Source organism: Stegodyphus dumicola, chromosome X1 (genome assembly GCF_044657685.1).
Source record: "Stegodyphus dumicola isolate Sdum_Otavi_A_Nest chromosome X1, ASM4465768v1".
In the NCBI taxonomy this organism is placed as follows: Eukaryota; Metazoa; Arthropoda; class Arachnida; order Araneae; family Eresidae; genus Stegodyphus; species Stegodyphus dumicola.
Genome location: NC_140780.1, coordinates 197,673,776 through 197,962,133, shown reverse-complemented (window position 1 = coordinate 197,962,133; position 288,358 = coordinate 197,673,776). Strand labels below are relative to the sequence as shown.

The 288,358-nt window shown below is 31.0% G+C and overlaps 1 protein-coding gene and 1 long non-coding RNA gene across 3 annotated transcripts; one reads left to right on the top strand and one right to left on the bottom strand.

The window, feature by feature from the left end:
* The first annotated feature begins 116,131 nt into the window (after positions 1-116,131).
* LOC118180842 (uncharacterized) lies at positions 116,132-176,098 on the top strand. Of its 2 annotated transcripts, XM_035349895.2 has the most exons (3): positions 116,134-116,809; positions 120,972-121,016; positions 168,027-176,098. In XM_035349895.2, the coding sequence occupies exons 1-3, from the start codon at positions 116,365-116,367 to the stop codon at positions 168,572-168,574; spliced, it is 1,038 nt and encodes a 345-aa protein (XP_035205786.1). In that variant the 5' UTR covers positions 116,134-116,364; the 3' UTR covers positions 168,575-176,098. The 2 variants fall into 2 exon arrangements, with proteins under 2 accessions (XP_035205787.1, XP_035205786.1); XM_035349896.2 differs by lacking the exon at positions 120,972-121,016 and having other exon boundaries at positions 116,132-116,809.
* On the bottom strand, positions 153,057-263,096 carry LOC118180843 (uncharacterized). Its single transcript, XR_004756778.2, has 8 exons — positions 262,898-263,096; positions 248,764-248,859; positions 229,136-229,220; positions 181,736-181,891; positions 181,500-181,606; positions 181,032-181,145; positions 155,832-155,948; positions 153,057-154,011 (listed from the first exon to the last, which is right to left on the bottom strand). It is a non-coding gene; the product is annotated as an uncharacterized LOC118180843 (long non-coding RNA).
* Between the last annotated feature and the right edge of the window lie 25,262 nt (positions 263,097-288,358).

Below are 288,358 nucleotides of genomic sequence, written 5' to 3'. Positions count from 1 at the left end.
TGTGCACGAGATGGTTTGCTTTGCATAATAGTAAAATTAAATTACCGCTTACTTTTCTCGCTGCTGGTATAATATATTAATCAGATTTAAATCATTGTTAAACTTGATTACAATATCACGTATGTCCCACTCAAAATGAATAATGTTTTTTTTTTTTTTTTTTTTCTCCCTATTATGCATTCAAGCTCTCCCATTTGTTTAACGTTACATGAAAAAATTAAAGATTTTATTGGACAAAACAGATAATTGTCTATAGTAATTTCCATAAAATATCTAACTTTAAATCTATTTTAAAATTTAATGTTATCACATTACTTTTTATCCACATATACCACCTGAACTAATCGATAAAACTTATATTATATATACAAATTTTAAAATATAATTAATTAAGTTAAGCTATAATGCAAAATATGAAAGTGTTGTTTACCTAAGGGAAGTAAAACTAGCTCATATTTACTTTAAACATAAGGAACACCGCCAAAACGCACATGCAGTCAGCACCTTCCTCGGATTCGAACCTGGCTTAAGTTATCAGTGATAAATTTTAGTACTATTAGGCGTAAACTTTTAAAAGAAAGGGAACCTGTGTTAGTTCAGTTCGAGAGAAAACAGGCGTTTAAAAACAGAAATAATTTTTAGAACTTTGATTTTTTTATTTTTATGTGGTTATTTAATTTAGAGTGTTTAACAGCAACATTTCCATTTCTGCTCACTCTTAATACATAAGAAGCAAAACTCGCGCTCAGAATTTTAACTGGCTAAAAAATAAGTCATTTTTTGACGCATGCATTATTGATTTGGATGTAAGAACCATTGCTATGCTGCGCAAAAGACAATCAATCGTAAATTATTTTACTATAGTATTTAATCTGGGTAATACTTCCTATTCACGGGATAGCAAAAGAATTTTATTTTTTTACAAAGTAAGAGGGAAAATATCTGTGAAATAAATAAAGAGTTATTCCAAAGACGATTAAAGTTAAATGTAAATTTTGTAACTGCATATCAACTTTCTGCAGAATGTTCCGCATTATAAAAAAGCCACATATGAAAACAGTAACTTAAAATTGTAAAAACTAGTATCTAAACGATGTAGTCGTATTTCAATTATTTTGACATATTATAAACTCTACGCATGAAGTGCCAAACTTGTGTACTACTAATTAGATGTTATATATTAAATATAGTTTCATGGAAGATTGGTATGATATTAGGAGGAATTTGAAAGAATTTGTTGAGGAATATGAAAATTACATTAAACCCCAAAATAAATAGACATTTGCGTTAGTGCTATATTTATAAAAGATTCTTCACCATAACATGGTCGAAAATTTAATAGTTAAGCGTCGCCTACTTTTAAGGACACTCGAAAATTACTAGGCGTTTTACTTTATATCTGTACAAGCTTTTCTAACATGACACTGATTGATAAATACTTATATCTGAAGCCTACATTTAATGATTTACAACAGTTTGAAAATTTTTTCTTGTAGATAAGGATTTTCTAATACATATTTTAAAACAGGCTGTATGATAAACCTCGAGTACAATGCCATATTCAATTAAACAAGCAAACTGGCTATGCATTTTTTAAATGTAGACTGTAAATGTCTAAATATTTTTAGGCTGTGTTATCCTTCCCTTAATAACGATTTTCAGAAAATACAGATTGTTATTTTAGAAACAAATGATATGAACCTCGTAATCAAGAAGTACTAACAGATCTTCAAAAACCTTGGACGTTGATGAATTATGATTTGTAATGCTTTGTAGCTATTTCTGGAGTAATACTGATTGAGCTCTATGGTCAAAGAAATGGAAAAAACAAATTCTCCTGAATATCTGCCCTTAAATTCTTTAAAATAATTTTAAAACGCCAGATCTTTTTTTTATCATTTTAATAAATCATATCATAATAACATTCACAATTCCATTTATCTTTACAATAATTTCGAAATAAATACTACACCTCAAAAATACTTTCGATCACATTAGAATAGGCATTATCATTGAATGCAGACAGCAAAATCAATCGAAAACAGTATATATAAAACGTTTAGTAATATTTAAATTTCATTACCTAACCAATTAATAGCTCCTGATTTCAAGTCATGCAATACTCTTTTTCGATTTAACCTACAACGCTACAACTCTATCTTTGCCTTACGAACACTAAAAGTTTGTAAGAAATTTCACACGTCCATTCCTATTCACCATATCTTAAATCTAAAAAAGAAACATGTCTTCAGAATTTTGTATTTCATTATACTTGACAATAAGCTTGATCTTACTTTACACTAGAACTCAGCAAAATGTCCTTTTGATGTTTTAGTTTATTGAATTTTCATAAATTCGCCACTGACTTTCCATAAAACCGCTACGGAAATTCGTTGTTGCAAACAGTTTTACTTTTCTTCAGTGTCTTTTAGTATATTTATGAGCTTAAATGTGTACAAAATGAAAAATACTTATTTTAAGTGACAGCAGTAATATGCATAAATTTGCCTAAACACAGCCGATAGTGTGAAGTTGCACAGCGCACATCTACTATGACCTACCATTTAAAATAATTATACCCATAATTATATTATTCAGCATTATAACGTTGGACTTTTAATGCATTTATTTGAGAACCGTTTTGCTTTGTGTAATTTTGGAAGTGATTTCCTTAGTTGATATATGCTTCATTTTGTCCCTTAAAAGTGCTAACTCTTAAAGACAGGCTCATTCCAATGAAAGTAGCCTAAGTTTAATGGAAAGTAGCCTAAGTTTAAGACAAATGATCAGTGTAGGCTACGGTTATGAAATCTTAGCTAATCCTATATCAGGTTACTTGAACAATAAATTAACATTGCCCTTGATATTAGAATATTTTCAGCTTGTGGTATTTCGACGGAGGAAAAAGTCAATCGAAAGTATTCTCTATAGGTTTGAATCTAGCACACTGTAACATAAGTAATGACAGGTTTATGAATGTTCGGCTGTTAGAGTGTTTTTCAATAATAAATTATAAAACGCATGAAAATGTATAGAAGCAAGAAAAATCTAACTCTAGAAAAATAGTAAGCGATTTTACTTGAGACTATAACTTTCTTGCAAAATTGTAGACTTTCGCTGTAAATAAAGCCAAAAGCGTTGAATTTCTTTTTGCTATTATAAGTTTCTCTAGGTTGAAATTTTATAATTGAAATTAATACTAATGAGCAAGAGCAAATTTTGCGATTTAGATTGAAATTTTATGACAATACTAATGAGCAAGAGCAAATTTTGCGATTTAGGTTGAAATTTTATGACAATACTAATGAGCAAGAGCAAATTTTGCGATTTTTTTTTTCTCTCATCGAGAAAGAACCCAATGTTTCCGTCAACACTACCTTACAACCGTATCTCTGCATCTTCCCCTGACTTCAGGAAAGATCGATTTGCGTATTTATCAGTTTTTATTATCATATCATTTCCCGCAGATTAAGTTCTGCCTTAATATATTTCCATCGCTTTCACATTACACTGCTAAATTAACATTTAATGGCCATGTGACCTAGAAGTCTACTAATCCTAAAAGCTTTCCTATCTTTTATGTTTTGTTATAAATTTGTTAAAAAATTATTAAAAAAAGTTTTTTTTAAACTTCTAAAATATAAAAACCAAAACCATGTACATCATTCTTAGCTCAGTTGTTAGCGCATTAGCCAAAAGGTCCCGAGCTCGGTACTCACTAATCACCGTTAATTTTTCCAAACATTTAATGTTCTTAACACTTAACGGACGGGTCGAATCTGCTCTGCCCTTTCTCGGTTTCAGGGCACTTTTTATGAGAATTAAATAAACATGAATATATGGTTTTAAAGCGTTGTGGTTTATTAAATCAACACCGTTTCTTATAATATTTTGCAAAGTTATTTACTAATATGTCTAGTATTTCTTAAGAGTGTGATATTTTGTAAAGCATTGACCCTTGTGAAGTGGATCCTGACAGAATTACCAGACCCCTTTGTAAAGTAATACCAAGAAAAAATAACGCAATGTGCATAAAATGAAAAGCTAACTCAGCCTAGTGAAAATTCAAGCAAAAACGTAAATCTGCGTGGCCCGTCCTAGGAAGTCACAGTGAAAAAACGTTAATTTAAGGTGTCCTCGTCCGTTAAATGATAAAGTTTTACTTTTTCTCCTTAAACTTTCTCAGTATTTTTCCCCATTTTCTGCTCCCTGTTTTTTATTTTTTCTGATGTGGAAATGGGGCCCTAAACCCTAGGCACTCCAAAATATTTAATCCTTGGTTTTTTCTATCAATGTGGTTAACCATTTTTTCTCTCTTTTCCCCCCTTCCCCAAAATTACTGGGGAGAGGAGAAAATTTCACCTTTGAAACGATATTCAACAAATCTTACAAATATATACTAATACATAAAATTGTTGAAAATGTTTTCGTTATGATATCAACGAATCGTGATATGATTGCATGATTCTTTTCCTGTATGAACAGCTTTTTTCCCTTAGACTATTTAAGCATTACTGACAGATTCAAAACAAATTAAGGGCTGCAGACTAGCCGCAAAATGTTTCATTAACTGATTATTAACTTAAAGAAGAAAAATTGTGTGCACGGATTATTATGATTATCGAACTCGCGTTAAGTGGGTTTACTTGAACTGTCAAACACGTTCGGGAGAAAAATAAAACACTTTTTCACAGATTTTCTGCCAGCACACAGATTTTCATTTATCTGAAAATTAAAGTATATAATTTTGTAGAGTAATTAGGTGATTTTGAAGCAGGAGATGTGAAAAATGGGCATTGCCCTTGCCGGAACTCGAAACTGGGCCCCTCGAATATGCGCCGAGTGTGCTACCGTTACATCAAGAAGGCATGCTGGAAAAAAGAGAGAAAATAATTGCCCTTCTAAAGGGTGCCTGGGGATTAGGGGACCCAATCGCCAAATAATGGTGGTGACGAATTATCGTCCACCACATTTTTAGTTCGGACGCCACTACTTTTTTTCAGTCATTACTTTTTTTTGGGGGGGAGATGTGCAGTGCTTTCACTGGGGTTCGAACCTGGATCTTTCTACTACGCGCCGAGTGTACTACCGTTACACCACGAAGGTATGCTGGAAGAAGCAGAAAATACCTTGTAAAGTTTTCAAATATGTGTCCATCTAAATGAAAACCTGTTACTTCTTAATTACTAAATGGTTTCATGACAATGGGTCCATACTAAATGCATTGTAATATATTTTTTGACTAAAAGCAATGTCCAGTAGATTCTCTATTAATTGGCCTCTACGGGATCAGACTTTAAACCGAATAAACAAAAGGTTAGTTAATCCGAAAACTCATAGAAAATATCATTTAGAGGTTACATATGTGATTTCAAGAGTGTGTATACTGTGACGTTTAATAACATATTACATTTATCGCATTATTCTTTAGTTTTAAAAAATTAGCAATTTTCCTTTTCTATGCCCCCTCCGCCTAGTCTCATTCTGAAGAAAATTGACAACCATTTCTCGTAAAAATCATATCAAAATCAGGTGAATCGAGTTACAGTTCGATATATAACTTTTTGACAACATATGCATAATTTATCAATGGTAACTTCCTTTTCCATATTCTTTAGAGCGCTTTTTCTACTTTCATTTACAGTGTTTTTGAATGAAATCTTTTCGCCAGTTATTCTTCTAATTTTTTCCGGCATTCGGTTCTACATTATTTAACTCTCAGACTATTCATTAGTAATATTTTCCGACGCTTTTATCTTTATTTCAATAGTTAACATACTCCATTTCCTTCTGATCGTTATTTCAAGCTAGCATAAATGTAAATAAAAGGCGAGGCACGTTCACGAAGCGATATAATCCCAAAGACACAGATATTACAAGCACTGATTCAAGAACAAGCTTGAGAGCTTTTAAAGTTATGATCAGCAGAACTTAACTTTTTAGAAAAAATTATGCTTACTCTCAAAACACTGCATTACAATTTTTCTAGAAATGGTAATGTAAATTTGATTGAATAAGAGCTAGTTTCCTCAAAGTGTTCTCCACGAAGGTATTTCACCTGTTAAGCACATAGCTCTCGCGTGCTTTGTTGTGATCAAGTAAAAAAACCCAAATATGATTCTCAAGAAAAAGTCTTTTCAAAACTCTGGCTGCAAAGCAAAAGCCAGTTACAGTAATTTTAGACTAGAAAATGTCAGTTTTATGATATTTTCATAAAATTAGTATGTTATTATTGAATATTATACAATGCTGATATTGTTTTGATGTATTATATTTATTTAATGTATGTCTGACAAACCCAAAATATAAACGAATTAAGTAAACAAATCTGGAGGACTTTGACCGACTTCTTTTTACTTATTTACTTGTTAGTTTAGTTTGTTTTATTTTATTTTAATGCATGGCGTAAGTGGGGCCAGCTTTGTTAAATTTAACAACGGAAGATGACTTTCGAAAGCCACGAGATTTTAAACGCAATATTCTGCTGTGGGATATCGCCAAAGAAAAGATGTCCTATCTGGAAAAAGTTTAAGAAAAATTATCTGTTGCATAGCTTGCCCATAAAGAAAATTATGAAATTATCTATGTAGTTGTTATATTTACACTGGGTCTATAGTTCTCGTTTACAATCGAAGCAGGGTACATGACTCCCAATGTTTAGCTGCTTTAATATCTCGGAACTCTTGAACAAGGATCTTGTAAGAAATAATAATGTATCTATATTAACTTTCTTTTCTATGTGTTTTTATCATATATAATTTCAGTTACAATACACAGCTTTAAATAAGATTTCTTTGCCGTATATTTTAAAACTTAGAGTTCATAAAGATCTAAAAATAATGCTTAAGTAAATATACTTTCACGCATACTTTCATAAATACATTACGGATAATAACTCTTAGCTATCAGTTAAAAATTATGGTTTCTTTTTTAATTTCCTGAAAGAACAATACATCATACTATGTAAACTTTTTCGATCTATTCTTGTAAATTATAAATGAGTTCATGCTTTTTAACCAATGGCAATATAGTAGACTTATACTATCAGGAATTCTTTCATGCAATATAAATATTGGGCTTTATTTACAGCAAAAACGTATGAGCAAATTATTTTGTTACTAATTACTGCGGAAAAAAGTTGAAAGAACTATGTGACGTTAACATTGTGTAAATTGAAATTATATGCTGAACGGCGAAACTCTTCATTCTACAAAATCGTTTCAGCAATTCGCACTTTGCTTAAAAGAATCTTTATCGTCCTTCATTGTACTGTAATTCTTGGTTATTAGTAAACTTTGTGATGCAAAGTATCCTTTACGCATTCTGAAGTACATACTTATATGATAGTCAATTGAAAATACTAAATTTATTGATCTAACTTGCATTTCTAATTGAATCATTTTACCCAAAGTAATATGTTAAGCAATCAGCGACGTTGTTTAAATTTTAATGAAGGTTTCCGTAACTCTTCCGAGTAAAATAATGTGATCCGATTAGATAAATCACTTGAGATAATTTTCTTTCGTAGTTTTGATTTTAGCACTTTGAAATTCATTTTTGTAGGAAGTTTCATCAGACCTAAAAGCTAATTTTCAGGAGTATCACTGTCATCATAATCATCATTGCGTGCTTTTAAGCTGTCAAAAAAATATCAATCTATCTGATTTGCAACAAATAGTTTTAACTTCTGAACTGTAAATATTATATCGTATTTTAACATCCCTATCAACGTGCATTTCGTCTTGTAAAATAAGTTATGTCCGCGATAAAGTCAAAATCTACCGACCCTATTACCAGTGTCACTTTAACTTGTTGTTATCTAGAGAACAGAAAGCGCTTTTAAACCTCCATAAAATATTTTTATCACCGAACTCTACTTAAAGCTGGTCTTGCCGTGATCAAAATACAAGAACAAATTCTCTCAGTTTGTCTTCGTTGACCAAAGAAACGAGGCAAGTGGAGGATGATTACTTTAACTAAAAATAATTGCACTGAGTGTTGCTTCTGGAACATTGCGATACTTGAAGGAAGCGAGTGCATGGCCCTGTTTGTCTAAAAATATAGCTTAAAGCACTACAAAGAAAAAGTATATTTTGAAAATTGTGTTCCGCATTTACTCAACCAACTGATAAAGCTCTTCAGCGTTTTTAAGACATCTCTGCTCTCATATAATAATAACCGACGCCATCTATTGTCCGGCGACAGAAGCTTTAACTTGAAAATACCTACTTTACGGATTTCATATTTAATTCTGTAGTTTTAAAACTACAGCTAAGCGAAAACGAACGACAGTAAGCATTTAGCCTAGAATGCTCGTAGAATTTGCTACAAATCAGAAACTTCATTAAAATCAAATATTCTTTCCCCTTTTTTAAATATGTGTCTAATAATCTTGTATCATTTTCCTACACCTGAAATGATTATCGTACTTCCATCTGATTTCTAATTTTATCAGTTACAAACTGACAGCCTATTATTTACTCTGTTAACTACTGTGTATGTCAAAATATATGTGTCAAAATAACTATGAATGCAAAATAAACGCATGCATAATGAAATTGTATTTCTGAAAAGCTAATTTACCTAAATTTTAGTTTATGTATTACAGTACTCGATATCTCAGATAACAAGTCTACATGTCTACAAGTCTGCATGCCCGTTATATCAATTCGTTTTTTATTTACCCTATTTTTTTAATTTATTTTACCTAACTAAACTTATATACCTTTTTTTTTTTAATTGATCAGAGTAGATTAAATTCAAAATGAAGTCGTTTCTGAAAAGAACAAACATTTGGTTCGAAAAGAACAAATGTGCAACTTTACATCTGAAAACATATCCATTGGAAAGTCCACAAGCACTAGAGCCACAAAAAAGCATAGAATTCTGAAAGTGGGAATAAAATAAATAAATAAAAGGGAGAGAGAGGAAAAGAGAAGGTTATGATTATATTTCTTATTTTGGGCTGCATCTTTGAGCTTAATAATGAAATAAGCATATATGGTGATATGACCCGAAACCTGACATTTTCATTAATGTAAGCAATATTTAACTTGCATCAATCAGATCACGTTTTCTGCTAGTGATCGTCTCATTACTGAGAACGAAGCACAGATGAATAAAGAATTTTTGCAGAAACAACACGTAAAGAAATTTCAGGAACGTTTGTAGTGAAACTGCCATTTTATTCCTCTCGTTTAACCGAACTGTTACTATAATAAAAAGTAAGTTGATTGTTAATTTCTAAGGTAACATGCAAAATTAAACGCACTTTTTTTAAGCCTTTCATTCTGTATCATATATTACTTTGCAAAAAATAAACTATGCTCTTTAGTAAGTTTTCGGATTCCGAATTAATAACAGTACATTTTAATACTTTTAAACCTTGTCTCAAAACAGTTTCTAAAATCAGTTAATAAAAATATTAAATGAAATTAGAAACAAACACAAATACAAGATTAAAAATCCTATGTGCCTTTCATTGCCTGAAAATAATGCTTCACATCTAAAGAAGAAAAGAAACCTGGCATGGAAGTTATGTTAGGCAAACTCACAGTAGTAAAATTCCATTTCGTTATGTAACTCGCAAAAGGTGTGAAAATAACACTTATGAAGCAAACTTATTGTTACTTTATTCCATCATCACTATACTACACTATTTGTAGTTTTAACAAAGCTTCACTTCTAGAATGCTCGACTGAAGTTGCGGCCAAGCTAATTTATTATTAAGAATTACTAAATAAGTCAATAATATAAAATTGAAATAATAACTTGTAGCAAAATAATTTTGATAATTCGTATGGCCTTTCAAATTATTTGGTCTCTCGTTTTCACTTATTAGCTATATTTGATTATTTTTTATATAATTTTCTAGTTTGTATTGATTTTTTTTTTCCTTGAAACACACGTATGTACATATATATTGCATTTACTTGCATGTTGCTCCCCTTCTCGATTATGTAGCAACATTCAAAATATGGAGAGATAACAATGCACGTTGTGTGAATAAAATGCAATATTATAGAAAATAATAACTGTAACTGATTTCTTTGAAATATAAGATACATTATTACCAGTAAATCTACTTTTAAGTGCATTTTAACCTAGTAAGTTCTTCCTTTAACATCCCTTTCAGAAATGGTATGTACATATTATTACATAACACAATATTGCCCTGAATGTAATGTTATAATAATTCGTAATGGAATTAAAAAATACTATACTTCAATAGTAATAAATTGAGGGAAACATAAGCCTTGCGTAGAATTATTTTCTGCTTCTATTTTATTTTCATATCAAGGCTTTACAGCTAATAAGTGAATTTTCAAGCTGAAACCGCAGTAAAAAATAATGCATGCCTATTTTTTTGCTTTAAAAGTGTACTACAGTATACATCGTAATTAACTAAGCAATTTTTCTAATTTTTAAGCAACTAAACAACATTTTTCTACATTTTTAACATAACAATTAAAAACTAATTAAATTTAATCCCATATTAATATTGTATTGAAATAACTGCGCTTTTTCATGAATTACTGAATAATTAAATTATTCAGACATACAGAATAATTAATGTAAGAAAACAAGTTTTGTAATTTCATCAATATTGTAATAAAAAAATTTAAAGAAAATTCTTAATACATTAACAACAAAGTGTGAAAATTTAAATTATAAAATCAAGGAATTTCATATAATATAGGAATAAATAATAAAGGAATTTCATATAATCACAGCAAAGAAATGAAAGTGCAAAATATTATTTTGGCTTCTTTAGAAAATCTTATACGTTACTTAAGATGATGGTTTAATACAATTCCTTGCATAAAAAGAAAAGAGGCTGCAAATTTCAGTTTTGCTTTAAAGCAAATTTCAGTTTTCAGCATAGTTTCAGCATAGTCAAATTTGCTTTAAAGCAAATTTGAATAGCTACAATAATTTCTAGACAGGTAATGATAGAAAAAATTTAATAAATTTCATTTAAAGCATATAAATTTTCAACACCATCAAAAGTACGCTTAGCTGGAGGGAAGTGCAATATGCGGTTGCTAGGTAATTCACTTTCTGACTTTACGGTTGAAGATTAGTTAGCAAATGCGCTCAACTGACAGTTTCGAGGCTTGGACTGAAACTATGCTTACACTTGAGGAGAAATAAATTAGCGTACAGAAAAAATATACAAAGATTTAATTATTAAATATCCAAATATTAACAATTCTCTACATACCGAGTTTTCTACATTTTACAAACACAGAATTTTTAAACTCGTTTTAGTATTGCTATCGAGATTACTTTCTTACACTTTATTATCAAAACTTAACAAAAAGCTTTAGTCACTTACGTTAAAAATCTACATTTATCAACAAATATACATTTAGTATATCATTATCGAGAATTAGTGTATTTTTACATGTGCAACTTATAGTCTAGATGACGTAGATTCTCGATTTTCGAGGGACATGTTAATTTCGGATATCTGTCATAATTAAGAATGTAATTGCACTTTTTTCGCTATTTGCAAGTCAATATTTTTTTCTGAAAAAAATAGCTCTTTATAAATTAAAGTAAAATTGTATGGCTGAAAATTTATTTCTTCCTCTGTAATCACTGTGATAATTATTAAAACTGAAAGACCCACCTCAGAATATTCCGCTTTGCCACACATCTAAAGGCACGATAATATTATCTCACGATAACAGGAATTCGTAAAACCCTTCCCTAAAGAATTGCTAAATTCCCTTAAATATGAGACATTATGCATTCTTTAGTGATGTAAATCGACTGATACAAGGGGAGAATACGAATGATCAAACGTTACCTGGTTATACCGGTGTAACCACAACACGTCGTTGTTCTCTGCTGTAGAGACTCCACTAGTCTCTTGATTTCACCAAAAGACGTTTGTTAAACGCGGATGTTACGGATTCATGCAGCTATTAAAACGTATGAGATAAAATTAGCGTTCTTGATTTACGATAAAGCGATATATTTTTATGTTTTCCATCTTTTCCGAACAACTACATTTCAAAAAGGAATCGAGATATGAGCGGGGATCTTTGACGAAGGGGATCTCTTGATTTTAATGAACGCTTTGCACCAGTCGTAAAATTCTTCAGTGGATGGTCACGGGGACTATAAATTTTCGGCCTAATCCTTATTCGTGATAATAGATTTGACTTGACTTCCTCTTTCTTTTAAGGTTGGTTATTAGAAGTCCAAAAATTCTTCGATCTTGTACCACAGATTAGCAGGACCTCGGAAAGATAAAAGTAGATTCGAGTTTCGCAATTGTCCTTCAAATTTTGTTCGTGGTCGGCAAAAATATTATTATTTTATAGTTTTCTGTTACAAATGTGACCTCAACTGCTTAATAATCATCCGATATATATCAGATCTGAGACAAATTATCATTACTTATGCAAACAAATTGTAATTACTTATCTATATTTAAAGATATTATTGTTATAATTATTATAAACAAAATTAAATTTAAAATATCCCCTATATACATGAAGACCTCCACCCCAGTAAAATATGATTAGGCTTAACCAACATTCGCAAAATATAAACAATAATGCGCCTGAGAGCCTTTATTGTCAGAAGTCTGGGTTTTCAAATTAGGTATTCTTTTCTATACATTACAAAATTTGAAACTGGAACTTTCCAGGCGATGTTAAGTTCTTCTAACTATATCGAAAGCTCAAAGACTTTCTAAACAAAGTATGGAATTTAAGAGATATATCTTTAGATTTTAATTTAAAAGAGTTGTTAAGATACGATCATTCAAAAAAAGAGATTTTATTATTTTAAAATAAACGAATTATTCTACTGTCTCTTGGCATGTTTCAAGTTTTATGCATTAAAAGTAATAATTATGTTGTGAGTTTTTCTTCTTTTTTATTATATCCTTTACTAGGCCATTGCTGCCATTCGTGCAGCAAAAGGTAAATTTATAATTTTAAGCCGCTTTTTAGCCTTGCTATAAAACGGCTTAAATTAGAGTTGTAAGAAGTAGCATTTCCAATCATTTAATTTAAATTTATTGAAAGATAGTTAAATAGTAAGAAGTATTATTTCCAATCACTGAATTTTAATTTATTGAAAAATAATTAATCAAATTATTGCCTGTATCCATTGATTTTAATTAAAATTAAGCGAATTCAACCTCGATTTCCTAAATTTGTAAGAATCTCATGTGCAGATTCTAAATACACTCATTACGGAAATTCTCTAATCTCTTGCACAAACCAAAATTGGTTTAAACTTCTAAGTTAAACCAATTTTGACTAACCAAAACTAGTTACTTTTCCTAATTATTTCCCTATACATGTTCTCTATTTCTTTAAGAATGTTTTTCAACATTTCAAAACTATTTATTCAAAGCAATAATTCCTATGTAAAACACAATATATTCGGTTGTTCATAAAGGTGTATTATTTCCTTTCAGTAAATTCTCCAACTAAAACTTATGTCATGGTGTTTCTTATTTTTACTAGAGACAAGTAAACTGGTAAACTGCATGTTCTCCATTTTATTCGTCATAAATTAAACGCTGTTAATTATTAATAACGTTAGCAGAAGAAATTGGAATTGTTGCAAAAACGGAATACACATGTATCTTGGATGTCCACTACAGGCCGAACGGTAAAAGCCGCTGAACACTGATAGTTCAGTTCGAGGTTCGAGTCCCGGCGAACGGGTTATCTGCATAAATATTTCAGTGGACATGTGCATGGTGGATACGAGCCCGTTTCCTTAAAAGGTCCTTTAAATGGCATCCCCCTTCCCGTATAGTGCCTAATAGCTAAGCACTTAATAAATACATTATTATTTATATAATAAAAATTTCATGCATCATTATTATACAATTATTTTCACTGCTAGAGTTTACTATTTATCAAGCTAATATAACTTGCAAAATAACGTTTAATACAGGCCCATCGCCTTCCTCATGTACGCAGTTGCAAAATGCCATCTTTATTTATTTAAATTTTACTTCAGTGTTTAAAGATTGCAGTTTCCTTAAACTAATGAAATTTCCTTTGCGTCTCTACTTTTTCGATTTCTTGATGTCTTTATTTTGAATTCCAAATAGTTTTGCATTCTATGAAATTTCTTTTCTCAGAGGCTTCGTCTATTTAAAATACTGGTCATTTACTCACTGAAAGGTTAATTCAAATGGAATTTGCTTCATATTTACATACTATTACATAATTAATCCTAAAAAAGTTAAATTCGGAACATATTATAAGACTCTATAGCTTGATAAAGCTTTTCCCGAATAAGAAATGATTCACTGTAAATTAAAATTTGTTTCGGTAAACCAACGTACCAACCTTAGACTAACAAATTTATAACTGCACGAATGAGATTATATGCCTGTAAAATACTTAAAATTATGGCGGCCTTACTTCCAACCACTTAGGTACCTATAATTTAATTTAGGTAAGTTATAATTTAGCAAATATACTAATATCAAAGATTGTATTGCAAGTGTTCATGAACTTAAGGATTTGAATTTTAGTTTTTTCCTTGTTCTTATCTTTTTCTGGGAAGAGGGTATTGCAAAATATTCCTTTCACTTCCTAGATCAGAATTCGTTTGCACATGCACACTCCTATCTACATATACTGAATAAAAATAAAAGAACAGATAGTAACATTTTACTTTTGAAAATTCTGCAGAGTGTATTTTAAAGATTTTTGGATTTCTTAAAACCTCAGGGTAATGCTCTTATAACTTACTCTAAATAAATTCTGAATAAAAATTAAGAATTATAAAATATACGTAAATTTATGTAACACCTATCTTGAGCATAAAAGTTACGTAATCTTGCCTTCATTAATAACATTGATAAGTAAACATAGTAGTATGCCTGCATCAAGCATTCCGTTTAAATGTAGTATATTATTTTATCATGGAATACCACCTCTGGTTAATATGTCATTACCCCAAGAATTTCTTTGAAGTTATTCATGGATGTAGTATCTACCGAATAATTCAAAGGCAATTTCATATTCCCTCAGATAATCTAAACTTTCATTAAATGAATTCTGGAAAAGCAAGATGAACCATATAAGAACCTCCATATTGTTAGTACAACCCTTTCATTCTGAAGAAAAGCACTAATCCGGTAGCACGTTTATACATTTTCGAAACAATGCCTTGGATGAAAACTTCCTTTTCTACATCGCTAAAGGAAATTAACTTTTAAATAATGAGTAGCCCTAATTAATGCGCATTTTCTGATAATTATAAACTTTCTTGCGTCTCCCAACAAAATTATCATTTGCGGATAGCACATTAGACAAGAACAGACATAAGTAATGCTAATAATTATATATTTGATAAATCAAGGCGTCTTCAGTAAAAAAGAAGCAATTAAAAGACTTAAAACAAAAAAGTACAGAGCTGCTTTCTACTCAGTTATATTTTAATACAAAAATTATTCAGCATTTCGCCGCACACTGACTTTGTTCTCAAGCAATAAAAATTGCCGCTCAGAGGTACAAAGAAATGCAAGAAACTTGGTTTGGATTTCTAGCAACAAAACGGAAGGTACCCTTAATTTTACGACTAGTGGATCACGAATTAGGAAATAACATTTATTAGGCTTAATAAACGTGCTTCTGTTGGAAAGCTGGAGCATTCGGCATTTGCATTAATGAAGGTAAGGTAATCATTTTAATAAAGAATTCCAAAAACAAAAAAATGTCAAATAAAACTTACGGCTGCTTTCTTTCTTGCTAGTTTTTAGATTTAAGTTAGCAGATCTATTGTGCTGCCATAAGCAGTTAGTTGCTGAACCCCCTTCGGTAAGTTGTGGACAGTTTTCTTACTGGAATTTTCCCTTGGTTTAATAACCTATTTACAAAGTCAGTAGCAAAATTTTCAATCTACCATTTTAATGTAAAAAGTGTCATTCTGTATTTAAAATACATATGTGCGTTCATTATTTCAATAACACAGTCAAGAAAATTCCATACAGGAAAAACACACTAAAATTTCAACGTAGTGATTAAACCTTGTATGTATGTGCAGTTGTATGTGCAGTTGGAAAGCAGACACTCCGCTAAGCAAGAAATTGTGAAAATATCATCACGATGAGTTGAATAGTTCATGTTATATCTATTTTTATTTTTTAAGGATACTTATTATATTTTAACACCAGAAATTTTTAGTTGATACCTCCATATTGCTTTATGCATAATGAACCTTTATTTTGGGATGTATGAAATAATAATGAGGCATAAAGTATGAAAGTTATTTTACACATAATGAATTAATAGATAACTTCATACATAATGAATTTCATACTCGCAGAGCTTAATGTCATGATTTATAATGTCCAGACTGAATATATATCTATATAATGCAAAAAATACGCACATTTGTAAAAAATGAAATTCTCTTTCTCTTTAATACCTGAATATGATAATATAATGCAAATAAACTTACCTTACGTATATTAATTTTTAAACCGATTTTTTAAATATACACAACGTAAGAACTTAAGGAAAAAAATTTATATATATAACAGTAAAATTTAGCTACAGTTTCTGTAAAATTTAAAGCTTATATAAATTGAAAATGCGCATTCTTCAAAGAGAAATCCCGTTCGTTGTTTCGTTGTAGCATTCTCGGGGGGGGGGCATCCATGCTTCCCAAACCCACATAAATGTTCATCACTCAAAAAATACTTTTAAAATAAAATGTTAATGTGCGTGTTAAAATTTTGTGATATTTTTTTAAAAATTATTACTACGTATTTTCCATTTGTAAAAATGAGAAATACTGAATTTATTTCAGCTGTATTTTATATTATGTCATCGAAAGTTACACGAAACGTGGACAATGTTGTCTGTGAATTAATGATAGAAACTATTAAGCAAGATTATTTATTTTAGAGCGGCATTACTAATAATGCATTGTTTCCACTTTTTTAATTTTATTTAGTTTTTATTGGTTCATTATTTGAAGGGGGAAAAAGGGGGGAAACCTTTAACTACTTTTTTAAATGTAATTTGTAATTAATACATTTTGTAAAACTGTTTGTAAAAACCGTGTAAGATTTAGAAATTAAATTTATATGTACAAGCTTGTGCTCGCGATAGTGGCTAGGCTTTTGTTTTATTGTCTTTAGTTAGATTTCTCTCCTGTTTTCTAAGCAAAAAATTCCTACATTGCACAAAGAAATAAATGTCATGCTGTGCCCCAGTGATGCTATGCACCCGAAATAAACCTTGAGTTGTATAAAAATTTTGCTGCTTTTTTTCAACAATTATTTTTTTCAACTTAAGAATTTCAATATCATTTCTTACCTTAAAACATAATTTTGATTATTTTAACGTATCATATAAGGTATTATGTTTCACAGAACACAGTAAGAAGTTAAGCCTAGAGTAAATTTCACCAATTCTGAAAATAAAAAAATATAAAAATAAAGATGTGTTCAAATTAGCAATGTTTTCGCAATTGAAATACGTAGAAAAACTTTTGATGAGAAAGAAATCTTATGTCAAAATAAAATTTTGATGCATTTTTCGGGACTTCATATAATGATTTCTTAGAAAAGCTTTCTTAATAAGTTCTTATCAGATAAAATATGTTTTAAATTACATTTTGCACACAAATTAAAACAAATAATTTCTATAATCAATAATTTACTCTTTTCCGTAGCATTCCTTCTTTACACTTACTTTGTTTGAATAATTGGAGGAATTTGTCATTCTCTGGTTATTTAACTGTAGTCTTTTATCACAGCTTGACCCATGATGTTCTTCTCTGTATCTGCCAACGAGAAAAGGTCTTGCACTTTTCCAAAGGTTGCATTTTCCTAACAGAAAACTCATCATTTTCAGATATTTTGATCCATAGAGCAATATCTTAAACATAAAAATAAACTTCAGCTAACTATATTAGAGTTGACAAAAATAGCATAAAACAAATGAGGGTTAAAACAATTATAACATTTAAATTGCAACGGTGTATAGTATCCAACTAAAAATTGAAACAAATGCTGCTAAAAATAATTTGCACTTTAAAGTGTATTTTTTGCAAATCCAAGATAATTTACAAGATCAAACTCCGAACTAAAAACTGGATGTTGTTGAAAATAAGCAGAATCTATTTATTTTTGCATTCTCCTGGGTGAGGAAGAGAAGAGAAGTAAACTCGTTTTAAAATCTCAGCAAAAGAATTCTACAAAAATGAAACTTTTAAGAAAAACCGAAGTCCCAAACTCTCTGCTCCACGTATTTCAGTGTAGGACATCAATTTTTGTCATAATTTTTATAATGTTTTCACAGTAAAATATAAAAAAATGGTTATGTGTACATCTATATAAAGCCGAAAACATTTTTTAAAACTCAACTGTTCACAAATTTTATAATTCTTTAAAACATTAAATATATATCTCAGATATTCTCAAATATAGCTCAAAATTCAGTTCACGTAACTATGAAACAAAAATCTTGATATAATCCAGCCTATAGTAAGAAAACATGGTGATAAATGCCCATCTGGCAAAGGAAACTAAATGAAACTGTATGATTGACAAAGGCAATAAATGTCTGCTTATCTGGGTAGAGATAAGGCTTCAGTTTATATCACTCATTATAACAAACACATAATAAGATAGCAGTTGTATATTCCTGAATTACTTCCTTCTTAATCTTGAATTACATCGCATGCTTCATGGATTCTTTAGATAGCTAATAGCTGATTTAAGCATTCAGTGTTTATTTAACCCGTTCATATTTCAATGAATAATTTAAGCTTGTTCATTATCTGGAAGACTCCGTAGTTTAAACCTTTTATTTAACAACTGAAATAAAATACATATGGCGTATCATGCCAGCTTTTCTTTTATTTTTTCAAGTATTTTTCTTTATAATTTGGCTAAAATATGTACTATCTATAAAAAGCTACAGGCAGATTTTGTTGGAAATATATCAGTTACTCAATCTCTAAACACGATTATTTAAATTTTAATAATAGGAAATATGTATATATGCGTAATTTTATAAATGTGTGCACGACATGGTGTTTACGCAGCTGTGTTTTCCATGTTGGAGTTTCACATAATTTGCATTTATATTTGTCACTTAAAAATACCACTTTATCAGCTGCAGATTTTATGCTTATATTTTCTAATATAGATTGAAAGTAATTTTTATTTGGGGTTTAATTGAATAAAAGTTAATACCAATTTTAGGAAAAGGCAATCAGATTATAACCATATAGTAAGAGTTTATAAAGAGTATAATACTTCTCGATGAAGTCACGGCTCCTTAGAAAGCATCTGGCGATTCAAAAGAGCTAAAAATATTAAAATTAAATGCATTATTTCATTTATCTGAACGATTAAAGCTATAATTAATCACATACACATGAAATACAGAATACCTTTTGGGCAATACATTTCATATTCAGCTTCAATAATATACATGTCCAGTTTTCTATGCTTGATTCTGTGTTAAAAAGAATAAAACAATTAAATAATTTTAGAGACGTATATAGTTCTCTTGTAAAACCCTATTTTCTACAATTTTTTGCAGAAGTCAGATAAAATATATGAGATTATAAAAGTAAAATTTAAGAATAAAAAACGAAACAAGAATTTGGAAAGCTTTACAAGCAACTGGAAAGCTTAGAGCATTCAATACTGCAGTGACCAATAATTTAATTCAAAATTAAATAAACAATTTTGCTTACTCCCGAGTCTCTTAATTCCCAAATTTAACTCCAATTAAAATAAATACAGTTTCCTAACAATCGTCAAATTTTCGGTTTAATATTGAAAAAGATAAAATCTTTTCTTTTGTTTGATTTAACAGGAAAGCTATGAATGTGGGGAAAAGAGTGCTGTGATACCGTTTGTGAATTTTTTAATAAAATTTTCAGTTTTCTGCACTTAGCATTTGTTTCACAACAATAAACTTCTGGACTATTAATATAATAAGAGCTAAAACCGTCACTTGGGAAGAGCTTAAGAAAGTTCAGAACTTTCTTATGCTAACTAACTTTACAGTGTTTTTTTCTAATATACATCCTTTACTGTTTTAAGCAAAAAAAATTTCAGCAAATAAGACTGTCTATCCCACGGAGGATATGTCCGGAAAATCGGTACGCGTATGTATGGAAGAATACACGTTTTCGGAATGTGCATTCATTGAATAAATTTATAATAACGTCCTTGAAATGTAGATTCAATTCCACTAGTTATCTTAATGAAACTTATTTGCATATTTCAACGTTTTTACGCTTTCACTTTAATCTTAAATGATTAGCTATGATTACTGCATATCTTCAAAACTTAGACAGATTCTCGTTTTTGCTTGTTCATGCTCGTTTATTTTACTTATCTGTTACTCATTTTTACTTGTTTCTTACTCGTGTTTACTTGCCTGTTACTTGTTTTTACTTTTTGTAACTCTTTTTTTTTTTTTTTTTTTTTTTTTTTTTTCCGATTTTACTTGCTCTTCAACTCTCTCTCTCTCTCTCTCTGTATCTTCTCATATTCAGTACATAAAATCCGCTAATGTGAATATACGAGAATTTTTTAATTTTTATATAGTCATTTGAGTTTATCTAGAAGCAGTTTAGTATTAAACAAGTACATGTATAAAAGGTAAAGCATTCAGCACTTGCTTACTATTGTAAATAATTTGCTACTGTGCTTGTATATATTCGTCGAAATATAATTTTTTATGCTTTAAACTCGCAAAAGAGTAATAAAAATATTTGCAATATAAAAGTCATTTTTATTAATTTCATTTTTATTAAAGTCGTTTTTAAAATTTAGCTTAAATTTAAAAAGAAATATGAATCCAAGTTCAAAATATTTACAAATTAATCTTTTAATTTCTTCTTATATGTCATGGCTTTATATAGCTGTGCATTCTCAATAATGCATAAAAACTTTTATTTTATTTTTTTTTCTATTATACGGATGCAGCAACATATGTGTGGGTTTAAGTTGCCATTTCAGAATATCGTCATGCATATATAAAACGTTAATAAATCAATAATAAACTTATTCGGGTAACATGATTTTTAATTCGATATAGTAATTCTTTCTGTGATCAGTGGGAAAATTTAACATACGTTTGCGGTATTTCAGATATTATTGTCAAATAAAAACAGTTGAATATTTCAAACGTTTTAAGACCTCGTTTTCGGTTATTCTATACATGTAACACGACAATAGAGGATTAACACTTTTATTAGTTTAAAATAAGCTAAACAAATAGGCACTAATAATTATCAAATAGAAGAGTTACAAATTCCTGAATATGAATTATAAGAGAGAATATTGTGGTTGCTAGTGCACTTTTATGGTTTAATCTGTTTTATGGTTAATATCGCTGTTACCACTACTATCGCTATTACAACTACTATTAGTCCTACTAAAATTGCTACAACAACGATTACTATTACCATTGCTGCTACTAGTCCAACTACTATTGATATTAGTAATGCTAATATTTTATGGTTAATATCGCTGTTACCACTACTATCGCTATTACAACTACTATTAGTCCTACTAATTGCTACAACAACGATTACTATTACTATTGCTACTACTAGTCCAACTACTATTGATATTAGTAATGCTAATATTAATATTGCTACTACTGCTAATGCTAGTAGTTCTACTATAAGATATTTTCTACCTCCTTTCCGCATGAGTTCGTGGTGTAATTGGAAGCATACTCGACGCATATTCGAGAGGTCCGGGGTTCGAATACCAACGAGGGCATTGTACAATTCTCCCGTTTCCAGCATTAAAAAAAATCTAATGACTCTAACTACTACTCCTTATTCTATTAATAATAAAAAAATTCTATTAAATAAGCAAGATTTTTAATGTAACATCGATTTCCTTCCCTTATTCATGAATATAGTAACAAAATTCTAACTGAAATTATATTCCGAGGTCTTGATTTATAGATTAACACAAAACAAGCACTACAAAACAACTGAATCGTTTTGCTTAATTATATTGGTAAAATCGTTTCAATATCCAGTCAGTAAATGTATTTTACTAGTAGTGAATCATAAATTACTTTTTGAACGTGGTAGTATAAGGAAAGAAACGGCTTATTGCAAAACAGATGATAGGATTCTCATGAAGACAAATAAAAACTGTTGCTTTAATTATAAGTGAAAAACACGTAATGATAGAAATTATTCTCGGCTGCTGAACAAATTTTTTAACATTCTTAGCCGTCTTAACCTTAAATAAATACTTCAAAGTTTTTAAGGATGATATTTAACATAGTTTAATACACTGAACTAAAATAGTTAGTTTACTCCTCCAGATTTACTTTATTTGATCTGATGACCTGGCCGCGCTAAAGTAATAAGGTGCTCTAGAACAGGTTTCCAGCTTGACATTAAACGTCATTCCTTCCAACAAGTTTTTAGTGCTAAAATGGATATGAAGAACCATTAATGGTAAGATTATTCAACATGAGCACTTTTCCATATATTTAGTAACACCCATAATATACATATATATTGCCACCATTTAATTTTCAGCCGATTAAATTTCTAAAAAACTTCATTCCAGTTGAGAGGAGGGCAAAGCAAATCTATGAGCACACACAGAAAAACAGTCTTAAAGCTCTTGCATACAGGGATTTTATTTTTTAAAACTACGAATGTTGAACTAGAGAACTCCTCTAATTAAGCATAACAATATAATAGCTAATATAGATTCTATTAAAATATCCTAAAATGTAGTGTTGATTTAAAAAAAATAGAAAATACTGCGTTTAAACTATTTTGAGGTTTTAATGTAAAATTAGATAAAATGAAAATTAACGGGTCAAATTTTCATACACAATTTTCACAAAGCTCACTTAAGGAACTTTAATGAAGGATAGAATTATGGCTTATTATGAACTACAAGAGCTTGCAAGCGTCTAATTCATTAATTCTTTTGCATGATTACAATAAATTTAGACCTAATTTTCTGATTATTTCGCCGTCGTTTGGCACAACATTATCAAAGGATGTTACGCAGGATAGTCCAAAATTCCTTAACCTGTATACAAAATTGGAAAGAAGGCATAGAGAAAAGAAACACAATGTTTACAGATGCTGTTAGGATAATTTTAAAATTCATCGTATGAGCACCAAAATTTGATATTTGAATCTTCTGTTGCTCAAAGCATATCTAAGTAAATTAGTCTAAAAGTATGCTCCAAAACAAACTGCGAAATAGCCTTATTTATCTGAGTTTTTCATGTTTCAAGTTCTGAAATGTTTATGGTCCTTCCAGACATCAATTTTTCCTTCATAAAACTCCACAAGTAATCAAAGAGGGCTAAAACTATTTAAATCCACATTTTTAATGAGAAGGACACATCGAAATTCAGTAAAGATTGAAAAAAAGGAGGTAACTACTCAAATAAGAATTACAAACTTTGTGTATCTATAGCTAATATTTTTTCGCATTTATTTTGTTACATGAGTGATTAGTTATAAGCATGTATACTGTCATCTAAGATACATGAAGTACACTTATATCAAGTTTAAATAAATTACGTGTACTTTGTTGTTGTTGTTGTTGTTTTCTATTATTTATTCATTTTTTCATCATCGCCAACCGAATTCTATCTAAATGTGTCTAATGAAAGTAACATTATGTTTGTCCAAAAAAAAAGTACTTTTTATTTATTTATTTATTTATTTATACTCTATAATTTTTAAGAAGGCTGTTTTGATCTGCTCAACAAGCTTGATTTTTGTAGTTTCGATGAAATTTAAATTGTTTGTCCATATCTTACCAAAACTTGCACTTAATTACTTAAATGCCTTAAATTTAAATTGTTTGTGCATATCTTACCAAAACTTGCACTTAATTTCAGGTACAGATGCTAAAGCAAGTTTTAAGAATCATTTGGGTACAGGAGGAAACTGGCATTTAGCACCTGGAAATAAAATAAATAAAGTATAAATTCATAATATAAGGTACAAATCATAACATTTTAAAAAACATTGTTTTTTAATAAGAAGAGTTATAAAAACATTCATGCACACATTATTTCCTGTCCAATATATTAAAAATCATCAGTCGTATTAAAGAAAAATTATGGGTAACAGATGATCTTTTAAAACTAGTCCCCCTTCGCACACACAGCAGACATACTTTTAGAGTTTTGAAAAAGCGGAAATTTTTTAGCTAAGATTTATCTGAGCCTCTCAAGTGAATTGTTTTCAGAGATATTTTTAAATAAGAAAGAGGCAAAAGTTTAATTAGTTTTCCTTTGAAAAGTTGTTTCATATTTAAATGCTTTAGTAAGTATATGTGTGACCACTATTTCTTTAATTCAATAACTTATCCTTCGCAAAGTAAGCTGTGCTCAGACTTAACGAGAAGCAAACTTTTTCTCAAATTTTACCTCTTTTTTCATTAAATTTTTGGTTTGTTTATGAACTTACTTTCATTACATCACAGAACGTTTTAATTGCAGATATATGTTAGATCTTACTTGATTAATTTATATGTATACCAGCTGTATGATTAAATCTAGTAAGAAAGCTCATAATTTTAAATTTCTCGTTGATATTTTGAGCATTTTAGCAGGCGTTTTTCATTTTGAATTTCCCCAGTTTCTCAATTTCAATTTTTGTTCAACTTGTTGGAGAAATCTGAACACCTAGAAGTTTGAATATCAAATCTATATGTGTCTGAAAAATCTCAACACAGTTTTTGGCAACATTTTTAGAAATAATTGTCTTTGTTTGTTTAGGCAAAAAGTTTTCAACATAATCTTAATAAAGGAACAAAATTAAAACGAAGAAACTTTTTGCAACCTGCAAACGGCTCTAGACTTCCGCAAAGTAATAGGTTATTTCTGAATAGCTCGAGTAAATTTATAATTAATTTAAAATTCATTTTGAATTACAGAAGTTATTGTAACTAAGAATTCATTTTTCTACAAAAATTATACGACAACGAACTCTCCTATGTCGCTTAAAATAGTTATGGGTCTGATTTTATACCACAAGAGCAGCTTCTAATTTTTAATACAATTTGGATCCTCAGTTTCTAATTTCGTAAGAAAATTAAATAAAACAAAGTATATATAATGCAAAATAAATTAAAATAATATGTTTAAAATTCATTCCACATTCAGTTTAGATAAAACTATATGCAAAAACTAGAAACCAGATGCACAGTGGCAAACTGCAAGAAAAAAGGGTGACAAAACATGCCAAAACTATAAATTTTATCATCATCAGGAGCTTGGTGCAACGAAAGAAGTAAATTAACTAACCTGTTTCTGAATCAATAAAGACACAAACTAAAGTCTAAAAATAATCTCAGAAAAACAATCAAAGTAAACTATATCTGATAATGTAATCTGGACTGATAAAAGTCTAAACCCTACAGGCCGAAGCAAGCAGTGTGAAAAAACTGTCGAAATCATAGCATCAAAAACAAACAAATTTTAACCATAAAAATATTATCTTGCACAGTTCCAGTCGAATAAACAAAGCATGTAAATATAAGAAATCCAATATTTGAAAGAATAAAAACATGTAAATTTTGAAACCATGTAGGCCGCGTTATTATTATTATTATTATTATTATTATTATTATTATTATTATTATTATTTTAGTTTATAGCATCAAAATCATAAATAAACAAAGAAGCTTAAAAATTTAAGGTGCTCTTCTGTTATCAGGATCGAGTTAGAAATGCATGTATGTATGCATTTGTTTTATGTATATATATGAGTATGTGTATGTGTATAGACAAACATACATACATGCGTATGACAAAAAATATGTAAAACAGAAGCAGTCAATCACATGAAAAAAACCTCTAAATGAAAATTTGATCTAAAAATATATATAATAAAAATAGAAAGAAGAGCTAGTTTTTAATATCTGTAACATCAGAGCAACAAAGTTTTGATATAAAAAAAAATATATTCAATTCAGTAAAATATTGTTGCTAAGCCTAAAGTGGGATAAGACATGAATTTAAATAAACTAAGAATTTTTAGCTAATTAATATTAGTATATATATATATATATATATGGCATATAAAGGGTACACTTTGTATACACATATATATAAAGGGTAAAAGGTAGTGTGTACTGTAAGGGAATGCATGTTATACAGAATAAATATAAGATTAAAAGATACCATTGAATTAAAAATGCATAATATTTAGGAAGGAAAGTCGGAATTTTTTCAGCAAAACAAAAAGTTCAAAATTCTGAGCAGGAAAAAGGAGGAAGAGAAAAACAGGATCTTGGGGGTCTTTTTATTTTCCAGAAAAAAAATAAAAGTATGCCTTTCATCTATTAGTTCTCGCATCCGGTTTACGAGTTCTATAACTTTCAATTTATTCTCCTTTGGACGTGACGGGTTTATTCGTCGACGGGTATTTTGGTAAGGATTCTGCCGGGAGAGAGCCTCACGAAGACGGCATTAGTGCCGCGCCGATTCTCGTGCTTTTGTGGATCTAGCGCCAAAGAGAAATTTTATTTGTATTTTTCTTCTCTTTCCCTTGACGCGCAGATCTCTTCATATATATTATTTCTCCTTTCTTTCTTCTGCAAAAGAAGGAAAAGGAGAAAGCCTGAATTCGACTGGAGCCTGGTTTTATGCTTAAGCCATAGCAATTATTGATCCGAATTTTTATGCTTGTTTTTCTCAGATTTTTTTTCCCTTTCTGCTTTTGGACGAATTCCTATTTTGAACACGGATCTGTTAAAAGATTTTTTTGTCTCTTTTTACGCTTTCTCTCTTTTCATCTCTCCCTTTTACTCCTTTTTCTCTCCAACGCGTCATTCGTTGAGATTTATTGACGCTGAGTTAATTTCCTTCCACCCCTACCTTTCTACTAACAGAATAGCTTTGCTTTGAAATGAAATAAGTTTCTTCACTTTATGCCAGTAGAAATAAAGTGAATGTATTCCGCTGTCGCTACTTTAAATTTGAAACACGATTTTGCTGTCTGAAATAGAAGTAAATCCTTAAATACGCGCTCAAAATTTTTAAAAGTTAGAATTCGAATAAGTAAAAATAATTTTTTATTTAAATACCGTATTTACTCTAAATTAAAAAATTCTCTAATATTAGGCCATCCTCACATTTTAAGATAAAATTTAAGAAATAAAAATGTAGGTGAATATTTAATAACAGCGTGATTCTGAAAAACAAACTACCTAATTAAATTCAATATTTTATTATGAAACAGAAAGAAGAAAAATTAATGATACATCATTACCTATTTGTTTAATTATTCTGTATAGCATAATAATTAAGCTTCTTTCTTTCATTCTGCAATTTCATTTATTAAAATATCCAGTTATAAGATCCCTCAAAATTTTAGGATAAAATATAGGAAAAAGGGGATCTCATTTTCGAGTAAATACGATAAAATTTCCAATTGAATAATTTCGCACCGAAAAAAATATTTTTCCATTTTGTTTACTATTACATAGCTGGGATTTTTCTGTAAATATGAAGACTATGTTTAACTCCTAAAAAAGTACAGTTAGTACTATTTTTTAATGTAATTACAAATACTAGCAGGTTTTTTTTTTTTTTTTTTTTTTTTTTTTTTCGGAAAAAATAATTTTCAAGACTTAGCAAAACATTTCCAATTGAATAACTGCGCATTGAACAAAGATTATTGCAACCCCTTTATTATTAGGTATCTGGGAGTTTTCTGTATGTATGAACACGTAGTATTAGTGCTTAAATACATTATTACAAGAAATTCAGTCAGTATTAGTTCTTAACGGAGTTACAGATACCAGCAGAGTTTTATTCGGAAAATTATTGCCAGGAATTAGCAAAAAAATCCTTTTGTCCGAAACTATTAAAGGAAATCACTTAATAGAGACTTAAGTTAAATAAATTATGTTAGACTAGCACTTTTAATTTGCAAATCATATCATAGCTTTTAAAACTGAAAGGAGCTGTAAAAAACCGGAACAATGTGTACTAATAAAATTTAGCACTTGAGAGAAAACATTTTGGCATTCTCATGCCTATTTTCAAGCATTTTGATTTATAATTGCAATACATTTTAAGTTTAGTTGGTACAAACTACGTTAAAAAAAGAGAGAGAAATAAGAAAAGAGGAGAACGATAAGGATAAAAACGAAGAAGAAAGTAGCCTAAAAATAAATGACACGAATACGTAAATTCCAGGGTAAATTAAGATTTCTTAACTTTTATAACTCATTAATATTCGTTTATACAAAGATATATGCAAACCCAACTCCTATCTGCTTTATTAACACGAACAAACAGAGGCGGAACGGCTAAATCGCTGAACACTGTCAGTTAGACCCATGTTCAAATCCCGGCGAACGGTCTGGCTTCGTAGAAGTTTTCGTGGCTTTCGCTGTGTTTAACGGGAATGTGAACCCTCGAGTGCTTTGTCTAGTCTGAATAACTCAAATTCAAAATTAGCAATAATGAAAAATGTTTCTCGCTTACATGATTGTTAGATGTGTAAAATGTTACAGCGTTATAAATCAACAATAAAGGAATGTTATTATGCAGTGAGACAGTTACATTTTCTCTCCCCATTGGCAGAGTGAATATAACCACACAACACAAGTAGTTCGACCCGAGTTCAAATATCCACAAGCGCGCTGGCTACAAATAAATAGCTTAAATATAAATTTGAAAGTAGTTAAAATATATTTTAAGTATACATTTGAAAAAAATGAAACCTTTTTTTAGCGCAGTGTTTTTCCCCCCTAAGGGGTGGGGGGAATTATGCTAGAAATTTACCAAATACAGATATTTTTATTAATATCAGATCTTTTATTTATTAGAAGAATATAAATCGTTGCATTAGAATTTTCCAATGCATGTTGCTAAATGGTGCTTTAAGGTATATAGAAGAGACACATGTTTCAAATACAAAGAGGCAAATTTCCAACCTTTGGTTAGTTTTTTAACAACCGAAGATCACCAAAAGTTTAGTTCAGTTCGAGTTAATTACTATTAGAGTTCCATCAAATTTGAAATCGTTTTCTAAAAATAAAGCATTTTTTTAAGAATAAACATATTTACAATAAAAATAGATAAGCACAAGAAAGAGAGGTTTCAGAGAAAGATCTTAATAACGGAAAATAATAAAAAAAGGGTCATGTGTGAACATTTTTATTTTGTATTATGAGTGTTATTACCATCTGGTTTGGTTTGGTTTATGTGATTATGGCAAAGCCTCAAGGACTGTCTGCCTAAGGAGAGGGATGCCTTCGTCGAGGAATTTCTAAGGGAAACTGGCACGTATACATGTAACAAATGAGGAAAACTACGAAAACTATGCAGCCAGCCCGTTCTTGTGTATTACCATCTGGACGAACTACTTTGTGTATTTTGTTTTCCTTCTTTCACAGAGAGAATAATGAAATTTTCCTAAAGGAAAAGTTTCTTTCAAAATATCTTACGATTCATTAGTTCCCGAATGGCCAAAAAAAAAAAGATTTCCACTTGATTCAAAACCAAATAACTGCACGGAATCTCACGTATTTCGTGGGTAAGGAAATTATCTTTTTGCAGTTATAATTTATCTACCTATGTGGCATGCAGCTTAATATGTTTGGCTCAACTAAGTTATCTTTATAGATAAAATATTTTTAACTCTTAGGAGGTATGTATATATGTATATATATAATATATATATGCATACAGTCAGTCTTGAAGAATAATTCTTTGCACTATCTTCAGTATACGAATCAGTGGAATACAGTTATTGGGAAGCGACCCTTTTTGAGACCTAACGGGTAGTCGAAATTTGTAATTTATAGCGTTTTACATTTCCTTTCAATACGCTACGCTGCTTACATACTTTTCCGTCGAACGTGAAACTGTCGCCAAGCAGCGTGATGTAGCGTCAATGATAAATAAGTTGGAAGTGACAACAGACTCAAACATCTGCTCTTTCGTTTAATGGACTGCAATGATTCTCGATGAGCCATTTCTTGCTTTTACGAATTAAGATATAAATTAGCAGTTATTTATGCATTTCTTTCTTGCATTTTGTAAACGTGGTTAAAATTTTGAATGTGCCTTCTATAGAACAGTAAGCAGTGGATTATTTTCAAGGTTATGGCATCCTACTATAAAAAGTGTTCATTAATGGAAATGGTATGGTCAGCGGAGCATGGCAGACAAAACAATTAAGACTGGAACAATTACCTATTGGAAGTCCATACTCACAGCGTTCTAAACATAGCTTTCGGTAAAACCGGAGGGTCTAACAAAATAGTAGAAATCCACTGAAGCCTTCTTTCGAAGTTCAGAAACAAAGCGGGTTGAATACTGATTGTTTATGAAATAAAGATATAGCAATTCCTTCAGAATTCCACAGGAACGATTGGCGCAATTTCGGCGGGATATGCGCCAAAGTTTGATGGTTAATTATTAGCTAACATTCATCGTCGATGCGATAATACGTAAGTACCCACTCTACATACGATTTCTAGCTAAAACTTCTGATTTCTGACATTTTTAATTGCTAAATGTCAAGAATAATGACTAAAACAAAATAAATATCCCTTTAAATATGCGTTCATTCTTTAAATATCTCATTCTGATAAAAGAATTCTTTAGAGGGTTAGCACACATAAATATTTGCGCCTCACTGTACAGCTATTTTAATTCAATGCTTCGCAATTAAACTTTAAAATTCTTTACTCTGCAATTTTTTGAAGCTTAACAGAAAGATAAACGGCCGTAGATATAATGGTTTGAATGAATGTCGTCACTACTGTATGTAAACGAATTTCGGTCATTAAACTGAAATTAAACAGAATTGGAGCTTAATATTTCGCTTGAGAATTGGTAGGATAATACGAAATAACTATAATTGAAATTTTACTTTAAATGCCCTTTTTGTATTTACAGTAAGTTCATTAACTATGTTTATCGCAAAATTAAGCTTCCTAATTAATTACATTTTCCTCTAATTAAAAAGTATTTGCAACAGTGCTATTTGTTTAACTGCAAAATACGGTATATGTTTTAAGTACTGAAACATTCAGAATTTTATTTCAATTTTTTTTTTAAATTTTTCAATTTACTTCATGTATTTTTTAATCCTTTTATGTTTTGTGAAGTATTGTTTTATTTTGCGCATTTTTAAACTTCCCTTTTTTGTCTTTATGGGGATTAATTGTAATTAATTAAATGTGTAATGAATTCATTATTAATGAGATCAGGAATTCAAATGCTTAATGAAAATTCAAAATAATTGAAATTACCGTGAAATAGCAACTGCAGAACTTTTATAAAGGAAACTATAGAAAAATCAAAACATAGTCCCTGAAACAGCTGTGCTGAATTTATATTACTGAGTTCCGTGCCTGGTTTCGGAGTAAAATAAAAGCGGAATATAAGCTCAATAACTTTGTTTTCAACTCCTTAACGTTACGATGAAACTTAGTTATTCGTTTTCGGCAAAATCTATTTAAAGTAAGTTATCTAATTTTCGAGGATTTAGACAAAATACATGGCACTAAATATATGGGTTACTAAATAGATCAAGATGCTTAAAAATGTCAGATCACGCAGAATGTCAAAATCATGCAGAATTAATAAAAATGTCAAAATCACGCAGAATAAAAACTGTCACGTTTAAAGCATGAGATTTTGTACATCTAAGAAAGTTTTATTCAAAAATATAAATTTATGTATTTGCATCCTAGAAAATGGCACTTTTCTAAAGAACATAACCCCTTATAACAGATAGAAAGATATGATATATTGTAAATTATGTTCTAATATACATAGAAAATAGACTAAAACAATAAAGTGTGCTATATTTTTTAGTGAAGTATAGAAATGCATACTCACATATTTATATAGGACCTCTCTTATCGTCTTTAAGTTCCTAATGTAAATCTCATCCTTTAGGAGCAATTTTTTTTCTTTTCGAAACAAAACTTTACTGGATTTACTTTTCGACAAAAAGGTAGTTGTACAGCTGCTATCTAAAAATGCAGAACATAAAATTATCATTTAATTCAAAACTTGATTTTAATGATAAGGGTTAGGTTAATACAGTATTTTGAGAATATAAGTATATTTTCATTTCAATGATATAATTTAAAAAATTAAGTAAACAACAAATGAGCTTAGCATACAAAAACATGCTTTTAAACAACACATTAGAACCGTTAGAAAAATTTTCAGAGTGATTGTTTAACTATAATATAAGATTTATGATAATCGATATATATATATATAAAAGTAGTATGAACGTAAGCAGTTTTAGAATGAAAATATACATGAAATTCGTATAAAAATTGTATTTGATATATATACAATTTTTATACAATTTTTATACTTTCTTAAAGAGTTGCAATATATATATAAGGATGCTAAACAGAAATAACTTGAATAGGCTGCTTTATCGTGAGTTTCATCTATTACACAAGGCAACACATTATATTTAGAGTTCTTACTTATATTCAGATGTTATATATATATAACGTACATAATGCATACATAAAATACAAAAGATGATATCGCACAAAAAGCGCAGGTAAAAAATTAAGAATTCTCGCACCAAGAATTCCTTCATCTTCCTATATGAAGATTTTCTGATTTAGTACTGATAATTTTATGGGAAATTGTAAGAAAATTCTTTCAATGACACCATATTTAAATTTCAAATCAATTGGCGAATTAGAAGTAGAAACGTTAATAAAAAAAACCGAGAAATTATTGTCAGATGCATATTAATACTTAAACAAGCGTTAATTAGTATCTACCAAACGGGAAACAATGCGGAAAAGATAAGTTGGCTTAATATCTGGGAAAATTTAGAAAACAAGGTATACTCATATGACATCGGAGAAAAAATTCGTAACAGAATTTTTTGAATCAACCGTGAAAGATATTTCTTTTCCTTCTGTTAAAGCAATCTCTCCATACTAGAAGTTTTGTCAAATTTACAGTACTTTAATCTATTTTGCATTAGAATATTAATAATTTTTTTCACTGAAATGAATTTCTCGAAATTTGTATTTCTAATGACCTTAAAAGAGTCTTTCTTTTACTTACTTTAGCACAAGAAACTCCTCATGAAACTCTTTCTCCATCTAAGGAATTTAATATTGTTAGAATTGTTTAGCATCCTTATATATATTCCTGAATGGTATACATAGTCTTGGTGTACATACATTACTGAATAATATTGATTAGGGCCCAAAATTACAGGCAGAAATTAAATCAAAATCCTTAGCGTCAAATTAAAACAAAATCACACGTTTCCGTGCAAAATAAGCCTCAATTCTTGATTACAACCTATCAAATTTCACTTTGTGTCCTCTGTAAATATTTTTCATATTACTGTGTAATGTACATGAAATTCACATCTCTAAGACTAAGTATCAGGGTAAAATGGCTGAATATATTATTTCTTGGGTTCACTTCCACACCAAGTATATTGCAGTGTTCACAAAGTATTCTATTACTCCTTCGGTAAAAAGTTTGGAGCATAAGATACTGATATACATCACATCTGTTACTTAATTGCGTAACGCTGTTCAATGAAAAATTGACATCTTTAGTAAATTTAGTGCTAAATGAAATAACTGAAGATCTTTGCCACATTCGATTCTCTGAGAAACAAAGATAGCATATCAAATTAAATTGTTCACTGTTTTCGGTGTGTATTTCTCATGATGGGAGACTCAAAAAATATTTTTCTTTAAGAATAGGAGTTCAGATGCTACTTTTAAACTTAAATCGCTATAAATGGGTCAGAAATACATAATTATAAAGGATGGTTATAAAACTAACGCAAACCAAGATTATTTCTTTTTTCCAGGCAATGAATTCATTAAAGTTTGAGAACGCAATATCTATACTGAATTTAGTGAAAATAAGAAAGATAAAGATTTGTACACAAAACACACAGATAGGTAATTAATTTTGAACACAATTACTCGGATTCACTCAAAATTTCAGCAGCTTAAAAAGCCACTATTGTATATGATTATTTTCTCATGGAGTCTCTTTAAATGGCTGCCAGGCAAAATTCTGTTGACAAATAAGTTAAGGTTCTCCTTCTTTTTCTACTTCTTGAAGCTTGGCTTCCCTTTGGTGACTTACGCTCCGACTCAAATACGATATTATTTACGTATTAAACCGCGAGGACGCATTCCCTTCGTTTAAGGGGAGGAATGTCAGTCCAAAATTTTCCTACAGTAATAAAACTTATGAATCCTTTAGAATGTATTTAACGACAAAGTTGCCCAGAAAATTGTATCTACAGGGTTTTCCATTACAGTGGTTCAAAAGGATTAGCTAAGAGATCAATATTGCCAAGTTTCATCTTCTTGAGCATAATGTTTCTAGCGCTATCATACGTTCTGCAGTCACTAATTGCCTGCTCTGCACTGTCTATTACATAACATAAATCTACAATACCTATTGTTAAGGTTTCTGAACGAAAGTGTCGGCATCGGAAAAAAAAAAAAAAAAAAGATTCCAAAATTACTTGCAATAATAGTGCCAATATATCGGGTATATTTTTGTTGCGAGCCTGCCGTATCTTTCTACCTTGGCTATAAATAATGAAAAATAATAACTTTAACACAAACTGACGTTTTATGTGGATTTACGCAAAAAATCTTTCACGTTTTGTGCTAAGTGAAGAATTAAAAAGCATAAATAATTTCAATCTTAGTATTAAGTATGTCATTGAAAGAATGACAGAAAAATAAATACAGTGTAAGCAACACTGTGATGCGGATCAGTGCCCGACTTGTTTTCAGTTACAAATAGGATTCAAGAGTAATAAATTGCAGTTATGTACGGTTGCGCGATGCGTTTCGCATGTTAAATGCTTACGAGCTGACATATCTGCGAACTTGTTTTCGAATCTTAACGTTAAATGTATATTGTTTATTATGGCTACCAAGTGAAATTTACCACAGTTTTAATGCTCGAACTGTTTTGCTTTCTTTGGAGCTTGTCACTTAGGATTTATTTTAGAGGAATGGTTCTAGTATACTTCTTTAATAATATAGGCCCTGCAAGGATGTAGTTAAGAATGCATGTATAAAGTCATTATAATGCATGAAAATGGAATAGCAATAAAATATGTAACATTCCTAGCTCGGCTAAAATTAAAGAGAGAAATATTCAGAAATGTAAATGCCTAAAACGTGAGTATAGATAAAGCAGGCAACTTAGTTTATGATTATTTTATAATAAATATTCTTAAAGCATTACTATACTGAATATCCTTAAACATGGCTATGAAAGTATTTTAGAATGGTTAAAGATATTTTAAGAAAGTTTCTTTCTTTTCTTTTTTTTTTTTAATGCTAGTCTCTGTACGAAAATTATAAAGGTAGGAAATACGCTAAATTTCACAGCGACAGAAGTTTTATGCTGTTTCAATCTATACGCCTCACCATATCCGTCAGTGATCTTAATTACCTATTAATTTATATATTCGATAAGCATTAATTTAATTTAGCTTCTTTAACTCATTTATTATGTAAGCGTCATCCTTAAATGATACTTCATCATAAATAATAAATAGTTTTCTTAAGAATCGGGAGTTCAGGTGCTACTTTTTAGCTTAAATTGCTATAAATGCGCCAAACATATATAATTATAAAGGATGGTTATAAAACTAACCCCGCATAAGCAATTAATGATACTAAATCACCATAAATATTTTGTATTTTTTAACTTTAGTAAGTAATTTACGAAAATGTTGAAATATATTAAACTTATTGCATTACTAAAGTTATTCAATCTATGGCTATGTAAATAATTACAATGCACATTTAGAGATTAATCAAAAGTCATTTCTCAGAAAATATGTTTTGAAAACCTTGCTTTCTATAAAAATATCTCCCTGTGTGAAAGACACCGCTACGTGAATGATGCTAAATAATTTATGTATGTTTTTTAATTTGATTTAACAAATGTTATAATTATTCATTTTGATTTTTATCTTCATTTGATATTTTGATTTTTAAATTTTTTTTAAATACAATTCAAAATTCAATTTTTTTTAACATGCAATTCAAAATTTTTAATGATAATGATATTCGTTAAAATACATCGAAGTGAATACATACGTATTCCCATTTCTCTGTAATTCATATTTAATAGGGCTTTATGTAAGATTTACCTGAGTTACATTCTGCAAAAGCAGCAATTTTTTATAATTAATGTAGTTAGTTATTCGATTAAAATTTATCTACAGATTACATTTGAGCTTAACATTTCCATGTACTATAGTCACTATTTTAATAGCCTTATGTGTTATTATAAAGATTATTTTCATATTGCTCTTCAAAAAGAAAATTCTATTTGTTCATCTTATAATGCATACTCGAAGCTGTCATATACATAAATGTTTAAAATATGCATTTTAAGATATAAATATGTACCTTAAAATAAAAATTATGAACATATAGGAAACAACTGTAACATTACAGAAAACCATATAAAAGAAATTGGCTTGGTTTATTTTGTGTATGGCAAAGCACTCGAAGGCTATCTGCCTAAGGGAATGGATGCCTTCGTGGAAGACTTTCTAAGGAGATCTGTTTCGTATACGCGTTACACATGAGGGAGGAAAACCCTGAAAACACTCATGTACCCAGCCCGTTCCCCTGGCGTCGAACCTAGGTCGAACTACCAATGGTTTAGTTTATTTTATTATGGCAAAGCACTAGCGGGCTGTTTGCTTAAGAGCAGTAATGACTTCATGGAGGACTTTCTCTAGGGTAACCTAGCTCGTATATATGTTACACATGTGTAAAACAACGAAAACGTCCATGCAGCCAGGACGTTTGCTGGGATTCGGACGCTGAAGAGAACTACCAGTGTTCAGCTACATTACCGCTCAGCGGCTGGTGGAGTTAAAAAAAAATCTGAGAATTATTGCTGAATCATTGTGGATGATGTGATAAAGGACAATAATTGTGATTAAACATCACATTCATTTGATGCCGTTGGTATTTGCCAGCCATTTAAACTCGATTTTCCTACAAAGATCGATGCAGAATTTATATTACATCTTCAGATCAAAGCTTTATGACTTTCAGTACAGTTAATGACGCAAAACACTTTAGCTAGTTACAACATGTATCGATTATTAGGAATCTGTGTCTAGCTAATCAAATACTCACACACACACACATTTATATATATATATATATATACTTACAGTTATTTTCGCCTCTAAATTCCCGATCTGTAATTAAGAGTTTTGAATAAGAAATATATAATTTTCGAAAACAAATCTATTACATTAACAGAAATACGAGCATAATAAGAAAACCCTTATAACGTCATTTAATCAGTCTCTTATTTTCCCAACACGCCAAGTTAAGGTTACTTTTTTTTAAACATGGAAGCATAATTGTATGTTTTGACATGGTATTATAATATTGTTCCAAAAGTTAATAAAAAAAATTAATGATCTCAGTCAAACTTTCAATCACTCTCTGTCAAATTAAAGTACTGTACGGACTAACCAAACATTGTTCTTGTTTAGTTTTACTTTCAGAAGGAATTTGTTTTGTTATCATAAAAATATCCCTTCTTAATAAAATGCGTTATTATACCAAGCCAAGTAAATTGGGGAAAAAAAAAAATGCGCTATTAAAATTTTTAGTAATTGTTCCTGTAGTTGTGTTACGTCATTCATTCATATTAATTACAAAATATTTTAAAGTATTTACTATCATTGATCCATTAAATTGTAACGAAATCTTCTAAAGGGATTCCATTTCGAATAATAAGCAAATCTTTAAACAGATACAAAAACACGCAAATTTGCTTTTCGAAACAGAAGACTTTCAAATAGCGAATTATTAAATTTACAATTTATATAAGATCTGAAACTGATCGGTTTTGTTTTTAAAAATAATTAGTAACCTTATTACAGAATGACCTAGATTTATTTTTAATGTAAGCTTGATAAAAAAGAAACAATTTCGAATTTCCCTAATTGTTCAGAATGCTAAAAAGACGCAGCGGAGTAATAAAGTTCGTTTATAATTGCTCACTAGAGGGCAGTATCATACTGCAGTTAAGACTCATAGACAGCATGACGTCAATAATTAGATCCTCTTAAATCGCTTCCTACTCATCACGTGAGACACTGGAGGCTGACTTTAAAACAAAATTATAATTTTTAGCGTATACTTGCATAATAAGGAGACTTTGGCAATACAAAACTGACTCCGCCTTTTATATTCTGATGTAAAATACAGTTGTCAATCAACAGGCATATCTTAATATTTGGCCAATAAGATGAGGGTTTTAAAATATATGCTGGGAGGGGCGTGGCAACGCTGTGCGTTAGAGGGCGCCACAATGCAGAGGTCTTTTTCAGGAAAAGGACCGCGCTCTCTTTGACAGAGCTGCGAAGCTCATTTATTTCAGAGACAGTACACTGTTTTTGCTTCCCTCAAACTAGGCAGGATTTGATCAGCTGAGCACATTTTCTGCTTCCTTCTTTTTTTTTAAATATTTTTTTTTTCCCCTCTAGAGAATAACGCATTAGAATTTTTTTCATGATAAACGTGATGTATCGTTTTTGTAGATAAATTTGATTCACTGATAAATTAACTGTACCTACTATAATTATAAGGATTACTTTGTACGATTCTGATTAAAACAAATCAAGAAAGAAAAGATATAAACAATACATAAAATGATTTTAAAAAAATCAAAGATATGCTTCATGAATTCAATTTGCTTCCATATTAACATTTCTGAAGTGCTACTACTGAGTCTCCGTGCCTTTTCTGATTTCTGACATCATTATGCAGGGGGAGGAACACAGTAAAAAATATACAATAAAAAAAGTAATTCCGCAGAAAAAGAAACGCGCTTTTCACAATATGTTACATATGACTATATTGGAAAGATCAATCCAAACATAAACTTTTCACAATATATCACATCACTAATTTAAACTCTGCGTGGGTTTCCTCTTATATTTTATTCATTCCGACAAAAAAAGAAATATTCTGAATGCAACTTTCAGTTGGCTACTCTTAATTTCAATAAAAAAATATTGAATATTTTTACCAACATTGTCATGTACTTTTCAATTTTTGTAGCTAATTCATGTTTTTTCCCCCTTAGAGGAAGAATATTTATTAAACTGAAAGTATGGCCACAGCTTTCAAGTATTTATTATAAGGATTTTTTGTCACAGTTTAGCTAGGCCTTTTTTATACAAAGTAGAAATTTTATCTAGTAAAACAAACACGGGAATTTTTGTTCGCCTAAAATTATTATTTTTCAAGTGTTACTTAATTATAGCATAATGTGCCTCTCATGTGAACTTATTTTGGTTCCAATGTTCTTCTGTCGTCCATAAATTTGGGAGATTTCGGAGAAGGGGTGGATCCGTTTTTTTGCCCCTGTTTTACAAAGAAACTTGGACATTCTGGTTATAATATCAGTTTTTCGTATGTCTTATTCAATAGAAGATTAATGCATTAAGTAGGCTAACTTCATCATGGTGCAATATTTAAGTTAAACGCTTGATTTAAAGTATATAGCCTTTATGTGCTTTCCCAACATGAATCATCAGTTTATCTTCCAGCATACACACAAAGCTTTAAAGAGAAAAAAATGGCCATACACTAAATTTTGAAAGGACTTCTTGAATATTTTGACAGAGTAAAATCTTTTCATTTCTTATTTCTAGATTGTGGAGGGGACAAAAAATAAATGAAAATAAAAATTTAAATTGAAAAAAAAAATTATAAATGAAGGAAGAAGTAATTTAATACAAAGTAATAAATAATTCAACATGTATACCTTGGATAGAAAAATATCTTGCATTAAATATCAGAGACACGTACCTAAATTAACGTTGAACATTTGTTTCACAATAGCTAATTACAAATAAGGTTAATCATAAGGCTTGTGAAAATTAAACTTTATAATTAGTTTAAATTTGACAATATAATTTTTTCATGTATAATATGTATCATTGTGGTAAATTTCATGTATCTAGATTATGAGATTGCAGATTGCATATGTAGAAGATAAAGTTTTTATTACACAGTTGCTACAAATCTGCCCTTAATCCTGGTGCGTTGTTTAAAAAATTGGAATGTTTTATTATTTTAGCTTAATTTTCCCCTTTACTTACTACCAAACTATAATATTTCTTTGTCGTTATCTTAGAGAAAATTTGCAAAGTATAAACAGTAAATTACTGAATAGACATTTTTAACAAAACTGTACCTGAATTCAGCAAAAAGCAATGGAGAAACACAACCCTTGTGCATACTCATTAATGTCTTAATTTAGTCTGGCAACGACATTCAAGAGGGAATAAATTACTTTTATTTTCTAAGTAAAACAGTAGGGCTCTAAATCTTTTCCGTTAATTAGCCGAAGGTTTATGAGCTTATTGCTAAATATGTTAACAAGAAAACTTAACTCCATTGGTAATTATTTACTTGTGGCTGGGAAACCATAATTTTTAAACTTTACACGCCTTTAGAGAATAAAAGGGCGAACAGAATGGAACTTAAATTACTGGCAAGATCATTAGAAACATTTCTACGCAGTTGCTTAGGAATTTTATGACTATTTTTAAATGTAATTCAGCTTCGTAAATTCTCCCAAATTAGAAAAAAAAAAAAAAAAAAAAAAAAAAAGGTCTACATGAATTTATTTATTTAAAATTTTTATTTATTTATTTTGGCAATATTTATTTTTGCTCGTTTATTTATAAGGAGGATATTTTTCAAGGTTTCCCCTACAGATTCTAATTTTAAGATGTAATACTTTTGTCAAATTTTGACATATAATAATTGCTCTTTAATTCCATGAATGTATAAATCTGCTAATACAATCTGAAAATTGTGCTCTGGCTCATGCAGATAATGAACCTCGTTTTTAAGTGATTGAGGAAAGGCCGGATAAATTTTGTGCAATGCAACAAACATGCATTTCTTATGCATATTTAGAGTATCTAAGTATACTGTCATACCTAGAGCGCACAACAGAGCTACAATACTATGGGTATGCATAACTTCAGCAGTGTATTAACTTAAGCAGTTTTGGGTGTCTTTATGTATACGTAATGAATGTAACGATATATTTTACAATTGTTTTATATAAAAGAAAAGTAATAGATTTTATAATACAAAATCCTGTTTATTTTTCTTGCTTTACGAAATGAAATGTATACAGAGCCTGAGTTATTTTAATGTTATTTTGAAATCTGTCTATATTAAGCAAAAATGAATGATTTAATCCAGCATGGAGATATAAAGCACATTTTAAATAATTTGGAAGGAAAACTTCCTTTACTTTCATTAACAGAAGAAATATATAAAGATATTCCCCAGATTTGTGCGACGGGTAAATGTGACGATTAAGAATGGGAAAAAATACAGAATATTTCCTTTCTCACCCCCATCAGAAGCAAATGTGCATTTTCTGCCTAAAAATGTGTTTATTGAAGCAATTAATGATTTAGTGGAATAACATTATGTAAGAATTATTGTCCTATTATCATAATAAATAATTTGTATTTAATGCCTAATCATTTGGAGAAAAGTATTAATTGGAAGAATGTTTCGTAGCAAGTAAAGTATAAAAATTAAAAAGTTGTAGGATTGTAGAGATAACGTTTCGTCATCAGCAAATTTTATGAATAACTAATCTCCTCACAAGACTGTAGATGTGTTATTTTACAATATTTCAACAGCTTGCGAATAGATTTTTTTTTGGTATTTATTATTTTGTATTAATTTCATTAATATTTTCAAAAAATTTTGCATTTGTAGCTTATTTTCATTTCAATCAGTGAAAGCTTTTTCCTTTCTAACATCGAAAGAAGAGCAAATAATCCCCCCTTTTTTCCCCCAGGGGGATTTGTCACGTAGATCTGCAAAGAAGAGGTTACAGAAGGTAAAGTTTTTCCAAATGAAGCGTCAGATAAGAGTAAAAATGGGCAAATAACTTTTCTGTTGCACTCAGTATATTTACGCTTTACGGATAAAACCTCTTTCTTATCTTTTGGCTGGTATTAGCTCTTGCATCTAAATTTCTCTGAGAATGGTATTGCTGTCGCCATCTATCGGTAAAAGTTTGCACCATACTGAGAAAGTGCAGCGATAAGTGAAAGATTGATATCTGTTATCCTAGAATGACGCTCATTAATAAATTCATTACACTGAATTTTTAATCTTAATTTACGTGCCAAAAATTACTCAACGATGTACAATTTCTGCACTTAGATATTTTGAGAACTGAGTAAAATATATGATAAATTCTACACTTTTTAAGGCTTGAATTTTAATTCCACTTATACGTGTATTGCTTCAGTGAATACATAGCTTTTGATTTTGCCGTTTGCAAAACCACCCTTATGTGAACAAGTATCTAGAACAAGTACTCACAAGTCATTTTTTATTTAAAACTAGGCCAAAAAAAAAAAAAAAAAAAAAAGCAACCTAAGTTTGCGCCGGAGATTTTTTATTTATTTATTTATTTATTTATTTATTTATTTATTTTTTATATAAAATTTTAAGGATTTCAAGGCACTGATCTCCTTTCTTCAAACATCAAAATTTTTTGCTTCCGAAGAACAGCTGTCAATATCTGACTGCCTTCGAAAACAGCGGAGTTTAATTCAAAGCTTCTTCAAAATAAGATTACACTCTTGGTCAATTTTAAATTCTGCGCTGGAGTATTTCTTTTCAAATTCGATCATATTTACTTTTTTATGATTGTTCAAACTGGAGGGTTTAAATTCGAGAATATATTGATAAGTAACATTATATTACAGAATCATTATCAGAAGAACTACAATATCAAGATGGAAGACAAAAAAAAAAAAAGTGTCAAATGTGTTACCACAATCCATCCCACTGATTAACTGCGAAACCTCAAAAGGCAAAATGCAAAGTCTCTTAAATATTACTGCATGTTAAAACTTATATTTTTCTTAGCTGCAGAACCTTTGAAATATATCCTTATTGTGTAATTCAATAATATCTCTCTTTTTAAAATCCAAGTATGCTTAAGATAATTTCCATCAGTATCCCTAGATAATTTGAAAGCATTTAACTACCAGTTAATTGAATAAGCTTTCGTGTCTTTAAAAATATATATGTAATTAATGTGTATATATATACATATATGATATCATAATTATAATCTCCTGTTTCTAAAGGAAATATATGGTAAAAATATTTTGTAGTGTTTATTTCTATTATTGAAACAGCTCACTTTTGTTTAAATATTATTTAAATAAAGCTACTAAGTTTTAACTTTTTTAAAGGATTAAGGATTCTTTCTCTTAGATTTTACCACTTAGTCAATTTGTTTTATTACGTCATATTATTTTGAAACATGACTGTAAAAGAAAGTAGCAATTTTTAGGTGTGATGGAGAAAATTAAGTTGCCAAACTAAATTTTAAAAGTTAAAAGAAGATGTAGAATAATGGAATAATTCCTTATTTCTAATTATACTAATTCCATTGACAGTACATTTATGTGTCACGTTTCGTTATACATCCTGAAAATCACTAATTTTTGGTTAGGTGCTCACTGCATGAGTCAGCTCAAAAGTAAATGAAGCTTATTGAATATTTACGACAAATAGTCAAAATCATAAATAACAAATGAAAATTTTGTTTATAACTGGTGTAACTGTTACACAAACTAAAAACTCCACAATATGCAGACGGAGTGTCAGGTATGCAAATATTTATCATGACGCACAGATTACACTTATTTATTAATTTATATAAATTGCTTCAAAAAGAAAGAATAGTAAAAAAAAAAGTGACTTATATAATCTAATAGGGAAAAGCTGAAATTTTCCTTTAACATATTCTTTGCACTTGCTACAGATTATTAAGATACAGCAGAGGTAAAACTGGAAGAGAAACACACAAATGTAAAATTTTAAATTACGCTAAAATGGTACGTAAGGTTGTTGTAAATGTTGATTCTAAGATTGCTTTTTAACTTAATTTTTAAATGCATCAAAGAGTTAATCAGTTTCATGCCTCGCGTAAGAAACATTACGAAATGAACTGATACAACGGTTCCCTGCTGAAAGTTCTGATAATATGGTAGATAAGGGAGATCTAGACTGTATGTAGCTCTGAGAATCTCCAAGATAAATGCTAAAAATGGCCAGCTCAGAAACCAAGAATCTAGGTCTCCAGACACCCATCTCGTTTTCTGCAATACAGCGCTGAAAAACATTTACGATCAAATAACGCTTTAAACTCATAACCAAACATAGGAACGTAATCTTTTCTCCCTCCCCTCCCCATAACAAATGATGAATGATATATTTTTCTATTGCAGAAAATGACAGTTCTGCAAGCAAGTAACGTCTGTTGCTACTTTTTGAAACACGTTAAATTTGTTATAAATTTATGTTACATAACGCTGAAAAATTAGCTACTGTATTTGAAAAGTATAGCTGTAACACAGATTAGTAAACTCTAATATAGATTTAATAAAAACTGTAATCGTTATTAGTAAACTGTAACACATATTAATAGTAAACTATAACATAGATTTAAAATTTCAATTAATAGAAGAAATGCTTCTGCTAATTCATAAAAAAATCATTTGGGCAACTGCGTGTATGTTTCCAATTTTGGGGCTAAAGAAATGGTACCTGTATATCGCTTGAAGATAAGCAAAGATTCGAATAATCACTTGTAAAGAAAGATAGTAGAATTAGCTCAATTCAGGAAGGATAAATGTTCATGTTACAAGGAGATAAGTTTTCTTTTAACAAAATAAAAGTAACTTAATCGTTCACAAAATCTTTGGATTATACCCTTTAGTACTATAGATTACATATTCTTAAACCTCAGCTATTCTACTTTTGCTTTAAATACAAATATTTAATCTCTCTCACTGCACAAAATCGACTATAATAAGCGGGACTAATGGAATTTGGGAGAAAGGTTTCTTAAAATTTATGCAGCTTAAACTATGCCCTGTCCAATTCTTGATCTGAAACTATTAATAAGTATAATTTTACCATGAACTTAGTTGCCCATGACTTTTTCAAATACAGTAAAATGCACGGAAGATATTTATTAAAAAATATTAAATGCTTTTCCTCTAAATAAGTAAATAAATAGGAACGGGGAGAGAGATGAAAATGTTTAAATCATTGCAAGGAGATACAAATTTGAAATTAAAGACTATAAGAAACATGTTCTTTATAACTAACTGGCAGGCATTTTTTTGAAAAAACAACATTTTTCAACTCGAGAAAAATTTCTCATCATTTAGAGCAGAAATTTTGAATTGACTGAAAATGACTGTTCCATCTATAACTAACTGAGAAAGAGAATTTTAAGGTGAAAAACTTCAAGTTTCAAGTATCGAATAACGACTAATATCTGGTGCTATCATTTGCATAAGAGCGCTCTAAATCGCTCGTATAAAAATTAGTGCCGACGCAGGCACTGCCGAAGATACCGCCAGCTACTGATTTCTCCGCTGTGCCATAAAATTTAACGCTCGCTCATACATTCCATAATAATAAAAAGATCCCCATTTCGTGGAATGCAATTTCGAATTCACTCCGTAGCGATACGATATCGAAGGGTTGTTTTATTTCATGATCTAAGAAATGGTGCTTTCTGGAATAAAAGAATGCAGACATGCGATACATGTTCGATGAATTATTATGTATGTTTATATGTGTATTATTAATATATACATGCTTATCAATATTTTTGGTTAAGCTAGAGGTAGCTGCTTTAATTTAAAGTATTCGAAAATTCTCTTTATGAATCATATCTGTGATTATGTCATTCGTGGAAAACAATGTAAATTTCCCTAATTTTGTTTATCGAATTACATTGAAATTCCAAACTTCTCTTGAGTCTGATTAGTATCACATGAGATGAATTATTCAGGAAGCTTTAAAAATATGCATGTAAAAATATGTACTATTCTATCTAAAGATTATAGAGGCTTTTGGAAGCGTTCTTTAGAACTCCTACTTAAACCTTAGCAAAAAGTTTCAAAATATGTTCAAATATATTAACCAACGTACTTTAATTTTGTTAACTAGTTCCTATTATGCCTTTCGTATCCAAATACTATTACCATTTAAGTTCATCTTTATAAATACGAAGGGTTAAACGTAATTATTTAATATGAATTCTGGGCCTTTAAATACGCTAAGACAAAAAATAAATATTTTGTTTCAGTGCTTTTGCAATGTCATAAATTTTTCAAACAAATGTCACAAATTTTTAAAACTTATGGAGAAAGTTCCTCCTTTAGTGAAAATGATTGCTCCAACCATTATGCCATTACCTCAAACTTCGTATTTTCTTTTAATATTAACATCCTGCATGATGCTGTCGGCCAATAAAATGGAGCTAGGCAGAGATAATCCTTGTGTAGTTGGCCTCTGATAAATAATTTAGTCTCTAATATTGAAAGATCAGGTCATGGATACCAGGTCCTCTCCAGAAGAACAGCCTCGAGAATTAAAAGAGGTATTCTTCTGGTCCTGCTGCTGTTAATAAAGTTATTCTAGATAGTCTTATTAAGCTGTTGATACAGACTCTCTTTCCCATACCCTATGCACTGGGAACGCATACGTACTATCTAACCAAGGTTACTCTAAGGTTTGCTTTTGAATGACGTCACTGATTCCTAATCTGTTCAAAAGCTACTTCTTCCCACTTTGCATCTTTGTTTCTCCCACTTCTGTAAATAAGTGACGTCAGCTTTAGGAAGAGCCTAACCTTTCTTGTCTACTAAACCCTGCTAACTTCTATAAGCCATCTTTTTCTCCTGCATAAACTAACAGATACATAAAGCAGAACCATGAAAAGCCTATCCGATTTTTCCACAGTCGTTTGTGGCTATATCTTGCATTATTGAAGCTACCTAAAAAAATTTAAGAGTTCCATGCAAGGAATATTAATCTTATTTTTGAAATGTTTACTCATATTGTTTACTGTGTTGTTAACATAAGAGAAAAAGGTATGTGTTTCACACAGCTTCATATACACAAAAAACATAGTTGAGTAGCTTAAGCACGAATTTCGTTGGCGTATTGGTTTGTTATTCAATGATTTATAGATTTTCATCTGATCTATTACGTATATAAACATATATACTATTTTTGTATCTTTCGTCTATATTTCTTCATTAATTTTCAATCGAGACATTAGTGTTACTTCAGAAGTGTATTTTAAACAGCTAGTGTTTACACTTTTATCGATGCAACCCTTATTAAACTTTTTTAGTAGTGTATAACATATTGTCATTTTATAATAAATAAAAGCATTTGTGATCAACCTGAAATAGTTCTGCCGAATAAAAATATAAAATTCGCACTTTTTAAATAATAGGGGTTGTCATTTACGGAATTTAATCTCCTCCTTCGATGTGACTCTTTTCCTAATTTACTGGCATGTTGCCCTTTTTCCGCTAGTATGAAAACAATAAATAATATGTAAAGGAAGATAACTAACATTGCAAATAAAATTACTTCCTCGAGTCTAGTATTTATAGCACATTCTGCATACAAGCCTATAGACTTTGATACTTTATTAAAAGTGAAAGCTCTTCGTTGAGGCAACACTCGAAGACCCGCTGCCCAATAAAAGCAGCTACGTATACTTACCAACAATTTACCGGTCGATTTGGCGTCACATTTTTTACTTCCTGGCGACATGGTATTGACGTTAGTGGTGTATTGATTTATGACCTTTTTGAAATCGATTGCGTGCATGACCGGAATGTGATTGTGGTAGCTATAATAAATGAGTTAGGACTCGTTTAATCCTTTGCCCTTTGTGCAAGTATTTAGCTGTTATCTTATCTTTTCTAGCACTAAAGACTTGCAGTAAATCACTCTCTCTGATTTTGGAATGGTGATAGTGCTATTTTATTGTTTTAACATGAAATTATGTCAAGGTAATAAATTGTGCTGCCGAATTTGACGTTGTATTACGTTTTGTTAAGCTTCGAGAAAAGGTTTGGAGAAGTTATAATTCCATCGCTAAATGTACAGAAATTCTCAACAGACGAATGAAAAAATAAACAAACTTTCTCCCAGGAATACTATGATTATACAGCCAAAAGTCACTAAATCGTAAGCCTGGAAAATTTCTGACGTGTTAGAACACAGACAGTGTTAAAGTTTGTATCGATATGTGTAGAAAAATAAAGAGATCTTAATTTTTGCTTTTTTCATCAGATTTATTACAGTCATAATTATTTGCAGTTCTTTTAGCTAGTACACTAATACTTTAATACATTATTGCTTTAAAAATTAAGCGAGAAACATATTAATGTGAATAAAACAGTAAATGTTACTTGCATTTGAATGACATATACTGAATAGGTATGGATGAATAAACTATGCTAAACAACAACAACAAAAACAAACCAAAAAAAAAAAAAAAAAAAAAGGTAACAAGTATAAGAAAAAATTTTTGCTTTATGGCTTTTAAACTTATATAGACCAAAAATTGTACTGAAATATTTTGTAGTAACATTAGTCTGACAGTATGTGTAGTAAAGCAGGAAATTAAAATGCAGTCTGCGCAACAACGGCCCATATTTACAAGGTAGTGATGAAGCAATTGCTTCTAGCCTTTAAAAGAACATCGTGAAAGTTAGTGAAATTTGATTACGTCTTTTTAACATGTTCCACACATCAGAGCCAGGACAAAGGTGACGTAAGTGAGGCACATGTCCTCAGTGAATAACTAGAAGGAGCGCCAATTAGCTACGAAAATTTAGGGATTCATTTTAAAGAAAGAAATGCCGATCATTAATTTCTAACTATGGGAACGCACTAAGAAGTATCAAAAGAATTTTTGTAGTAAACTATCCGACTGAATTAAGAGAAGAACTGAAAACACTAATTTATTCTAAAAAATACTGAGGATTCGTGACGCTATTTATTGAAACAGAACTATTTGGCTTCAATCGAACTATTTTATCGAACGCCATCTAGTGGCGGCGAAAACAACTTACAGGCAGTCGACCTCCAGCTGCGATGAGGATAAATTCTCCATTATTAATGTCTCCGTAATTCTAACGTTAATTTTAAATGTCATTCCTAAACTTTAGGTGTTCGACTTTAGTGTATGTTCTTATATTTTCTTTGTAACTGTCCCTGTGCTCTGTTAATAAATGCTTTTAGAGATAGCCAGCGTTTGTGTTTATAGAAGAACGGTTATAATACACTATTTTCTAACGTTAAAATTTATTGTTGGAAATATTGTATTAAAGCTAATTTACGGTTCTTTACAATCGCGTACTAATTTCCACTAATGTTTACTTATCACATAAAAGCTCGTTAGAATAGCTCTGGGAGACTAAATAAGGATGTTTAAAAACTAAATACATCCATATTATCAGCATTTTACTTCATTTGGGGAAAATTCATGAATATCGTTTGGATATTACTGGTGATTAAAAACGTAGGTTTTTTTTTTTTAATTTTAATATAACAATAAATTTTAAAAAACAGCCATCTATTTTAAATTGTTGTTGTTGTGATTGATCCCGCATCAACTCAGGTCTCTGAAATCACAGCAAGCCCACGAAATTCACCGTGGAAAGGGGTCAAAATTGCGCATGCCGTTAGCAAGCGCCCTGGGCATTACACAGGTGATAGTAGGATTTTGCCTAGTTCCGCCCCAAATTTTGATAGAGAGCACCCCGGGGGAACTGGACCGTGGGTCTCCCGACCCTCTTCCCCTACCTCTAGAGAGTACTTTCAGCCCGTCGCATATTTAGAGTGCCTACAACACTAGAGACACTATAAATTTACAAACATAACCTTCTCGAGGATTCGAACCCGGGCCCTTCGTTACGGCAGTCAGCGTCCCTAACCACTATTGGGCGGCTCTATTTCATATAAAAAGTTATTTCAAAGAAATTGCTAGTTTTTTAGTTAAAGACGATGATGGCGATGCTCTTAAATTAAGGGAGTTATAAATTGACTAATACCGTAGTCCTCCGAAGTCCTGACTGACAGTCCTTCGAAATCACGATGGTGAATGGTTTGAATGAAAGTAAGTACCTAATATATGTCTTTTGGTCATTCTTATAATAGGTTTCCACAAGCTGTTAGGTAAATAATGGTCCTTCTTTTGGGTTAGCTATTCATCTGCCACCTATACTCGCTTCTACTCAGTTTCCTTTAACTTTTTTTTAAAGATTTATTCCCATTTTGCTAATGAGGCTTTAGAAATTGCAGCCTTTGCAAAGACCTGTTGAGTCTGACTAGCTTCTAACTTTCAGACAGTTACAGAATTGGGTTTCTGAGACATAACAGAACATTCTTCAAAGTAAAAGTTTCACCGTAGTGCAATATTGATAACCACTTTTGTTATAAATTCGAAAGCAACATATTATTCCACGTACTATAATTGCTCGTGTAAAAGGTGTGATAAGCGCGAATTTACAATCACAAAGACTTTTTACATTGGGGGGGGAGAATTCACTTGTTACTATTACGATTACGCCCCAAGTTACAGGCATAAGCGTAACTTGCGTAATAACATAAGCGTAATTACAATTTTTTTACTTAAGGTACGTGATTTCCTAATTTGATTTTAGCAGGTTACTGGTAATTTTGACTTTACAAACACTAATTTTAAAAAGATTTTAGTAGTAATCAAACAAAAGGTTAAATTTTGTAATCAAGCCACAAGGCTGAATTTCATGTGGGTTTTATGAATGATACCGATGAATGGATAAGACGGAAATTCAGCTTTCCTAATGTTAATACAAACAGTGCAATGGCCAAATAAAATACAAATTAATTAATTTTTAAATTAATTAGAAAAATGTTAATATTCCAGTGCATTTAACCAGCCTTCAGTTTTAAAATAAGTTGCAAAAACTATCGATTCTTGCATTCATTATATATCATCTAAGTTCCCCTAGCAGTCAGTGGTATGCAATGTTAAAAAAACTGGAATAAGAATCTCCAGTTTATCTATACCTTTAAGTAAAATTGCATTTTATATGACAGCATTTTCGAGAGTTCATTCTGCGAGTAACAGGCTTCAGGAGCTGAAGAAATCAAAAGCAGTTTGATAACCGTGATACTTTTAGCAACTTTTGAATAACTTTCTTGCAGATATATGCATTTCTTTCACTTTTAAACCCTTAAACATTGAGACACAGCCCAAGGTGTAATTTACTTAATTATGGATCTGCAATCTTCAAATTCTTTAGCTCTTATTACAGTGATACTTTCAGAATCCGAGTTAGTTATTAAGCTGTAATAGAGTGCCTTCGTGAAACTGCACCTTTATTCAAATTTAGTTATCATAAACGGTATTTGAGTCTATTAAAATAATAATTAGAAATATCTGTTAAGGGTATTCTAAGTCCAAAAGTTTGTAAGCACTTCTTTCTTTTGAAAATAAATGGTCCCAGTCTGCACGCATAAGTTAATATCTACATTCTGTTATTTTAAAATTGACACTTCAAGGTTTTTTCATCCTCCCTCATTTTCGATCTCAACGCCTGTCGTCATGATCACACAACACTTACTTTATCCACCACATCTGATATTATAGAGTAAGACAGAATTTGGTTATGTCTCGTGCGCTTTTGTACACTAAACTGAAATGAAGCTGAAAAAACAAATAGGGAACTCGGCCATCTACCTCAGCTGTCTTTACCATGGTTATGAGGCAAGCCGGGAGGACAAAATATCCCTTAAGTGCTTATTTAAAAGTAACAGACTGTAGTAAGACATGCTCAATTCGATAAAATAGATTGTATTGCCATCTAGAGGAAAATTAAAGAGGTTATAAATTGACCAAATCTGCAGCAAGCGAGACAGAAGGAATCTGGCAATTGCGAAATTGTATAACATCATTTATTCGACAAAGTGTGACTAGTAATTACTACGCACTTGCTCATTTCTGGAAGTCCGTTCATAATAATTACAAGATGTTTGCCGAATTTTCTATCTGAATATTTTCTCTTGTCTAGTTCCGACGCAAAGTTATATTCGATTACTTCCGCAATTTTTCGTTAGAGAGTACAGAACAGTTGCTGTTTTTTTGATTGGATTTTACTTTTGATTAGGCTATTTTTTTAGATGTAGACCTAAGATATACAGTCTGAGGTTTTTTCATTGAGAAAAAAAGAATTTTTATTAGCTCTCCTTTTAAATCTGTAGAATTCAAAATTCCTCTGCTATTGAAAAAGGGAAGACATTCTTAAAGAGAGGATATAGCCATCGCCTAGCAGTTGATGGCCAACCAACAAGTTACGTAATTTCTTCTTCACTTATTATTATAGAAGTAAAAGATTACTTTAAATCATTTTGTCCGTCATAATGTTTGCGAAACAGGGTATGTTCTTTAATTCACAAACAGATTTTTTCTGAAATTTTAATATAAAAGTAAGCATAAAGGGGGATCATAAGTTACAGTTTAAAACTTCAATAGGCTTGAAATGAAAAAGATTAACCTATAGTTTATACAGACATAAAAACTCTTTATGAAGGCTCTAAGTTTTCCCATATATTCTGTTTTTTCTGTCTACCTACTTATAGTCTGCAAAGAAAGATCACCTCATCGTCGTCTTTAACTAAAACTTAGCCATTTCTTTGATACACCTTTTAATATAAAATAGATGACTGTCATTTAAAACTTATTGTTACATTAAAATAAAAATCTGACATATTCAATCCCATATAATGATTACGTTTTTAATCATCAGCAATATCAAAACGATATTGATCCCCCCCTCCTCGAGGAAAATGTTTAAAACACATATGTTGTGTCTCCAACAAATATGTTAAAAGAAAGATGGCCTTTGAGTGCTTTGCCATAATCAAATAATCCAATCCAATCCAATCTAAAGGATACTAACTTACATTCAAATTACACATGGGAAAAGTTCGAAAACAGCTATGCAACCACCCCATTCGCCAGTATTCGAGCCCTAATCGAAGCACAGTATTCAGGGGTCTTATCTACTCAGCAACTGATGGTCTCACATGTTATGATATAAAGTTCTGAAATCGATAAGAACATACATTTGTCATCTAATACATTCCAGAAAATTCAGTTTCTTGTGGATATATTAAACAGCGTCTTACTGTATAACATCCCCAACTTTAGGCGGGTATGATTAAAACTTTTCTAGTTGTTTTAAGTCATCTTACTAAACAAAAAATTGATAGCTTCATATGACGAAGCAAGTACGCTACTAGCTATTTTTAAAGTTTATTATCAAAAGATAATTTTACATAAACATTCGAATACTGAAAATAAGTGTGAACGAATTCGTTTTTAATCAAGTAGGACAAATTACCAAATAAGGTTCTGTTTTCTGCTTTAGGTTACAGGTATTAATTGTTAATTTACGAAGTATTTAATATTTTATTTATTAACAAAATAGATAAATAAATATATAAACTATTCGTATATTTTTCATATTTTTTTGGCTTTCTTAATACATTTCCTTTCGTTATATTTTTCTTATTTAGGAAACTCCTTCAATTATTAAAAAAAGCATTTTTTTAAAGGCAACACGTCTTTGACTTTGCTCCGAGCGATCCACGAAGCTCCACATAGTTCAAATTCTAGTAGTTATTTAATGCGTATACCTTTCTTTTATGAGCTACTCAAATGAAAATTGTTCAAAACGTGTCGTATTAAATATGACAGTAATCGAGTTACTTTAATATGGTCTTTAAGAGCTCTATGTCATAGGCAAAGTGTTGAGGCTTTGATTTTTTCAGTCGAACTGTCATTTTCATGAGCCATATCCGCTTCATGTAAGTCCTACCTTCATAATGCAGAAGAAATATTCCATTATAGCTAGCGTGATCAGAAAGATCCATAAAAGTTGTCCAAACACTGCATCTACTGCTCTAACCACATGGCGAATGACGGTAATTTCCACTGCCTAATTTCAGCTTTTGACTGTGGGAAACCTGACACCGTAAATAATAAGAAATAGAGACCAAATATGCATGATTTTAGTAGACAATGAGGCTTACTGTCACGTTATGGCAAACACCACAACGTTTAAGATAATCCCCCCTACACACACAGTTGGAGTTTAGAATATGTTTTGAATAAAGCTAATAAGTCTTTTTTACTTGAAGTGATAAATTTGTGCTATAAAATGCAAACTGGCCAAACGCAGGATTATAAATACATCACGATGTTCAGGAACTGCCACCCACCATCAAAAGAACAAATACATTACAACTGTAACCGTGATATGTTTATTGCCTTTAAAGAATCTCTGCAGTATCATAGCTAAAGTCTATTTGAAGATGTATTTGGAAGGAATTTTCATTCATTTCCATATGAATTCGAATCATAGATGTATTTACAATCCCACATATATATTGCTATGTGAATGACTTTAGGCAATCTATCAAACATAACCAAAAATGCTACTGCCGTGATGATTACAGAATATAATCAACAAATATGCTCCCTGAAATGTATTCAGTTTGACAAAGAATGGCTTAGTAAAATTTCTTCGTTCTTTCATTCATGTATTCAAAATAATTTTATATTGTTAATATACTTTAAGATAATTTAATTAATATGTTAATATAATTATATATATATGTGTGTGTGTGTGTGTGATTTTATTTTTCTCTATTTACCTAGAAAGAGAGTCTCTCGCGCTTAATTTAAAAGTCTGCAAATCTGAATGTGAAGCAAAGAGAAAGTGATGATAATATATTTATTAAAATTATCCTTTTGACCAATCTTTATGAATTCCGCCATTTTCTTTACCTTAAACGAGCAAAGGTTTTGGGGCAAATGTTTAACGCCATATTTGCTACCTGCAATAGGAACAAATGATGTCAGCTATTAGGAATTATTTGAGAAAACAGAAAATAAGAACGAAATGAGTGAGTGTTTTACAGGTACGTGAATCAGTTTTATATGATTAAGGAAATGCAAAGAAAACGTTTTCCTCCTGCTTGGGCTTGAGTTAAATAAGAAAGGGCATTGCAATAATATTAAGAATAATTCTCGATCTATTTATTACAATTCAACTGGATAATTAAAATTTTAAGTTATTTTATTTGTTTCCCTTTGAAAATGGTAATTTTGTTTTAATGTAAACAATATACCTTTTCTAAAACATGCCGCTGAATTTAGGAGCAAATTACTTACATTTTGATCTTACTTGCACATTGCACATTTTAAGTGCTTAGAAAATTCATTTATATTATTTTTTCTTTTACTGCTTAAACAAGCAAATAATTATTGTAATCGTGTTCAGATTTGATTACTTGAATTCTCTCAGATTTGCTAATTTAAAAAATAAAAGTAAAATCTCCAAGGCAAAATTCGATTTTTTTCTCGTTTAAATCTCAATTCTTAATGTTAATAAGAAAGTTCAATTGTTGACTTGTTTCATATTATATAATTTCAAGGTCTATAATTCTATTCATCTCTTCAGGCTTCTTATTTCGAAAAAGATAATATACTAAAGCACGACCTTTTTTTTTAAATTATTAAAACAGTAGGTCTTCACATAGCTGAAGAATTTTTGACAACACGAAATGTTCTAGAAATTAATAATACAAAACTTGCAGCGCCAATTCAAGGAATTTCAGTGATTCCCATAAAGAATTAGTACATCTACTACACGAACAATGATTCACATTAGAATTATTATGCGAGTTATAAGCACACACTTCGCTTTGTGAATGGGAGCAAATTATTCTGAGATGCACATAATACATAGATTTATCAGAAAAGTAAATTCCTCATCCCCTTAAAACTGGGTAAAATTACGTCTTACTGAAATAAATTTTAAAGCAAAGATCAAGGTCGAATGTGTTTACCCCTTCTTTTTTCTTCTTTCAGACCTCCACCGGAGGCACAGTGGTAAAGACCGATGCATACTGGTAATTCGATATGCATTTGATCCCAGACAAGCAGGTTGACATGCGGGGTTGGTTTGGTGTATAACGTGAATATGAACTTGTTCCTCTTAGATAGTCCGCCGCGAAGGCATCCTTTCCCTTACGCTGACAGCCTTCCCCTGTTTTTCTATATTCCAACTAAACTTTTTCTTTCATTATCAGGGGCTAGAAACGTATTATGATTTTTTAATAATTTAATCTGCTTGAAGATTAAGTTGTTCTCTTCTATACGTAAGGTACTTAATATAGGGAAACACGAAAGTTTTCAATCACTTATTTCGGAGTCGCAGAGAATCTTGAAGGAGAATACTGAAAGATAACTACTTCACATCAAGTCCAGAACCAAAACGACTTCCATAATTTCGACCGTTTTGAAGAAACTGTGCTAAAATTTGTTTTGAGAGAGGAGTTAATTTTACTGCAAACTATGAATGAAAGAACAATATTGTTAATAAAAATCAACTATACAAATTTGAGATTGCGAATGACTGACGGATCCATTTAAAGAAGGGTGTTAATCACCCAGAAAATCGTCCTTTCCTTAAGCAGATAGCTCTCATGTGTTTTTCACTAAATTAATTAAGCAGGCATCTAGAGAAGAATGTTAACAAAATCTAAACATTATAGGCCAAGGATTTATTTAAAAAATAGTTGTTTTCTTTTAAAGTTATAAGGTATTTCTCCCGCCTTCTTAGCATGCCTACGTAGTGTGGTGGTCTGCACGCTGGACGCGTATTCCAGAGGTCCGTGGTTCGACACCTGGCGAGGGCGTTGCTCATTTTTCATCTTTCCTGCTTCCAAAAAATACCTAATGTCTCCACAAAGTTTTATGATTCTCCTCTGTCAAGTGCTATAAATGTGGTGGTAACGTGAATGCATTTTATACTACAAAATCATTCTCCAAGCATCTTCATGGAAGAAGTTTAGCATCGAGAAAAAATGGGAACTCTTATATTCTACCTTTTTTTTTCCCAAAAAAAAAATCAAATATTTTTAATTAAAAAACACAAAGTATTTGTCTTAGACCTTTGGTGAGATCATTCTTAATGTATGCATTTCAAATCTGAGAAACAATTGCTTGAAGCCTTGAAATTCCTGAGATTTAATACAATGATTTGTGGGAAATTGCAACTACTAATTTCACTGCTACTTTTGAACAGTCATAATATAGGGATAAAATTTTAGAATGAAGCATAGTTTTATTATCTAAATTTCTGATCAACATTGATATTAATTTCTCGCAGGCAAAAACTGAGGCTTGTTTCGTAACAAGGTTGCCTGTAACATTTGATGAAAATACTAGAATTTCAAGTATCAGCTGAATTTAGGAAGACATGGTCAAAATATTAGAAATTAGACTGTTGAATTATAAATTCGAATTATTATGCTGTTTCAGTTTGGTTGGATTCCAATTATTCGCCCAAGTGAAATTGAAAATTTTAGATTTTTATTATTAGATTATTCTAATTTAAAACACCTTATCTTACCAAAATATTTCACCAGATCCTTGGGAGTTACAGAGCAAAAGAAAAGATAAAAGACTGCTTTGCTCGGAAAGCAGATTTCGTGATGAGTTCATGCACTTTCTTTCCCAACATTGAACAAAAATGAGCAATTAATTTCCTTCTAAGATAGTATGCAAGGATAACTGCTACCCTCAAAGATAAAAAAAAATATGAACCAAGTAGTATGGAGATTATTAATTTTTACTTTAACAAAGACTTTAGAAGAAAAGCTTTATAACTGAAGTAATATGCGTCTGTTGTCACTACTTCTAATCCTTTAAAAGATAATTAATGAGAATTTCAGTTTCATTAAACACAGTGATTATCAATGATATTGTATGAAGAACTAGAAACTTTGTTTCGCCAACAGTGTAGAATACGTGTTTCACCAACAGTGTAGAATACGTGTTTCACCAACAGTGTAAAATACTGAATATAGTATGTGACTAAACTAAAAGAACAAAATCATAATACAGAAGCACATGTTCCTTAGATACCTCAGGGAAGTCTGAAAATTATTAACAAACTTAAAAGATCGTAAAATGACATATTAAACTCAAACTGAATCAGTCCAAATTTATTACCTACAACATGATTGCCTCGCTTCTTTCCGAACTAAATTGCAGTGCAAAATTTACTTACAAAGGCTTCTGTTACTTTAAAACTATTTCGGAGTTCTATTAGAGCTTCCTATGCGGAAGTTACTATATTCCGAATTTTCCCTTTAAATTTGCCAATAATATTTTGATGCATCTTGTAGATCAAATTTGCATTTTGATGCAAAAACAAAATTGTTCGAATATGTTACATAGATGACTACTGTTATATGTTACATAGAATATGACTACATAGATCCATAAACTATACTTTTTAGGCATTCCCAATAAAACGTGGAAAATTAAGTATTTGCAGTAAATTTCCTGAATTAGACATCCGTGTTGAAGAAAAGCATCCTGTTGAAATACAAATATGAAATATTCGGGGAAGGTTTAGAAAAGCATGAGACAACTGAGTAAAATAATCCTGAATTTCCTTTAAATGCATTGTTTAAGATTTCCTTAGTAATTAGGAACATCCATACAATACCAAGGCGATAGAAAATATGTTTAGCAAATGCAAAATTTTTAGATTCAACATGAGGTTAAAACCGTGCTTATTTCAATTGTGTTTATTTTGCTTCCTGAAAATCTAGACAATATGAACGAGGAATAAAGCTTCATCAACAAATCAGAGAGAGAGAAAAGCACTATCAAGGAAAAAAAAAATTAAGTAACCATATTTCGCAATTTGAAGAGGGAATGTTTAACTAAAATTCTAAGCCAATAAGATGTAATCATTTCAATGGTAATACTTAAACAGCTAAATTATAATCATGTGGAATTTAGTGGCTCAGATTTTTTATTTCAGGCAAAAGTATTGCAGCAAAAACGTCGAGAACGAAAACGACACGGAGAAAACAACAAAAAGGGAAAACATGGTTTTAAATACCACATTTTGTGAGAGAGAAGAAACCAAGGAGAAAATAACGCATTTCTAAAATATCTTGGTGCAAAACACCGTAGTAAAAATTTAAAAAGTTACAAAATTTCGTAGTCTTGAAGCATAGTCGTACAAAACGTCGTAGTAACAATAAAGCACCCAAAAATCATCGCACGGTGATAACATACAGACATGTGTTTCCAGACTTAAAAAGTTTGAAATGCTTGTTCACGTGATGATTTGTGAGCTCAAGAACAAATGATAAATATTTTTACCTCTATACATAGTAGTTAATAGAATTTTAAAATTATGTAGATAGTTATTAAAAGTCATTATTTAATCGCTTTTATAGAGATATACTAATGATTATAGAGGTAAAAATATTCCTCAGTTCTTCTTGCGCTTACAAATCATTACGTAAATATGCATTTAAAACATTTAAAGTTTGAAATCATATGTCTGCAATATTATCAGCGTCCGATGATTTGCAGGCACTTTATATTTTGCAGCAATATTTTGTACTACAGTATTTTAAGACTACGAAATTTTTGAATCTCTTTTTATCTCCTGCCAGGTATTTTATAAAACGATGTTTTAGACTTGCGATTTTTTTCTCCTTGCTTTCTTTTCTCCCGCTATGTCTTCACCTTGCTTTGCTTTATAAAATTTTATTGTTTAAATATGATTCATTCATTTACTTCCCTTTTAAACCATAAACGGTATTACTTTCTTACACTATTTTACTTAAAGAAAGAACAGTATGCAAGAAGATATAGAAGATAATGAAGTGATAACATTCATATTTTGTATCGACATTCAGCAGACTTTGAATAGTGTCATGTGGTATTTAGAATTTAAACTTCTGGAACAGATATTACGCCCAAAGGGGCGTTTTTTCAACTTTTTGTGTGCTACCTTTATTTATTAAATATCATGTTCTTCGCACTTAAACCATAAAATTCAATCCAATAGCAATATCACAAAAATATTTAAAAGAGCATATTTTTAGAATTTCTGATACACAGTCCCTCGCGCTGGAAAAATTTTTCCCCCGTACAGTGTTTTTATTGCTGGTTTTGAAATCGTTGAGTTCTTTAATCAAAAACTCATAAATGACTTACAAAATATGAAAAAGATAATAAAACAAATTTCACATTTGGGCTTCCAGATGCCCATATTCGGCTGGAGACGTACGTTGTTAAAAATTTGATGGCTCTAGGTACCGTTGTTTTATCCCAATGCGAGAAACATATATACATTTATAAGCAGATTCTTCATCATTTAATTTCTTTAAATATAGTACAGGGCTCTAATATTTGGTAGCTGCAATTTAAAAGGTGATTCGCCGTTTATAGTGAATCAACGCAAAATGCCGAAACGAAATTAATAACCCTTCTGGGCTAACAAGTTTTCTGTGGTAAGATCAGCAGAGGGAATTTGTAATGTGGTATCCAAATGATTTTTTTAGATTTGAGGCTTTAGACTTATCCATCTGAAAAGAGATTTAGAAATTCAGTGTAACTAAGAGGTGAATTATGTAATGTACTGAAATTTCAAATTTCCCTGTCTAGAACTACGTTGTTACATATAGTAGCTCTTCAATTCCTTGATTTCTTGATCGCATTCAAGGTACTAAGTGGTTCTTTATTATCATTCACCTGCAGGAAATGTAATTAGAAATAATTCTTATATATTCTGTAACCTGAAGGATTATTCTTTCATTTTGTATGTCACTTTTTTTGCAGATTTCAAAACTAATACTTAGTTTCCTTTGGACGTTCTCCACGAAGTCATCCCTTTCCTTCGGCGGATAGCCATCATGTGCTTCACTTTATTTGATTAAATAAACAAGGATAATTAACTTTCAGCATCAATTAATGCTTTAAAATCTTTCTTTTAAAATTTAATTGCAGCTGAAAATCATATATGTTGAATTTGCAATATGGAAAAGAACTTTTGAACTATTATATACGTTCTTCACATTCTAAAATTACTTATTTCGAATGAAATTGTTCTACTCTCATTAAGTCTTCTCCACTAGAAGGAGGAGCTTAAAGCTAAGTTTTGATAAAGTTATTAAGTGTTTAAGCTGCACTTTGCTTTAATGAACATCGAATAATCTTCTGCATAATAGTAAATACTGAAGTCAATATAATTTTTATTATGAGCATACTAATAAATAAAAATATATTTAAATAAAATAACATAATAATGTCTAGGAATTTTAGTCTATGAACATAATATTTATAACAGAAATATTTTACAGTATGTTATACTTTAACTATTATTTTGATGATTTGCGAAAATTAAAATAGGAATATATTTTTAATTAAAAAAGTTAATTTATACTTAATTTATTTAAATCGAAAGAGTACCATATATAGCTTTATATAGATATTTAAACTGCGAAATTTCAAAAATGTCTGCTAAATTATTTCAGGAACTTAACTGTGCAGAATAAACGCATTCAAGCTGGCAGTAGAGTACATATATTGCTGAAAAACTGCATATTTCTGGGCTTTAACAGTTTAAACAGTAAACGAATTGAAACATTCAGTATAGTATTCTTTCTGAAAAACAAGATACTGTATAGGGAAACAAATACCAAAGATTAAAAAATCTTTAAAAACTGTCTTTACGATAAACTATATTTATGTTATTGATGATGTCTTATAATATACTTTTGATCTAGGAATCATTTTTTTTATGTTTCTTCCACCTCTAAGTGCTTGCTTTCTGCATTTATATGAAATATATTCAGTTTTTCCCTAAATTAAAAAAAAATATAAATATCTCGCTAAAAATTGTAGAACTGAAAATAACTTCTGGAAACGTTTCACAGTTTACAACAAGTCCATTGTTTACAATACCGAATGTTTCAGAAGATAGAAACATAGACTGCCGTTTATCAGGCATATTGAATCCCCGAATAAGCAACCAGTTAGAACGATAACGTTTTTACTAACTTGATGTGCGACGACACTGTAGGCGTATCTCTGTTTTTTATTATTGTTATTATTATTATTATTCTGTTGCTGATATTATTCGGAGAATTTTCCTCACGCCCAAGTAAAGGGTCGTAAATTCTTTTATTCTTCTACATCATTTTGATCACATATAGGCATTTTTGTTTCCCCTTTTTTAAGACCTATACATATACAACTTCTCCATTTACTTCTCCCATAAGAAATCAACCGAATTACCGTATTGGATCTTGTCCCAGGAAACTACCATTTCAGATATAAAGACGTTGCTTGTTCGGGCACGTCTCCAGCATTCGACGTGTCTTAGAAAAGGCATCGTTCCCTTGAGATGCGGCAGTTTAGTTCAGAACTCGTAAATTCCGGCACTCTGCGAAGAGAACAATGATCGAACGATGCTCTCAAATTATTTCAACGGTACATACCCAAACAACATTTATTTAATCAGGGGTGCAAATGCTTGAAATTAAAATCAGTTAAAAAAAAGCAGTATTTAATCCGCCAACGTTTCTGCATTTTAAATTTTCATAAGGTCATTATTATTTCATTGATCATTTTATGATGAATTAAAGACATTCCTCTCAGGTGTCCTTGTCGTTTTGAGGTAAATACATCCAACTACCAAACTGTGAGGTCCATAGTTCCATTCGCGGAGACAGCACTCTTGAATTTCATGTTTTCTAAATTTCTGCAATGGCACCAGAACAAAAGTGTGATAGATGATATTTCGTCCCTTTCTTGATTTAAGGTCTGCTGAATCTAGCTTTCTTTCTACCTTAAAGGTCGTTTAATTGGATCGGGGCAAGACAAGGCAAGGCATTAAAGGTGTTCCTTCCTCTATGACCTTCTGGCGTAGTGGCTAACATACCAGCCTTCAAACTGAAAGATGCATACTTCAAGTCCAGGCGATTACGTAGTTCATTTTGCATGTTTTGTGTATGGTCTCTAACTTCTATAATACTTAAAAATGCAAGAAATGCTAAAAAATGATTTTGAATTTTTATGTTTTCCAGGCAAAATGTTTAAATAAAAGGATATACACTGATGGAAACGAACATAAAAATCAATTAGCACAGAAAGATCTATAAGGCACCTACAAATTCAAACTCAAGAAACGTATAAAATAATGAAAATAAAAACCAGTAAAGCTGATTCATGAAATTCGCAATATCTTCTAAATAATCTTATCCCTAAATTGTAAATGAGTACATATATTTGTACATATGTATATGCAGCTTAGCACTAAATCACACTGAAAATAAAAATAAAGACAATAATCTCTAAATGAGTTGCACAGTTTATTACTTAAAATCATTGAGTAAATAAAAGAAAATTGCAAGTACGCAGAAAGATTTTTGAAGTATACGTACAAGAATATTGAAAAAGAGAGTAATATCTCTAAAGGATTTTAAAAAGTGAAGTCAAAAGCAAAAATGTACCCACTATTATGTTATTATCAGGAAGGTGGAGTAACGATAAACCTCTTAAAGTCGAAAAAATGGAATGCATTCTTTTCCGATGTTCGAAATGGTAAGCAAAGTCCCAAAATCAAAGTTTAAGTACTTAAATTAAGTAATAAGGTAATGTTAATAATTTCACTTAATGTCATCATTAATCACTCATCATGGAGGAACCAGTTTAAAATATGCTAAATCTATAAAAATAAAGTAATGAGAGAATTTAAAGTATATTAGAAGTAATAAGAATGCTCTACAGAAGCTTAATGAATAGAAATTAAAATACAAAATAGAGCTCAAAATAAATATAAAATTTTGTTATTTTAAGACACCACAACGCAAAATGAACTGTAAAATGAAATGCAAAATGAAATGTAAGTTGCTTAAAGGGATGGAATTAGCTTTGCTAAAAATGCTAAAATGTTAAAAAAATGGTAGAAATAGCTCTCAAAGTACACATGTTGGGATCCATTCGTAATTTAAGTAACCTTAATTTGTGTTTTTTTTAGTTCTTACACCGAATTTACGTAAAATTTTATCGGTTTTCATAATGCGTACCTGTACGTTGTTTTTCCCACCAGTTTTTGATAAAACCTAACATCATTATCTGAATGAATAACTTTGTTATAAAGAAATATTTACAACCTATTTTCGGAGAAAATTAAAATATAAAAATGATATAAATTTCTAGATTTATGCACAAAGCACTTTTGATCGACATGTTTTATTTTTTAGCCTTGTTCGCTAAAGATCATTACTGTAAATTTATGTATAAAACACTTCTTAAATTTATAAGGTTTTGTTGCGCATTGATGGATTTTTTGCAGATTCACTAGCAGGTTATTTAACTTGGCTAATTTGTATCAATATTTCGGAAACGTTCCGTTTATTTACTATTTTGTAACTTACGGCTTGGGTTCCCCCCCCCCGTTTTAATTGAAGTGAGTTGTCTTGATAGTTGTCTTGCCTGAATAGTAAAATATTTAAAAGGAAATATATGTGAATAAAATACTATCAGAAGTTAACAGAATATTATCAGCATCAGCTACCAGGGAAAAATAGAAGCTAGAAGCATGTGAAGTTATAAATTTGATAATTTGCTGTAGAAGTCAATTTTAATTTCATATAAACCTTAACATTTCCATTTTGTCATTGCGATCCATTTAAGCAGTTTGATTGTTGTGATAGTTCCTGGATGTAACTGAAAATTGCCCAGTAGAATTTTCGGAAGTATTTCTCTGAACTCAGCATAACATCATTTCTTTCATTAGACGTGTAAAATAATTTTAGAATCCTGTTACATTTTGGCTGTTCGAGAAATGATAATTTCCCTCATTCTTAATTTATAAAAATTTAATCAGCAACACTAAAATGTGTGTTATTTGATCTATGAGGTTTAAAATAGATATGAATAATAATAATATTTTGTAACACTTACTTGTAAATTATTGCAATAATTTGACAATGTTTTTCCTGGTTATGCTGCTTTATCTTGGAGAAAGAGACTGAAATTTGAAGGATCAGATAGCGTGTAAAAAATTTTTCTCATTTCCGAATAAGAAGGAATAACAGGAAATTATGGGTTTCTTTAGAAACGAAAATGCAATACATCGTATTTTGCAATGTATCTATACCCTACGAGCTCCAGATGAGTTTGTTAGAATACTGTAGTAATAATGCAAACTTGGAATTTTAAACATGCTTTATATATTTAGTACTTTGCTCCAGAAAGATTATTTTCTAGCAACAAAATTTTATCCTAATTAAACCTGGTAAAAAAGTAAGAATAAAAAGTCATTTATCAGCAAAATTAATCGAAATTAAAATACTGTTTTGGCTAGTAGATATATTGGTAAAGGTTAATCGTGCTCAAAACGACAGGCTGTTACAAAAACGGGCAAATAATGATTAGCAGCAAAGATAGTTTTAAGTTAAAACAATACATAAAAAAGAAGAAAATTTGTGTTCTAGAGATTTCTTTCTTTCTGCATTAAATGGAAAACCGCATGAAATTCTTCTTTAGTCAAGAAAAGTATCAGTACTTTGCCATCCTGTAGACAATAAATATAAAATGCAAACTTAAGAACTGTAAACTATGAAGAATTTGAAATTAAATCAATAAGGGAAAAGATCATTAGGAAACTTCTTCTGGTTTATCATCCAATTAAATTTGAGGAAATATTTCAATACCGCGCTGCTTCTGTAAATAGAAACAACTAAGTATTATAAAAAGATAAAGAGCCGTCTTTAAATTCTTAGTATCTAATGTATAGGTCTTGAACATATAACAAAAGGAGTGACTTCTAATCGAATTCAGATTAATTCATGTTCCCCAACAATATGTTATTGACAATGCAAGTTATCATATCTTACTGACAATCTCCTGGAAAGCTACTGTTAAAGCCCGGAATGTGTTAAAGACCATCTTAATTTAGCTTCCAGATTGTGTAGATAACTGGCAAATATGGCAAAGTTAAAAGCTGTAAACTACAGAATACGCAAAATCAAATTTTGAATGAAGAGGGCAGATATCACAAGAATATTTATTGTTTTATCCAAGCTACTTTTTTCTTCAAACTGGATTTAGATGTGTATATAAGCCAGCTTAAATGAGTGATTTCAGCTATACTAGCAGTTACAAATAACTGTCTATACAACGTGCTAGAAAATTACATTTTTTTTATGACACTTCTTCTTTCTTCTGCTTACTGCAACTCATTTAGGGGTTTCGCAAGTCAAAAGTCAAAATTTGGAAGATGTTTTTAATACCACACAGATCTCAGAAACTAACATCTAAAATAAATAATACTAATTTTTTTGTTGTTATTGCTACTTAAAATAATTTAAAGTAGATTTGTTTTTATGAGTAAAATTATAACGAAATAAGAATTTTCTACGTAGCAGTGATTTATTTTTAATGCTTCATTTATATTTACTTCTCTGAAAATGACAAGTATTAAATATAGTTTTGTAACTTTTTTTAACCAAAAAGTAGAAAGACCACTGCCATAGGTAAAAATAAGATTGTGGTCTTAGTATTACGAATTAAAAAAAAATTAAAGCCTTTTTCTAAACAAGCAGCATCCGCCTTTCTTCCCAAAAAGACCTTCAAATGTATTATGAATAATTATTTTAGCGATATGAATGGATGTTTTTCGTCTTTATAAAACATGTACATCTTTCACTGCATCAAATTTTCGAGAAATACATACGCATTTTCTACAATTAAAAAAAAAGAATTTAAAAGAACAACAACAAAACTTTTCACTTATTTATTTATTTATTTATTAAATATCAGCTTACATCATCGCCGAAGTCAGGTATCAAAAATCCAAAAATAAAATGAAATGATGATGTTAATGTAGGTCTTACAATTAATTTTACGACGCATCGGAGTTTTCCTCCCACTTCCTACTGAAATCATGAGCATATTCTTACTTTGAGAGAACGCATTAAATATTCCTGTTAGCTATAAAATCGGATCGTGACTATAAAAATCTAAGCTGTTAGCTTCAATGAGGTACAAGTCATCACAAAGTGTTGTAACTTCCTCAATAACCTTTTACCTGACCACCATCTTAAGCTGGTAAAACTTGCAAACTGCGCATCATTCTGGAAAAAATTACCTTCCATCATTTATACTATACCATCCAAAAGCATTTACTGTTTTTCATTCTTTCTCCAAACCGGTGATATAAATCAACAAAGTAATAAAAGTAAATCAAAACCCGACCCAAAGTTTGGGCTAAACCCCTACGATCTTAAGTACGTTTTCAAACCTTGCATTTCTGAATGCGAAATTACTTCCCAGATCAATAGGCTATTCGATGTATTAGAAGTATATCTGGAATAATACCATTTGGATACGTTGAACTGTCTCAGTTTTAGACTACTTCAAATTAAAAAAAATTCACCAAGTTTATAGAATTTGTTTCACATAAAACTCAGGCTTCTAATTAGTGAGAACACGAATTAGTGAGAAAGGTTTATGCAAGAACTGTAGTAAAGAACATATTCTTCCTAAAATCAATTAATTCTTTTCTGTCTTTTAGAAGTTGTTTTGTGTTGGATAGATGAGACCAGAAATGAGAAAATATATGTTTTTAACACTTAATTTCTTTGTAGAAAAACACAAGTTGAGTCTGAGAGAGAAATTCAATTTAATATACCAAAAAATGTAGAGTTTCTTATCATATATACAATTCATTAAATTGTGGAAGGTAAGAATGTCTTGCTCCTAATAATATCTTAGTAGAGTTTCTCATCATATATTCCTAATATAATAATCTTGCTCCTAATAGTATTACCCTTTTGTTCGAATTTTTAACAGATAAGTTAACGTACGTTTGATGAAACTCCGAAAGTGCATCAGCGTTTGTTTACAGCCTAGGCTCTTTAAATCCCGACTTACGTCCTCAGGTTATCGTAGCTTCTAAAGTCATCCTGTAATTCTTCATAATGCTGTTTTCCTTCATAAAAACAAGGAAAGTGGACGTCAAGGCCCTCCATAGAAGTTTGCCTTATTTAGGCCTTTAGACTATCTTAATCAAGGTCTGTCAAACTTTACAAATTTCGATAGTAGCATCATTTTTCTTCTAACGCAAACTTTCGCGAACTTCCGTCTGTATATACTCGTATATATATTAGCTCTATCAGTTACTGTATGCAGTATAGGCATTGTCTGGAGCACCTAGATATTTTATCATTATCTGATTAAGCATTGTGCAGAGCGCCTAAGTATTTTGCATAATGCCGACTCTCTTAGTGTGCAGGTAACATATACAACATACCACATTCCTCGTGTGTTCTTCCACCTAGATTTTTTAGAGCTAGTTTCTGAAAATTTATAAAACATTCGCATAATTTTCCCCTTCCTCAGTGCTTTCAGAGAACAAGCTGTCCTAAATCTTATAGTGGATTCGTCTACCTAGTGATTGTTTCCGTCTTACTAACAAAGACTAACCCTCGCAAACTACCTGCGAAAGTCTCGCCGAACCTTTTTTTTTTTTTTTTTTTCTAACTGCTGAATATTATGCTAGTCTGATAAAGGAACCCATCAGTCACAGTGAAGCAAGCACGAACAGTCTGGGATTTCACAGAGTCAGTTGAACATTCCTCTTCTCTAAATATTTATGGATGATTTGAAGCCTAAGGATTAGCAGAAACAACAATAAAAACGGTTCAAGTTACAGGGAAGTAGAAAAGAAGCTATCTTATTAGATGCAAAATATTGATGTAGATGTTGGCAGAAATGTAACTTTAATATTACTATATATTCTTACTGGAATGTAAGTTTCTCTTAAAGAAATATATTGTATTAGTTACCTGTAGCTTATATGTGACTGCTTTCAATTGTTATGTTCTTACTGTAACAGCGTTCTTCCGAAATTAAACTGTTTGAGTAATTTTCACCTTTCGATGGGTCTACGAGGTGAAATTGTTCATTAAATTGAATTGTATGTTGAACTGAATTTTATGGTTTAAGTGCGAAGAACATATTTAATAAATAAAAGTAACACACAAAATGTTAAAAAAAACGCCCCTTTGGGCGTAATATAAAATCTGAAAGCTTTTTTTTTTTTTTTTTTTTTCTTTTACTAGAGAAATACCTCAGGAATTTCTATTTACTTTTCTTCCGATGCTGCTTTAGCTTTTTACCGTAAAAATGCAAATGCTAACTAGGATAACTTCCCTCGAACGATTTAAATCACGAGGCAACTAGAAATTCAAACTACTAACTTAATATTTAAAAATTCCTCTCTTCAAAAGGAAATTTAGAAAATTGTAGCTATTTATGTATGTGATGGGAATCTTTTCAAATACATGAATTATCAGATTCAGAAGAATCTTCTTAATAAACTTGAATGTAATGAAAAATCTCCGAGATACTGCTTCAGTTATAAATAATAGTTATGGAACCCTGAGAATAAATAAAAATAAGTAGAAATTTTACAAGAATATTTTTTATTCATTCTGTTAAATTTGCACTACCTTCTTTTAAGCAAAATCTTAGCGAATGTTTTGTTAAGAAATTTGTAAGCATGCGTGAAATATACATGCAATTACAGTTTATTTAATGTAAATATTAAAATAAAATTGCTGCACTTAATTGCAAGGAAAATTTTAACTCTAACCCTTCAATAAATGAAACATGAAGAATTCATATTTTGAGTTGCGTAAAATTTTTAAATTAGCATTGTCTTCCTGCAAATAGTTACCATCAGTCTGATGTTAAACATTTTTGTCACAAGATGTTGTTAGAGAAAAATCATTTTATAACTTACATAAAATCATCAGGTTACCGCTAATGTGCATCTTTTTGATCTGAAGTATTTGAAATAAATTTTAAATTGTAAAATGTGTATGAATGAGACCACGATTTTAATTTCAAAAGCATCTTAGAATAATGTCTCAAAAAAGTTATTTGTAGTTTTACGAGGGAGAATATATGAAAAATTGAAATTTTTAATTTACATTCTTTTTGCGACTTGAGATGTTAAAACCATGCATTGAGGTCTCCTAAATTATCTTGAAATGCACTCTTAATAACATAATATAAAATGTGTTTAACCATTAAAGTGAATGGGGGGAGTCATGAGAACGTACATACATTCATACATACATTCGTGTTCAGCATGGATTCAGATTAGTTCTTAGAATGATATGCGATAGTATAATTACCATTTGAGAAATCGGTTTAAATCTAAGTTTGACAAAAAAATATAATTTTAAATGTTGTATAATTAAAGGTGCCTGTGGATTATGAATTTAACGGTATAACGCAGTAATACTTCTATATCTACTCTAGTAAAAGAATACAAATAAATTTCGTATAACTAAAGTATACTTTGATTAGTAAAAACTTTTGAAAAAGGCAAATAGGGATCAAAATCTTGTATACAGTAAATTACGTAAGAATCAGGCTAGAGGAATTAAAGATTTTAGCATTTTAATTGCTTCAAAGGAGTGAAATATGAAGACGGTCTCTCAGTATTGCTCATAACAAAGAAATTTTTACAAAAATAATTATTTGCTGAAACTTTTTTGGCAATATATAGTGGCAGTTACTATTCGTTCTACTTCTATACGAAATATCTTAATCCCCTTTAAGATTCTAATCGTACATACACATATTTTGGATAAATGTTTAGATGTTTACCGAGTTTTTCAATAAATGCAGCCCATAATTTCTTTTCATTTAATTTATCTTTTCAAATGCAAATTAAACCAGACATTCTAAAATAATACATTTCGTTTAGGTATCCTCAAATATTTTAAATTAGACATATTTATTGGTGAAATCTATTGATGATTAATATTTTTTGCTGGAGAATATTTGTAACTGAAAGGATATTTTCGAGGTATGCAGTCAGTTACAATACTTTTTTTATCAATGGGATCATTCACTTAGAAGAATAGAATAGAAGAAAAAGCGTATTCGCATTCTGACACTTTTTCTTTCTTCCTCTCCCCCTCCATTAATTTCAATTTTGATGCTTAAGACATTTTAAAGGAAATTGGTTCAAAGATGTCTTTTTATTTCTCTGATGCAATACGGCAAAAGACGAAGTTTTTTGGGGAGGAGAGGGATAAAATGAAAAAAAAATAAAAAAATCGTGACTTTTCATTTTGCAACAGAAAATTTCCCTTCGTTTGAAATGGGTAAAGAGAAAAATAATTTTTTCGGAAGATTTTTTAACCATTAGAAGTATTACATCTTTAGTATTAAACATTGGGAGTACTTTTTAAATTATTGGAAAATTATGTTGTAATCTTAAATATGAGGTATTGATTCCATGCAGTATTTAACCAATTGTATAAGAAAAATAAATTATGTCATATAAAATAAATAATAAAAAAATTGTAAAGCTCTAAAATTCTCTGTTTTTGGATTTAATAACGTACGTTAAGAGCAAGGGAGCAGCCACTTTCAAAGTAATAAGTTAAACATAAGCAGAGACGTTTATGAAACCTCATAATGCTACGCCATACTCAGGTATTACTTAGTAACTTCATTGCACCCGAATAGGTTACTAAGGAGGAAAAAAATAGTGTTCTAATGTGGTAATGCCTCCACAAATCTACAAAAATGCGATAAAATGGTGACAATGGCTTACTTGCAGTTGCCCTACTAAACATAGAAAGGGCGATCTTTATGATAGCTCCTCCTGCTCAACACACCTTTTCTCCTGCCGATGACGCCATTGGTTGGCCGTATCACTCATCAATTGATAATTTAAAACCTCTTAAATCCGAGATATAAGTGCTTGGTCGATAGTGTGTAGTAAGCCTGTGGTTATGTAACTTAATTGCATGTTTATTGCATTATCAGTTTGGTTTATGGTAGGTAAAACGCCGCCGTCGAATGCAATAAAGCAGCGCCGTAGCGGGTATTCATTGTTATTTTTTTTTCTACCCGTACAACGTCGTAAAGAAGTTGAAGTACCAAGATGGCGGGTGAAGCGAAAAGAAACCGCTCCGCACACACGCCAGAAAACGTTGAAAGGTGCGCGAGTTATACTTGAATTCCAAAGCGGGGATAAGGAACTCGAATTCTGAAAGTCAGAAACTCTATTTCACTCGCAGATGGGCTTGCTCTTTTATACTGCTTCGCTGTTGCAGAAGTTCCTGTTATGACAGATTGTTTAAATTTAATATCTATTCCAAACGCAATATCATTTGTCAATCGGTGAAGCATAAAATAGACGGACAGAATGAAGTTATTAATTTTTTGTGTTCGAATAAATAAGTTGTGATAGAGAGATAAGAAGATCGTAAAAATAAGAAAGCAGTATTATGGCGGTAATTAGTTCTGTGAACTGAATAATTTGAATGAAATGTCTTTAATTTATAGGAACTTGCGAGTTTAAAATCATTCATGAAAGTAGTTAAGCAAATTAGAATGAAAACACTTGGGGGAAATAATTGCTTATTTAATGCTCAAATTGAAAAAACTTCTGAAAGAGTATTTTCTCTCCCGCCCCTGAGGAGTTTTTCTTTCTTTAGTATTAACCACTGAAACATTAAAATGACTTTATCCACTTCTTTTGTTTCAGTTGCTTGTAATTTTCTTTAGAAAAAAGCTAAACAACCTACAGTTATAAAACTTTTCAGCAGTTAAACGCACATGCTTATTTCAAAAAAGTATTTTATAGCTTTGAGCTGTTAAGTATGTAAAATGGAAATGCGTTTAACTGTTGAACCCGTGAGTTTTATTTTAACAGCCTTTCAGAAGCTTGGCAATCATAATGAGCCTATATTAAATAAATATTACGGCAAAGAGAATAAATTATCAATTAAAATCTTAAACAGCATTATAGCATTTTATTACTCCAAAAGAAGAATCACGTAGTAATAATAATGATGATAATATAACGATAATTCCTCCTATTTATCATTGTAAACTAGTTACTTTTTTATTTGTATTTATTTTTACTAATAATATGGAATCCGTGCTAGTCTTGGAGTCTCAATTCATAAAATATCTGACTCAATCTTTTTTTAGAATGATGCAATAAAAGTTATTTTTATTGGTCAAAGGGGTAATGTTATTGAAAATAAATAAATTCAATTTTAACAAATTCGTAAACACACAGTTAATAGCTTAAATTAGCATGGAAAAGTTTGCAAATTATGCAAAAGGAAGCTGCATGAACCTTTAAGGAAAAGTATGATTAGAAAAATTTCTCTATTTTAGGTAATTTAGCAATAACTTGCGTGTTGATTAAATAATTTTTCAATAACTTAGATATTTCAATATGTTGTGTATTGACTGAAGCTCAGAGATTTATTACATTGAAAAAAAAATGGAAATGCAAAGTATGATCGTAATGAAACTCAAATCATAAAAGAAATATTCCTTAAAAATCCATAAGGAACTGCCATCTTATAAGAACTTAGTTTCTCATTTGCAATTGAAATTAAATAAAAAGCATGCATATTAATTAATTATTAGGTCAGGACTATTAGGTAATATTAATTAATTATTGGGTTTCAACGTTTGAAATTTAATTTTTATTTACCTGGCTTCTTATGGAAGTATCCAACAGCCTGAGCAAATGAAAAAAAGAAAAAGAAAAATGGCAACATGAAATAGTTGGTCCAGCATGTATCTGATGATTTTTTATACATTTATTTATCAGCAAAGGAAACCTTTATAATATGAAACTGAGATAAATGAACTTTTTCAGCTTTTATATTAGCTGCATTAGCAATTACTTACCATGCAATTTTAGGTGAAACAATGGTTGCCAATTTTAAATAATCAATATATTGAGGTGCCAAAATATGTCTTAATTTTGCATATATTTTGTAGCAATAGTGTACTTTTCACTTCAACATATTAACTACTATTTAACATGTTAAATAGTTTAAAAAAAGAGTGTGTGCAAATGGTTATTCTGTACCAACATGCGTAATAAAAATCCTCTGTCTCCTATTAATTACAATAATGATAGTAAATTATAATACTTCATAAAATTTAGTCATTGAATATGTTAGAAATTATGTCATTTAAACGTATTTTAAATTGGAGTTAAACAGCTATATTATATAAGAGATAAAATAAATCATCGTAACAAGTAGGTAGTATATTTATTTGTTTTAAATTGCCCAGTTTTTAAGCAACTAGTTATAATTTGAAAGGCAAATTCAAAGTCTTACGGAATTGTGAAAGGCAATGCTCTGAGAAACAGACATTTGCCAATCAGTGTGGAATATAAATCGCACTAAATTTCAATCCAATCCAATCCTTAAATCACTTCAAACTTGATCATCTTTTCACTCGAAATGGCAACACCTGCAAGAGCACGTGGACAATGAATGCCCTGGTAATGTAACATAGCCAGCAATTCCCCAGAATTAGACAGCCTCCTCTGCAGACGCCTCTACAAAAACGCGCTTTTCTAATTAACTTTTATAGTAATTAATTGAACAGTTTTGCGAATTAAAAGTGGCTGACAATTATGCTTATAAGCTAAAACAGTCCTTAAAATTAAGAAGGAAATTTAACTATAAAAATGTAATATAAACCCTGCTTTTTGAAAATCGCTTATTGATCTTTAAATTATCATGAAGGAAACAAGTCGTATAAAAATAATAATAAGATATCTTTAATCAATAAACTTTGGCGGTAAAACATATTCGCCGTTAAGAGCATTTTAGAAGTCATTTAAGTATGGTGTTTATAATTTTCTCTGTACCACTTATGCAAGAGCGGAGGCAGCAAAAATGGGAAAGCCTCCGCTTCGCTGAGATATCTGTAATTGGTTGGGATTTCTGTGTTCCAGGTAATGATTCACAGAAGAAAGGCGGAGCTTAAATAATTCCCAACAGAAGTTATACGTTTTATGTTAATAATTACTTACCTCGTAGGAGGGATCTAGCAAATTCTCTTTTTTTTTTTTTTTTTTTTTTTAATCTAACATTAGACTTTAGAATAACAAGCAGCGATTACATTACAAAAGTAAAACCATAAGGAAAAATTCACACCATAATTAATTTCACATGCATATTAATTGCAAAAACTGAATATAGGCAACGTAATTTGTTTCACTATATTTTTTGTGCTCGAATTAAAGGTTCTAAAAACGGGAAGGAAATCATTTCTTATTGGAAAGCAACTGCGTTTATAAAGTTTATTTTTCCATTATGAATGCTTACTTTAAGATAAATTTCGCCCAGCCGGTATAGTGGTTAGTGACCGAAACGCCGTCGCATGAACCTCCGACCTAAGGTCCATGCGAAGGAAAAGAATCTACCATCCACCGCCTGATTGCCGTAGCGATGAGCTCGGGTTCGAATCCCGCAGAAGACACGCATATTTGTAAATGTATAGTGTCTTTGCGGTATGGGGCACTCTAAATATATGGCGAGCCGAAAGTCCTCTCGTGTGGTTTGGTGGAAGGGGAGAGGGGTGGGAGACACCCAGAGCACTCCGCGGGTGCTCTCTCTCAAAACCGGGGTGGAAAATAGAAGTCCAACCTCTCCTTAGTAGTCCACGAGGAATTTCGTGGACTTGGGATGACTATAGGTCAGACAAGTGAGCATTAGTCAACAACTACAAACAATAAAGATTAGTTAAAAGTTTAAAAGTGTTTCAATAAGATTGCTTACTTAAATAATATTTATTAATGGTTCTCGCACTGTATTTGAAATTTGCATAAATTTTAATATTTTAATTTGAAATTTGCATAAATTTCTAATAATTATCTTGAAATGAAGTAAATAATTTTCTATGTAAATGCAATATTTTTTATTCTAGATAAAGCACTGAAGAGTGTAAAATAAAAATTAGTCCTAAATGCATGTTAGTGATTGTACATGCGTATTAGAAAAGTGCAATACATTGGGCGAAACTTCAGAAGTACCAACACAGAGTTTTCCGAATTTTGCATTTTTAAAAATATCATGAACTGCAAATGAAAAATGATGGATATCATTTATCTTGATTAGTAAAGTCAGATGATTGAAATCACAAAGTTTTAATCTTGTTTTTACGAAAGAGTTTCCTATCCTCAATTCATATGTTGCTAATACCATCAATGTTCGTCCTTCATAATAACACTCTTATTGTTTCCTTAGGATGTATGACTTATTATGGATACATTTTGGATTACCATTTCTTTTGGATACAAACATTTGGATAAAGATGTAAGTATTATTTTATTTATTTATTTGATTACTCTGAATTTACCTCTTGCTTTTGAAAGGCTTTGAAATATTAAAATTTATTTCAAAAGGAGTTGTACAGAAAATCCAGAAAATTAATTCCCGAAATCAGTGAAAATTTCTATTTGAAACAATACGTTCTACATTCTTAATGCTTCTGCAAGTAATTATTTGAAGATAATAAGATTCTTCTCTAAACTAGGGCTATCGTTTAGTACCCTGAGCTGATGTCAGTACTATTTACCCTTGTTTGCATCGTGATTTCATGGATCGGTTCATTTTCTGAAATAGTGGTTTTTAATGCTCCTTACATGCAGTTGAAGCTTTTTTTTTTTCTCTTCCCCCCCTCCTCCCAATCAGAAGTTTATTAATTTATGAATTCCCCTCTCCAACGCATTTAAAATATACCCTAAAATGTAAAATTTGCGCAGAAACATAAGCTAGAGGGTGTAAAGTATTTAAAAGTATATTCCTTGTAAACCTTTTTGTTAAATAATTTTACACAGAGCTCAGTACATTAAAAATCTTCAGGCTCAGCATTTTGTTTTTTAAGCTTGGCAGCAGCAACCAATAAATTCAGGCTCAAGTATTGCGGACTAATTAGTAATTGTTTTAAATTTAATTTTCATAGTATATTTATTCAGCTATTAAACTAAACTCAGCGGCGCAACAGCCCTAGTGGGCCACGGCCTGCAGTTTCCTTTTTCTGCTTTCTTTACCTTTGGGCCCCGGAGTGCATCAGCATATGCCTTGGACAAGTGGTCATCTTGTTGCAGGGTCCCCGGTGTTTAGTCCCCGAGAGAACTTGGTAATTTTTTTATCGACACACTTAAGGGATAAAAGGCTGAGTCAACCTTGCCTAGCCCTAGGATCGAACTCCAGACCTGTGGTACAGCTGCGCGACGCGCTAGCCACTTTGCCACCTGGGTCTTGTTAGGTTATTATTTAGGTTTCTATTGAAAAACAAAAGCGTTTTTTTACAAAGAAGAATTTAAAGATGTTTAAATTAAAGGCTAATTCTGTCAGTTTTCCATATAACAGTTATGCAAGCATATTTATACAGGGTGATGAAAAAAAATTAAAAAAAAAAAAAAAAAAAACTACCCCCATATATGAACCTCTGGCTAACTATCCCCTCAATCAATCGAACTAAAATTCCAGATACTGTTATTTGAAAGTATGTGGTCGAGATTGGGAAGATTTAAGGTGTGAAACATTTGCATTGTAAGGGACCAATGAAAAAACAAGGCAGAAGAGGGAAAAAGCTTTTACTGGAATTACAAGTTTTCAGTGTGCTCACCTTCGCAGACGATAACGCATCGCATGCGGGAGATTGAAGACGTAATCTTTATAACCTTCTGTTATATAGATTCTTCTTAGGAGGCTATATAAGAGGAATCTGTATAACTTCATGTTTTATGGCAGCTTTTAGTTCTGAGAAATCTCGAGGATTTTATGAGTATACCCTAGATTTCAAATAATCCCAGAACCAGAAATCCATCGGAGTGAGGTCGGAGAATCGCAGTGGCCATGAAACTGCAAAGTTGCGGGAGATGGCTGTATCTGTAATGTGCTGTTGCAGTACTTACCGAACACATGTGGCCGCCTTCTTGCATCCATCCATCTTGCATCCATACAATGTCTTCCACACCATCTTGCATCCATACAATGTCTTCCACACCATCTTGCATCCATACAATGTCTTCCACACCATCTTGCATCCATACAATGTCATTGACGAAATTTGCTGCTGCAATTCTGAAATGACGTAATTCTGCGATATTGTTGTATATCGAGCACTTGTGAGGGAGCACTTTTTAACAAATTAGAAGTAAAATGCCAAGTAGGTATTATTCAGAAACATCTTCAAAGATAATTTTTGGAATGCTGAACATGTACGCAGTTTTTGAATGAGTTCATTCTTTGAATGGATGACATTTTCTTTGTAAATAAAGTAACTAAACATTTCATTGTTTAACCTGATAAAGAATTCACATATCTTTAATATGGCCTAAAACCACTTTCTTCAATGGTCTAAACAAGAGCTTCTGAAGAATATCAGCGTTGCTCTCAGCCTCCAGTTTTAAGAAATTTTCAAGAAGAATGGACTGCAAATAGCAAATAGAGCAACTCTCTATGTATTAATATTGAAATTTCATTTTAAGTAATCCTTTAGATACAGAGAGGGGTAAGTTTCCCTTAGAAAGTCCTTTTACTAAGGCATCCCACCTTTTAGGACAATAGCTCCTTATGTGCTTTGGCCATATTCAATTAAAGAAATAAAAACGCAAATATGAACAGTGAGACTTATGAAAATTTTATTCTCCCTCAAAAATAAATAAACCAGAACCTTAATAAATTTAGTGTGAGAAGACTAAAATTTTAGTCACTTCTAAAATTCAAACAATTCTTATTGAGTTTCAAATGGTTTTTAGATGGCCTTTAATGCAACAAAAGGTTAAGAAAAATAATAAAACTTCACTTGAAAAAGTGGAAAATGTTACTATAATTCCACTAGAATTATAATGCCGTAATACTGGATATGTCGTCGAAGAACTTTTTGGATATGTTACAGATTTTCTCTCTGTCTGAATATGTGTGTGAAAACGTATATATGTATGTAATGAAAGCTTGATCTCACGCAATTTCTCTCAGGAACTATATTTTAAAAAGTTAAATGGGGAAAACATAATAAGCAGGAAGTGTTTTACTTTGAGATACTCAAATACTTTCTTGAAAAATTAAAATGTAAAGAAAAAAGATAAAAAATAAATTTTACACATCATTTTCTAAAACATCTTATATAGTTTTTAGCTCAAATATTAAACTTTGAAAATTTTCTTAATTTTTTTTTTGGGGGGGGGAGGGATTTAATTTTATATTATTTCTCAGAAGGTTTTTGGAGACTGGATGATGACAATTCAAACCTTTTTTACTAAATCAAGTTAGTTTCTGAAAAGAATTTGGCTACTTTGAGAAATTTTACCTTGACTCCAAATGTTATTATTATTATTATTTCTTTCGCAGTTAACATTTTCTTTTCTTAATAGCAATGCTTGTTTTCGCAACCATTCATCAAAATGAAACTTCAATAAGAATAAATTTGGAAAAACTGGGGCAAGTAATGACATTAATTTTAGACTAAAGGGAATGGAAAAGCTATCAAGTAAGAATTATTTGAGTGCGAATAATGTTTCTTCCCATGTACACAGCGAACTGTTTTCGATTAAAAAACATTAGATAAAAACATAAATTTGGCATTACACACAACTTCGCATCGCCCACATTAAGGATTATATGTACTATGTGATACATCATCATTAGAAGAGCTTTTTTTTTATTATTTATTTATTTTCATGAAGCTTTATGCATCATTATTGTTGCCGCCATGTAGTTAGACTTCACGCCAATGTTTTTGTTTAGCACTAACCGGTGCCCCATGAACAGAAAATTCCCTTGAATGTTTCTTCCCTAATAGTTTTTTCTTTGTCTTTAGTCTAAAATTAGGTTTTCTGGTGTTTGTTTCATTTTTCCGAAATACCTAATATTGAATAATTTTACTTTTGTGATCAATAATCGTAATAAGCATGTTCAGTAAGAAAGGAAATTGATGATTTAATATGAAAAATATCTTTTAAAGACAAGATAAATAATATTAAAGAAATTCAGTCTTTAAAAGGAATCAATCTTGATTTAAAGGGGGAGGGGTGTTGATTGCCATTAATTTGGTCTTAAAATTGTTTTTAAACCTGAAGAACCTCCCCAATGAAATTTGTGAAAGTACATTGCTTAAGCTGAAAAGAGAAAAAAATACTAAGAGAAAATATCTTTTGAAGTCTGAAGATGTTTTAAACAGGAATTCAGAAAATGCAGTTTCCTAATGTCTTATTTTATACTCTCTAAATATCTCTCCTTCCGACATTTATTAGGAATGTTTCTCGCTTAACATTTCAAAATGTAGCTTAGAATAGAATCGGGAAATTAACATTTAAGTATATACGAAATAGTAACAAGCTATTGTTTAATTTTAATAAAATAATTTTCAAGCCGACTGTTTTATTAATTACACGAATAATATTTAACATGAATTTTCAATAGCTCTTAAGCAAAATAAAAAAAATCGTAACAAATAATCAAAATATAATCCCTAAAATATCGAAGATGCCCAATAGTTTTAAAATCAAAATAAAAATTGTAAGAGTTAATAAATAATTAAGGTAGAATGCCCTTTGAATCACTAATTTATTTTTATGAAATTCAAAATTCTTGAAGAGGGTAATCGAAACAACTTTTTTCCCTTGGCTGCTTTTATTCCCTAAATCATTTTCTCTATACTAATATTTTTTAAATCCCCTTTCATTCTTGAAATTGATCACTGAAAAATTAATTATTATATTACTATAAAATTTATTAATAAGTACATGCATAATAAAACAAAAGAAAGAAGTGCAGTGTGATCTGAGATCAAAATGTTTTAATAACTGCTGGCCAGATTAAGAGCAAATTAAGGGAAAATTTTTAACTTTTACTTACTGCTTACTTATTACGTTATACACCTGAAAATTTATTGTTGGCATTCTTTTTTCTTTTCTTTCTTTTTTTTTTTTTTTTTTTTTTTTTTTTTTTTTATTTATCTTTCAAAGTTTATTCTTCTGTACTTTAAAAGGAAAGCTTTCGTGAAAAACATTCTTAGGAAAAACTGCCTCAGATTCACATTGCACCTAAAGTAACACACAAAAACTCATAAAATACATTAAGATCACAAGAATGTAATCTCAGTGAACTATTAATATTTAGTGTTACAAGATGACAACAATGAGATAAGTTATATACGTATAAGTACATACCAATATCCAAATCTCTGAATTATTACATGTACGTTATCAGCGCAATACTAACATATGCTTTAAAATGTATCTCAGTTTTCAGTAGTTTTCAGTAGTCAGTTCTTTTAATTCATAAGGTTTGTTTCTTCTCTTTCTCTCTCTTTTTCTTTCCTTTTTAAAAATCTCTAAATATTTTCCCCTTTAAATAAGCCCAGCTTTAGAATAAAATATTAGTAATAATAATAATAAAGTTGTTCTCCTGTAGCGCAGCATATATCGAAAAGATCAGACATTTATCTCATTACTCAGGAACACCCACACAGATTTCAATCAGTGCTCTCTATGCTGAATAAATAACCATTAACAAAAGAAGCATTTCATCTAACAACTACTACTACTACTACTACTACTACTACTACTTTGTCAAGTTAAAAACTATCTCTAGGGGGAAATTGACTACTGAAATAACGCGTTTTACGCGATAAAGAAATTGAAATGTCTGCAGCAGAAATTTGATATCGGAAGCTTTGAAAATAAGTTTCTGAGTTACAAAAAAAAAATTGTTTTTTTTTTTTTTTGTGTGTGTGTGTGTGTGTGTGTGTTTGTGTGTGTGTGTGTGTGTGTGTGTGTGCGTGACAGACAGAATAAATTATTAAGCATAACAACCTAGCTGTTAGACTACTTGCTTTAACTTTTAATTTTCTTAATTGCTTTTTGTAGTTATTTAATTACGTTAACGAATATTTATGTTAGTTAATTATGCCTTCTGTTATTTTACTTGCTTAAGTTAATACATTTAAAAATGCTGAAATGATTCTTTTACTTTTTCCTGTTTACTTTCGTCTCTCTTACGCTTATGGTTTTACTGTTTAGTTTAGTAAAACTACTATGATTATTCAATTAGGCCGTTTTCGTAATTCCAATGTAGTTGCTATTGTCTAAATTTCAAAATATTAGCCCGGCTGTCATTTGAAATTGCAATAACACTGTATAAGTATCATCATTTTGAGTTTAAGTATTTACAGTGAGACGGAATACCATGAAATCGGTTAAGAGCAAAAACTTACAGCTGTTTTAATATAAATTATATCGCATAATTTCTAATTTAATTCTGTCAGCAATTTATTTCCCAAGCGAACAATAATCATCAAGGTCTAATTCAAAAATTCATTTAGATCTAAGAACTAACAAAGCAAAACTATGACATAAATATCCCAGTAAGTAAACAGAATTAGATCTTGAATTTCATCCCTTATCTTTTCCTGGCTTCTCAGAAGTAATGATTACCTATGTAAGTGTTAATTGACTATCAGATGTGTAGCAAATATGGTGGCTTTTGCAGTGTTATACCTCCTATATCCTTAAAAGGTTTCATACTAAATATTATTTGAAATGCATTAACAGTGGTAAATTTCTAATAAGTCTGAGATTTTCCAGTCATCACAGCCTGAAGACTTTAATAGCCTCGGACAATGTAAACCATTTGCTCATAAAACTATTTGCTTGTCATAAAACTATTTGCTTATTTCTTTATTAATTTGCGATGTCTTTAGAGGACGAAACATCGAGGGAAAAGTATATTTCTTATAAACTATGTAAAGAAAAACTGTTTGAAACCACAGGCATTTAGTTTAGGCTGCTTTGTTATCTGAAAAGATCTGACATAGAAACACTCCTGACAAATAATAGCAAAATCAGTTTTTATTTAGCTTAATACATTGTTACATGACCATGTACCTTGATTACAGTCCCTGATTATATCACGTACTGTGATTCTTAAGGGGCATACTATCAACTTGGGGCCGAGTAATATTCACAGTGATTTTCACCCACTCGTCCATCTATTTGGCGTTTAATTCTGCTAGTGACTGCGGACATTCAACACTCTTCTTGTCAGCAAATTCAAAAGCATTCCAAATTTTCTCATTGACGTTAAGGTCAGGCCAACTGGCTGACTAAATAAGATGAGGGACATCAGTTTCATGCTTTACGAACCAATCCTGAGCACATCTGGCGCTATGCACTTTTCACTTGTCTTGGTAGACAAGTTTAGTGATAAGACCTCTCCATGCAGAATGGCCACACTAGAGAAGACATGGTGTTCTTAGGATGGGGGAAATAAATCTACAGATATCATCCGAATTTTGACTTCTACCAGTGATCCAACGCCAGTCACCGAAATTAACACTAAAATCATCACACGTCTACACTACCTTCAAGCTGCATAATTTTGGACACAGTCCGAATTATACGTCTCTCCGTCCTGTTACAAATGCCCCGCATAAATCAATAAAAACTTTTACGAGGATATGGCCTACTGATATCAGTAGGCCAAATCTCCATAAAAGCCAGTAGACAAAAATCCGCAGAATTGTGCGGGAACCCATAGGCGAAATCCTCGTAAATTCTATAGACAAAAATCCGGAGAACTGTATGAGTACCCAAAGGTCGAATCTCGTAACAACCAGCAGATAAAACCAATAGAACTATAAAAGTGCTGATAGACCAAATCCTCATACAAAATATTAGATAAGAAATCATACAACTGTAGCGTTCTAATAAACTAAATCTCCCTAAAAGCTAACAGAAGTACATAAATGGTCCAGATGAAGTATGCTGAACTGCACTAGAACAAAACAAAAACATGTAGAATAATTTTAATAAGATTCATTTAGAATAAAAATAATAAAATTTTAAATACCCAGAGACTAAAGCCTATTCGATTCTCTGTGTATGTCAGTACAAATGTTTGTAAATATATGTGTAAATGTAAAGAATAAATTCCCCTTATAAAATTCTGAACGCGAAATTAACAGAGAGGTAATAGTCAAAGTCATACTAATTTACATAATGCCATCAAATGCGATGGAATTGACATCTCATTGCATGTATCTATACAACATGCTGTACTTCAGTATTTCCCAAACATTTTAGTACTTCAACCTACCTAGGTTACAACTTATTGTGAGCCATACACTCATCATAGCTCAGTGGAGAAGAAAGGAAACGAAGAAAATCCTAAAAAATAATTTAACAAAAAAATAATGATAAACAAATATTCTGACTATCAGTTCCTAAAACAACCATTTTTGAAAGTGACCAGAATTGTTTAGAATGTAAATTAGCATCTATATAATTACGTAATAAATTTAATAATCATACATTGAATATGTAGAATATTATAACGAAACAAACTTTTAAACATTTACACATGATCCATCACCCACTCTCTCACGACTCCCACTTTGAGATTTACTGATGCATCTCAACATATATATCTGTGTATTCTGATCGTATATCTCATTCTAAAGGTTATATAATCTTAGACAGACTCCGTATAGTGATTTTATATAAACAGAATCTATAATATGCAGGTACTTGTATAAAAAAATTTCTCAATATAAATAAAGCTTAAATTTTTTATTCTGTCAAATCAGTCTTCTAAAAAACTCCCTCTCGATGAATAAGTGCGATTATAGTCATTATTTTGTATAAATAATTATAAATAGCTATTATGTAACAGACCTATTAGGACTAAATTTCTTTGAAAGCACAAAAATATAAAAATTCAAAAAGTACTTAAATTTGCCCAAAAAGTACTTAAATTTAGACCAGCAAATGAAATTTATATAATGCAGTATTTATCTGTATGAATAAATTTTCTGCATAGTCCTATATTCAAAAATCCCTTGCTTCGGAGTAAAATTGAAATTTTCACTCTGAAGACACTGAAAGCAGAATTTTTGAGTTCGAAAAAGGAATTAGAAAAAGTAGTCCCTATCCAAAAGCGAGAAACTGTCAGAAAATAGTTAAATAAGCCACGTTTTTAATCCATCTGTTTTTTTTTCTGCTTTTATGATGCACCTCTCCTGTTGACCACCTCTGAAAATAGCCAGTATTACTGAAAATGTAAATAAACATCAGCCGTGAACATGAACTCCCTAAAATAATGTTTGACCATGAGTGAACAAAATCATCAGGAATCATAGATAATCGTCTAAGAGCATTTGATATACATATAGATCAAAAACCCTCTCGTAGAGATCATATCTCTAAGATAACCTCTTTAAAAGGGGCCAGTATTTCTAAGAACAAAAATAAACATTGGTATTGAATATCACCTCTCTAAGGTGACTATTCGAAAGAGACCAAAAATAACGATTTTGACCTGTGGGGGTGGTCGCGTCAAAGAGATGCTGTTCAATATCGGTAAGCAATAGCTATTGAAATTACCTCTTCCTTGCAATTATATATATACATATATAATGTAAGAAAAATAAATAATATGTAAAAGATTAAATTAGCAAAGTAAATTTCCCTTCTCAGTTCTAAAAAAACTAGCCTCTCTCTGCACTGCGTTTTCTAAATTAATCCATGTCATATGACTCTTACATAATTATGGTGATGTAAATGGAACTAAAACTCAAGCAGCCAATAGTAATTTGACAGCAATATTAACTATCCAATCAAAATGCATTGAGAACCGAAACTAAGTCTGAATTAAGATTTCACCCTGAACATAACGGACTTGCTTTCTATGCTTTGGCCTAGCTGGACTGCAGTCTGTCTGCTCCTTCTATCTTACTGCAAATTTATCTAAAATATAACCTTTTTGGAATAGGCACAACTAACGTGCCAACTTGATTGTGGCCGCAACATGTTTGCTGAAATAAAAAATGAAGATTTAATCTGTCTTCGCCTCCAATTTCCTGTTCATTATGGGTCAACCCTCGTACGCCATCAAAATTTCTGCTACTCATTACTTTTAAGTTTGTTTTTATCAGATACATATATGCATACATTCATATCCATGATAGGATGGATAGGATCCCTAAGCCGACCACCTTTAAAAGTGATCAGTTTTTATCAGGCCATAAGTAAATATTGAACACCAACCCTCTAAAGCGACTACCCACACAGATTATCAGATTCTCCCGGAAGTCTTGCAGGCCGCCTTAGTGGCTTAAAGAGAACGTGTTTGATGTTGATATCTACTTATATTCTCAGTACAAACTCGTGACTTTCAGGTGGTGATCTTGTAGAAACATTATGATTTTTTGGAAGCAAGAGAGATGAAAAATAGCAAACGCCTTCGCCGGGAATTGAACCAAGGACCTCTGGAATACCGACCCAGCGTGCAGAACCACTACACCACGAAGACACGCCAAGAAGGTGGGAGAAATACCTTATATACTCCCCTTTTTAAAGGGCAACTGGGGTTTTTAGGGGACCCAATCGCGAAATCCTGGGTAGGGAGAAATCATCATTCACCGCCCTTTTAGTTCGGGTGCCAGGGTAGAGACATTAGGCATTGTTTGGAAGCAGGCAAGATGAAAAATGAACAAACGCCTTCGCCTAGAATCGAACCACGGACCTCTGAAATACCAGCCTAGCGTGCAGAACCACTACACCACGGAGGCACGCTAGGAAAGCGGGAGAAATACCTTATAATCTTACAGAGGTGGTCATGAAGAGAAGGTCCACAGTAAGTTTTTAACTTTATTGATTTCTAGTGTTTACGGAACTGAAATAACATCAATCTTAGCAGCAATAAAAAATAAATAATTAGCATAAAAAATTTTTAAAATGAATATATAAAATAAAAATAAATAAAAAAAAATAGAATAAACAGTAATAAATAAAAGCTGAAAAATTAGGATACAACCATAAATACAAATAATAGTTGCTTTATTAATTGCTGTTAGTTTTCATTGTTTGTAAAAAAATTCTATTGTTGTCCGAAAAAAATATGTACTCTGCGTAAGCCCATTACTGACATCCATTTCAACTGTAGTAGAAAAGCTATAGTAGGAAAGCCTGTAAAGGCCGTGTTGAGCTATGAAAATTTTAGCAAAAGGTTCGCACTTTTTACAAAGTATCAAATTCTAATGAAATGTTTAAAAATTTCTTACAAAAAAAGGGGGGAGGAAATACAAATAATTGGGCACTAGCAAGGAAAAAAATTGTATACTCCTTACGTTTAAAATAAAATCAAAAAATCAGTACGATATAACATCTGTAGGACACCGACTATCAGGTTAAAAAAAAAAAAAAAATAGGGAACGACTAATCGTGGCTTATGTATCTATAAAGTTGGATAACTCCTCCTCATAGTGAAAGACATTTTTAAACTACATGCTGTCTATCGCGGTCCAAACACATGGCTGATTTTCAGTATTCACCTATACCTTTTTTTCACATATACCTTTCAGTATTTTCATCTATACCTTTAAAAGGCTCACTTAATTCTTGTTTATTCTAAAGAGAATTGTTGAGAAAATGCATATGAGAAAGAAAAGAAGAAACATTTCATTATGTATTCAATATATTCATCATTTATCATATTTCAATATATTTATTACATTTCAATATTAAATAGATTTATTATATTTGAATATTCGATATATATCATATTCATTATCAAGAAAGAGTTCAAAATTATTTATTCATATTATCATTTTACTTGTGAATCCGAAACACTTTAGCCCACCAGCGGCCGAGCGGTAAAGTCGCTGAACACTGGTAGTTCGGTCCGAGGTTCGAATCCCGCGAACGGGCTGGCTGCATGGGCGTTTTCGTGGTTTTCCCCATGTGTAACGTGTATACGAGCCAGTTTCCCTTAGAAAGTCCTCCACGAAAGGCATCCCTCCCCTTAGGCAGATAGCCCTCGTGTGCTTTGCCATAATTAAATACACCAACACCGAAACACTTTATATGACCAGAGGGTCTACTACGACCGATACATTGTTTTCAAATCAAAGCATGAGAACAGATGTTCACACGAGTACATATAGTTAGTTATCATTGCCCATTTATAGGAGAACAGAATAAAAAAATGAGTAGTGTTTATAATTAACATTGAGTCATAAAATTTATATACAAATTAGACTACATTTACAAACGGTCAAACGAAGCTGATAATTTACTTAAAGCTCGTTGCCAATCCGCCAATCCTATCCTATGTCTTAACATGGGAGCTCGTGTGCTGGCCACATCAAATCTTTTTATTAACGTTTCTAATATAATCTTCTCATGCTAATAATGAGTGATGAGTTATTTAATGCCAAATTAAGACATTTTTATAGATTTCAGATTGCAACTCACGGTTGTCTTCCTAATATTAGATTAATTAGCTTCTTCGGAACAAACTGCAATTCAATGATTTTTCAAATAGTTTTCAGAAAACCTATACGAATTTAAAGACTCAAATTTACAGAATGTATATATTCAGCAGTAGTACTTTCTAGCTGTAAACGAAAAAAAACAAGGAGCTCGCAAATTAAGCACAGATTTAATGAAGGGCTCGTGCGAATCCACCTATAGCCCACTACTGAGGAAAGGTCGATGTAAACCAGTACAAACAGGCAAAAAGTTCTGTTGACAACTGATGTTGGTTGTATGGATGTGACTAAAATTTTATTGATAACAGTAAGCAAAATCAATAGAGATAAATAGAAACTGTAAATGTCAGTAAAAACCAGTAGAATTTTACTAGTACTAGTGGAAAGTTTTACTGGGTTCTCTGGGGCACTAGCAAGGCGAGCCTCCTTGTGTCGCACCAGTGCAGGTCACGACACAGGGTATACTCAGAAATAGATGATCATGGCGGAGCATTAACATATGGCAAGTACAGGTTGAAGCAAGGCCGGCGCTTGTGCATCCAGATAGGTATGTTAAGTACTGCTGGGTCTTACTAACTGCGAAACTTCCGTCCTGGATGGAATTCTGAGGGAGAACATATCGGAGCCCGAGGGTCTCCCATCCCTTTTTCCCTACCATCAACCTCTCGAGAGGATTTCAGCTCGTCATGTATTTTGAATATCCCTTGCCGTAGAGACACTATGCTCTTCAAAACTTCCATGCCTTCACCAGATTCATCGATATGGCGGCCAGGTACAGATAGAAGTTAGACCAGCCCCTTTGCTCTAAGCCAACACCTCCAACAAAGGACTCGAGATTCGAATCCCGAGGCCTTCGATAAGGCAGTCAACGTCACTAACCATTATCATGTCTGGGTGGCACTAAAATGTGGCAACACTTGGTCCCTACTTTGGAATCAATTAGCTGTAGCCATGTGTTTTACATGACAGTGATCCTGTAGGGATAGTATCGACTTTCGACTAGTATTGCACCTCCTTGAATTGTTTATTCGGGACAAATGCTATTGCCTACGAATTGTACTTATAGTAGATGCTATCACATCCCCATTCTCAGCAATTAAATCACTGTCTTCTCTGTTAAGCACTATGACTCATTTTTACCAGTCGGTGACGTCCCGTTTGCGACCTATTTTTAATTTTACGAACGAGCAGCTATAAAAATAACTATTTTAAAATAAATAAATAAATATTTATCTGAAATTTAAAAAAGGAATCGTCAAAGTAGTAATTCCTTTTTAAAATTTTCAGTAGTTGAGCTGTGTCATGAAAAACTGTTAATAATATTTCAAAGAAAGTCTTTTCGTAAAAATTAAAGAGGCAATTCATGCAGATAAATTTGGGAAAAGGAATCAGATTTATGTAGCAAGTAAAAAGCTCTTTCATTCAGTTTAACTCGAATATGTCTTAAATAAAGGAACACTTTGTTATTTAAAAAAATAGTTTTGAAAGCTATTCATTAGAAAAATTAAAAGAAAATTTTTATTAATGATTATAGCAATCAAATTTAAGTGCGTCTTGAAAGCAGTAAGAGATGACTACGAATATTCAATTGTTTTAGAGGGAGAGAAATCATGATTTTAATATTAATTAGTATTCATGCTTTGAAGGGGCATATCTTTTAATTAATTTTAAAAATAAGTTAATCAATGTAAAACTGATTATATTAAGTTTAGTACTTATAGTAATGCTATCAGGAATGCCCCTTAGATATGCTTGCCGTTAGAGATGAAAAGTTTAGTCTTTGTAAATCAGGAATTTAGTAAACCTGAAAGATTTTCGTGCTTGTTTGAAAAACAGCTTCATAATGATTAAATCTTAATAAAATATCTTGTCTTGTTGATTAAATTCTTAAAAATGGAAAGAAAAGCAATTTGTAGTCCTTGATATAACAGTTGATTACAATACAGCTTAGGAGCAAGATAATGTTTCTTTAAAGTTTACAGTTTATTAGTCCAGAAAAATCCGGAAAGTAAAACTGAATTGTTGATTCATTAAGACAATGCACCAGAGGGATATCTAATTTGGAAGACTGTTTTTAATGGAAGACTTTTAAAGTAAATTTACACGTATTTACTTCTTTCAAGAAACAAATGAGGCACAAAATTTATAATGCTTTAGCCAAGCAAACCAAGAGTGAATGCTGTATGAAATTTTTAAAGTAATGAGATAAAGAAATATAAGCTACTGGAATTAACAAATCGGGAACTTCTGTTGTTTTATTAAACTCCCTAACAAGCAATTTATTACTTCAACTCAGCTTAAATCCTAGTGTTTTCTTGTTTTGAACCTTACATTAAGTTAAGTGGCTGCTGTGATTTATTTTTTATTTGATACTTACGTGTGCTTTGAAAGTAAGATGGCCTAGAATTCTCTTCACGAATTGTCCAAGGGTGTTAATGACAACCAATGAAAGCAGAAAAGTGTCTGTACATAAATATTCAGCGGAGCTTTTTATATGATAGGTTTCAGCTAAAATACTAAAAATGATAAAATATTGTTAATATGACCCATAGTAACATTTCTTCCAGACTGTCTTCAATATGAAGTTCTGATCTGCACGCAAAAACTAAAAATCTGCATCGCTATACAAGCAACTAAAGAAAGTATTCATAAAACTCACAGGGATGGAAATGAATCTTGAATACATTACAATAAATGTTGTTCGATATTAACATGAGATACATAAATCGCGGACTTTAAGTGACATGATAAATCAAAGTTCAAAGGAGTGATGCATAGAAAACATCAAAACCATTCTACTGAACTGCAACTTCCAATTTGCCTCTTAGTTCCCTTGTCTAGAAAATCTATGACTCTGAAATTAAAATACAATAGAGCTCCAATAAGCATCGTAACATTATTTCTTTTGAGAAAGAACACCTGAGAAACTCTCATAGTTGCAAGTACTTTTCCAAAGGTTTCAAATCCAATAACACCAATTTCGATCGTGTTATTGTGATCGTCTACACTCTGAAGACTTCACATTTCATCGTTCATAAGGGTGGCATTATTGAGCTGCTGGTTAGCTAAAAGGGATATATACGTCATAAGAGATTGATACTGAAACGTTTGAATATATAATCGGTATATCTTCATATTAAATACACCATGGACATGTCTGAAGGAATGGGACATATTTGTTTTTCAAAATTTTTGTCTTTAGCATTTTTTAGGAAATAAAATGCATTCTACTATATACGTTTTCTTTAGAAACATTCTTTTATATCTTTTTAACGTGTAGGGCTTTCCTCGTAAAGTTGCTTAAATGCATTCAGCATAGACAAAGTCTGTGTGTATGAATGTCTCTGGATCTATGCATAATTAGCCACGTAACTGTATGGCCTTTTTAAATACATAAAATTCTCATTTGAATTTATTATGACAAATTTTCGAAGTTAAAAATAACGAAACTGTTATGTTAGTAATTACCTATCTATATTCGAACTATCATTATTGCTCCTTCAAGAGAAACCCTTCGCTATGCATGTGTATTCCTCCGAATAGAATTTCTTAATAAAGATTTTAAAATGTTAACAACGTCGTGAGATTCGTGAATTGTATTTATGTTTTAAATAGGTACCTGCATCATCATAAAATTATTTTAATTCTGAGTTTAACTGTTATTTTAATTAATCATTGTGCTCAAGGTTTATAATTCTATTTAACAAAATTAAATATTGTATGCTCAACAACTAGCTTTTTAGAAATAAATTATTTTATTTCCTAACTGTTAGATGCATACTTGTATCTAACAGTATCTAACAGGTGCTTGTAACTGTTAGATGCACACTTGTATTAAAATTAGAAAATTTTTTCTTTTTAAGCTTAAATTAATAAAAATGTATTAAATAGTTGCTCCTCCGCATACTACGTGCGTTATTGCTACTCTAATACAGCTTGCATTGAAGTATAAGTTATCAGCTATTCAACAATTATCCTAATGCAGTTCTTCTTTCATACTAAGATACTCCGCCTCTTCTAAAGAAAAAGGGCATGACTCAGACATCTGAGAAGGTACTGGACATCTTATCTAGAACAAGAACTATGATTATTCAAAATTAAAATAAAGCGTGGCATGCTGATAGAAAGAAGTTAAAGCAAAATTTATATTAACCTATATATAGTAAATTTATGCAAAATTCTTTACAGAATTCGGCGCCAATCATCTCGCGTTTTGGCTTAAATTCCTCCTCCGAAACAAATGTATCATTTTACAATTGCTTCAAATAACAGTATAACGCTTTTCCAACCAGGAGTATAGATAGATGGGAAAAAAATAATTATGTTCAGTGTCATTATTTAATTATGTTCTCAGAAATGCCTGCCGTTTTCAAAGATGGTCCTGTGAAAGGTTACGTTTTATTTAATTATTAAACATTTTAAAAATAAATAGCAGTATCAGTTTTCTAATTTAACAGGTCGTAATGACGGCATTTAATTTTATGGGTTTAATAATACTGCAACAATGGTTCTCAAACTTAATGTCCTGCAGGAGTTAAATATATTTCAAACAAAATAGAATGCTTAAAAAAAAAGAAGACAAAGAAAAAAGGAAAAGAAAGAAAGAAAGAAAAAGAGAGAAAAAAAAGGAAAAAATTCTCCTCAACTAGCAATACGTTTGCCAAATAAATGTAGTAAAAAATCATTGACAGTGCTGCGTTAGGTAAATAACTTTTTTGTGGATTCGTTTATTTTATCAAAACTTATACATCTAAATTTTTCATGCAAATTTTCCTTTCTGCAAGACGTCTTCATAACATTCATTTCGAGTCAAAAAGGAAATAAATTAATAAAGATAGATCAGATCTAAGCTAAGGGATCGATTCGGAAAAAAAGAGTCAATTTTTATGTATCTTTAATGTATCTCAGCCAGCACGATTAATAAATATATCGAACTGCTCATCTGTGCATCACACGATGGATATTTGAAAATGCTTTTCCGAATATAATATATTGCTTTTTCAAAAACATTTCGAGTCGTGTCTTAATACATGTCTCCTTAACAACTGTAGTTCCTTCTCAGAATCATCTTATAACTTTTACATGTCTTCTCTCGAGCACGCTTACATAATCTTTAACATTTCTGCTCATTTAATAATGAAATATTCAAATTTATCTAGATTAAATACAATAAATGTAAAGGCTGATATCTAAGACATGAATCATAAAAGAATTTCACTAATTTCTTAGATATGTTTGAGACTCTCAAGACTTTAGGTGCTATATCTGTTGCAGTGCAATTGCTAAAAACTGCCAGCAGGAAATAAGAATGTAGATACCAATGATGGTGTAGTCGAGCATATTTTACTGTTTTCCTTCCTAAGGATAATTTTTGCTGTTGTTGTAATGACTCATCTCACTTGTCTGACAGTAATATCAGCATAAGCCCACGAAATTCATCGTGGCAAGGAGTGCAAGATTGCACCTGTCGTTGACAAGAGCCTTGAGCACCATATAGGTGACAGTACGACTTTGCCAGTACGACAGTACGACTCAGTTCCACCCCCAATTTTGATGAAGAGTACCCCGGAAACACTACCAAAATGACCACCGACCCTAGGACTTTCGGTGTAATTATCAAGTTGGCAGATGCCATCTAATATCTGCTATCCGTGGTTACAGCTAGCAGGCAGTATGTCATTTTTAGCAATTCCCCAAAAGATTACAGTCCCAACTATACATACAGTTTTACATATAATACTATACATTTTCGGTGCTAGGATGATAAATAAAGCTATTTGTTATGACTTACTTAGCAGGTAAATTTCCAATTTCTTGGAAATTGCTAAAGATTCATTTTACTAAACAGTTTCTAGAGGTTACTTTGCAAAAGTATTAACGGAGCATATTATTAATTAAATACAAAATTTACAGGTTAAAAGGTCCCGTTAGGAATTAAATACCAGATTAACACTTTTATATAAACTAATAGTTACAACAGAATCGATTAAAATCAGCATATTCAAATGACCAAAATTAAATGCACTTATTATTAAACTATAGCTATATAAATTAGAAGTTACATAATTGTTGAACAGACAATAATAAATTTGCCTATAGGACTTGTAGAGGATAGTGTGAGTACCCCGGGGACGGGTCCGAGGGTCTTCCACCCCTCTTTCCCTATCACCAACCTCTCGAGAGGACCTTTGGCTCACCGCATACTTACAGTGCCCTCCCTACCGTACAGACACTATACATTTACAAACATCCATGCCTTCTCCGGGATTCGAACCCGGGCCCTTCGGTACGGCAATCAGCGTTGCTAACCACTATCCCGGTTGGGGGCCTAAGGAAAACTGCTAGTTGTATCTTGATCGGATTGATACAGACTGGATAAAGACTCTTTAGTTGAAAATATTTCTAATTACTCTTCTCTGAAAAGACAAGCATTCGGACTCAGTGGAACGGATCGATGGTGCAGCAGGGCCTCATTAAATTCAGAATTACCTAAAGTGTTGATGTTGGATTTTATCAAATACAATATAATATTCTAACAAGTTAAATCTATTAAAGGTTGTCTTTAATCGTTATATATATGCATCCAAATATTCCCTGCTGGATGATGCTGTGATTTGCAAAGAATAACTACTTCCTGCGACGTTAGGTTCGTGTGTGTATCTCAGCATTGATGTCCGTGACTCTGCAATGCTTTGCTCTCTAGACATAAAATCTATCAAACCAAAAGCTCCCTCGGAGTTTATTGGTAGAGTAAGAGGGCTATGACAAATTTTTTTGCACTGGCTCGTTTGTGTCCTCCGAAATATTTTCGTCTAAACTGGATGAAGCTTAGGCATATAACCCTCTCTGTTTTGCCTTAACTAAATAACCTAAATCATATATACTTTTTATGTGACCTCCTTGCTTACCTTTTGACGATTCGGAATTGAATTCCGAATAAAAGCTGAGCTAGAACATTTTCTCATTTCAATTTATTCGGAATTCAAATTAAACTCCAGGTTCATTCTAAGCGTAAATGTGTATTTCCACATTCTCAAATTCTAAACGTAAATGCGTATTGACGTTTATGTGACTAAGTGGAAATATGTATTTTCACATTCTAAGATTCCCAGCTCTCTGAAAATATCGACAAAACTTAACATCATGAAAATCAATGAGAGCTTTCAGTGAAATGTATTAAAACGAGGGTAACAGAGTTCAGTTTTTCCCAATGAATTCAATATTCCTGCCCTGCTTCTAAAAATTGTTAAGCCAAGCCATGCAGCGTGAAGTTGAATGAGACGCATGAATCCATGTTTGCCTTCATGGAAGACTGGACAAAGTTAAACGCTGTAATAAGATGGAATGGGATTCTCTTAGGCACACAAAACGCTGTGAGCTCATTATCTTTCATTTACTTACTAGTGGGAGGAAACGGACATGCTCAAAGGAGAAATGCCTTTGTGCCGCTAATATTAATGCCAACTGCATAGGTATTGCAAATATTTCTGTGATACAAGTATAAGCTGTTTGAGTTTTTGTGCAGTAGATCCTCACATATATTATCAGCTGCAAATTTTAATTATTTAAAAATAAATAAAGAATCTTGTTTTTATCGTATTTAAAGATGTCTTAAATATTGTATTATTTAGCTTCAAGATTGGGATTATTGTTGCTGCTGTTGTGGCTAATCTCACTTGTCTCATCTAATCAAAATAAGGCCGCGAATTAGAATGGGATTAAGATATTATTCAGTGGAATGTGAAATCATAAAGATATACTTATGTAAGCTATAACTGTAAAGATGCATTTGTATCTCGTAAAAGAGTATGCATAAAACTTACCAAACAGCAAGCTCCGTGCTAATATTATTAAGGTTAGCATTATGCATGTCAATTCGTATGATTTGCAAAATTGCTACTTTTACTCTGCCGGCCATTAAAACTGCAACACCACGAAGGAAAGCAAACACACACACAAATATATATATATATATATATATTATTGCCCGTAAACAGTATGACATTAAGACAAAATGATTAAATTTGCAAGCGGTTTGGGGGTTTACAGGATAAAACTAATAGAAACAGCGGCCACCCCTGGCAGCTAAAATGGCAGTTACCCAGTTAAACATGGAGTCGAACTGGGCTTGGATGAAGGAAACAGGCAACTCCTTCCATGCTGCTTCAGGTCTATGCCACACTTCATCAACAGTATTAGCTGGACAGAGGAGGCGAGCCAGTCTCTCATGACCAGATATTTTCAATGGGTGATTGATCTCTAGACCGTGCAGGCCAGGCTAGCAATCGAATGCCCTTTGTATCGAGGAAGGTCAGAACACGTTGTGCAACATGTGGTCTTGAATTATCTTGTTGGAAGATGGCGTTTGGCAGGACTCAGAGCGCAACCACTAGACGTAAGAAATGTACCGGTCTGGCGTTCAAATTACCGTCGATCGGAACCAGAGATGTGCGTGTCATGTACCCAATGGCTGCCCAAACCATCACACCAGGTGCAGAGCCCCTATGCGGATATCGAATGCAAGCACGCGACGTGCGGTCTCCTCGGAGCCTCCAGATACATATACGGCCATCAGAATGCTGCACGCAGAACCTGGATTCTTCTGAAAAGATGACACTGTCCCATTCCTGTATCCAGCTTTGTCATTAGGTGCACCAATGAACCTCTCTCTATGCTGCATTGTCAAGAGAAGACGAAGTAATGGTCGCCATACTGATAATCCACGCTGCTGCAAACGTCAACGCACCGTACGAGCGGATACTGGACGTGCTGCAAACATGCCCATTTCCTGACTAATGGTCAGTGGTGTGGTTGTACGGTTTTGCAGGGTTGACCTTACAATATATCTGTCCTCTAGGGCGTTATTCATGAGAGGGCGTTGAGATTCTGCATGCCGTTCAGTATGACCCTCAGCAACTCATTGATTCCATATTCGCATGACAGTGGTTGGTTCTCGACCAGTGAGATGGGCGATATCATGGAATGATAATCCACACTCTCGATAGGCAACAATTGTGCGTCTATCGAATTCCGACATTCGCTGGTAAGCATTTCTTCTTATTCGAGGCATAACACGGTACCCGGAGCAAACTCCGACCTTACAAAGCGCTTTCCGAATGAGGAATCAACTACAAAACTTTTCTTTTATGCAGTGCTTCTAATGTCGTTTCTCCCTCCTGCGTCGTCTAAATGCCCTGAAATACTAACCATTTGCATATACCAACCTCTTCTTCCTGTGATTTTGTCAGTCGTCAGATTATTCCCTCCTGGTGTTGCAATTTTAATGGCCAGTTGTGTATTGAAGTTCACGTCTAATACACTTTTTTATTCCATTATAGCAAAGCACGTGATAGACATCTGTCTGGTTAGATACAGAGAGAATATTTAAAAGAGTAAAATTATAAATAAATAAATAAATAAAAAATATTTTTGTAATAGCTAGAATTTAACACTTCAAAGTAAAAAGTCGAAAAAAGAGCAGCACATTCAAGTATAAAAGTATAAACCGAAAGATTTAAAAAAATAAACAAGATGTTTTATATCTCGCAGTATCTTTTCTGGCATTGATGCCATAAGATAATCTGTTTATCCATATTTCTGATTTAAGCCAATGAAATATATAATAACCCCCCCAAAAAATTTTTAATATGCAGTTTCTTACAATTTAAGCATATAAAATATCTAAATTTTTCATTAATGTTGTCTAACCAATACATGGTTATAAACGGAAAGTGTGGCTCGCTTCGAGAAAAATGCAAAGCAAAATGGCTAGTTAGGTAGTGACTAAAAATGTAGAGTAATTAAAACAAATTTAATCATTGAAATATGTCCAGTGCAAATATTTCATTTAAAAGAATTAAATGTACCAACCAGAAAGAAAAAAATTAACCTGTATGATAATAACTAATTCTCTCTCAGACTAACAAAATTTTTGAGACTGCCAAGATTTTTAGCTTTATTAAATTGTTTATTTTGCAGTTCAGAAACACGGGTATCCCTGGCTTAGAAATACGGGAACAAAACCCTGAAAAGATATTACGAGATGTGTAATGTCTTGCTTTATTTTTTTATTTGTTTTACTTTTGTTTTTTATTTTCTGTTATACTTTTGTAGTTCCCTAACCCCCCGACATTTCTACTTTGAAGTATTCAGTTCTGATTATTCTGGATATTATTATACAAAAAATTAGATTAATGACTGCACACTTCATTTATTTTTACGATTCAGCAAATAAATTTTTAATGAATGGTTTAAAAATACTTATATATTTCAAACTATGTGCGGTAAAATTACATACTGTTATGGCTAATAACAATTCTTAAATACTGTGACGTTGTCTGCCACCCCTGCTGTTATCCTATGCATTTCCTTTTCCCGTTGAAATTGTGCTTTAATCTGATGTTTTGCGACAGTCCCCATCGTTCTACAATAATCAAACTTATCTTTTATTTTATTCAAAGCTCGACTAATCCAGAGTTGACTGTACATACGTATATATATATATAAGAAAAGCAGCTACAACAGTCTAGCTACCGTGAGAAGCCTAAAGCAAATGTGACGGGTCCAAAATGAAATCTCGATTTAGATAGATTTGTTGTAGCTTTATTCTGATTGGTTAATTATAAGTTTCTGAAATTATTATTTTCTGAAACTTTTTGTAAGTTTATGCGTCAGCAGCATTTTGCAGGAATCAAATGATATGGATCAATTTTGAAACTACGCAGTCCAGAGAGATTTATTTAATATAAGCGGTTACTATTTTTAGGAGGATAATTTTTCAGTTGTGCATCAGAAGTGTTCTTTATCATCTGGTGGTCGGTTGTAACTTTTTTAAACCCTTAACTCTCCATTTTAATTTGGGCACTTTCCCTTTCTGTCCTAAAATCATAGCTGATTATAATAAATGTCTCTAAACGTGTCATTTCAAGGTGCTATTTTTAGGAAAGAAAGGGGAAATAGCCATATTAAAATAAAGATTTAAGGGTGTATTGCAAATTAAACTAAATATATTACCTATTTTATCCTACATTTTATGTTAACTTATTTTTACCTTGCATTTTTATTTTAGATATATGGAGCAAAGCCACTGTATAACTTATAATTTTTGCTTTAATTCGTGAATAATATGGGTAAAGCAATGAAAGAATCAATACATAGAACACGTAAATTTAAAAAGCTAAACGGGAATTAAAAGAGATAGGAGAAGGAGAATCTTTAACAGAAAGAGCTATCATTGATTGCACTTGAAAATGAAATAAGCTCGTAGGATTAATACACAAGATAAAAAAAAAGTCCAAAACCTGTGTTAAGGAAATTTTAAAATAAACCCAAACCAAAAATTCGAGTTGAAAAATTTCGACATTGTTTGTAATGACATGAATATTTATATCTGGAGAAAAATAAAACTTGAAACTTAAAACCTAAGAGGAGTAAAACCGATGGAACTAGCAAACATATTACATTAAAAATCAAAATTAAAGCCACAGTGCAATTGAAAATAAAATTAATTACGAATAAAAACATTACGAAGACCTATTAAACTATCAGAAAACTCAAATCTAAACTTTGTCGAAAGTAAAATAACTATAGATAAATTAAGCATATTAAAAAACTAAAGTTAGAGAAACTACATATGCCTGATTTTCCTAATGAATGTTTACACTAACTTAAAACCTTTGTTAAGGGAGTTTTCTTAATGAAGCCATAAAGAAAATTTAACTAATCCTAATATTTTAATAATCTGCTTATAATATTTCCAGTTATAATAAGCTTTATGATTAGGTGCAGTTTGCTTTCGGTTTAATTTTTTGATGGATTAATTAATTTTCTTTTTCTCAAATCGTAAGCTTTTAGTTTTCTATATTTTCAATTTGGTCAATAAAGCACCATTCAAGTTTCCTAGTTTGTGCTCTTATACCTGCAATAATTCTGTAATTTTTTCATTAGAGTTTTGGGGGGACCTTTTTTTTTTTAGGCTTTCTTGGTTTCCAAGTGCCAAACAATGACTTTCTTGACAAAGATCCTTCCTCTTATACCTTTAGATAATAGCTAAGAGATGGGTAGGATAATATTCTACTAGTAAAAAAGTCTCGGTTCACCAATAAACAATCTTAAAATCGCAGTCATAACAGCACTTTCAATCGATGCAATGGAGTGAATGGATTGATAAGAAGGAATAAAAGTGAATTTCTTTAAGACTTTTCAACTGGCGTGTAGGATGATATAGTTATAAGATTTATAAGTGATTAGACACTGGAGATAGTGACTCGTTAGTCAGTTTCAGCTGTAATTTCCTTATGTATTCTTAACTTTTAAGTTCTTTTGTAATTTTAACTTTATTAACTTAATATTTTACTTCGTATTTGACTGTTTTATCCCATGTATTTAATTTCATCTTGTAAATGTTAATTTATATTCTCATTTTATTGCCGTGACTTTAGTTTAACAGATATTCAGCTCAAAACTAATGCACATAAATAGTTAAAATGTCCTCGATTTAGTTCATGTAGACGTTCGGGTATTCAAGTGATTCCGAAAGTTATGTCTTGAACATCCCTTTGCCATTTCAGGCCTGAGCAAGGAAACGATGAGTGAGGCACTTGAACTAACATCTAAACGCGTGTCGGACACTTAAAATGAGCATGATAAACAGAGATAAAAATATTATCCGGTAAGACATAATTTCGTCTATAACCTTACTTGTGTCAAAGCAAAAGAAAAGAAGTATAACCCCTGTTAAACATTTCATTTATCCTACTAATTTGTCGTTCGAAAAGGAATTTAATCAGTATTTCTTCTTGAAGAAGAGGGACTTATGTTAGTGGCATTTGAAATTTATAGAATTTCATTTAAAACTTACGCAATCTAAGGTACTCCTCTCTAATTTTACGTATTTCAAAATTTAAAAATAAATTTCCAACTCTAATAAAGATCATATTTAGTTGAATTTTTTGTTTTTTATATTAATCGCGTTTTACATAATTAGGTTTATTTTAAGATACTAGTTAATTTAAACATTGGTTACTTAACCAGTAATCATTATGTTGCCTATTTATTGAGCTTTTTCATTTCTTTTTTCACTATTAGCTTCGTCAATAATGAAAAATTATAGTTTCTAATTTGGTACTTGAAGTTGAACTGAATTTAAGTTTCAAGGAAAAAGTTCTTTCTGCTCTGCCCGTTACTGCCTTTTATGAGTTCATTTCAAGTCTGTTGGCTGTAGATTCCTCAACTTTACTTCATTTTCCTCGTATAAGTAATATAAAAAACACACACATATATTGACTATTTAATTGCTGGTATGTGTCTGATGAGCCTTCTGTTATGTTTGTTCTTTTATATTGACATCCTCTTTTTCCTTTTATTTCTGTTTTTATTATTTTGCTCTCTTTATATAAATTACAAAAGACAGTGATGCAGGTGAGAAAAAAATGTGAAAGTAACAAATAAAAATCACCCAAAGTACTGTCAAAAAAAGAAATGAATGTACGAAGAAAAATTGTTTCCTATCAGATGGTGCTTTCATTTTTCCATGTTGCAGGTTTTTGTTTTCGCATATATTTTAAAGTTTTAAAACACTTCAAGATTTTCTCGCACTGTATTCTTTTATTTTTCTGTCTGAACTTCCTTTTTTTCTAATTTAACTGTATTTTTTAATTAAAGCCATGTGCTTTTTTGATTCCAGACTGTTGGGATTGTGCTATTGTGCAACTTAATTTGTTTTTCCTCATTTAAAATTTAATAAATATTAATTGAATTTCTAAATTATACATTAATTGACTCAGAAATAGGCAGACACCAAACACCTGATCAAGGTGCTCCAGCAAATGTAAAATCTTTTTGCTTATATTGAAATTTTAAAATTTTTTTTAGCATTTCTTGAATTTTTTTCAAGTATTTGTTTTCCTTTTTTTCATATCGTTCCGTTATTGAAATTTTTGATTGAGTTTCTTGAAATTGTTCTTGCTTTAATTTTGTTTTTAATTTTACCACAAAGTGACTTAATTTTTAAAGATTGTTTTTTTAAATATATTTATATTAATTTTAACATTTATTAGTCCAAAGGGACAATTTGCCCGAAAGGACTATTAATTTCGTTTCGGCATTTTGCGTTGGTTCATTATAAATGTCTGTTCACTTTTCAAATTGTTGCCACCAAATATTATCGACCTGTGTTATATTTAAAGAAATTAAATAATGAAGAGCCTGCCTATAAATATATGTGTTTCTCGCCTTGGGATAAAACAATGGTACTTAGAGCTATCAAATTTTGAATAACGAAATCTTCTACAGAATATGGGCATCTGGAAGCCTAAATTTATAATTTGAAACTTGTTTTAATATCGATTTCATATTTTGCAACACTTTAACGAATTTTTGATTAAAAAACTCAACGATTTCAAAGTGAGCAATGTCAACACTTTACGGGGGGGGGCGACATTTTTATCTCCAGCGTGCGAGACTGTGTATCAATTGTATACGAGCCAGTTTCCCATAGAAAGTCCTCCAGGAAAGCATCCCTCCCCTTAGGTAGATAGCTCTCGAGGCTTTGCCATAATCACACACACACACGCTTTATTTTATTTTATATTTAATACATAATAATATAATTTAATATTATAATTTTAAAATTATTTTGCGGTACTGCTGTTGAATTGAATTTTATGGTGTAAGTGTGAAAGGCATGATATTTAATAAATAAAGGTAACACACAAAACGGTAAAAAAAACGCTCCTTTGGGAGTAATGTAAAATTTGAAAGCTTTCAGATTTTTCAAATTAATTTATTTCTTTAAAATAATTACATTTATTTAATAACATTTACATTAATTTTGTACTGTGATCGTTTGTACTATTTTGCACTAATTCCATATGGTTCTACTTTGATGAACTTATACACACACAAAGGTATATGGGTATTATTTATCTATACATACGTGTATATGCATTGATTTGTACGACACGTCTTTCGCCTCTGCCCATTGTATTACTTAAATAAAATAATTTTTTACTTAATTAAAAAATTTTCCTCTTTATTTGCTTTACAATAAAAATTCCTTATTCTGCTTGAGAGATAGATGATTAGTACCCCCACTTGCAGTTTTCAGATGATCAATAATGGTTTCACTAAATGCATTGTTTTTCGCCATTGTTTTAAACGCATTTTACGCAATGAACAATCCTTGTATGGAACAAGAGAGAATAAAAGAACAATTAAAAAATAAAATAAACTAAATCAATTCATTTATTAATGGTCGCAATTTTCAATCAAGCCCCTTGCTTAAAGCTAACCAAAGCAATAAGGAAACGACGGAATTAAGGATTAAGGGAACAATTAGTTATAGGGTATCAGGATGAAAGTTTTCTACTGTTATTTGTTTTATTAAAGCTTTCGTTTTTTGCATTTCATAATTACCCAGCCCTATTAACTAGTCATCTGATTGCATTGCATTTCGCAAGATCTCACCCACCAGCGGCCGAGAGATAAAGACGCTGAACACTGGTAGTTCGGTTCGAGGTTCTAATCCCGCGAACGGGCTGGCTGCAGGGGCGTTTTCGTGGTTTGCCTCATGTGCAACGTATATACGAGCCAGTTTCCCTTAGAAAGTCCTTCGAACGAAGGCATCTCTACCCTTAGGCAGAGAGCCCTCCTGTCCATAATTAAATAATCCAATTCAATCCAATCGTTAGATCTCAGGTAACTTTGGCTGTAAACAGGTTCACAAAAGTGTCATTAAAGTTATTTTAATTGTTATTTACTTTTCTAGTGTCAATGAATACAATAATTGAAATCAAATGCCTTATGAAACAGTCTTCAGTAGTACCACTTAGAAAGCAATTTTTTTAACTGCACTTTTCAGTGTTTTTTAATTCGCTGTTGAATTTTTTTTTTTTTTTTTTAGTCAATAAAACCGCAAGCTATTTCTGAATGTTGCAAAGCAATCAAAAATTGTATGAAATTAAGATGATTATAGTACATTTTGAATATAACTTTCAAAAAGTTTACTTAATTCTGTATCTTTCAATAAGATTCCCTTTTATAGAATCTTTTTTAAATCGCTTGATTAATATTTAAACTAATTCAGATTTGTTGAAATTTAGAATTTAATCACAAATTGCTTGAAACTATTGCTGACGTGAATCCAAAGACGAGTATTTCACTGGTGAACACCTTATTAAAAGCATTTAATATTTTTTTCAAAAACAATTTCCATAAAGAATGGTTACAGGCAGTAAAAAATATGTTTATAACTTTTAATAAATAAATAATTAAACCTTCGATAGTTTATGTGTCAGTGTGTTCTATTTTAATTATAATTATAATCAGTCGCTGGGAACACTGAGAATATTTTAAAACCCTCTAAACTACCAAAGCTATATACAAGTGGAAAAATATTAGTCTTATTGGGCGATTTTGAAATTATATCAAGAAAATACCAAATTAAAAATATAATCATTGAGTTACTAGGAAGTCCTCATCTGCTCGTTTCACGCATTGGGTCTATTGAGGCATGTTCCTAATATGAACTCAAGCTTATTAGTTTACATTCAAATTACTATCATTGAGATTATGGCAAAGCATACTATAGTGTTTTTTAGAGAAAGGGTTATCTTTATAGAAGACTTTTTAAAAGAAACTAACTCTATTCGCATTACAGATTAGGCTAACTTAATTGACACATGCACAAGTATATTGATTTTCCTTCATATACTTTAAGATTTGTTGCTAAGTTCTTAATTTCTTCTAATACTAAATTGTTTTAAAGTTTAATTTTAAAAAAATTGAAGGCTTAATATTTTTATTTAATTAAATTTTTAGACCTTACATGAGCATGATTACTGCATTAAATTGTTTATAATATATTAGTCATAGTTAAGCAACAATGCTGCTGAAAGTTAAGCAGTAGTTTAGAGTACAAAGGAAAACAGGAAAAAAGTAATTTAATAAAGTTCTGAATTTCTCTCTTATTTTTCCTCTGAATCTCTGTATACCTTTCTGATTTATGCTTATAAAATTTCATAGCTTTAGTCTTGCCTGCTCATGGATAAATTTTGAGGTTAGTGATAAACAGTAAATGTTCTCATAAACTATACAAGTTAATTGTGAACTATGAAACTGCCAATGTTGAACCAGATGTCTTTTTTTTGGGGGGGGAGAGGGGGTGAAACCACGAAACACAGACTTTATATATTTCTGAATCTATTCGTTGTCGAGAATTTGGTGTACCCCGACGAACGGACTGATTTTCGATGTGTAACGTGAATACGAGTCAATTTCTTCTAAAATTTTTGTTTTCTTAGTCATATAACCCTCGTATCCTTTCCCATAATATAAATAGTCCAGTATAAGAATTCATTTTGAAACTGCGAAAAAATAAGCATTTGTATTCGAAAGAAATTTCTGTTTCTAGAGGAATTGAAGGAGATATATTTCACATAGAAAAAGGAAAGAAGAAAACAGAGCATAATGCGATAGATAAAATGCGTAGATAGATGACTATAACGTGTTTTCTCAGCTGTTCAGACATTATTTTCCCTAGTTTACTCGAATAATCTCCCTTAGTACTATAACTCCATATTCCATCCATATTTTTAGTTCTGGCATTATTGTTACAAAAGCTCGTTACATGAGTTCCCTTGTATCAGGCAGAGAAATGAAAATGTTAAACCCTTCCTCAATTTTAAGCTAATTTGTTCGTTTTAAATTATCATACAGAGAGCATATTACACGTGAATTTGCCTTCTTATTAAGCTGTCACGAAGCTTATTTTACAGCAAAGTGCTGCGATGAAAAAGTGTAATGATAATGTACAAAGGTGTGGCAATGTACTTAGCGTGCTTTCTTGAATAAATATATTTTTTTATTTAAATTGCTCATACAGTCATTATGAAATCTCCTACGAAGGAGCGAACGGCGACTTTATTTGAGCGATAAGAAGAGGAGATAATAAAATGGAAATGAATGCTGCAATCCTAAATTTTAGCTGTCATCCCAAACTTCTGCGGAAATTCATATTTCATTTTTACTCATATATTTTTGACAACGATAGATGTTTTCAGCTCGGCCAACACTACATTTAAAAAACGCAAATGCACTTTTATCAGAGTTGACTTGACAACAAAAATGGCGTCTTGTCGGCATTAATATAATGTGCAAGTCGTTAAGATCTCGGACTGTTTGCCGAGTCTCCAAAGTTCCGCCAACTTCTCATGTCGGTAGAGGAGGGAGAGATACAGCAGAGAATTCGCGTAATTAGATATCCCCCCGTTCAACGTATTTACGACAGCAGTAACACGAGTTCATAAATATCCAAATCGTTTCTTGGTTTGTTCTTGTTATGCCGCTCATTATAACAGCCATTCCAAGTAGATGCCATGACAATGTAGGTACGTGTTCATAACTCGTATATCAAGCTTGCCCCCTAACTACCGACTCACAGAAAGCTCAGCATTGTTGGCTTTAATTGATGGACCGATATAGCTTTCTTAGAATTCTTTGCGCATCGCTGCTGTAGTGAGTGCCTACGTAGTTCAGCGTCGCTATAAGGATAACTCTGGTTTTTCTTCTTTGGCCTCAAATCGATAATAATGCGTGTGAGCTTACAGCAGGGGGCAATTCTAGCATTGCAATCAAAAGTTAAGAACCGATATCACCAAAAGTGACTGAACATGATTACAATCGTTAACAATTATTACCAAAAGTTAGTTTTAAATTACATTTTGTATGCTTTATCATTTTGTATAAATATGTTTGGAGAAGGAATAAGAATTATTATAATCTAATTTTATTTAGTACACCGCTGGTTTTATATTTCAAGCACGATTTAAAATTATTAAAATTTTATCACTATCTTAGGTGTTATTTTTCATTTTATTCGCAGCACGCCTTCAAATATTAGCTTTTGCAATTTTTCTTTCTTTCTTCCCCCCCCCCCTTAAATTTCCTCACAGAATCACTATTAAATATCATTATTCTACGGATTTTTTATCGTCGTGGTTACGGTTGCTTACTCAGTATCGAATGAACTTTTCCTTCTTAAAAGCAATTTTATGTTGTTTTATTAGTTAAAGCTTTTTTCAGCATGAGTAATTTTGTTATTTGTACTTGGGTTTTTGCATCATTTGATTTATTTATAAAGCCTTACATAATGAAAAGAAAATTCTAGCAATAAAATTCTTAGTTTGTTTACGTTTCACACCTTTTTATAATGTATTTCAATTCAATTTTCATAAATTATTAAGAGATCCAGTTATGTGCTGTAATTATTTGAATTGTGTAGAAATACAAAAGTTTGAAATAAGATGAAAGGAAATGAATAAAAGATTTTGAATCACATAAATTCTGAAAGGTGGGACTTTCAACAAACAGGTGAAGATAACCAGGATAACTCTCTTATGTAATCTGATTGTAATCCTTTAGATTTAGAGGGTTCTTTGAAAAACCTCTCGACTTCCGACATCTGACGTGTATTTATATCAATTCAAATAGATATAAATAAATAAAATTAATTAAGAAGCAATATAATCCGAATTCCGTGAAAAATTATAAGCATGATATATTGCACCTTCAAAATTTTGACAATGAAATTTAGTTAGCTAACTGCAGATACTGTTGGACAGCTGTGTGTTCTGAGTATTGTAAATGCAACAACCAGACAACATAAGAGTTATGCATTTTAGAAAAATTCCTGACAATGAGAAATTATCAAGATAAATAAAATTAGTTTCTTTCCTTAAAATAATAATTATAAAAAAATAAAAGAAAAGCCACTACCTCTATATCTGTTTTTTACTCATAAAAGTTTATACATTTTCAGCTACAGATTTTGATTATTTTTTGCTGCCGTATTTAACTTTTGTTGAATAAATATTTTATTTAGTCATTAAATTGTATTTTATTTAGTCACTAGATTGTATTTTATTTAGTCATTAGATTGTATTTAACTAATTGTTGTGGGAAAATGCAGTTTATAGAGAGACAATGTTTCTTACTTGCATATAAATTTGAATTATTTTCTCAATTAACTTGCCTGGTACAAAATCTAGCATTTCGAAGGATGGCAGTTTTTCGTATGTATGTGTAAATGAAATATGGTATAAGAATCACAAATCTATTTAAATTTTAAACAAATAACCTTTATTTGAGAAACATCATGAATAACTATTGTTTGAGGAAATATTTGTATGAAAACAAATTGTAAATTAATAACCGAGCTTTCTTCATTAATAAATTAAATAAATTAACATCATGAATAACTATTGTTTGAGGAAATATTTGTATGAAAACAAATTGTAAATTAATAACCGAACTTTCTTCATTAATAAATTAATAATGTATTACCACTCGAAAAGTACTAAATATTACTACTCAGAAAAATATTAACATTTTTAGTTAAACAATAACTTTTCGATCGCAATGATAAATGACTTACCTGTGGTTGCTTGTTAGTTAGTTCTCTTTCTAATAATTGCATGTTCATTCCCTTAGGCTTTCAAGGAAACGTTTCACATTAGTCTGCTGATAATTTCTTCTTTTTTTTTTCTCTTTATATATATAAATGCTTATTCTCTTCATATTTTCCGACCTAAAATTTTGTGTCTGAATCTTTTTGCTTTCTACTTATCTGATGATACTTTGAATCAATCAGTTTTTTTACCAAGAAAAAATCTTGATTAATGATCCAATGCATGAAAAGCCACTTTTTTTTTCCCACACTAGGCTGCTTTTTCTCTGTCCAGAAAAAATTATCCATTTATCTATGACATTTCTATGCCTTTTCTCTGTTTTGAATAAAATTATAAGCCGTGCATTCCATAACGAACAGTAATCATTATTTTAATTAAGCTGTTAATATTCAATCTTGATAAGTTCTATCGAAGTATTTTTTTTTATTATTATTATTTTATTTTTTAATCATCAGCAGACCAACCTAGCAGCTGTTTAAAATTGTTTGCTTCCAGAAATTTTCGCTGCTTGATAAGGGACTAATGTATTTAACATGACTGTAAAGAAAAGTAATAGATTTTAAGTGCAGTCAAAATTCTCTAGGCGACCACCCCTGAATTTAGAGAATTTGTAATAAAATCCATATTTATCATCATGAATAGTCACGATATCTAAGGCAACTGTCTCCTCAGATTACCATAATCGTTGGGAGGCTTAGGGAGTTTCATTATATTCATATTTTTCCAGCGTGGAAGCAAATCAGCCTTGTTTTATCTATTATTTATACGCCAAAATGAATACTAACGAACTTTTTAAATGAATATTTTAGCATGCATTTCTCTTTTCTACGGTGGTAGTATTAGTTTATTGAAATTGCAAAGATTTATTCACATATTGCTACTAATTATGCGTTCATGCAGTTGGAAGGCTTTGATAATTTATAAGTATAAATTATTATACTTATAAATTATTAATAATTATAGTTTTTGTCCTCAGCAACAAAACAATAAATAATCAGCCACGTGCTAGTAGAATAAAAGGTAAAATTAACGCACTATTTAATTTTCCCTTAATTAGTATAGAGCAAAATACAATGGAAGTTAATTTTTAAAACTAAATTAAAGTTATAGTATTACCCACATGACAATAAATAGAGAGAATATTTACAGCTTTTAGCATCCTACGTTCGAAAAGTTTAGTTCGTTAGCTTTTTTAACGTATTTTTCATTTCGGAGCATAACTTATTTTACAAGGTTAACACTGAAAAGGGAGGTGTTTGTGCAATTGACGAGAGGCCATTGATTTTGTTGCAGAAGTAAAGGTGATTCCGTGTCTTGCTTTAAGGGATTTGAATAAAACAGTTAACATATTTATCTGCTTGTTTTCTGAGTTTCACTTTTCCTTTTTTCTTCCTTTGAGTTCACTGATATTACCAGCCTATCGATGTCTGAAAATTTATTCCACAAAATATATCTATATGCGATCCAATTAAGATAATGGAAGATTTTAATTTGTGCATGTTTTGTTGCTAAAAGCTGAAATGGATGTACTGACTTATCGCTTTACTTACCGCAGCTGCACAATAAAAGTAGTGAGAGATATCATGTTTCGGTATCATTTAGTGATCTGCTTTGATTGGGATAATAGGGCACATTGACTCCTCGCTTCTACCTTTAAATGCATCACTGTGAGTGGGGTCGCACAGGGGGATCGGCTCCCTGTAGACTGCGCCTCTACGGTGGTGTCGTAAAAGGCGATAACACAACGTACTTTGCTGTGCCGTGCAACCCACACTCTCTTTCTGTATTATCAAAAATAATGGCGACTGAAGTACGTACGAAACAGTCAGAGCATGCTTCATGACTCGGCTCAGAACAAAATTATCGGACATTGAGGCCTTTTTTCTCTTTCTGTTCATCTCATGGATATAGGTATAGATCAGCTGCAGTGGTGTCTCGTGATGCAATGTACTTTAACAAGTATTTTACAAGCATTGTTTGGCAAGTATTATTAAAATTTCACATGCATTATTAAATTTGAGGTGCATGTCAAAAGCTTATTCATTCCTTTAGGGGTGTAAGATAACATTTTATGAACCGAATAATATATAGAATCCATTTTCTCACTTAATGATAATTCTTCATGGATTTTGAAACTGATGAGCGCAAGGGAAAAAAAAAAAATATCCAGGAACATTATTTTTTAGCTCAAAATTGTGATCATAGTTCAACTGTAATTAAAATTAACATAAGTTATATATATATATATATATATATATATATAAATTATTTTCAAAAGATTTAATTTTGGGGAAAAATATTTTGATTTCAATATGTAAACTATTTGCTCGAAACCAAGAAGCTTCATTACCCCCCCCTCCAAAAAAAAAAACGAAAAGGCACAATGAAATGTGAATGTTAAGAATACTCATGTTTTTTAAGTTTTATTATGTTGTTAGAAACGAAAGTAAATGAAAATATTTCAGTATACCTTCCTTTTCCTAGCTGCTTTATTTAAAGAGAAATTTAATGTTATGATTTCATATTTATTGTTACTTAAGTAAGTTAGCATACAAATTTTCTGATTTCCTGTGTTTATTAGAGCCAGTTTTGGTACCAACACATTTCTCAAAGGAAAAATAAATATCATATTGACTATTTATTTGTTAATTTAATTTATTTTTCTAAATCTTATTCTGTGTGTTTCGAATTCATTCACGTTATCAATATTTGTTTGCTCTGCTTTAGTTTGTATTCATCGATTTTAAAAATCCCTTTTATTACTACTAATTATTAGAATTTTTTAAAATTCAATTTAAGAAGCTTAAACTTCAATCTTACGGAAATTTTGTCGTGTTTTAATATCATATTGACTATTTATTTGTTAATTTAATTTATTTTTCTAAATCTTATTCTGTGTGTTTCGAATTCATTCACGTTATCAATATTTGTTTGCTCTGCTTTAGTTTGTATTCATCGATTTTAAAGATCCCTTTTATTACTACTAATTATTAGAATTTTTTAAAATTCAATTTAAGAAGCTTAAACTTCAATCTTACGGAAATTTTGTCGTATTTTATATCCCAAAATAGGCATTAATTCAGTGTCATAGGTATATCCTTTAACGAACAATTTTAAATAGTTTTTCGAAATAGGTGGATGCTACAGAACCAGGTGAATGCCTCAGAATAATTTAATAATGAATCATTTTCATAGCCGAAATATAATTTTTTAAATGGATCCTAAAGTTGTAACTTAATCCTACGATCTAAGTGCGAAATTGTTATAATATGAGTTCATAGAAATCCTATTCTAAGTGTTTTCTTTACTGATTTTAACTATATGAGCGTTATAGTTCAACTAGTCTTGTAGAGAGCTTTACAATTTAAGTAAAATTTCGTTAGTATTTTATCTTTTGAAATTTGGCAATTAAAACTGTAAACATTCACATTGTTATAAGATGAACAAATTAGAGTTAGTTATCTAATTTAACTAAAGTTTTCGTTTTTATTTATTTATTTATTTATTTTATTCATTAAATGGTGCTATTTCCATGCATTTTGCTGTTTAAAAAATACGATATTTCTAAATTAAATACACGAATTTCACGATATTTCTAAATTTGTCAGTTCCCCCCCCCGATATCTTGCTAATTATGTAGTTTTTATGCAATACACTTCACTGGCTTGGAATTTAGATTCGCAGATGTTGAACTTTAAGCAGAATCGAAAACACGATGGAAAATTCTTTGCATTATTGACAAATAATTTATTTCTGCAGAATGATTTCTTAGGTTCTCACATTAACAAAGCTACTCCAGGACAGCTGATTTTTTCCTAAGACATTTATCGGGGTGTTTCCATATTCAAAGAATAGTATTCCGTTGATCTTTGTAAAAGGATTTTTTTAACCATTTAGATAAAATTTAAACTAAATTTATTTACTTTTTATTGCTGAACGTAATTATTTTTACGTGTGCATGAAATAGCATATGGAGTGAGAGAATAGAATTGCATTAAATAAAATATAAATTCTGTTTGTGAAAAGAAACAGAGAAAGTTATAGTTTTATACTCAATACAAAAAATTAAGCATATGACTAATAATGTAAGTGAAACTATTGTGATACATTTAGTAAAATGAGCTGCATGGAAACATATTGCGAACTGAATTCTTAGCAGCAAGAACCATCAAAATTAACGATAAAATCTGGAATATATTTTTGACTTAGATTTTGCTAGCTAAGTACATCGTCCTCAAAGGCGAACATAAATTTAAATCACGTTAACATAAAATTCAGTAAATATCTCAAACGCACAACAGAACAAGAAGTAAAATTATCTACCTCTCTGAAAACACTTGGACTGATGCTCTATTTTTTAATCATTATATATGTATGAAGGTTTAAATTTCAAATATAACACTCAGAAAACAATTAGTGGACTAAAATTTTGTTTTTCAATAAATGTGTAGAAAACTTCTAAAATTTTAGTGTTGCTTGGAATTATATTTGTGTAATTAGTTAACTATCTAAATGAAATTAATTTCTGATTTTTCAGTTTTACTTAAACTGCTACCATTCTGGTTTAATGTTATTTACATTTTTATTGCACCATAAAACCGATGTTTCATGTAGCGTGTTACCTTCTTTCCTTGAACCTTAAAGTACCTGGACATTTTTCAGTTTTTGGCTTACTTATCGAGTGCTGTTTTAGCACTTGCAGTCATTTTTATTCCTTTTATTTATTTTTGAATATCTCCTATTAACTTAGAGTAAGAGATAGAGTTGATAATTCTGCTGAACTAATTTGTACAACATTCCATTCCTAGAGGCCGCAAGAGGTTTTCTTTCCTGCTTATTTTGAATACGAGTCAGTTTCATTTAGGAACCCCTCAACGGAGGCATAACCTCATCTGACAGATAGCTCACAAGCTTTCTGCCCCAACAAATTACTTACCTTCGTGTAAATCCAGCAGCATACATAATCTGTTGTTTCATTACATTAACAATAGACAAGTTTGTAATTTTAATCCCGATTTTAAATATTATCAGCTATGAAATTGCATTGATTAAAAAAGGTTAAATATATTATATTTTATCAGTTACATATTCAGTGGAGCATTCTTAATTATTATATAAATCGAATGCAATTTTAAATGTAATAAATGATAGGAAAATAGTATGTAAGCTCTCCATACACTTTAAAAACTATGTGTTAATCTGTGTGCATTTCGTCAAGAAACTATCTAACAACAGCTTCCCGAACATTTAAAATAAAACAACTAACTATAATATTCTTTCACAGAAGCCACAAATGTAATCAGAAGAAAAAGTGTACACATTCTTGAAACAAATATACACGTCAACCTACAAAAATTATTTGTTTTATTGTCATAGGTGAGGGGATTTTATTTTAATTAACATTTATCTCGTTTGTGAAGCTTCAGAAAAGTAGTTGACTCTCTTCTCCCTGTCAATAATTTAAAAATCAGTTAATTAATTTTATTTATATTGTGTTATATATATATATGTTTTAATGACACATCATCCTTACCTTTTAATTTAGTCAATGAAAATTATTGAATTTTTAGGCCTTTTACAGTTTAATTTGATTTTTACGTTTTTCACATGCGTTTTCCTTTGTCTGTGAATTTAACAAATTAAAAAAAAAAAAAAAAAATTACATCACCAACATTTTGGATTAATTTTTTTTTCTTTCTCTTTCTTGGAGGTAATTTTTCTTCTTAATAACTATATATGTCAAAATATAAATGAAATTAGTATATATATATATATATACGTGTATGGTGGTGTATTTTTTTACGGCAAAGCACACTAGGGCTATCTGCCAAAGGGGAGGGATGCCTTTCGTGGAGGACTTTCTAAGGGAAACTGGCTCGTATACACGTTACACATGGGGAAAACCACGAAAACACCCATGCAGCCAGCCCGTTCGCGGGATTCGAACCTCGGACCGAACTACCAGTGTTCAACGACTTTACCGCTCGGCCGCTGGTGGGCTATATATATATATACATATATATATATAAACTCAATAGTCAATATAGAGAAAGTGTGTGCGTTACTGTTGTGAAGCAAAACAAGTTACAAGTATTTCTTCATATGGCTCAACTGTGGATCTTCTTGATTTAATTGCTTTATAAATTAGTTTTCCAAATTATCATGTAACTGCAATTTTAATTTAGTGATTAGAAGCAAAATTCTGAGAAGTAAAACCTTTCGCAGTATAAAGTCACATACTATTCCCTCCTATAATATTTAACTATTCGTTTTTTATTTGCTTATTTTTATGTTTAATTAAGCCGAAATGTATTGCATTTCAATAACAGTAAAACTATTTTACTGTAAAGATAATTAAATACCACCACTTGTAAAACATAATGAATATCATGGGCTGTATTTCTTTTATGCTAATAATATGTTTACTTTAAGAGCTTCTAGCTGCAAATTAATTAATAATAAGTTTTTGGGGGGGCTTACAAATGCATGTAAACAGAGTTCAAGAAAATTTAAATTAGAGAAATTCGATAATTTTGAATAAAGATTGTTAATCAGTGTTGATTTTAAATGAAGATTATAGGAAGAGAATTTAAGTTCATCTTTTAAGGTTTTATGTGGGCACTCTTGTCATTCAAATATATTTTTCATTGCATTATTTTGATATGTCAGATATATATATAGGAACAGCCGATTTAAATAATGCATTGCTATACACTGTAGTAAGGTTCTGCTTTTAATTATGCATAATTTTTTTCTTTTGAATTATTAATTAATTAATTATTTTCATTATACTTATTTACTTTTTAATTAATAATTTATTTATTAAATTCTGTTTATTTCTCTTTTGAAATCATTTACAAATGATGACGTTTTAACATCTGGAATTTCCCATTAAAGTGCATATTAATGCACTAAATCCCACTACAAAATTTCTGAATTTTCCTTGTTTTTTAGAATCGTACTTTTAATTTAAAGTTAAATAAATTAAACTGTTTCTGAATCTTCACTTTTTCTAAATTATATTTTACATTAAAATTTTGAAAATTATTTACGATGCAGAATTTGTTTAAAAGTTTTAATTATTATTCTAAATGGGTTCATATTTCTTATTAATTGACTGAATCGTTATGAAAGATAGCAAACTATGATTTTCAATGATTTAATAAAAATTTTAGCACATATTTAAGATAAAAATGTTTAATTTTTCAGTGTTCGTATCATTTTAAGTATAACTACTTGTTATGTGAACTTAAATTCTTTCTTACTTAATATTTTAAGGTAAGATAATTATTGGTAAGATTATCTTACCAATCAATAGTTAGTTAACCTTTCCGGTTTTATTCAGACTTACAAATTTGCATTATTTAGAAAACAACGAGACTGATAGGGGGAAAAATGATTCGTGTTTTTAATAAGTAGGATAAAAATCAAGATTTCCATATCTGCTTACTGGCTTTATAAGCGAAATGGAGCTCGAAAAATTTCTAGTTTCGTAGAAAGGAATTGTGGGAAACAGAAATAAAAATAAATAATAAAAAAAAGCTCCCATTTCGATAACATCCTGCGGAGGGAGGGAGCCGTGGTAATTTATAATATAGTCTGCAGTTGTCTTAGGAGCCCGTTAAACAAAACAAAACTGGAGGGGGGGAGGAAGTAGCAAAGCAAAGGCAAAGCGAGTGAAAGATGGAGCGAAAGAGAACGAACGAGGAGACCGAGCCGGGAAGAGCGGAGGCAGAGTGAGCATTCTCAGTGTGGTGGCGGAAACGACAAGTCATTGGCTGGTTCCTAACGTAGGCTTCGTGATTGGCGTTGCGTTGTTTACGCGGTTTCAGCAGCTGATGTGCAAGTAGCTTCCATTACACTGAAGAACCCTATTCACTAGTGTCCATCGGAGAAGAGAATTATCTATTTTTGACAGCCATCATGAAGTAAAAATGAGCTCGAATTCTTTCATGGACTCGTTTCTGGGTAGCAAGTATGCCAGTGATGCCGTCTCGTCCGCCGCTGCCCTGCAAAGCTACGGCCATCACCCCCAACATAGGATGTATCCTTACGGATCGCTGTCACCGCAGTCTTCCGTCGCAGTCTCCGGCACCCTGTACTACACTTCGAATTCGGATCTGGCCAAATCGTGCAGGTATAACTCCACAGGCCAGAGTAATGGTATAGACATTTCAAGCACGGGTTATGCCTTTAACCTACAAAACTGCGGCGTCTCGAGCTCGACGGCCGCAGCTCAAGCAATGATGGCCCCGGCACAATTTTTGCCCCATCCTGCTACCGACCTTGCCTCCTCCCTTAGCCCTTGCTCCCAGCTGGGCTACAGGCAACTGGACCCCATACCAGACGTTCCCCGTTACCCCTGGATGACCATAGCGGGTAAGCTGATTATAGCATTTCATTATTGTACTCGCCTTTTGTAGCGTCGCTTTTTCGCCTTAGGCCTAACTATCGACTGGCGTAGCTTTCGAGCGGTATCGTGTAATTTACTGTCGCCGCGACAGAAACGATGGGGTGCGGTAAGACGAGATTATAACAACAAACTCGTAAAAATGTAGCTAAGGTTGTTCTGTGTTAGAAAAATGAGGCTGGCGTCACTTACGTGCAAAGCGATTCTGTTTTGAATGGTTATAGTTTGATTTCAGTCTAAGATCAAATGTGATTTCTAGTCTTATGAAGTGCAATATAAAAATGAACATAGGTTTCTTATCCACTTCTTTTTACACATGCCAGAAACGAGCTCTGTTTAATTGTACTTGTGTTGTAGGAGACATTTCAAATACACTAAATTTGTTACGAATTTTTCTTATCCCCGTCAGAGACTTTAAAAGTCACAAAACAAAATAAAAATGCAAGAAACAGTTAAACAAATTTAATTGGCCTTTCATGTTTTTCATTAGTTAGATAAAATTTAGCATCTATGGCCACGAGATTATATTTCACATTATAAGGAATTATTTTAAATTATTGGTGTTTTCTTGCAGAGTGCCTCTAATATTTATTACTAATGAAAACGAAATTTACTCTGAAACCTTAACAAGGCAAATATTATATTTATATAGACTTTAAGCATCATCTAATTTTTCTTTTAATTCTTTTTTTTTAAGAGGCAGGAAAATTAAAGGATCACAAGTCATGCATTATTCATAATACATTCCTGATGTTTAATGTTTTGTTTTCATGGATGATGTTTTATAGGTCAAGGTTGCTGCGGTTTAGAGGAAATAATATGAGTCTCCTACTGCATTAAAAAATATTTACTCACATATTCTGTGCCTTTTATAAACAGAACACAAAGCAGACTTTAAATATAGAGTAATCTGAAAAATTGTTTTCAAGATTAGATTTTCTTTCTGGGAAAAAACTGAATTCATAGTAGATGTTTTTAAGGAAAGAGCAAGATATAAAGTAATCATAGCAAGATGTTTATAATCAAAGAGTGAGCTATACAATAAAAGAGATGTTAAGCAAAACAATCCCATAAAGTGAAATGATTGAAAAATGTTGGAAGTGGAATCCTCTGAGAAGCATCAACTTAAAACTGTTGCATAAAACTGTTGGAACTGGAACTGGAACAGAAACATAAATAAAATATCGAGAAGCAAAAAGTATTAAGAAAGAAAATATTTAGCACCTTAGGGAAGGGAATTAAAAATTTAAGATGTACTATACAGTAAGCAAATATCGATGAATTTTACAATAACAAATGCTTTTTTTTTTTTTTTTTTTTTAATTGTTTGAAACTTAATTTACGAGCAATGTTTAAGTCCTTATAGACTGTCAGAATAATTAATTATAATTTATGAGATACTATTATATATGAAAGCTAAATTTCTGTCATTATAAAGTGTTAGATAAGCACATGTTGTAAACAGGGCAATTTAATGTATTGCAGTATGCATTATGTATATATGTGACCGGTTTTAAACCTTCCATGAGAAACAGGAGAATGCTGAAACTGCCAAAGCAGTTTATTTCTACTTCTTGTAAATCACATAAAACAATATGTTATGTACAATTATAATGGTTTGCAGCAAATGTTGAACCAGAGCATTATTAACACAAATTATATATTTTTTCTTTGGTCAGTGAATGATGGATTGAAAAATTATGATTTTAAAGGGCACAATAAGATGATTTCTACTGATATGTAGTATATGCAATTGTTGGTTAGAATTCACTTAACAGACTAGTAAATTTAGAAAACGTGTGCTTGTTCTCAAGTGAATAACGACTGATAATAACAATGAATGATGGATGGAAATTACAAATAAGCTAAACGAGAATTATAACAGAAAAATTCTGATTTTAAAGCACACAGAGAGATGATTTCAATTCATATGGTTCATATACTTTTGACCGGTTTTAAAAAATGCAGGAAAAATAGTAAAATGATGACTAAGTTTATAACAATTTGCTAGATTTTTTTATTATAATTTATCAAACATAATAGCATAATTTAGAAAATGTGTGTTGCTCTCAAATAATAACTAATAATGCATATATTATAAATAAAAATGATAATTTGAGAAAGTTTTAATCATAAATTCTCTTTATTTAATATGAATACAGGATTTTAGTTGAAATTAATTATACTTTTAGAGCATGTTTAAAGTTTTACGTGAAAAGAGGAAATTTATCTCATTGTGTGAAAACTGGACATGAAAATTTCTCAAGTAGAATGAAGTACTATTTAGTCAGAGCATGCTCTTCATTTTACTGCTAAACATCAGACTGATATAATTTATATCATAAATTAAGAAGTTGATTATGTAGAAAATATCTTGATAATATCATTTTAAGTGACAATGGGAAAAATATTTAAACTATTTCTTTAACAGTTACATAGGAAATAATGCATTATATGTTTAATTTGGCAGATAAATTTGTTTGTAAGAGCTTCTGAATAATTTTAGATAAAAAGCAATAGAGACAAAATCATCTGAAATTGATTTATTTGTGGAATAATGTTAGAACTGTTGCTCTCTGTAACCTAGGTTCAGACATTCCTCTTCTCTTCTAGTAAAATGCAAAACACATAAATTTTCCTTTATATGGCAACACTGTTATCTTGGTTTAATTAATCCGAGCAATTTCCCTGCTCTTGTTCCCATTACAGCAGCAGGTTCTTTGTTTGCTTGACGGAATTTTGATACGGAAACTAGTCTGCTTAAGATGTTAGGTTTTCCCAAACATGGCCGAGGAGTCATTTGGGAACCATAAGCATCAGGCAAATGGCTTAAATATTGTTAAGGGGGATAGAAACTGCTCAATTTAACTCCAGCTATCAGCGTCTTTTGAAGCAAGCGTTGTTGTATATAAAGTGTCCACTTAGGCCTCTCCTGTAGCTGCCTTGTTCCAGGTAATGGCTCCTCAGAACCATTTATGGTGTCCCGCCAGCCCGTAATAATCTATGGAGGTTAGAGATTATAGTGCCTCTTATGCAAATGGTTTCTCTTCGGTTGTTTTAATATTGGCTAAATTTTAAGGAAAGGAATAAATAGAAAGGTTGTTGGGGAGATGTTTACTTTATATTTAAATGACTTCTATTATGCATTTTGTTAGTTTTTCGGGTTAACAAATATTTTTCTTTCTTTCTTTCCCTTTTTTTATAATTCTCCCCCTTAAAGTTGGTTAGAATATAGATTATGTATAAAGTGCATGAAAGTTCAGCGCTAAATGTGTAATGAAAGCATAATACATACAAAAAGCACTAAATATTTTCTTTCTAGGCTTAATAGAAAATATTGAAATAAGTTACTTCTTAATTAAGAATGGCATGAAGATTGTTACCTTTCCAGCTAAAATACATTTTTACAAATTGAATTTTCTTGTCAAAAAACTTAGCTTTAAGAACTGTTTCATGAAAAAGAGTTTTTAGAGGAAACCACAAAAATATGTCTGTCAGTAAAACTAAATGAGTATGGGAGAGATATCCTTAAATTCAGTTCCATTTTGGAATGTGGTTAGATATGAATGCAAAAGGCGAGTACAGATTATTAAATATAAAAGAGAGCTTATTTTTTTTATTTTTTATTGTGTGACTTCAGTTTTATTCTTTGTATTGTGCATGCAAATATGTAATTCTGTTTGTGTTTTAGTATGCAATTATATACTGCACTTTAAAATCCAAAAAGAGGGAGTATTTATCTGATTTTGTTTCTTTTTTAATCAGTGCATGCATGGTAAATTTAAACATTCAAGTAAATCACAAGTAAATTGATAAAATTTCACTAAGCCTGCATATTTGTTTATTTTTCTCCCTTTTTGCATTATAACAATTCCAAATATTTAAATGGAAAAACTGTTTGTTTTGTTTTCTATAAGCACGTTGTATATACGTCTGCAATTATAAATTGAATAATATAGCTTAGGAATTCTAGAATTGTGGCTTATGGAAGGAAACTGAAAACTTAAATGTATTGCTATGCAGATTGTAATCAAATTTTTTTAGTGTTATATTTTTATTAGCTTTCCTTGTTTTGGATTATATCACATTTTCCAGATATATCAAGCCTTAATAAAATAAAATTTTATGCAGGATGGACAGAACACTCGCTCCATGCTGGATACAGATCTTTAAGAAGTAGGTGCCAATCACCTAATACTAATAAATACCTAATAAGTATATTATTGTATACTTTTTAAAAATTTGTTATTCGCGCTAGTAATTAGTATATCATTTTAATTCTGTTTTATGTACTTGTAATTTTTTAGGAATAGGTATTTTGATATCTAAAGCTACTAATTAAAGATTATCATTTTAATATTTTAAAGCTTTTCATAATATGTTTTATCTTCTTAAAATTTTAAAATGTTGAATTAGTACGGTGGTGGTTTCTTTAAAGATGGCTATTAATCATATTTTGATGCTTGATTTTTGTTACTAATTTTCTTTCTGTGTGTCTAAAGATTAGGTATTATTATTAAATATAAGCTGTTTGATAATAAAGTAGTAATAGTAACTATGTGGGAACAACACTAGTAATAGAGAACATTGATGAAAGAGTATTTATTTAGAAATGTTGTGATTATACTCCTGTAGCATGTTGTATGATTGCTATTTAGATAGTAGATGATATATTAAGCAGATTAGGGCTGTCTAGAACGCATCTAAAGAGAGACTAAATTCAGGCTTTCAAGGGACTGAAACATGTTTATGCTAATCCCTTCTTGATAGAAAGATTGATAGGAAATTCATCTTCATAAGAAACTAAATCTTCGCGTATCAAAATTATTATTAAATTCAAAACATGATTTATTGTATAATTTCTTCATTTCACAAGTCAAAAATGTTCAGAAAATTTAAAATATCAGGTTATCTTTATCCTTTTTACAAAAATGATTGTGAGTACAAGAACTTGGAAATCTGAAAAGTATTTAATATTTCTTTTTCATTAAGTTAGAAATTTATTTTAAATTAATTAAGAAGATCACATACTAGTTATAATTAAGACATTTATTTTTTGCTCAGGATTAATATGCAGTTTCATTATTATTTAATATATTTTAGATTTACATATGTAGAAATATTATTTAATGGTTTAAAAAGAATTCCTTTTCTGAGAAGACATTTATTGCAGAAAAAAAATGGGGAAAAATATGCATGTTATAACAAAGTAAGCCGTAGACCAAACTGATTCTAAAAATAAATATGCAAAGTACACATATGAGATATATATACAAATATGTTTGCTATGCTACTGCATATTAGCATTTAAGGAATTAAGAATTCTTCGCTAACCATGCTATTTATTATCAAGCTTCCCTGCTTTAATCATATGATAGAATCTAAACGATTAATCAGATAATAAGGCTAAGTGAGTGCTTTTTTTTTTTTTTTAATGTGATGAGAGTAAGTTACATCTTTTAAAAATTCAGGCTTTTTGCTTTTATTCAAAGATACTTCCTCAAAATAAAAAAAATAAATAAACCACCATAAGAAAAGGTAATGTTTTAAACCTAAAATATTTTTAAATAAAACCGATAAATATAAAAAATATACATATAAAGATAATTCAAACCACAATTAAAATTTAGTTAAGTTAGTGTTTATTTCTAATCATAATTGCCCAGGGTTAGACTACTTTTTCTTGACAAATAAACTTTTTATGGGAATTAAATACCATGTGCTTAAATATTTCATTGCTATTGTATCTAATAGTATAGAACTATTACAAAAGGCATTTTAACGAAGGTTTTCATCAGACGTAGCAAACTCTGTGTATTATTATATGTTATTCTTCTTGGTGAATTCAGAAAAAAGAGGCTTTAGTTCATTCTTAATTTCTATCTTTTTACGTTTTAAGGCAGAATAAATTTTACATTTATCCATTCTTAAAATACATTATTTAACAGAAATTTAGAAATTTCAGTGCCCTTTTTTCTTCATGTTAACACTTTATTTTTAAACCTCTGGAAGTCTGATGAATCCTGAGTTAATTTTTTCTGAACTAGGCTTTTGAAGCCCAGTCGTTTTCTTTCCTATAATACCGACAACAAGGAAGCAAGGAAGATGAGGAAATTTGTCTGAAGAACTAGGCTATTTATTTGAAGCTTATGTTGTCACTTTAAATGCAACAATTCTGGAAAGATTTGTGTGCTACAGAATACTACTGTCTAGACCAGATGTCTCCATAAATTAGACTAATGAAAATTTTCAGCTCTGTAAATAAGCACACATATGGGAGGGAAGAGAGCGAGAGATTGGTATCATAAGAAGAGTTGATAGATTGAGAGCATGTCTTTTTAAAGTATTTCGAACAACAAATCAAGATTTTTCTCTTTTACCTAATTCAGGTCTGAATTCTGTGATTTTGGAAGTTTTCATTTCTAGAGTAAAAAAGTACGATTCATTTCAGATTAAAAAGCTTGGCATTGTTTCAAAAAATATATTTGTCTCGACAGTTATCAAACCTGCAGTTAATTTTCAAAAATAAATAAATAAATAAGTGTTAAGTGAGACCTCTCCCCTTACCCCCCCCAAAAAAAATAAAAGATTTATTAACTCGAGAATTTTTTGTTATTGCGGACTAATATATATGAAAAGAAAAGAAGTTGAATGGCGTCTTTCTGATTTAGAGTTTAAGAACTTCTTGTAAGTATAAATTTGCCAATTATTATTGTAAAACCACCAATGATGAGAAAAACTTTAATTTTAAGGAAAAACAAAACAGTTTAACAGGAACAGTGATTTTCATTTCATTTCATATGTTATCTTATTTTCTTGCTAATTACATTTAAAAACCTTAGATTGGGAAATTAGTGTATTACTTATTAACAGATGGAACTTAAACGTATTAAATCTAAGGAAACACTTAGAACAGAAAAATTTAGAAGTAAATCTGAAAACTTACCGTATTAAAATTGCTGGCAAAATTTTTAAAAACAAACATACAGTAATTTTAGTATATAGTTTTGATTTTTCTCACTGTATTTTATAATTTATAATGTAAATTTTTTACTTCCATTTTATGGAGACATTAATCATTCGTAAAGTATACTTTTTAACTTTTTGCTGAACTTCCGGAATATCACAAAACTGTCTATCGATTTATATTTCAAATTTGAACTATTTCATAGAGCTAAATCAAATATTTATTTGAATTTTCTGGGGCTTAGTATTAAAGTACTTAATATTCACTGGGAGTCAGTATTGCGGGCTCTTGTATTGCGAGCATGAGATTCGTACGAAAAAGCTTGCTATTGAGGCATTTGCTGTAAAAGTTATTAGCTTCAAAAGTAAAATAATAAACTGTAATTTTTATGAAAGAAAATTTTAATCATTTAAGCAAAAGCAGTATCTAATAGGCTTTAAAAGTGTATCCTAAATTCATGGGTTGGAAATTAAAATTTGTTCAAAACCTTTCTCTCTCTTTTTTTTTTTTTTTTTTTAATTTTAATAAAGCTAATTCAGATTCAAAAAAAAAAGGGGGGGGATCTTCAATTTCATAAACCCTTAAAATAGCTTGATTTATAAAGGATTATTTTTTAGTGATAATGGATTCATCTTTACGTGATGACATTAAAATAGAAGAATAACAAGGCAACAGAATAGTTTAAGAATAGCTGGTACCACTAAACTAATTGTAACTGAAAGTCGGCAGATCATTTCATTTTAAAGCAACGAAATGTTTTTTCTGCAAAACAAATGTTTATTGCGCTATAAATTGTTTCGCAAGAGACCAGAAAAGCCGTATGCTGTAAAACTTATAGACGTAAACTGAGTCATATTTCAAACAAATTTATGCTCGTATTTCCTTATCAGCAGTTTACTGTATCTTCAAAGTGTTGGTGTTGCAAGTACAAGCTGTACCTGCAGGGTAACAGTAATGTAGCATTTTCCTAGTTATTTTACTTTTCTTTTCTCATCTTAAATAGTACATATGTAGTGCCGATAAATCATTCCAAGTCCTAGGAAGTTGAAAATTTGTTTGCCTTCTTGGAAGGTTTGATGTTGTAACTTCCTTGTTTCTAAGTGCAACGTAAGTGCAGGTCAACCGCTGAGTTACGAGCCAATAAAAATGCTAATAAGAATAATATGTATAAAAGAAAAATCGCAATTACATTTTAACTCAAGATCGTTTTTTTTCTTTAAATGTGTACTGTGACAGTATTTGAATGTCCGTTAAATTCCCTTATATGTGCCACATACACTGTGGTAATCATTAGTTGATAGTTAAAACGAATTCAAAAGTTTCTCATAAACCAATTGTTAAAAAATCAGATTGCTGTTTCCTTCTTTTTCTTCTCCCTTTTGAGATGAATTTAGAACAAAAAAAATTATTTTTAAACACTTTATTTTTTAATTGCAGTGATTAATAAAAAAAACTGCAAGATATTCTTTCCCGAGAAAAAATTCCCCCCCCCTCCGACTGGAAAAAATAACTGACATTTTTCTGTAGCTTACCTGGTGTACCTAATATTTCATCACTTGTGCTGTCGTACAGTTGTGATAATGGATAAATTACGCTACGTCTTAAAACCCCATCTTAAAAACCTTCTTAAAAACTCTCTCCCATCTTAAAAACCTTTTGAATGATCGTGAGTAGACAAAACGTTTATTTAAAGAAAAACCGAGTGGAGCAATTTACATGAAATGGTTGTAAAACAATGCTTTACAAAAGCTATTAGCATTATGCATAATCATTTCAATATTTTATTGCTCTACCACATGTCTCACCTACAAAACAGAAAGAGGATATGCAACAGAAAAGAGAAAATGAAATATCAAAAATGCATCCTCGATAATTTCCGTTCTTTTTAATTGACTTAACTTCTACACGGAAAGAATAAAAGAATTATGTATTTTAAGATTAACTTTTTTTTTCTCTCTCTTATGAAATTGTGTAAAACAGAACAAAGAACAAATTAAAGATTTCTTACAAATTGTCTAAACATATTTCGAGATTTTAGTCCCCCTCCTCCGCTAGAAATTTAAAGATTTAGAATAAACATTTCGATTTTTTAAATAGTTAATTCCATATTGCTATTATTCTTTGTGAACTTATTATTAAAAGATAAACTCTATAATCAGATAGGTTACACGTGAATTAAACAACAATACTTAGCTCAGAAACACAAACATGCATTCATGTAAAGAAAGATGAAGATTTAAAAAACAAGATTAATTTTAAATACTACAAAAACTGCATTATTATTCTGAAAAACATTACAATTTATACATTTCAAGTTTTTGATGGACTAGTATTAAGATTCTTCCTTCCCCAAAATGTCTGTAAACTCCCCCCCCGGTATAGATTTTGTTGCATCCTATTCTCTGGTGTTCTTCAATTTTATCTGTACGTCTCGTTTTCAACTTATAACATAACCTATCCTAATGAATGGAGATTAGGATAGGTTATTTGGATATGGCAAAGCACACGGGAGCTATTTACATACGGAGAGAGATACTTTCGTGAAGGACTTTCTAAGAGGAACTGGCTCGTATTCACGTTATATTTCCAATGGAACTGGGAGAAAAAGACCGTATTGAAACTTAGAATTTCGCTTTCGTTGAGTAGGGAGTCTACTAGCAAAATATTTATAGTAAGTTCGGTGGTAATTAATAATTATTAAACAGCTTACCCTGAATTTTTACAGACTTCATTCAAATAGTTATCTGAAATGCCTTCAAAATTTAGTAAATAAAAAAAATATTTTTTTAACTAATATTTTCATGGAATACTGATATATTTCTTCTGAAACACAAAAGTGGCCCTGGTATAAAAACAAATGAACTAATTTATCTCAAGATTTGTTCTTTATTCCTCATTTGCTTTTATCTGCAAATGAAGATGGGGTGATAAAAAAGAAATTCAAAAATTCTCAAAATGGTAGTGGGGAAAATAAAATATGGTAGAGGGAATGTTTCATTCCAGACAATTCTGTTAAACTGCCAAGAGTTTTTACCCCCGTTGTGATGGTTGTCATGGAATACGCCCTTCCACAGAATAACTCCGCCCTATTCGAAGACCCTTAAAAGGTCGTAAGGTCAGCATCAAAATCAGTGGGTGACAGAGGTGTGCCGGCTTTTGGGCAGGTCCTACTTAAAAGTACTTGTTTAGTCTCTAGTATTACTACTTTTCATCCTACGAATTTTGCGTTATCTATGCTAGGTTTTTCCTGCCTTTGTACTACTTTTATAAATCTGTACTGGGTTTGTGCTTTGCTCTAGGAGACCTGTTGATTCACTGGATTTTCAAGTTACAACTCTGTATTTTCAGGGAAGAAAAAGATGTAAAGAACAAAGAAACCTGTGTTTCTTAAAAAAACTCAAAGCATGATTTTTTTGGCAGTGGCTATACGAATATTAACAAATGCTTTTTCCACTGGTTTTACATTCACGTGATGCTATTCAAAATAAACGCATAAAATACGGTAGCATGCTGTTTCATATTGACTCATAGCGTTTAAAGGTTTTAGTGTTACCTAGAAATGCATGCTGAAAGAAATTACTTCCAGTACTGAATATAGTTTCATAAGTAAAAGAGATCAAATATTTTCAAAGACCAAAACTGTTATTATTATGAATTATTTTCAAAGCGGTGTGGTAACTGTTATCCGTATACTCTGTATCAATCAAATACTTGCGTTATCAGTGCCCACAATAGTGCAGGGAGAAAAACACTGCACATAGAATTAATATCAAAACTACATTTATCAAAATGGTTTGTGGTAAACTCGATATTACGGAACGAAAAAGGTTTAAAATTCACTTTCATGAAATATGCTTACATTCAAAACGATTTGAACATTTATGGCTGGCTATTTACCATGAAATGCTGACGAAACAATTAAGTTAACAAGACACACTGTCTTCTTGCATGTGCTTGTTATTTCGCTTCCAGGAGTTCAGCATCTTATGCACTTTATTATTTCCTTGATAATATAGCTTTTGTTCAAAAATTAGAAAGATTTCTTCACAATCAGTTTTCAAACAAACAACCAAGGAACGTCATTTTTATTAGTATGCATTTTTTTAATTCATGACCATGCAATATCTAGGTGAGGGAAGAATACAGCGTAAAAATCAAACAGTTACTTATTTCGTAGTTTTTTATTTCTTTGGAAGAAATTTAGAAGAAAATGGGTTTAAAACTCGTTGAAATTCCCATTTTTTGAATTCAATAAATAAAATCCATTTTCAGAAAGGATATAAGCTTCCTTAACATTTTCTTTAACTTTCATTAAAATGAAACTGAGTGACAATTTTTCTTGGTGTTCTGTCTTTTGAAGTAGTGTATGTGAGTCATATCGTGCGTATCATCGCGTGTTTTGAAAACGCAAGCCTGGCTTACTACGAAACATAAGTAGATCGTACCATCTTCACAGGCGAGAAAGTTTCATAAAAGGGACTGTTTACGTTTGCTTGACCATATACTTTTATATAGGTCCTTCTTTTTAGAGGTCGTCTTCTATTGGTATACCCGAGTGAATAATTGTTAGACAGGAAATATTCTGTCTGAAATTTGGCATTTTTTAAATGATTTTGTGAATATCGGAGTTAAAGGCAAAGATTGTTTAAGAAATTTCCATTTCAGCTTTAACCCTTTAATGTTAAAGAAAAACATTTTATATGACTTATATGCTTTCTACAGTAATAGTTTAAAACTCTGCGTATTGTTAAACGTATAAACTGTTCATATTAATACATAATGTGATTCTCTAGCATTCAAGAATATGATCAGTACTTTTAACAGCTTGTTTTTATTTTAAAGCTTAATTAGCAGTAAGATAACTAAAATTTATTACGTCCTTTGATCTTGCTCCTTAAGTTTCAGCCACAACTAATACTGAAAGTATTAATTTTAAATTTATGTGAGCCAACGAATTTATGAATGCTGTTCGGGAATTTTAAACTATATGAATTTTTTATGCACTTCATTTTATACAAAAGTTCAGAACAGATTTTAAAGAGAAAACATTTTTATGTAAAGATATTTTTCACAGTTCAGCATTACTATAAAAGTCATTAAGATTTTATTTTTCATCAAGAAAATTATTTTAAAAGGATGTATAAATCAAAGTGTTTAAAATTAATGGTTTGATTGAAAATAGTACTTGCAACCTCTGAACTTTTAAGATGGCTCGAAGAAAAAAATTTTTACACAAAATACGCAAGTTGGATTAAAACAGGAAATGCTTACCTTTCTTCTTAGAAAACGTGTCTTAAAAGCCAAATCTGCTGGTCATTTATTATTACTTTAAAATAAATGATTGTAATAAATTACAAGCTGTAACGGTGTTTTTCTTGTCTGAGCTACCCATCGAATCTACTTTTATTGCACTAGAAATTGGTGGGGAGGGGGTACCTTTAACTTTGAAAAGTCTATGGTTTAGTTGAGAATCTGAGTTATAAATTTACTCGTTACAAAGGAAAAATATGAGACCTATAGGAAGCAAATGGAAAATCTCTTTGTTACAATGAAATACCACACTTGTTACACGTTATCACTTGACACCTGTGGAGACAAGAGAATCTGATATTATCTCAGCCTAAAATATATTCTGCTTTCATTCTCTCTTTCTCCCAGTCAAGCTCTTCCAAGCGTATTCACCTTGGTCTGGTCTGTTTATATAAACGCAATTTGCTTGCTATTAAAATAAAGAATGTATAAAAATTACTGTATCCGTGTTCACAGAAGAGAAGGGAAATAATTTACATTTCAGTTCACGCATGTGAATATTTCAGCTTCCATTTATAAGATCGAAGACGAGAAATTATGAGATAATCTAATTTTATTTCCTGAATTATCGTTCTGAATACTTACTCGAAGCAGAATATTTTTTAGCTTGTCAATCGATATGTAATTAATTCTAAAGTTTAACTTTCAATATTCCTTCCTCATTTTCTTATTGTACTAAAATATAAAGATAAAAGTCTTAAGACTGCTCCTAACAGATATTATCATTGTTAAGAAAACGATCATAAATTTCATTTTCAAGAGAATATGTTACGTGGAGGATAGCTATACAATTATTTTTGTGTTCCATTTCTGTAATTAGCTGTGTATTCCAGATAATTTTAAGCTGTTTTCTTCTTCTAAAATATTGTATATCTTGAATACAGGGAAATTCTTTAATAGTTACAGGCATATTTTTATTTTTTTCCTAATATAAATTTTGCTTAAAATATTCTTTCATTATATAGCACACATATATCAGCTATTTTGATATGCAAGCACATACACAAAACAGAAATTTTGCGTTAAGTGGCAAAATTTCATGATGGTACTTTTGAGTAGTAAATATCAAACTAAGACAAGTAAAATTGCTTTAAATTGAATAAGTGATTTTCAAGTACATCATTTGAAACTAAGTATTTAACTTAAATTGAAGAATTTGATGGACTTTAAATACTGAAGCTATGTTGAATTCCAGATTATGATACTACAGCCTAAAATCAGTTTTTGCTGAATATATCTACATAGTTGTATAATTTTTTTCATTTAAATAATTAACATTAATGTTTTTATAAACTCTCATTTTGAAAAGTCTAACTTCTTTTTAATATTTCAAAATATACGCAATAAACTTATGGAGACTTATGAGTGTAATAATGGTTTAGTCTTTAGTATAAAGTCTAAAAGAATTTTTTGTCTCCCGACGAAGAGTCTGAAGAGTTGAGAAGTGCATGTTTCCCTTGAAACACCTGAAATCTTCCCTTAAACCAATATAAGGCTGAATTTTGCAGCTTATAGGAAATATTGCTTATTCCTTGTATTAAATCTAAATCTCGGTAGAATTTTTAACGTATTTTCTGAAAACACAGTTTTTTTAATTACTTTTCTTTTTATAGCAGTTTTAAGTTTTAATATAAAGCACTTTTATTTTCTAATTTATAAATAGAAGGAATATACTATAAGCAATACGATACGGTATGCTAGTAAAAGGATGGCTTTTCAAGTTAATGAAAGCCTCATTTTTATTAAGAAAAGCTGACAGGTTTTGCAAATGTTACAATCATAAATTTCTTCAATTACTGTCTAGAACTTTCTTTGAACAAAGTTGATTACCATAGATAAAAGGAAAGATTTCCCCCATAAAAACTTGCCAGTTATGTTAATGAACAAAATAGAATTTAATACTGTGACCAGTTTAATGTCTTGAGGTATCATGGGAAATATTATGAAAACAAATTCGTTTCACGTAGTAGGACGTTATTTTTCAATCATTTGCTTTCGATCACTTTGTTTTCAGTTAATTTAAAAAAAAATGAATTTTTTAAAACTTGTGCCTTTTTCTTTTTAAATCTTCAGCAATAGAATAATAATCATCACATATCACATTTAAAAGTATTTTTCATGATTATTTCAGAAAAGGGGAGGAAAAATCTTACTTCACTTTTTGGAATTCTTTAACACTCTTCATTATTTTTAAATAGACTGAAAATGTTTCATTTTCAGGAATTACTTTCTTATTATTCCTTGATATTACTATTACATAAAAATCATTTAGATAAATTTTCATTCTGAAAGAATTCAACTATTCTTTACTTTCCTTCGAACGGAGAACTTTTATTCAGAAAAACTGTGATCTAATTTCAAACGGAAGATTCGAATGAAAATATACCGACTCCATGCCATTTTGTTTATATTACTATCAGATACAGATGTGAATGTTATAAATTTACCGAATGACATCATGTCATCGTCATCAAAAACTACATTTTACAATGCATCTTGACTGGAGATAAGTTTAGATATGAAAAGGGGAAGAATATACAGAAAAAAAAAAGTTCTATTTTTCTACAACTTGTGATTGAAAATAGACGTTTGCAACAGATGTTGGAAAGATAAACAGCTTACTGTTTCTATGAGAACGAGCAAAAGTTATAAATTATACCGAATAAACAATTTTGACGGGTTAGTGGAATTCACGAAGTTTCGGGAGGGAAGAATGGATCCTTATACCCTACAAACGACTCGACTTCCAATTTTTACTGCATCATTACCAAACTGTGAGCTTGTAAAAGTCAAATTCTCTGGAGAAGAAGCTCTCAAGTATTAAGCAAAAAAGGTTTTGGAACCAGATACTGTCTTCCAGAGAACTTCAAACCCTTCAAAAGTAATTTTAAGCATATTTAAGCATTAACTATTTAAAGTTCGGGGTGGGGGGAAGGTGAACTAGCGCCTTTAATACTTTATATGACGGTGAAATGTAGCGTGCTAATTTCATGCACACTCTTGCCTTTATTCCTGTGCGTATCAATTTGCGATAGCTTTCCTCAAATTTCAAAGCATTATTCGTTATTTAAGTTACTAATGTAAAAGTTATCGCAAATGTACTTTATAATTCGTTTGAAATAGATAATGAAGATTTTTATCTAAAAAAAATTTCTTTTTAAATCTACACAATCATTTTATGGGAATTTAGACAAAAAAAATTGTTCTTGCCCAACTGTAAGTTGCTTAATGATCCCTTAATGGTCGTAGTGTTCTAGCGGAATTTTGTGCTTATAACGTGATAATTATCGTGCTATACATTTGTTTCCTTGAAGTTGCTAATCAAAAATCCGAATTAAGTGTGAAAACACTTTGAGAAACCTATTAAAATTTTTAGAAATCTTCAAGTCTTAATTACTCGAGAAAAGTCGAGTACCATTCTCACAGACTAAACTGTTTGCTAAAGGTATTGAACTATGTTGCACAGTCTTTGGCGAAAAGGGATGATGCAGAGTTATTGAGATAAAGTTTCAACAATGTCCGAAATAACAAGAGCTTTATACATCTGCTTTTCTATTGAATCTCCCAATATAGCTCGAAATGCATACAAGATAGTGGCAAGGACTTGGTTGAAACACCTGGATTTAATACCATAAAGCTAATGCCATCGAAAGCATTGTTTAGTTTGCTTACGGCAAGCCAAAGCGAAGAAAATAATATTTGAACAAGGTTAAAGATTGTGTTATGAGACTAAAGAAACCATTTACGTTTTCGCGACTGATATCCATCATGTCTGTATATTGAGTCATTGCTCAATTGAGTTGAAAATATCTCTTTTATTTATCCAAGGAAAAGAATGTATTTCGCACTGAGTTCCATTGATTGGTGGGCAAGTATTTAGTATCAGGGATGGGAAGAAAGTGGTTTTTAAGATTCAAATTCTTTTCAATTTTATTTAAATCTTCTCTCTTATAATTTCTACAATTAATATAGAATGTATATGGTATTTCTCCCGCCTTCTTAGCGTACCTTCGTGGTGAAGTGGTCTGCATGCTGGGCGCGTATTCCAGAGGTCCGTGGTTCGATTCCCGCCGAAGGCGTTGTCATTTTTCACATCTCCTGCTTCCAAAAGAATACCTAATGTCTCTACAAATGTTACTGAAAAATTAGGTTATATTAATATAGAGTATGAAAACAGAAACGAATAACTGGAAAATCAAATAAAGGTTTGTCGAAATGGAATGTCTCCTTTAACCTTCGCTCTTGCAATGTATGGAAGTGTATCATAAAGAATTTTCTTCTATGGTGATTTAAAAATCTATGCATTCAAATATTGTTACCAATTTGCTTTGCACTGCAAGAACAAGTTTCTAGTTACTAATATTTTCTATAATTTTAATCTCTAACGTTGGTACAATATCAGCCCTCTCACTCTAAAACTTGACATATTTGAAAGAATGATTAATACGTTCAAGATCAGTTCTCTGACTTTTATCGGAGTCAATGAATTTAAGAGTAGTTTGTTATAGCACTCCAGCATTTTAAATCGAAACTAATGACTAAATAAAATTGTCTTTGCAATGACTAATCTATGAGCTCTCTTTCAGTAAGAGTCTCTGATAAAAATAAATGTGAACCAAATACGTGCAAATTTAACTGAATTATGGCTTTCGTCTATATTTACTAAACTTATCATTGGAATAGTAGAATTGCTATTCGTCTTAGATTCGAACTCCGACGAACGGGCTAGCTACCTGGTTATTTTTCTTATTTTCCCTTGTGGGATGTAAATGCCGTCTAGTTCCTTCATGGAGGCATCTATTTCCTTAAGCAGATAGATCTTGAATGCTTTGCTGTATTTAACCAAACACATTTTATCCTAGGAATTTTATTCAAATCGGATAGATCAATCTTAACTTCCAGACCCAAACTTTTTATTTCATGGACATATTCAACCAACAATTTTCGAAATTCGGACAATAAATTTAGTTGAAAATATATTCTGTATTTGTTTACATATTGTAAAATAATACTTAGGATTACAAAAATCATTATTACATTCAAAAATCGGTTCGCAGAAAAGTCTTTATTTCATAAAAATGTATATATAATTATATATAAATATAATTGCATAATAGCATATGCTAGTGAATATTTAGAGATTTTACTGACTTAATCCATCTTCGAGTTATCTTACTGTATTCTTACTTTCTAGTGATTTCCATACTATTATTTCATGCAAATTTGAAATGGGCCAAGCTAGAAACCTGTAAACTGAAAATTAATATTATTTTACTATAAATTTTGTTACAAATGGACTACGCTAAAAATTTTGCTAAAAATGCAAAATAAAATGAGGGGGAGGAAATTAATGAAACCTCGGAGAGTTGCCGATGCGCTTTTACCGAGATCAATTCATAAACAAAACTGGTCGAAACATAAAACGGATTTATGTGAAAAATCAAAAAATAAAAATTTCCTAGAGAGCTAGCTCAGCATTTCTGTCTGCTTCATTAGCATTTATTCTTTAATAAAAAAAAGCCTTAGGCTGAGAATTGATTTTTATTAAGGCATATTTTACACATGCAAGGATTATTTAATTGGTTAAATTTTTTATAATTTGCCTTGATTTTTTAATGATTGATTATTTTATTCTATATTGCTACTTCATTTAAGTGCTAAGTTATCATGTTCGTAAGTTTTTGATTTGATCTGATTTGTATGTACGAAGATTTTGGTTCAGTTTTCTGCAGACAAAGGCAACCAAAAACTCTTAAAAAAGGAATAATTGGGCTTTTGGGACTTTACTGCGCCTTTGTATAGTTGGTTATATCGCTGTAGAACCTGTTTTCTATTCTTACAGCAGCTTATCAGCTATATAGAGCTATTGAAGATAATACTACTTTTTGAACTTTTTAATTCGTACTAAGCAATAACGCAAATGTGTTTGGTTCTTATGCATATAATTTACTATGTTATAATACATAATTTGAATACGTATGAAACACTATATAAATAACTCTTCATGCACTATGAATTGTATATTTCTATATGCACAGCAATGCACATAAAAACTTTGCTTTGTTAAAATAATGCAGATTAGTTTCAAATTAACATTTAGGACAAGGAATAAAATATATTTCTCTTAAATTAAATTTATCAAAATTTTTGTAATTAAAATTTTGATTCAAAATTTGTAAACTTTGTAACCCTCATTCAGTTTTAAACAAAATTAATATAATATAGCACATTATACTTATTAAACGAAAGATGACATAAGTTTATAGAAATAAATATTACGCATCATTAATTTTTAGTTTAAATCTTGGGGTGTCGTCATCAGTTAGGGATGATAGGTGAAGCAAAAGATTTACTTAACTTAACTGTTGATAAGTGACCAATGATCAAGTAAATAAAGCTATAAAGCATTGCTAGTTCGCCTTAATTTCTTTTCCTAACGACTGAATGAGACGACTGCATGAGATCACCGTAAAACGGAGGCTCTTCCTTACGCAACGTAAAAACGAGCTAGTTTTCTCTCTGAAAAACCATTCCGCTTTGGCAGCTAACTTTCGAATGCCTTACGGCAAATAAAGACATAGTTTATCCTGCTTATGTATATACGAATAGTTATATACGTATAGTTACATAGTTATGTAGAACAGCTGCACAGTTATGTATAGTTAAGTCTCACGTTATTTTCAAATTTTTTATTTGCATAATATAATAGCATTTAAATAACTATTACTGCCACTGTTAAGTTATTGGTTAATCATAATCAGTCTTCTTTTCAAGCTAGATAAATTTCTTCATTGCTGATTTCAATCAAAAAATAATGTATGAGAATTGTGCTTACATTTAGAGTTCACAAATTCAAAGACGTAAGAATAATAAAAACAATCAGTTATAAATTTTATATTGCCCTTACTTACGTTTTCGGTCTAGGAGAAGGATATTAACATGCTTTGGAAGCATAAATAAAGAGAAAAGGTTACGAAATAAGCAATATTTTAAATTTTATCATTTCCAAAAATCATTATTTTATTTATGGTAAGAGGTACTGTTAAATAAAAGTCTATTTTTGTGTTCCAAAGACTTCGGAGGGTATTAATATGTGTTAAATACATAGATGGAAATGAAAATTTACAAATTAAACAAAGTTTCAAAGTTTACTGTTTAGAATAACAAGAATTGTTTTATATACAACAATAAATATTGTTCATTAAATGAATGAGGATTTGCATGATAATTTTCTGAAACTGTTATAAAGGAAAAGTTTAAATTTTAGAAATAAATCTGTTGAATGTTATTAAATTGAACAATTATAGTAATTTTAAGTCTGTTAATACTTCAGTAAATGTAAAAGACTGATGTTTTACATAAAGTATATAGTAAAATCCGATACAAAGTTTAAAAAGGGATACTCAAATTGCTTCCTTCCCGATTCGTGAAAGGAAAAGCAATTTTGTTCAACGCTTCAGATTTTTCTGTTATAATTTATTTATGCGCAATATTTTGTCAATGCTATTATTCAACTTCCATTTCGGGCCATTCCCAAACTTTTCTTAACGTTATCATTTGGTCTTTTGGAACCCAATTTCCGCTTTAAAGCAAGGAATTTAAAAAAAAAAAAAAAAAAAAACTGACAATACCATTTAATTTCACAAAATGTTAATCTACTGTACTGCACAGAAAAATTTATTGAAAATAATTTAAGAGAAGAAAAATTATTATTTAAAGAGAAAATCTGTAAATACTAATTTAGATACAGTGACTGGTTTTTCATTAATTTAAATTTTAGCCTTTTTCGGGAAAAGGGGGTTAAAAATATGCGAAATATTATACATTGGTGCACTACTTAATTAAATACAAATATTTTCTTTAAACGAATGAAGCACGTTTGAAAATTTTAATCTTTTATCGATATGTAAGTGCAGTCACGAGAAATGTTGAATGAAAAAAAAAATAATAATTAATTCTTCATAATTTGGTCGTAGCTTCTCGAAATAGCTGTATGAATGCATGCTTCCAAAGTCTTTTAGAATACAAATTGCTGCTAAGAGGTCCAAGTCCGCTTGTTAATGACCTGTTTGGATGGAAAAACAAAATAAAACCGGTAGCTTAGACGGTAAAATATCTCTGCCGTGGTGTAATTATCGGCAATATTAATTTAGCTGCTACTGAAAACGTACTAAATAGGAAAATTATTCAAAAAATGCGATCCAAATTCATCTGCTAGGTTCATTACGAATTCTTAATTAAGGTTACTTGAATTTCATTGGCCTGTATTAAAGAAGGGGTAATGGAAGAGAAGAAGGGGAGGAGAAGATATGGACGGCCTGACATTACCGTTTTTACTTGCTTCCTTATAAATATTCAAGGGATCAGAAATGCTATTATGCAACGCTACGTTGAGTTGTTTAGGGACATATTAACACATGCATTTTTTGGAATGAATAGTTTATTCCAGAAGTAGAGAAATGAGATCTAATTAATTCTTGTTAATCACGCCTATTTGCCAAAAAATGCTGAATACTGCTCTCATAAATTATGGGATATTGATTTGATTCTAGACTCTTATTTTGTTGAAACATTTTATGGAAAAGAAGAAGTTAATTTAGTTTGCAATAAAAAAAAATCTAAAATAATTCAGTCTTTACTTAACAGAATTTCTATTGAAGTAATACTAACGTAGCTTAAATATTATTTAATATAGTAATATTTTATGCGTCTACGTGGATGTCCCTCTGTCCTTGAGTATGTGCATATATATATAGGATTACAATTTACAGAAATAAAATTTAATATATATAAGTATTTTGAGACATACCTTAAAGAAATGAACTATACCAATAAGATCTGTTACACACACACACATGTATGCATAGTTCTTATACAGTGTGCAGTATTATGATTTTCTTGTTGTTTCGAAAAGAATATGATTCGAATATTTTGAATATTACAAAACTTATTCTTATTACTGCCACTAAATTTACTATTACTTTTAGCGCTTTATTTAGTTCCGGGTTTTATGTGAACTTACACAAAAAACCCGGAACAACAACAACAAATTGGAACAACATTTTACAGATAACCAAATAATATAGGATCCGCCAGCCAGTAAAACAAGCATTAATGAAGTTCATTGTATAAGTGTTCATTGTGTAATCTCATTCATAATAATAATAATCATAATAAGTTTATTGTGTAATCATATTAATTCTAAATTGAGTAATATCAAAATTTATGATCGCATGTAGGTAATTAAATATCGTTACTTACAATTCTGATTCGAGAAATCTGCATCAAGTTGATATCAGAAAGTGATGTCTTTAAGCTCCTAAGCTTTAAGCTTTAGCTTGGCTTTTATTGCTCCCTCCGTAAAGACTATTGATCCCGACGCCTATTTATCGTTATAGGAAATTATCCATTTTGAAAAATACTTATGTGATTTTAGTTAGGAACTCAGATCTAAACGATCTCAGCGATGACTTCTGAAATGCTGAAAATTTTTACACTTCGATAGATTAAACTAAAATAAAAATGCAGTTCAGAATTATTTTATATAATTAATTTCAATTCATATTTCAGAATATTACTTAAATGTTTTAAGAGTTAAATTAAGACGTTTAAGCAAATATTTTGTCTCAAGAAATATCCATAATCTGATTTTCTTATTTTTCACGTCTCATTGTATTATGAGTACATTACGTTTCCAAGGCGTAAATTATCCATGCCGCCGGATCGGCGTTACTAATCCTTGAGGTGCAAGATCTTTATCACACTGCAGCCTAACACACTGCCATTTTTCATAGGTACTGTTATTTTGCATAGCGTAAGTGTTTATTTTTCAAACTGAAAGAGTTCGTTGCTAAATAAATTGAACAATTTAAAGCAATATAGGTAATTCCTGATAAATAACATTTTAATTTGTTTTGTAATATGCTTAATTTATATAATCTACATATACGAGATTACTTAGAAATATTTTAATATAATTTATGTACAACAAAAATGTACATTTTGTGAAAAAGCTAACTTATAGTTTTTACCAAAATATGCACTCTCGTTATAACAAATAAAAGGAGTTTCTAACGCCAATATTATGTACCTCGACTACAGCATAATCCTTTGTAAGTTATGGGATAAACTTTTTGTAAGTCTCTCTCTCTAACTTTTTTTCTTTTTCTCTCTTTTTGTTTCTAAAATAAAATATATTTTGACAGAAATTACAAATTGTAATTAATTAATTTTTAAAACTTTTCTTCGGTTGAATTTGATTTAATTTGATAATAACCCATTTTCCTTTATAATACCACATAGTAATATTCGCAAATCAAAAGTCTGTGGAGAGAATTAGCAGTTAAAATTGTTGTCCATCATAGTTCTATATTTAAAGTCGAAATGTGTCTTTCCTTTAAATTTTAAGAATTTCTTAATGAAATTGAACACCAGATAACTTTTCAGTTTTGGCTATGAATAAATAACCTTTGCTATGCTAGTTGCGACAATGATTTATAAAAGTGTTCTGGTAATAAAGTACATCGTATAGGAGTTTTCGACTTGTATATTCGCAAATAAGAAATGTGTTTATCTTTTAGTTTTGATTTAACTCGATAGTATTCTAAAATGCAAATGCGAAAATAATTTAGTTCGCGTAAACGAACTGTGCAATGAAAAATTTCTATTTAACCTTCAATATGCTACCGAAACATATTACTATAAAAAAAAAAAAAATAAATAAATAAAAAGTGTCTGAAACAAGTTTGATCGCTCACCGTTTTTAAAATGAAAATTGGAATTTTGAGCATTATCTTGCTATTATTATATCATATTGAAATCATCGAAATCTGATTCCTTTAAATTAATATTACCATATCCTTTTTTTCAATTGGCCTTAAGCTTTTAGTCAGTTAACTGGCATTCATTGTGCGGAAACAATTCACCAAACAGGAACAGTTAACCCACAAATAATGAAAGAAACTGAGTGCAGATATAATGCGTTTAATCGTCTATAATATAATATAACCATATTCAAACCAACGCATAACCTGATCCTTATCTTTCATTCAGACTTCTGTTATCTTAAAAAGGAATACATTTTTTTCTATAATAAATCTTACTTTGTTCAGCTAATTTAAAAGTTTTAATGACATAGATGAGTGCTTCGCTGTGGACATGTAAGAAAATATAGTAGACATACTAACTTATAAAATTACTTGCAATGTCTGTCCTTTTGTAATATGTATTTTAAAATTATTTTATAACAGTTTTTTCACTCTCTATATTTTACATTTTCTGAATTGCACACAATTCGTTAGACTCAAAATATAAAAGCGTTGTGTTTACATCAGTTTAGTGTATTAGTATTTGCAGCAGAAATTATAATAAAATGTGGCTATATGTTTTACTCAAATTAATTATTTATTATGATCTTAAATTTTTCGAAGTATTAATTTTTTCATTTGAAATATAATAATAATTATTAAAATCAAAATGTTTTAGGAAATGGAATATAAATTCAGATAGAAGTGTATAACAGACTTTAAGCTGATAATGCAACGCATCTTCTAAATAAATAGTACCTATCTCAAAATAACAGTATATTTCTCAAATAATAGATTTGCATGCAAACTAAAATATGTATTTTAGTTTGCATGCAAATCTTAAAATTGATAATAATGATACTATGTACACACATATACGAATATATAATCACCTGCAATACATTTAATATTTTTTTTTTTTTTTTTTTCCAAAATGCATCAGTTTGTAATACTCGTAGATGAGATTTCTTTCTATGTTTTTCTATTTTTAAAGAAAGGAAAATATTTATGTGGTATTTCGCTAAGGGGAAACATGTATTTTTGGTTTTGTTTACTCTAAAATATTATCACGTATATAAGAGATCTTCTAAGAGATCACTACCTTATAAAGAGATCACCTTGAATGTTATATTTCAAAGACCTTACAATACATTATTTCGCCTGCATCCTTTTTAAAATAAGGAAACTTCGGGAGTTTTTGTAGGATTAAAGCGATTTCTTTCGTAAATTAAAGAGCTTTAATCCCGCTAATTACCTAGTTTAATTTTCTGCGTATTGCTTTGTCAGTTTATCCATCTAAAACACTAAATTTTATATGTATAAATAAATGTTGTCTAAAAGATGTGCTTAGACTTATTTAAGCTTTAAAATAGCTAAAGCATAGAAGATAAATCTGTTTCGCAAATTCTCTACGTACACAATTTTTTCTACGCTCGCAGTACTTTTCTACGTACAATAGCATAATTGCTTTAAAATACATGAAGATAAAAATTAAACTGACATAAAATAATTTGAATAATTATTTTCAATTTAATGTTTTGCCTAGTTTGATGTATATGTTGTCATTTTGATTACATTTACAATATTAAAAGTTGAATGACGTAAATTCTATTTCTTGAACTTTTCCGAGAGCTCCATATAAGCACAGAATAGCGTGAAACTTTTAATAATTTGAATTCAGGCAAACCTACTCATTTTCATTTCAACTACATGTAAAAATTCTGTTCAAAATGTTCTAAGAGAGATTGTGTAGTCCCCTAAATTCTGAGATAATTCCTCTCAAAAAGCAAATAAAACAGTTTCAAATTGCGTAAGCAAATTTTACTAAGCATTGACTCATTTTAAATATGAGAACATCTGAGAAGTCAAGATTATAGTCTAAATTTAATATTTTAAGTAGTTATCTGGATTTTATTGTCCATTCTTTAGCACAGATTCTCTCGATTTTATTGTTTATTCTTTAACACAAAAGAACTCATTTAGATCGGATCATTATCTCGCTGTTATACGTGTGTATTGCCGCTCACTGGATATGAGTACAGTTTGCTTGTAAATTAAGTAATTTTATTTAATTTTGTGAAAATTTAAACATTAACAATTAGGCTTGTGATTTAATTTGAGGCTATGATTTTTCCAGATTTACTACTACGAGAAGTGTGTTTTAAAATCATTTGTAGTCAATGTGATAATGCATTGGTCAAAAACATTAGCATAACATTTTCCGAAAATTGTGTACGATTTTAGAGTCAGATCGTTCTCTTTATAGATATATTTATAGCGATTCGCGAATTTCAAACAAGTTTCGGTCTCACCAAAACTCGTTATGACCAGTTTATGCTTTACAGTTTCAACTAAGAAGATCAGCTGAAAGTAATTTATTAGCATATTTTCAAATTTCGCGAGAAACTATAAATATGTTTATAGCTCTGAATTTACATAAATGCCAAGACAGTAAATTTTGATCATGGGCCTATAGAAGAAATTTAAAGTTCTCCGCCAAGACATAAAGCTGCAGTATATCATCTGGCTTGATCATAAGTCATATATTTAACGTATTTCTCTTACAGGTACCGGTAACATTGTAAACAACATACAGAATTGCTTGAGTATCCCCAAGAAATATTTCTTGTAGTTAAGATTTACGTTAAAATTAACGCGTTGAAGGAAACAGTTTGGGTATTTTTGGAGCAATCATGTTGATATATTTATATTTGATGCGAAAATTTACATTTGCTACTAGATGGAGTATATTTAGCGTTCCAATAGGGACTTTCATAAGCTCTTATAAGAATTTTGCTTGCTAAATATAGAGAAACAAGGATGTGTATAAAATTTTAACACTCTGTTATTCATGTTCAAGCTTTTCATGGATAAATACAAAAGATGCTACAGCATTTTTTCACTAATCGATAATGTACTAAATAACTATTTTATTTTACCGTCAGAAGTTTTCCTTGTGTAAGGCATTTCACCATGTTCCTATCAGAAGCTATAAAATGTATTAAAAAAGTTATTTACTTTGCAATATTTTTACAGTTATTAAACTTATAAATGCTGTAAATAAACCTATTCTGACTGATACACTGTAGCCATTTGATTTATTTCATCATTGTATATCCTCGGAGATTGAACCATGGCCTGGATTAGCATACAAGAAAGGAGGAAAGGGAAGAAAATTCCAGCTGAATGCTGCCCAACCTGATTTTGTACCTCCTCATTACGTAAACCGTCTTTACCCTATATTTTTTATTTTTTTTCTAAACCGCACTACTTAGTCATTTGTTTAGTGCTATTACGCCTTTAGATTTAATAGGTGTGGGTGTCACTAATTTGAATTAAATGGCTTATTTGAGCTAAATACGTTATTTTAGTATGATGGATTTTATCTGGCGATTCTACCCTTATCTTTGTAATTGAAGTACACTACATGGTTTTATATTAACTAGTCAGGAATAAGTTCTTAGCATTATACACTTCTTAGAGATATTACACGTTCATCATTTAGTGGTCAATAATATTCTTGCACCTTCCTTTTGGGTTAAAGAGGCGTAATATATGTATTGGGCAAAGCCTTAAGGTGAAGTCAGTATTTTAATAAGAAGTAAAATTGTTCAAAGTATGTATAATAAAAGCAGAGAAAATGTTATCCTAATTTTTTAGGTGGTGGCATTTTAGTGAATATTTTGTAAGTGTTGCTGATGAAAAGGATTAACAAATATAGCATTCACAGTGCCTGAATTATGAAGAATATCTTACCATAAATAAAATGCACACTGTTTTAACTTTCATAAATATTTTTAAAAGACGATTAAGTTTATAATGCGCATGGAGGATAGCCAGACTTTATTCTAGATAATACAATTTCACAATGACTTTCAGAGAAATTGTATATTTTTAGTGCTTTTACTTTAAATTCATAACTTTAACGAATTAATTTTCAATCAAGGCGAACCAAAGATTTTCAAGTTTAGCGGAGAACTAAACCCGTGATTTAATACCTGAAAGCGCAAGTGTGATTTTTATGCGTTAAGTGAGTGCACGGCTATTTTACAGTCAGTAAAAGTAAATACCTTTCACAAATTACGTCATTGAAAAAACAAACTGTCTGAAAAATGAAACTATTCTAGTGACATTCAGTTTTGTGACACATGAAAGCAAAAAAGTACAGTTGAAACGACGCGGTGCTCAATATCCGTGAATAAGAGATAATTTTTTCCCTTCTCTTTCAATTCTCCATCCATGGCGTGCTTGTAAGCTAGCTAGAAATGAGGTTAGCTAAATATCACGATTCGTAGCTGTCAGACGCTAGAGTTATATACGAGGAATAATCGTGATGTAATAGGAATTGTCACAAAATCAAATTCTTGTAATCGCTGTATTTGCGCTCTTAAATCACTCACAAGCCTATTGTAATCGTGATTTCCACTAAAAGGAAATAGTTTTGACACCAGCTGTAATGCGTATGGCTTAACAAACATCGCAACTGCCTCCACGCTGCAGGAACGGAAAGCTGATCCTTCTAAGGTTGTAAATTCCATTTTTTAAATGCCGACTTGAATGTACCTGGCTGTAATTAAACTGAATATTAAGGTCTAAGACACAATAACACTAGTATCGACGCTGTAGTTATGTTTATGGGTTCATTATTGAGAAACTCTTCACGTAAATAGTAATTCAAGTTTTATGAATATTTTTACTTTCTCTGTTCACTTAAGCATATAATTTAATTGAATACTTGACTCATATTAAGTCCTGGAGATTTGATTGAGTCCTGGGTTTATCATATCCTGAGAATGTTAACATTGTGAGGTACAGTAATGAACAAACAAGGAATTAAATTGCAACAAAAAATTAACGCAAGAAAAGTAGTAAGAATTAACATATTTATGACTTCATTTTTCAAAATGTTTTTCTATATCAAAATAAAATCTCCACCTAAAACAAAGTATTATCTCTCCCCAATATTAAACGAAAATAAAGTTTGCTAATACATACTTAATTTTCATGCTTAATTTACTTACTTGCATACTTTACATACTTAATTTTTTTTTTCGGAACAGTGTTGCACAAGCTAATTAGTTTTAGTTAGTCCATTTTTATGTATTATACAAAACAATGGTTTGTAATTTCATGCATATACACTTATAAATGGGTTAATTATAATGATGAAATGCACTAATATTTGACAAACTTAAATAACACAAACAGATTGTTTTTCGAGATTTGACTTAACTGTCTATCAGCGCAGAAAATTTATAACAGCAGAAATACTCAATTATAATATGGTAATCAGTTATAAGATCAGAGAAATACTCATTTATAAGATCACTACATACAGGTTGATAATTTCTTGAATGGTCAAAAGTGCATTTGCCTTTTGAATATCGAAAACTTTGTTGAGCTGAAGTTAACATTTTATCGTGATGCATGCTTGTACTCCCATGCCTACATAATAAGAAGATTATAGAAAACGCTCCCCCCTTCCCAGAATTAATTCCAATTCCATTGGGGAATTCTGTACAATTAATAATCTAATCTGCATAGTTAAAACTTAGTGAGATAAATTCTTAAATTGAATAGTTAAAATACAGTGAGATGCATAGAATACTGTTTCATTCTTCCTGCCCATGGCTAACAAAAAGTATTAAATTCTAGATGCTTTTTTGATAATTTAAATGTGCTTTTGGAAAGAAGCTACATGCCTAAAAAAGTTAGAATAATAATAAGAAGAAGAAAGAATCCGCGTATATTTTCTCCGAATAGTAAAATCATCATTACTCACTGGTTACTTTGTATGTGTTCATAAAGTATTTTCCTTTTGCCTTTCAAACACAAATTTTTTAAATAGATACAAATTGGTGCCGTCTTGTTATTTTAATATCCTGGGATTAACTTATTTCATTTTTATTTAGTTCGTTAACAGCTGCGTTTGGATTTAACAATTCCTCACAAATAATTTGTTACTTTCTTGCAACCGTAATTATCGATATGGATCTGGATAACATAGTAATAATTTTCAATAAAATGAAACCATGTCACGTTCTTCTTGAGAGTAAAAGTGTTCCTCAAGTGCATCAAAATCTGGTCATTTGTTTTGACGGTATCGCAGTAACGCACGGGCGCTCAAATGTTGTATTGAAAAACGTTGCGGCTTTTATCTAAACTAGATCTAAATCTGGCATTCAAACGTGACTTTCATCTAAATCGAGAAAATCCGCGAAAAATCTCAAATGTTATTGTTCACACAATTAAAATGATTGCAAAGCAAGAAATAACGGATATAATTCGTGTTTTCTTCTCTCTTTTGCATGAGTTGTAAATGTTAAGCTAATGTATTTGCATTCAGCAGAAAAAGTAGGTTTTAGGATTTAAAAGAAAGTTAAGTAGAAAATTTTCAATATCATGCGCGCATATTACATACTTATATTCTTCCGATACAAAATTTTATAATAATTTTATAAAATAAATATAAGTTATTTTATTATATATTCATATCACGCCAGCAATCCAAGCACCAACAGCAAAGAGCAAGCTGTACATGTTGTGGATTTGATTCTTATCCGTTATGTATTTTACTCTATCAAATATAACTGACTGAAAAGGCTATTACAGCATTAAGAGGAAATGTGTTATACCACTTCTGAGTACAGGCTCGGTCTTTGTGAATTAAAGAAACAAAAAACTTCGCGAATGTTTTTTTGAAGTTTGACGTATGTATAAATATCTTCCATTGTGTACATCAATGGCATTTCTTTTATGTTTATTAAACTGAAGAAAAGTAAGGTTATAAATACAGAAATAACATTTTACCCTTAGTAAGTAACTTTTCCTATTATCTCATTGACAACAATATAACTGAAGTCAGTCAGGTATTTTTGAAAGTTCGTAAGAGTGCAGTTTTAATTCAAAGCTACGGCTGTTAAAAATAAAAATTATCGACGTATTAAAATAAAAAGTATTCTAGAGGAAGCAAATGATGTCTTCTGACTTTTATCTGAATATGATAGCAATAAATGTCTTAACTTATGTCTGCTGTAAACATGAGCAAGCGAGCTAACTTTCGCTTAAGAATTCAATTCTGCAGTAGGTTTTCTTATCGCACTTTAAATGATCCTGCACCCCCCTGGTAATGACACGAAAACGCTTCCTTTAATATGTAACGCGCATCCCTCTCTCTTGAATTTTTGCTCGCAGCGGACCGGCCCGAAATATATTCGTGCATTTATTTCACTACGATATGCACGGAAACGATAAGAATACCCCGCTGATGAGAGCAAGGAAAAAAATAAGCGAGAAGGAAGCCACATTCTAAGTTTGTTCAATTTGATGAATCCGCGACGCGGCGGGAGCGAAATGGCTTTCCATTCAAAAGCATCGCTCATAGCGAAGATTTTAATAGCGGAGCGCGGAGCTGCAACGACCCTTTTTACCAATCGATTCTAGCCTTCTCCTGGCTAAAGATGGCCGCGATGCAAGGGACGGCCAGGAGATGCTTAAAGCATCTAATGGCCCGCTATCGAAGCGACGGCAACGGCCCTTTCCCTGATAGGGAACTGCCATCCTTTGGTCACGTTCAATTTGCACAAAACTCGATTCAGAGAAAGGGAAAAGGCCAAATTTATAGTCGATGCGTGCATAAAGTAAGACAGGTTCAGCTCTTGTTTTGCATTATGTTTACACGGCGCCCGCTTTAATGTTCACGGTTCTAAGAATGGCCTCTCAACCGAATCCATCTCTCTAGTACCACATGAGAAAGTAATGAAATAGCTCAAACTGCTTCCAAGGAACTGCAGTTGGGATTCTTAATGCGCAGCTTGTCTATTTGAAATTTAATTTTTCTCTTCAAGCGTGATCGCTGAATAACTCGATATTCAGAAAAGAAAACATTCACTCTTGTCATCTGTGCACAGCGATAGAAATGAAGATTTCAAATTCTTTCTCCGAGCAGGAAACGTTTGCCATGTTTTTCGTTTTCTGTTGCTATTTCGATTAATTTATTTATTTCGGAAATAGCGAGGTTAATGTTAAAATGCGTTCATAAACTGAGTCAATTTTTATTGTCTATGTCTTTTCAAATAATCTTTAATTGAGCAAAGTATGTGGAAAAATAAAGCAATAGAGCCAATTCTTTAGTTAGAGATTGAGTGTGTACAGTATTAAAATTCTGTCAAGGCTTATATAATATACGCTTTAAAATAATGCATAATTTCAATAGAAAGAGTGTGAATTACAAATGAAAATACAAAAAAATTTATTCGATAACTAAATATTGAAAAATTGCATAATAATATCCTTTCCGTCCAATATATTTTAACGTGACATACATGCATTAAATGTAAAAACTCCACTTCACATGAAAGTAATTGACATTGTCTCTCTCTCAATTTTTTTTAGCTCTACTTATTTTGTAAATACTAGTAGAAAGTAAAAAAAAAAAAAAAAAATGCTAACTGTACTTATTTTTGAATTTTTTTAACACAATAAAATGGAATACTTGAACAAACTCTTACTGAATGACAGAAAGAGAAATTATGTCGTAATAAGATGTAGGTTAATAGAAAGAAATCAAATAATTCGTTCTAAATATTAAAAAGGCATTCAAAGAAGATGGGTACTATTGAATATTCCAGTAAATTTTTACATTATCTTATCTCACGACATTTTGTTGATTACCATATTGATCAAATACGTAAACATTTTAATTATGAATAAACACATTTTACTGGAACTCGAATCACTGAAATAAAATCATTTGAAAAACTTTCTTTATAAGTTTTTTATGCTTTTAGCTATTAGATTTTATCCCAATTTTAATATTCCTAGTGCTTGCAAGTAGATATAAACAAAGTAAATTTATACAAATATTTAATGCGGTAAATAAAGTAATTAGGTTCTTTACAATTTGTCTGTGCACAAAAGGATTTAAAAATATTTATTCAAACTGTACTTTAGCAATTTATTTAATCTTATTAACCAAAACCCCGTATGCATTAAATGTACCTCGGTTAGGTAACTGCGAATCAAAATAGTATATTGTCCTATTTTTTAGAATTTCATTTTCAATTTATTTCATCCGCACGGCTTAAGAATGTCATCAGTTTGTATGAAAAATTAAGTATGAAAAATAATTTTTTAAAAAAAAATCCCAGAATAACAAAAAATGCCTTACGTAGAAAATAAAAAATGTACCCCCAGACACAGAATTTTACGCTGCAGTTTAGTTAAAGTATTTCTTAAATAATTTTAGATAACTTCTTAAATTTCAAATATGGCTATAAATGCAATTCTAGATAATTTTTAACGTTGATCATGCACCTTATTTATATAATGGAAGAAATTGTGGCATTTCAATTAATAATGTAAGAATAATAGCAGATAAGCATTTCAGAGCTATTTTAATAATTAAGTTTCTTACCTTAATTTGTAATATATATAAATCCTGAGTAATTCACATAATCCAAAGGCACTGCAACACAAAATAACAAAAAATGAAAATTTTAGCGCTATGTTGATACAGTATTTTATCCCGAAATTTTACTGAGTCAAACTACTTTGTGCGTTTACTAAAATTCAGATACACAGGAGAGGAAAACATGGAGAGTTGTCAGCTGCTGAAAGTGGGTGGGTCGAAAATCCCTCCTACTAAGATTTTTGAGATATCACAAAGGGGGTTAGAATACAATAGAGTCAAAAGAATTTGATCTAGAAAGATTGTTCTTTCAGGAACCTTCCGGCCAATCACAGTGCAAGTTTGCAATAGTCCGCCAGAAACACTACATGGCAATTTAAGTAGGAATGGAAATATTTTAGAGAGTGAATTGTAATCGGGTAATGATGTGCGTAAGATCGTATAGGGGTGCAAAATCTTAGGACAACTTTCCTCTCTGTCTACAGTTTGACACGCCTTCTTCGACCTGAAGCCATTTATATTTTACAGCGTAATACAAGTGTTACATAGAAACTATTGGATGGCTTGTGCCATTTGTGATTTTTATTGATAGTATTTCAAATCATTTAAACGTTCTGAAACTTTTATAACCTGACAGATAAATTCATTTTCATTGCTGAACTTCAGCAATATAAAACCGTGATAAGTTTTATATTCATAAATCTGTTTTAAGAATACTTTTAAGGTTTTACGAACATTTTTTAAGTAATTCTATACTAAAGCTTTATAAATAAATAATACAAACGTTTTATCTCAATCGTTTTTTATATGAATTTAAATGTGCACTTATCTTTATACATGGAAATGCATAAATTATTTTAAAGCATTTTGCCTCGTCTTATGTAATAATCTGGGCAAGAAAAACCATAATTGTCTACATAAAATTTAAAGATGGAAGATTATCATAGTTTAGATTTATCATAGTTTTAGAAATCATGATTTTTTAACCACTTGTTTTTAAATGGGCAGAAAGAGTTTTCCGTGATTTTGCTGTGTTTTCTGTTTTCTTAGTTTCTTTTCAAAGCCTTATATTAAAGGTTATAAAATGCGCGATCTCTGCATTCTAGCCCATTATAACATAATACAAAATTCTAGCCATAATTTCATTGGTCTTTAATTGCTTTTGTATTTTCAAATCGATATAAATTACAAATCAATAATTACAAAACCACAGAAATACATACATTTAAATTTGTGTATAATAAAATTTGTAAAATGACATTGAATTTGTGCGGAAGTAATTTTTTTCTCATAAATGTTCCAAGCGATATGGCCTTATATTAAAGGAGCGATATGGCATTATTATTGTTATGGAGAATCTCATGGAGCTACAAGAAATGATATGTATTAGTTTTTTTACTGCTTTGTGAAAGGAACTTTCATTGCTATTTTATTAATATGGTTAGTTTAAAGCTTAATTAAATTCTTATTTGCATGCTTAGTTTGTAATCAAATTGTAAATCTCATTTTTGATATCTAGGTCCAGGATTTAAACACCGCAAAATAATATGCATGAACTGATGAAATACTCTTAGGGTACAGCTTACTTTTGTTTCTTGGATTTTCGTATGTTTGCTTGTTGATTAAGCATTCAAAAATATTCAAAGTGCATAATTATATATATTGTCTAACCACTGCACTTTAGTTCTGTTACTTTACTGGAAGCATTCGAAGGAGAGAGGAAAAGATGCGTTGCTAATAGGATGAATAGATATAGCACCTCAAGTTAGAACGTTCTTTTTTAAAAATATATTTAGAACATGTCGCAGCGCTTTTCATCCCTACTTGAAGTCAGTACTTTTTCTTCCTACTTTGATTTATTTTCTCTCTCCTCCGTAAAGCTGATCAAGTAACTTCTATTTTTATGTTTAGTGATAATTAGATTATGAGGTATGCATGTTACGGAGCAAACTGAGCATTCTAGAATTCGTTATATCAGCTAAAGGGTATTTCTGCTTAATATTAATGAAGCATTTTTTGCTTAATGCTTATAGAAAAATTTTTGCTAATGTAATAGTTTCTGCTTAAGGTTAATAAACGAGTATTGGGTTAAGTACTTTTCTTTCTAAACGCGCTTAAACTGGAATGCTTCGCAACCTAGAACCAAAACTAGGTATCATCTATAAATAACAAAAGTAAATAAATGATCCTGTCATGGATATAAAATATTACCTTAATAGATGGATTTGATGTATGCGTAAACATAATGAAAAAGATTTTATAATTTTACTGCGGGAAAATAACATTTGGATTCGATTTATGGACACTTTGTAAAGTGTTTGAAAGTTTAATACCAAAGGAAAAAGTTTGGAATATGTTTCCGCTACATCACTGGATTCATTTTGGAGATTTCATTTTTCATTTTGGAGAACGAAAATTTGATATCTATCATTTAATCCAACAAACTTTTCTGCTTAATACTCAAATATTTTGTGGAATAAGTTTCTATATTTACTAAACGGTAATATTATAGCTTCAGAAACGAACATTATTTGAAAATTTCCTGAGATATGCGGTTTATCGAATTATCTTATTCTAAATTCAAATACAGAATTTTACACAATGTCAAAAAAATTAAGTAATTATTGTTGCGGCATTTCCCCTCCTTAGCTATTGTCATTCAATGTTCTATCTTTATTAAAATTACTAAAATATATTATTTCTAATACATTTAATTAAAATTATGCACATAAAACCTACATTCATTGATAAACACATTTTTTTTTTCCGAGGAGGTAGGAGCTTCAGATTAAAAAAAAAAAAAAAAACTTCTAAATGTCCTCTCGAAATACCGTTTAAAATTTACGAGTTTTCAGATTAGGTGTGTAATCAATTAAAATATTTAATTCATTCCTTACTACATATATTATGTTTATGTAATTCAAATGATTATATAAATGTAATACTTATTAAGTGCTCGTAAGCAAATTATTCTGTTCCATTTCAACATCTTGCAGAAAACACAGCCAACTCACAGAATGTAAATTTGTCTATTTGAAAACGAAAGGAAGAAATGAATTAAATGTAGCCCTAAGCAGAATTTTAAATATACTTCATAGCAGGTGCTTGCTAATATATTGTCTATCGCAGTTTAAAAGAAATAAATTTAAATTTTTGAAAATACTTTAAATTATTTTAACGTTAGTGAGCTAGAGGATATTTTATCCAGCTGTTAAATTTTGCTTAATTTTTTTTTCCATCATTTCCTCATAGGATTTCATTTTGTCATTGATCTAAATTCTATCTAAATTTTTATTTTATCTAAATCTCAAGCTAAATTATAAATATGGGTATGCCGCTGAAACTTCCAGATGAATCTGAGTTTATCATAGAGACTTTATTCTACGGTTGCAGTTTTCTTCATTTTGCATTAATAATAAAATGCGGTTTAGGTGCGCAAATGTTTGCACAGATGTCAGTCCTATGTGTCGTCATACCACTGCGCGTCATGCCAATGAGTGAAAGTATTTCAAATAGACTAATTTTGGAACTGTGGATAAGTAATACTCAAGGTAGTATTACAATTAAAAAGTTTATAGTAATACTTAATACTGATCGAAATAAACTGAAACATTTACAACCAGTATTAATCTTTTAAATTCCAAGCAGCTAAAATTTAATTCCGGATGTTTCAGTAATAAAATTAGCTACGTTATTCGTAAATGAACAGGAGCTACATTTCTAAGCTAGCACATTGATTACATGTAATTTGCTTATATTTAGCTTTTTTTTAACAATTTTAATTAATTTACTCGAAACATAAAACATAAGGTTTTTCTTGATAAAACTCAATTCAGATCTATATATATGGAATTTAAAGTACAAAAAGTCTATAGTTTTGACTATATTTACTTTGCACGCAAATAGAGTCATTACACACAAAAAGTACATTATCTCTTATCTTTTAATGACCTATTATTTTGGGGAACAAATTAGTGAACTACATTCGAAAGAAAAGTGAGCGCAACTTGCTTTCATAATTACACAACATTCTCAATTGCCTCTCGAATATATAAACATAAAAATTACATTTATGCATATTAACCTTGAATTATGTACATCTCCCTTTCCTTTCTATAAAGAGGACTGAGCCGTTATTAAGGCGGCCTTAAGCCCGGAAGTAAAAATCTACTATTGCAGGCCATCGAGGTGCGACTTCCTTATTAAAACTGAGATGCTATAAATTCCGCTCAGATGAATGTATTCCAAGCTAAAGGGAATTATTACAGTGAGTCCCGCAGTAACTGTACATTTTGAGAGTATTTTTTGTTTCGCCAATGTAGAGAAATAGAAGTTAGGTACAAGAGAATATCCATTTCTATGCGTTTTATGTCTCGTTTATCACAAGTCTGGATCGGCTTGCCCGCATAGTTTAATTACATGGGTTATTTTCGTTCACCTCGTAAAGTGCTTGTCATTGAAGGTAGCTAGACCGTTCATCAGAAATCCCGCTGAGTGCTGTAGAGCAGCTAGACTGCTGTCTCCAAAAAAGAAAAAGGCAAGATCCGCTTCATAAATTTGTCGTTCGAGGAGAGGAATTGCTACTTGATAATCTTCATAGATAGCTATGCTTGTTTTAGTTGATGCGTCAGCAATGCAGACCCTTTCTGAGGTGGTTTCTTATTACGGCATTCTGCGCCTCTGAAAGAGAAAAATAAGTTAAACATTCACATTTGTATCAATACATTTTCTTACCCAAAGAATTTTATTGGAATTGAAATATAGCTTTAAAGTAAGCAGACTTAAATGCAAAAGAGATATAAAAGGTATTTTTCCTTTATTAGAAAAACGTCGGAAGCAAATGGAACATTAATAAATACTATGCATGCAGTTTATCTTTTAGTCATTAGGCGTTCTCCCTTTAGTTCTTTTGAAATATAAATATACCATGACTAGATATACATAAATACATTCATATACAACCGAATTACCAAACGCCTAATAGAGAATCAACTGTAATAGAGAATAATTCGAGCATTTAAGAGATCAAAATAATGAAGTAAACTATTCTCTTTTCTTGTACGAAGCTCATTTATGAAAGAAATTTAATCAATTAGATATAAATAAATATAAGTAATCGATTTTTCTTTAACAGCTGATTTCAGTTTTACTCTGTGCAATTTTACGAAATACAGGGAATAAATTTTAAAATGCATTATCTAATAGAACCATTTGGAGTATCTATTTTACTTAGTAAAAAAAATAAGCACATTTTTTGCAAGGGGCGGGAGTAATTAACAAGATCTGGATAAAGGCTTGTTAAATTAGCTTTGCTTCTTTCACCAAAGGATACAAAAAAAATAACTACTTAATTTGTGCATATGAATATTATAACTGATGCATTTCAACAATTCTTAAATGAAATTTAACAGTTTTTTATAATGGTAATGTCTTCTGTCGTCAAGTGAATGTGTTCTCTCCTCTGAACATATATCCTATAAAAGAAGTATAGCATATTAGAATTTTATATTTTCGGTAGTGAAAGAAATTAATTAATTAATCAGTAAAATTTCTCCAAATACATATTATTACAATAGTAGAGTGAAAATTTCACGGAAGACACAAATGAGCATTTTATACGAGTACTAGTCTAACAAAACGTGTTGCATTTTATAGTAACCTAGTCTTTTATTTTACGCAAATTTTGCACTAGGAGTAACCAGTCATTAAATTTCATGAGATAATAAAAATTTTAAAGAAAATAACCTTAATAGATAATTAATTAAAAGCGACAAACTAACTGTGATTACGATGAATTAATGTTTCATTTCGCTATTAACACTAAAAAGCAAAAGCATATCGACAATTGTTTTTCATCATCCGCATAACAAATACCGATACGAAAAACGCGCGTAAAAGAAGATTCTTTACGTACCACATTCCCCCTCCTCATTCTTATTTGCTAAAATACAATATTTTGTGAAGTTATAGCTTAGTAACTAAGATAAACTGTTTTAACCAAGAGTGGTTGAAAGGACATGATCATGCAAAAAATTTTCATGAAATACTTATAATTTTCTTATATTTTGAAAAGATCTTGCTAGAGCATATAAAGAAATGTAAAAGTTAAATAATATCCAAATTTCATTAGCGCTGATCAGCATTTAATCTTGTACATATGCAAGAACTGAAGGAAAAGCAATAACTGAGAGCATAATGAATTAAGATGGAATTACAAATTAATACTTTACATATTTTAATAAAATATATACGTTGCATAAATTATAATACCCCTTTAATATATTATAGGAAACTACTCTACCGCACTGAGAAAATGATATAATGCTATTTTCTTTATTTGCTTTACTTAAAACCCTTGAATTTCCCCACAAGAATTTCTAAGAAAATGATTTTAAATCTACCTACTTTGACAGATGTTCCGTAATATGTTTATGTATATATAATGGGTAACGCAACAAGAAAAATTATTTGAATAAATTAAAAATCGTATATGTTAATACCAAATGATAAAATCCGGCTCTTTCCTGTTTTTCTACTGTTTACAATATTCATATTCATAAAGCTTCCATACGATGCATTTATTCTTTGTGGTCTTCTTAGTTTCTTACTTATTCCTGCTGAAAAAGAAGTATAAAACATCAATTTCAAGTTCAAAACAACACAATTTCAATCAATGTCATAATAAAAATAACTCATTAACATAAAAATGAAAATGCAGTTTTCCTCTGTGACAAAATTACTAAGTTGAAATTTTTTTAATCCGAATCTCTTTCCGGTTATTTATGCGAAATGCTTTAAAATGTTAATCATCATGATAAAAAAAAAATCCGAAGGAACTTAAATAGAAATTTCACTAATAAGTTTCACTGAATAAGCTCTCGTGCTGCTAAAGAAAGCAACATACCCAAGAACATAGTTTTTTTTTTTTTTTTTTCTCAGACGCACTTATACAAAATCAACATAATAATGTTCGTTAAATCAGTTATAGCTTCAATCAACATTTTGATTTGAATTGCTGGTCACAAAAAGAGAAATAATTCGGCGATTTATAAAAAATGTTGCAAAAAACGTATTCCTCAGTTTACAGCGCCAAATCTTCTGTCAATTGAAGAATGCTTTTAACACCTGACAGAAGAGTTTAACCAAGCATAAGAGGTCATTTTATGAGGCTCAACAATATAAACGTAATCTTCTGACAGAGTGTAAGTCTTCATCTATTCGCCTACATATTCTGTTAATGTTCAGAGAAACTATAAGTGTATATGGTATGAAAGCAGAATAATGCGAGGAAATTTTGAGCATTTTAGCATGCTTATGAATTAGCAATAATGTTATGCTCCTTTGTTTATGAATTAGCAATAATGTTATACAGAACTGAAAATTTATCAGAAATAAAGTAAAATGATATAAATTCTACACTTCATACGTTAACGTATATCATGTATGCTAAAATGCTTTGTGGTAAAAGACTATAAGCTTTAGTTGTTGAATATTATCGATATTTTAAATTTTTAACTAAATAATAAGAATAAAAATCACATATCGAAAGTGAAGAGTCACGTATGGATGACATCGAAGTACGAAAACCGGATTCAGTTACATCTGATCAAAATCCACTTAAATGTATATCTGCTCATGTGCTCTGAAGCGCAGTGGAAAACATCCATTGTTTTCAATGGTCCATAGCCTGTCAAGGACTTTAATATTTTCACTACTGCTATACATTCCATTGAAAAGAGGCAGTTATACGAATTTAAAGACTGTTTTATTGCCTGTCTTTACAGATGCAATTTATTGTTCGATAAAATATAATATAGCGATTTCTGTGAATAGGAAACATAAATTTTATCGAAGAGCACATAGAATAGCTTAAAATTTCTGCCCTGAACACAAAATATAAAATCTGATTGGCACGAGCTGCATTTTAAAAAATGGATCTTTTTTAGGCTTAGTCTGAATTTTTTAACAAAGTTGAAGAGTTTATTCATTTATTACCCGGATGAAATACTGAAAGTCAATAAGTCATTAAGTCAATAAAAATAATTGTAATGTAATGTGTAGAATATATGCTCTAATTTTTATGAAGTTTTCCCATTTGAAATTTTAATGAACTCTTCCAAAAAAAAATTGTCTTTGCTTTCAAAACTTGAGTAAAAAAAGAAAACAAAATACATAGAATTTTAGAACATTATGTTTCAAATAGTACAGTTTTATCTTTCAGGAAATAATACAATATTTAACATGAAACTTCGCTATCATAGCATACGCTCTGCGTTTGCTTAAGAATTCAATTTTCGATCAGTCTCACCAAACGTTTCAAATTAATGCTAATAATTGCTAGCTAATAATTGTCGTTTGACTGAATAATTTTAATCAAACGACTGAAAAAATTTGATGTGGACACCATATCATTTGCTTGTACGGCCTATTAAATTATACACAGTTTTTCCTGCACTTCATTTAAACTTATTTCGTCGAATAATTCTAACTTGAATAATCGATCCTTAAAGGCAAGTTGAAAATAACATCAAAAATTGCAAATCTTAAAATTAAATATCCTGGTCAATTTTTGTCATACGTGAGTCAAACTTCTTCCATTTTTATTTTTTTCATAAAAAAGTATGAAAGCAATTCCCTAAATATAAGTATAGGAACCGGGAGACCGAATTGAAAGTTAGGTTTCGTTATTTGTCGAAAATTACTTTTCTGTTAAATTTGGCATTGCTGAAACATGAATGTTTGCATCATTTAAAATGCTTCTGTAACTAGAAGTATGTAACTGTGACCAACGATTGCGAAAATAAAGGCCGGGTAAGGAGTGGTTTTATATATATGTGTGTGGGGGGTCGGTTTTGCTGATTGCAATAAAAAAGAAAAGTACACTACTAGATGTTATACTAGTCCCATATACAAAATTTCAACGTTCTACGACTAACTGTTTTTTGAGTTATGCAAGGTACACACATATATACATGCGTACGTACAGATGTTACGCAAAAATCCCTTTTAAATCCGCTTTACATTTTACAATCCGTTTCTGAGAAAACAGTCTTTTATTCTGTGCGCACGAACAGATATCACACAAAAATAGTAGTCCAAATGGATTTGGGAAGGATGAAAATAAATATTTCTCTTGTAATATGATACCCGAAAATTTTCGCGATTGCACTACTTCGTAGATGGAAATAAAAAGAAATAATTTTATCTCACAATAACTAATAATAAAATTATTTTTATTTAATCGTAAGTAAAAGCGTTAAAATCACTGTTATAAATGCAACGCAGATTATAAACAATTATTTGTATTAAATGTTATGTTATTCGAAATGGAAAAATGAGAAATTTTAAATATTGAAGATTTCAGTTTTAAAATAAGTGCTTTGATAATCGGATGAAGATATGAAAGAATAGCCATTTCTTTGCTTAAAATTTCGAATTACTGTAATTTACCCGAGATAAATGTTTCTAACAGAATACTCTATCAATATATTAATATATTTCTTAATGTACTAAAACGCTACTCATAAAATGAGCGTTTTAGAAATGCATTAAAAGTAGTCGAAAAGAAAAGTGAGTTTTAACTGATTTTCCTACAAGAGCTGGAAGTGTCTACGAGCTTTTTCGAAACAATTTTCTCTATTTCCTTATATCCAGAATTTTGAAAAATCGTTTATAAAGAGCAGTGTTGTATGCAATTGTTCTACGTTTGGTAACTGGAAATAAATAAAGCATATTACGGTAACACCTTTAAAACACAGTATGCAATATTCCATTAAATAAATAACTGATTAAAATATGAAAAGAAGGAAATTCAAAAGATTAAACACCATTTTGAAATTGAAGAAGATAACTCGAAATTTTACCTCAGAGATTTAGAGCATTTCGAAAGATTTCAAACTTTTATAAATACCTCTTCATTTAAACACAAGCATTTGCTAGCTGTTTTGGTAAGCTATAACACGTGTTTCAAATTAATAGCTTTACTATACAGAGCACACTAACTATATTATCGAAAGTAAATTTCGTTATTTTCGTATGGATGTTCTACAACCAAAATAAGGCAACTGTTATTGATTCATCGAATAAATATTTTAATAGCTTCATTGACAATATGTTCACATGACAATTTATTTATGACAATTTATTCACATAACATATTTACAATATGTTTCGATGTAGTTCAGAAGTAAAGGTTTCTGTGACTTTTTAATGAAAATAACATGAAATTTTTGCATCAGTCATATTTATTTGAATTTGCTGGTTGTTGTATACGATGCAAGTACCCTGCATCCTCTTTCAGATGACTCTGATGGAGCACAAAATGTTTCCTTTTCATTGTTCCTTCAACCTAAAGAAGCTGCGGAGAACGTGTTATATCCAAAATGGATTTTGATGGGTAAGCCTTCTGTAAGATTGTGAAAAGCCAATTCTGCATAGCGCAATCATAATTCGCATCCAACATGCCAGGAAATAATCGATGTAGCGTTAAAAACTCAGACGTTAATTGAAGCAAAAATTCAAAATTTTGTGAAGATGAACGAAGATTAGTAAGATTGTGGTCCCTTAAAAAGTCTTAAAGAAGCTTATACGCATTTCATAAACTATACAGACCTATTTTTAGATTCAGTTAGTCTCTTTTAATTTGGGAAAGTAATTTCCTTTTGAGGTAACTGTCTTAGTCACAGATAAATTATCTTTTGGTGGAAATAATTTTACACATTTCTTTCATATTCCTGTTATTAAGTTTGTGATGTTCTATAAGCATTTTAGCGTATGTGAACGTTTCTTATACAAAATACAGAGTGGTCTGAGGTTTGAAATTAAAACAAAATAAAATTACAGTATTTTAAGTGGGGTTTTTTTATTTACCTATTTTTAGATTCAGTTAGTCTTTTTTAATTTGGGAAAGTAATCTCCTGTTGAGGTAACTGTCTTAGTCACAGATAAATTATCTTTTGGTGGAAATATTTTTACACATTTCTTTTATATTCCTGTTATCAAGTTTGTGATGTTCTATATGCATTTTAGCGTATGTGAACGTTTCTTATACAAAATATAGAGGGGTCTGAGGTTTGAAAATAAAACAAAATAAAATTACAGTATTTTAAGTGGGGTTTTTTTATTGAAGTATTTCAAATATCTGTTATTTTAGAAAAGGTCTTTTAAATACTGACGTTTATACAGCTCCAATTGAAGCGTAATTATCAGAATATGTTGCTCTATTAAACATGTCTTTAAATTTATACTTCTGCCTTTCTAGAAGCTAAATGTACGATAATAGTAATTAATAATCTGGATAATGCGTTCAATGTTAAGTAGAATAAATTAAGCAGAATAAAAAATAAAAATAATAACTAGGATAATACTTAATTTTTTTATGATTGCATTGCTTAATGCATTGTGATAAATAGAATAGGAAGTATAACTAAAGAAACTAACCCCAGAATTAAGTCACATGTAAGAGTACTTGCATTTATCTTCATTTTCTCTTCAGTTATCCATTTTATTTTAATAGTTCACAACAAAACCCCCTTCATCCAAACTAACTGGAAGAGTGGGTCTCCGCAAAGCCCATTTTTCGGATAACTCATGGTTTGCTTTCAAAGAAATGATTAATTTTTACCTATATCATTTTCGATGATAATGTTATTTTTTAATATCTTTAGTATAAAATAACTACTAAAGTGCTCATTTTAAACCCACCTTTTTAAGTTGTGTAAAAGAAGTATTATGCATATGTGACTGTAAAAAAATTATGTATTTAAGGTAGGACTCGGATAAAACTTGGCGATTTTATCCTTCTCCAACTTGGATAGAGAAAAAGCGTCATCTTTAATAAACTAGCAAACATTCACTTCAAATGCATAATTTTTTGTAATAACTTATTGAAATATATAAGGCTTCCATTTTTAGTAATCTATTCATTTTCACAGAAATCATTTAGCATAATGCAGATTCTAATTCACATAATTATTAACAAATTCGGGCATTAGAAGTCATCTCTTAGATTTCTCAAAAATTTCTAAGTACACTGGGTTTATCGGTACCTAATTAGAAAAAAAAAAAAAGGTATTGATTTAAAAAAAAAAAAAAAAAATGTGTAAGTAACAAGTTTCCAAGCTCAGCAAATTTTATTTCATGCTTACGGTTAACCAGGATTTTACTGTATATTGAAATATGCTATTATTTTACAAGAAACATTTATTGACGGAAATATAATTATATTATACAAAGACCCTTTCCTTAAACCTATGCAACTTTCCATTTCTCAGGAACGGATTTAAAAATGTCCTTACTATTTTTAAAATAGCTGAAAATTATTATATAAGAGGTTGAAAGTCCTTTTAATAAGCTCAAATCCGGGGGGGGGGGGAATTGCTACTTGAAATCACAAATATCCATTTTAATTTTTTCACAGTTTGCTTCCTGTACACTGTATTAACATTTTAGTCGCATCAAACCTAACAAGATATTAAGACAAATTAAGATACGCAAAGCATTCGATAATAGAATTCGTCTTAAAATTAACTTTTTTTCTTTCATTTCTATAAGATAAACAGGAATACATTTACTGCTGATCCACTGAGTTTTATATTTATTCAAAGAAATGTGTTTCCTAAAATCCTAAAATCAATAAAATGATCACCCTCATTATTATAATAATTCATCACGCTCAAGTATTATAATAATTCTATTGCCTTGTGAGCGCTGGAGAAAATTTGTCTATTAGATTGCTAAATGTAGTCATCGGGGAATAAGCTATTGCGTTGATGTATTTAACTTTCTAAAATCCTTAGAACTAAATGTTTCAAATTTCCATTCTTTATTTGTTTTGTTGATTTATTTTGCTTTATTTTATGGTGCTTCAGCCTTTGGCTAAACTGCAGACAATGTTTCACAATTTTGAATCTTCCCTTCTTCTTATCAGGGATGGAGAATATCATCCTCCCCAAGTGTTCATAAGTCTGAACGATCCATTGCTCTCACTTCTCATTACAGCACTCCTACATTGCTCTGCCATAACGAGCCGAAATGCCATCACTGGCTGTATCACACAAAAAACTTCATCCATTGAGCCGGGAGGTAAAAAAATAAAGGATAAATTTATATCTCTTCTTTTCTTGCGCTCGAATTCTCCATTGCGATCCAGAAGATACCTGAGACGCTCTTTTTCATTTTCTTCTTTTTCTCCTCTATCTTTTCCCTCCCCCTTCATAGGCCATCCTCTGGAGAGAAATAGTTTCCGCATATTTTTCCCCCTTCAAGAAGAAAGTGCATCTAAGATTTAAAATAAAAAATAAAAATAAAAAAAAATGAAGGGGGATCGAAAAGAGGGAGAGAATGTGGTGGAAAGAAAGCATGATGATGGTAATTTCATACTTTTTTCCTTCGTTTAAGTGTTGCCCCTACCCCCGAACTGAGCAACATTTTTAGAAGAAGTAAAACTTCCACATCAACGATCCATACTCCTAAGCTTCTGGGAATAAACACAGAGATATTGAAAAATATGACTGTTTGGAGTAAAATGGCGTTTGCATAAATTAGTCAAATATGCTAAAAAATTACCGAATTTAAATCTTCTGGGTACCATTATGGATTTAGAGGCCTATATGATGTTAGAAGTGTTGAACAAAGTGGCATTTCTAAGCGAGTAAGAAGTTTAATGATATACGTTTAACATAATGTTCCCTGTTTATCGCGTGACTTTATTTTAACGGTTAAGCTTTATTATCTGAATTTAATTAAATCTGTATTTATTTTGCATTATTATTTTCCGCCAATCATAAATTAACACTTTTTTCCCAATATTTCTGCATGGTTTGCTTTGATTTTTTAATATCCTTTAGTAAAAGTATCTTAGGAATTTATAACTCTCAATGTTTCGCATAATATAATATATTAACTTATTTATGCTGTCTGAAACGCTTTCAGAACCATAATATGCCATAAGAAAAAGAAAGCATTTTTTCAATGGGAAACGTTTATCTAAATTATTATTATAGGTTTAGATGATAGTACATATTCTAAGTGCATAAATCTACTTCACAGTTTGTAAAGCTAATAGAATATTTTTATAAGCTCTATAACAGATGAAAATTAAAGATCTGGGTCTTTTCCAAAAGGAAAAGAAAATCTGAACTATAAAACATTGAGTAAGGTATTTGTACAGTTAATTTATATTTTTATGTTATGAAGAAACTAGTTAACTGGAAATTTTTTACATAGTAAAGTTTCCTATGTTATTTGGGTATGTTATTTATAAAAAAAAAATCTTTGTTAATTCCTCTTCTATAAAAATTAGGAAAAATTCAGGTACAATGGAGTAAAGCCTTTTTTTCCACTTTATATTTCAAAACTGCTGTTAAAATGTAGGGTAGTAGGGTATGATGTGCTTTATTATAGTTTATCGTCTTATTGAAGTTAAACTGGAGATATCTTTGTGTTACTGAATCACCAGTCTTTTGATAGAAGTAAGGACTGCAGACAAATGATTAAATCATACTTTTTTTTTAATTCTGAAAACAATTTTTCACTGTTCAAGGAAAAGAAGAGAACAAGATTTACTGTTTTATAATACCCTTTAAAGTTTACTTGTATTTTCTAGAACGCATCTTCCATTGCATATGTGTTTATTATTAAGTTACTTACTTTTACGTAGTCTAGAAATATGAATCTCTTTCTTAAAGATAAAACAAAAATCACACAAAACAGTATTTTAATAAATGCTTTTGAATCTGAAGAAAAAAAAAAAAATTAATTCTGTCTCTCTGTAACCATAATACCTTCTTTATACCGACTTTCCCTGCAATAAGGGAATAAAATCCATGCCCTTCACAGATCCTTCGAGAGATAAATTTTGATTTTTTTTTTTTTTTTTTTTTTTTTTTTTTTTTACTGTTATTAAACCTTTGTTACTTTAACCATGATAAAATTTTCAAACCTTTTTAAATGGAAAGTTTTAATTACAGCTGGAAACTTTCTTGTGTGAGTTCAAATAAGAAAATGTTTTTAAAAATCTTTATCTGTATTACTATGAAAAGAGAAGTGGTGTATTGAAACTAATAATACGTGTCATTGATCAGATCATATTTGCTCCTACAGAGCAGCACTGTTGTTTAAGAAGCATGCGCCGAAGTATTCGAAGTTGGTTGAAAAATGGCCCTAAATTATATAAAAATATTCATGTTTTAAAAAAGGACCTTTCATTAAAACCTGCCAAACCAAAAACGTGATGGGAACTTTAATCAAAACTGGGGGGGGGGTCGTAATTTAGTACTAATCAAAACATTTATATAGTAAAAAAATAAATAAATAAAAGAGGTCAAGGATTCGAGAGCGGATGGTTTATAAATCTGAATTGCTTCTACGGTTATTATTTCAGTATAATAATTATAATCGCTATTTGCTTGTGTGATTACAAATGCTGCTCTTTTATTGAAAAGAAAAAAAATATCAAACGCTGTAATTTTTTCCTTACCGCAGGGCTTTTAGAGAAAAATGAATAGTGAATATATTAAAAACCTAATTAACATTTCGTTTGCAACATTTTAGTCTGGAAAGCATACAAACTGCCGTTAAAATTTTATAGCAAAAAAATATTTGCAAATTTTTTATCTGGAAAACAACATGCTGATTTGGAAAAAAATTATCTGAAGAATATTAAGGGTATTTATATCAATAAAAATCTGACTGAAGCAATAACATTTATCGTTAGTGTTATTGTCCTTATTTAAAAGGAAACTAGAAAATCAAGTTAAAGGTTTCATCGTGAATATTACGGTATAGTTATTCGAAACTATCAAATGTTTCTAACAAAGGGATTATGCGTAGTTGACGAATAAGATGTTTACAGAATTACACTTCTATATGTTTTCATTAATGTTTAATATTATCAATGACTAACTATCTCCCATATTGTTTTTTAAGGGTATAATCAGCACATTCAAGCAATATTCTTCTTGATGCTTAAGACTATAATCAGCACCTCCAAGTAATGTCGTTAGTGATGCTTAAGAACATGGCTAAAACATTTTCATTATTAGTATTAAGGAGAGAAGCAATGAGTACACAATTTTTTCAGAACAGTTACTTCTTTGAGTGCATTGTTGGCAATTTTATTAGTTATTATATCTTGAAAAATTTACATAACATTTTGCATAGCGAAATTATTTAAACTGTTTTTGAAATGTGAAGTGTGCGAAGAAGATTATGACAAATGTGTAATACAGTTTTAAACTGGAAGCATTCCCCCCTTGCAACTCTTACATTTCCCCTGGCGGGAATTCCCCCCGTTTGAGAGCCCTTGTTTGTGAGTATATTGTTTATTATTCATAAATTTTAACAATTTTTCTTGCTTTTAAATCTTGCATTGTAAGCAAAAAATGCTTAGTTTGATTGTTAAATTAAGATTTAAGATTGGTAATGATATATAGAACACCAGACTTTGATTATTAAAACAAAATATTTCAATTATAATATTTTAAACTCAGTTAACAAAACCCGCCACGAATAAAGTTCACTATTAACTATACTGGAGACGAGTTGCTTATTAAAATTAAGCCCAGAAATTTGTACGCGATGATACTGTTTTCTACTGCAAGATTCTAGTTTCTTATGAATAAAAATGTTTTGTGAGGAGGATAAAAATACAGCTTAAATATCGTTGAACAAAAATTAATATTGCATGACAATAATGATACTATAAAAACTGCGATCTTCTTATATGAGATTATGTGGACTATATCTGTTTAACTTCTAAAGATAAAAAGAAGGGGAGAGAAGAGAAAAGAAAGAAAAAGAGAAGAAACTTGAAAGCACGAAAGTACAGTGAAATTGGACATTAATTAACATGCACTGACTAAACTATGTTAGTAATTTTATTGTTTTCTATATTTTAAAAGAGATAAAAAGTTGGGATTTTAAGTGTACTCATGTACAAACTCGCAGCCATGTTGTGCGTAATTTCTTAACTCCTGAATTTGGTCTCTAAATTATTATAATGGTATCACATTAATTAATTTAAGAAATGATAATTTTATACATATTTCACCAGCTCATGGTGTAATCAGTTAAGGCTTGGCACACCCACTACAAATATTTTTTCTTCTTCTATGTTATACACTCATGTATATCCTTTACATCTTTATTCATATTTTTACATTTCAAACTAACACACCAATTAATATAAGATATTTTTACATATTATGGTAATATGCAATACTTAATTAAAATAATATTATTTTGAACTACAGTGCGATGCTTGGTATACATTGATATTACGTAGAAACTATAAAAATATCCGATACTTAATTACTACTAAATTTTAGCCTAAAGTATTGTATTTATAATACTGAAATTTATGACCAAATTTTATTTTCTACATCTTCTCCTTTTGTAAGTTTAAATATGTAGAAAATATTTTGCATGTTATATATGCAATGATCAACAATCAAACATTTATAAATTGTATATGAATTATTTTATTTAGTTATTTAAGTCGCTGAATGCTATTTAAATTATTTTAAATAAAGGATTAGTGCGTTCGAATGCTCTCAATGATAAAACATTTCATAATTCCTAATATCAGATATGAATCATGAGCTTGCAATTATTCTGATTTTCTTAATGAAATTTATGTTTTTAATTTGCAGTCAATACATTTCTAATTTGGGGGGAGAAGGCTTCTGAGGGACAAAAACAGAGTAAAATGGATTTTTTTCTGTAATGGAAGAACATTTTATCAGATTATTTGTTTTATTCTATCTATTCTAACAATTCTTCCGATTTGCTTAGCAGAAATAAACTAAAATATGTTGATTAATATTTACTGAAAATTTTGAAACCAATCAAATTTGTAGAAGTTAAACATAAATTAAGGAAAAAAAGTAATGGCAATAAAATAATAATAAAATGCACGTACTCTAGAAAAAAGGGCTTTAATAAATATTCTGTATTTTTTAGTCAAGTTCAATTCCATTGTAAATTGAAGGTTAAACATATACAATGAAATTCCAAGAAGCTGCAATTCAACTGCCCCTATTTGAACTTTCAAAATTAGGGAAAAACCAACCACGGTAAAAGGTTTTGAGACAAGAAGAGCTGCTATAGTGTCGCTAAAGATGCATTGTGCTTTTACTATACATCTTCAAACGGCATTTGAAAGACAATGAATTAAATGCACTTTAGAAGGAATTCCTTTTGACCTCTTTAGGATTTTATTTAAAGTATATGTCAAATATTTTATCATAATGAAATAAAGTGCTTTCTAGAGAAGCTCAGTAAAGAGGTAAAAAAGGTGAAGTAAAACTAGGTTTTGATATCTTAAGATGTTGCTTCCTTCATTACTAAATTCCACACCCCTCAAATAAAGGCTCATATTATCAAACGGGAAATTTGGGCTTTAATGAACTGTATGAGGGCAATTACATTACGTCTATCGCATTAAATGTACATTAAAAGCTTAGGAAAAAATATCTTGGTTTTAACTCTCTTTAATTTTAATTAGAATTAATTTATGTAGTTTAAATAAATAATTCTTTTTCTAATTTTTATTATTTATATGGTAATACATTTCAGTACATAAATATAACTGTAGTTATTCACTGTACTTTGTCACTATCTTGCCTTAATCTGTAATCGCAAAATTATTGATGCGACATTACATCCACGGCTTGTGTTTTGCTTCTGTTTTGTAGGTCCGAATGGCTGTCCAAGGCGTCGTGGTCGCCAGACATACACTCGATTTCAGACACTTGAACTGGAAAAAGAATTTCACTTCAACCATTACTTGACTCGACGGAGGCGGATCGAAATAGCTCATGCCCTCTGCCTAACAGAGAGACAGATAAAAATATGGTTCCAGAACCGGCGGATGAAACTCAAGAAGGAACTACGAGCGGTTAAAGAGATCAATGAGCAAGCCAGATTAGAAGCCAAACTAAAAGATCAAGACGACGGAAAACGCAAAAATAGCAGCAGTACTACTGGCAATAGCGACAAGAAGGATTCTTCCACATCAGCTGCTGTTAAAGATCAGCATACAGAAAAAATTAAACATGAAACCGACGGTGATCCCAGAGGAAGACGGGAAAGTTTACATGATGAGGACAACGATTCAAGAAATTCCACTAACACAGATATTAGTACCACATCTGTGGGAGATATTGTGGATACGAGTCCTGGGGTGGATCGCCTAGTGGCTAGACCGCTGATTCCTAGCTCTGACGAGGCTAGCTTGCCGTAAATTCAACCCCTATGGTTCACCTGGACTCGGAGGTTCGGCTATTGATTAACCGATATACGACGTTTATTGATACAAAATACTCTATGTTGCTGCTACTACTAATATCGTAGTGTTGATTTTTTACTTAGTTCAGGGTCGAAATGAGAGTGACATTGCCATTTTAGGGTTCCCACGCTGATGCACAATGTTCTGAATTTAACTCTGGTAATATTTTCCACGTGCTCAATCTGACATGTGCTTCGATTACTTAGGTTTGATTTAATTCCTTCATGTGAACCTCAGCACAAGCAGCTATACGCCTTTCCGATATACGTAGTAGATATTACAGATTAATAGGGTACATTTCCTTCGTACAAAGTACTTCACAAAGTCAGCATCTCAGTCTCTTTTGGGTCAATATTAAATTACCTTTCAAATCAAGTTTCAGATGAAAGTTGAAATTAAATTGTATCAATCATTATACAAATATTCTCTTACTCTTTAGATACAGTTACCTCATGTGGGAGCCCTACATTTCATAAGAGTATGCAAAGAACGTTTCAAGATGAGATGTGTTTAAAATATTTCATTTCGTAATATATGAATGGTCATTAGAAAATTCCATTTGTCTAACCCCCATTCTGCTTAGGATTGCTACAAGAACAAATCATCATAATTTTGTATTACGTCTTATCATTGAGTGTTTCTATACGTATTTCATCGTTTTCTACTTCATGATCAGAAAATGACTGTTATCAATTAGTTTCATTTTCATTAATGTTAAGAGTTAAAAACAACGTTCATTGAAATTATTTAATTGTTTTTATCAGTGACTCAGTGGTTGTTTGTTGTTGTTTTATTAAGGATAACCTAATTTCATCCCCATTTTATAGTCTATAGTACGTTCATGATTTTCAGAACTCCCAATATTTATGACTTATTTAAACTTGCAATACCAGACTAAAAATTTTTAAAAAATCGACTGCTTCGACATGTATTACACAATATATTTGTTTGCAAATATGCTTTGTAAAATGTGTATTTATTTATCTTCAGTACTGATAATGTAGATTGTTAATATATCGACATACTCAAAAGCAATGAATCAGTTTTTATTTTTTTTTTCCGGCAAGAACTATTAAAATGCCATGTACTTACAGTTTACAGATTTTTACTAAACAGAAATTTGCTCAATTTGTTATAAATATAAAAAATTAAAGTACTTTCACAATTTATACTTTTTTTTTCAAATTTCTTACTTTTTTATTAATGTTCTGTTTGTTATCGTATAAAAATGACATTTCTTTTTGTATAAAATTTTCATAATAAATATTTTTCCACTCATTATCCCAAAATTAAAGGCAGTGTACTTATCATATGAAAAATAGAAGTTATGCAAAAGATAAGTATAATTACGTTGTTCAGCATAAATACATTTCGTACTAGTCGTTTATACTTATTTTCAAATTGAGTTCTGCGTAAGGTATCAAAGAGTTTAAAATTTATTGCTATGAATCCTGTAATGAAACTCGAAGTTCTCAATATATTTCATTGCTTAATTTTGGACTATATTTTTTTCCCGTTAAACAATTAAAGTTTTGCATAGTTGTAATTCATAACATTTATATTTTATAGCAACATTTAAAAGTAAACTTTACTGGGGGTTTTATGATCTGAATAGAAGCTATTTTCGAAGTTATGAAAACTAAAACTGACTCATTGCACTAGTTTTTTTTTATTCATATTACTTCTGCTTATGTTTTAGGAGTTGTATTTTAGGATGTAATTATAAATGTTAATTATTTCACACGATGATGATAAAATTCTTCTAAGTTTTGTTGGACTTGCGTTGTTGATTGCTGTTAATATTACGTTATCATTCTGAATAAAAAATTTTCGGTGAGTTAATTTCTTTTACTTTTGGAAGTTAAAAATCTTTAACTCGGTTGCTGAATTAAATCTTTGCAATACATGTTTGCAATAAGTTTGAATAGTTTATTTTACGTGAGCTTATTCTAATGTAACTTGTTATTTTTAGCATTTTCAATAATTATTTATCGAAAAACTGTATTTAATATCAATTTTTCGGTGTGCTTGTTACTCTGCACTAAATGTGATCTTTCAGCCTTATTGTGGTATAGTGTTAATAAAATACTAAAATTTATTATCGATTTCATTATTTATAGTTTTCGCTTAAAGTTTTATAGCTTGTTCTCAGCTATCTTCCATTCTTGTATAACATGCATGATTGCTGTTAAACAATGGAGTAAACTGCTCGATTTATTTTACCGCTAAAATGAACTTAAGAATCATCTACGTTGCTTTCAATAATAAAGTAAAGAACTCTTGTCCAGATGTGGGGAAATGTTGTGAATTCATTCACAATATCTTTAAATCAAAATAGTGGTGCTTCGAGTTAACAAACAATATACTCAACGCCACGGATTGAGACTCCTTATAGGAAAATTGACACTCCAAAAAAAAAAAAAAAAAAAGTTTTAGAGATATTGTAGTCTCAAGAAAAGAAGTGATTCATAAAGCCCTCTCCTCGCAATACTAAGAAAAATGAAAGCAAGGTTTGGTTAGGTTACTAATTAAGGCAGAGTAAATCGAGGACTAACTGCATATAGAGAGGCATGCCTTTGTGAAATTCTAAGGAAAATTATGCAAACAGCCTGTTCGTCGGTATTTGTACCCATGTCGAACTACCAGTGTTCAGAGACTTTACCGCTCGGCCACTGATGAGCCCGAATACAAGATGGCGTGCTTTGCGGTATATACTTAAAATGTAAATGGGCGAATGAGTACTTACAATCATTCTAAATTATTAAATCATTTAATTTTTTTAAAATTTCAACTGAAATAATACAAATCATGCAGGTATGTAAAATTTTAATAAATAAATAATGAAAGTTAAAGACAGCTTAACAGTTGCTTTTAATTCACTAAAAGCAATTGTGACTATAAAATGAACTTAAATTTTATCAGAAACGATTCAAAGAAAACTTACGGTGCAATGAAACATATCCGCCTCTAAAAAGAGCCTAAAAAATATTTCAGACAGCTCCGTGTGTTATCGATTTGGCTTAAAAAATGTATTGCATCTAATGTAGCTAATATTTAATCTCTCTCCTCATTCTGACAACGACATGTTTTAAGAGACAGATACGATTATGAATCAATAAAATAAAACATTATATTTCATCGTCTTACAAACTTGAGTAATTAGAGCTCCAAGCTTTGAATTCGTGTGAAATAGCAGTTTCACTTTTTTTCCATTGTTACTCAATTCAGAATTATAGAATTTATTAAATAATAAACTCGCTAAAAACCGCTTTTATTTAAATTATTGCCATAAAGTATGCGGCTATGTAGGAAAAGTACATTATGAATTTGCTCTCATTGAAGAGCGGAAATAATTCATCGTTAAATTTTCAGAAAGTGAATTAAATTAAATTCAGCGGTAAATGAAAAAGTAAATAAAAACTTATGAAATAAATAAAGACTAATGGACAGACAAAAGAAACAGTTCTGTTAGCTCTTTCTTCAAATATTTTATTAAAATGGATTTTAGGAATTATATTTAATATGCAATACAAAAACGAAATGCATTTTCATTGTTTTTGTTCAAATCATTGACTTCGGGGATGTAAAATTAAGAAAGCAAACTCCTGTGTTAACAGTCAATCATACATGTTTTTTTCATAATTAACATGTTTGACCTTTTCTTTGATGTGCATATAAAAATTGCGTCATATATGCATTGATCCCATTCTCCTTTAATTAAAGGCAACAGTTTTATCTCTCTTTATGTTCAAATTTGTTAAAATTTGTTATGTTATTGGACATATGGTTAAGTCCATATGGGTAAATTTTTAAATGACCGTCGAATTTCTGTAATTAAGAGACAAGTGAAGGGTCTACGTGTTATTTTTACTGGAAACTGTACGGGTCTGAAAATTAGTCTTCAGTTGAGTTTTGGATAAAAATCTGTTAGCTCTTTGCTCCTTAGCTGACCAGTTTAGTCAAAGAATATTGCGCAAGCACTTTTCTGTATTGGAAAAATAAATTTTTATTTTCGCAAATAATTTTGTCTTTAGATACTGCTAAGTGAGCTTAATAATTCCCATGCACGAAATTCTGTTTAAGTGATAAATTGTTGCCTTAAAAATACTTTATCTTTTTTCTTCTTTTATCCTGGATTTCACGCATTTCAACATATCCTTCCTGAGCTACTGCCATAATCATTGTTGCTCTCATACTGTTCTTTAGATTTTTAGCATACTAAATATCAATATACGTACAACGTATATACGTAACTTGAAATTCAGATAGTACGAATGGAAAAAAAATGAAATACTTTTGAGTATTTTGAGATAAACCCTCAAGAAGTTATTTTATAATCCCATTTAGCTATCTTGTTGGAATGAAACTTTGCTATGTTTATCTCAAGTACTGTAGAATTAAGAGAAATTTTGTAATTTAATTTACTGTAACAAAAGCTATCAAGTCTTTGGATATAAAATACGTTTTGCTTGACAATCGGAATATTTCAGCTAAATTTGAGGTTTTCATAGAAAACAAATTATCAGATATTAAACTCAATATCCAATTAAAGAAGGCATTTGATATTTTAAAGACTAGCTTTCCTTGAAGTCTGGACATTGTTTATTATTCTTTAAATTATATAAAGGGTAATTTTTCCCTTCTGACTTCTCAGTTTTCTTAGGTTCCATCACTGTGAAATTCCGTGAACTTAATGGAGTACTTGATAACATCAAATAATTCCAATGGGATAAAAAAAAGACAATAATGAAATAACTTTCATGCATTAAAGTTAAAATAAGTATTTTAGCAAATACAAGTACTAAAATAAACAATATAGTATTTAAATAATTCATAATATTTAAAGAATGTTTACTCTGGTCAGATGTTTCCCTTCGATAAAAAATGTAACCACAAGGAAAACATTTGCTGTATGTTGTAATATATAATCCAATAACGAACATCAAATTACAATTTTGCAGCGTAAATATTTTACATTTTTTTAAATAATAAGTTCTCTAATACGCCATCAAGCCTGTAACACACATATAGCTTAACGCAGTACAAAATAAAACTACTTACGAGGGCTACTAAAATACTCCATTAACTATGCGACACACTTTTATTTTCTGCAAAATTTTTCGTTCGATTATTAAATGTTATTTTTTTATTTAATAATAAAATTCGATTATTAAATGCATATTCTTTTACAAGCTTCTTCTTTTTTTCTTTCACAAAAGTTTAAAAAATAACAACTCATTTATTTATTTTTATAAAATTATTGTAATTGCGTATTTTCAGTTTCCGATAAGATTAATGTTCATGAAAATCAACGTCATCAAATAATTATTATAAAAATTTCGCTTGTAATGAATTCAGTATGGAAAGCAGAAACAAATGCACAGATTCATTGTATGAAGCCTTTTTAGATAGTTACATGAATGTGTTGAATCTTATTTTTCAGATTTTTTATGTATTTAACTATTTCCCAGCAGCATTCTTCTAATAAAGCAGAATTCTCAGTAGTCTGAAAGGAATTCCTACGCTCAAAGCTGCAGGGACCATACATTTGTTTTTAAGTTTCCCTCAATTTTTAATTTTTTAAATTTAAGGTGTTGAATTTTTCATAGTGCAATGGATGTAAAATACACAGTGTGTAATTGAAAAATACCTGCATTATAATATGCCCTATTAATATTGTTACTAACAGCCTTCTTTTCTATTTATTCTATTTAGAATGAGTCATGATTTTAAACCAATACTGAAATGTATACTTTTATTCGTAAACAATTGTTCACTTCTTCGCTGCGTCCAAGATAAGGACATTATGACAATTAATTTAACTATCGCACCAGATATAGAGGTGTATGCCTTAATTTCTGAGAAATTTAATTACATCGATTGTATTTTTAGTGCAAAAGAAAAAGTGTGTTGTGAACGGTGAAATGTTTTGTCTTTATTTTATATCCATAAGCAATAGATTCTCAAGTATCCAGGTATGAATGCGAAGTCGTCGACCTTCAGTGGTTAAAGATTTCGTCGAAGTGTATCAGCTATATATATAAATTTTTGAACTTTAGTGTGTACAGTCAAGTATCCCTGTTTATGTATAATGTTCAAGAAGGACTGCGTACATCTTGCACCTGTGTGTGTGAACAATTTCCTGAAAGAGTGGTTTTGAAAAACAAATCAATGTTTTAAAAAATCCCTCTTGGTATCATACGTATTTATTCTACCACATACGTCAGTCGTCAATGTTGTTGGTAAAAAACATTTTATCATTATATATAAATATATGTATATGAATGCATATACGTATATATATATATGTATAAAACATCTAAACTTTTACAACGTTTCAGTGGCTTGGCATGCAATATACAGCTGAAATCGGCTTTGTTGTTCGCGTCTTACTATCATTGTTAATTCTAGTGTGACATGTGCGTTGTAAACTTTTTCTATTGTTCTGTTCGTTTGTTAATAATAATTATTGATTATTAAAAATTTTTGAATGCTTTCTCGTAGAAACAAGTCCATTGAATGGATGAGAAAAGTGTAATAAATACTATGCTACGTACTACCACCCAGTTTCAGCGCCATCGGGTTGAAGACTGTATTTAATTTTATTTCACTCCGGAATGACATCAGTTTCATTCCTCAATTTGTCTTTTTATGCAGTATTTATTTCTTTCATGCCGAGATCATGGCTACTGCTGATGTCTGCATAAAATTAATAGAGATGAAAATATTAACTTTTTGGAATTTTGAATAATCGTGAAGCTGTTTAAACATTATGATTCATGTACACATCAACATGTGAAAAGAATTTTAATTTTACGTTAACTATTTATCAAAACAGGTACAACTATTTAATAGATTTATTGAAGTAGATTATGAACTTCTCATTACAGTAAATTCTGAAAAAAGATTTGACACAAGTTGACGAAAGTATTTTTTCGACCTCAAATGTATTTGAATTCTTATCAGATCAAAATGCATGATTTATTATGAAATTTTGATTTCTAATTCAGCTGTGCTATTTTAGAGCAGTGCAACTAATTTTAAATCTATATTGTTACTACTGTCACCATGCGTGTCATGAAAATAATTAGAATAAAAGTTTTCAGTTAAAAACAATTATAAAAATAAGTTTTTATGATAAATAGTGTTGAATAACTGCGCAGTTATGACTACACAGAAATTATTTTTCTAAGTTTCTATTGGAAAACGTTTATATATCTAAGTTTCTATTGAGGAAAAAAATAAATAAAAATCGAATGTTCATCAGCAGCAGTTATCCTAACTTAAAGTTCACTACACTTTCAACTTGTTTTGCGCTGGAAATGGGTGCTTAGCCTGTAGAAATTTCTTAGTTGTTGAAATGCTTCTATGCCTGTAAGTTCGTGTAGCTCTACAGTCTGATGAACATACGTCATATACGTTAGTACTTACGGACATAACTCAGAAGACTGGTCAAATAAATATACATCTCTAGAAGAGTATTCTGTGTGTTTTTTTAGAGTCATTTTAAATTGTTCACTTATTATGCACCATAAAAAAGAACATATCAGGGTTTCATTAAAAAATAATTTTAATTATATAGAAGTTTTCATTACACATTGAGAATCTTGAATAAATAACGCAAAGCGAATAATATGGCTTAAAATCCTTTTGATATACAAATTATAATCATGTTTAAATAAGACAAAATCAAATTTGCTGTTACACTATTGTTATGTAATGTTTATCCTAAATAATAATGTAACAAAGGATTACACCACAGTAAATGTTAGAGGTATATTTTTTATATACCAGGTACCTGTATTTAAACTAGGTACGTAGTTTAGGAAAATGCGATTGATAAGTTCTAGAGCGGGGTTCTCAACCTTTTTTAATCCATGCAACCCTTTCACCATTACTAGAAGATAATTTCCATCTCCTTTACAAAACTGGGAAATAAATACATTTATTTAGATTTAGATAACTTTTTAACGTGTTTTTTTAAATTAAACAACAAAACGTGTGGAAGATGTTGATAAATACCAAAACTTGAATAAAAGTAGTTTTTCACATTCATACACTAAATACTTAACAGCTAAATAAAAGGCTGACTGCATCCCCCGAAACAATAAAATCCCCCAGGGGGAATTTTCCCTGGTTGAGAACCTCTGTTCTGGACTAATACAAGCAATAAGTTTGTTATTTTTTATCTTGATGAAAGCCATTTTGGTAGGTGGAACTGGTACTAAATAGGGAAATCAAGCTATAGCACAATTTTTCCGCAACATTATGTTGTAATATTTTCATTTATATAAACCAAAAGTATACGTGGCAGAATAGATGCTGTTAAACTCAAACATTTAAAAATTCATATATCTGTAAGTATGCGCACTTTATAATTTAATATATACTTTTAGAAATATGATTTGTTTTCATCATGAGAATCAATATTGAAAAATAAATATTTTCAAATGCTCAAATTTAAATTAAATTTCTAAATGTGCATACAAAGATAGAAGTGAATATAAACGCATATAAACACGCACATAATCGAGAGTGTAGATAATAACTAAGCCTCGTATTCTCAACTTTTACCCGTAGAGAATTTGTAGATGTTCAAATTAAAGTTGTTGGTAAATTCCATGTTTAGCGTTTTTTATTTGAATTCGATAATAAGTTTGTATTGCTTTCAGTACAAATAGTAGACCCACATTCTGTTATAGAGCTGTAACTCAAAGAAAAAGCACAGCTCACTGAAAATTAAATTAAACCTAGATAAAATAGATAACAATTGCATTCCGCTGTTAAATATGCCAGCAGCCGCTTTCACTTTTTTCCTTAGCAATGAACACCTCGCCCCACAGAGATTTTGCGTTTCATCCGCTGCTCCATCTTCCATCAGTATCCCCCGTACTGACAAAATCTTTCTTGTTTCATCCTCTGCTCTCTCCCCATCCACCTCATCAGTATTCCTATAGACGGAAGGCTGAATTTTCTCCGATTCATACCCTTTTCAAAAAGTTGTTATTCAGAGGGTCATTTGTTGAGACAGGGAACATTGCGTGATAAATGCCAATTGACGGGGCACTTAACAATCTGATCAATACACCAATTGCTGTGAAGTAATTTCGGAGTGATTCCCAGGCGTGAAATGCGACATACTTTTTTGGGTTCATAACGAAATATAGTAATACTGCAATTTTAAAAAATCACAAGTAACTGCACATACAGTAGGTTTCTAATAAAATTTTATAACAATATGGATATATATTTATAATTATATGAGTCGCAAAATTCTGATTTTGTTGTTTTTAGATTCTAAGTATATATAATATTATATAAATTTATCATTCATTAACAGTATTTTGTATAATAATAGGTAAATTATTGTTAATGTTTGAAATTTTAATTTTTTATAACTTATCATGCATTAGTTGTGCATTTGTTGAATTCCCATGGACATGTATCAGTTATCTACGCTGAAAAATATGTAGAAAACAATTAAGCTTATGTAATAGCTGTCTGTGAAGGAAAAATTACAGTTATATTATACTTAAATTTCTCTTATAATACAGAATCTTTTGTAATTGACATTAGATTAAATTAATTAATTACCTATTATAAAATAATTGTAGTGAATTCTGTATTCCGACCTGTTGGAGAGGTCACCTTCTGAAAGAAACCTGTATTTTTGAGAACATAAACAAACAGTGAAACCCCCCTTCTCTAAGACTCCAGCACCCACAAAGCTCCCAAATCATCTACAACCGTGTATGGTCACTTTTAAAGAAGGCTTACTGCATTTTTAATAAAGCAGATACATTAATCTTAATTATATATTTATTACTTTTTTATTTTTTATAACTTATTGTCTATTATTTTATTATTATTACTTTTTTATTACTTATTATCTTTTAAAACAGTGCAACCTTTGCTCTATCACTTTAAACGTACATGAAATTTTAAAAAAATTAACACTATATAACAAAAACGTAACTAGATTCAGATAGACACTTTTTAAGCACACCTGAAATTCATTACTCTGCTTAGCGTAATTTTTCTACAAGAAATATTTAATAAATATTAGAAAGCAAAAGTTAAGACCGGTCAAAGTAGTAAGGGTTACCTGGTTTAAACCGTTTTAATTGATGAAAACAGGTGTTCTACATCGTAAAATGACTTTTCGAAGGACGGTGAAACGGGAAGAGAAAATCTTTGGGGCAAGGCAGAAAGAAACGGCACTATTTTTGAACTGGGGATGTAACGGGAAAGGGAAAATCAGTGGGGCAGCGATTGAAAAGACAGCGGATGAAATGGCACGATTTCGATCTGAGGATGAAATAGGAAAGGACGAAACGACACTAAGCCGACCTCATATAATGAGAAAACGCAGCCAAGCCCATGTCCTTTACGTCACCACTTGACGAGGGAAATGAGAATGAAGTATCCTATAGTGTGTCATGAGGATTTTTAGTACCATCGTTTGAGCGTTTTACTACGCTTTCATATACCGTGCATTATATTTGAATTGTATATTCTAGGGAGTATATAACAGAAGCGAAGTTTTATATGACAGAATAAACGACACAGAATATTAAGACCTCGTATATTGGTTTCACTTTCAAACTTTATAAAAATGTTTGCTACATTTGATTCATTTATTGTAGTATGAATTACATGACACTGGCAGCAGCCTTATGCTTTTCTGCAACATATTTAACACAATTCGTACGCAGTTTTAAGACGTTAGCCTTTTTAACATTAAAGTTCTTCAAGGTCACTACTCATACAAGTTTGGGGAAATCAAAACCACAAATTTAATGAAAATATCTGCAACAAAACTTTACTGTTTGTTTAACTTTTATAAACATTATTCAACTAACATTTTTTTTCACATAGCAGTCTTAAATCCCAGTGATGTATTACAAAATAAATTACAAATATACTTTCATTTGTTAGTTTTTGACAATTAAGAAATACACATTGCAGTTGATTTATATATATTTAATATCTATTTTTTCCAAGAAAACATAGGTCATTGTTTATCCTTTTACAGAATAATACTGTTTGTTATTGCTATGAAAATGGTTTACAAATTATTCCCAGGCAACATCAATCAGATTAAAATCACTCGGATTAAGACTTCATCATTTTGATGGCCGGGCCATGATAGCTATTCCCCCCCCCCATTACTCTTTTTCCGAATCAGACACATATCACTATGCGTTATTTTTCTGAAAATTTGAAGGACAAAGTGTTTCTCATCTTGTTCCGTTATTGCCTTCGTTCAACATAATTTAAATATATTATAATCTTACGAATACTTCTTTTTTCTAAATTAGTAAGCAAATAAATTTGACTATTACCGTAGGCTTCTAATCCTCAAATACAACTTTCTCTTCTTTAGCTTTCACTGATATACAACCTAGTAAATTATTTTGGACAAACGTTGAATGATAATCGAAATTAAACGACTTCTGCAGAAGCTATTCAGAAGTAGGTTTAAAAATAACAGCCTTAATGCTTGGGCAACAGATTAAAAAAAATCTGAGGCGGTGAAAGCATATTTTATACAAAATAGGATTTTAACGGATATATACTAAATAGAGATATCCTGTAAGCAAACCAACCATACTAATTCTAATCTTTCCTATTTCCTTTAATCATAAAAGCAAGCATAAATTCTAAGTTTTTAAATTCCTTTTTCATGAATGGAAATACAACAAATTTTCATGGAAAATGTTCAGTTTATAAATTAAAAATAAAAATAAAAATGCTGTTCCTTGCACATTTTTAAATACATAATTACAGCACACATTAAACAAGTGAGTGCATTTTTCAAAAATTGAGGAAAAATATCGAAGTTTAAACTAAAACATTACATTCTCAGTTCCTGTTGGTATATTGAAAACAAACCTATTTTCTAAATGTTTTAAACACATTCGTAAATTTATTAAAATATTCTTGATAATTCCATAAGCGCAATGGCAATGATACTATCCAAAAAAAGGATGGAGGGGAAAGTGTAAAACTAAAACTCATTTTACATGTTGTATAACTTATATTACTTGTATCACATGAAATTGATATTTTATAATTTGTACCACATCAAAACGCACAATATTTTGCGAAGAATCAGAAAATGAACAATATACATTATTACATGAAAATTAAACTGTGGTGAATTTTTATTTTCGTAATTTTTGTTTCTTAAAATCTGCTAACCTTCCATAAAGTCTGGGGATAACTTGTCAAAAATATTTATCTGTTAACCTAACTATGCAAAATGCTTGTGTTTTCTCAACATGAAAAAATTTTTAAATATTCTTTGTATAAAATAAATAATGCAAACATTTCTATTAAGCACGCTAAATTGTGTTTGATTTTTATTTAACGGTTTACTTTTTCTTATAAATAATATTTAAACGTTTACCTTTAGTACCGTTTACAAGAAGTGCAGAAACAGGGTATCAGCATTTTCCTCATTAGAATTAGTTGCTAAAAATGTTTAATAGTTGGTAAAACTGCATCAGTACAGATGAAGATCCTAAAAAAAAAAAAATGGAGAATATAGGAAAACACAGAAAAGCATTAATCAGTTAAACAGAACAAATTTGACTCGGATTTAAATTTTTTTATTACTTAAAATTAATGATGCTATAAAATAAAAGCAGATAGTTAAATTAAGAATATATAAAACTAAACAGCTATGTTATTAAGGATGCTCTTGCAATTAATTTCTTCTCTAATGTCATAAATTAGTCTTTCTTACTTACTTAAATTCTTACACTAAAAAATGAGAGCTTGAAGATCAAAATAAGGAATAAAAGTAAGATTATTTTATAAATGTGAAAATTTTAAATCAGGCGGTTTACAAAGATCAAACGAGCAAAATATTTACCATGCAGTGCCGAAGATTCCGTTCTGGTATTTACAAATGGGAAGCTTTAAGCGTTCGAAGAAAGAGAATATTTCTTCACAAAGGTATGAAACCTAGTAATTTCTAAGCTGCATTTTGGAAGGTGTAATATTAAAGAAAATAGTATAAATATATACAATGACAAGACATGTGCTTCTTAAATATAACAATAAGTACTATAACTTGTAGATAAATATATTATGTTTGTAAATTTATACCTTTTAGATGAAAATTCCACTTAGTCTTTTAAAGGCAATAAACAGTTTCTGATTATCACTTGTGTCACCAAGGGGTCTTCATGTCCAACAACATATCAATACTTTGTTACCACAAGGCAAAGGAATTTTCTCTGCTGTATCTTATTAGATGAGAACCTAAAGAAAGGAGGGAAAAGATTGCTTCATTTAATTTGAAAGCAAAAAGAAAAGTGCTTAAAATATTACTTATTCTAAAAAAAAACATAATTCATAAATCAATTTAAATCAGGATTTCTAAAGCTAGCTTCATTCATAACCTCTTTTGATCACGTGATGCTTTTTGCGAACACTTCATCAACGTCCTGTTCATTCTGTTTTCCCAATTTCTATATTAGTAACAAGATTTAATTATTTGAAAATTGCAATGCATTCGTGAAAAAAATTACGAAACTTAATTAAAAGAAGTTCTTTAAAATAAATTACATGTAGCTAAAAGCTAAACTTACGCCACATAACATTCAACAGTAAAATCACAAAATATTTAAAAACAGCATATCTATAGAAGTTACAGTAGTGGGTTAAGGGTTGCCATGCATATTTGTTCATATTCACTGTATTATTTCTCACAAAACTAGTCGCTCGAGCCTCCAGCTAATTAAAAGAGTCATCATAAAAAAAGAAAAGTATATAATGAGTCCAGGTAGTGTTATTTCATAAAAATATTTAAAATTTCTAAATAGATATCTCATAATTAAAATGCATTTTTATTTAAATCAATCAGATTAAAAAAGTAGAAAAAAATTTTAAGAGCTCTATTTATTGATTTTCAATAACTCATAATTTTGCTACTCAAAATTTGGAAGTTAAATATCTAATAAGTATTGTCAGGCAGTGGCAATACATTGCTTTCAGACAGCAAAATTTGTGGATAAATATCTTAAATTTTTACTGCTAAATTCGGTGGTTATAGGTGCTGTCGTTTTACCACAGTGTGAGAAACATATATACATAGATACAGATTCTTCATTGTTTTTTTATTTATTTAAAATAATACCAATATAAGCCTTAAAAACTCTTCCAAGAAAGCATTCATAATAAGCCAGACTTAACGAGCTTTCCTGCAATCGGTTGTTTAACCAACCACTATATACACCAAATAAGAATAGATTGTTACTGATAGAAATGAAAGCTACATACATAATTACTTGTAAAAGCATTACGACGTTTCTGAAATCCGTCAATTAACTTTTATGCGACCTTGTATTGGTTTATAATCTTATATTTTGATTACCTGATTTAAATAAACTGCTTTTTCTAAAATTTAACAAACAAAGATTTTAAGAGCAAAAGCACAGAATGAAGGCTTAAAACTGCTTTATATCATCATCAGAATACAAAGTATACATAAAAAAATCACCGTTCTGTATAAGATATATTATATAATATATATTGTGTATTATTATTGGTGAAAGGCTACATAATGATTTTCTTCTATTAACTTGCCTTAATGGCTATTATCAGATGATATTATGAAGAGTAAAATATTTTCAGATAAAATGTATGCTAGTCTCTAAACATAAGACTTTCCAAACCACACAAAAAGTCGAAATTTTCAACGGTTTATAGCAGCAAAATTTAGCGCTTATGCTGCAATGTTTCAACTGATAAAATTTACTGCGAAACTTAAAGTCGTTGATGATCAGGAATGAAAGAGTTCTTTAAAAAAGAATGACAAAATGTCTGGAAGAAATGTTTAAGAATATCATATAAGTTTTCTTTCTGTTTTCGTTTCAAATTTTAAAAGCACTTCTGAAAGGTAGTTTTCTAAAGAGCTATCAAAAGTTCTTAACAGACACGAAAAGATTTCTTTGCTTTTAAGATCCTGCTAAATAAGTTATCAAACATTTCTCCTCAGGATAAGATTAATCCAGTAAAAGAACTTATCTCTGAGCTTTCATTAAAATAAATATTATGTTGGGCCATAGACTATAATACAAAGACCTGCCAACATTCACACTTTGCCATGGCAATATTTCGAATGAGTTATCCCTCTTTCACAATTTAATTTCAGTTTACGAAGTTCAATTTCAGTTTTCAGGTAAGTCTGCAAGTCATATATGAATATCTTCTACTGTTTCAAGAAAATTTATGGCGATACAGAAGTTAATAACAGGTACGTATGCATATAAGCATATAAACCTTCTATTATTTCAGGTTGGTAGTCGTGTATAAGAACTTCAGTTTTAATAAATACACAGGTAAGTGTTAAACTAAGATATACGAAAACTTCAATTATTTCAGGTAAGTTATCACTGTTATTGAACTCCAGTACGCTAATTAATATAGAAGTAAGTCTATAAGTAAAGTACATGTATGCTTTCACTTCTTTCGAGTCAATTGTCGCCGTTACAGAGTTTACTAATTAAAGCACAGGTAAGTAGGAGAGTAAAGACTTAGCTTTAGCTTTTCTTGGCGAATCACTGTTGCCACTGGGCTCAGCTCAAATTATTAATGTATAGGTAAGTATAATAATAAGTATGCTTATATTAGAGCCACATTCTTATTGATACTAAAACTGAAGATAATTGCAAAACTAAAGCTTCTGATACTTGAAGGAACAGATAACAGCTATTTACGACGATTTAGTTCATTTAGTCCCTATTTATATTCAGTTTAACAACTCTCCAAGCTGCATACCACTGAATTATTTCTGAAACTGAATGGCATATTATTTTTCCTCAATCGAAGGTCCCTAAATCGCGAGTTTTAATCATCATGTTACTTCTAAGAACTGCTTGGAGAGAATACGCTTCTATCTATCTATCAATATATATCCTACGGCAACATTTTTAAATGCTCAGAAATGGCGCAAAAGCGCTAAGATATTTGCATAACACTGTCTATCATGAATTCAAAAGCACTCCAGTGTACTAGGTCCAGTATTTGCACTTACAGGTCCCATTCTGCTTATTAAATAAATGTGTAGGCTACTTTTGTATGAAATTGTCCACTGTTCCCTAAATCCCAAGTTCTCAACTTTTGTGGATTATTTATTAATCACACTCGCTAGCTATTCCAGCTCAATGGTCCAAAAAATGCAGAAATTTTACCGGATTTTGTTTTGTATATGCCGAAACCGCTGAAAGATAATATTTCTTCCTATGCTTTGTTTCCGACGTATTACATCAGTGCTCAAAATTAAAAGAATTGCATATTTCGACAGTTGTCTCGAACAATGCTGAACGAAAGAGTACAAATAAATCTTCCAAACAAACAAACAAACAAAAAATGCAGAACTTTATTATCGAATATGTAAGCATACACGTGTGTGTATCGAATACGCAAGCGTATACTTGCGTTTACGTTTTCAGGCGTATTTAGAGGAAGGGTCGTTGAAAGCGCAAGTAGTATATTCCGCGCTTCGGTGTTTCGCACACCTCAGCGACTTTTGAGGTGCCTTTTTCGCAACACTCGTTGAATTCAAACGCATGGAAGTTTAAATGAGTTACCACTAAAGTTAGATGATGGGATGAGAAGAAGAATCGTCCAGAGATTAGAAGCACTGAAGTCTCGAACACTAGAGACTTTAATATTACCTTGGACGTATGAAAACAGTTACAGGACACCGAATCCTTAAACAAAATGCCTGAGCAAAGTTGTATAAGAGCCAAGAAGGGCAGTATAAATCGAAGGCTATATGAGCGAGGTCTATTTGCAAGAAGACGTAAATTTTAATGTTACTTAATTCTGCGAACAAAGAGAGCTAGTTCAGCGTGGTGGAGAAAGCATTGACTTCGAAGAACGAAACATTAGGGGAAGACCAATCTTTCTTCACATACGAATCTCGATTCAGCACAGCCATGATTTTAGACGTGCCTTCATCAGGAAAGAAACAGGAACCTAGTACCTTTCTTTCATCATCAGAAAAAGGAACCAATACGGCAGTGAACGTTAGATGATCAAAGCAGGCATCATGTTGAAAAAGCGCACAGGCCTTTCTGTCTTTGAACAAGGCTCTGTCACTGCTTTGAGATGCGGGAAAGAGACCACAGAACTGTATGTTTGCGGTCTCAGGTGTGCAGATAGTTCTCATGCTTATTTTTATGACGACAACACTCATCCATTAGATGATATTCAAGAAACTGAGGATTAACCGATGGATTGCCCAGCTAGGTGTCCGCTGAAAACATCACGGACGATATCCTCCTGGAAAAAACGCCGTCCAGCAATTCGCTGAAAGAAAGAAAGTAGATAGAAAGATCTAAAACATCGTCGGGACAGAATATAAAGCGATGCAAAAGTTCGCAGTTTTAAAGCATCGGCGTACAAAATACCGTAGTAAAAAATAAAGCACCTACAAATTGCATGATAATAACAATCGCATACATGCGTTTTCTAACTATAAATGCTCTACTTGGATTGTAGCGTAATGGTTTGTAAGAAGTAAGATGAAATATAATATTTCATTCTTTGTGCATTAACTGATATCCCCCCTCCCTGAAAAAGCATAAAAGAACTTCAACTATTAATGCTACATGTAAGAAGCTGATAGAATTTTAAATTTATGTTAACTATTAAAAAGTGACTATTTGATTAGCCTCTTTTATAAAGGCGTATTAGTAGATTTTTCTGAAAACAATGTGGCAAAAAAGATTAGAAAGAGGGAGATGCGTAAACTTAAAATTCTCTCAACTAAGTACATACATAGCATTAATTTTTACTAATTTCCATATTTCGAATGCTTAAATTTCCTTCTCGTTTTTTCAGTAAAAATTTATTACTTGATACAAAAATATGAAAGACAGGGGTAAAAATATTGCTGGTTCCTTCATGTGCTACTAATCACAAAGCATAAATTTACTTAAATGTTTTTGTCTGAAAAACGCATGACTGTAATGATTTTGATTTTTTACCGCACGATTTTTTTAAACACATGATGTGATGATTTTTATTTTGTAGTGCCATGTTTTAAAATAACGAAGTTTTTGCACCCCTTTATTTTTTTAGCACTATTTTTATATCACGATACTTTATATCACGGTGTTTTAGAGCAGACTTATTTTCTCTTTGCTTTCTTTTCTGATGTAATGTTTTCGCTTTGCGTGTGGTTTTCTTCGTAGCGTTTACGTCGGCGATGTTTTATTCTGTAACCGCCAGCCAGATCTTTACACGTAATACCTGTAGAACATGTCTGGGACGTTCTTAAGGAGAACAAAATTTCTTAACAGAACAACTGCAACTTTTCTTACCACTTGCAGGAGCTCAAACCAGCGTGGCAGCAGGAATGGAACGACTGCGTCACTTCCAGTATGAAGTCGCGTTTCTGAGAGGTGTGTGACTGTTACAGAGGACCATATCGTCTATTTTTCTTAATTGATTACGCGACGCAGATAGTAGTATCCGCCAAAGGTAGGAATGCCCTCGGAGGGCTTTTTAAAGGTAAACATGCAAAAGTGCATGGGCCACAGAGACTTCACTACAGAATCAAACAGGTGTTGCCCCAATACACTAACCAGCTACAGTATAAAAACCTATAATTGACTGCATGCTTTTTCTGAGCACTAAAGTTATACATTAGAATTGTTACATTTAAACACAGGAGGATAATAACATAAAATTAGGCAAATGTACATAACATAACACAGACTGTTGAATATACTCATTAGAATATTCAATTACGTCCAAGAAAAAGAGTACGAGTCGAGATTTTGGAGGTGCACTTTGGTGAATTTTCGCATTTTTATGTAAGCAGATAGACATATGAGATTGATTTTGCTAATATATTGGGAATCTAATTCTTGTTATGTGAGGATATTTGCTACAGACAAGACTGTACTGAGCTCATATCTTTCAGTTCAAAGTCCAAAGCCCATAAATAAAGTTCATGGGCTCAGCTCCGTATGTTTGGTGTTTTGTAGCATTATGGAAATTGTTAATATTGCTCGGAATCAATTATTGGAGTGTAGGCTAGTCACTGCTCTTTCCGCTTTCCCGTTTTCGGTCCTAAGGTGTGAATTGATATATGTCTAGTCCTAGAGCACTGAGCTTTTGGTGAATTTTCATGATTTTTGGCGTTGAGATATCACCAGTCTTTTAAAGTTAAGTTCTAGATTGGTGGATTTCCGAATGTGTAGGTCACTTGTAAGAGGGCAGAATAACTTGTAAGAGGCAAAGAATCTCCTTCGACTCCACACACGCAATTGCCACTATTAGAGAGGTTCCTTTAGAAAATAATCTATATATGGGCCGTGACAAGTGAGGTAATACGTAGGAAGGACTTGGAACTTCTAATGTCTGTACCGACTTTTGGGAAAGAACTGGCGAGTGCGCTGGTCTGTTCTGGCGTTATTCCACTCTTCCTGCCACTCGTAGCTTAGATGTTTGTTTAGGGTTTGTGGTAGTTGCGAGGGCTTTTTAAAGGGAAACTCACTCGTATCCACGTTACACATACGGAAAACCACGAAAAGCCTATGCAGCCAGGCCGCTCGCCAGGATTCGAACCCTGGCCTGAACTACCAGACTAGACTTTACCGCTCAGCCGCTGGCGAGCCCAAATCCGCTATTAACATCTCTTTTTCTTGGGGAAAGGTTGATTTTGCTAACTCTGTTTTAGAGCTTTCTGCGCCAATGACACTTTTAAATGATCATGCGTTACGAATGCGCCTATTGTGTGGTATATTTTTTTGTATGACATCAGTCTTGACCATACCAGATAGCACTAAATTTTGTCCATCAGTTCTGAAGACAATCTATCAAATGTGAAAATTTTCTTAATTTTTAGCTCTAGTATAGTTGGTTGCATGCTCTTTTTGTGATTTTCCTCGTTTGTAAAGTTGATACCAGCCACGTTGCAAACATTCTCTTCAAACGTCTTCTGCGAAGGCATACCTACTATAAAGCTGTATATGTGGCACAATCAATTCATTCACAACCGTTATAAATCGGATCTTGTAACGTAAAACTTTTAGACATTTCTGAAATTAAAAACAGAAATCGGAAACTATTGTATATACTTTGTATTTGAAATCCAAGGTTCCAGTTTAAGAAATAAATTGAAATAAGAACACAAAACTAGTTTTTAGTAAAGACAAACATACTTAAATTTTTATACGTGCTTCTTGGAAAACAAAGATGAATGATGAAATGAAATGAATGGCTAAAGTGTCTTCCTTAGATGAATTAGTCATAAAAATAAGTAAATAAATGCTGAAGTTAAATTAAATATGGAAATAATAATATAAAAATAATAAAACATTAAAAATATAAACCAATCAATAAAAAAAACTCTTCTTAAGTGATCAAAGTTACCCGAGATGTGACATTAAATCTTCCGAAAAAGACAGCTATGCATGTTAAGTTTTCGAATGCAGATAGATACTTTTTACATTACTAGAAGATACTTTTTTCATTTGGAAAGTATTAATTTATACGTATCGTTTCCAAATTAGCATTTGCTAAAACTTGGAAATTTAGAAATTTAGATAAAGGCTAAAATTTGGAATATGCATTTAATAAAATTCAGTTTTGCTTGGGTTCTATGAGAAGTTTAGGTCATTTTTTTTTTCATTTGTAAGAGGGGGTTTACTGATATAAATTTGTCAATTTTTTCAAGGCCATTTTTGCGTGCTATAGATCCTCCCCTAAAAACAAAAGAGTGGCTTAAAGTTACTAATTAAAACATTCTTCGCACAAAGCCTTATATAGAGGGCACTTATAAAAATGCTAATTTGTCATATTTTTATCATAAAGGTACTACATGTCCAAAATTATTGTAGTCTGAAATCCTACCTAATCTGATTTATTTCTCATACTGAACATACGCCTATGACCATTCGGTCAAGAGATATTTAGTAGCGCAATGTTTTTGAAAAACTCTTGATATATCGATATATAAATACAAAAAATTATAAATCGATAAAAAAATTGACTGTACTCCTAGGTCAAACAATCATTCAGAAAGACATTGCAATAAATGCTGCAGCAATGAAAAGGAAAGAGTCTGATTACACATTGTATAGTTTTGCACTGAATTTCGGATGATCTGAAAAAAAAGCCTTGGCCGTTTGTCATCAGGTTAAAAAAATTAACAGTATTCCAACATTTTCCGCATCACCTACTATCCCTGTTTTTAGAGCATCCTGGAAGATGGAAACTCTGAGGGTCTCATATTCTGTTCCTCTGCTAGCAACCATATGTAAGAGCTTAAGTAAATCGGATTTTACATGCCGCTTCTTCGCCTAAATAAAACACTTAAACTGTTTTCCGATCTGTTATCTATCCTATATTGTATTACGGAAGAAACATTTCAGAGAATCTTCGCTTCCAGCAAATCTGTTTAATTGGTTACGCAAAAACCTCCCAAAAGTACTTTCTATCTTCCTCTCCTACGCGAGATTGATCTGCGCAGTAAAAATTTTCGTCAGCATCATAAAATGTCCCAGTACGTAGCCCCAACACATCGTCGATTGCAAATGTTTTGGCAGAAACCTCTCATTTAAACTAGTGTTGAGAGAATTTCGTTTCTCTGAAAAGTTTCTTATAACTTCATGCGTTGCAAAATGTGATAACTTATAATTGTATTAAGCACCCTAATAAACCAGCCTTCAGGCGCAGATCTTTCCGCATAGTATTTGCCTTCCCAAACTACTGTACCCATTGGACAGGCACTGTTAGAGACACATTATATGAAACACTAGGTCAATACACACTAGCTTCGAAAACGATTTTCTAAGATTTTAGTGCACATGCGGGGAGCCGGTTCTCCGACTTAAGCATCGCTAGTTCGACCTAGGTGGGAGTCTCAGGGAAGAGTCACATAGGGAAAAGTGAGGAGTTTTCATACTTTTCCCTATGTGAAGCGTGATTAAAACCAGTTTCCTTTACAACGTTCTCCATTAAGACAGATAAAGAAGAACTTGGGTAGATAATCTTTGTATGCCTTGCCGTATTGGATCATCAAGCAAACAAATTAAATTTTTATCTCACACTTTATCATCCGCGCCTTTTATGTTCACAGATATTCTAATATTTTTATTATTAATAATATTTTCAAATCAGAAATTTGTTGCATTTTAGAGAAATGAACTGCTCATTAAGACTGTCGTTTTTAATAATTTAAAATGAAATAAATCATTTACAAAGTGGCACATCGTTAAACTAACATTAAAAATTTGTGTGAAAAGTTATGTGAGCACATTTTGTACACTTCCATGTATGGATTTGAGTTCGTTGTTTACGCGGTATTATATTCATCTACCATTTCTATAGTTACGTACAGACAAGCATTAGCTACGGATCGTATGAAAGCTATAAAAATTGAAGGCTACACTTAAAATGGAATTATAACCTAAATACAAGGTCAAAGAAGAAGGAAACTGAGTTATGAAAATAATATGCAGCTCTTTGGCAGCAAACCCGGATATTTTAAATGGGCACCTTTGAGGTCGAAAGTTAACAAAACAGAGAATAGTAACGTCAATTCAAGTAATTTATGGCAATAATTGGTCTTAGAAGTTCTAGAAAAGGAGTCTGCATAAGGAACAGATAATTAAAGAATGATCAGAAGATCGTTAAATCCATGTAATTCAAGAATATTAATAAGACTTATGAATCCACGTTTAATGCGTATTACAAGTCAAATATAAGCAGTGTGCAATAAATGCTTTTTAGATGTTTAAAAGTTGGCCCCCAAAATTTATGTTCAAATTCGTTAAATAAAAGTACTCAAGAAGTAAATATTTTGGAAATGATATGGTGTTTCTAACATTTAAAACCAACAAATAATAAAGTGGAACTTAACTGTAGAACCTATTTATTTCTTTCATTTGGATCAAACAAGCTCGATTAAGAAAACATAGGCTTTGAACTAATAACGATCGAAAAATTCCTTGCTAACTTTGAAGGAGAAAATTAGCAATTGGGAAAATTATTGTTCAGAACCATTAGAATTAGCTTAAGGCGAAGTAAGTTTAAGCTAAGAATCTACAATAAAACAATTGAGAAAACAATGCATTAAGTGTACAAAGGGGAGAAAGGATTTGATTTTTGCGTTGCTTTCAAAACATTATTTTTCCAATAATTTACACAGCCAGTTATAAGGTATTTCTCCCGCCTTCTCATTGTGCCTTCGTGGTGTAGTGGTCTGCACGCTCAGCGCGTATTCGAGAGGTCCGTGGTTCGATTCCCCGCAAGTTCATTGCTCATTTTTCATCTCTCCGGCTTCCAAATTGCCTAATGTCCCTAGAAAGTTACAACTTATCCATGAGTCGCCTATTTAAGGGTAATATTGCATCTCTTGCTCCCAAATTATGGATTTCATTAATTTTTCATTCGCGGGTATGACATCTTTATAGAAATTCTTTCTTGTGTTCTTTACCATTTCTGTAATTCCAAAAATACATGGAAATGGGGAAGACCCACGCATAGGGAAAAAAATCAGACTACCATTACGCAGCGTTTTTAATGCAGATGTTCTGTATTAAAGATGCCTTTTAAAGAAACATAATATTTTCACTCTCAGGTTATTAAATGACAATTTCTCTTAATCTTACATTCATTTTCTTAATTTTCTTTATGACCTTAAATGAAATGAATCTATCTTTATTCCCCTTATTTTTGTTCGTGAGCAGTGTTTAGCTGGATAAGCGTAACAGCGAAAATACATTCAACATGATATCGACATTTTGTGTTTGAAATTCTATAATAGTTAAAAACACTTTTATAATTTCTAAAGATCCGAAATCCAGCTGAAATTTGAGTTTATGATCTCCTCTTTCCAGCTAAAAAGCTGCTTTAGTTACAGAGCTACTAAAAATTTCATCTTATGGATGGGGCTTCGATGTTTTAACTTGACTTAAACCGAGTGTCATTGGCACTTTATTAAATTTTATCGCTAATAATAAACATTCGGTTATTGATTTTATCACGGCATTATTAAAAAAGGTATGACCGGAAAGTGAACACGAGCATTTGACGATTACTTTTTCACTGTTGTATTTAAACAACCATCGTAAAATGGAATGATCAGCGGTATTGCAAATATATACTAGTAATAGTCACTTCATTAGTGCATGGCCCGTTGTTAAGGTTATTAAAGCAAAATGTTTTTTTCAATTTCTGACTTAAACAGAAATATTAACTGAAGCACAATGAAGAGAAATATGATATTTTTCTACACCAGTATATCTCACTTCTATTAATTCATAAAGAATTCGAAAAGTGTGTTGCGCTGTGTTTCATTCCTGTTCAAGTCTTGCTTTTAAATTATAGTAATAAGTAATAGCAAGTAACAACATTAGAATCTTGAGGGCAGAAGAATTTAATTAACTAACGCATCACTGATAACGATTTAGAAAACTCTGCGATGGAAGAAATTTTATTTCGATGTGAATTGTGGGTGTCAGATGTAAGAAGAAAATAAAAGTATTTCCATAAAACGAATAAAAATAAAGTTTTTCCCCCCTTTTTTTAAATCTCTGAATGGCAAAAGTCTCTGCACTTTTTCTGAAACTCATCTGCTCTATATTCCCCATATAGACAATACCAGGAGATCTCTCACTAACCTAGTCACGGTTCTCCAAAAAATTTTCCCTGCGCAAGAAAAAGAAGACATGATAAAAAGAGAAGGATGTTAGATGACCAACACACTCTAGCACTTCATCTCACAGCCTCGTTTTATAGGCTAGGTGGGTGTCCATCCCTTGAGAATTGCACCAGGCATGGTTTCAGAGCAGTAGTTTCGATTGCTATTTCAATTGGAAGAATTTCTCTAGTTGGCTTTACTCTCGATGTGGTAAAAGATCATAGATAAAAGAGAAGCAAATAACTCCTATTTTCATCCCTAAGCTGTTAAATACTTGCATTTTCTCAGTAATGTATACTACCTAATTTTTTTTTTTTTTTTTTTTTTTTTTTCTCATTTACCATTCTTTAAAAGACTATACATCATAATAACTTTTACTAAACAGGGTATGAAACGGTTCTAGAAGCGATTTAATGGGCTTCCAGGATTAAATCTACTGTCATAACAAAACTATATATGATATTTCTCCCACCTTCTTCTTGGCGTGCCTTCGTCGTGTAGTGGTCAGTACACTAGGGCGGCATTCCAGATGCCCGTGGTTCAATTCCCGGCGAAGGCTGTTGCTCATTTTTCATCTCTCCGGCTTTTTCCAATTAACCTAATGACTCTACAGTGGCGCCCGAACTAAAAAGGTGTTGGATGATGATTCTCCTCATGCAGGATTTGGCGATTGGGTCCCCTAAAAACCCCAGTCGCCCTTTAAAAGGGGCGTATATAAGGTATTTCTCCCGCCTTCCTTGAGTGCCTTCGTGGTGTAGTGGTTCTGCACGCTAGGCCGGTATTCCAGAGGTCCGGTTGGATTCCCGACGAATGCGATTGTTCATTTTTCATCTTGCCTGCTTCTAAAAAATACCTAATGTCTCTGCAACTACCATTAACAAAGTGGGCGGTAATAAAATATAAACTACATCAACCGCTCTGCTGAAGAACCTAACAGTCATTAACTGAAATTTTTACAAATCAGAAATGTTGAAAATGGAGTGATTTAATATGGAGATATATTTTCGGCAGTAGCTTTAATAAAATACGAATTCAAACGGGATTTAACTTCAGGATTAAAATGTAACGCTATTAAATAAATCGCAAAAGTAAGTTTTTGTCGTAAAAATGTGACTAAGCGTAAATGTATATATGCGATACCTGAATTTGAAGCTCATTTAGGTAATAATATTTAAGAACTAATTCAAATACACACTGTGATCGTATTGCGTTCGCTACAAATGCAAATGTTTATCTGTTACAATTATACAGTTTCATATTCTTATTTAAGTGTACCGAAGTTATTGATAGTATATTTCCTTTATTTCTGACATCCTTCCTCGTAATGGTACTTAAATTATTATAAAGCAATATCTTTTTTATGCCGTTAAGGGTTTACTGAGTTGCAAATTACTATGATGATGGTTAATAATTAAATCATTAAGGAATTAATATGAGTATTTCTTAATTCTATTGTTTTAGATATGAAACTGGATAACGTTATGAAGTTGGAAAAAAGGGAATTTTTTTTCATATGGGTTTGCATATTTCAGGCTTAAATGTAAGAGCAACTGTATTTCTATCTATTCATTTGATTGTTAATTTTTTTTCTTATTCTTTCAAAACTATCGTTATTTGTAGCTACTAGCGCAATCAAACCTTAATGCTGTAGGGAAAAAATTATTTAAAAAAAAAAAAAAAAAAAAAAAAGCTTCTCATAAAATTAAAATCGTCATTAAAAGACTAAAGCATAAAATGTTCCGTAATATTGGTTTTCATTTTTTTATTTTAAGTGACATTAAATGTTGAATTACTTAATAATTACTTATAATTATTTACCAGCTGCCATTGCAATTACTAGTTGTAAAAGTTAATTATAAGTTAAAATTTTAATGGTACTACTATTAAAATTATGTAAAATTTCACGCAATATTGTATAAGCCACTATTATAATTAGTTGTAAGAACGAATTATGAAATATTTTAGGTAACTGCAGATGTGAAGCCAATAATTAATACCATTTCTCCAGTTTGCGAGTATATAGCTCCGTTACTAATTCAGAGCCCAGGGTGAAATTTACTGAAACTCTATAAATTAATTTCAGTATTTTATGAAAATATTTCTGAATTTTGTTTTATTAAAATACTTGAAAATAACCATTCGCCTTTACTTAAATCACTGCACTATTAACTTAAGTCGTAGTATTTAATTTTTTTCTGAAAAATATATACAACATACAAGCAATCAAATCATGTTCAACATATTTTTATTTGATGTTACTAAGTTCTGGCATTTTCTTAAGCCTACGGATTATACTTTCAGTAAAAAAATAAGAAGAAATTGTTGCAATGTACAAATTTTATCTATAAGTAAACTTATAGAATTTTGGTTGTTAATGCGCACAACATATGTTAAAAAATGGCTGTATGGAAAGTGAAAGAATAAAAAACCGTAAGCTATCATACGAATGAAATTTCCTTTGGAGCTAACTTTCCGTTATATGCCAGATTAAAAGTTGAGAAGACTAATATCTTAATATATTTAAACTATTAATACAAATCAGCCTTTAACTCAAGCTTTTAATTAAATTTTTAATTCTGCGATACATTATAACAAATGCTGATCTTCAAATATATTTTCTTTGACAAACACTTTGTTTTATACAGAATTTACTCCAGAGGATGACTGCGAGCTATCAATAAAGCAAGGGAAATTGATAGGACTGTATTTGGGCATTACGAAAATGACAAGCAATTGTAGATAAATACATTAGACACTCAACGTCGGCTTGGCGCCTTGTAGTGCACTTTACAGTGAGGAAGAAATAAAACCCTCAACCGGCAACGTTCGACTTCTGAAGAGAAAAGGGATATCTCTGCAGATCGTAGCTTTGTTCACGAGGCGATAAACATCAAGACCCAGCTCTGTATTTGATAGGCCCAACGACGTCGCCTCCAACTACATTTCCCTTCCCGTCAACGTCCACTTTGTTCCTTGACAAACTCCTTAAGCCAGCCTTTGTAATAAGCGAGACCAAGGGAGAGACATCCAGTTGGGAATCGTCATTACCATTACGTTCCCTCCATTCCATTATCTCCACAGCATTTCGCACTGTAGAAATGAAAGTCCAACGATCCAAAATGTGGAAGTCGAGGAATTCTGGGGCTGACTTTTACAGCTGATGCCGTAGTTTATATGGCTCGTGGATGCTTTTCATAACGTCCCATATCGGTTTTGTGTTCCTGATAAGGGAATGATGTTATTGGAGTGTGATAGCGACAGGATGAGCTCTAGGGACTTTTCCTCCCTCTCCCCTCTCTTAACATTCATTTCTTCATCTATCGGAATTCCTGCGTATCATTTCCGAACGCAGATTGCAGTAATATTACATATTTCCTGGAAAGCTGATAGATTTTGTTGGTAAAATGAGGCAGTTAGATGCATTTAGTTATTTTTAGGTCTTGCGAGCAGGAAGAAATTATTTTGCGAGCGTGGGGGGGGGGATTCGTATTTAAGCAAGAAATTTATTCACTTAATCAACAAAACTTTAAGATAAAATGCGAAATTTTGTAAGAAGCGTTTATGCGACCGAAAACGTAATACAATCTAACAACCATTAATTTCCCATTTTTTACATGGATTAGCACAAATAAGTTCATTTTATATATTAAAAAGCTTTTTTTTTTTATTAAATCTCATATTAGAAGCTTTCTGAAAAGAAAGAACTCAATAAAGAGATTAAAAACAAAAACCTTAAAAATGAGTTGAATTAGAATATATTGTAAACATAGTTTATTAAAAGAAACACTAAATTTTTAGACATTTTCTATTTTATGCCAATACTGAAGCTTACAGAATTACAATTGCTCACAGAAGAATAAATCTCTTTGTTAGCACATCAACACAGTATATAAGTAATTAACACAAGGGGTTTTTCGCAATTTTATACGAAGATAGTCATTTTATTCTCTTTTTATATATGTTCATTTCATAAATCTTACCAAATGCGAAATACATTTCCTTGTTATAAGCAATCCCCTTAAAAATTCATATTAAACTTCCCCAAAATATCTAGAAGATATTAAATTGAGTCTTATATTGAAAATGTTGAAATTAAAATGCAAACTTATAAAATGGCTGCGATAACATGATGAACACAAATACAAAACTGGACTGCGGAGAAGGCATTGTACAAGTCTAAAAAATTATCTATTCACTAAGCTGCGTTTAAACACTAAGCATATATTTAAATCTATGAGCCAGACATTCAGGTTAGCGAGTTCTGAACGGGAACTGAAACAACTAGAGATTTTAGATGCATAGATATAGTTACTTCTCATCATATATTTGTAACTGCATATAATTAAGTATACAAAGAAACTTTTAGCTACATCTTCTTGTGTATAGACGTATATGTATATGCTTATGTGGATACATGATCTGTATTAATTATGTATATTTTACATACGTGTGCGCAAATTTATATGCATGTATACAAACAGGCTTAATTTATTTTCTTTTCAAATTTTGTAGAGTAACCCTAGAGTATCTTAAAATCTAGTTTATTTTTCAGGGAATATTGATTAATTTGCAAAAATATCTTAGGAAGTGCACATTTCCAAATTCTAAGTCTACTTCTTTATCGATTCGGCATATAAGAGGGAGGGGATAAAAAGGTATTTGGAGTAACAATTTATAACGTTAGTTCAATGAAACTTGGAACTGACAGAATCTAATATGCTTTGCATCAGTGATTTTTCAGTGGCTATCTGGTTTAAAGTATATGATATAAGAGCTTACGGCACCGTAAAAATGAGGGTCATGATGACCCAACAAACCGTAAATGGAACTAGATAAGTGGGCCTGCAGTATCCGTTATTTTAAATTCACCGCTCGCAGCCATCCCCGACGAAATTCCATCGTCATCAAAAATTCACCCCACCGATATGACCATAAAGTATGTGAGAGCGCGCATGCGCAGAGCGTGTGCACTGAGATGTTGCATTTCGTTCCAACTGGATCAATTCAATTATCATCAGATGCGTCGGAGCGAAGATCCAAAGCACCGTCAGAAGAGGGGACCTGCAGGAGGCTGCGCTCCAGGCTGTAACTTAGACTGACATATCAACACTTGACAAGAATATGAAGGTGGCTTACGCTGAAATTAAAACGGCTAGAAACTGCGATATCGCATTATTTACGGTTTCAGGAGAATGTACCCTTCATGCAGGGGGTTCTCATAAAATTATTTCTGATGTCTTCAGGTCGTGTGAGATGTTAAAAAATATAAATGGCATGAATTAAAAGATAAATTCAAACTGAAAAACGTATTGTGACATACACACCTACATTATGCTTCTGAAGTTGGAAATAAGTTAACATACGGGTTTAAAACTCATAAAAATTATGTTGCTTCTTATCATGAGAAACAATTATTTTTCACATTCAAGAGAAATAGCTTAATGAGCCAACTAGCATGCTACAACAAATTAATGATGCTTAGAGACTGCATTTTTATTCAGTGACATTAAGTAAATCTACCCAATAGACAATAAGTACCGATGAATACATTTTTCAGCCGGATATTTATGCTACATATTACATAACCTTCCAATATTTTTATTTTTGGTCTACACAAATGTTATATTTTAATCTATATATAAGAAACAGTACTTAAGCCATTGAATTTCCAACAAGACTTAAAAAGATTTCAGATCTTAAAATTTGAGAGATGTACTTTAAAGCATAAATTCGAAAACCGGCAAAAGCAAAACAATCTATAAATTATTTTCTGAAACGCAAAAAAATAATTTAATGCCATTTTAATTGCCGCAATTTAATTGCCGCAAAAATAAAACGCACGGTAGCACTGCGAATAATTAGTAAATGGGCAAGCTTAACAGCACTTTTCCCCTTTGAATTGAAATTTCGAAAACATCATATTCATTAAAATATTTTATACTTCTCCCTTTATTGATCTGGAAGTATCTGCTATTAATTAACTTTAGTGAATAAAACGATCACTTAGTGGGGGATCACGGAGAACGCTTTCAAATTTTGAGCCATATGATCTTGTTATTATTTCACTGTGTACATAAATATGTATATGCGTATATACTCCTGCTAAAATAACTAGTAATAAAGGCAAAACAAGGAGTAAAAACAAAAACAAAAAAAATTTAATGGATATATACGAAATTGATCCAAGAGGTTGAAGGGGTTTACTAGACTACATAGCAAACAATACAACTAGGACTAGAACTACACCCCCATTATTGCAAAATTACTTGTTTATTAGGGAATTGCGGTGTAGTCTAGATGGTCTTTACTACTACCGTCGCCAGCGCGCAACCGCGAGGCCTGGGGCTCAACAGACCGTGGCCGAGTCCTATCGCCACTGACTCTAGAAAGACCGTATATAATAAAGGGACTGGCCAAACAGGGGGCCCCTGAGACGTACAACGTCAACGCATACCAAATGGCGGCTAATGCGAGATTTTAATGATATTCCAGGAAATCAAAATTGAAGTGGAGCTCCACTAAGACCACGGTATAAAAACAAACTAACCATATAGGTTAGTAGTCATAACCGTGGGGCTATTGCGTCACTAAAGATGACGAGCCACCCTTTGATACCCTCACTGGCCGGTACTGAGTTGCCAGCCAACTAAATAATACACGAACTATCAAATTAGGCCCATTCAACAAAAAAACAATATCTGCACTCTCAGTGGGCATGTGGGATTCATCAGCAGGTGTGATACTCTGAACCCGTTCGTAAGATTCGAGACACACTCACTGATATAGCAGATATGGCTTTAGCGTCGTTAAAACGACGAGCCACTAATTGAAACCTATAGCTATAGCGTCGTTAAAACGACGAGCCACTAACTGAAACCTAACGCTGCGAGGAGGGCCTGGTCCTGCCAAATAGGACGCTTGACACATTCAGCGCAGCCCTTCCTCACCCGAACATAGTTAGCCCTAGTTGAGTAGCACGCCTCAACTAGGTTACATAGTGGCGCCACGAAGAGGCCTATGTCCGAGCTAGAGAAGGGTTGAGGCTTTATATTCGCATCATCCACCCTATAGCTTAGCCAACCTTTCAGATTCGGAACAGTCAGGCTCCAGGACGCCTTCCACTTTGTGGCCAGATCCCGACCACCCATCTGAACCTCATCTTCAAGGATGATTCGCTATCTGCCACCAGCAAACAATACAGCAAAGACATACAAAAACACATGTATTACAGCATCATATCGCAAAACACCAAATGAGTCGGAATAATCTGCAATAGAAACATCACGCTAATAACGGGTATGATATCCTCTAGCTGAAATCCATACTTAACGACAGCGAGGCAAGCTGGCAATGGTATCGTTAATCCTCTGTTGTCACAGTAGCGTCTATTCCTCTAGTTATGTATGTCGGAGCTCGTGAAGGGTGCCTAGCGCCACACTGCGACATGCTATTCGTCGTCCCAGCTTGTCCCACACACGCTCTATGGGATTCAGGTCCGGTGATCTGGCAGACCATGGAAGAAGTGGAATGGTTTCACTCTCCAAATAACTACGCACCATTCGAGCTGTATGTGCACGGGCGTTATCGTCCATAATTATCATGTCAGTGACGATTGCAGCGATAAAAGGACGCACAAGAGGATGTAAAATTTCGTTTCGATATCGGGCGGCTGTGATGGAACCACCAGAAATCACGTAGAAGTCAGAGCGGCCTTTCGTTACTATCCTAGCCCATACAAGTAAGCATCCTCCTCTGTAATAGTCTCTTTCTATGATGTTTGGCGCCCGATAGCATGTCTCTGGCTCTCGCCATATCATTGTCCTTCGGGAAATCTTTTAGATGTTAAATCGAGACTCATATGTAATGGAATGGTTTGGAGTCCAACTGCCATATTCTCGAGCCCAATTCAAACGCGCTCTGACAAGCGATGGGGACAGAGGAACACTAACCACAGGTCGTCGGGCCTACAGTCCACCTTCATGCAGTCACTCAAAATTGAATTAGCTAAAATGCTTAATCGGAATGAGTTCTTTGGTTCTCTGCATTGGTTCTTAATCTCTTCTATTCACGGAAATGTTTGGCCTAGCTTGAATTGCCGGTTTGGCGTCGCCTTACTGCTCGAGTAAAGGACAAAACACCTTCGTATTTATTTCTTAATTATTGTTCATTGAACGGGAGCTGGTTTGCTCCCCTTGAAAAGTCAACTAAATTCCGATCAATGGCAATGATTACTTGCATTTATTTAATTACTTGCTTTTAATTTATTTCTTTTTACAATTGAAATTTTGCTATTCATGATTTAATTCAAGTCCCCGTTATACATTTTTAAGAATTTACATTCAAGTTACTTTAAAAAAATTTTCGAAATTGAACTTACTAAGTATGAATTCACTCTTTTAAGATAATTCTACTAAAATTAATCTTAGGAGGTAATATAATCAATATTTCTTTAGTACATAAATTATTATTAACTTACTTTGCAGCAATTGCGCAAGTAGTAGAATAACTCTATTTCGCACTAAGTGAATTTAAGATCATACAACATTATATATATATATATCCCCAATTTTAATAAGTTAATAAATCACTTAAGTGAAAAAAGTTATTTGATAAAAAGTATTATGCAACAAAATGATAAATTTGATTTTCGGTTCCAGTTACGAATATTGTTTTTTTTCAGTATCATCATTGGTAGTATTGGTACAAAAATTATTTATACAGAATATACTTCTTCTGTTACCCTTTCTTCCTTAAATTCTACGCTTTTAGAGCTATGTGAATTTAGATGAAAGTTTATATACTGTATGAGGAAAATCCTTATTCACAGACACAAAATTTTAAATGAGTTGTAACAAAAAATTAAGAAATCTGTTAGAATAAAACATATAAATAAATATCCTTACGAACAGTTTTAAAGTAATATAAGTTTACATGCAACGTCTTTAATTCGTTAGTATCCCTTCTTTTTTTTTCACGAATTATTCTTCGGCGTCAAACTGCAAAAAGGGAACAACCCCTTTGAGAAGACGGGAGCTCCATCTCTTGCCTTTATGGACATGTTCTGATTAAAAATGCTCTGCAGTTAGCGCCGTTATTAGAATTTTCCCCGATACAGGATGTTATTCCGCCGCAGCTTCAGAACATTAGCATTAGTTTTGATACTCCTTTTTTCCACCTTCACGATGAAGTACTTGTTCGGGTAATTTAGATTACGAGTACCTAAAATGCGCCTTTGCAGCGCTTTCGTAATTTAGTAATTTGCTCCTCCCTCCCCCGAGCCAAAATATTTCTTTCGCCGCTCCTTTTCTCATTTCGCTCATTTACGGCCTGGTAATTGCGGAATGATAAAAAATAACGCTTCGAACGTGAAAGTTTTGAGTTTTTGTTTTAATTACACTGGGGATTTCTCTGAGAGATTCACCATCAGAGTATTTACCCCAAATACGTTTGCATCATATTATGTAATAGTAGATACCTGTAATAGCTAAAAGCACTTTCTGCATATGGAAAAAATGATGCAAAGACCACAGGATGACAAAGGGATCAAAAGCATATACGATTTAACTGTTGAGATTAGTATTTCTTCATATACTTGCTTGTGAATCTGCAGAAGGACTAAAAATAATATTCTACCGAAATTGGGAAAAAGGGCGTGTATTTCCATTGTAGAGAATTTTTTTTGCATTGTAGATTGTATTTTTTTGGAAGCAGGCAAGATGAAAAATGAGCAATCGCCTTCGGCGGGAATCGAACCACGGACCTCTGGAATACCGGCCCAGCGTGCAGAACCACTACATCACGAAGGCATGCCAAGAAGGTGGGAGAAATACCTCATATCGTACTTAAATTATTAGCAATCATTATAATATTAGCAGCCCAATCATTTGATCTGCAAACAAACAAACAAACAAAACAAAATAAATAAATAAAGATTAAATTTAGAAATAAAAAAAAAATAAGCGGTAAACTTCGATCACTGAAATAAAAGCGAATCTTGGACATAAGTGTAACAGTACGAGCACACAAAGTTAGTAAAGCACAGCACAGTGCTGTTCCCTATAACAATACTTATAGGGAGAATTTTATATGGTATGCCAAATTGAGCGTCTAAGAAAAAAACTATTTGAAGCATTTTAAAATTCCGTATTTAATTGGCTTACTTATTCACTAAAATGCATTTGATAAATTTCTGTAATTTATTTTTAGACAGCGATAAAGCGCTTAAAAGTTTCAGTAATTAGATTCTTTATAACAGTAGTAGTCACTCGTTATTTCCCGTCGCATATTTTAGCAGTGGAAATATGGAAAATATGACGTCGCGTAGAGTTAGATGAGCAGAGATAAGCTCGAAAATCGATAAAATTTCTTTTGAAATGCGTAATGAATACAACAAAATTTCGCTATAAATATGTTTTAATGTATTATGAAAGCGTCACGTAAATTTAGGTAATCGTAAAATCGATGATTAAAGACTGGATCCGAAGTGGATTCGAAGCAAACATGACTTCAACCCAGGCGCTGAACTCTTCAATATTTTGTCTGCCGAACTCCATCTGTAATTTAAATAAATACAAGGAAAGTATACCATTAGTAGATCTGCTTATAGATAAAAGACTGCAACACAGCTTGAAGCATTTCCCGCTCTCAGGTGAATCATCAGGTTATTTTCGACAAACTTGCAAAGTTGAGTTATCGTGTCGTGAGTCAAGTCGTGAGTGGGTTACTTATAGTTTATTAGTGAAATAGCAAACCCTTATGAAAATAAAACACAATTTTAAATCTGAAGGCACAATAAAATTATAAAGTAGAATGATATCGATTAAATAAAAACAATAATAAAAATTCACTTCTGATAAAATATGAAAAATTATTTCTGCGTAAATCTAAATTCACTGTTAAATTTTCACTCAAAAAAGATAGGTGAAATAGCTCTTTTTTAAAATAAGATTGATTCTAGCGCGTGTTTCGTGAGCAATTTTACATGAAAAACATTATCCGTTGCAAATCCAAGATAAAAATTGTTCTCGCCTCAAATCTTATTTTCAAATAATCCCTTTGTTTTTTTTGTTTTTTTTTTTGTGTGTGTGTGTTTTGTTTTGCTGTTCGATATGCGAGATAAATGTTAGAGTAGGCGTTCTCAAGCACCCCCCCCCGAGTGGGAAATTTTACAGTTTCAGGGGAAGAATGCGGTCAACTTTTAACTTTTTATTTATCTGTTAAGTACTTTAATTTATGACAATAAAAAAAAAAAAAAAATAAAAAAAAAAAAAAAAATAAAATAAACACTTTTATTCAAGAGAAGGAAGGGGGAGTGATCTCTTAGTAATGGTGAAAGGGGTATGTGCGACAAAATAGGTTGAGAAGTACTTCCTTAGCATAATCTACTAACAGATAATAAATACGATTATATGTTAGTTTCAGTGTTGAAAAACCTTTCCTCTTAAATTCTAGCAAAGCCAGCGGAGAAATGTTTATTGTTCAAAGTTTCCGAATTATTTTTATAATGAAGTTCTTAAGCGTATGTAAACGAAAATTACAATTTTTATTTATCATCAACCTTTGTAATGCATCTCAGCACGTTTGTTGTCGTAAGAAAGGATCAGATTTAAGACTTAAAAGATACTTAAAAAATTCTGCTTTAATCTCAAATGCTTTATTTTACATAATTGACATCCAAAATTTCGATTTAGGGCATTGAATATCGTGGGCCATAAATTGCGATAGCCTTGGTTATGGCTAAGAGAATTCTATAATCGCGATGTCCCGAAATGTCTACAAATAAATTATTTCTGATATTGGGATAGTGCTATAAAATCTCCGCACGTGTGTTTTATTCTTTTGGAACATTTAAATATTCTTACTTGTTTATTTTGTATTTAATTATACAATCATCTTTATTTTATATTTATTTATGTCTTCTTGTGAAGATATTTTATTTCTACAGCTATTCATAGGTCAGATTCGGTAGAACTTAAGATATCAGAGTTCAAAACTTATCGAGTTGTAGACGAATTTGTTAAGTAAAATATCTCCAAATTCGGCGACTTTTAAAAAGTACTCTTTCCTTTCTGATGTAAATGTGGGGTAATGATACTGAATTTCTAGACGTCTTGCTCCTTATCCAGAAATAGTGCTTCCATATAAGGAAGCATGCTGAGTTTCTCGAAAATTTTTGTAGAATTATCTCTAGTACATTGAAATAAATAAACTGTCTTTTTCTCGAGACTTTTTTGAAATCTTTGTTACCGATTATTGACAATTTTTAGCCTGCATTTCCGAATGCCTTTTTCCCTCGGTTTCTCAATGCATAACTTGCATTTTTTAACATCATTACAGAATATGTTTCTGTTTTCCGAAGGATTATTTGCCAGTATCATTCCTGGCACTAGTGTGAACTTTTGGTCTTTTGTATTGCTTGTAACATGTGCAATGCATTAAAGGCTTCAAATAAAGTGAAGTGTTTCTTCCCATCGGATTAATACACTATTCATTCAGGAGGTTTTTCGTAGCCTGGTAAGAAATCAAATATATGCTACAATACTACATTTTAGCACTGTAGCACGTATTTGCTTTTTTCAAATCTCCTTGAAAATACTGAATCGTCTGTGAAAAACTGTTTCTTTTTTGTTTTTGTTTGCTTAATTTCTTTTATACATCGTTCTAGATTTATTATAGTATTTGAATAGAACATGTGGCAACGATTAGATAATTATTCAAATGATATAAATTTTGCAATCTGAGTTATAATATGAACGAAATATAACGCTGTTAAGTGAACCTAACGCCAGAGTGTCGCTATGGTAAACAAATATAGTGATTTTAAAGAGTGCATTTATTCTATTGCATCTTATGCGCTTATATTTAATTTAATCCAATAAGTTTAAATGAAATGCAAGAAAAAATGCGTATAATTTAATATTCCGTACAAGGAAGTCATGTGGTGTACACATCATATTTTTTACTTTGTACAGTAGTTTAACCTTTTGAAATTCGGGAAGGAAAAATTACGCGGTATATATTAATTTCTCAGTAAAATATTTAAATGAAGAGCATATTAAAAAGCACCTGCCAGTAGATGTATCAATACTACTGTAGTGTATATTTCAAGGACGTTAGTTGAAGTAACTTATTTTTAAGTATTCTTTTTACTTACTTTCCTTTATTTTTTTTTTTTAGTTCAAAGGAGCTTTGTCCCTGAAGGACTATTGTTTTCGTTTTACGATTTTGCGTTGAATCACTATAAATGTCCGTTTAACTTTTCAAACTGTTGCCACCAAATGTTAGAGTCCTGCATTATATTTGAAGAAATTAAATAATGAAAAATCTACATAAATGTATGCATATTTCTCGCATTGTGATAAAACAACGGTACATAGAGCCATCGAATTTTGAATGACGTAATCCTCCTATCTTGATATGGGCAAGTGGAAGACCAAATTTGAAATTTGGAATTTGTTTTACTATCTATTTCATATTATGTAAAACTTTAACGAATTTTTGATTAACAAACTCAAGGATTTGAAAGCGAGCAATGGCAACACCATGATATTTAATAAATAAAGGTAACACACAAAGCGTTATAAAAAAAACGCCCCTTTGGACGTAATTTAAAATCTGAGACCTTTCAGATATATACATATATATATATATATATATATATATTTCACGAGTTGATCAATATTTTGAAAAGTTGCAACTATTTCAGTACAGATATAAATGTATTCTTTGGGAGTAAGTTTAGGATCAGGGTAGTTTGTTACATTTCCTTTAGTTAATGTTTTTGCGAAATCTGCATTGATTTTTATTTGGTTAATAATTGCGAATTTTTAGCTATTTATGCTTCTTTTATAAAAATAATGTTCTTACGTATATTAAAAAAATGACATAAGCACTCCATTTATCAGTCTCTGTTAAATATTAACTAAAACATTTGCAACTGAAGGCAATTTTTTCCTGAATTATAGTATTAAATAATACGCTATAGAAAAGGAATATACGATGTACCAAATATTTTAATTACTTCTTTATTAGCAATATTAATTAATTACATATTGATCAATATTATTTAAGTGCAGAATAAGCATGACTAATAAAGAAACACAAACTTAAAAATCCTATTAATAGACGAAAATTTATAGTTATAATTCAGCTTAATTCAGATAACATATTTTCATCCTTGACTACGTCAAATAAAACAAATCGAGATTAGACATCTATCTAGTGTAGTATTTAGTAAAACAGTTATTTCGATTACTTTATGTTAATTATTTTAAATTACAATTTCAACTTGCTGCAAGTTAGAAATTTTTTCTTATTGACCGTTCTTTTTATCATTCGCAGATAATATCGGTCAATTCTTTCTTTCTGACTCCTCCATCATTATCCAAGGTAAATTCAGATATAAAAATAACAGTATTTTCACAAGCCGACTTATCTTCAACTGCAAGGTCTAGTTTTGATTTCCCTCCTCTCTCTCTTATCACTTACACCTTATATAACTGAAGGATTTGAAGTTAGATATATTTTCATATTTCAAGCATGAATATGGGCCATTTTCCTTAGAAAAGACTCCAGAAAAGCATATTTTCTCTTAGGCAGATAAACCTCACATAATTTGCCCTGATCAGTTGATACATCTCTAAAGCCTGAAAATGATGTATATTGTTAATTAGGATTTTATTGTATTTAAATTTTTTATTTTAATTAATTTTTATGCTAAATAATTTATTTATCAACATGCATGATTAGTCTATAAGATACTATCCTGTTCTAAAGGCGACTCACATAATTCTAAATGTAACACTTTCCCACAGGCAAAGATACCGAATAATACCCGAGCCGGTGACCACTGAAAATTCCATCCCATTTCGAACCACGGTCAACAGAATGGCTGAGGGAGTATTTTCAGAATCTTCCCTATGTGTAACGTGAATAGGAGTCCGTTTTCCCCGGAAAGTGCTTCATGAAGGTTATCTTTTGCCTTAGGCAGATAGTTTTGTGCATCCTCCGCCGTATTGAGCTAAAACAAACTTAAGTTTAAGCTCTACGCTCTTGAAATCTTTAATTTTCTAGTGGAATATAAACTGGGGAACTCTAGAAAAGTCGATCATCTTTTAAACATGATAAAAATTGAAAATTCATATAAATTAGAAAAAAGAAGTCTGGGCTCAGTTATTATTTGCTTTTATTTTATATGATGCTTCCAAGCTATAACCTTTTACATTTTATGTAATGTTACCTTACAAAAAGAAATATCAATTTTAATAAATAAATGCTTTTTACTTTTGCATTACAGAAGATTATATTTCTAAAATTAACAATACGCTATTAAAAATTTTAAGTTAATTAGTTCGTCACTATCAAATTGAAGTAGCATCAAACTGAAACTAGAGGCTTTGTTTTAAAATATTAAAATAAAGTATTACTCTGATTTTTAATAATACAAATATTTATGAGTTAACCAATCAGTTTAAGGCTAAATTTAGTCTAATTTCAATGTAGAAATTGACGTACTGCTCTTTTTTTTTTTTTTTTTTTTTTTTTTTTTTTTTTTTTCGCGTGTACTTTTCTTTAGCAGTGAATTTTTTTGCAGATCGCACACCTCGTAACTTCAGTTAGGAATATGATATAAGTTCAATATGTATTTTCCAAGCAAGTACAGAGAGTTTAAGCGGCGAAACCCTAAAGAAAATAAAGCCATCTATGCATTCGCACCCAGTGCAAACAAATGTGTTAAGGAAGTATAAAACTCTCATCTGAATGTCGATGTCATCACAAGGGATTCATTATATCCTGAACTGGCACTGCCTATCGACCATCTCAGCACTTGAAAGTCTTTCATCGTAGGTCTTAAGTTCTCTCTAACGTTGTCGTTACCAGTTATTTCTCAGCGCTTTGGGAGATTACACACGGCTATAAAAGACGTGAAAATAACACTATGTGTGCGAGCATCTTCAGTTACTGAATGTCGCCAGCGTGCTTGTAAAGAGACTCGACGCTTCAGATAATTTTGTTAACTAAAATAGAGACCACAGAAATGCTATAAAGTTTAATTTTTCCAGTTTTAGGACACTTTGTAACGCAACCGTAATTTACTGACTGTATGAAAAAGAAATTTGTTTATACAGTGCAAACTGAAAAGAAAAGCATACCATATCAGTGCCAAACGTATAAGTCTAATCAATCTCAAACCTTTCAATAGATGCTCACCCTATCATCGATGAAATTAATAAATGTATTTATTTTATGGATATCTTATCTTTAAAACGCATTATTCAGTCAGTTTCTCAGCAGTTCTATCAGAAAGAAAGATTAATCTATTTGTTGATGTTTTATCTTTAAATCGCATAACTCTGTCAGCTTCTCGGTAGATCCGTCAGAAAAAATACTAATCAAATTATATATTTTGACACTAATAGCTTTCAGAAATTGCAAACAAATTAATAAAACTATGATTCCTTTCAGTATTCTGTGTTTGTTTTTAGCTGAGACTAGTTATATCAAATGGTGATAACAAACACGACTTCCGTTGCTGCTGTCTAAAACTGAGATCAAATTATTTCATTTTATCTTCCTTTACTGCAAAGTACCTTAATTCTTTACCAGAAAACCACAGTAGAAGTTTTGCTTTAGAAAGCCAAAGTAAGAGAAAAAAAGTAAATTTATCAACTGTATTTTCCATTATGGTAGTAAGCAGAACAGACTTGAATGATAAAAGAAGCAAGCACAACTCAAATTTAGCAAAGCAGTTATAAGTAAAAATTTATAAATTCTCCTGTCCAGAGTCATTTATTTCCAATTCCCCACTTCTAAGTACAAGAGTGTCTTCTCTTCGTAATATTTGAAAGTTTTCACTCAAGTGACATATTTCGAATATTTATAAGTGATGATTAAAAATACTTTATTTTATCTATAAAAGTATATCAAGACTTACGTTTTATTGCTTTTAATTAATAGATATTATTTATATATTTATTAATATGCAAATTATATAGATAAGAGTAAAGCAACTTTTCTAATTGTTTCACTGCTGAACCTATATCTCCATGAAATAGCGAAATTCCTACCTCGAAGGTCATTTCTCCCTCACCAGCTGGGAAAGTCTGAATTTTACAATCGTCATTATTTAACACGTAGTTCCTAATGAAATAACTACATCAATAATTTCCCTATACTCATATGGGATGGCTTTGCTTGCTGCGGCCTTAAGTGTAATAGCAATAGCTATCAAAATTCAAAAAGGATTTCAGTATCGCTGTCATTAATAAAGAAATTTGGAAATTTAAATCTGAAATAAATGCCGTCTTTATTATTTTTATATAATTTAAAATTTTTACCTTTAAAACTTTTTCTAAGCAATAGTTTATTGCATAAAATATTGCACTGCAATGCTTAATGCACATAACATTTTTCATTTAATCACTTTTTACTGAGATCTTTATTACTGGGGTAAATACATACATTTTGTATTTCACTACAAAATTTCTGTTTCCATTTTAGTATCTTTCGATTTAACAAATAATTCAGCAAATTTTGTTTCAAGTGTTTCATTAAATCCCGATATTACTGTTTTATTCAGTATGAAATTTATAGTTTGATCATGATTACCTGCCTAAGAATAAATTATACGAAAAAATATCTCTTCAATGAGCAACCTAATATTTGCATTGTTGTAAAATGAGCGAATTTTATCTAACTAGCTACAAATTTTATAATTTCAATCTGGGAACAGATATTCTGAAATACTTTTAGTTATCTGAAACGAAAATAAAAATATGATTGATAAAATTCTTCTACTCCTCTTATTGGCACGACCGCGAGGGTGGCCTGCCATCGAATATAATTTTACTCAACTCTTCGGTTTGTAGGAAGTTTTCCAGCTGGTAAATTTAGTAACGTTAAAATGCCACTATCAATACAATCGAACCGTCCTCTGACTCGCTTCTTATTAGTTAAAATTAAACATTTTAAATATTAAAGAAGAATTCATTCGGGAAATATGAACAGCAAATTTCGTTCAGTTAATTTTAATTAAATGGTAGAGAATTAGAATAATAAAATTCCGTTTATTTTTTAGGAAAACTGTTGATAAAAAGGATTTGTTTTATTTAGTAGATAAGTACATAGATAAAGTTACTGTAGATAAAATATCTTCACTTATTGAGACATGTAAAACAATAAAACTTTACTTGTAAGCAAAACTAGCTACTAGCTTTCGGGTCTCATGCGATAGAATGAAAACTAAAACTAAAGCTGAAATAATAATTTGCGCAGCACGTGACGTGTTTATTGAACAGTAAATTTGTGCAATGCAGGTGTTTCCAACTTCCTCCAATTTCACCATTACAACTGCATATTTCGGCACCATTTTTCATACCGAACCTATTTCTTTTATTATACAAATTAGAACCTTTATTGCAAAAGAAATCACAAGACGTTCAGAATGCACAAAACAATAAAACATTTAAAAAATACAGCTTTACGTTAATTTTTTAGAAGAGCAAAATTGACATTATTATTAGTAAATTGTGAAAAGTCTGAAAATAATTTTTAAAGGTAGAAATAGTTGAAATGGAAGTTATTAAATCTCTGATGACAAGAGAGAAATTTCATATCTTTTATGTTAGAAAAAAAATTGAAATTTATAGTTAATAAATTTCAAATAATTTGCTTGTTTGAAGAAAAATTTTGGTTTTAACACTTTTTTAATTCTTTGCAGCATTTGAACTTTATTAATTATGAATTTTAATTTAAGTCTGATTTCATGTCTTTACTGATAATTTTTCAGCAGCTTAATGTGCAAAAATACTAGGCATATATAGGGTAATCTTAGGATAAAGTTACTATATAAATTCAGAGGAATTTTTTCTTATTTGAACGATGAATTTCTTAACAGATTTTTTTTTTTTATTATTATTATTATTTTTCTCCTAACGGGTGAAGTCTAATTACCCATATCTAAACATCCCTTCGCACTGAACAGATCATTAGTTTTCTTTCCAACCCTCCCTCCTATGTGAGCAAATTCCAAGCTTCAAAGATGTCAAGCTCAAGGAAGCGGGCAATCAAGTTGTATCCGGAATTTCTTCTTTCGGTTAAAAGAACTTAAATATATTGACTGTCAATTAGCTCCGTTCCTTTAAAGCATAGAAAAGCCAAAATAAATAACGCGAAATGTGCGTGGGGAGGGGATGTTAATCTGAACTGAAGGTATGACTAGATGGAAACACAAATGTCTCAAGTGAGCCCTGCAGGGAACCTAGTCCGCACAAGGGCTAAACTGAATACTTCTTTGAAAGCCCACTAATACGTATCGCCTTGCAGTAAAAGCAACCAATCCGTCACGGAAAAAAAAAATGAAGGAAGTCTTGGGGAAGTTTCTTTCAAGACCGGTATTTAGAGTACGACTACAAAAGTAAGACTACAAAACTTCAGACATGATTTTGCAAACGCATGAGCATGCACAAATTGCCATATAGGACCTACAAATGAGCTAATGAAAACTACTCTATTTCTCTACAACATAAAATTATAAAAAAAGAATGATTGGTGTAAATGGAAAAAAAGGGGGAACTGAATTCAAGAGTAGAGTATAAAACACGGAGTAATGCTGTCTTCAAAGTCATTCTTGATAATATCAGCTGTAAATTGAAAGCGATTTAATGAAAAATTAAAACAAAAACCAAGTTTGTAAGAAAACTTATAAACTACAGGGATTTCAGACATTTCCTAAAATTTAAGAATGGAAAAGTTTACAATTTTCTGTTTTGAGGTTATTATTTTCAAATAAATTTGGAACAGAAATTTATTTTTACTATTCAAAAATAAAAAATGTGTTTGTTACAGAATAACTGTAGGCGATAAGTATCTATGTAATTAATTTAGTTTTGATTGCGAATATTCTTTACATAGAAATTGTTAAACAAATTAAGAATTTTTTTTGGACTAATCTTTAATTATATAGCAGTTACCTGTCTTCGCAGCATCAAGAGTTATAAAACAGCATTTTTATAACTCTTGATGCTATGATGCTGTTGATGATGATGCTCTTTTTGATGCTTTGACTCTTGATGCTAATAAAAAATTACCTTTTAAACTCAATGCATGCATGAAACTGTCCGATGGAACACTAGATATATATAAATATGGACGATTAATTTCTTTAAGTAGTATCAACTTCGCTTTTTTAATAGCGAAATTGCGCATAAAATACATAGGCGCAAGGATGCTAGTTAAAAATGCCATCTTTTGCTAATCAGGGCGATACGCAAATTAGGTGAATACTTCCTTTTAAGTTCAAACTACAGGTTCGGAGGTGAAGAATGATATTTCAAACATTTTGTTTTGATGAAAAGTGTTTTCAACTCAAGAAAAAAATTTCAATAACTATAAACAGGAAATTGCCACTTGGCAAAAGCACCTCATAAAGTAAAATGTAAAGTTTAGAAAACTTAAAATAACGAAAGTAGTATAACATTGAGCAATGTTTTCAAATGAAAAAGCATAATAATAATTGTAATAAAGGCTCTCATCTCTCGCTTTTCGAATGTAAGATTGCATAATGAATTTAAGATCACATTATAGAGATAAGAAAAATGTTCTCATTAAGATAAATTTCTAAATAACACTTCAGTTATTGCTTGTCTACATTAAATAATGAAGACAGAACACTCCAATTATTCAGTTATTTATGAGGCTAGAAAAAATTCAGAAAAAAGAAAATGTATGATTTAAATGATGGAATTCTATTCTGACTGAGAGGATATAAATTGCTTCTGAAGAAAAGTCTGAACTCATAGAAAAGAGAAGGTTTATATGTAAATAAGTTAGACTAATTTGCTGAAACTTCATACAAGACATAAGGGAAATTTTAAGAAAAAAATATAGTTTCAATATATGATTTTGAAACAAATTTTTGTGAAAGTATGTCAGTGTTATAGTTCAAAAAGTGTATTTCTTATCTAACGAATCCCTAGAACTTAAGAAAACCCTGAAATGAAACTGAAGCAGTAATCCTTACGCTCTCGCAATAGCGTAAGGATTACTGCTTCCGTATAGCGTAAGGATTACATCCATGTTTTAAACATTCCTGCGTAATTCTTCTTTGCATGAAAATTAGTCTTCCTAAAATCTCAGATAATTTTCCCTACACAAATTTAGTTCTTCGTAATTTTCTGCTATGTATTCAAATATAGATATGTACTTTTATGTTCTAGAAAGAAGAAGAAACCGAGAGGCAATTACCAATATTTTAAGGCTTGACCATGCTTTTCATTAAATACTCCTCTTAGAACATGCCATATATACAAACATACCTCGGGAGAAACTGCAAATGTTTAGCATTCTTATTCATTCAGCAGATGAAAAGTATATGTCACACGACAGTGAACAGCAAACAGATAAAAAAATAATAATCACTTTTTAAACCTCTCTGTAGAGAAAGAGGAATATTGTTGTCCTGATTAAATTAGTAGTAGTTGCTAGTCCTCTTTTTTAGCCTAAAGGAGCATTAGCTCAAAGGAGCAAAGGGCTATTAACTTCGTTTTGGCATTTTGCGTCGATTCACTTTTCAAACTGTTGCCACCAAATATTACAGCCTATTATATTTAGAGAAATTAAATAATTAAAAATATGCATAAATATATAGTATATGTTTCTTTCATTGTGATAAAACAACGGCACCTAGAGCCATCAAATTTTGAATAACGTAATCCTCCTCCGAATATGGGCATTTTGAAATCCAAATGTGAAATTTGGAATTTGTTTTATTATCGATTTCATATTTTGTAACACTTTAACAAATTTTTGATTAAGAAAATCAACGCTTTCAAAGCGAGCAATGGCAACACTGTACGAAAAAAAAATATCTTACTTTTTATTTTTATCTTGTATTGGAAATTCTAAAGATATGCTCATTTAAAAATTATTTTGCGATTTTGCTGTTAACTTGAATTTTATGCTTTAAGTGCGAATAATATGATATTTAATAAATAAAGGTAACACAGAAAACGTCAAAAAAACGCCCCTTTAGGCGTAAAGTAAAATATGAAAGTTTTCAGTTTTTTTTTTTTCTTTTTTTTCTTTCTTTTCTTTTTCCGAAATAATGTAAATGTTATGGGAGAGGACCGCAATTTTTGGGGAAGTAAAAGCTTAACTAAAACATTAACAAGAACTTCAGAACCCGCATTTAAATAAACTAGGTATCAAAAAGAAATCTTTGTGGTTTTGAAGGAAGAAAATCCTAAAAAACAAAATCAATTTTAAATGTCAATAACTGCATTGCATGCTACTTTTTTTATTGTTTACGATAAAATTTACCTTTTTTTCTTTCGGGGAAGGGATAAGCCATATTTACCTAATTACAACGCATAAGAAGGAGGAAGATTACCTCATTCAGTATGGCTTCTTTTCTATTCGTGGGTTCAATAATATCTCTTTTATCTTTCAATCTAGACACAGAATACATAATAAAGGCATTTAGAAATGAATGAAAGCTTTCACGAGTGTTTTTATAGCAAAATTTTTCTGGTATTTTAAGATAATAGTCGTTGACTCGCACCCACATTCTTTCTTAGATTTATGATTGGCACAATGGGAGAGGAAAATGCATACTAGGTGAGTTACGATGCAGGATAATCAAATTCGAATTTAATTTCCGTTTGGATTCTAAGGCTCTTCATTGTTCCGCGTAGACTGCATAGAGTCATAAAAATTCATGCATATGCAAAGACAATGTGGAATTAGAAATATTACCTTAGTCGTTACCATTGAAAACATTTCGCAATATCATCGCGAAGACATAGCTAACAAAACTTCCTCTTCCTAATTAAACGTTAACTTTTTAGAAGTTGTGTAAATGATACTATTTTTTATGCCACTTTATGAGTTATACGAGATTTTCAGCGAAATGTTTTTAACATTAAACTCCCATGTTTGACAACTGCATTTTTATTCCTGTGATTGGATGTTACGATTCTTGTTTATACAGCTTCATTTCGCTTGCGTTTATTTTATGTTACTTGTTTTGTATGCAATAATACGGAAAAAAAATCTTTAAAGTTAGTATCCAAAAAGGGAAACTGATTTCTGATTGTAATATTATTAGTGTGATTTTTTAATTAATCATTTTGCATTCTATAAATAATTCCTATTTATTCCCACGCTCTTCTCCCCCCCTACGATTGCATGGATAATAATGCAGGGTAATTCAAAATATATTTTAAACAACTATTAAATTTTCATCCTTTAGTGGAGGCTTACCAAAGTATTTAAATTCTAACAGCAATTTGGAAAAAAAAAAAAAAAAAAAAAAAAAAAGTCTCCTCTCCCCCCACCAAATTCTTCTTTTATTGAAATAGTTGGCGAGTTTTCTATTTTCTGAAATTCGCTTTCAGCATTCGCCTTTTTTTTTTTTTTTTTTTTTTTTTTTTGGTTTTGTTTCACTTTTTCAGTCTCACATTTTCGTTATTTATCTGATTATTTTAAATAACGTAACTTTCTTCATAAAATCATTTTTCATTAGAAACTATTCAAAGTTTGAAATTGTAAAATAATTTGAATTACTGTTATCGATAAATATGCAATGGTTGACTTCAATACAGCCTGAATACTGTATTTCTTAAATATACTTATATGTTTAAGTGCTACATGCATTCCTATAACTGTAGTTTGGAATGAGACTTATTTGTGTACTGGATAGCATTGTATAGGTAATCTAGAAATCTTTATTGTTGTTATAACTCGTCCTATCTTCTAAAGATTTTTTTTACGTTTAACTTAGAGACTATAACTGCAATCTTTGTTTATTTCCCAACTTCTAAAGATTCCTAATAAGTATTGAAACTGAAAATACACTCTTTTGCAAAAAACTTCGAAGCACCAAGAAGGACTTTTGCGATCGTGACGAAGTTTGGTATGCAAAAACATCTTGATCGAACATGCAAATGACCAAAGTTTCAAGGCAAATGAACAGGAATTGCGATTGTGGTGCGCATTTCTAGTGCGCAATTCGCAAAGTATAAAACCAATAACAGAGACGGAAAATTTATCTTTTTTTGTTGCTGCCATTGTAATTCCGTAAAGAAGCAACTAAAAATGTATGCCATTACGACAATATCGAAGACCTTACAGACAACTAAACGACTTGAACGGGAACTAAACGGGAACGTGGTTGCATTGTAGGATTGAGTGAAGCTGGGTGGTCATACAGAGCAATAGGCCGCCACCTGCAGCGTGCAGACAGTGCTGTGCAAAAATGCAATACTTGCTAGAAGAAAATTGCCGACGAAATGAAGGCTCTGAAAGATAAAGGAGCACAAATGCGAGGCAAGATAAGATGATTGTTCGCCAAGCCCGAATCGCCCCCAATGGTATCATTGTCGACTATTCAACGCACTACAACCACGTCTATAACTCCCGCGGTACCGTCCACCATCTCATCTATATGTTCAGCGGCATCGTATAGTGTTCAGCGATGAATCCCGCTTCACTCTTGAAGCAACCACCGTGTTCGCGTCTAGAGAGAACGGGGCCAGCGGTCCCAATCAGTCTTTGTTTTACAAAGGCATATAGTCATAACCCATGATGTGATGATATGGGACGCTATTTCTTATGACAGCAGGTCATCTTTAGTCATCCTCCGTACATCTTTAACAGCTCAACGATATGTTGATACCATCCTGCGGCCGGTTGCATTACCCTTCATGGCACGTCATCCTGGAGCCATTTTACTACAAGATAATGCCAGGCCACATACCGCTCGCATATCTCTGGACTGTCTCCGTGCGGTTGATACTCTTCCTTAGCCAGCAAGGTCACCAGACCTTTCACCAATCGAGCATGTCTGGGGCATGGTAAGCCGCCAGTTTCGGGCACCACAAAATATCGCAGATATGGAGCGACAACTGATGATGAATGCCTGGCAGAATGTGTCGCAGGATGACATTAGGAACCTCTACCACTCCTTGCCTCAACGAATTCAAGCATGCATTGCCGCCAGGGGCGGTTCGACCAACTATTAGTTTGAACACTCAGTGGGTGATTGTGAGTCGTGAACAGGTACTATGACGTTGATTTTTTAATCATTTTATTATCTGTGCATGAGCTATACACATATTCAATTTCATCAAAAACAACCAGTTCCTTCATGGTGCTTCGATTTTTTTTTTTTTCAAAAGAATGTATTTTGTAAAGCATGTAAATTGTATAAATCAAAAATATAGACATATGTATATATGTAATGAAAGCACAAATTTTAGAAGCACTGAATTGGGAGTTAGTTCCACGCACTTTTACTGAAGAGTTTGCAAAATGAAGTACCATATTTGGATACTCGATGATATCTAACTTTAAGAACGATGAACTTGCAGATACTTTTCCCATTGGAGTTCTAGGCAGCAGGTAGAAAAATGTCATGATATAAAATGAACGAATCGGAGCTTGCTGGTGGCGTAATAGATGAGTAGCGAAGAAACTTGTCAAGGCAAACATGTCCGGATTCAAGATAACTTTATTATTGAGGAAAGCAAGTCAGGATTCTCAATATTTGGTTCACATACGGACGAGCGAGTTATGCGCTCTACATTTTTGTTAGATCAGCACATATTCCTTGAACAAAGAAGGTAGCCGCAAAGCTTCTGGCCAGGAGGAGAGCTTAAGCGAAAGTGACGCATCAGTTCATAGAAAGAAGAGAGGGAGTCAGTTTTTAGTTATGGTTAACAATTCGGTGATTGGTTAAGAGGCATCTGCATTAAGGGTTACGTAAGATCGCATGATTAATTTGAATGACGCAATTTAGACTTAAGCACTATTTTTTGGACAGACAGATGAAGTTCCCAAATGAAATAAAAAATATAAGAGGTTATAGCGAATTAAATTTAGAAGTTTGCTTTCATATTTTTTATCTTACATATATATATATATATATATATATATATATATATATTGTTGCGTGCGTACGGGCTCGTAATAGATTGAATGCACACAGAACCGATAATATCTCGATAAAATTTATTTTATCGAAAGAAACATCTTCAAACATATGTTTTGATAGACGAAGTTCTGGGACTTATATAAAAATATTCCTACAACTCTTCACAGTACCACAGAGGACAATCAGTATTACCCTTCAAACTACTAGAAACATTAAACGCAACAGAATGCAAAGCGCATCTAAAAGGCGAAGCTGTCACATATATCTCAATACTCCAAAGTCGTTCTGAGGTAGCAACAGGAAAACTGATACTCTCTGCGGCCTTATATAGTTTTTTCCCGGCCGCCGAGATATCTCTAGTACTTTCTGCTTCTCAAAATTACTGGAAGGAATATGAGAGCCGATACGGTTCCAGCTAATATAGGAATCAATTGTAGTTATTCAATTACAATATACATTACAGTTATACAGGGACTGGACCCAAATGCGCCCAAATGTTCTCCAGTTTTGGCTAATTCACAACAAGATATATAGATATAGAATTTCTTAATTTTTAAAATACTTTACTGAAAGTCCTTTTTCCATAAATTTTCGTAAGTCAGAATTTCTGATTAAACTGATCATACTGAAAATACATCATACTGATCATACATCATTGCATATACATCTTTATAGGTCCGTTCACAATCATTGTTGATTTTAAAATGCATTTCCCCAAATTAACGCACATATGTGCTTTTTGAAATTTTATTATCTCTTATATGAGAATTCTGTTTCGTAATACAAATTACGTTATCTGAAACCTTCAACAAAGACGTGTGTGTGTGTGTGTGTGTATGATTATGGCAAAGCCTCGAGGGCTATCTGCCTAAAGGGAGGGATGCCTTTCGTGGAGGACTTTCTAAGGGAAACTGGCTCGTATACACGTTACACATGGGGAAAACCACGAAAACGCCCATGCAGCCAGCCCGTTCGCGGGATTCGAACCTCGGGCCTTCAACAAAGAAACTCTTAATCTTTTATATCGTATAATTTTGCATTGTCATTTATCTTCCTGTCTTAAGTTGAGGAATTATACGAAAGGTATTTGTATCGTACGTTGCGTAAAATTTAAAGCTTATTTTGAACAATTAATCGAAACTGAGGTGCGTAACAATTCTTGTGAACACTTAGTAAATCTCCAATAAACTTAATAAAATTTCCTTGCCTTACTTCGGCAGATTATCATTGATATTTCCAGTAATAAAGCTCTTTATTCGGTGATCACTCCTTTATTGCACCCATAAAACAGTATCGAGGATCCTAATGTTCTTATTACTTATAAAGCAAAAAGTTCGTAAAGTGGGTATCGGGAATAATTTTAATGACCTTCTTGTTTCATTTTAATGTCTATTGTCGTAGCCAATAAAAGATTATACACGGCATAGCTGAAGTTAAAGATAGACGTCTTCGCAATGTCAATTAAGTTTAACTGAATTCATGACATTCCAAAAATAAGTACCTAATAAAGAGCGAAGGAGAAAAAATTTAAAAGCTTCCTTATCACTTAAAAAGGCGTTCAAGACGAGGAATCGTTAATGGATTCCGCGTTAATAAGTGTGATCGACATTTCTTTCTTTTAATCCAAGAAATAAATGAACGGCTGATTCTTGAAGCATATTTGAAAATTATGCTTGAATACGTAGACTTTTTATCGGCCTTATTAAGTTAAGTCGAAAGAAATATTAATTTAAGCTATACTATGGTTTAAAATATCATAACGTACCGTAAAGGATTATTGAAATAAACCATCAGTACTTACTAAATACAATCCTGCTAAGCTGGATTTTTTTTTTTTTTTTTTTTTTTTTTTTACCTTTCTGCTTAAATCAGTTGAAAATCTTACGCTGAATACAGTGGTTAATATTTGTTTTTGGACATTTGTGTTGTTGAATTCTATTTACATAGATATTGTACTAAATATTGAAACCTAGATTTCAAATTTTTTTTCCTAATACATTATTTTTTCTCTAGTTTAAACCTCTCTTGTTGGAAAATAAATATCATCAAATTATTCCTTGTAATAAAATAATTTATTCAAAAAGTTTTAATTAGTAACTCATATAATAATTCGAACACTCGAAAATTTTGTTCAAATGTTTTGATAGACGATGTTTCTTGTCATAATCTTTTGCTTTAAGTTGTAGTGTCTAAGAGGGTGAACTTCTGTCTGAAAACTGGAGTAGCAGGAAACTACACAAGAGAAGGGTTGAAGTACCCTTTATTAAATCTTTGAAAATTTACAATGCGTCAACTCGACGGTAACAAACTTCGCCGCTGCTTAGGCGGTAATTAAAAGTCAGATAATTGAAGCAAAAAGTTGAAATATTAACAAGTGATAGAACTAGCCTACAGGGCTCAGCGAGATCCCGTACCTTAAACCCCCTTCGAAGCTAGTGGCAGAAGATAAATGCAATTAAGCCACTTGAACCAGCAATAAGCAAACGTAACTACGGCAGAGGTGGCGACCAGAGCCTAACTCTCTCTTTCTCCTACCAAAGCTCGGATTTTAACTACTTCCTTCAATGTAGAAAATATGCATTTCTTCCCGTGCGCTACAACATATAACTATTCTGGCACTGACAATTAGGGGAATGAAGGCTTATAGAAAAATCTAAAACTTTAAATTGTTAGTTAAAATTAATATAAATCCCTACAAAGTGAAAATATATGACAAGAATTATCGTCTGCATTTGGAAATCACACCAAAATACATTGACATTTCTATATCTAATGTAAACATGACAAGCTGCTACAAATTAACTATACGTTCTGTTAATTATTCACCAATTTAAAGGATTAAAAGCATTCGAAATATCAAAAACTAGTTGATATAAATCGTTCATCTATTTTTGGCGTGATGAAACAGTGGGAATTGCGTGGAACTGTTGAAAATGCATCGAAATCTGGACCACATTCCAAGCTAACACCAAGGAAGCGGAGATTTATCTTATGAAAAAACAAACAAGACCGAAATTTAATGTTGTAAAACTTGCAAGGGATTTAAAAGAATGGCTTGTAATAAAAGTTACCCCTGAAACTGATAGAAGAGTCATTAGGTCACATAGATACAATAGAAAATTGTATCTATGTGATCAAGGACATTCTTCGTTAACAAGAATACAAGGGAAATTCGTCTAGCATTCGCAATTTCCAAGGTAAGCAAAGATTTATCGCCTTGAAACAATGTTATGTTTGTAGACTAGTCAAAATTTAATATATCGGTGCTTTGGACGAATTACTGCGCATCGAAAGCCGAATGCTATAAACTGTCGAATGCCGTACAAGATCTATATATGAACTGAGTTCTAAAAAACCTGTTGTCTTCCATTAAGCAGGTGGAGCCATAAAAGCTTTGGTATGTTTCGCTTCCTCTGAGATGGGAAGTTTAGGTTTTTATAGAAAATAATACGGTCAGTATAAAAATGATTGCATTCAATTCCCTTAAATTTCTCTTTGCAATTTTCCTTTAAAATTATAGTTCTCAGCAAACGTATAATTTAAGTTTTAATCACGTGTAACGAAGAATGTTGTGATAACTATGAACGTTATTCATTTAATTTATTTTTAGTGCATTTACCTAAAAACCGCGTAACTTAAAAAGTCTTTTATAGACATTTTATTCTACATAATTTATGTGGTATTTTGTAGATATAATTAAATAATTCCTGGTACTCCTGCTCTGTTTCTTTGAAAGTAGGTTCTTACTATACAAAAATTTTAAACTTTCTTAAGACACACTGAATATTCTTTTTCTCAGATATAAAGCCAAACGTTTTCTTCTGTTTTCAAATTCTTTTTTATCTGGTTATAACTGTCGGCTAATTTTAAATAAACTGAAAACGAAATAAAACTCACTGATCTTAGTTGATCTCAATGATCAACGTTACAATAACTTATTTCGCAAATGAAAAAGAACAAGATAATTTGAAAATAGATATTTTTAACCCATATGCGCTCCTCAGTGAAGAATCACTGTTCCAGATAAGAAAAATAATTTTAAATAACCTGTCAGTTTTCCAGAAATGATACATAAAAAATAAGAGCTTAGTTTTTCTGCACAACTAATCCGAGAGTTAACGCATGAAAATAAAATCTAGACTTAAATTCGTGAATTAATTGTTTAGAGAAAAACTAGATACATCAGATGCGTTTCGTTTCTTTCAATGCACGATAAAATTACATATATAGTGTAGTATAATTGAGCCATTCAGTCAGATATTAACAGAAACAGATTTATTTGCATTTTGTGTGTTATTTCGGCAGTAAGAATGCATCGCACATTTTGAAACTGGTTAAAATTTGTATTCATATAATGTGATATAAAACATTAAATTAATAAATTGTAACCGAGCGTGAAGCGGCATGATTTCTGTTTCGAATTATAATTATGTTTGAGAAATAAAATGACCAATTGTTATAATGCAAGCAGCATTTAAGAAACCAAACCGCTCCGCTGGCTGTGCCTGACTAAGTATATGCTTTATTTTAGTATATTTCTTATTACAACTTTCTTAAAATTTGCATGCTCAGTTTTTGCATAGGCTCATTAAATTTACGCATTCCTCCTTCTGCCGGCAACTATCAAAACACTGGAATTTGTTTCGCAAACAAATTAGTTCTGTAGAGCTATAATGTTTATAAAATTTGGAACAAAATGCTTCTTAGTATTTATAGACATTTTTTCCAATAAAACTAATTTATTTGAATTCGAGATAGGTATACTTCTAACATAAAAGTATTGTCTAAAATTAAAAATAATACTGAATTTAAACAATAATAAAAGCATCAGTCTGAAACTTAAAATGTCAGAAGAAAGAAACTGTCAGCTTGAAATTACCTGCAGATTGAAATTTAGCTGCAATCGTTTATGCCTACACAAATGCTAAATTGGTATGGAATGCTTTAAAAAGATTCCAAAGCACTATAATACGTAATAATGCATTAACCGAAAATCTAATCAAAATCTTTTTAAAAACGGAAGTTCAGAATGTCAATCAACTGCTGCTATGTCTACATTTGCAGTTTAAACGCACCTGAGTAGATTTACGTTTTATGTGTTATGCGAATTTACATCAGATAACAGTAATTGAAATCATTATTTGTCTATCGAACGTCGTAATGAAATTGTCTAAATGTTAAGTCAATTAATTAGGCTCTTTTAGGTAAGTTTATTTGTTTAGAGCAGAAATTGTTTTTTAAGGCTAAATTACAAAGGGAATTAAGAAAAATAATAGCACTCTGGTTTCTGGTTGGATTTAGAGCTTGAGATTAAGTGAGTTATGCTCAGCAATTTCATCTGTTGTGTGATTATACTGCAAACCAATTTTATTCAAAACAATATTGGTTATACCGTGAGAATGGAGGTATAAATAAACGGTACGCAAAACCCATCTTTAAGCTATTTGCCACGGCATCTATATTTGTTAATAATGTCGTCCCAAGGAAACTCGTTCTAAGGATGTCCAAGTCTGAGCTCACATAATTCGTACATAATTGAAAAAAGAAATCTGACGATCACATTGTCTTTAATAAACCGTCTGTCGTTTTGACAAAGACGTTGTGGTTTGATCATTTACTTTAATCCTCGTTTCACCGAGAGCAGTACATGGTCTTAAACCCGAAATTTAGTGTTAAATTATTGATGAATCAGATAGGGGATTAGAGAGAAAACGTGCGACAAATTGCCTCCACGGCAATTTCCTTATCGCTTTTGAATATGCAGAGTACGCTATACCTTTAATGGGGGATTAAGTTGTCAGTGGGACAAATTCATGGCTAAGGGTGTGTCTCTATGCATAGAAACAATCTAATATCGCCTTAGTTGAGGCACCAGGTGTGATTCGCCTTGTCGATGAAGGGTGTTAAGGAGAAACCTCGAATGTAGATTTAACGGGAAGTCTAGATTCTTGACTTTAATCTATACTCAGACATGACATTTTGAGAAATCTTGGTAAAGTTTCAATAAAAAACTCTTCATTATGAAAGTTGGATCTTGCTACTGAAACCAGAATTATGCTACTGAAACCAGGATCGGTTCTTTCACAGCAATTCTACAAACATTTCAAATCCCTATGACAGACTTGCAATAAATGTTTCAGATTTTTCTCTAAGAATCATTCTAGGAATTCGACATGCATCAGCAATTTTAAAAACTGTTGTTTTGAAATAATTTGGGAAGTAATTAAATACACTACCTTGAAGAGTTCTTTTAAAGTATCTTTAGCTAATAACTGCCTCTGAATTAAAATGCATTAATTAAAAGTTACACATATTAGTTCTTTCTTTCACGTCTGTGCACTATGGATAAGAAAACATGCACATTATTATCAAGGCATTAGAAAAGTACAAAATAAGAAACCACAAAATTAAAAGTATTATGGCTGCCTAAAAGAACTGTGGGGTGATCCAAAGTGTTAGACTGTTGATGACTGGAAGGGAGAAGCAACGGAATGGAATACTTGTACTAACTATAGTTTATATTACTGTAGTTTTTTACTTTAAAATAGGCACTTCAAGGTCATAGCGATTCTCTCCTTTTTTACGATCGCAACGTGTTTAGGATTCATCAACGGGTTATCCAAGTTTTTTTCATTAGATGAATTAGATGTTGCGAATCTTATGCCACATACGTAAAATCAAAACACGTTTAATTAATAAACTTTGTCTGTGTCATGTTTTATGTATTATATGATATCTTTTCCCCGTCACGAATTTTACAATTTTTATAATAAACACATGTGTTAAACACACAGCCAAGCCAAGAGTAGAATGAATGACGCACTTACAACTTAAAAATATGAAACAGGGGAGAAAATTGAAATGTAATAGCTTAAATACCTATTAATTTAAAAGCGCTAAGTTTATTCAGGATGAGCAATTCTGAAATTTGCATAAGGTGTTTAAATCTTTAGCACGGCTTTTCACTACGTATGCTTTTATTAAGTAATTATTTAATAATGATGTTTACATGTATGTAACTATTACTTACATATTACTTTACTATGACTGACGAAGAAGATCGACATATTTCCGCAAATTTCTTCATTTCGTGATTATATAACACCATGTTTTACATTCCTTTTAATTCCAACGCAACTTTTATAATTAAGCTTTTGACCGTTATCAACATCTGATCTTTTTTTAAAACCTTCGAACGGATGTAATAAAACTTTCCGATCAACATGATCTGCAAAAACCAGTGGCTGATTATAGAAGTTTGAATTACAGTTTACCGCAAAAAAATAGCATAAGTAACCTTCAGGAGAATTCAGCTTTTCGCTACCCCAATCGAATTTTAGCGGAACTATTAGAAAGCAGACCTCATGAATGAATGTCGTATCTTTGCGACAATAACATTTCATAGCGATGCCTAAGTGCGGTATTTAACTGCAAATTCTCGCTTTTAAAGATGTTATCGCTGTTATGTAAAACTCTATATCTTCGTTCTACTGGAAATTGAAGGATGCTACTGATTGCCTCCGGATCGATATCGGGCTGTCTTCCGCGTCTGGTAATTAGTCCCTCTACATTGGCAAATATAATGGCTCAATAAAATCGCTAAGTGCAGGTGAATTTTGTAGAATATAGGACCTGTTTACTGATTTTATTCTGCCACGTTTTATTACAGTTCCGCTGGGGTAGAAAATCGATTTTGTTCTAAAGGCGTAGTCCTTTCCTTCCATTACCTAATACTAAAACAAGTTCATTTTGTCATTTTGAATTTTACATTTTGCTAATGTATACGATTCGGATAAATTTCCAATCTATAAATGGATGATTTCAAATCGAATTTTTGCCAACAGTGAAAAAAATCAGAAAGCTTAGATTTTTCTTCTTATAATTATTAAAAGAGTAAGAGTTTCTATATACGAAATAAGTAGCTGGTTACTGTATAAATGCAGCTGTTACACGGAAGCACTATATTTGAGTTTCACTTGTAAAGTCATTAGATTATTTTGAAGCAGGAGACACGAAAAATGTGCAATGCCCTCGCCGGAACTCGAACGCTGGACCTCACGAACACGTTCGAGTATGCTTCCAATTACACCACGGAGGCATGAGGAAAGGAGGGAAAAAATATCTTATACACTAACTAAATTCGATTTTATTTCCTATCTTTACAATGTCTCATTTCGTCAGGGGCTCACTCATTCCAGTAATTAATGCAGATTTAAGTGGTAAGCAGTTTAATATATATATATATATATATATATATATATATATATATATATATATATATATATATATATATATATTGGTCCAATGGCAGATTGTGAACAATTACAAATGTAACCCAGTCCATTAATCTATACAAGGCCGGATGTGGTGGTCTCTTTATTATGGAGGCACCTAATAAGTGGGCCACCATCGCTTTTCCTGTGAAGAGACGGACAGTTACAACCTTGCCTTCTCTGGGATTCGAACCCAGGCCCATCGGCATCGCAGTCGGCATCGGCATCGCGACTGGGCTGTTTTATGTAAAGTTAGGGGAATAGTTTCGCAACCATATGAGAGTTTTGCATTAAAGCCGGCTGTCTGCCGCCCAGTTTGTCACTTGGCGAGTAGCTTCTGCCTCGCGCAAGAGTAAAATCTCAAGATAGACTTTATGGTTATTCAGATTTTGAGTAGCTGCTAGTGATTTGTATACCTTCAGCCTCTATTAGATATTGCACTTACAAGCAGTTTAAAGGAAACTTTTGTGTTCTCAGCCAGATTCAGGTGACTGGTAATTTTGAGGTATAATTTTTTAATTTAACCTTCACAAGTGGTGAGGTGGAATAAATTGAAATTTCAAGCAATGTCAGTGTCTATGTGCTAGTAAAGCTTATTAAATTTGTGGTGAAAACTCGCCCGGGAACTTCACGTAACACCTGGGTAAACTGTTTTTGAGTTAGTTAAGATTAAATTAAGCCTCAGACAAGTGTTACAATATTATTGCAAATGAAGTTCATAAAAAAGAAATTTATGGATTATATTAAACGTGGATTACCTTCAGTTCAAGGCACAGGAAAATCAAAGTTTCAGAAAACAAATTTCACACAAATAATAATAATAATAATAAAATTATTTAATAGTCAATAGACACGGACTTTAACCCTTTCACTGCCAATGGGTGTATATGTCATTTATTTGGCCTGCTGGGATATACATATCCTTTTAAAAAAATTCTAAAGTATGTGTTTTATATATATATATAAGATTTCTTTAAACCAGTTGAATATAACACTAAAATTTATAGTTTAACACAAAAAATTACAAGCATGTGTAAAAAAAATGAGTAGTGAAAGGGTTAAGTAAGCTAACGGCACTTTTTTATTTTTAAAATAGCTGTTAAATGCCGAACATTTAACACTTAAAAAATGTAAACATGCAAAAAAGTTAAACATAAATGCAAAGTATTTTCATGTGAACTCTTCCTAAAATACCATGGTAGCTATGTTACCCCATGTCTTATAACATAAAAAAATCGAGTTGAATGAAACTTTTTATAATAATACAAAGATACAGAATTTTAAAACTGCTTGAGGAGTATTTGAGGAATGGGATAAGGTCCTTTATAACTTGCTTAGAAACGCTTTAATCTTCAACATTTTTAGTCTTTCATATTTTCTAACTGAACTGCGGAACTAGCAAATTTTGATAAGTTTAAAATTTAATTGACCGTAGCTTTAATAAATTTGGAGCTATTCACCTAAAGCTCAGATTTGTTGACAAAAAGTGTGATTTTCAGTGAGCTTGAGTATGCTTGCGTGAGATTTCATGTTAGTAATACACATATTAAAAGAGTAGTGAATCTGTGTAAATCAAATAAAACTAGTAAATTGTGAAGACTGTTTCACATATTGCAATAGAATTAACCCATACTTACTTCGCTGATGACAGCCTTGCCTTGTATTTTTTCCTCCTTATATGTGTCCTCCATTTGATAAACCATTGAAGCAATCTGAATCGACCTGTAATGTTAAATGATATTTATAAAAAATTGTATTGAAGTTCACAGAATTCATATTTACTGTAGCCTTATCAGAACGTTAATTTTTATAACAATACTTAAAAAGAGTTAAACATGCATTTAAGCCCAAAATCAAAGCTTATAATTAGAGGTAAGAGTAAAAAGTAAATTGAAAATCGATGAAAGAATACAGGGAAAGATTTTATAAAGATGAATCATTATGACATGACTCGAAAAAGAAATTAAATCATTAATTAAAAAAGTGCTCTTTTTCATGCAGTTATTTCATCCGAGGTACCCAACTGCTGCAATTATCATTTACTTTTTTTATAATAATCGTTTATTTTTTTCTGCTTTGCATCTGCATTAGTAAATTAATATCCTGGGCGCAAAGCATACTACAAGAGCGAGCAAATGCTGAAGGAAAAAGCTCGATTAAGATATCAAACCGTTATAGCTCGTAATTACGGAGTTAGTGATTATATTTTGTTTCTAAATCACCCCACTGAAGCATAGTTTCTGATATAAAAAGCTGCAGTGCGTTCCTATTCAGACAGCTGTAGAAAACCAAGCCATAAAGCATTAATCATAGCACAAATGGGGATAGAAATTAACATGGATGAAAAGCGAAAACAAAATTGCAAACTGTCCAAAGCGAAAATGTTTTGATTTTCTTTTTTTAATGGCACCGAAAATTTTGAGCGCTCGTATAACTTTGATTTGATAGTTTTATAAATGTCATATAAAAAATATCAGCGCTAAATTGTCCATGTTGGAATAGCTAGTTTGCGTGACTTACCACGGGAGGAAGGGGGAACTAGACGCCGGACAACGATTATGAAAATCCTACTCATTCTTCCTTAATAACTGCAATTATAATGGAACTGCTCTAAAGACTTGCAGAACGTGCGCCGGATTGAAATTAGTTTCTTTTTTGTTTTATTGCTGGTATCATTACTGATCATAGTTTATCAAAGCTAGCAGTTCCAAAATTAACGAATATTACAACTCCAAATTTTGCAAGTGATTCAAACTGATTGAAAAACTTATTATCGAATTGCCTACTCGACACGTCGAATCTTTGGATAACTCTATCAAAATAACAGTAGGGATTTTTAAAGTTAAGTAGATTACTTCAACTAACTTCTGAAATTGCGGAATATCCTCGATCATAGATCCTAATATTCGTTAAGGATTCGTGTTGAAAGAAAAGTTATAAAGAAAGTTTTCTTACACAGTTTCTTTCTAAATCCCATTAAAAAAATTTTAATAGATTTCCTTGGCCAATTGTTTCATTTGGCAACACAGTTGTTCATGATTCTTTTTGTTCTATTTCCTCTATTTTATGTTAATTAACTCATTTTTATGATTTGGATCTTTGCTATAAATTCTCCTTTTCGTAGCCCTCACAAGACTGGAATAATTCACGCCTATTTAAGGCGAAGGTTTTGAAAGGTTTAAATACAGAGCTTCTGGCAGCGACGCTTGTAGCTATACTTCATTTAATATTCCGGCATTAGCCATTTTCTAGCTGAAGTTAAATCGCATCATTAGAGTTTAAGCCAGCTTAGTTAAACCAAACTGTGTAGACTCAGGCTACGAATCCATTTTAAATTGTGAAGTCAATTTATTGTTATTACCTAGACAGGGTAGTGGTTAGTGACGCTGACTAACATACTGAAGTTCCGAGTTTGATTCTCCGAGAAGGCATGAATGTTTGCATAGTGTCTCTGTGGTTAGGGAAAACTCAAAACACACGATGAACAGAAAGTCCTCTCGAGGGCGTGGGATAGGGAAAGAGGAGCAAGAGATCCTAGGACAGCTTCCTGGTGTTTTCTCCTTAAAACTGATGAGAAGTTTTAGAATTAGCAAAGGGCGTCAATATGTAATACACCTACGGGAATGCACATGTACTGCCCTTGCTTCAACCTTGTTATTTGAATACCCATTTAAGTGGTGGAGTTTTAATTGTATACACAGGTTATGCATTCTGTTACATTCAAATTTTAATAAAAAAGTGATTTATCTGAAACCTCTACAGGACTTTGTCATATTTTTACAGACGAAGCCGTACCTCGCTTGCCAATGTAATAAGATTCGTAAAACATTTAAGTTAAAATTACGCATTTAGGGCCCTATAATATAGGCTCGCAATAAGTGTAGAGCAAAAATATTATTTTATTCTTCTACATATAGAGCTGAGTAATTATAACCACGTTTGTATTTATATTCAAAAGGAGTAAAGCGAACAAGAAGGTAGCGCCATCTGTCGGCGGAAATAGTGACGAAAGTTAAAAATTAAGCTGAGAGAATTTTAAACGCGTTAGGAAGAATCGGATTGGAAGTAAGGTCATTAACTAAACAAAATAAATCTTTGTGAGTGGGAAAGGCTTCAAGAAAATACTATTCACCAATGGAAGAAGCTTTCTGGATAATTTTTGCAGATCAAAGTCAAAATTGTAATTAAATTTCCAACTATGATTAGCTATCGAAGACTCGTTAATTTCTAGACATAAGATTTGTGTGCCTTGATGTGAAACTTTAACGCTGTTTTAGTTTGGCCGATATATCTTAAATTGCAGTGACAACATATGCTACATATTCCTCAAGAATTAAAATCAGAAAAGGTATCTTTAAGAATTCAACCATGGATTTTATTAATAGGCGAGAAAATGACTTCAAAATTTTAGTTCTGGAGAATCCGTGTAATTTAATTGAAATGGAAGCACGCAAGATTATTAAGGCTATTTCTAACACCGGAATTCCTTCTGTAGCGGCAAGAAGAAAATTTCTTAAAGGCTTTTGAATGACCAAGGGAGAAAATTCTCGGTCAGTGCAAACTGATCTCAAATAATTGAGTTCATTTGCAAGCAAAGGCAATAGCACCATTTTTTCCTTAGCTGGATGACATGGGAGACAAACAGAACCGTATTTGCAATAAACAGTAGTGCTGAAATCACATACAATTGGAATTAGTAGAATAAATCAAGGAAGGGAAGGGAATCAATCGAATTTATAACAGATAAAATCTAGGACGAATCTGCTTTATTAGCATCAAAAAGCGCGAATGTGTCGCCTGCGTAGCGAATTCAGAAACAAAAGATATTTTCTCAAATAATTTGTCCTCAAAATAGTGCATGTAAATGTCACCAAAATGATAATTAAAAGGTGATACTTCAATTTGGTTGTAACATTCATTTTGGAAGACAAAGTGAGTTCGACTCAAAGAGACTTTAAGAAGAAGAGAAGAGAAGGTAAGAGAAATTAACGCTCCAATTTCAGCACGTGTGAAATAGAAGCCTATTTTCAAGACATTTCAGTGCTCCTTCGATTGAAACATTAATAAACAGTGCTTTAGCATCAAAAGAAACCATAATGGAGCGCAGAAGAGAAATATCTTTAAGTTTATCGACGACTTCCAAAGAATATTTTACAGCGTGAATATTGTTAGAAAGTAAAAGAGAAATATGGAAACTAAATATTTGATTAATGGAGATGATGTCATTCTTAAATTGGAAACTATAGGTCGAAAAAAAATTCCATTTTTGTGGACTTTGAAGAGAGCATAAAACTTAACACAGTTAGCATTAGGTGGAATAAGTGATTCTTTTTTAAACTGCTTTGGAAGTATTGCGAAGATTTAACAGCTCTTTTAACTTTCATGAGTTTAGAAGTTGAAGAAGCTTTATTGATCGACCCCTTTTGGGTATCAATATACCAAAGTACGTTGCTAAATTTATCCCTGCAATCCCCTGCTAAGAGGTGTTTTTTTTTTTTTTTTTTTAATATGTAAATCATGTGAAATGTCTCCAAAGGGGTTTATTTGATATGCCTGTATATCAGGATAATGTTCCTGGACACAGTTAAAATGTATCAAAATGTATCCTGTTAAAATGTATCAAAGTATCGTTGCAGATTTCTTTGTTCCTGATGAAGAGGGGCCTGTACCTGTTTTCCCTCGAAATCTATAGAGTAATTATGACTAAAATTTACGCCAAACACAAGGTTGTTATTTTGCTAATTTTATATCAAGTTAACTTTGGAATAACTGCGAAGGTATGATTCGTAAGTCAGAAGATATTGCCTTCGAAAGATAAATTTGCTTCTCAGAGTAGTAATCTTTGAAAAAGAACGTGGCATTCATATATTGCTTTCTTCTGTGATTATAATTAAGCATTTAAAATCTAAGATTAGGATTTTACCTTCTTGTAGAAATTCAATGCGACAAACGTGACTCAGTGTTTCGGATAGAAACATTTAACGTATAATTGCTGGCGAATAATTTGTATTCAAACACTCGGATGATAAAGAAAATTTAATACTCAAAATAGTTTTTTCATTGACATACTCTCTTAGTTTACTTATATTAAACTGAAATTTTTCTGCGTCTTAGGAATTTTACATTAACAGTTTTATTGACTTTCTTGAAAATCATAAATGAAAAATATTACGGTCTAATGAAATCGCGCTGTGTTACGTTAGCTGTAATACGCATAGATCCATATCCAAATTCAGATAATGAATTTCTTTTACACAAAATAATAGAAGACAAAAAAAAAAAAAAAAAAAAAAGCTGGTTGCTATAGAAAATATTGAAGTAAATGTAATATTTGATGCTGCATTCTGCTATCGTTATTCAGATTTTAGCGCCAGTTCCAAATGAATCCTACAAATCAACATCATGCCTATTCAGGTCCTTGGTTAATAGGCACACCAGTGGCCGAGGAGTGAAGTAGCTGAACACGGGGCTTTCGGTCCAGTGTTCGATTCTCTACAAGTGGGCTAACTGCATGGGCGTTTTCGTGGTTTTCCTCATATGTATACGAGCTACTGTCCCTTAGAAAATCCTTCACGAAGACATCCCTCTTAGGCAGAACCCTCGAGTGCTTTGTCACAACCAAATCAAACTTTAGAACTGGCCCCATCTTAAAGCCCATCAAAATTAATTTATTTTACTTCTAGGGACCACTTCCCTCGATATCTCGTTGAAAGGCGTCAAAGAAAAAGGACATTGCCCGAATAAGTCAGTCAAATAATATTTTTTTGTTTTCTTCCACTTATTCTCTCTAGAATAATTGGCCGCCATTCATATTTGTCATTAATGTAGCAAAAGGCTTATCATCATTATTTTTATTGGACTCTATTATACCTTTTCAAAGCAATCGAAACATCAAACGAATTTGTCTTTTTTTTTTTTTTTTTATTTATTTTATTTTATTTTATTCCCGATTTACTCCTATCTCTCCTCCCACTTATTCTCGTAAGACTATTTCTATTGATTCCTTACTTCCTGGCTGCTGAGGAATTTCTCTCGAAGGAAAAGAGTATTTTAGCGTAGGACATTTGATTTTTATGAAAATAAATAAATATATTTTTCCATGCTTCTATCCACTCAAACATTCTGATATGGCACCTTTTTGAGAAATGAAGGATCCATATTACAGACAAAAACAATGCTTGAAAATAAGTACCGTAAAATCAATCTTCCCACAGAATGTACTGCCGTATACTGGCATGCTATTATGGTAGAATCATTCACGCTACAACAGAGTTCATGAATAGTTTAGACCACTGATTCTCAACCGGTGGTACTCAAGAGCAAAATAGGTGGTACGAAAAGAAACAGAGTGTTTTTAACTATTAAATTCCAAAATCTCGTGGGAAAAAAAGAACAATTGACAGAAATTTCCTGTGATCGAACTCTAACTGGAGATTTAAAAAATAACACTGTTAATTGTTGGTTGTACCGGAGAAAAAGAATTTAAAGGCATTTCATATGAAGCTATTAAACTTTTATCTCCTTTTTGTGTGAACAAGGATTTACTTCCATGAACAAGGATTTACTTCCATAAAATAAATACAGAACAAAATTAAACGTGGATCTTAATTTACGGCTAAAACGAAGTGAAATAAGACCAGACATGAAGAAATTAATCTCCCTTAAAACAGGCCCAAATTTCACACTAAATTTTAGAATTAAAATATTATAACATAAATTTTGATACTTAAAATTGTAGCCAATTTTTCAATCTAATATTTTTATGTGTGCATACTTAATACGAATAGGTTTTTCAAATGGCAAAATATTTTTTTAATATTTTCATTGAGAAAATGAAAAATAATCACTATAAAATGTAATGGTGGTACCAAGGTTTTTCAATTTTTGTTTAGATGGTACGCGTTAGTCAAAATTTTGAGAACCGCTGGTTTAGAGATTTTGAAATCAAAAAATAAGTAATGAATTTTCTCTGACATTCATTTCAGTTTAAAACATAAAGGCCTTAAACTTGAATGGAAAACGTAGATATCAGTAAAATTTGCAGTTTGATTTCATATGAGCTTTCTAAACAGTGTATATTAAGTGGAAAATGTAGTCCAAAATATATCCATTCGTCTGGCTAGTCCCATTTTTTGATCATGCGGCCGGCATGTGCCGGCTAAGAAGATCGGAGCTGCGCCCTTATAATAATAATAATATAAAAATAATATATCCATTCATAATCTTAAACTGTTCATTTCTATACTTGGTTTCTGGTTCAAGTAAGTTATCCATCATTGCATTTCCAATACTTTCCATGAATCACTCTAACGAATAAGATTTTATTGATTAAACTATCAATAAAAGCGAAAAATTTAATCGCAAAATAGAAATGATTAGAATAGTAATTTATGTTATAATGAATGTTGGATAGATTCCAACACAAAAACATTACAAATCCAAAACGTCTTTCCTTTGGAAATTTAAAAAGTATTATCTTTAGCATTTGGTTCGAAGAATGATTAATATTGTAGCTTACTGAAGATGGCTATGTCTTTTGATGTCTCATGAATGCTAGAATTTATTCCTGCTCAACTAATAAGCAACGAGCTGACCGGAGTTTGAAGCATTCTATATCCTCATTCGATGCCCTGTAACTTATACTGTATAAGAAGTAGTACTTACTTCACACTATCTGTGAAAGTAATGATGCATTTTGATGCTTGAGCGTTAGTTAACATAGTTCAACACAGTAATTTATAGCGGTACAAGATTCACTAAAACATTTCGCATACAAGCACTTTTGAAAAATCCATGAAAGAATTTTCAGGTCTAAGTATACACCTACATATCAGTTACTCTACCTCTGACTATTAGTACATTACTGTTTTATACATATGTATATACTATAATCCAATAATAGTTTTTAGGCCTGTTTTATAGTAGTGTTTTATTAATCTATCTACTCTGGTGAAATTGTATCGTACTTCCCCCACTCCAATCAAACCTCATTCTTAATACTACAGACAGAAAAAACTAAGTAAGCAGTTTTTGTTACGCCTAATTTTCTACTTGATTTCTAATTGATTCTACTATAATTTTCCACCTATTCAGGCACCCTTAACATTTAATTCTACAGTGAAAATCACGAAAAAGAAATTGCTGCCCATTGAGTAAAAATCAATATATATATTTTTAATTTTATTTTCAATATTTGGTCAATAAAATTTTTGTCAAAAAGTACTTAATTCATTTAGCATTTTGAAGTCAGTTACAAACACTTCCTTTTAATTTTTTGCTCAGCGTAGTAAAATTGTTGAATTCAAGGAGCTAAAAAAAGGGGGCTTTTAAAAGGGGTAAAATGTAAATAGATTATTTTTTTCTCCCGTAATATAGGACAATCAGTTCTTTACGTCTCGCTTTCAACATTATATTTCGTATAATTATTGTGTATCTTTCAATTAATCTTGCTATTTGTGCACTTTTACTCCTTCTACTCACGCCCGAATACATGCATATCTACCTAAAAAATTATCTTTCCGTAAAAAAAAAAAAAAAAAAAAAAAGTAAATAAGTTACATAATGAAAAAAAATGCACTTTTGTACTAGACAGCTCTAAATCGCGTGCCAGTGTCGTTCCAAAGTCGCACAGGCTTTATTTCAACGATTAGTGGTGGAATAACAACGAGTTTTTGCTCCAGATTTCGCTTGCTATGTTGAGTTTTTGTTGTGCTTCATACACAATCCCCGTTTTCTCCCTTTCCGCCATCTTGGGCCCTTTTGTTGCCAGACGACGCCGTTTCATGCTCTCATTGGGTGCAATGGCAGCCGAACTGAGAGATCGAAGCGTCATTGGACAATTAGTTAAGGACCATTGACACCCGAGAAAATGTTTCTCCTGCCATATTCTGACATAAATCCTTTTTCTTCTAAAAACTCGCCTCTTTGAAGTGGTAAAGAAAAGCACTATTTTCCCTAAAACGAAGCTTTAAAAAAAAAATAAGATAAATAGATGGAAATGAATAACTTGAGTTTTTAGATACCAGCCTTGAGAAGGAGAAGTTATAGATGCAATGCTTCATAGGTAGTTGAGTTTTGCAATCACGGTGTTTGAAATAATGCCTGTTTTCGAGGGAAAACTGCTTCATTAGTGAGGAAGTTCTTTTTTCACCATATTCCCCCCCTTTCAGTATAACACGCGGTCTAACAACTTAAAAGTAAACAAGATATACTTTACTCAGTGCCTGATATAAATAGCTCATTAGAGATTTGTTTTAAGAAGGTCATTTTTAACCCAGCATTTATCTTGTATTCCCCCTTACTTGTGTATCTTCTTTTTGATGAGTTTTTTTTTAGTAAAACTCATCAAAAATAACACGTTGTAGTATAACGAAAATAACACGTTCAAGTAATTAGTCGAAAGTTAAAGATCTTTAAAAATCGATTTACGAACGTAAATTTCAGTGATGTTTTAAGAATAAGGAATATAGATATAAGACCGATATGAACGCACATTCACCACAATTTTGCAAAAACGAAAGCCTTACGCCATTTAAAATGTATTGCCCTGGAAAATGTATTAAATGATAAATAAACAAGCAAAAGTGGGTAATCAAAATTAATAAATAAATAACTACAAGTCTGTTTATATTTTTTTAATTCTTCCTTCATTCTTACTTTTCAGCATCAGTAACTATCATGAGTTATCAGTTACAGAAGAATACCGTACAAGGACGAACACTTTAACTCGCGAGGTGACCCCAAGCAGACACAGTCTTAACCAAAGATTAGAATTTAATAGCCATCACAGTTAATTAATTCAACAGATAGCAGGAATGAGCTCTGAACTGAAAGTTTCTCCACCCAAAATTATTTAACAGAAAATTTAGCAAGAACAGTTACAAATTATGCATATTCAGACGAATATTTGCATTAAACACAATGGTAATTTAAACATCATTAAGGAGATTAACGCATAACATAAACTGGGTTCGAATACTATTCTTTAGTTATGTTAATGTCTTTAATAAAAGAATGAGACGTGAGAACCTCAAATTAGGAAAACCTGTGAATTCCAAATATCTTTTCAGTTAAACTTCTGTTTTGAGGATGCAATTTCTTTCCTTTCATTTTCACCTTCTATTTATTTATTCCTAATTTTAGATCAGTTCTTAGTCATGGTTCATAGAACTTCGCGAGCAGTTTGAATATTAATAATTAAGGCTTGTTATTTATAAGGTAAGGCCAACTGCAGAATGCTCTACATTACGATCAATGATCCAAAATTTGCTATGATGTATGGCTTAAAGCAGACACAGAAATGAATGCAATGTTTCATAGCGTGGAGCCTATCAAGTACTAACTTATTAGGAGGGTGCGTGCAAAGAAAAAGATGGAATAGCATGACTGTGACGTTAGTTACATGATAAATGAGAAAATTCTAGATAAATGTACTCTGTATATTTGTCGTTTTGCAAACATGAACGATATTCCAACATTTCGTGATATTGAAGCATAAATAAAAAAATATAGATTCAGAAGTGAATGAGATTTCCATATTTTGGACATTTATAGAATTTAATTTATGAGCTCTACATCTGAAGAACAACTTTATGAAAATTATCGAAAATAAAAGAATAGCTTTCACTAATCTTATATTCTCCAAAATAATATCAATTTTTATCCATACCTCTTCTCTGTTTTTTTTTTTTTTTTTTTTTTTTTTTTTTTTTTTTTTTTTTATTAAAAAACTCTGATTTTATGTTTTATTTTCAGATGTAATTAAATCTTCAAATAATCCCATTTAGAAATAAGAAGCAATGAAAATAGTTTTTCTTGTTTCGCTTATATACTTAAGACCTATAATTTGAGACATGTAAAACTAATATGAAATGAAATTTAATAAGTAAAACTAACATCATGAAATGAAATTTAGTAATTATAAACTTATACTCAAAATTGAAAGAAAGTGTATTGGTGAAAAATTTCAGAACGGAAAGTTTTTCAGAATAAAGTTCATTTGATACGATCCTTACAAATTCCTTGCGTATCTAAAATGCATATTCGAAAAACTTTGAGTCGGAGCAGACATAACCTAATTTCAAATTAATTGATGCTGAGAATTATACAAAAATGGTAGAAAAAAGTAAGTGCATTTTAAAAATTTATGTATTAAATTTGAATAGCTGACTATTAGTAACACCATGCCTACAGAAAGAGGATAAAATAACTTATGTCTTGTTAATATAATTTTAACTTTTCAGAAGATCATGAATTCATGAAGCTATTTGAGAGTAAAGTATCTTGGTATTTTCCAATTATAAAATTTCCTTAGCATATTCACAAAATAAATAAATGAATAATTAATGTTACTGTAAGTAATTTTACCTCATTTACAACTTGAAGGGTATCAAATACACTATTAGCGAGTGTACACTGGTGATGCGCAGCTTTCATTATTTGCTATTTTGAAAAAATTCTCACCGATATGAAATAATAAATTTAACAAATATTACATAATAATCCCACACATTTTTCACCTGCATCTAAATTTATTTTGTGAGTGAAAATATCATTCACAATAAACATTGCATCATACGCACCATATGAACATATATATCATACGCACCATCATAAAACGTTTTCAATTCATACTTTAAAAATAGTTTGTAGCAGCATGTAATGAATAAAAAAGTAGAATAAAATACATATAAACGTATATGAAATACTACAAAAAGTATGACTATAAAAATATTACGTGTTACATCAATGGAAAAAAAAGCGAATCAAGAGAAGTAATAAAATCCAAAAGTCTATGATAATAATAATCCAATGTATAAAATACATCTATTAATTGCACGTGTTAATAATAACATGATGTATATTAAAATACAAATAAAGAAAATATTTCAGTTATCCAAGAAGTTTAATTTCTTTAATGCATATAACTTACATACAGTTGCTGTGTTCAGTTTAGTAAATAAAAATTGTTGGCTGAAGACTAAGCTGCCAATAAAGCAAAGCTACTTCATGCATTATTAAATATTCAAAGGTTGATGCATACACTGGTCCCATTAAATCCAAATTATTAGAAGATTCATATTTTACTTAGTAAAATTTGGCGCAGGCTAGGGTGTAAAATTTTTTAATTCAAAGCAGAATTTCGTAATATTAATTTTTAAATGCTTAATTTAAATTAATGATACTTAAATGCTTAACAAATTAATGACACTTAATACCATATACATACATGTCTACATTATACATACATGTCTATACATTATACATACATGTCTATTCTGATATGATACACAATAAGAAACCTAATGAAAGAATGAAAAATATTACTAATTATCTAGACAAATGATGTACACATAGATAATAATCTAGCCTCCGCAAATTAATTGATCAGATATGTATTTTAAACAAATTTCTCGAGGAAAAATTTTCGGTAAATAATTTATTTTAGCTAATAATAATAATGGTGCTATTTCATTATATCATGATAATTATTTTAAGTTGTCATGAAATACAAGCGATAAAACAAAAAATAATTGAATGATATGCAGTAATGCAATATTTTTTTCTTTTCAGAGCAAAATTTAAAAAAAAGGGGGGAAGTTGCTGTCTATTAAAATGAGCTTAAAATGCAGAGGAAAAGGAATACATAGGATTATTAATATTTCTCACAGTTTATTATTTTATGATGAACCATTATTTTATGATGAAGATTACAATTATTTTATAAAAGCTAGCATTTAAAGATTTTCGATATGATGGCATTAAATAATTAGTTAATTAAGATTTAATAGCGAGCTGTAAATTCCATAAGTTATTGTTTTCATGATAAAGTATATTTAAAAACCTCATTTTTAAACTGTAATGATGTAATTAGTGTCTTAAATACGAAAATTTAATACTTTTTTTAATGGCTCAACAAAAGTACAAAAATATTAGAATTTATTACTTTTTTATAAAGATTTGTGTCCGACAGAAATTTAGCTTCGAATGATTTCAAACAAAGCAAATTTCATTTGCTTCCTGCTTAGCCAATCACAATTCCCAAAATATATGTTAAAATATTCAAAAATTATTTATTCCAACAGAAATTCTATTTTAAAATTTTATTAATTTTAATTTAAAAAAAAACCTCTGGTTGCTAATCTTTGCTGTCTCATTAATTTTCTCAAACACATTTTTTCTTCGCTGCATGTTCTATGTTTAAAATTACGAATTTTCATTCCATAATTAATTATCATAAATTTTCCACGAACGTTCCATTTTAAATCTAGAGCAGATTTCCAATTCTTTTTGCCTAATTTTTTATCTTTCCACACTTGGCAATACTGCCTGTTGTGTAATTTAACATCAATACATGTAACGCTAATTCGTGTGGTATGCATTTATATGACATTGTAACCAAACACATGCAGATTTCACTTAAAACTGATCTACTGCGAATTCCTTTTCCCTTAATTCTATGCTTTGAACAAGAAAGTCATCTAGATTATATGTAGATTTAATAGTTATCTACTGACGTTATAAAATAAAATAGTCATTCGTTTGACATTCATTCTATGAGTTTCATTAGGAATAAAACAATAATACAATAATAGCATTATGCTTTTCTTTATAAATCAATGTTTAGTTTTTCATTACTATATATTTGTAATATGCACAATAATTTTTAAATGGTTATTTTTTAAATACATGCTTGGATTAATACACGTACATCACTGTTCCTCTTCTGTGTAGCAATCTGTTCTTTCCATCCCGAAATAATATTGCAATGAATTTGATTTAAAAAGGTCTTTATAAAATGTCAAGCCAGTTTAGAACTCTTTCAAAACTATTTTGATCTTTTGCATCTAATAATTTTAACTATTTACACAGCTGAGTGACTGAAAATTATTTACTAAATCTATTCTCATTTAACTACTAGGCAGCAGTATATTTTCATTTGCATATAATATAAAAATATCACGCAATATTTAGAAGTCCTTGCAAAGTTTAGAGTGTATTAATTATGAATTTACTTATTATTATTATTTCTAATGATATATATATATATATATATATTTAAAGAAAATATTCCAGTAGATAAAAAGGATGATCTGTCTTTAATTGTATGCCCTTGTTGCTGGTATCGCTTACTTTTCAGACCAATTCACTCAGGTACGTTTAATGGCTTAAAAACAAAGTTTAGAAATTCGCATTTAAAGTAGTAAATCCGAACACCAAATGATTAAAAATATTTAGGAAACAGAATCAATCTGTCACGTTATTTTTAAAATAATGCATAATCTTAATTGCTTCATCCTCCTCTCCAGCTATAAATACGTTTAAAAATTCTCAAAGAATACGCTAATGAAATAAAGTGACAGTTTTATACCAAAGTGAGGTTAAAAAAAGAAAGTACTCATTTTTCAGATTCTTTTCCCCATTACCCCTAATATACCACAATACTAGAGAAATATTTTTTTTTCTATAAAACAAAAACAAAGTTGTGAATTAAATTAATAAATTACCAATCTTCTATAGCGATCACAAGCAGATAAATTATTCACCCTCCACCCTCAATTTTAAAGAAGAAAAGTTAAGCGATTAAAGATGATTTAAAAATTATCTTCCAGATTGTATACGGATTTTATTTACTGAAATGCGTCCTTCAACCCCCCCCCCCGAATTATGAGGTGAGATAAAGATTTTAACAGTTTAATGTTAATTACAGTATAGATAATCAGAACTACATTCATATACATAAATGATACCAAGGCCATGAAATAAACAAAACAAATTACATGGCCAGCGTACTTACACCGATAAAAGAACCAAACTTACGAATTCCTCGTCTGAATTTGCCTAGCATATACATGAAATATTAAAATTTTATATCTTTAATGATGAGTAATTTAACAAAGAAACTACAATGCTCATTATTAAAAAAAAAAAAAAAAAGGTTAGGCCAGAAACTTTGCAAACAATGTATAAACAAATAGTGAATGGAGACGTAAGGTAAAAGATATTGGAAGGTCTTTTTTTTTTTTTTTTTCCTCTAAACAACAATATTTTGAGTGGTTAAAATCTGTTATTACTGCTAGGTGCACCATAGCCTGCGCTCCTAACGATGAAATTGTAATTTCATTGCCTATCTTGCTTATAGGAGTTGTTTTGCCTAATGTGCAACTCAAATGTGATACAGCTTTCCTTCATGGAAGCTCAGCAAGCAGATATTCCTCAAAAATTTTGCCATAATTTAAAAAAAAAAAAAATTAAACACTAAGAGCATTCTCCGAACTAAGGATTCTGTATAAAAGATAAAGAGAAAAATTTTTAATTTATTTTCATTTAATGTAATACATTATCGAAATATCATGTCGATGTATTTATTGCCTGAATAAATTTTGATAAACTTTAAAATAATTCTTTTGTAGATTCTTTTATGAGCACGTGATAATGCTTTGCACTGGAAATGCAAATTAGTCGGCATTTAATTTTTATTTCATGAAAACCACATGAACTCTCTCTCTAAACTCAGCAGTTTAGAGAGAGAGTTCATGTGGTTTTGATAGAATTAAAAATAATCGGACGTCTACTTCACAGCTCATTTTTCTATTTATTTTTCAGAGCTTGATTATTAATCGCTATTTTATAAAGTACTTTTATTCCCCTAAATCGTAATCGCGAAAAAGGGAAAGACATATTCTAGTTATAAAAATTTATGAGCTCATAACTTCAGACATTTAAAAATTTTCAAAAGAATTAGCTTTTTGCAGACACTTATTTTTGCGAAGTATTATAATAACAAAACAAAAAAGAAGATATTGCTATTAAAAAAGCACTTCATGTAATATAATAACTAAGATTTATTCTGAAAGTTAAAGTTCAATACTGAACGGAATTTCCATCATACGGCTGCAGAATACGGGCAATATAAAGCTAAAGACATACTATCTGTTATTTTTTTTTATAATATAAATGTGTTTCGTTTGCTTAATTGCACTTTGAAATATCATTATTTATTATAAAAATATATATATATATATATATATATATATATATTTTTTTTTTTTTTTTTTTTTTTTTTTTTCAGGGGGATGAAGATAAGTGATCTGAAAGAATGTTAACCGTTGTTAGTTATACTGTAGAATAAACGCTTATAACGCCTTGCATTCCAAACAAACACATTAAATGTCAAATTTCAATCTAAATTATTTAATAGCTGTAGTTGAAAAATTCACAGTTTGCACAACAATAAGCATTTTTTATGTTTATCATGTTTGCCAAGAGTGTTTTTGGACTTCAAAGAACGGGAACAGTTGTGAAGTGGCCTTCAGAATTGGAACATATTGAAAGCAAAAACAATAAAAATCCACAGTTGTTAAATTCATAAAAATGATTATTTTTTAACAAAAACACAGACAGGGCATGAATTAGTAGCAAAGTTTCAAATTTCTAAAACTTGCGGCTTTCGGATTTTTCACATCGAGCTACCATTCTAGCAGCATAAAAAAGCATTTCTTTATGTTGCATATATTTCTGTACCCTTATGGATGGTTCCACAGAGAAGTTTCTAGTTTCTAAATCTCGTGGACTTCAGATGCAAGGTTTTTTAAACTGCATATTTTTGCGACTGAATTTTAGATAATCTCTCGCTTTCTTAATGAGCCTGCAGCAAGTTTTATTATTAGCTTGCTGGCAACAATGAGGAAAGGTTTTAATAAGAATAAATTACTTTAAATCTATATATACCTGTATTTAAGTCTCTTTAGATATGTATATATGGATTATGTATACCATATATACATAATCCATATATATAAATTCACATGTAAGATTACCTTATTATATACCTTACATTCATGTCTTCGCAATATTATAACTCTGTTTTTTCGTTAAGGAAAGATATGATTACGTCATGTTTCAATTATGCGTAATGTCAAGCCAGTTTGGAACTGGTCTTCTGATGAAATATATTAAAAGGTAACATTTGTAATGCACTTAAAAAATTCTGAAAAGAATTTTAATTTCCGAGATTAAATCGCCGTATATTTTTAACATTATCATTTAAACTAAAAAGCAGTAAATTTTTAAAGGTGCATAATGATACTGAGTGATAGAAGCAAAACAGTTTTTTAAACACAACAAATATAAACATAAAACGCCTTGAGAAGACATTTATTAAATCGTCGCTAAACAATTAATTAGGACCTATCAATTAAAACCAAACCGAATTTCAGATTAAGACTGACGTTATTAAAAAAACGCTGTGCACTTCCAAGGAGAGATAAAAGGGGTTCTTCTCATTTAAGAGGGAAAAAAAAAAAAAAAACTTTAGCAGTATCATAATATATTGTAAACAAATTGGCAAGATTTTTTTTTTTTTTTTTTTTTTTTTTGTTCCTTGAAAATCATTGTATCCAACTTCGAAATGGACAGAATTTTACTATAAAACCATCATCAAGAATGAATTTGGACTTAATTTTAAATTTCAAACTGATATACTCCGTTTCTGAATTTATTAGGATATGCTTTAAAAATCAAAAAAGAAATTATTTTATTTATATTTTGGGCAAAAGGATTTATAATCAGCCTTTTTCTTTTAGTTTCTTACACTATATGTTTTTCAAGATTTTCAACAGATTATTTAATTTAGATTTCTACTATTTTATTAAGTAGTTGAAAATAAAGAGAATAATTTTTTTCATCAAATGTCTGTAAAATATTTCCAAATTTAAGGCAAAACAGCACATATAGCGGTAAACGGAAATCCTTTCCCTATCAAGCATTTATTCGAGCACATGTTTAACATAATCTATCGCAAACCTAATATAAATGTCGGCAGTTGAATCAGTATAATAAGATGCGTTCGAGTCGAACTCAAACCCATTACGGTAGTCTTCCACAATTGGCTCATTCTACCGCTTCTTTCAAAAGCGGTTTGGGACCGGAATTTCCCCTACTTGCATACAATTTGTTGCCTATAAAAAATTGTTTCAAGAGCAGGGCTCGACCTTGAAACGTTGCCGCCTACAGACCCGCCCTCCGTGATTATTGTTGTCAAGGCTGAATGTGAAGGTTACGTTACGGTCAGAGTGCAAAGCATGCAGTTCAAGAGTTTAATTTTAGGTGCGAAGAAGGATCAAATATTCTAGGAACTATACAACATAAACAACGAGCCTTGATTGTCAAGCATTGATTATGTAAGTTTAATATCAATATTTTGTAATCTTCAGATTTTACTTTTTTTAAATATTGTTTGTGGTGTGTTCGAAGACAGTTTCTATTTTTGAGGAAATGTATTTTTCACTTTTGTTTTATATCTCAAATAAGGAATTAAAAAAAAAAAAAAAAGAAAAGAAAAGAAAAAGGCAGCCTCTGATATGTTTTTTTTTTTTTTTTTTTTTTTTTTTCCCCCCAGTAAACTCTTCGAGTTAAATGTTTCGCTCTGTTCTCGAACAGTACTATTTGGAGCTTTACGTCATAATGGCTTTGCTTAAAATATTAGCCCTGCAAAGATCGACTTGAAAAAAGCTATTTGTTGTTCAGCTACAATCGTAATTCCAGCTTTTTATTTAAATTATGCGCAAATCATGCTCATTGTTGAGATATTAAAAAGAAAAATGGAAAAAAAAAAAAAAAGACTTCTAAAAAAGAATAAACCACAAAGAAAACTCCGGTGCTCATGATAACCTTTGTATCTGTTTTGAGAATATTTTGAAACTCGTGTATTTCGCACAAGAATATTTTGAAAAACATAAAAAAAAATTTTAACCCCTGAAGATAAGGGACTCATGTTCGACGTCCTCGAAATTGACAGAATTTTGTTCAAACTCTCCGCCAATCTATGATTGCTTTTTAACCTAATTTTAAACGTGTATGTGTGATGCAGTGATAAGATTATAGATTTCTATTTAAGTTATACATGGATATAAAAATTCTGAAATCACGTTTTTATTTATTCATTTTAAATTCAATGCGTTGGAATCAAGCGTATACTTTTTGAACGTTTTTTGAATTTTTGTGTAAGAATCAGGAGTTAGTACTAATAACATGAAATTTAATGAAACAGAAATCAGATACGATACACAAATGTTTCACGATTATGAGAAAGGTAGTTTGCGAACAAAACTAATTTTATAGCCGAAATCCTAAACGCGAAATAAAAATCTGCCACAGAATTACTTTGAGAGCATAAATTTTCATTTAAATAAAACTAGGCATTGAAATTTCAGACCCTCTTTATATATATATATATTTAATTGATATGTATATACATGTAAAGGCATTCGTGTGTTATTGCACGGAAACATACTTTTTCGGGGGAAGGGGCTCTGTTTTTAGACTTTACTATTTGGATAGACATTAAATATGCAGCCTAACTTTACCAGTCATTAATTGCTAAAATTCAATTTTACTTAGAGATAATTTCAAATAAAAGAGGCTTAGCGTAAATGTCGGTGGCAAACATAGCACTCTGCTATCTACAGGAGTAAATTAATCTGCTCTTAAATGCTAAAGTAATATTAATTACTGAGTTTTATTAATTATTTAAATCATGTTTATTTTGCAAAAGCATTTTTACCTTTGCTATAAATTAAAATAATTTACCTTAAACTACATTAAAATATTTTTTTTCTCCTCTTTTGAATAACAGAGCCTTAAAATTAAAAAGCATGACGGTGCCAGTAAACATTTCTCACAATTTATCACAAAAGTGTAGCGTTACTTTATAGTCGTAGGTTAAATTTCAGATAAACTATTAAAAAACTTCTCATGGATCATGCATAAAGATTCCAAAACACAAGATGTGTAACTGCGGTTAAAACACAAAATTACGACTTCTTAAAATTTGAAATTTCATCATTTGGGAGTATTTAAAAGAGTATTTGTATGAGTGATTTTAGTCTACTTTTAAATACAGATGTATATGAACAATTTTGATTGATATTCAAGAATTTAATTTTAATTAAATGTACATATATATATATAAAGAATTTAAGACGGAAAAAAAAAATTAGAGCAAAGATAAATACATTTTCTTAACCTTGAAACTCATAAATACGCGTTAATCATTTTAAGGAAAGATCACAAAAAAAAGAAGGTTATTTTGAACTGAATTTGCTTAAACTTTTTTACAATGATTCATGCATGGTTATCTCATGAAGAAAAATGATAACAGCAACATTGAAATAATCGAATTATTTAGAAAGATTCCATTATTTTATTGCTGAAGGCATTTTTGTGTTAAAATATCTTGTATCAAAACAGTTAAAATATGGCTTACTTGAAACTGCGTATTTGTCTGCTTAATGTTATCACATCATTAATCACAGAAATTTCTGGCCACGGAATTTTCAGAGCAGGATTTTCATCGTCCGATCTAGAGAAAGAAAGTAAGATGTAAATATTATAAATGAAGTCCAAAATAAAAATCAAATGCCCATTTAGAAAAATATGAAATATAAAATGATTTATGCTCATTATGAAATTTTAGGCAGATAATCAAAAGCTGTATGGATCTTATACCCCATACCGTCATTAATCTCCGAAAAACTGATCAAGTTTCGTCGAGAAATTACTAAAATTGGTCATATCGTATCATTATCAACAAGAAATTTTAAAATCAATGATGAAAAAGCAGCGATTTCAAAAATATGAAAGCCACTGGGTATTTTATTTCCATGATAAATATGAAAATGATATTCAAGGTGATTTTAAATAATTTTTAATTAAAAAAATTAAAATTTGCCTAAAGTTTCAAACGTTGCTGTTGCTAAAAATATTGAATTATTTTCCGTTCCTCCCAAAGATGTTTATTTATTTATATTCGGAAACATTTTAATTCGACCGTGTTGCCATATTCATTTAATACAACATACTACATAAGTAAAAGCACATAGCTCTGTAACATATTGAATGCCATGTGGGTCAGCGGTGACCGGCACTGAGTTTATTCGTAATGCCATGGGATTCAAAGATGACCGGCGAAGCCAAGATTACAAAAAACACATAATTCGAGTAAATTTATATTAATGTGAGGAGCACATTAACATTTTTAAGTGTTATCACCGCTACTAAAATGGTGTGAAGAAATTAATGCAATATAGAACATAATAACAATACATAAATAAAAAAAATTATTATGCATATAGCATGTAAGCTTAAATATTATGCGCGCATTTTGAGATGTGTTGTATTGAAGCACTCCAAACAAATGAATGGTGAACCAGAGCTGTCTTCTTCACAGTATGCCACAACTGTTTTGGTACAGTTTTTTGCCTTTGGTCTACCTAGGTTTTGCGACGTGACCCTAACTTTTCCCGTCTTCCCGGCATTTTTTTAAAGTTCATGACGCGGTAAAAGTTCATGGCAAGAAAGATTTGATAAGTTCATTAACTTTTCTGTTGTAATTAATATTTCACCAAGATATTCAACGCATAATGACAAAAAAAAATCATGTTGGCCAGACCGGCAGGGCATGTGAAATTAGTGTGTCATTCAACGCAAATCTACAAAAGTTAAATAGATGTAATTATTTATGGTATTTTCCATTACGGCATTTGTATCATTAAGAGCTTAAATTTCTTAATGAAGTTGTTAATACGTTTCAACGCTTTAAGCATTAACTTTCATTTCTAAGAAAACACGTTATCCAATTTTTAGTTTACAAAAATGTGTACATTGCAAATGTGGATACATTTGCAATTCATTTATACAGAAGTGAAAATGTTAATAACAGGCAACAAAATTTATTTCACTGAACTATTGTTAACTTTTATAGTTGTTTAATAAAAAAGAGAATTTCTGTATATCGTAATATAAAAGTAGAGAGAAGTATAATAAATTACGTAATGATTTAGAGTAATTATTCTAATTATTAATTTTTTGTTAATGATGCTTTAAAAATAATTAAACCATATTTCCAACATAAATATTTATAAATATTAAGCTGTTTTCAAATTATCTATTTTATTATTAGATTGACAGCATTTACGAAGCTTGCAAGTATTAAATAAATAGAATTTAATGTAAATCTATGGAAATAGGGCAGTAATTTAATGATTATAATGACTGAATGAAGATATAGATTTATTGAAACTTAATAATTAATAATGTGTAATACACTTTTGTTGTTCTTGTTATTACGGGAGAAGAGAAAAATAAGGTTCGCCGGGACTTGAACCTGGACCTCTCGAATTCGCGATGAATGTGCTAACGTTGCATCATGAAGCTATGTTCGAAGGAGGGAGAAAATAGTTATAATATTACTATTTTTATTCGTTAATTTTCATCTTTTAGCATAATTATCGAATCTTTTTCCTTCTATCTGATGACGGTTTAATGTTCTCAAAAACAGGAAATACTGTAGCTTGCTACCTGCGATAATTAACCAATAATTTCTCCATAATTAAACAATTTTTACTCTCAGCATCAAAAGTCATATCGATAATTGAAGTCATTCTTTTGTAAGAGGGAAGTGCTATGAACTTCTATTAAATAGCGTCAGTAAATGTGTACGTCCTTTGGGACTAATAAATAAATTTCTGATCCCAAGATAATTACATAGTTACGTAAACTCTCTCTCTCTCTCTGTAGGAAGAGTAATTACGAGCTCCCAAAATATAAGGTTAATTAGCTGTTATTAAATTTTACCGAAAAGTGATTTGATGTTTATAGTTATGAATGCTGGTTTAAAATAAAAGTAACCAATTTGATACAAAACTAAATCATGTAATTTGCTTTTCTTTTTGCATTATCATAATAAGATATTTATAACAGACTATATATATGATTTTATATACGCAGGTTTCCTGATGACTTTTTCTAATCCCAATAAATGAATAAATAAATAAATAAATAAATAAAGAGCCCACCCTCCCAAAAAAAAATCTGAAAGCTTTCAGATTTTAAATTACGTCCAAAGGGGCGTTTTTTTAACGTTTTGTGTTTTACCTTTATTTATTAAATATCGTGTTCTTTGCACTTAAACCATAAAATTCGGTTAAGCAGCAATGTCCAAAAATAACTTTAAAATGAGCATATCTTTAGAAATTCCGATACACAGTTCCGCGCCCACTAGAGATAAAAAGGTTTTACTCCCCCCCCCCCCCGTAGAGTGTTGCCATTGCTCGCTTTTAAATCGTTGAGTTTGTTACTCAAAAATTCGGTACAATTTTACAAAATATGAAATGGATAATAAAATTAATTCCAAATTTCAAATTTGATCTTCCACATGCCCATATTCGTAGGTGTATGGTGTATTGTGAATACGGCAAAGTACACTAGGGCTATCTGCCTAAGGGGAGGGATGCCTTCGTGGAGAACTTTCTAAGGGAAACTGGCTCGTATGCACGTTACACATGGGGAAAGCCACGAAAATGCCCTTGCAGACAGCCCGTTCGCGGGATTCGAACCTTGGACCGAATTACCAGCGTTCAGCGATTTTACCACTCAGCCGCTGGTGAGCCCCACGTATTCCTAGGAGGATTAAGTCATTCAAAATTCGATGGCTCTATGTATCGTTGTTTTATCACAATACGAGAAATATACATACATTTATGACGATTTTTCATTATTTAATTTTTTCAAATATAATGCAAGAGTCTAACATTTGGTGGCAACAGTTTGAAAAGTGAAACGGACATTTATAGTGATTATTTATAGTAAGCGTAAAATCGCAAAATGAAAACAATAGTCCTTCAGGAACAAATCCCCTTTGGACTAAATAAAACTGAGTTTAATTTCTTTTTGCGAAGTCTATGAGTGCTGATAATAAAAATGCCAATTATTGCACGTTTTGCGAACGTGAAAAAAACTGAAAAAAAAAGACAAAATTTTAATTGCGAAAAAATAAAAAAAAATAATTATTATTGCTACGAACTAATTTACAATATCATTTAAATTCTAAGAGCATATGTAAATTAATTGTACATATCTAAAACCATGAAAAAAATATATTATTCCAAAAAATTGCATAAGTGAATAATTGTTGAGCAGGCAGGAGACAGACAGACTTATCAAGGGAAAGTTGCCCGCCAAAACTAACTCTTCCAATTACTCAAATTGTTTTTCGTCATCCATATAGTAAAAGTAAAATTCTAATCCAAAAGTAAAAACAAATGTTTTGAATTACTAAAAAAAGAAATTTAAACAGTGTAATTTTGAGAAAATAGCAAGTAAATGACTAGAGTTAAAATTAATATTTAAAAATTAATTTAATATATATATATATATATACTGGCACTAATAACATAGGAACATATGGTCGCATCTACAGAAACCGAAAGACAGAAAAGAGGTCACAAATAATAAGGAATTATTAGGTAAAGAAGAGTATACAGATTCGCCCAGACGGTATAGTGGTTAGGGAAGCCTGACTGCGATACCGAAGGGCCTGGGTTCGAGAGAAGATCCAAGGCCTGGGTTCGAGAGAAGGTTCGAGAGAGAATCCCAGAGAAGGCATGGTTGCAACTGTCCGTCCCTTGATAGGAGGCGATGGTGTCCCACCTATTAGGTGCTTCCATAATAATAAAGAGACTACCACATCTGGCCTTGTATAGATTAATGGACTGTGTTACACTGTATCTGTTCAACACAATAGTATTTAATAAATAAATAAAAGTTACACAACAGTATTGTTTAAAATGAGTCTGTTAAAGCAGGTGTTCGAAGTTACAGCCTGCAATACACTCCTCGCAACGATTATGTATCGATCGACAAATGTTTGTAAGAATGTTAGGTGTATCAGCAACGACAACGCTTACCGCAAGCGTGCCATAGGTCCACGTCCGATACCACAAGGGTTTTCATACACTAAGATTTTCTTGTAGCCAAGGATGTATGATACAGATCCGTTGGACTAAAGAAGAAAATATTTTATTTAACATGGATAAAACTTGTGGAATTTTTTTCCCAAAAGAAGGGAAAAAAGTAAGGAATCCAAGACTTAAATTTCTTAACAAAAACATCAAATTTTATAGTACAATTAAATATCTGGGTGTCACACTGGATGAAAAACTGACTTTTATAGAACATTTTAAGAATATCCATACAGCAACCGACAAGATCTTAAATTTCTACAGGACTCAATTTAACGTTAATAATTTACAGGTCAAGAGTGATATTCTGAAAATTCTGTATGACAATGTTATTATACCTAAGATTATGTACGGTATCGGAGCTTGGGGTCGCTGGGCAGGGGAGCTTGTCAGGTTGAGAACTAAGCTTGATTCAATACAAAGAGGATGGCTTCTGATTATTACTAGATGCTTTAGAACAGTTTCATCTGAAGTCGCATGTATTTTGGCCGGGGTTCCCCCTCTCTCCATTCATTATAAATTTTTCTACAATAAATTCCTATTACAATATTCAATAGAAAGCTCTCTTATTCTGGATGGAATCCAGGTTGAAAGCAACGCATTTGCCCAAATTGACAATAATTCGATTCATCCAAGACAGAGACATGGTATTTTATTTGATTGCAATGAATTGCCTACCAGCGAATACGAAATCTATACAGATGGGTCCGGTTTCGAGGGAGGTGTGGGATGTGCGTTTGTCGTATATTTCTATGGTTTGGAGATCCATTATCAAAAATACATACTGGATAAACATAGTTCAGTTTATCAATCAGAGGTATACGCCATTTATAAAGCCTTGGAATGGATTAAATCCAATTTGATCTATAAATGTACAGTTCATATATACTCGGATGCTTCTTCAGCACTCGTTGACCTCTTTCGGCCGGACCATAAAAATGATATCATGAATAAAATTAAAAATGATTATATGAATTTAAAATATAAAATGTCAATCAATATTCATTGGGTAAAGGCCCATATTGGTATCATTGGGAATGAGAGGGCTGATTCCCTGGCAAAGGAGGCTGCCCTGGGGGATGGGATCTCTGATGGTGATCTATAACATTCTAAAAAAGTTACAATTAGCAAAATGAAAGATCACATGTATAACACCTGGTCTGATGAATGGAATGTGTCTCCTAGAAGATCAGAGGCCTTGTCAAATATAATAATTAAGAAGAATATGCCTATATTTTGCGATAAAGACTATAATCAATTAGTAACAGGGCGTGGACGCTTTCCTATGTACTTACAAAGATTACGCCTCCAGGGGGTAAATTTATGCCTTAAATGTGATACTTTTGGTGACTGCATTCATTTTATTGAAAGTTGTACACTCACCGGGGGGTAAAAGCTTTACATGGAATCGGAAATGTAAGAGAAATGATTCAAAATTATAAAAAAGGAGTAAAATTTGCACAAGACATTATGAAAGTCATCAATTCTCATAAACATGTCATCGGTATCTCTGATTGATCGAGCTAACATACTGAGAGCGCTCAGTTTATGGAAACTACCCTTAAAGGGAGAGAAAGACTTTATATGCAAAGGTGCAGGGACAGCTTGAATGTTTTTATGTGCCGTGTTATTCTTTTTAGTATACTAACTTAATTTTCTTTTCTTTTTGTTAAGCTGCTAAATTGATTTTGTTTTTATTTGGATACGGCCGGCTCGTGTCATTTGTTGTTGAAAGGGTTGCGCCTGCTTTTCTTCATGAGGTTCAACAAACGAGGCGGAAGGGCTGCGCCCGTAGAAAACAAAACAAAACAAAACAGATCCGTAGGGGCTGCTCTATTGCAAATAAGTGCCCCGTAAACGAGGTGCTTAACTGCCTTTCGCTGTTAGTATGTGTGTGATTATGGCAAAGCCTCGAGGGCTATCTGCCTAAGAGGAGGGATGCCTTCGTGGAGGACTTTCTATGGGAAACTGGCTCGTATACACGTTACACATGGGGAAAACCACGAAAACGCCCATGCAGCCAGCCCGTTCGCGGGATTCGAACCTCAGATCGAACTACCAGTGTTCAGCGACTTTACCACTCGGCCGCTGGTGGGCCACCTTTCGCTGTTAGAATAGCGATTCAAGCTTCTACACTCTCATTTGCCTTGCACGTTTTTTACACATCCTGCTTTAATTTTTTTTTTTTTTTTTTTTTTTATTTGAAAGATTTCAGATTTTAAATTACGTCCAAAGGGGCGTTTTTTTAACGTTTTGTGCGTTACCTTTATTTATTAAATATCATATTCTTTGCACTTAAACCATAAAATTCAGTTCAATAGCAATGTCGCAAAATAATTTTAAAATGAGCATATCTTTAGAATTTCCGATACACAGTTCCACGCCCGCTGGAGATAAAAGTTTTTTTTTTTTTTTTTTTTTTTTTTTTTTTTTTTTTTTTTCTTAGAGTGTTGCCATTTCTGGGTTTGAAATCCTTGAGTTTATTAATCAAAAATTCGTTAAAGTTTTACAAAATAGGAAATCGATAATAAAACAAATTCCAAATTTCAAATTTGGTCTTCCACATGCCCATATTCGTAGGAGGATTACGTCATTCAAAATACGATGGCTCTATGTACCGTTGTGTAATATACATACATTTATGCAGATTTTTCATTATTTAATTTCTTCAAATATAATACAAGACTCTAACATTTGGTGGCAACAGTTTGAAAAGTGAAACGGACATTTATAATGATTCAACGCAAAATTGCAAAACGAAAACAATAGCCCTTCAAGGACAAAGCCCCTTTGGACTAAATAAAACTGAGTTTAATTTCTTTTTGAGAAGTCTATGAGTGCTGATAATGAAAATGCCAATTATTGCACGTTTTGCGAACGTTAGAAAAAGGCATTTTTTGAATACTTTCATTCTCTAGACTTTAGAGCAATTCTTCCCATATTCGGTTTTCGGCAACAGGCTGCATAGGGTTTTCACTATTTTTTTCTGTACATAACCGTGGAACGTGAATGCGAGCCAGTTTCCTTTCAGAAGGTCCTTCACAAAAGCATCATATACAAAGCAGAGAGCTTCGCATCCTTTGTCATAATAATTAACCAAAGTTTTACACATTTTATGCTGCTGAAATATACATATTTATCTAAGCTACTTTCTTGGCATTTTCCTATAAAAATATTGAACTCAAAAATTTGTTGTTTATATTTGACAGCGAGACAGTAACACAAGTAACTCTCAAATTTCTATTTTACTAATATATTGTTACCAATTTTAGTATTTGCTATAGCTATTAATTTTAATACATTATATAAATGTTATATGACAGCATTTTGGATCATTATTCTCTTAGCACGTAAGTATAATAAATAAATGCCATATCTCCTTTTATGTAAGTAATTTTTATTTAAACTCGGAAGTCATTTGATCTACTCTTAACTTGTATAATCAAAACAATAGTACAGGCAAAATTTAAAAAAATAAAAAGTAATTTACTTTTGACTTTATGAAAGTATATCTCTTATTTCAAATGCTGACTTATTTTCAAAACACGTATGCAGAAAAATTCGCTTCGTATTCAAAACTACCTTACGTAAACGCAAAGAAGCCTTTAAGAATTACTGAAATTTAGTTCTAGAATATTTTTATTTTAGCTAAGCAAAACTATGGGAATTTGTATTGTAACAGTAACAGGCTTGGAACCTTGAGATTACACTCTAGATTTTAAATCTTTCGTGTAAAATGCATTTGTATCTTGTAAATGCAGTCTAAAATACGGACGCAGTTTTGGCATATCTTCTATATAAGCAAATATATTTGCTCTGTTTTAAAGTAAATTGGAAACTAGATTGTTGGTTGAGTAAGATTGTTAAAAAAAGATTTAGCAAAGTCGTTTGAACTATCTGATACTATTTTATAGCAAAACTTCAAATAACAACAGAAAGAACACGAATGCGAATAGCTGATCTATTCCTTAGATAAAGTGATTCATTGTTTCGAAAATTGTAGTCTAAGAAAAAGACATTTGTCGAATTCAGAGTTTTGTTGACAACAAGTAAGACTCGGCAGAAAAATTCCCCTCTGTTACTGTATTTATATTATGGTTTGTACCATCGTTCGATTCTATATCTCAGCTTTACATTTCTCTTCTGATCAAAAAGAAACGCCGCCGCATTTCATCTTTCACGGCTATATCATTTTTTATTATGTATATGTATTTCTGGCTCATTCTAATGCTAAAATGCATTCTCGTAGAGCAAAAGATTACGCAGTGAGAAAGGCTATATCAGTATTTCATTCAATGGCCCATTGAAATGTACATTGCCTTGTTTTGCATAATGGCATGCAGTGCCTATTCGATCGTGACCACGTGCCACTAAAGCTATTCTCCAGAAAGTCGGAAATGAAAAAAAAAAAAGGCCTGTTCTTCCTTCACTCTTAGATGTCGTCGTAAAAAACATAAATTACAATAAGCGTGATTAGTTCTTCGTTGTCCGCAACTACAGAAAATGAAATGGCCGTCTCTAACGATGAGAATACATTTAGATTTCCTCGGCTTTTGAAGATTTGCTTGCATGGTTTTATTTTATTTGTCTCTTCCTGTACCCTGGCAAATGGAAGGCTTTCTTTTTGGCCTGTTTTAGTACCGAAGTTTATCGCTAGAAAGCGTTATTTACGTTCTACAAAGAGCCTATCGTGAACACGACTTTAGTTACGGATCGATTTAATTGTAGGTGTAATTCTAATTGAACGGATGGCATTTTGAAGTATTATTCCATTAAATTATTATAAACAAAATCCATTTATATTGAAGGAGAAGCTTTTTATATCATGATTAAAATAATTTTTAAATTGCAAGAAAAATTATTTTCAAATTTTTTTATTCAAAATGCACCTGACCATGGATCTTTTATTCTTTGTGATAGCTAGTCATAATATTTTCTAAGTATAATTGTGTTTCATAAATTAATAGCCTTCCAGTTTGAGAACTGATTTTAAGTGACGCATGAAGAGAATCATTTGACGTTGAGTCTAATTGCTATATAATATACTCTTCGCACTGCTTTGCTTACATATTAAAAAACGCGAAATATATTTCTAATATTTTTAACTCATTGCTATAAAATCTGAATCATCGATTATAATATATATTATGAATTAATGTGACAAAATTTTGTATTTTTATATGTGGATACAATAGGTCATATTTGGCATCCAGAGTTATCCGTAATTGAGTCTGATATGGGTGTGAGAGAAGACGTACTAAACTTATATGTAACAATACAGTTTTATAGACAGATTTATTTCGAAGCTTCACAGAGAAAAGTCAACCATAAAGCAAAGTAAAATATTTTTGTCAGCAATTCATAATGTTCCATATATGTGCTTTTAATTAACTTAAATAATTTATTGCATTAAAATTGTACAAATGCGTATTTACATTAAGTCTGAATATTATGTCTAATATGATTTTATACATATTTTTAATACAGTCCCTTCCTGATTTGATCTATTGAAATTAAAAGCGGAAAAAAAAAATTACTGAAGAAATAATTGAAAAATTAGCAAACGTAATAGCTGAAAAATTACTATGCTGTAGCCACTACATGTTTTAAAGTACAGGTTTCTTAATTTTGTTTTAAGAATATTATTATGCAGTTAAGAATTTTGAAAAAATGGCGTCTTAAAGAAAATACACTTCTCAAGTTATAATTATTCATTTTTAAAATAGAAATGTATATTTATAAATTAGGCTGAAAGGACAACTATTTTTGATACCAGTAGTTTGAAAACGATCTGTTTGCAGCAAGCAAAGCAGTTAAAAAATTGTTAATGTGTATTTTTAGAGATAATTCAGAATGACATATTTAGATTACACACTATAATTATTTAAATTTCACAAAGTGTATAAATCTATCTTTTTCAACCTCTGTGCCATAGAACCCTGAAATTATTTTCAAACCTTGCCGCGCATTTACGTTCTTTATCTCACAAGTTATACAGTGATCAATCAATTCATAAATTTCATGCTCAAATAATAATGATCTTGAATATATCTGAGTGTGGCTCTGCTTCTTTGAGAAAATCCTTAAACTCTTGAGCTACTTTAATGTGCTGTTTATTCTTCCTACAAATTTCCGAGCCGTGAAATATATGCAATGAAAATACGAGCCAGTTCCCGTAAAAAGTTTGGGCACCCCTCCTCTTAAGCAGATAACTCTCGAATGCTTTTCCGTAATCTTAATAATTCAATATGAACTGTAATATAAATATCCTAATTTTAAATGCATATTAAAAGAAACAAATGAATTATATTCGTGCCTGCGAAGTTTTAGAATGAAAGGCATTATATTTTGGAATTAGATATAACTGGAAATTAATATATTCTGCTCTCTGTATTGTCCATATATTACAACATAAGTTTTGTTTCAATAACTTCCACCTTCCTATTCAGTAAACGTTAGCCCCAAAACTGGAAACAAAATTCTAGTTTTATCCAAAGCTTATTAATTTTAACGTATTAAAAAAACTATTAAATTAGTAAATTTAAATTAGTAAAATATTTAATAATAAATTAGTTAAAATTTGTTGCATATATTTTGCTTCCTATTGCTAATTTGACAACAGCTATAAAATATACCCTATTCTGTTAGAAATATAGGTTTCAGCATTGCATTTAGTTGCTCGGATTGAAACTTAAATGAATTTGAATCCCAAGTCATAAAAGGAAATAAATAAAACTTGTCAATCATGAGACATTTTTATACAAAATAATAAACAGAGGATTTATCTAAAGTGGTATACAATGATTACTCGGTAATCACTACTACATGGATAATTCTATCTTATAATAATCCATTTCGAAAAACTTCATATGAAAAGTAACGTTCATACATTCACCGCAAATGCTGTAAGTTTTCTTAGCTATAAAATATACCCTGTTGTTACTTAGAAGTTTTTAATAAGAACATTATTGTTTCTAACTGCAATGTGTTTTATTTTTGTTTTAGAAAATGTTTATACCTAAGACATATCTCCAATGATTGTCTTGGGGGGTAAAGTTCTTTTGTTTTTTTTTCTTAAAATGAATTTATGTCATTAAACGTTGTCACGTAAATGGAGCACCTCATTTTGAGTTAACTGTTTCATTATCATATTCTTATCTAGGAGCTACTGCTTATATCTCAGTGTATTGGATGAAAAAAATTAATTTGCATTTTCAAATTACTCTATACGGCATATCAAAGAATTTCTATGATAATATCCTGTAGCGTGTTTGAAAATGATATATTTCCCTTAATTACATTTATGTGCTTTTTTTAAATAAATGACTTAATTTTAAAATGTTCTTGAAACAGTATATTGTTTTTAAGATGGAAAGCCAACTATAGAAACAAGTACCGATTATACATGCATATCTATTTCATGCTGTTCTGTTCTCTCTAATTAAAGAAAGGTAATATTATTGATTCTAGAAAATCTCATTCTTTCATAACTAATTTTAAAAATATATTATAAATTTATTATGATAAATTAGTTTAATAAATTAATTAGTTTCATTTTAAAATGGAAAGTAATCACTAAAGTAATAAAATATTTCATAAATTTAGATAATTAAAATTTTACTTAGGTTAAGTCAGCTAATTAAAGTTCATGTCGAACTAATTGTAAACTATTAAAGGAAAACTAGCATTATTTTCAGTACAAAATTGCACTGGTATAAAATACCCTTCGACGGGTCCATTATTAAAGTGCTTTTATCTCTATAGATATAATATCCCTACAGTTAAGATTAATAGTCAGAATTTATTCGTTAAGTGAAATTAATAAACATTTTATACACTGGAGTGTAAAAACTGCATCAAGATTGGATGTAGATGGAATCACAAGTTCCATGACCATCTTCCCAGTTAAAATTTTTTAACTCACTAATGAGTAGACTTTTTTTTTTTTTTTTTTTAATAAAACGAGACTAACTGTCTTGTGCTAGAAGCAGAATTTGGCAAAGATTTCCTAATTTTAAGTTACACATGGGAAAAATCACAAAACATTTGACAGCTCTGGAGTCAGACCAAGTCGAAGCTTTTGCTTTTGGGAGAAGGAGGGGTTAGGCAAACCCCTCGGTATCTCTCTTTTTATTTGTTTAATAAATCCACTAGAATACAGGAAGGTGGGTTTAAACAGGTAAAATATAATGCAGCAGTAACTTAGTCCGAATACTTTGTACTCATTTCGGATAAAATTGATAATGTGTTGGTCTCTTTCGTTCTTATTCGTAATCAGCATAATTTATTTGCGGCCAAATAAACGATATGGATTAACACTGATTGTCCGTCAAAATTAAGCTGAATTCGATCACAGAGTGATGCTAATTTTAGAGAAATTTTGTGTACACTTCGAGAGATTTGACAATAAGTCTCTCAGGTTTCTCCGCACATCTTCTAAATAGCACCATAGTTTTGCTATGTTATTTTAGCATTCATACATTATTAAAACGAAATTTCAGTGGGAAAGAGAAGTACGTATAATTTTCAAGTTCTTTCAGAATTTTTTTTTTTTAAATATATATTGCAAAAAGGTTAGCAAACACTTCGAAAAAAATTTTTAAGCTAATTTGCAGGGTTGAATGTGCGTATATTTTAAGTGTGATTTTTTACTAATTTTCATATGTCACTACAATGGGAAAACTCGTACTGTCGTTGGTAAAGCGGAATTTCACCAGAAAATGTGAATTTTCAAGGCAAATTGTTCTAAACGCAGCTCATTTCCTTAAAAATTTAATCAAGTGCAGTATTTGTATTTTTCAAAATAATGCATTTACTAATTTTAAAATAAATGCAGTCCGTTCTTATATTTTAAACTTCACTGACTACATTTAATTTTAACAGCATTGAACTGAATGCAATTTTTAATATTCACATTACAACTATTGTAAAATCTCATGCAAGAATTTATTTGAAATTTGAATGAGTTCACCTGAAACATGATTGCAATAAATTCAACTTTCAAATTAATTCATTAAAATAATAGTTTAGTTAATATTTTAAATTACTTAATTAAACAAATTATCCGAAAAGGCGTACTATGTTCATTTTCGTAGTTGGTAAATTTATTATTAGATAACTAGTAAATAAGAAGCACTTATTCCTTCAGTGCAATAATGTCATAATCGTTGGTTAAGAAACTAGACGTTTCAGTATAATGACGTTATTTCATTATCACGCCTAAGTTCGGAAATAAGAATAAACTGTTCTTGCTTCAGTTTCATTCAGAGCACTTCTGAAGTAGCTAATGTAGTCAGTATTACTTGGGCATCATGACTAGACATACGTATACACAAAACTACCATCATGGTAACTACTTTACTAGTAGTGACTACTTTTTAAAGTAGCGACACTCTACAGTAGTAGCAGTCTTTACTGAAAGTTTACTTTTCAGCAGAGATTTCATTTGCATTTTTTATCTGCTTAATTTAAATTATTTCTGAGTTTTATACATTTGAAAATATCTTACATTTTCATTTTGTTCCAGATTCAACCAGTACAGGGGGGATATAAAAGTTTAATTTTTTAAAATTTTATTGGGTTTAAATAAGGGAAACTTACCTTTTATGTCAGATAAAGAAGGAAATAGTCGCTTTCCTCCTCTTGTAAGTCGTTTTTATTTGAAATTTACAATGAATTACTGTTTCTATAAATTAATTGTTTTAGCAAATAAATTAGTTAATAATATTTTCAAAAAATTTGTCCTGTAACGTTTAAAAACCGCTAATTACTATGATCATTTGTGTTCGAAATAAATGGCGTGACATTTCAAAGTAAATTTCGTTTTAAGCATGAACTTGAGAAAAGCTCCGTCTTAACCCGGTAGAGGGCGCTACTAGTACTGTCGAATTGTGCTTCTGATCACACTGTCTTAAAAACTTATTGCCCACGATACTTCCTGAATTCGATTGCTAACACAAAAGCTTAAAAGATCATGTATATATTTATAATTGGAGAAGTAAGATTTGGCCATTTATTTATTTTTTTTTTTTCTCTTTTTGTGCCAAGCAATTGGTTTCAGTTATATTTCGGGAAGGGGAGAAAATAATTTTGTTAGTATTAGCACAAATTTAGATGCATTGTTTTCTTGTTAAAAGTGCTGCTGTCTCAGATTTTAATGAGTATATTATGTAAATTACAGTAAAACAAAAAGTGATTTATTTGTTGATTTTGTCTGTAGGAAAAGGCAGGAGGCACCCAGCTTCTGAAATATTTACTAATTACTGTTTTTTATTTTGTTTTAAATCGCAGATTACTACTAACTCAATAATTAATGAATAGTCGAAAGCATAAGAAGCAATGAAATTAAACATCTATCCACACAAAATGCCCAGTGTCAAATAAGGTATAATTTAAATTTAACGAAACATGTAATGGGCAATTCCACATGGGGGAAAAAAATAGTGTTAGTTTAGAAAATCTGAATTTTCGCATATCATATTACAGATTTACACGGAAGAAAAAATCATGCAGTACTGTGAAAATAAAATTCGATATGTTGAAGGAATTGTAACAAAGCATACTTGTTTTACTTGTTATTACATCTCGCTGGTTCATAGGAATTTCAGTTTTGTAATGCTACTCATATTTTGCAATGCCAGATAATTATTAGCAGCTAAACCATTTCGAATAATTATGAAAGTTTCCCAACTCTGAAAGTTAAAATAAAAATTTTCTATCAAATGATGAATGAATTTCTGTCATTTTCATTTAATTTCTGACACTTTAAAGATATTTTCCCTCAAAAATTATATACGAAAGGTGGCTTATTTCGTCAAGAATACTAAAATAGGTGAAACAAGAGAAGGTTTTAAAATGAGAAGTAAAAATCGCCGTTAGCTGGCTTATCCGAAACAGCAGGGATCATTGAATCTGAAAGTTAAGACACCCACCACTTTTTAATCATTTCTTTTCATATTTTAGACGTAAATATTTATTTCATAATGGAAACAAATGATCTTAGTATAATATATATACAAATAGCAAACTGTGAAATACCAGTCCAGGAAAAGAATATCAAAAATTCATCAAAATATAGAGCGACATAGCTGTGGAAAGAAAAAGCTTAAAAGAAGATCGCTTAATATTTTATATATTTATGCAAATTCTTTGTGTTGTAGACATGTAAACGTATTGTATTACTTAATTCCTGTACATATATATTTCTACTTATTACTGGCCATGGGTTACCGTGGATTACTCGAAAAAAGTGCTATCCGAACAGCTCCACCCAAGTCAGTTCGGATAAAAGGGTTTATGCTATATGCAGAAATACAAATAAGCCACACTAAATTCCCTCTAGGTGACCAACAAAAGCAAAATAACTTGAAATTCTGGGAAAATCACAGTTTTTTTTTTAAATAAATAATTTATTTACCTCTTATTCACTTGTTTGTTTTGTAGTAACAGCATATCATAATTAAAAGTAGAACTGTAAAAATTCTAACTGTTTGGAATAATTGTAAATTGTATCGTTTTCAAAACAGAAAGGCAGTTTCACACATTATAAAATTACTTTCAAAAACAAGAATATCAAATAAATGTGAAGTTAAATCATGCCGTATCCGATTTCGTCTGCATGAAGAAGGCATAAAAAAATTAGGTATTTTGCCGCCTCCTGTGTTATAACTAATGAAACTTATTTAAGTAGCCATTGTTCTCCTATGAGAGTGTTTTAAGAGCACTTTGACAACCGATTGTCCACCCTAACTTGACAACTCAGATGCGGGTATGGAACATGACTGTCGTATTTTATAGTGTCGCCAGAGCCGCGGTGAATCACGCAACGCCAATTTAATAGATTCTTATCTTGGCGGAATAACTGCTCTGTATATTAAGCTAGAATTAGTTTGGGTTTAGAAAGGAGAAATGCGATTTTATTTAAGGCTACGCGTGTCGACTAAAGATGAGATTTCAACACGAGACTAAAGAATCTTTTATTTAAGTTTTTTTAATTTTTTGTTCTCGCTTACCACGTACAGTAATATAAAGAATTGCTTTTATTCACTAAACTGAGTTAAAGAATGTAGTTTATGCAAATCTTTATGTTTTGTCTATATCCAAGATAAATATAAAGATACTTGCATGTAAATTGATTTTTAATGTAAATTAAACGTACTTTTGCGAGTCAGAAAAGAAACGTGTCTTTTAAGGAGTATTTTTTAATAATACATCTTTTTAAAACTTCTGCTTTCTTGTCTAAAAGTTTATATTTTAGTTCTTACCTTTTCCTTGCTTTTGATTTTTGCTCTATATGAGCTCTTATTTTAGAAATTAACGTATATTAATGAGAAAATGCGTTTAAGGAATAGGCAAATGAACAGTTTTGATGATGGTATTTCAGATTTTTATTCACTAAACTGAGTTAAAGATTGTCGTTTATGCAAATCTTTATCTTTTGTCTATATGCAAGGTAAATATAAGGATACTTGCATGTAAATTGATTTTTAATGTAACTTAAACGTACTTTTGCGAGTAAGAAAAGAAGCGTGTCTTTTAAGGAGTATTTTTTATCTATTTAAAACTTCTTTTTAAACTTTTTAATAATACATCTATTATTCTACTGTTGTATTTTAAAAGTTTACCATGTGCAACCGAATAGAAGATAATTCTCTTATTCCTCCCCTTAGGCAAATAATTAACTTGCTTTACAGTAATTGATTAACCACTCATATTTAGCATTTCAGTTTCAAGTACTCCTGATGTAATATCAAAATCTTTGATTAAAATATTGTTTAGAAGAGAATTTAAATAATTTGCAGGATTAAAGGAATGATTTTTCCAAAATTTATAACAGTTAACTATAAGTTAAGCTTTCTAATGAAAAAGAAAAGGATTTATTAATTATTCATTCTTTTACTAAAATTACATTCTTGCACATTTTTTACAAAATGTCGTTCCTAATAGACATTTGAGTAACTTTCACACCTGTCGCTTTTGAGAGCTTTTATTTAGTCTAAAGGCTTAATTAATTACCATCTTGTTATGAAAAACCTTTCGTTCAAAGTCAATTGTATGCAGTACACTTGACTTACAGCAGTAGATTTTTAGTGTTAATTAGCATTATTTATAGAAATAATAGTATAAATTACATTCGTTTACTTTATGGAAAAGCTTGTAAAAAATCTTCTCAGTGAGGCAGATTAACATAAGTAGTCTTTAATGATGCAGTTTACTAGCGCTTTCCATCTTTACATTTTTTGAAGTATCTAGTTACATTTTGTGACATAAAACTGCCGAATGCAATGCTCCAAGCATGTATAGACTATTGATAAATTTCATGATGTTTTCGTGCAAGAAAACATACATTTTTTTGTGTGTATACTATTGTATTTTAAAAGTTAAATGACTTTTCATTTTATGATCCTCTTCCTAAGATTCTTTAATTTATCCTGCTTATATTTGTAATTCATGAGGTACTCCAAATACATAAAAATGACTATAATTTTGTTTCTGATTACATAATCCACGAGAAAAATAGCAATTATATTTAAAAACAGAAGAAGATAGACGACTTGTATAACTAGATATTGCAAAAATGCTATTGTATATAAATCTTAAATCATCCAAACTACTTCTCGTACAGCCACTTTGTTTGATTCCTTTTTACCTACAAAATTATGAAAAAATTATGTAATTCAGTAAAAACTAAAAAATTAACTACATTAATAACTTCTTGATAAGTACCTAAATTTTACACAACTTATCTATATTAACACAAATAATAAGAGAAAATCTAAATGTATAAATAATCGCATAAAAAGCAATTTTCATGAAGAATGAAAATGTGCATATGATTTTGGAAGCTGTTTTGCTTTCACTAGCCAACAATGCATTTCAGTGTTTTTATGTGTTAAAAATATGCTTTCCATTAATGGATTTATAAATGTCATCCACATTTTAAACTGTTATTAAACTGAAATAATGACACAACTGTCAATGAAAAAATTCTTTATTAATTTCATCCATATAAAATTATAACAGGCAATATGATTAAATTCCAGGTTATAACATACAAATTTTAATCTGAAATTTTACACATATTTCTGCAAAACATTAAAGCAGGTATATTTCCACATGACATATATATTAACCACATGACATATAGTACTAGCATTGTATCAAATAGTAGAATAGGAAAATAAGAAATTATAACCATTAATTCAATATAAAGACGAAAAACATCCTGTCATAGAAAAAAAAATCCAGTTAAATTAATTAATTAATATAATTAAACAGATTTTAATACAGCAAATTTCGATTGTTACTGCGATCACTAAACATAAATGCATGTAAGAAAACGGGTAAAAACAAACTTCTTGCACTGAAAGCTTTAACCAAAAGTTAGTTAACTGAGTTACTTAAACAGACACACCTAATACTTGACATTTGTACCACTCTACATATAAAACCACATGACTCTAAATAATATTAAGCTAAAACAATGGAGATTTCTTTTCTAAACATATCTATAAAACCTTAGTTAACACTGCAGAACTTTTTCTAAGCTTTATTAAAAAAAAAGCCCTATTAATTATATTTTACTGCTAACAATTTGTTTATCACATGTATTAATTTTCTTGCTATGGATTAATTATTAAGTCTATGAACATTAATTATCAGTGGACTTGTCAGCGATTATTACTCAAGCAGTCCCCATTGGTTGAAAACTCGCCTGAATATTCATTGATAGATGTAAAGTTTAACTTCTCAAAAAATCGATTTAATAATTGGGAATCAATCTAATCTTGGACGATCAAAAGCCAGATAGTGAAGATGTTTAAAGAAAGTTCGGTAAAGTTAAAGAGAAATCGATGCGTAAATGTACACGGAAAAATAAGGTGTAGCTTTAGATAGCAAGTATATTTCCACAGCTATTGTAAAAGAGTTGAAAAGTAATGCAGAACATCTTTTTACAAATTTGATATTATGTTTCAGAGATAGGTTAGGTTATTTAATTACGGCAAATCCGCGAGGGCTATCTGCCTAAGGGTAGGGATGCCTTCGTTGAGGACTTTCTACGGGAAACTGGCTCGTATACACGTTACACATGGGAAAAACCACGAGAACACCCATGCAGCCAGCCCGTTCGCGGGATTCGAACCTCGAACCGAACTACCAGTGTTCAGCGACTTTACCGCTCGGCCGCTGGTGAGCTATGTTTCAAAGAATAAAAATTTCTTTCCTTTTGAAATTCAGTAGGAATTAGGAGCTGAATACTTAAAATATCATATTAACGCTGTATGAACTTAAGCAAGATATGGAGCATCAATAGATCGATTACACATCTGAATGTAGATGGCTTAATAACAATAATAATGAAATTCCAGTTAAAGGATTAGTAATTGAACATTTTGGTTTGTGATTTTAAATGTGAAGCGCATTGAAATTTAGAAGAAAATAACAAAGAGACAAGGTCAGTTTTAGTAAATCTTTAGCTAAATGGAATCATAAGCTAGAAATATATATACATTTTAAACGTATCCTTTCATATACATAAGCCAATACATTCAAAAATTATAAACCAGTATATATTTTTAATGTGCATACATTAAAATAAATATATACATACCTATATATATATTAAATATAAAATTAAGAAATTGTATCGATATAATTTCTTAATTTTTACTCAAGGTTTTTCCAGATTACATTTTTAGTTTTGCATTTTTATCAAAACTTTTTCAGTCTTAGCAAGTAGATTTGAATTTATATCCAGTAGTCTTACCATTATTAAAGCTGCTTTTCAGCTTAATATTTATTGTTACTAAATTATATGCACATATTTTGTCAACTTTTAATATAAGTTAAAATAAAATTGTAATCAAAGGAAAATTCTCAAATCGAATCTGAAATATATCCAGAATTTTCCATTTAACAAGAAGAATTAATTCCATTAAGAATTTTTTGGATACACTGGAGATACTTTGGATACACTTTTCGGTTTTAAATGAATTTTAATGTCTTTAATGAAAATTTAATTGAATCTTTTTTCGGTTTTTGACCTCAAATCAGAAGAACGAAACATATTAATCGACTTTTATGAAGTTTCAATTCATTTTCCTCTTATAAGTTTTAAATTAGAGTTTCAGTAAAAGGAGATTAATTTTTATACAGTCAAAAGTCGTTAATTCGGACACCCATAATCCGGAATGATCTATAATCCGGACCTCAAAGCTAAAACCTTTTTGCCCGTGCGCCGCGTTGACGCATGCGCATAGGCGTTTAAGCGTGCGCGCAAGACCTTTACGACTGCGCATTTGCGTGTGCACAAGCGCAGAATACGTTTTCGCTGCGCGTTTAATGTATAACGGACGGTATAAGCTAAAATTATATAACTGTCTATTTCAGTTAATGTTGATGATTGCGTTGTTCCTTAATCTTCGAATTGGATCCGGCTTATTATTTTTTGCAGACTGTAAGAGCAATTTTATAAAAGTAAGCTTGAACTTTCGATTATATCAAATAGAATTTCCGATGCTGGAGCTCCCAAAGGATCTACGAAAACGAAAGTATGTTTCGATGTCCATCAAACAAAAAGTGGAATTGCTCCAAAAAATGGATAAAGGCATATCCTTTGTTTATCTAACCGTTCCGAAATCTGTTTATCAATTTCACGCTGCTCTGCGCGGGGGAGGGAAGGGGGAACGTGGCGGCGCGCAATGAACTGGAAGTTGATCTGTCAACACTATCGTTATCTTCAGGGCAGATGTTTTTATTTTATTCGGCTTATAATTTCTTATTAAATGTAGTATTTCATCTGGATGTACTTCGTCTTTGATATGATTTAAATCAAATTCCTCGTCATTATAAATATCACGAATACAAATCAAATAGTTTTCTGGTTGCAATTTTCTAATTTCGGCTATGCATAATGTATGCTTTACGCATGCGCGCGTTGAAAGAAATGTTTAATAAAGTAAACAAATAAATATTAAGCTTTTTTTTTTTGTAAATTTTGATACCCTTTAGATCATAATTGCTCATTATTTTATAAATTACGGTTTTATATTTTTAATTTTATAATTTCTGCATGCCATCTTACCAGATTTAAACTGATGATCTATAATCCGGAAAAATCGATAATCCGGAATCACCGAAGTCCCGACGAGTCCGGATTAAAGACTTTTGACTGTATTTCTATATTTTTACCTTTTCGCATTTTTATTTTTCAAGTTTGTTCTACTGATGAATTCATATTTTAATTTTGATATGTTTAGATAAATTGTTAAACCTCTCATCCACGATCGCAATTATTAACATTGTTGAGGAATTGCCTTGCTTTGATTCCAATTTAAACTTTAGATGCTTTAAGTTTAATTTTCTTCAGTCCTGCAACTATAGCGCAGGACTGGTTAAAAAATTTTTGTTTTTAATTTACTATGTTTTAGTTACTATATATATATATATATATATATATATATATACTAAACCTTCCCTCAAAAAAAAAAATCTTGCGAACGGGCTGGCTGCATGGGCGTTTTCATGGTTTTCCCCATATTGAACATGTATACGAGTCGGTTTCCCTTAGAAAGTCCCCCACGAAGGCATCCCTCCCTTAAGGCAGATAGCCCTCGAGGTTTTGCCGTAATTATATAAACCAATCCAAACCAACCAAACCATTAAAATAAGAGAGGAGGTGAAGCAATTATGAAAAGTTGGGAGCATTAACTACTTTTCTGAATGGTAAAGTCCTGTGACATCAGTTTAGTTTGCATTTAATTTATATTTGAAAATTATATCGCATTTCACATTTCAGTCTAACGGCTGCAAGCTCCAAGAGTTTATTGAAAATAATTTACTGTTAGAAAATTTAACCTTATTTCTTTCTTAGCTATAATGCAGCATTGTTTTGTCATCACTCGAAGATTAAAAATTGCATCCAAAATTTGGTTGACAAAAGAATTTGATTCAAACTTATGAGAGTTTTAGTTCAAACAGTATGAGTGAAATAATCTTGCAACTTTGGTTATAATAATAAATTTTTAATCATGACAATGTCTTAAGATTTATAAAAAGGCTAACTCTTAGCTGAATAATAAATTCTTAATCACAATACAATGCCTTTACAGTTTTAAAAAAAAAAGTCTGCTTTCTTTCATAAAAACCTATTTGAAATTACAACAGAACTATTACAAATTGTTTCCTGCAGCAATAAATATTCAGTGATTAAATACTAAAGGCGTAAATAGCTGTGACTGATAATAACGGGCAGTTTTCGAACAAGGAAACGCGAAAGAGAACATCTTACTTAGCTAACAAGCCTTCTCGAGGAAAATAATATGAAATATTTGTCTTCAGTTCGATAAATCTATTCTTTAATACAGTTGCTGTTCTTAAGGATAGTAATGTAAAAAAACAAGCAGCTAAACTGTTGAAAATTTAGAGATGTATCCTAAAACGTGCAGTTCTACCGTTTTATCCCGAAGGGTAACGCAAAAGGAAGAGAAAAGTTACCACACTACAGTTAAAACAGTTACCACACTACCCGCTAATTAAAATAAATTTTAGTCATTGTAAAGAAATAATAATAATACCCTTTGAATGAAAATTATTAAACCAGATAACAAAGCTGCTTTCAATGGATTCGTACTAGATGCATCAAAAACTTTTTAAAAAAGTTATAAGAAATTACTCACAATATGAGTCTTGAGAAGACACTGATGAGAAATGCATAGTACTTACACTCTGTTGCTCCTCTTAGTTTGCCAAGTATATATAACCAATCTATAGAACAAAAAATGTATTTTCTTTACCGTCTGGGAGATCATTTGACTTGAAAAATTTACTTTTACATAGATATTAGTATCGCATTTTAGAGGATGCCCAAACAAATCAAATACGTGCAACTATTTTCAGATGGGAGCTAAATTCAGTATTAAGCAATAGGTAAATCCAGGAGAACCGGCTAGCTGCATGGTCGTTTTTGTGCCTTTCCCCCATAGAAAGTCCTCCCCCTCCTCTTAAGCAAAAGCTCATGCACGCTTCGATGTGTTATATAATATATATATATTTTTAATAATACGTTTTTAGGTAGTGCATAATAAATGCAAGATGCCGGAATTTATTTTATTGTCCTATTTTACACCCTCTCTAGAAGAACGATTCCTTATAAATTATAAAATACTTTATTAAATAGCTGTCAATAAGGTTATTGTGGTGATACCGTACTTTAACATCTTTAATTGTCATTTTGAATAGTATACATATACATAAATTATTTTAAATTACTGGACACTCAAATTTTTCCCATTTCGGTTTCGGTCAGTATTTGTCAAAAATAATTTTAAGGAGTTAGCGGTAGTTAACTTTCATTTTAAAACGCAAAATATGATTCTTATTTTTTAAAAAATTGTACTTATGTATTCGATGCTCCAGATTTTTTTTTTTTTTTTTTTTTTTCATTTTAAGCGAATTTTTCATCTGAGACCGATTATATATATGCATAATATCTGTTCTGACTGATAAACTCGACTATGGAAAAATTTGTTTTAGCCAGGGCCGAAATTTAACAGCTCGTTAAATTACCTATGCCCATAAAAGTGCTCAGATTTTTCCAGCCTTTAATTTACAAATTGTCTTTCATGCGTCCTGCTGCCATGCCACCCGAGATACATAAGACATTATTAGCATCCTTTAATAAGCCTTGCAGGCAGCATAATTATGGGCGTGGGATCATTACACAGTGGCAGCCATTGCTCCTTTCCTTTGATGGACGGCGCGTTCTGTGCGGAAGCACTGTCCCCAAGGGTGCTATTCAACGATTAAGTGCCGAAAGGGTGCGCAGCGAACAGTTCTGTTTGCATGCATAGTGCAAGACATGGGGTGACATAGTACATAGGAGGATATCGAAATTCCGTGTAGTTGGGTTGTTTACGTTGACTATCCACACGCTGGCTGTGCTAAAGGGGACACTAATGTCTACTAGAAGGAAAGAATATTTTTACGACGCCTTCTTGTTGAAACAGAGCGCTGGAAACTTGCAGTCCTCCTTAAACAAATTCGGATAGGCCTTTTTTTTTTTTTTTTTTTTGGACGGGGGGAGGGGAGAGGGCAAATATGTTTTTGAGAGTATATGTTATGTGCTATGCTGTCAAGCAGTCCCATCTTAATGGAAAACTACCGAAATCTGTCTTTTGATTCCCATATAGACTATCGGCAAATGTTTATACTTTCTATTTTTAGTTACACAAAGAAGTATTTATACTTTCTATTTTTAATTACACAAAGAAGTGTTTATACTTTCTATTTTTAGTTACACAAAGAAGAAACAAGGGAACTTTAGAGAATGATATCAAATAATACTGCAACAAAATTATGCTGTAAGTAAAGAAAATTATAAAAACGATGCAATGAAAGGAAAAAATGCGAATGTAAGCAAAGAGGACTGAAACAGTATATATATTCTCATTTTCAGATTATGAATATGTACATTATGCTTGAGAAAAACTCTAATTGCATTATGTTCTATAATCAGCATAACATGCTTTCATCAATCTATTTTTTATGTAAAATAGATTGATTAACATGGATATTTTATTCTAGCTTGAAGATGAGATAATTTTATTTACATGCGACTGTAAAATATTTCTTTATAAAAAAAAGAATAACTGCATATTACTACAATCTTTAAACTCGTTTTAAAAACTCGCAGAAGAACATGAGATGCTTATATCTTCGGGGGGGAGGGGTATTTCCTTCAGGAGTTATCTTTCGCTAAGCATTTCAAGAAATGCTCTGGTTAAAAAGAGTCTGGAATCGAATATTTACATATCTGTTAAAGCTTGCTTTGTTGATCATGGCAGATCACTCATTTTCACTACCAAGGAGAGAAATACAGTAATGAAAGACTTTTTAATTGAAATTAGGCTACATTAACGCAGAAAATCCTATGTCTATCCAGCCTTTAGGAAGGGAATCCGGACGAGTTTTTCAGGATTTATACCTCACAGTAAACGACATCTGATAGAGGATAGATAGGGAATTCCATAGTTATTAACACTATTAATAATAAATGAAGATGTGAACAAGGTTTTCTTCTTCCTGGCTTAATATATCCTTATAACGTCCTCATTAGTTTTTACATTTAACCATCACCGATTAATACTGAAACCGAAAAATTCGGAGATTAAAAGTCGGTTAGAAATCAAATCCAGCTTTATGTTGTTTATTTCGTTTGTTTTAGCTGGCGGTTATATCTGATAATAACTAACATTTTAAGACGTGGTAAAAACTTAGCTTCTACTGGAATTTGAAAATTTCGACTTGCACCCATGTGTATGATTGCAGAAGGTACCGAAACCTTTGGGTGTGACATGCTTTCTCTGAACAGCTAATTATATCATTTTAACCACTAATTAAAAAAATTGCTCTCCTTTTATTTTCAACTGCGTGTAGTTCGATACTTGTACAATGAGTTAATTTATACAGTTAGGGCTTATACAAGAACTTAAAAATATCAGATATGTAACACTTTAATCTTTAAATTAAAAAATTCATTCCCATATTCTCATACTGATTGTGGTATAGCTGAATATGGTAAAACACGCAAAACTTATTTGCGTAAAGGAAGGGATACTTTCAGGGATGAATTTCTTAGGCATTAGAGTTATCTAGATCAGTATTTCTCAACTGGATTTACTCCAAGGACCGGTAAAATATTTCGGTATGTTTTCGCGGCCGGTAAGTTTAAGAATTCGACCCATTGGCAGAATTTTTTCACATAAATAAATCATGAAGGCAAAAATAACCGGCCAATTCGCGGACCGGCAAATATTTTTTGCGTTGAGAAACACTGATCCAGATTATGGCAAAGCAATTCAGGGATAATTGCCTTCGGAGGAATGTCTTTGCGGAAGACTGTTTGGGGTAACTTGCTTGTATTCACGTTACACATGGGAAAGTCACAAAAACTCTCATGAAGCCGACGCGTTCGCCAGGATTTGAATCCGGGTCGAACTACCAGTGCTCAGCAGATTTACAGGAAAATTCATGCAAATTGTTATACTAAATGGTTATCGTAATATGAAAATGTAATATTTAAATTTTATAATTATATTCTTTATAATTATTTGTACTTAATTTAAGTTAAACGTATTAATAACACCTGATTGCTTAAATTTTTATTTAAAGCAACGGGGCGCATGCCACTCATGTCAATTCAAAATTCTTGCTCTCTGCTCATTTATCTATTACATGCTGCAATAAAATAATTCTGATATAATCACGACCGCGTATTTCACTGAAAATTTCTTAAGCCCCCAAAATTTCGTAATTCTTAACTGTCTTCAATGTCTATTGTCATTAAAATTATATAGGTTTGATTGTGTGCGTACAGATATAAATATAGATATATAAAATCATACGCGGCACACACACAGAAACATATGCATACACATACTTATACATAAAACTAAAACTTTGGGGACTACATATTATTATAATCATTAATTTTTATTTTATTGCTGCTACAACTGCTATTCCTATTTTTAATAAAATTATTATTAATCAACTTTAAAAGTGTGGAAAATGAGGGTGATGTGATTGCTATCTTGAATATTCCTAATTAGGAAAATGATAAAGTACAAATTGTAAATAATTTGCTCTGATATTTTAGATAAACATTAAATTGTTTGAAACATATATGTACGTTGAAAAGTAATTTTTTGAAAAAGTTTGTTCATTGTTTATATTAGAAAAAAAAATTACGACTCTAACAATTAATGAAACATAATAGTAATTCTGTCATAAGCATGGTAGCAAAAGAATGACAAGGTGAATTATATTTTGGCCATATTGCTCTTTTTCTCAATGAATTTCGGATTTAATGTTTTCTTTTAAAAATTTGATTTACGCAAACTTTTGTTTCACATGACTTGCGCGGAAGTTGTGAAATATTCCCAAGGAATATAGCAGTATATTTCTATGCAAAACATTTTACAACCTAAATTTTTAATCTACTAATAGTTCTAAGAGTTTCTTCCAATATTTCTAATTCTAATAAGATTTATTTAACAGTGTAGTAATGTCGGAATGCCCATCAGATCAAAAATTATAAATTAGGTGCTCTTCGTTTCCATTTTCAAATTCCAGAAATGCATATCAGTTCTGTATTTCTATATATGTAATACAACTTAATTGTTGAAGACAGAGATACATGCAATCATGGCTAGCTGAGCAATTTTGTTTACCTTTGACATCACATTTTTAACGCAGCTACGGATAAATGTGGTGCTAAGAGCTCTTCTTTTTTAATGAATGTTCTCATGTTTATAAAATATTTGCAGCAAGTAAGAAAAGCATAGAACAGTAAGATTGCATGCGACGAAAGCAGAAAAGGCCCGTGCATTTATACTTTGAAAGTTAGGATAAGCCTGATTTAGTTTCGATTCAGCTTCATTCTGGCTGGTTACTAAAAGTCTCAGTTAACAAAATTTAACATGCTTACCTGAGCGCATGCGGCATTAGCGTTATGTAAGAATCATTCGAGAAGGAGTGATTTGAATTGATGCAGTTTTTTTAAAGCAGTTACTATTTTTAGGAATGAAAGGGTTAAAAGAAGTTTAAAAGAAGAATTAAGAGTCTGTTATTAAAGTTAGTATTTCATTTTATCTACCTATTTAATTTTCATTTGAGTATTTCCTGTTGGAAAGATACTCCCTTTCTTTCTCTCAGACACCCCTGTCCCCCAAAAAAGGAATTAATTAAAACGTAAAAACATTATTCGTTTAGAAAACAGAGTGTGGGGTGATTTCTTATCCTTTATTCATCATCTGTTCAATGAAATTTGTGTTTCTATATTCCTTTCTCCACTCTATGTAAAATTACTTTTCTCCCTTCCTTTTCCATGCGAGGAATGCCGCTATTTTTAGAATCTGTAAGATTGATCAGAAGAATTCTTTTCCTTTCTGTGAGGCACTTCTATCGCATCTAATCGCATTTAATACGCTTACTATCTGGTTGTTGGTAACGTTCGAATTTTGTTTTGGCGATCAATCAAGCAGCAAGCGCCGTGTTCTTTACGACAGCAATACAGCGCCATCAAAACTTTGCTACCGGCATTATGATTTATCTGAAGCTGTAGAAATAGCCCAGACAACATATCAAGTGCCGGTCCCATCTCTGTCGGACGTTTTCCTCATAACGTACAGCCATCGTACTTTGTTTGTGACATGGAGTGACTGGCTGCTTTATGCTGGGTACCAATCACTTGGACGGTAAAGGCTTCAGATAGAACACCAGAGGGTTGCCACTTTTCAAATTCTTCCAGTTCCTCGAGATAAAAAATAAAGCGCCAAGCAGAGAATTTCATAAGAACCTTTCGAAAAACTGTGGATAAAATATACAAACTTTCAGACATTTCATCAGAATTGGCTAGAGATAAATAATATGTCCCTGATTTCGCTTCCAACATATTTTAATACTGTTTGCTTTTCTTTGTATTTTTGTACGCAGTTAACTTTTTAATTTTAATAGTTAGAGCACTTTTCATTATTCACAGTTTTCACTATGGTTAATTTCTCTATGATGTAAAGAATTTTACACGGCATGTTTCAATATAATGCAATCATTTTCAATGTGATTATTTTCTAGAAATATTTCAAAGTCTACGATATTTGTAATCATAAAATCCCTTTTAGCTCTTACCATCACTCCCTAAAATGGAAGTTATCAAACTAAGGAAAAAAATGGAGGACGTCTTTTTAAAAAGGCATTGTTATAAAAATAAATGACTAAATAGCCTTTATGGAAGATTCAGCTTCATTCTTCCTTTAGAGGGTCAATGGATTTGAAATGGTTAAAAATCGACCCAAATTTTGAACTTTTTCTCTTGCGCTTATAATATTCAGCATACTTGATATCATATGAGATGAAAAAAATCAAATACTGTTATTCTTATAGAAGTTATAAGCATTTAAATTGTGTAAACAATACATTCATTGTCCTTAAAATTTCGCAGAAATTGTAAATAAGTATGTGTCAACAGATATCTACTAAAGTTGTAATTTATACATATCATTTGTAATATGTATAAATCTTTTATATGTATAATCTTTCTGTATAATCTTTAAAATCTTTTATAATTCTGTCTAGAAATGTCTGCTGTTAATGAATTTAATTTTTTGGAATGTAAATGCTATACATATGAAACAGGAGGGAAAAAAATTCGTTCATCCTCTTTAGTGCAGAAAAGCGTAATCAGCATCAGAGAAGGGGGAAAGACGTTTTTCTGTTTAGGGAGGGAAGGGCAGAAAAAACATTTTAAAACATTAAAAGATAGTTTGAAAGTTACAAATGATCATAAAACATATGGTGGAGGTGAACTTTAACGTTTTCAGTAGATATAATTAATAAAATAAATTATTTCATGGACAGATATTAGAAGTAAGCTTTAAAATAACACTTTGAATGCAGTTTTCTTGAACTGAATGTTTTCATAGATCATATGTCTTGAAAATGTTCCATGCCTCTCATTTTTTGTTACAAATGATTGGTATTCGGAAGCCCACATTACGCGTGAATGGATGAATAAAGTGCATAGATGGATTCGATTATTCATTTATTTACTGAAAAATATTAATTCGAAGCTAAATTTTGTTCAGATTATTTACATTCTTAAAAAAGAAAAGCATTGATGCTTTCTTTCTTTGAAATGTATATAACTAAATCTAGCTTTTCATCTTGCACACAGAACGGAGACTAAATAATTACAACTGAAAATATCAATGTAGATCATATATTTATGACGATATATCGATGTAGACGATAAGTTAATGACAGTGAATAGTACCATATTTTGCCAGGACTACTATAAGAAAAACAAAAGCAAAGGAAATAGGACATTCCACCTTAAGAATTTTTAAAAAAAATTAAATGATTTGCATTTGTAGAATAAATATAGTCCAAAGAACCACCCTATTTTTTTAGTTTTTAATTCATTTTTTAAAAAATTCTACTTCACAATTTATATTTTACCCTCATAAAACAGAGCTTTCTTCCTACGAATAAAAATATACTACTTTAATAGGACAATTTAAAACTTTATTGAGTACTTTCTTTGACAGTTTAAATAGTAAATAACACTGCCGTTTAATACCCATGTCGACGTCTTTCAGTTTGCTTTTTCGCCTTTTCTTACATCTCAAGAAAGATAACTTACTAAGGATGGCAACCATGTTAGCTCAGGTGGTTGAGACGCGGCCATAATTTAGCGAGCGGCCGGCATTTTCTTTGAAAAATGATTGCTCCGATGACACTGAACTCGGCCATTTAGTCAGCTTGCTTTGGCCATTGTTGTGATACGCGAGCTCGCAGTAAAATGCTTTTTCAAGCAACAATGAACTCAAATCGGACAAGCTTTTCTCTTTTTTATACTCATTTTATTAATCTTTCATTGAGAATAACAGAGAATAGAGGCTTTTAAATCCGACTCAAATAAAATTCTTTTAAATCTATGCAACGGAAATTCAAAATTTAAAATATTTTTTTTCCTAGAATAAATGTCTCAGAACTTTCAGAACATGAATAAAAAACACCATTTACATTTAAGACAATTTTAATTTTTTTGCTACGATTCTGAAAGGACACTTTCCGTAAAAATTACCATATAGGAATACTTAAAAGCAATATTTCAATAAAATTCTGTGTCTAGTGTAACAGAAAGTATTTTTAAAGACAACTTAAATAGTTTTGTGATTTAAGTACAATTACCTGAGTTCGATTAATTGCAGTTCTATATTATTCAGGGTGAGGATGTAACTATAGTTTACAAAATATATTCAATTTTCTTAAGTAATGCGAATAACGTTTTAAAAATTTATGCAAGGTTTCTCATGCTGAGGCTCTAAAAGTCATCGAACAGTCTTTTTGATTTTTCCTATTAAGTGAACCTGGCAAAGGTTTTTATTTTTTATTTTTTTCCCTCCTATCATGGTTAAAACAAATGAACGCCTGAATGAGTTTATTCAAAAACTGCAAAACTACTCCAGCTCCTTTCATAGTCTTTGGTGATAATATGGAGGACAGCAGAAACATCATAAAATTATTTCATGATTATAATGAGGAGCATATTATCCATCCAAACCAGAAATCTATGGCTTATAAATATTATCAAAAGACTATCGCTTGAATACTCCATATGAAGAAATATCTCACACTCTCACAGATTCAAGTTTGTAAACACATAAAATACCAATCGTAGTTCGCCAAACCAGTCTCAAAAGCACCCTTTCAATTTTTTAAATCCAAATAATTTCAAATAAGGCAACTGAGAATATTTGAGATGCAAAGGATCTATCGCTTAAGAAAAGCATAGACTTTCATAAAGAAAAGCATAGACCTAAACATAAATTTACTGAGGGTTTTTTCTTTCCGGGATTTCATCACGTCTCAGAAAAATTGCTTCTTAAAACCTAGATATGTCTGATGCGTTTAGCAACATCGTTGAAAAATTGTCTCTCAAACTTCATAGAAAAACATTTATAGTTTCTCATGAAATGTCATTCATAGTTTCTCATGAAGATGTCACATCCCACTAACTGTCATTGGTGGGATAAACTCCCAGATCTAAAAAGAAAAAAGTACTGCTGCACAAAATCGTGTATTACTTTTTCACAAGCCTCTGACCCTGTAAAAGAATTATCTCGGACGATATTAACACAGGATACGACCCAGCTTCATAGGTTTGGTGTCTTTTCAGTCGTGGAAAATCACCACTTCATATAGCATTCATAATAATATGAAATACTTTGCTTCCAGTCAAATCAGTAATTCTAATACTAAACCTAAATATTTGGAATTATTTTCAAAAGTATTAAAAGTAGAAGCAAATGACGGCATTGAGAAAATGTTTTACCTATCTACTATACTTCAAGAAGTTTCTTTCCCATATTTTTTCAAATATAATGCATACGTCTGTAATTTCTTTATCACGTCATTAGTAAAACTCAGCACTCAGCATTTCTTTTATTTTTTCGGATACCCTATTCAAATTTGTATGGTTCTGAAAAGACCAGTTCCGCCACAAAATTTTTGCTCTATTAATAACTGGTTTGACTGATCAAATTTTTGCTCACCTCAGGTGGATAAACTTGCTCCATAAGCAAAATAATTCTTTTTTCCGTAAACTTGTTTAATATGTTTTCAAGACTGTGCTTGTTTTGAAGTTTATTGATTATCTTTTGAAATACATATTACGACAAAATAAGTAAGTAGAAGAAAACAATTGTTTTGATATTCTTATTACTTTTCAGTTCTCCAATTAATTTTTAAATTCTGAAATTGTATTCTGTAAATTAACAAAAATAAAATGCAAATTAACTTACTTGCATACCTTTGACTTTCTGTTGCATAAAGAACTTGGGTATGTGTAAATGTATGTGTCTTTATTAAAGTGATGGGTAAGCAATAACCCAATTAAACCAAACTAGTTTTCACACCAACTTTATTTGTAGGATAAAAGCAGTATACTTTAATAGTTAACATTACTAATTTGCGTCATTATAAGACTGGGTTTCAACAAATGCGTTAGCCCATCTCCAGCCAATAACTTATTAATCTGTAAATTATGTGTATGTAATGAAACATATTAGTTTAAATAAAAAGATATTACTAGCAAATATATATTATCATACGCTACTCTAGCTAAGAGAAAAAAAAAAAATTCTTGCTACGGAAGTAAATCTACAATTGCACTCAAGAGATGCGTAATCCGAGTAAGGAAATGGCTCGTAAAGTTTTATTAAATTTGTTGTTATTTTTTTCCCTTAAAAGTGCTTCAATTTTACTGCTGAAGTGCAGGAAAACTGTCCTACAAGAACTATTTTCCATCAGAATTAAGAATTTCTCCATGCTAGATGTAAGATTTCCATAAAAGTTTAAAGAAAAAAAATATCCGAATTCGTTTTTAGATGGATAAATTTCTCATTATGCGTGCGACCTGAAGTTTGAAAAGCGAAGCGAGGAAAGCATTAAAAAGAAAAAAGAAATCAAATGAGATCCAGAAGCCGGGAGCGTAAAAAATTAATAACGAAATCCCCGCCGCAAATGGGAAGTACAATTAAAGGGAAGCTGAGGTCCAGCTTTATAATTATGGTTGGTATCAGACAACACTCACTACGATTACCCTTAGGGTGAGGATGGAAAGGAACCCCATCTGAGGTGGAGAATCCCGGTGCAATCCCATTTGGAACTGGGGGCACGTGCTAGAAGCTCGAGCCTATTCGCCAGCAACCCAATGGACGCATAAATACTTGGAAGAGCCTCCATTTCCATTGCTTGGAGTGCGAAGAAGCAGTTAGGAGTCTCATCTAACGGCCTTGGCGCCATTTGCAAATCGACTTGCAAATTACATTTCGAGAGTGTCCGTTAAAGGGGAAGGGAGTGGGCATAAATTCTCCAGCGAATCTTGGAATATCCCCCTCCCATTTTATAAAATACTTCTGGAATTCCCCATGTTCCCCCCTTTCAAAAATTCTTTGAAGGGAGGAAGATTTAACGTAGTTATATTCAGCATTCCTTCGAAATACCTCCTGTAATAATATTCGAGGGGATGTCCTTCATTGCATCTAAGTCTTTATTAAAGTGATGGGAATAATCCTTTAAATGTTCAAAATATCAAATACATTTGTTTCTGTATATGGAAGAATTGCTGTTATCCTAATATTTCCATGCTGTTAAAAGGTTTAAATTTCTAAGATTGTAAAGAAACCGTGTGCATTTTGTTAAATAAATTTTATATTTGTTTTATGTATTTATTTTTCTCAAAGTAAGTAAGCACTATCTAAGCATCTACTTTGTGATACGGGGTTTTTAAGCTGAATTGTGCTTCAGTTTCTGAATACGAATCTAATTTTTACGTCCAGTGTGTTTGATTCTGTACAACTTTAAAATGATTATTGTATTTTTTTAAATTAGCAATGTAATGTATCATAATTCTTCATTGGGAATGCGGACACATTTTTACACCATTCTCTCATTAAGTGAATACATTTTGGTTTTGGCATTAGTGCTTGTTATGCACGCACACAAAAGTTTATTAATCAGCAATTTGATAAATTTGCTACTCAAGAAAATGCACTTTTTGGGGCAGGGAAGCGCAGATCTTTAAGACTTTTTTTTTTTTTTTTTTTTGTTATTTCTTCCATTAACAAGAATTTCTCATAAGGATAATACGCCGGTAAAATGCGTCTCGTAAAATAAATAATCAAGAAAATAAGGGCAGTTTTTTCTCTATGTGTTTTCCTTACATTTCTGAACTTTTACAAAAAGCAGCACAGCGTTTACTACAAAGCAAAATAGGAAAGAGCTTAAGGTTATTTTAAAAGAGGAAACCTATATGGAAGTAATTGTCATTACTTCATAAGGAGAGAAAAAAATGGGAAGAAAACACTACCTTCAATCTCTAAATTAAAATATAAATTATAAATCAATATTAAAAAGAATAATAATTATTACAACAGCTGAGACTGCATAAAATTAATTTTAAAAATCTGAACATTTTCATCAAACACATCTAAATACATTACTTTATTTCTTATTTATTAATTTGTTGTATTGAAGTATTAAAATATAAATTTGTAATTTTCTTAATATATAATTATAATTTTAAATGCTGTTTATGTCTTTGATAATGTTTTAGAATGATTCCAGTTGATGGGAAAAAAAGAAAAACAAACGAAAGGAAAGAAGAGAGTTTGTACAAACGAGATAAGAAAAAGAAGGCAAATAAAATGAAAATGAAATCAAGCGCATGACTTCTTTTAATAAAATATGAAAATATTAATTCCTATTAGCCTAAGTAAATAATTCTAACATTTTTTATAAATGTCAATATAAACAGCATTCACTTCTCTTCCAATGTGCTTCTAATACAGACACGTTTTTATGGCTGCATACCCAAAAATATTATGTTGAGCCAAACATACGAGAAAATCAAGTTATTGATACAAAAGAAGAATTTATAGAGTATTTCAATTTACTCAGAGTCATAATTCTATGGTTTTAGATGACACCACTGATAATTTCATTAATTTAAATAAAACAATAAATTATTTTAAATAAAACCCAATGGCATTAGAAATCGGATCAATAAAATCTTCATGATTATTTTTTTAAAAACTTCATTAATAGCCCATAGGTCTTTAAATTTAGTTAAATCGTGTTTATAAAATTACAGCTTATTTTTCCCTGCGAATCGTTGTTTTACATCTATTTTGCCACATTTGACATGGTAAAATAGATTAACTATTATATTTAACTTTCGCGCCATTCATATCGTAAACATCAAAGTATTTAGAATGCGTAGTTATGCAAAGTTTTCAGGATATGAATATTAACACCCGAAAGGTTGAAATAAGTATGTCTGGGTGTCATAATGAACTTAACAATGTTAGGCCCGCCAGCGGCCGAGCGATAAAGTCGCTGAACACTGATAGTTCGGTCCGAGGTTCGAATCCCGCAAACGGGCTGGATGCATGGGCGTTTTCGTGATTTTCCCCATGTGTAACGCTTATGCGAACCAGTTTCTCTCAGAAAGTTCTCCACAATGGCATCCCTCCCCTCAGGCAGATAGCCTTAGTGTGCTTTGCCGTAATCTCAATAAACCAAACCAAATCAAATTTAATTACGCTATCAAGCTAAACAACTCTTTTTCGGAATTTGTTATTTGAACAAGTCACTCATTAAACTTGATTGGTAATGCAGTAGCAAAAAGGTTGTGTATAAGCAACATTTTTTTTTTATATAATTTTAAAAAATCAATGAACATAGTAAATAACTGTATGACAAAGAAATATTTAACTATAAATCCTTTGTCAAATAAAAGATGAGCTTCGCAAGTTGATGAAAAAGAGAAACATAAGAAACAAATATGGCAACAATAAAACTGCGGTGAACGAATTTTCCATAAATGAAACTACAGTGCCAGGTTTCGATTACAAGCGGCTACATCATTTAATAAATTGGATGAGCTTCAGTTTGTTTTATTAATATAGACGGGGTGGGAGTGGAATTTAAGTAGAGAAATAAATGCTGTTAGCAAATCGTTGCAGCTATCCACAATTTCGATATTTCCATTTTCCGTTAACATAAACAATTTCAAACAATGTTCCGATTAAATAGATACACGCGCATATATATAGTGTATATATATATATATATAATTTGAAAATTTAATGGAAAACTGCTGACTGCAAATAGAAAGGAAAAGAGATATATTTTTGAATGTGACAGCGAGAATAGAATGTGATTGAAGATTTAAGAATGAACATATTTTCAACCGTTTGTGAAATAATAGTTACTGATTTATATAAAAAAGAGGACGTGCTCGTAGGGATATAAACAATAAATGGGAATTTATACTGTTCAAGTCGTTTATAACGAAATCAAAAGGAGTTAGCAAAAATTCGTTAAACCAGTAAATTTATCATAAAAATGTAATGCCTCAAAAAGGAAGAAAATCAATAAAAATACAGAAATATGTGAAAGAATTTATCACATATGAGTAGATGGGTTTGGTTTTGGTTTTATGTGATTATGGCAAAGTCTCGAGGGCTATTTACCTAAGGGAAGGGTTGCCTTCGTGAAGGACTTTCTAAGACAAACTGGCTCGTATACACGTTACACATGGGGAAAGCACGAAAACGTCAGTGCAGCCAGCCCTTTCGCGGAATTCGAACCGAACTACCAGTGTTAAACGACCTTACCGGTCGGCTGCTGGTGGACCCCTTATGAGTAGATGGGAATGGCCGCCTAATTAAAGTTCATCACAGTATTAATGCGAAGGGTGCATTCGACAATTTGAATAAATATGAAAAAATGACATCTCTCTTAAACTTGATAAAACTCTTATGATATTTATTAAATGCATTTACTGTTTCAGATATCCAGCATTTTAGAACTAGTAAACAACCAAGCAGAAACACCAAAATAAAAATGAATTTTTTCAAAATAAAAATTTAGTATACTTATCAGAAAATACAGTCAGACAATCGAAGGATGGAAGAAGGGTTGAAATGTATAACATAATATGCCGCAGGAAATATAACTGATGAAGATAAGTGGTAAATTATTCTGAAACGTTAAAAATTATTCCATAAATGCAAGCATAACAGAAATGCATTAATACGTCTCCGTATATTTTTATAATTCGATTTGCATAACTCAATTTAAGTGAGAATTTTTTTAATGTTTAAATACTTTACTTAAACATCTCAGAAAGTACATAAATCGAATGATTTTAATAACTGCTATTCAATAATAATCATCTTTGAAAACCAATTAACTCTAAGCGTGATATTACATGTGAAAAGATAACCTATATATTGAAAATGGTTGACTCAGTGTATTTTAGTAACATCGTAAGTTGATTTATATGTATTTATGCAACACCTATGCGTCTGTGAGGGTCTACTACCATTATCCGTTATTGACAGTTTAAAGTTTTTAGTGATTCTTGAGAGTAAGTAATACTTAAAAGACGCAAAATTCTATTTTATTAGAGACTATTAACTAAAAACTGTTCTCCCAAAAATTCGAAAATGAACAAGGTCAGGTTAAAGTAAGAAATGCATTTTAGGAAATGCGTTTAAGACAGAAAATTTTAAAAGACTAATAATTGGGTGGAGCTGAGAAGCAATGCTTTTCCTCCCTTTGTCAACCCTTTTTTTTTTTTTTTTTTAAATTTTTTTGATCGGGCAATCTTTCTTTCTTTCTTCGCTAACCTTTTATTATATGAAGTAAAATATATGGTATAATTAAGTGCTTAAAAGTATATAAATACAGATATATACGTGTGAAATCAGTATTATTTTTTAATACTTTATTATTACGGTTCTAAAATATTCTCATTTTCAAACGACTGAAATAAAGAAATTAGTGAATGATCAGCTTTATCGCATTACTAGTTACTTTCTCTTCCCTACGCTCGTTTTTGTGAATAATTTCAGTATAACAGCAGTATAGTATTTGAAGACACAGCAAAGAATTTTTTTGTAAAGTAGACGTAAAATAAGCAATTATGGGAAACATAATTACAGTACAATGCATAAATAGGACATTAATTTTCCTCATATATTGTCATTTCAACAACGTTAGAATTCTACCAAGACTTTTTTTTTTTTTTTTTAAACAAGTTATGTACTGCAGTGTCATCCCGATGCAAATCAACCGGCTTAGAAAGAAACGTTTCTCCTTATAACTCACAGATGGCGCAACAAGCAAGTTGTTTGGAGATCAAAATCATGCCGAGCGAAAAAAAAAAAAAAGTGTCAGGTGTAGAAACCAAGGGATAAGCTGTATCAAGAGAGAGAGAGGCAAGTCTTTATAAATCAGCGAATATTCCCCTTAGTTGTCACAAGAGGATAGAATTGTAGCAGTGGCCCCCTCCTTTCCTCATTATTTCCAGGGGTTACTCGGAAGCTCTCTTTTCTAAGGATACGGGGCCACATATGTTAGAGGAACGGCGCTTCCGGCGTAATTCGAAGACCGAAATTTATATCACTGGCATAAAAATGTCACACTGTGTCGGTGATGAATTACCATAAATACATCAAGACACAAATAAATTAAAACTGGATGCATTAAGAAATATGATGAAATTTAGTAACAATTTCAAGTTCAATTAATAAGGAAATAAACTAACGAAAGGAATTATTTTATTGCATCGAAATATCAATGTAGGAAACCTCGAGACAAAGTTTATTAATTTATGTATCTTTAGGGAACATATCCGAACAAATCGAAGTTCTATTACATTTTAGATACAGAAGAAGACTGAGGAACATATATAAGAAGCATTTGGCATCTGTTTGCCAGTAACACTTGGCCTTTTGAAGACGCTAAATGTTAAAAAGTATATAATATTTTTTGTGATAACAGTATACATGTAGAATGATTTCGCTGCATTATGAATGTCGTTTCGTGGCGACAGTTGTATTTAACTTAAAACTATAAAGCACTTCTACATTCAACCTCCCCCCACCCCCCAAAAAGTATGAATTCTTTTGTAGAAACATGTACAGGTAG

What these genes read in the sequence shown, in the direction of transcription:
- LOC118180842 (XM_035349895.2), top strand. Translation starts at nt 116,365, where the DNA reads ATGAGCTCGAATTCTTTCATGGACTCGTTTCTGGGTAGCAAGTATGCC. An exon ending in CCCCTGGATGACCATAGCGG is followed by an intron (nt 116,810 to 120,971) that starts GTAAGCTGATTA and finishes AATTTTATGCAG; the next exon opens with GATGGACAGAACACTCGCTC. An exon ending in TGGATACAGATCTTTAAGAA is followed by an intron (nt 121,017 to 168,026) that starts GTAGGTGCCAAT and finishes TCTGTTTTGTAG; the next exon opens with GTCCGAATGGCTGTCCAAGG.